This window comes from Peromyscus leucopus, chromosome 12 (genome assembly GCF_004664715.2).
Source record: "Peromyscus leucopus breed LL Stock chromosome 12, UCI_PerLeu_2.1, whole genome shotgun sequence".
Lineage (NCBI taxonomy): Eukaryota > Metazoa > Chordata > Mammalia > Rodentia > Cricetidae > Peromyscus > Peromyscus leucopus.
Window position 1 is genome coordinate 63,477,048 of NC_051073.1, and position 275,927 is coordinate 63,752,974.

The 275,927-nt window shown below is 43.9% G+C and overlaps 6 protein-coding genes, 1 non-coding gene and 1 pseudogene across 17 annotated transcripts; 4 read left to right on the forward strand and 4 right to left on the reverse strand.

Moving 5' to 3' along the window:
* Positions 1–8,475: 8,475 nt before the first annotated feature.
* On the reverse strand, positions 8,476–69,956 carry Ubxn7 (UBX domain protein 7). Of its 3 annotated transcripts, none has more exons than XM_028894097.2 (11): positions 69,808–69,956; positions 45,529–45,676; positions 38,582–38,649; positions 31,444–31,509; positions 29,604–29,716; positions 24,779–24,925; positions 22,021–22,111; positions 21,248–21,375; positions 15,238–15,631; positions 15,049–15,128; positions 8,476–10,447 (listed from the first exon to the last, which is right to left on the reverse strand). In XM_028894097.2, the coding sequence occupies exons 1-11, from the start codon at positions 69,878–69,880 to the stop codon at positions 10,286–10,288; spliced, it is 1,470 nt and encodes a 489-aa protein (XP_028749930.1). In that variant the 5' UTR covers positions 69,881–69,956; the 3' UTR covers positions 8,476–10,285. The 3 variants fall into 3 exon arrangements, with proteins under 3 accessions (XP_028749930.1, XP_037065688.1, XP_037065689.1); XM_037209793.1 differs by lacking the exon at positions 69,808–69,956 and adding an exon at positions 59,387–59,511; XM_037209794.1 differs by lacking the exon at positions 69,808–69,956 and adding an exon at positions 59,381–59,511.
* Positions 55,277–59,961, forward strand: LOC114710041 (annotated as a pseudogene).
* A 16,503-nt stretch (positions 69,957–86,459) lies between the features above and the next one.
* Rnf168 (ring finger protein 168) lies at positions 86,460–112,918 on the reverse strand. The gene is made up of 6 exons (XM_028894110.2): positions 112,291–112,918; positions 104,940–105,016; positions 101,469–101,648; positions 98,309–98,430; positions 91,184–91,262; positions 86,460–87,372 (listed from the first exon to the last, which is right to left on the reverse strand). The coding sequence occupies exons 1-6, from the start codon at positions 112,589–112,591 to the stop codon at positions 86,461–86,463; spliced, it is 1,671 nt and encodes a 556-aa protein (XP_028749943.1). The 5' UTR covers positions 112,592–112,918; the 3' UTR covers position 86,460.
* Positions 112,919–115,926: 3,008 nt separating this feature from the next.
* Positions 115,927–121,231, reverse strand: Smco1 (single-pass membrane protein with coiled-coil domains 1). Its single transcript, XM_028894119.2, has 3 exons — positions 120,790–121,231; positions 117,065–117,214; positions 115,927–116,666 (listed from the first exon to the last, which is right to left on the reverse strand). The coding sequence occupies exons 1-3, from the start codon at positions 120,837–120,839 to the stop codon at positions 116,207–116,209; spliced, it is 660 nt and encodes a 219-aa protein (XP_028749952.1). The 5' UTR covers positions 120,840–121,231; the 3' UTR covers positions 115,927–116,206.
* Positions 121,232–128,031: 6,800 nt separating this feature from the next.
* On the reverse strand, positions 128,032–137,105 carry Wdr53 (WD repeat domain 53). 5 transcript variants are annotated; one of them, XM_028894113.2, is made up of 3 exons: positions 137,003–137,103; positions 132,181–132,676; positions 128,032–128,662 (listed from the first exon to the last, which is right to left on the reverse strand). In XM_028894113.2, the coding sequence occupies exons 2-3, from the start codon at positions 132,658–132,660 to the stop codon at positions 128,066–128,068; spliced, it is 1,077 nt and encodes a 358-aa protein (XP_028749946.1). In that variant the 5' UTR covers positions 132,661–132,676; positions 137,003–137,103; the 3' UTR covers positions 128,032–128,065. The 5 variants fall into 5 exon arrangements, with proteins under 5 accessions (XP_028749946.1, XP_028749948.1, XP_028749945.1 ...); XM_028894115.2 differs by having other exon boundaries at positions 136,982–137,060; XM_028894112.2 differs by having other exon boundaries at positions 136,748–137,015.
* Positions 137,106–137,164: 59 nt separating this feature from the next.
* Positions 137,165–155,515, forward strand: Fbxo45 (F-box protein 45). Its single transcript, XM_028894118.2, has 3 exons — positions 137,165–137,761; positions 146,241–146,597; positions 152,356–155,515. Exons 1-3 carry the CDS (start codon positions 137,462–137,464, stop codon positions 152,539–152,541), a joined length of 843 nt encoding a protein of 280 aa, XP_028749951.1. The 5' UTR covers positions 137,165–137,461; the 3' UTR covers positions 152,542–155,515.
* LOC114710050 lies at positions 141,553–141,694 on the forward strand. The gene has a single exon (XR_003737010.1). It is a non-coding gene; the product is annotated as a small nucleolar RNA SNORA79 (small nucleolar RNA).
* A 66,454-nt stretch (positions 155,516–221,969) lies between the features above and the next one.
* On the forward strand, positions 221,970–241,280 carry Nrros (negative regulator of reactive oxygen species). Of its 5 annotated transcripts, none has more exons than XM_037209798.1 (5): positions 221,970–222,168; positions 229,043–229,195; positions 229,766–230,044; positions 236,466–236,586; positions 239,057–241,280. In XM_037209798.1, the coding sequence occupies exons 4-5, from the start codon at positions 236,479–236,481 to the stop codon at positions 241,025–241,027; spliced, it is 2,079 nt and encodes a 692-aa protein (XP_037065693.1). In that variant the 5' UTR covers positions 221,970–222,168; positions 229,043–229,195; positions 229,766–230,044; positions 236,466–236,478; the 3' UTR covers positions 241,028–241,280. The 5 variants fall into 5 exon arrangements, with proteins under 5 accessions (XP_037065693.1, XP_037065691.1, XP_037065692.1 ...); XM_037209796.1 differs by having other exon boundaries at positions 229,766–229,895; XM_037209797.1 differs by lacking the exon at positions 229,043–229,195 and having other exon boundaries at positions 229,766–229,895.
* Positions 241,281–275,927: the final 34,647 nt, after the last annotated feature.

The following is a 275,927-nucleotide window of genomic DNA, read 5'->3' on the forward strand; positions in this document are numbered from 1 at the left end:
TTTTCGAGACAGGGTTTCTCTGCGTAGCTTTGCGCCTTTCCTGGAACTCACCTGGTAGCCCAGGCTGGCCTCGAACTCACAGAGATCCGCCTGCCTTTGCCTCCCGAGTGCTGGGATTAAAGGCGTGCGCCACCACCGCCCGGCGGCTGTTCTTTCTTAATCATTGAGCTATCTCTTCAATCCCCTGCTGTTCCCTTTTTGAGATAAGGTTTCGTTCTGTAGCCCAGGCTGGCCTTCAATTTACAGCAATCCTCCTGTTTCAGCCTTCAAAATGCAGGGATCACAGGTGTTTTGGAATGTGGCAAGTCTGGCACTTCGCGACACTAACAGTCCAAATAAAGGAGAAGCACAAACTGACCCTTGGTGAGTTAGGCAAAACCACAATGCCTATTGTACAACATGATCACATCTCCTGACTTTTTGCCCACTTAGTAATTATTTTCCCTTCATTTGTTTAAATGGAGTCTTTAGTTTGTTTTTTGAAGTAAGATCTAATGTAGCCCAGGCAGGCCTCAAACTTGGTATGTAGCTAAAGATGACCCTGGACTACTGATGTCTCCACCTCTAAGTGTTAGCATTACAAGCAGACACCACCATACATACCCACCTTAGCTGATTTTAGTCATTATTATTGGTGTGAAAGAGTAAACACTTCATTGCCCAAATTTGTGAAATATATAATTGTACTTTCAAGGCTCACAGCTAACCCAGTGCTTTCCTAACACTGTAATCCAAAAGTTCACTTTATTACTAAGAATGGAGCAAAAACAAGGGCAAAGAGCATCTGACAAATACAAACTAACCCTTGTTAATCAAAACTAAGCGTCTTAGTTTTTTATTTGTTGATTTTTTTTGGCTTGGTTTTTTAAGACAGTATCTCTCTATGTAGCCCTGGCTGTCCTGGAACCTGATATGAAGACCAGCTTGGAATTAAAGGCATACTCGACCATGCCCAGTTGTTTTTTGAGAGAGGGTTTCATGTTGCCCTGGCTAACCTTGAACTTGCGATGTAGCCCAAGCTGGCTTTGAACACCTGATCCTCCTGCCTCAAAGTAATGAGAAACCAAGTTTTAAAAATATAACTTAAGTGCCTCAAACATGAGAATTTAAGGACAAACTTTTGTAATCTGAATTATATGAATGAAAAGTAGTATCTGTTACTTGACAAAAACAATGACAAAAAAAAACTAATACTGAAAAGTTTTTGCTTTTATTTCCAAGATCAAATATTACAACAGGACATTTACATGTATTTATAAAAAAATGCAGCAGTTGAATTTCTAGATCAGAGGTTTCCTGGAATTTGGTCCCTCTCTCAGCACAGTGAGCTGATGTCTTCAAAAGACTTCTTCATTCCCCTCCCCCCCACCACTGCCCCACCCCCCACCCGAACTCAAGTTGCATTATTAATATAAAGCAACTGGGTACAACACATCGAATATTCACAATTTGGTACAGCCCAAACCAGGAAATCATCAACAGAGAAATCCTGACTTCAGAAAGCATTTGCCTATAGCCTATGTGTGTCCATGGAAACATCACAGCCAGGTGTCTAACACGCCCCACACTCAGAGCACACGGGGTCGTGTGCTTTAGCCAGCAGTTAGAGCTCTCCTGCCTCCTCCACATGCCTTCTGACTTCAGACTTCCCCTAGCACCTTTACAATCACCACATACTCGGGAGGGCCCTTCACTAACACTTCAGTGGTCTCAAAACCTTCATTCCAATTTGGGGAAGCATTCTAACAATAAATCATCTCCTAGTACTGTGGAATCGATGCCCAGAAACCTGGAAACCCCACAGGCACATTAGGGAGCACTGGCCGGAAACCACCACAGGAAGTAGCTCTGTCCACTATGTTCTTGGATTCAGCAACAAGCTGAACTCCAGATTCAATTCAGAGCCTGTTCTTTATTAAGAATTCAAATCTCAGTAAGACCACCACTGTGTCCAGGGCAAACTGAGCACACAAACAGCCCAGGAAATACCTACACACTGTGTTAAGAACTGCTAGAAAAACACTTGTAAAGCAAATACCCCAAACTGACTTCAATTACCTCTTGATAAGACAAGAAGTGAGGTTTGGAAAAAGACATGAGAGACATGTTTAAAACACAATTAGTGAAGACATGCCAGAACTGGGCATCCCAGAGGACTCTTAATGCATTGTTCAAACTGAACTTACAAAACATGCAAAGCTCACAAACATTCCTCAAGTTTCCACAGGACAACACTTTCTAGAAAAAGGACTTGCTTAATAGTTGAGGAAAACAAAAAAAGACGTCTAGATGCTTAGAATTTGTTAATAACCAACAGAAAAACTGTTTGGAAAAAAATAATTCTCAAGAGTGAAAAACTTATGTCCAATATTCACGTCAAACTTGGACAGAAGCCCCCAAGCCTGCATCTCATGTCAGCATCAAACAGCACTCATCTCCCCACATCTGAGGCTTGCGGCTACCTCACGGCTGTCGGGTCTACAAACAGCCTTTATGACCTCGAGGAGTAGACCTAGAAAATAAGGTCCAAGTCCGCAAAGGGCAAGACAAGCAGCTCCCCCACAGGCTTGTCACTCATGGATGAGAAGTGGAGGCCACTGGCTACTTTCACTGATTAGCTGGTAAAACAGGGGGCTCTCTGGAGGCAGCAGAATATCAACACAGTTAAGGGTATTTGATTATAGTTTCATGAGCCTATTTGTATTTTGAATCATATCACTTAGCATTTATTGATATTTTCCATTGTTAAGAAAACAGCAGCTGTGAGAAAAGCACACCATAAACTCCTTTTCTGAAAACAAGGTATCCAACTGAATATAAATATTCTAATGTCATTAGCTTGAAATTCATCCTGGGGACACATACTGTAACACACAGGGAGGAAACCAGGACAAGAGTGAATGGTTCCCTATTAGTTAAGAGTCCCACAGGAGCCCACGAATAAAAGTAAAAATAACGGATTCTGAGAAAGGGAAAATTCAACTTCGGGTCAGAACTTATCTCACTTAAAACAGTCCCCAGTTTTTAGTGATCACTAAGTGCCTCTCCCTATCCTAGTTTAAAAGCTGTTCTTGGTCATGCTGGAGATCCAACCCAAGGTCCTGAATACACACCAGCCTAGAGATTCCTTTCTGGTGGAGACAGGTGATTAGGCGTTACCTGTTGTTCCAGTTGACTCTTCTTCCCACTGGAAAACCAAGTCACCTTGTAAGGCATATAAAATCTTAGAGCAATTTAATTGCTAGAAGCGCAAGGATGTAACTTCCCATACTTATAATGTGATTGTTCTTAGGCAATATACCTCATTGGTATATTCACACCTCTAATTATGTGAGCAGATCTTTAAACAAATTTTTTATTTTTATTTATTTTGTGTGTATGACTGTTTTGCCTGCATGTATATCTGTGTACCACATGCATGCCTGGTGCCCTCAGAGATCAGAAGAGGGCATCAGATCCCCTGGGACTGAAGTTATGGATGGTTGCGGTCCACCATGTAGGTATGGAGAAATAAATCCAGATCCTCTGCAAGGACAGCATGTACTCTTAACTGCTGAGTCATATTTCTGGCCCCATATTTTCTGGCTTCTTATAAAACCAAACATAAACTCACTATATAAACCAGTAATTCTATACATCTCACTATTTTCCTCCAGAGCAATGAGACTCGTGTTCATATAGACACTTGTATGTGGCATTATAGTAGCTTTGATTATAATTCTTGAAAGAATAATGATATTTAATTGGGGCTATAAGAGCATTGCAATGTACAAATACACGTCACAGTAAACTACCAGTATATTCAAAAAGGGTAAGGCAAGGAAAATTTTATTTTTGAGTCAAGATTTTGGTATACAATTTCAGGTTGACATGGAACTAGCAATCCTCCTGCCTCAGCTTCCTGTGCATGTCTAGTGGCCTCAGACTCAAAAGAGTTGGAGCCTCTAGAAGTGGAGTTATACAGTTGTGGGCTGTTATGTGTTACTGGGACTCAAACCCAGGACTTCTGCAAGAACAAGTGCTCATCTCTCCAGCCCCACGAGGAAATGTTTTGTAAACTTCTTCACTATGTCTAATCAAGTAGTTAGTTCACACGGAAAACCCAAGTCTATTTGGGGGATTATATGGTAGAAAGGCCATATTAAAAACAGAGTCAAAATTAATCAGGTTAAGCCAGGTGTAGTGGCTTGTACCTATAATCCCAGAAAAGCTCAAGACCAATGTAGGCTAGTGAGTTCCAGGCCGTCCTGGGCCACTGAGTGTGCTTTAAACTAAGTACTGGTCCAGCAGTCGTGTCTTTAAAATACAAATGCTTATGAGAATGGTGAGATTTAAGTAGGGCAACCAACAATCTATAAACTAACTAACTGCCTTGGGGTTTATCCCAGCCAGCCATCCTCTTACTGAATGGGAATTCTCCTTAGGAAGGAAACAGGCGGTAAAAAGGAGGTTTGCCTCCAAATGCACCCTTCTGTGTTAGCTTACAAAAAATGAGAAATAGTATATATTAAAGCTTAGAAACAGAATTTCAAAAAACAGCCAAGTATATTAAATATCATGACTAATTTTTTGAGAAATTAGATAAAGAATGAAGAAGAGATAGGCATGGTGGCTCACTGTAATCCAAGAAGGACCCAGAGGTTCAAGGTCATGTTCAACTACAGTCACTTAAGAGGCCAGCCTAATCCAGGCCAGCCAGGACTACATACAGAGACCGTGTCTCAAGAAAAAAAAAAAAAAAAAGAAAGAAAAGAAAAGAAAAAAGAAAAAAAAGAAAGAGAAAGAAAGAAAGGAGGCTAGCCTGAATAAGACAGAACAAGAGAGAGAGAGAGAGAGAGAGAGAGAGAGAGAGAGAGAGAGAGAGAGAGAGAGAGAATGGAGAAGAAAGATTAAAAGGTTGTTTCACTTCAGGGTTTCATCATATCCAATAACCTAGGTAGCCAAGTTCTTTAATGAGGAAACTAACCAAGGCTACAATAATCTCTGTTCTTAAAAATAAACAAACCACATAACTCTTATTTCTAAGCTGTCTCATTATCAGCACTAACACAAAGGTTGAATCTAAAATCCAAATACTCATCACTGAAATACTAAACTGTATTTACAGGAGAATTAATCTATTAGAATGGTATAGTCTTTGGTTATTTTGAGTTCTAAAGAACATTCCTGTCCCATTCTAAAATGTGAACCAGGGATTCTAAGTTTCACAGTAAACAACTGAAATATTAAGTAAGGCAAACCAATGATATTCGTTCACTGCCCACAGGGCCTTTAGGAATCTGTTCAAGGACAGCGGAGTAACTCAGGTGGTAGAGTGACTGACTGCCTACAAGCAGTCTTCTCATTAAGGCTTAAGCTGCTGGAAAAGTGAGCTCCTGAAAGGCTGGCTCTTCCTATCCTCAGTACTTTTCAAGTTTTGGTTTTACACGAGGCATCACTATAAATTTGTACTCCATAATTGACTATTAAGTATGTAAATGAAAGATCTCTAAAAGGTGTGACACCACAAAGATCCACTCTATGGGACAAGAACTATTTTTTTTTTTAAAAAGATTTATTTCTTTATTATGTACACAGAAGAGGGCGCCAGATCTCATTATGGATGGTTGAGCCACCATGTGGTTGCTAGGAATTGAACTCAGGGCCTCTGGAAGAGCAGTCAGTGCTCTTAACCTCTGAGCCGTCTCTCCAGACCCTGGGACAAGAACTATTTTTAAACATCAGCTTAATGGAAATCTTGAAGAGGTCACGTCTGTCCAAACCAAGTGTGAATTTCATAACTTAAACAAACTGACTTCACTGCTGAGCCAGTACTTAGCTTAAAGCACACAAATTCAGCTCCAGGGTTGGGGACATCTGCTTTGCAACTCATTACATTTCAGTCATTCTTAAAACTCATTAGGCTTACAGCACTAAGTTTTTAAAAAATAATTAGCTGTTTAAAGATCACTAGATCTGTAACTACTGTACACAGCTTTGAGGGATTTCCGTCATCACAGTGAGGTCTGTAAGAGATTGGGTCATAGATACTTGGACACAGGAAAAAAATGAAAGGAACGTATTAACAAGTACACTTTTAACACTTTAATTAGTCTAAGAATGATATAAAATAAAGGGAGAGACCAGATTCATAAAACTTTTGGATGGATATAAGTTTTTCTGTAAGGACTATGATTCCAGGCACACATTTCCTCCATGAGGTTAATTCTATTAGTAGTTAACCTTATCCTTTCCCATTATTGTTAAAAATTAAAAACGTCTAAAGTCCTTGGACTTGAAAAGATAGAGAACTACTAATCTAGTCCGATTCTCTGTTTTTCAAACAAGAAATTCGAGAATCAGAGGAAGAAAGTAAGTTGCCAGGACGCCGAGAAGCAAAGCTGTTATCAAGCGCACTGAGCCCTCCAGGCACCCTTCCTTGTCCCAGGGTCAAACACCATGTATTGCACCCAGGGAGAGAAATCTTGCCTTCATTTTTCAGGAGCCCTCTGGTATTGTTCTTAAGTGTTCAAGTGAGATTCCTGCTAATTAAAGAGTTTTTAGTACTGGAGTTCAAAATTCTTTATTACTTGGGCAAAGGTCTTGACTTACTGATAAACTTAATGCCCCAAATCTAGTATTTTCAAAGAATGAGCCACAGAGCTTGCTACCACCCATTTTTCTTCTCTGTGAGAAGAAAACTAAACGTACACTATCCCTCCCTTCTGAGTTCCTAATATAATAACAGTTCAACCCTGAAAGGGATAACATTCATCTTCCTGCTGTTATCCATGTATATAGATGACTCCATAATCAGATAAAACAGTTTTAGCTTTCAAAATATTTCTGACTTTTGACTACAGACTCAAAAGAGTGTTAATACAGTAGAGTTGTATACAGGAGAAAACAAAAAGGGTGTTCAATAACCTAGATAGTCCTATCTTCTTTTCTAAAAAAAATCTTTTCTACGGTTTCCATCTATTCTTGGCAAATAATGATGCAGTTATTTTCCTTACTGAATTATTTTTAAAAAACAATGGACAATTGTCAGTTAAAAATGGCATAATTGCCAGGCGGTGGTGGTGCACGCCTTTAGTCCCAGCACTCGGGAGGTACAGCCAGGCGGACCTCTGTGAGTTCAAGGCTCCAAAACTACACAGAGAAACCCTGTCTGGGGGGGGGGGGGAGGCATAATTAAGATTTTATAAGGATAGCACAAATCCCACAGTCTTGACCCTCCAACTACTCCTTCCAGCTTTAAGGAAACAAAACCCCTTCATTTACAAAGCCAAACAATAAGATGGCCTTAGAGTAAACGGACCCTAACTGATGTTGGACAACACACCACCAAGGGTGAAGAGCAAACTCTGGGCTCTAATTTTAATTTGCCCTTACTACTAATGACACAGTGAACAAGCTGTATGATTCCAGTTTTCTTCCTCATTCACAAATGAGTAGAATATACTGTGGAGGGAATGCATGAAGACAAGAGGAGGAAACACACACACAGTACACATAGTACACGCTAGCTACTCAAAACCAGTCCTGCTCTTGCCTCATCCGGTACCGTTCAAGTCCAGACAGCACTGCTCTCACTTTGCTCACCCGTTTTCGTTCCCTTTCTTTATATGCCACTTCAAGTCTGTCTTATCCCTTTCCTCCTTACTTTAAAAACTCCTGAGCTGTTTCTACTACCTACAGGGAATCACTATGTTTAACTAACCTCACGGACCTCATTTAACTGTCCAATAAAAGCTCTCCCTTGAAAGACAAATAACTTGCAGAAGAACTAAGACAAACCCTTATGTAGGTTAAATACTTGAGCAAGGCAATATTCCCATTTATTTTTCTCATGTGTAATCCATAACCCTTCCTCCCATGGGCCAACCCTGATAACCACACTCCTGGTCAAAATGAAGTAAAATCCCCTACAGCTCATCATCCTAAGCTTGATACATGTACAATGCCCTGTCTCTTAACTCACATATATGCTCAGTCATTTTAATTTGCTTTCTCACAAATGGATTTGCCAGTGCCAAGCATATAAAAAAGCACTGCATACGCACTCTCACTTTGAACATTCTGTCTCAGGTTCTCAAGACAGGTTACTAGATAGAACCTAGCCGAACAGGACAAGAGGACACCACAGAGTCCTCTGGGGAAACCTTGACTGGTCTGGGCTTTAGCTGGGCCCGTGCTGGGAGTGGAGATGGTGCCCACTGCACAGCAAAGCTGAGGACTCTCACTTTTACCCTGTGACTCCGGCCGGAGGCTTTAGGCTGCTGATCTTGACTTGTAGTTTTGTAAAACCTTCTACTATACATTTCAAAGGACACAGCTCTATTCCTCAGAAGCCAGTTTTTATTCACGTTCAGAGCTACAACTGAGGAATTACCATGCTTGCTCTATAAATCCAAACTGTTGGTTAAGCCTCAAGCACTACGAAAAACACCAAGTGGTATTATTCAGTCCCCAATCTAAAGAGAGAACTTTGACTCAAAGTATAAATGAAACTGTAATTATATAAATATATTTATAAATATTTATACAATTATATACTTATACATAAGCACTTACACAGACTTAGAAAAAATGTAAGAACATTAATTCAATAGGACTCACTGAAAAATAACAGAATTTCCCATGATTTCCTTGAGGAGATACATAACCCATTCTTTAGGGAGGTCCCTCAAAATCCAACCATTAACAACCATAGTCTATCATCACATACTAGCAACACAGCACATCTCTTTAGCTTATCTTTTTAATCCCCTAGCTGCCAAGAGAGCAGTCTGCAAATACACAGGAACCCAAAGGTCTCTGAGCAACCACAATTTCCTCAAGTACAAGAATCAATTAAAATCTCCAATTGACAAGATAGGTCATTCTATTGAAACGATTTTATAACCAGTTTAAAGTTTTGATTTCCCCACCAAATCACTGCTGCCCTGCTAGAGCACTCCATCTGAAAGTTCAAGGAAAGAACTGAGCACATAGTAAAGCTGATGGCTAGTACTATATAGACTCAGGGGGCCTTTTCTAAATAATACTGAAAAAAGCTTTCACCAAATACAATTTGAATGTGACTTGTTGGCAGAAAAAGACTCACATCTGATGGTTACTGGTAATGTCCCTCTTACTAACTGTTGTCTTATGAACCAAGTTTCAAGGTCTTCCTCTCAGAGACTTTCAGTTTTGATATTTTCTAAAATAAAACAGCACAAGGAATTGAAGTCAATTAGTTACCAGATCATTTTAGAGATTATTCCAATTGGGGGTAAAAAAAAAAAAACAAAACAAAAAACCGAAATCACCATTTCTAACCAAAAGAACATCTCAGCTGCAGCCTCCCACCCCCACCCTACCCACCCCACCCTGGGACATACCTAAGTATGCCTTAAGCACACGGGACAATCAATAACCATAGTTACAATTATAAGCCATTGCACTACATGATTATTGAACACCTGCCTTCCTACAGAACACTATAGACTCAGACAATGGAGCCAAAGGAACTAGTTTGCTGTGCAGGCAAAACCAGCAAGCACCTTCCTAGAGCAGACACACCAGATGGTCATTAAAGGTTCATCCTAGGACTGAAAAGAGGAATGTAACTAATAGAGTAATAACAGAGAAAACTGTCTCAGGCTAGGACATTGAAAGCTACCCTGTGATACACACAATACACTGAGCACTCATTCTGCCAATAACACACATGGAAATAACTCTTGTAACTGGAAGATGGGAATCCTTGAGAGAAATTTAAAAATATAATGAGTAATAGTATAAGGGATGCTTTCCCCACATAAACAAAAGCCTGGATATTTCAAGAGATCTTCCTACATGAAAATTAAAATGCATGTTAAAGAGAATTTTTTTTTCTCTACCAAAAATGGGGGCTTACGAAAATGGAGGTTGTTTTTAATTCTGATTCTAGCCATTCTTTGTCAAAAGAGTCTAGGGTTAACATCACTAGATCCCAAAAAGGTGCCACACAAGAGACCACTTATTAGAACACACATTTCCTGCTGCCAGTACCAGGAGAGATCTTATTCTTATCTTTACACTTCCATTTGGTCAGAAAGAAACAAAGTGAGAAAAAGAAGAAAATCACAGAGAGAGAGGAGAAAGAGATTAGCAGGAAAAAGACTAATTACAGGTGACAGAAAGAAATAAAGGAAAGGCAGGTGACTTGCTTGCCCAGCTTTGGCTTTATAGTCCTATGAGCCAAAATGCATACTTAGTGACATGGTACCTCACAGGAAAAGGGAAAAAGGGGTAAGCTGAGAGAGGTCAGGCCATGGTGTTAATTTCTTTCCTGTACAAAGACAGTCTCTTGAGGACAGAGGCCCGCCTCTTGTAAGGTAATGTCATAGTCCAGATGAGAGAGCTTCCTCCGAGGGAAGTTGGTAAGAAGTTCAAAACGTTCATTTGGATATCCTTTAGATTGAACATGCTTCACCAAAGCCTATGAAAAACAAGAGTAAGACAAAAGTGTTAGCTGGAAATAACACCATGCTGACAAATTTATAAGAGTACTCAATTTTTATCATATTAGATAAAGTAAGTTATTCAGATAACCAAAGCTCTTTGGATAAGAAAGATAAATCTATATCCAGTAACTTAGGGCTAGTATGTGATACTAAAAGCGTCACTGCTATCTTCCTAATAAATAAACCCAGTCAATATTTATAAAATATAGTACTGTTTTTCTTCTTTATCAGGGAACATGTCCTTTCATTCTGTCTACGATCAACCATGACCACAGAACTGTCTATTACAATTTTAACACTTCCTTCTCTACAAATGCTTTCTCATCAGAAAAACATGCCCAGTTTTCTCCAGTCACCTTTTCCCTTTACCTACTGTCTAGTTTTCTACTGAGTTTTGCAACTAAACTTCTCCAAAGAGTGGTCTACACAGTAGTAACCCTTGTCCCTAGGAAATACGTACCATGACCCCCGGTAGATATCTAATGATATAGATAGTACAGACCTCTGTATATTGACAACAACTAATAATAAAACCCTATGTGTGATGGTATTGTGTTCCCCAAAATATTGTGCACCCTAATAAACTTATCTGGGGTCAGAGACAGAATAGGCATTAGATACAAAGGCTAGAAAATGGTGGCACTCACACCTTTAATCCTAGCATTCCAGAGACAGAAATCCCTCTGGATCTCTGTGAGTTCAAGGCCACATTGGAAACAACCAGGCATGGTGACTCACGCCTTTAATCCCAGGGAGTGATGGTAGAAAGCAGAAAGGTATATAAGGTGTGAGGACCAGAAACTAGAAGCATTTTGGCTGGTTAAACATTTGGCTGGTTAAGCATTTGGCCTGGTTAAGCTTTCAGGATTCTAGTAGCACAGTTTAGCTGAGAGCCATTCTGATATGAGGACACAGAGGCTTCCAGTCTGAGGAAACAGAACCACCTGAGGAATTGGTCAGGTGAGGAAGCTGTGGCTTGTTCTGTCTCTCTGATCTTCCAGCATTTCACCCCAATAACTGGCCTAAGGTTTGATTTTATTAATAAGAACTTTTTAAGATTCATGCTACAACTAAGGGTTGGGGATTCAGCTCAGTGGTAGAGCGCATTGCCTAGCAAGTGCAAGGCCCTGGGTTCGATCCTCAGCTCCAAAAAAAAAAAAAAAAACCCCACTATATATACATATAAATTTTTATACATGCATGTATGTATGTATGTATGTATAAATGCTAGCATTACTTCTTTTAAGCTTCGGGACCATCAGTAACTAAGAGTCACTAAAAAGCTGCAAAATTACACATACTCACATTTAAAGTGTGTGTGTATGTGTGTATGTATATATATATCCCTAAGACAGGGTTTCTCTATGTAGCTCTGGCTGTCCTAGGAGCCACTCTATAGACCAGGCTGGCCTTAAACTCAAGAGATCCGCCTGCCTCTGCCTCCCGAGTACTGGGATTAAAGGTATATACCACCAAGCCCATCAAAAATATTTTTTTAAAAATATAGATTTTAAAAGTTTTTGAAGTTCCTTGACCAGAAACCCTGTGGTAACTATAACATTCATTTGGTAACTAAGATGGCTATTGCCTCTTAAGTATACACATAGCCTGGCTATCCTGGATAAAGGGATAAAGGTGATAGGGTAGGATGATAGGAGGTTTCATTGTGCTATTCAGAATGATATGTAATTTAAAGCTTATGAATTGATTCTGGAATTTTCCACTTAACATTTCTATACCAAAGTTTGCTAACAGAACTAGAATGGTGGAGAAAAAGCGCACCTATCATATTTGTTCCTTCTCTTGCCTCTGTCCCATTTTAAACAGTAGCAGCTTGGTAGTCTGGCACTAGCCAGCAACCTCCTCTTGTCTCAGTCTTCAACCTAAGCATCTTCAGCTGTCTGGTTTCAATTTCAATGTCCCCAAAGGCTCATGTTCTGAGCTTTTAGGAGGTGGGGCCTGACTGGCAGAGTAGGTCACCACAGGCAGGCCTCTGAAGGTCCTATCCACCCCTCTGGCTGGTCTAGTTCCCCTCACTAGAGAGGGGGCCTCTGCCACGCTCTCACTGTCATGACCATCCCGCTCTGCTGGGAAGACATTTCGTGGAAACCATGAGCCAGAAGAACCTTTTCCTCCCTAAGTCGTTTCTGTCAGGTATTTTGTTGCAGAAATGAGGAGAGTGACTAACCCCAGTCATAGTGACAGGCCAGGTATAGGTACCTGACCAAAGTGGGCTACCCACAGGTTAAGCTACCCTAGTTAGACCAATTTCCTTTTCCAGCAGTTAGGCCCTAAAAAGCACCATGACAGTGATGACATGTGCAAACCAAGAAGTAAACAAAACTTACAGGTAAACAAAGAAGGAAATGGAATAAAATAGAGAATCACAAGAAAAAAAATCACAAGACCACAGAAGAGATACAGAAGAACCTTGGTTCTTAACTACTTTGTAGTAACAGCTACTAAGAAACCCAAGATCCCCACTACAGTCTTCAGATAAATCCACCACTTCTTTTCTAGAACTCAGTGTATTCCACACAAACACAGATCTGAAAAGCCTTGGTTGGCCTGTAACTTGCCTAAAAGAATGAGGAGAAAATAAACTAATTAAAAATAAGACAGACATGGTAGCTCATGCTTATATGGCAGCACTTTGGAGGCTAAGCAGAAAGACTGTTTTGAGTTCCAGGCTAGCGTGGGCTATGAAGTGACACCCCACCTCAAAAACTACCACAGCCTTAATTCCAGCATTTGGGAAGCTGAGGTAGGCAAATCTTTGAGTTCCAGACTAGCCCGGGTTACACAGTGACGTCCTGTGTCAAAACAAAAGCAAAAACCAAGTAAAAAACCACAACAACCCCCCTCATAAGATAAAAAGGTAGACTATTGAATCTACTTTTAAAAAGCAACTACTAGTTTTAAATATTTTACACTGGATTGGATTTTTGTATATTGTATACAAATTGTGTACATTGATACAAAGTTGAGATTATTTTTGTTGAAACATACTATACACATATTTCTACTCTTGTTCAAGGTATTGTACCTATACATATTAGGTATGTTTCAAGGTCAAAGAGAGATATATTTTAGATAAGACAGGTCATCTTCAAACACTTCAGAGATCTATAGAATATGGCATTTAAGGTTTTTTAATAACATAGATTCTTTTTTTTTTTTGTATGACAATGAGACATGTCTGCTCCTGGCAGTACCATCTACTTCAGAGAAGATGATGGGCATCGAATAAACTCCCTATAGAGTTTACTTTGTGGCAAAAGTTAGCCACTAGGCAATAAAATGCCCTTGCCTCAACTGCTGACACTATGCTGTCCAAATGGGACAAACAGGATACAAAAGAAAGGACTGCAGAACTTTGCCAAGACAAGGTAGGATAGCCCTTCAGAAAATTCTGCTTCACAGATTAAGTCTGTCAGATATTCGAGGCCTGTAGGCCAAAGATGTATGCCCTAACACTGCAAAGGAGCCTTGGGTGACTGTCCAGGCAGCCAGATATTTCTGTCATTTATCACATTTTTTGGAAGTTGCTTGTTTGCACCTCCTGTTTACTCAGTTAATATTATTTCCTTCTGGGGTATCTGATGGGAGTTGAAGACTAGATAGTTTTAGTTTTCCTTGTTAACAAATTCAGAAAAGAAACTCACTAAAGAGGTGGAAAGTATATAAATTTGGAAGACATCAAAAAATAACTTTTCAGTTGGTGATACAAGTTAGGATAGAAAGTGAATTAGGTACAACACTTTGGACTCACCAAAATAGGATAAATAATGGAGCATTTTCTCTGAATTTGTCAAATGTTAATGGACTAGACATTGTTACTGTAATTCTTGCCTGTATACTGTATATAATTATTGTATTTATTGTACATAGTTTTTCTTACATTAGTTATAATCTTCTTTTATTATTTTAGACAATAAAGGAGGAATGTGGTGATATTTCGTTTGTACAAAAATTTGCCTGGAGATCAGTGGACAGAGCCAGCCACTAGATTAAACATAGAGGCCAGACAGTGGTGGCGCACACCTTTAATCCCAGCACTTGGGATCTCATGCTTTTGCTCCCAGTACATGGGAAGCACACCTGCCATTAGTTCCAGCACTTGGAAGGTTGAGACAGGAACTGATATGGCTAGGTGGAGAAAGGCACATAATATGGGAGGAGATAGGCACTCAGTCCTTTTTGGCTGAGGACTCGGGCATTCAGTCTGAGGATTCGTGGAGACAGGATCTTCCCCTTCCAGCTGAGGAGTTGGTGAGGCGAAAGTGGTTGTGGCTTGTTTCCTCTGATCTTTCAGTGTTTACCCCAGTATCTGTCTCCGGGTTTTTATGAATAAGACCAATTAGGATTTGTGCAACAGCCCCCTCCCCACAAAAAGCTAAGACTCCTGACAACGAGGTTTGGAGTTAGACACCAGATATCCCACATCTCTGTCAGAGTCGAGCAACGCCTACTTGACTCCCACTGTCTGCATTCTCTAGGGAGGGTAGAGGTTTAATCTCTAGCACCACCATCAGTTTCTTGGCTTCAACCAAATGTTTCAGTGAGATAAACTTACCAGCAGCTTAGCTTGCTCTGGCAGAGTGATCTGCTCCCTTTTCCCATCTGGGTACCGAAGCATCAGCTGTGCTTTTGGTCCTAAGGAAGAGTTATACACACACAGGTGTTTAATATAGGAGATTAACTAGAGCAAGTCATTCAGCACATTCAAGTTTAGGAAGTAAAGCAGGTCTATAGTGGAACCCACCATTTACATCTATCCCCTCCACCATTCCATCTGACTTTTCAGGTGACATCTCCAAGACCTCAGGATCCATGGCTGGCAATCCTTGATGGTTTGTGGCTGTGCCGGGCTCAGTTCTGGCTGGAGGCTCAGTCAGTGGCCTTCTGTTCTCCTCTTTCCTATGCCCCAGATCTTTATGAGGAGACTTTCTGGACTTAGCAAGATTCTCTACCTCTTCTTCTTCATCAGAACCACAAACCGAAATGAATTCCTCACTGCCAGAAAAAAGTTCTGATTCAGATTCTTCATCTGAGCGGCTATCCTGTTTTGCCTGGGCTGAGTCGAAATGTGTCTCCTGCAAGGAAGCTCTGATGGCAGCTTCTAACTGGCTGTCTTCACTGGCATCTATGAGGCTCTCCTATGAGGGATAGTCAAAACACAGGTGGAAAGAATACAGTTAAACCCAAAACCACTCACTCAAACAAGATATAAATAACATACTAGTCAACATGTCACTATGATTTTCTGTCGAAGCAGAATCTATTTCTTGTACAATATGGGATCAGGAATTAATATTAGAAAGCCAAGTTGGAATAGATATTTTAAAGAAGGGAAAAAAAAAAAAGGCTAAATATCCATTAAGCTGGATATAGTGGCACATACCTGTAATTCATGAAGCGGATGTGGGGGGCTGCTCAAAGTCTGAGGCTAGCCTATACTACACAATGAGACACCGTTTGAAACACAAATAAACAACACAAAGATCTCATAGTACCTAGTACACTGGTGTTTTAAGCCCAGGCATTTTTGGCATCAAAATGAACAAAGCCAAGAAAATAGCTATTTTTTGTTTAGAAAAAGAACTGAAGTTTTAAATATAAAGCTAAACTACTATTCTTTAAAATGATTAAACATCAGAAGTCATCTCCTTTGCTTATCATTAAATGCAATGATTCTTAGCATTCAAAACAAGAAAATACCATCACCAAAATATGACATGGTGGTGTATGCCACACCAATCCTCCCAAGATTTAACACTTGGGAGGTTAAGATAGGAAGCTTGCAAGTTTGACTTCCAGCATGCACTATACAGTGAGATCTTTTCTCAAAAACAAACAACAAACAAACAAACAAAAACAAAGGGAAAACATTCGGGGTATATGTGCATAGATTAAATTCTCGAAAGCTTAGTAATTATAATGAAAAATTTCATTATGATGAGAAATACAAATTTCTTTTATTCATATTGTGTGTATGTATGTGTATGGCTGCGCAGCCAGTGTGTACACATGTAAATCAGAGGACAACTTTCAGGAGTCTGTTCTCTCCTTCCACCATGTGGGTTCTAGAGATTAGACTCAGGTTGTCAAGGCTGGTAGAAAGTCTCTTTAACTACTGAACAATCTGACAAACAGATATGCAAATTTCTAATATTTTCTTGTAAAAGTTTTGAACATGACAGTCCCCCACCCCCACTTTTTTTTTTTTTTTTTTTTTTTTTTTTTGGTTTTTCAAGACACGGTTTCTCTGTGTAGCCCTGGCTAGAACTCGCCATGTAGACCAGGCTGGCCTTAAACTCAGAGATCGGCCAGTCTCTGCCTCCCAAGTGCTAGGATTAAAGGCCTGTGTCACCACTGCCCAGTCACGGATTTCATTTTTTACTTGCTCGCGCGCTCGCGCACTCGCGCTCTCTCTCTCTCTCTCTCTCTCTCTCTCTCGCTCTCTCTCTCTCTCTCTCTCGCTCTCTCTCTCTCTCTCCCTCTCCCTCTCTTTTTCATTCATTCAGGTTTTGAGGCATGGTTTCTCTATGTAGTTTTGGTGCCTGTCCTGGATCTCGCGCTGTAGACCAGGCTGGTCTCGAACTCACAGAGATCTGCCTGGCTCTGCCTCCCGAGTGCTGGGATTAAAGGCATGTACCACCACCGGCCAGCTGGATTTCATTTTTTAAGAGTCACAAAATATGGACCACCTGAATGGAACTTAATTATGCATGTATACCATGTGCATGCCTGGCACCTACGGAGTCTAGAAGAAGAAAGGGAATCCCCTGGAACTGGGGCTACAGGTGGTTGTGAGCTGTCCCATGTGGGTGCAGGGAACTACACTAGGGTTTTCTACAAGTGAAGTAAGCGCTCTTATTCACAGAGTCATCTCTCCAGCCCTGTGTGTTTTTTGTTTTTTTTTTTTAACATAGAGTTTTATATAGTCCGGCTTGGCCTAAATCACACTATGTGGCTCAGAATGGTCTTGGAACTCTCAATCCTTTTCCTACCGCCATTTAATAATTTTTTAAAAATTAACCAGGCATGGTGGTGCACACCTTTAATCCCAGCACTTGGGAGGCAGAGGCAGGTGGATCTCTGTGAGTTCAAGGCCAGCCTGGTCTACAGAGTGAGTTCTTGGACATCCAGAGCTACATAATAGAGAAACTTGTCCTGAAAAATAAACAAAAATTAACTGAAGTCTAATTCACCATTCACATGAAGCAGGCAGACTTATTTATGGTACATGCACTAGCTAAGTGATTGGCTTTGCAGTAACACTGCACAGCAGGAAGACAGCAGACAGCACCAGGTTCCTATCCAACCCTCACTCTTCCCTGAGACTCCTTACTTACAGAACCCAAAAGATGGTGATAAACAAAAACATCGGGGGCTGGAGAGTTGGTTCAGATTAAGAGAACCTGCTACTCTTTTTAGAGTTTTATTTTTATTATCTTAATGATGTATATTGTGTAAGGGGTATATGCACATTAGGTGCTCAGACACCAGACTTGGAACTGGCTATGAGCCACCTGATGTGGGTACTTGAACCTGAACTCAGTTCCTCTGGAAGAATAGTACATGCTCCCACTAATCCATCCTTCCAGGCCTACCTGCTGCTTTTTTAAAAGATGTTTTTAAAAGTAATTTAGTTATCTTTATTTTATGTGCATTGATGTTTTGGCTATATGTATGTCTGTATGAAAGTGTCAGATCTTGGAGTTACAGACAGTTGTGAGCTGCCATGTGGGTGCTGGGAATTGAACCCAGGTCTTCTGGAAGAAGAGCCAGTGTGCTGTTAACCACTGAGCCATCTCTCCAGCCCCCCTACCTGCTGCTCTTGCAGAGGACATGGGTTTACTTCCTAAGACCGCACATCATGGCTCATGACCATTTCATAACTTCAGTTCCAGGGGATCCAACACTTTCTTGTGGCCTCTGAGGGCAGTGCACATATGTAGGACATACACACACATACAGGCAAAACATTTATATACATAGAATAAAAACTAAAAATTTTTTTAAATAAAAAAAAATGTCTAAGAAAGTCCATGTACGACTTGCACTATAGTATTTATCTGCTTGTTTTGTCTACGACTTGTTTTGAGACAGGTCTCACTCTGTAGCCTGAACTAGAACAGAATTCATTAGCTAGCTCTGACTGTCCTCAAACTTGTAGTAGTCCTCCTGAGTGCTGGGACCACAGACCTGTGACACCCTGCAAACTAAGACTAAAAGGAATACAGGTAAGAGATGGAGGCAGAAGTATCAGAAATGCAAGGATATCCTCGTCTACATAGTGAGTCTGAGCCCAGCTGGACAAGATCATAACCTGTCTCTAAAATAAGGAGGAAACCTCAGTAACCTTATAAAGTACATCTTAATAAAATATATATACTAGAAGGGCAATCAATAGTTAAAGAGCTTACTTCAAAAGCTTGAAGACCATTGCTTAGATCCCCAGTACCCTTATAAATGCTCAGTGGGTGTAGCAGCCGGGCTATGATTCCAACATTCTGTAGGCAGAGACAGGGGACTGATTTCCATAACAAACTGTAACCAGACTAGCCATATTTATGAGCCTTGGGTTCAACTGAGACCCTGCCTCAATGAATAAGGAAGAGGCCAAGGAAGACAATTGAGTAAGGCTCCTGATGTCAAACTTGAGCTTACATAGCCACACCCACACGGCCCATACACACACGCACACATATCACACACACAAATTAAAAAAGCAACTATATAACCAGACAGAGGAACTTCTAGCAGTGAGACAAGCCTCCAAGAGCCAGGGAAGGAGCACTGAGTGGTTTCAACAGCCAGATTAGTGCTTCTGCTGCTTTAGTTACAGAAGCTTCTTTCTGCAAAGACTCCTAAGTGGTTAAAATATGGAGAATAAGTGTTAAATGTTCAACCATAAATGGGACTACAGCATTCATAGAAGCCTCTCCAGGGTTCAGGGAACATTGTAGAAGAAAAGACAGAAAGAATGTAAGATGGGGAGGATGGGGTGGAGGGATGTGGGACAGTATTTTCTGGGCATGACAAAACTGAACTCCTAAATGCAGTGGCTGTGATCACCTGTGTAAATCCTGTACAAAGTGACCCACCACAACCTGCCATGGGAAGAACTCACAAGGACTCAACCTCTCTAAGATAACTCTAAGATAAGCAGTTAATGGTCACTGGGAACAGGGTGTAGCCACTGGTAAGGCGCCAATGCTCCTGTAAATGATTTCTCATCTAAGCTTCTATAAGTCAGTTTGGATCACAAAAATAAATAAATGAATAAAAATATAAAACTCTATCTACATACATATATACACATACATACATACATACATGCATACGTATATATCAGCTAGCAGCAAGATGTGTCATAACAGCTATTCAAATTAATAAATGTGTTTACTGAGGTTGCACTCTAAGGTCAGTACAAAAAAAACAAGAAAACACTGCTGGGACAGACACAGACACAAAAATAGGGAGATTTATTCCATACTACTAGACCTCAAGATTCAATGACTAGACGTCCACAGAACCAGTGCAATTCCAATTAAAATTCTAGCACTTTTTCTTGTATTAAATAACAAGCTGAGCTAGGCGGTGGTGGCGCATGCCTTTAATCCCAGCACTAGGGAGGCAGAGCCAGGCGGATCTCTGTGAGTTCAAGGCCAGCCTAGTCTCCAAAGCAAGTTCCAGGAATGGTGCAAAGCTACATAGAGAAACCCTGTCTCAAAAAACCAAAACAAACAAACAAACAAACAAAACAAACAAAACAAAACAAAAAAAAAAAACAAGCTGGTTCTAAAATTTGTAAGGAAATGTGAAAGGCCCAAAACATAAGTTTCATTTATTTAATTTTCTTTAGGTACCTATTTTAGATAATAATTTAAAATAACTATTTTTTTTTTTTGGTTTTTCGAGTTTTTTGGTTTTACAGAGTTTCTCTGTAAAAATAACTATTTTTTAATCACTATACAATATAGACTTCTAAAGATACATAATTTTATTCTTATTGCCATCAAAACGCAAACAGCAATTATAACCAAAGTGAGGCTGCCTTATGTTTGAAGACCTTTTACTTGAAACTAATTGTGATGTCAATTAGCAAAGACGTCTGCATAACATATTATAGAGATTAAGTGCAAAATAAACTGGGAGCCAGGTGGTAGTGGCACACGCCTTTAATCCCAGCACTCAGGAGACAGAGCCAGGCGGATCTCTGTGAGTTCAAGGCCAATGCCCAGCCTGGTCTACAGAGTGAGATCCAGAACTGGCACCTGTCTTGAGGGGGAAAAAAAACACAAAATCCTCTGGGAGAGCCAGAACCCCAGAACCTAAAGCTATCTAACCAGTAATAATGCCAAATACTATCCCAAGTAAAAACCTTACGACCACTGCTACTTCAGTCTGGCATGAGAAGCCCTCCCAGAGCTGCCCTAGGAAGAAGATGCCTCTACCAGCAGCCTGGCCACAGCAATTCTCCTGCTCTACATATTTATAGTTTTCCTTTCTTTTCTTTTTTAGGTCTCATTTTTATTCTCTAATTGTGTATGTATGTGGGGGTTATATATATATCTTATGATTTCATTGAGTAGATGAAATTCTTCTGTAGAAAACTATCAAAAAAAAAAAAGTATCTAAGAAGTACAGCCAGAAACTCTTAACTGTTCACTACTTACATTATTCTAAGTACTACTTTAACACTAAACATTTTATATAAGCTGCTGACACACAAGTACATTCAGTCGCCCATCACTTATACTTACTGATCGTGCACATTTTTTGGGAGGGCTGCTAGAAAGTCCATCCAGTTGCCCATGTTCACCCAGAAACCCTGTTACTTGGTCCAAGAAAGAAGATACATCTAATTGGTGCCACTCTACAAGCTTCTGACCTAAAAAAAAAAAAAAATCAGGACATGTAAACATAGAAATCAATAATTAGTCTAACCATGCTCATTAAATAATTGCAATATGCATAATTAAAATTTGCTACAAATTCATATCCCCATCCCTCACTTGCTGAAGTCACACAGTATCATCATAACCTACTGACAACATCAATTATAACTCATTGATAGATTCCTACCCATCATGACAGGAAAATTATCTGCTGGTACTACTTACAGCCATTTAGGAAGAAGAAATTCAAACAAAGCAAAGTTTAAGTAAAGTATAATTAATAATGAAACCAGCCCACCCTCCAGTGTTCTAGAGGAATACAACTAGTACTTAAAATAATCTGAACAATTTAATAATAGAAAACCTAAGGAAACCCTTAGGAAGAGATGATCGCACCCATTTTCCTCTGAAAGAACAGAACTGTTTAAACACAAAATGCTGTTACCCCTCAAGTTGCTAGAAATAGATTCCCTAAATATACACATTCAAGGATGCTTACACAATTATAATGGTAATAAACAAAAGAACTTTCCTTAACTATTACATTGCTAAAACCAGATCCAGTTAAATATTAATCAACTATTTAGGTATGTGGAAAAAAAATAATAGGTTTAAGGCTGTAATTTGATGTAACTTACCTGTCCGGGGGTCCAAGATGGAAACATAGGGGAAATCCCCTAGTTTATAAAACTGTATGTATCTCTGACCTTCCTCACTGTCGTGATAAACCTGTTAAGCCAGTGATATAAAAAGCCTCTTTAAAAAAAGGTTGACTGCAATGTTATCTACTAACAGCAATAGATTCTCCATATAAGCCTTTGATAAACATGTTAGGTTCTCATTCCCATGTGAAAGGGGAAGAACAGGTATAGACTTACATCCTATTCTCAGCCCCTTCTGAAAACTCATTATGAACACACCAACCTATTCTTCCTCCCTTCTCAGTTCAGAAGAGGTACTAACTCTTCCTATTCAAGTATCTGTCCATCGATGGGTTTTCTGTTTGGTTGATTTGGTTTATTTTTGAGACAGGGTCTCACTATGTAGCTCTGGCTGTACTGGATCTCGCTCTGTAGACCAGGCTGTCCTTAAACTCAAGAGATCCACCTGTCTCTGCCTCCCAAGTGCTGAGATTAATGGCGTGTGCCACCACCGCCTGGCTATTTTCTGTAACTTTTTATTTTTATTTTTATTTATTTTGCATACAGTGTTCTGCCTGCGGGCCAGAAGAGGGCACCAGATCTCATTACAGATGGTTGTGAGCCACCATGTGGTTGCTGGGAATTGAACTCAGGACTTCTGGAAGAATAGCCAGTGCTCTTAACCACTTAGCCATCTCTCCAGCCCCTCAATTTCTAGTTTTTAAAAAGTTACAGGGGCTGTATACATAATAAATAAATCAATCTTAAAAAAACAAAACAAAACAAAAAACCCTAGAAATTGAAACTGGGCCTGCCTAGGCTATAATTCTCAGCTACTCAGGTGGCTGAGGTCAGAGGATCACAAGTTCAAGGCCTATTTGGGGTGGTTTCAAACACTAAAAAAGGAGCTGGGCCCTAGTGGTGCATACCTTTAATCCCAGTACTCAGGAGGCAGAGGCAGGTTGATCTCTGGGTTTGAGGCCACCCTGGTCTACAAAGTGAGTTCCAGGACAACCAGGGCTACACAGAGAAACCCTTTGTTGAACAAAACAACAGGGCTAGAGAGATGGCTCAGTGGTTAAGAGCCCTGGCTGTTGTTCCAGAGGTCCTGAGTTCAATTCCCAGCAACCACATGGTGGCTCACAACCATCTGTAATGGGATCTGGCGCCCTCTTCTGGCCTGCAGGCATATATGCAGACAGAACACTGTATACATAATAAATAAATAAATCTTAAAAATAAAAAGAAAACAACAACAACAACAACTAAAAAGGAGCACGGAGACTAGCTTAACGGTGGAGCACTTGCCTAGCTTGCAGGAGACCCCAGGTTAAATCCCCAGGAGCAAAGCCTCTCCAACAAAACCCAACCAAACAACAGGAAAGAAACAAAAGGGAAAGCGAAGGCAGGCTACCTACTTTTAACTAGATAATTTACACAAAAGGATAACACAACTGGAATGCTCAGGAACACTGAGCCAAGAATACAATGTCAAAGAGTAACAAACTCAAACTAAAACAGTTTTAATGTTTCTCTGTGGTGATACATTGTGTATCCTAATACATGTGCCTGAGGATCAGAGGACAGAGCCAGCCACTAGATTAGACATAGAGGTCAGGAAGCGATCCATCTGGATCTCTGTGAGTTCAAAGCCACCCTGGACTACATGAGATTGACTTAGTCTAGGAGAGAAAACAAAGTCAGGCAGTGGTGGCACACACCTTTAATCCTAGTACTAGGAAGCACACACAATCCCAAGAAGTGATGTCTGGGCAGAAAAAGGTATACAAGGCGTGAGGAAACAGGAACTCACTCTCTTTAGGCTGAGGATTTCGTAGAGGTAAGAACTAGTGGCTGGCTGCTCTGCTTCTCTGATCTTTCAGCTTTCACCCTGATATCTGGCTTTGGGTTTTTTATTAAAAGACCATCTAAGATTTGAACAACATTTCTCCAACGTTCTAAGATGTTTTCCACATGGCTATTCACCTTGCATGGCTATTAAACATTAGAAATTGACTAATTCATGCAATAAGCATGAAATACATGCCATATCATTGAGACTTCAACATACACACAGATCATGACATTAAATGTTAATGTTATATCATCTATTGATTTAAAGAAATATTACTGTTCATTTCACCTGTTTCCTTTGAATCTTTCCAGATGGTATTTCTAGAAAAATGTAACCTGCTCGGGCTTACACTGTTTTCTACTGAACTATCCAGCTGTAGACTTTCAAGATGCTCCTGCAGCCTAAGTACCACATGACTCCATTCATTTTGCTCCTTCTATTAGTTCTTCACTGCTGCCCTTATCCTCATTATTTAACCATTACAGGGACTCATGTTATAAATGAATTCACTTTTCCAAGTTTATAACCCCATTCCTCCTCCACAACATGCTCTACACACACACACACACACACACACACACACACACACACACACACACACACACACACACACACACACCAAGCCTGGTGGTGACAGTGCATAACTTTAATCCCAGTACTCAGGAAGCAAAGGCAGGCCAGCTTGGTCTGAGTTCAAGGCCAGCTTGGTCTACAAAACAAGTTCCAGGACAGCCAGGACTACACAGAGAAACCCTGTCTCGAAAACTACCCCAGATTAGATAGATAGATACAGATAGATTAGATAGATAGATAGATAGATAGATAGATAGATAGATAGATAGATAGATAGATAGATAGATAGATAATATTACAAAGTTTTTGATTAACTGTCCTTCTCACCTGCCAGAAAATGAAATGTTCACGGATAATATTCTTCACAGCTTCATTGCTCCACACATCACGATTGAGGCACTGGCATGCAAAGTCTTGTACATTTTGAATGTTTATCATCAGCCACTTATTCTGCATCTGGCCACACTCTTTGGCCTGTAAGAATAAGGTTAAATATTTTAAAAAAATAGTTTCAAACCAGGCAGTGGTGGATCACACCTTTAATCCCAGCACTCCGGCAGGCGAATCTCCTAGTTCGAGGCCAGCCTGGTCTACAGAGCCAGTTCCAGGGCAACCAGAGCCACACAGAGAAACCCTGACTTGAAAAACAAAACAAACAAAAAGTTTCTATTTAGTCCCTGGTGCAGTCCAGCATTCAGGTGCTGTCCTTTCCATGTGACCACTAAGCATTCTTTTAAAATGGACATCGATGACTCACCACTTCTTTGTGCAGAGGACAATGGTTAATGCATAACTCACAAGTGGTCCAGGTGCAGAGGAAAGTGTCAGGAGTGCACAGTCCCAATAGCCCCAGGCTCAGCAACCATCATGAAAGAAGGTGAAGAATTTGAAGAACCAGAAATTGGAGAGGACCAGATTGCAACAGTGTCTTCCTGACCGTGACAGGACTCAACAGCTCTGAGTGCCTGCACAAGGCCTATACAAAACCAAGCCAGTCAACATTCTAGCATGGAGGATGGAGAAAAGGACACGAACCCCCACACCCAACTGAGGAGCTACTGACAGATGACGGCTTCTAGGACAGACAGAGTCCATCTTAAGAGTGTCATCCCTGTAGGAATGAACATGCTCCAGTGGATGTGCCCTGAACCATCAGTATAAGGGTAGTGCAAATTAGTCTCGATGGTTTTAGACAAGGCAGGGACAGAGGCTACAGAAGTTGAGGGGCCAGGCGGTGGTGGCACATCCCAGCACTTGGGAAGCAGAGGCAGGTGGATCTCTGTGAGTTCAAGGCCACCCTGGTCTACAAAGAGAGTTCCAAGACAGCCAGAGTTATTACAGAAAGAAACCCTGTCTCGAAAAACAAAAAACAAACAAAAAAGGTTAAGAGGGAGTCAACCCTCCCAGGTCAGAGATGTGAATCTGGGAGGAGTTACTAGAACAGGGAATGAATATGATTAAAATACGCTGTAACAAATTCAAACAGGTATGGGTGGTGCACACCTTTAATCCCAGCATGGGTAGGCAGACATCTAAGGCTATATAGAGAGACTCTGTCTCAAACTGCTGCCAAAAAAAGAAAGAAAAAATAAATTATCAAATAATTAATAAGAATATTTTTAAAATGATATTTAGAGGCTCGAGTTATAGCTAGAGTTAAAAGTACTTGACACTCTTGCAGAGAAATGGAGTTTGGTTCCCAGGAACTATGCTCAGTGGCTCATAGTTCCAAAGGATCTGATTCCTCTTCCGGCCTCCGAGGGCAACTTCATGCACATGCATTCATGTGCACATACATATACATAAGTAATAAATCTTTAATATAGAGCTTTTAGTATTTATACATTATTATTTTGCATATACCTAATCCTTGAGATAGCTATCAATGAGTGGATTAGGAGAAATCAGGACTGGTGAAATTACACTTTACAGAGCACAGACCTTTAGGATAGTGACTGGGAGGAAAGGCCCACTCCGAAGTTAGCCTGCACCAGCCACTGGATGAATGAAAATTGGAGGAAGTAATTACGTACACACTTGCAAGCCCCTTTCCTTCTCAATGTGCACATGAGGCCAGTGCCATTGTCAGACTCCAGCTCTCCAGGAAGTTTCTAGGCCTTAAGCACCAGAAGGGATGGCTGAAGCACCCAGCTTCTTAGATTGGGCAGCTCAAGTATACAAGCGGCCACCGCTGAACTAACTACCAGCCAGTATCATTAAGGCAACCTAATAAATCCCTTTTTTTTTTTTTATAATAATATGCACAATAGTCTTGATTCTGCTCCTGCAGAGAACTTCAGTAGTCTATAAAGCAGAGAAAGGGGAATGCTGGCTTTAAGCTGGCTGCTGGAACCCCACCTAAAAGAAATGGTGCTACCCACTTCAGTGTAACAGTCTTACCCCTCAGCAAATCCTCTCTGGATTTTCCGAGTATCTTGACAACGGGATAGTTTTGTTTTAATTTTTATCTGTTTGTTTTTAAAGGCTTATTTATTTTTATTTGAGTGCATGTTTATGAGTTTATGTGCATGCCTGCTATCTGTAGAGACCAGAAGAGGGCATCAGATCCCCTAGAACTGCAGTTGTGAGCCACCATGTGAGTGCTAGGAACTGAACCCGGATCCTCTGCAAGAGCGGCAAACACTCTTAACTGCTAAGCCGTCTCTCCAGCCCCTATTGCTGTTTTCTCAATGACAGTTGTTTTCGCTGTGGTGAGAAGGGAACATATTCCCCTTGCTTTGCCTAAAAGTTAACAGATGGTCAAGTAAACCTGCCCCAGGAAGTTTCCATCTGGGTTTAGGAAAGATAAAGCTAGGAAGAACTAGGGGGAGAATATATTCTGCAATTTGATTCAGACCTATTTCCAATATTCCCAGTACATGTGTGAAACCACAAATAACAAATATACACAAGTTTAATGTATTGTCCACTCTAACCAAGCACTACCCCACCCAGACTGAACTTTTACAACGAACGTCAGATATGACAGCAAAACTAGTAAAAAAAAATTTTTCCTTCTTCACAAATTTCATGGATAGTTCATTCTTACTACAGACCAAGACTTATCACCCTTTTACTTAAAGGAAACACTTCACAATCTGCCTGTGATATACTCAATTACCAATATCACTAGTTAAGTTTGGGGTCACAATGAAGGAAACACAAAGCATTTAAGATGATACAAATTGAGTTGGGTGTGGTGGTGTACACCTTTAATTTCAGAGTCAGTCTGGTCTACATAATGAGTTCCAGAACAGCCAGAGTTACATAGTGAGACCCTGTCTCAAAACAAAACAAAAAAAAAAAAACTAAATAAATAAAATGAAGATATTATAAGTTGATCAATGTTTTTTCTTTTTGTTTTTTCCAAGACAAGGTTTCTCTGTGTAGTCCCAGGTGACCCGGAACTCACTCTGTAGATCAGGCTGGCCTTGAACTCAGCAATCCACCTGCCTCCTCCTTCCTAGTGCTAGGTGTGCACTACCACCACCGCAGTAAGTTCATCAATTTATATTACCCCAGATCAGTTAGCTAAATAATAAACAGGTAGGTAGGGCTGGAGAGATGGCTCAGCTGTTAACAGCACTGCCTGCTCTTCCAGGGGTCCTGAGTTCAATTCCCGGCAACCACATGGTGGCTCAAAACCATCTATGAGATCTGGTGCCCTCTTCTGGCCTGCAGAGACACATGCAGGCAGAACACTGTATACATAATAAATAAATAAATCTTAAAAAAAAAAATAAAAATAAATAAACAGGTAGGTAATAGATATTATATAGATACACTGTCCTGAGTGGATGGTGAGATTTCATCACGCTACTTAGAACAGTGCATAACTTAAAACATATCTTTTTTTTTTTTTTTTTTTTTCCGAGACAGGGTTTCTCTGTGTACCTTTGCACCTTTCCTGGAGCTCACTTGGTAGCCCAGGCTGGCCTCGAACTCACAGAGATCCGCCTGCCTCTGCCTCCCGAGTGCTGGGATTAGAGGTGTGTGCCACCACGCCCGGCTAATTTTTTTTTTTAAAGATTTATTATGTATACAGCATATATGACTGCAGGCCAGAAGAGGGCACCAGATCTCATTACAGATGGTTGTGAGCCACCATGTGGTTGCTGGGAATTGAACTCAGGACCTCTGGAAGAGCAGTCAGTGCTCTTAACCTCTGAGCCATCTCTCCAGCCCCAAAACATATCAATTTTTATTTCTGGAACTTTCCATTTAATATTTTGAGACTTCATGTAAATTAAATCTAAGGAAAACTGCAAATGAAGAGACAACAACATAGGCAAAAGATGAATACAAATAATTTATAAATGGTTAATAAATATTACACTACATACCCAGCAGTAGTAAAAGATACACACATTTTCAAAACTAATTTTTTTTTTTTTTCCCCAGACAGGGTTTCTCTGTGTAGTTTTGGTGCCTGTCCTGGAACTCACTCTGTATCCCAGGCTGACCGCGAACTCACAGAAATCCGCCTGGCTCTGCCTCCCAAGTGCTGGGATGAAAGGCATGTGCCACCGCCACCAGGCAATTTCAAAACTAAGTTTTTAAAAAGAAGAGTTCAAAGTGGTAAAGATTTTACACTGATGCCACACAAGGCTAATCAAAGGCTCTCAAAATAACCAATCTCATACACTGTTGTTAAAAATAAACTTCATGGGCTGGAGAAATGGCTTAGAGGTTAAGAGCACCGACTGCTCTTCCAGAGGTCCTGAGTTCAATTCCCAGCACCCACATGGTGGCTCACAACCATCTGTAATAAGGTCTGGTGCCCTCTTCTGGTCATACATGCTGTATACATAATAAATAAATAAATCTTTAAAAAAAAAAAAATTTTCATTTACTGCCAGTAAAAATATAAGTCAGTGTAACTCTTAAGTTTATTATGCAGAAATAGTTAAGATACTTATTCTCTATAAAAGGAAAAGAAAAGTAAAATTAAAAAATGAAAGGCACAGTGGACACAGAGGAGGCAGAGGCAGACCCATCTCTGTGATTTTGAGGCCAGCATGGTCTATATAATATGTCCAGGCCACATGGTAAGGCCTTGTCTCAAAAAAAAAAAAGAAAAAAAGGGGGGGGGGGACGGGACACAAACTGTAAACCAGTTTATAGTTACAGTACAGAATCTTCAACAACTTACTGTTTCAAAGCTGCCTTTGTGCATCAAGTCGATTGGGGGCCGGAACAGATCTGCAAGGGTTGTTAGTTTCTTATCTATTGCTCCTCCATTTCTTAATTCCTGTTCTTGCCTAACTACAATACAGAAGAATAGAAACGCTTTAATTAGCCATAAAATAGAACTGTTAAATTACATAATAAACAAAAGGCCTTATATTGACTGAAAGAGTTATTGAATAGTGTGATTGGTCTCAAACACAAAAAGTTAATGACTGAAAAAAATACAAAGAATCGAGAAAAAAAAAATTTAGGATTTGGTGGTGGTTACTAGCCAGAGGATAAAAGTAGAAAATTAAATTAGTTACAGTCATGTATAGAATATTCAAGGCCCTGTCTGTCCCCACAAAACAAACACACACACACATACACCCACCAAAATAAATTCCTTCACATATTCATAAGCAACCCAGAAGACAGCTTTCAGAACCATTTCTCCAGTTCTAACAGTGACCCTAACCAATCTATTGTAGCTAGTTCCCATTTTGAATGACTCGAAGTAGAGGATATGGACACTGCTGTCCCCATCTACTAGAAGAGCACAGATTCCTTTGAAAACTCAAGCCTTCTCTTTCAACTTTTTCCAAAGTTACAGGACCTATCTGTGCCCTGAAGGGGCATGGATAAATAAGTTACAAAACTAGACACAAACCAAAGCATTTCCTATGTATTATCTAAAAGTAACTGTCCTGTGCCAGCTAGATGGCTCATTAAGTCAGGGTACTTGTATATGGAAGGACAGAATCAATTCCAATAAGCTGTCCTCTTGATAGAGGACACTTGAACATCATGGCTTATACACCACCCCCCAAAATAAACAAAAAATGTCCTTTCTTTAGAAATCTTTAAAAGTGTGAGGCCAAGGTACTTCTGAGCTGCACCACAGAAAGGTATGAACTGTGCTGACTAGTATGTCAATTTGACAAGCTAGAGTCATCAAAGAGGAAGGAGACTCAATTAAGAAAATGACTCCATAACCACTAGGCTGGCTACAGGCAGGCCTGTAGGGCAGTGGTCCTCAACCTTCCTAATGCTGTGACCCTTTAATACAGTTCCTCATGTTGTGATAACCCCCAAACTATACAATTATTTCACTGCTTCTTCATAACCATGATTTACTATTGTTATGAATTGTAATGCAAATATCTGATTAGCAGGAGATCTGATATGTGACCCCAGGGAAAGTGTCACCTGACCACCCCTGCAAAACAGTTGTGTCCCTCATCTTGAGAAACACTGCTGTAGGGCGTTTTCTTAATTCGTGATTGATGGGGGAAGGCCTAGCTCACGGTGGGTGGTGCCACCCCTGGGCTGGTGGTCCTGGGTGCTATAAGAAAGCAGGCTGAACAAGCCACGAGGAGCAAGCCAGTGAGCAGCACCACAACGTGGCCTCTGCATCAGCTCCTGCCTCCAGGTTCCTGCCCTGTTTGAGTTCCTGTCCTGACTTCCTTCAGTCATGAGCAAAATAAACCCTTTCCTCCCCGAGTTGCTTTTGGTCATGGTGTTTCGTCACAGTGATAGTAACGAAATGAGGACAGTGTGTGGATACATGTATGTCATGGTACACATGTGGAGTCCAAGTACAACTTGCAGGAGTCAGTTTCTCTCTTCTCATCGCGTGGGTCTGAGGGATCAAACTCAGGCTTCACAGCCAGTATCTTTACCCAAATCTTAATGTCTCTATAATTTCACCTTTTAAACACGGTGAACCCTCACAGTAATCAGAACTAATACTAATCATCTTTTTCATTTTAAGAGAAAGGAAGTGGAAGAGGAAGTCGTCAGACTGGTTCACAAATACCTACTAGTTTCAGTTTGAAAATCTCGGAAACCATCAAATATTGAACGTGCAGGCCTTCGTCTTTTAGGGGCTGTAGAAGAAAAACAGAATTGGTTAAAAAATTAAAACATTAATTCTGAAAATTCTCAAGATATTCCTCATATAAGCATTTCTTTTTTTATTTTGTTTTCTTTTATGTATATGTATATTTTCCCTACAATGTAAGTTTGTGCACCATGTGACCAGAGGAGTGTCAGATGCCTTGAAATTGGAGTTAAAGACAGTTATGAGCCACAACATGGGTGCTGGGAATTGAACCCATGTCCTTTCCAAAAGCAGTCAGTGCTCTTAACAGCCATCTCTCCAGCCCCATATGTATTTTAAAACATTCATATTCTTAACAGTGCCTTCTCTCAGGAAAAAAAAAAAAAAAAAGTAAAGAAAAAAGAGCTGGAGAGATGGCTCAGAGGTTAAGAGCACTGACTGCTCTTCCAGAGGACCTGAGTTCAATTCCCAGCACCCACATGGCAGGTCATAATTGTTTGTGACTCCGGTTCCAGGTGATCTGATACCCTCAACACAGGCATACATGAAGGCAAAAACATCAATGCACATAAAATAAAAATAAATTACTAAATTCCAGGACAGCCAGAGCTACACAGAGAAATCCTGTCTCGAAAAACAAAACCAAAAAAAAAAAAAAAAAAAATCACTTAAAAAAAAAAAAAAGAAGCCTGGCGGTAGTGGCGCACGCCTTTAATCCCAGCACTCAGGAGGCAGAGCCAGGTGGTTCTGTGAGTTCAAGGCCAGCCTGGTCTACAGAGTGAGTTCCAGGACAGACTCCAACGCTACAGATAAACACTGTCTAAAAAAGAAAAGAAAAAAGAAAGAAAAAGGGAAAAATATTTTTGCACTTTTTTTTTTAAAGATTTATTTATTTATTATGTATACAGCATATGTGACTGCAGGCCAGAAGAGGGCACCAGGTCTCATTACAGATGGTTGTGAACCACCATGTGGTTGCTGGGAACTGAACTCAGGACCTCTGGAAGAGCAGTCAGTGCTCTTAACCTCTGAGCCATCTCTCCAGCCCATATTTTTGCTCTTTTAAGTCAAGGCCTGGGGTGGTAGCAGCACCCATGTAATTCCAGCACCTGGGGCATGAGGATCACTGCAAGTTCTTGGCCAGCCTGAGCTACAAAGCAAGACTCCTCATCTCAAAAAACAAAATAGCTCAGTCGGTAAAGTCCATGTTCTGCTCTCAAAATAAACAAACAAAAAAGTCAAGTCTTTCAAGTTATGACCCAATCATCTTATTATACAAATAAGAAAATCAGAACTAGGTAAGAGAGACCAGATGAAGATTTATAGGGTTTCTCTGTGTAGCCCTGGCTGTCCTGGAACTTGCTCTGTAGACCAGGCTGGCCTTGAACTCAGAGATCCACCTGCTTATGAGTGCTGGGATTAACGGTGTGAGCCACCACTGCCCGGCTGTAAATTCTTTTCTTTGTAGAGAGGGCCTCATGTTGTCACGTACCTTTTATCTCAGTATTTGTGAGGCAGAAGTGGACACATCTCTGTGAGTTCAAGATCAATGAGTTCAAGATCAGACTGATCCACATAGTGAGTTCCACATAGTGAGTTCTAGGACAGCCAGAGCTATATGGTGAGACCATGTCTTGGGAGGGAAAAAAATGCTAGGCAAGTGCTCTTATCTACCTACAGTCCCAGCCCCTACATAAGTTCTACGCCCTAAGATTTAAAAATTCTATCTTAATGGATGCACACATAGAGTCATAAACACTAAACATACACTGTAAATTTCTGAAGTGTTCCCATGATTACACAGGACAAAGTTCTTCTGCTACCCTTGTAAAGAGCCTATATTCAATTTTTAAGTATTTTACATAAGATTTAGAATGCATTAATTGAAATGTCACCTTCTCTTAGAAAAATGTTCTCAAACTTCAAATTACTCATGCACAGCATAGAAAATGGAATTTTGTTGATGTTGTTTTGCTTTTTGAGACAGGGTCTCTCTCTGTCCTAGAACTCACTATGTAGACGAGGCTGACCACCAGATCAACCTGTCTTAGAGCTGGGATTTAAAGACATGTATCACCATGGCCAACTGAAAATGGAGATTTTAAATAATTCTTTCAGTGTAACGGTTTTAACTGACTTATATATGGTGAGCCTGTCCAGCATATAACCAAAACAATGTCCCACATTAATGATTAGAAGATAAGATAGAGAGTCCAAAAGTCTCTTACCCCACATCAAAGCAACTTTTATAAACTATGCTATCACTAAGTCAGCCGGTAGTGGTGGCATACACCTTTAATTCCAGTACTCAGGAGGCAAAGGCAGGCGGATCTCTATGAGCCTGATCTACAGAGCAGGTCCCAGGACAGCCAGGGCTACACAGAGAAAGCCTGTCTCAAAAAAAAACAAAAAAGAAAGAAAGAAAAGGAAAAAAAGAAAGTACTAAGTTCAAAGGAAAACAAAACTACAAAACAGACAGCTCAGCAGTTGAAAGCAAGTGCTGCTTTGTTCAGTTCCAGCACCACATGGGTCAGCTCACAGCCAGCTCTAACTCCAGCTCCATGGGACCCACTCTCCTTTTCTGCATGAGCGCGCGCACACACACACACACACACACACACACACACACACACCATAAATTAAGTCTTTTTAAAGATTTATTTATCATGTATACAGTGTTCTGTCTACATGTATCCCTGCAGGCCAGAAGAGGGCACCAGATCTCATTACAGATGGTTGTGAGCCACCATGTGGTTGCTGGGAATTGAACTCAGGACCTCTGGAAGAACCACCTCTGAGCCATCTAAACCAAAACTTAAAAACTCATGGCTCATAGTAAAACTCAGTTCGTAGAGCTTGCCCAGCATGCAAGAAGCCCTGGCTTCCATCCCCAGTACCTCATAGTCCTGGTGTGGTTAACACATGCCTATAATCAGCAGAAACTTAAAGTCATCTTTGACTACATGAGTTTAAAGCCAACCTGAGCTGGCTATACAAGGCCATGTCTCAAAAAATAAGAACCCAAAATGAACTTCACTGTTTTTTTTTTTTTTTGTTGTTGTTTTGTTTTAAGGATTTTTTTAAAAATTTTTTTATAATTTAATTTAATTTTACATACCAGCCACAGATTCCCTTGTTCTCCCCCCCCCCCCCCACCATCTCCCCAGGCCACCCCCCATTCCCATCTCCTCCATAGCAAAGATTCCCCTGGGGACTGAGTTCAACCTGGTAGATTCAGTCCAGGCAGGTCCAGTCCCCTCCTCCCAGGCTGAGCCAAGTGTCCCTGTATAAGCCCCAGGTTTCAAACAGCCAGCTCATGCACTGAGGACAGGTCCCGGTCCCACTTCCTGGATGCTTCCCAAAGAGTTCAAGCCAATCAACTGTCTCACTTATCCAGAGGGCCTGATCCAGTTGGGGGCCCCTCAGCTATTGGTTCATAGTTCATATGTTTCCATTCGTTTGGCTATTTGTCCCTGTGCTTTTTCCAACCTTGGTCTCAACAATTCTCGCTCATACAAATCCTCCTCTTTCTCGCTAATTGGACTCCTGGAGCTCCTGGCTGTGGATCTCTGCGTCTGGTTCCCTCAGTCATTGGATGAGGTTTCTAGCACAACAATTAGGGTGTTTGGCAATCCTATCACCAGAGTAGGTCAGTTCGGGCTTTCTCTCGACCACTGCCAGTAGTCTATTGTGGGGGTATCTTTGTGGATTTCTGTGGACCTCTCTAGCACTTTGCTTTTTCCTATTCTCACAATGAAGAATTGTGAAAATTCAAGAGAAAAACAATGACATCATGAGGTTTGCAGGCAAATGGATGGATCTAGAAAAAAATCATCCTGAGTGAGGTAACACACACACACACACACACACACACACACACACACACACACACACAGAGAGAGAGCTAAAAATTAAAAAAAAGAAATGAGTCTTGAGCTCAGCCGTGAGTGCACACCTTTAATCCCAGCACTCAGGAGGCAGAGACAGACGTATCTCTGAGTTCAAGGCCAGTCTGGTCTAGTGAGTGAGTTCAGGACAGCCAGGGCTACACAGAAAAACCTTGTCCCAAAAAACAAACAAACAAGTAAATAAGTAAATAATCTTTTGAAAATGGTTTGTGCAGGTTAAAATCTAATCAGCTCTTTATATTCCGTCTCAATAAAATTCATTGTTCTGAGTTGAAGGCAGCATCACAGACTTTGGCTCTTTTACTTGCTTTGTATTGAGGATATAGCATTTCTATCCAAAGGCTTTGAAGGAAACTCTTCTTCCTATGATTTGGGTGTCATCCCAAAGGCCTTTGTGGTAATGGTTGGTTCCCGCCATAGCACTATGAGGAGGTAGTGAGCCCTTGAGAAGTGGGACCTAACAGAGAAGCTTTGGTCACTTTGGGTTATGCCCTTGAAGAGGGCATGAGACCCTGGTCTCTTTTATTAGCCTTTGTTTCTTGGCTGCCAAGAACTGGGCAACTTCTACCACACGCATTCACTATGATATACACTGCCTTGCCACAAGCAAAGGGACTAACTGAAACCTCCAATAGTGAACTAAAACAGTGTCCTCTTTTCAAGATAACTAACTCAAATATCTTATTACTATAACATGAAGCTGTCTAACCCATCCCCATCTCTCAGTATCCACAACCTGTAGGTGAATATCCAAGGTAGGATGACATCTTAGCACTTGCTGTACAGACCTGAAGAGTTAAGTCTGGATCCCCAGAATCTAGGTTAAATTCCCAGTGGGCTCGGCAACCATGGTGGTTTAAAAGAAAATGGCCCCCAAAGGGAATGGCACTATCAGGAGGCATGGCCTTGTTAGATAGCTGTGGTCTTGTTGGAGGAAGTGTGTCACTGTGGAGGCAGGCTTTGAGGTCCTTATATGCTCAAGCCACACTCAGTGAGACAAACCACTTCCTGCTGCCTGAATAAGATGTACAACTCTCAGCTACCTCTCCAGCACCATGTCTGCCTGCACACCACCATGACCTACCATAATGATAATGGACTGAACCTCTGAACTGTAAGTCACCCAATTAAATGTTTTCCTTTGTAAGAGTTGACATGACGTGGTCATGGTGTGTCTTCACAGCAACAGAAACTCTAACTAAGACAGCAACCCACCTGTAATCCCAGCCTTGGAAGGTGTTGTATAAATTTCCTCAGATTAAAACATTCCATCCTGCAGGAAGCTCCTTAAGCAGGAAGGTAAACATCTCAAAACAGCTTCAGGAAGTCCCTGAAACTGACCAGATTCATTAGGCCACTCCCTGAAAGAGTTAGCAATAAAAGCTAAGCTACAAAGAAGACTCTCAGATCAGACTCACTGTCTGGAAGAAAATTAGCTGAGCTGCCTGGAAAAGGTTTAGACCTACTGAGGTACTTGGAAAGGACACTGCCCAACCTGTTGAGCTGCCTGTAGGCTGTGCATTGTGCTCCAGATTCCCAGCTTTGTGAGCTGTCACTCATGCTGGGTGGGCTTTGGTGATAGAGCTATCTTTTAGATCCCTCACCCATATTCCTATAAGTAACCCAATAAACTCATCAGTTCACCAACTTGGACTTTGATGGTATCCATACTTTGGTCTGTAATGAGTTCCCCATCTGATGTGAGTTACGTATGTGTTGCGCCTCTCAGGAAGTTTTGTCACACAATACAATGCAAAAATGGGATCCCCAGAGCAAGCTGGCAACCCATGACAGAGAGTTCTGGGTTTGATTCAGAAACCTTCCCCAGTGAATAAGGCAGACGAACAATCGAGGATGATCCGAAGCTCTGGCCTTTACATGCATGCACATGCACACATGGGCACATTTTTCAATGTACTTTATAATTTACACTATCTCTACATTACTTACTATATGTAATATATAATGTAATTATATATAATGTATATAATGTAATATAAATGCTTTCGAAATGACTGTTCTGTTGTTTAGGGAGTGCTGACAAGAAAAAAGTCTATGTTCAATACAGATGGAATTTTTGCACTGCTAGGGTAAAACCTAGTGCCTCACACATGCTAGGCAAGTGCTCTACTTAGGAAGGAAGTATTGACACCAAATGGGTTACTTTTTAATCCTTTAAAAAAAAAAACAAAAACGAGTGCCCCTTCTTGCCTGGTATAGTAGCACACATCTTTAATCTCAGAATTCAGGAGACAAAAGCAAGCAGATCTATGTAAGTTTAAGAGTATAACAAGCCCCAGACTAGCCAAGGACACACAGGGAAACCCTGTCTCAAATAAGTAAATAAATAAAAATTTAAAAAATTATTTCTCTTTCCCTATTCTAGTTTTTCCACGAAACTTAAAAATAGGTCTTTTATCCTCCTGTTTCAAACCAGTTCTCTGTACTAGTGTTCTCAATATACATTTCACCATCTGTTTGTCCTACCACAGTAAGATTCACCTATTTTTTAAGTAATACCTACAAATACTTGCCTCATAAAAGGAAGTAGGTACTTATTAAACTATTACTATTACTGTTCTTTAAAACTGATTAAATACCCCATAATTTAGCATATTTCAAATTCACCCAGACTGCTAATTTTTTTTTGGGGGGGGGCATGGAATAAGAACTATTTTTCTCTTCTGTCCAAAACAAGAACAGCACTTGGAGAAATTAAAATGAGAGAAGGCAAAGCACACAAAACAATAAAGAGCTTTAAGTCAAGTGTATACTGAGCTATCCGTCCTATGTATATCCAGAAGACAACACGGCATAAAATTAAGAGTTCTTTTTAGTATACTGCCATTGGTTTCCAAAAGATGCAGCGATTCCAAAGGGAGTATGTGTGTGTGGTGGGGTAGCCATGGCAGCACACATCTTGAATCCTAGAATTGAGGATGGAGAGTAGGCAGTCTCTGAGTTCCAGGCCAGCTAAGGTTATAGTGGCACCCTCCCTTACAAAAAAAGACAGCCATTGTTTTTGGTAAGCTTCCTCCTCCTCGTTATTATTCCCTGTTAAGGAACGCAGCTTACCTGGGGGAGAATATAGACATGTAAGAAAAGAACTGATTCTATAAATGAGGAGACCATCTTTGAGTAAGCCCTCAGATCTCCAGTTCATTTTATTAAAATCCTGGACAATGACAAAGTCAAATGAAGTTAACTTACCACCAAACAAAGGTTCTGGCTCCACCAAAATTTCTTGCTTTTGAGGAATTGGGGCACGAACTTCTTCTCTGTTAGAAAAAAAGTAGGAAAATATCAAAATGAAAACTGTTTGTGATACCTATTTTCCTTCTAAATTGTGAATGTATTCAAATTTACAAGTGAAACACATGATATTTTAGAAACTACAGTAATCAGAATAAAGACGGTGTAAATGATTTCACAGAGATTAACTAGAATAAAATATCTAGCACAGAAAGCAAACACAGTTTACAAAGAAAGAACAGACAGAAAAGAAAAGAAGATCTCTTTCCATCTCAGGTCCCTTACACATTAATTTTTAATTATGGGGGATAAGGGAGAGATATGTAGAGCTGAAACTTCATATTCCCTGAAGCTGCAATTACAGGCGGCTGTGAGCTGCCCAACAGCTGGAAACAAACTTAAGTCCTCTCCAAGAGCAGTATGTGCTCATAACCACTGAGCCATCTGTGCATCTCAACCTAACTTCAACCTCTCTCTCTCCTCTCTCCTCTCTGTCTGCTACTCACACCACTGAGGCTAAAATTCCCTCACAATCCCTAAACCACTCCACTGAGAATTCTTTTTTTTTTTTCTTTTAAGATTTTATTTTTAGTTTAATTATGTATGTGGGAGTATGTGTATGTGACTGTAGGCCCTCGGAGGCCATAGGTGACAGATCCCTCTGGAGCTAGAGTTACAGGCTGTGTGGAGCATCTCTCCATCTCTCCAGCATCCAGCCTCCCTGAATTCTTAAAGATAAGGAATTTATTGGGCTGGAGAGATGGCTCAGAGGTTAAGAGCCCTGGCTGCTCTTCCAGAGGTCCTGAGTTCAATTCCCAGCACCCACATGGTGGCTCACAATCATCTGTAATGAGATCTGGTGCCCTCTTCTGTGTACATAATAAATAAATAAATCTTAAAAAAAAAAAAAAAAGATAAGGAATTTATAAAAAAAAAAAAGATTGGAAAAATATAGGCTTACTAGAATCAATATAATTACTGCTCTATCACATAGTAATTAAAAGACAAAGATATATTAAAGTAAGCTTTAACAATAGGTAATAAATTTTATGCTATCATAGGTATAATCTTAAAAGTATTTACTCAACAGATCCTACTATACATAAAAGGAATATTCTATATAAAAATATAATAATGTATAAAAATATATAATAAAATATAAACTCTTCTTGAGATTTTTTTCTTTCTGGGTTTTTTGTTTGTTTGTTTGTTTGTTTTTTTGGGAGATAGGGTTTCACTATATAACAGCCTTGGCTGTCCTGGAACTAACTCTGTAGAGTAGGCTGGCCTTGAACTTAGAGATCTGCCTGCCTCTGCCTCCTGAATGCTGGGATTAAAGGCATGTGCAACCACCACCACCCACTGAAATTTTATTTTCTATGTGTATGAATGTTTGCCTCAATATATGTCTTTATACTATGTGCATGCATGTCCTCAGATGCCCTGGGACTGGAGTTCAAACCATTGGGAGCTGTCATGTGGGTGCTAGGAACTTAGTTCTCTAGAAAAACAGCCAGTGCTCCTACCATTGCACTATCTCTGCAGCCCTAGTGATTACACATCCTTTAAAAGATTATTCTGGTGGTAGGGAGAGGGCTCAGTGGAGAAAGATGCCTGCCCTCATGTCTAATGACCTGAATTTGATTCCCATGCACAAGGTAGAGGGAGAAAATGGACTTTGGGATCCTATATTTGATCCCCAGCACTGGAAATAAATTAAAAATAAAAACAAAAAAACATTCTTTTCAAAGTTTACTTTCATACACTCAATATAATTACTCACTAATAACTCAGTAAAAATATTTATTTTTATAAGCTTTATTTTTTCTAGAAAACCTAAATCATTTTTGATAAATGATTTATACCAGGGCTGATAATTCAGTGGTTAAGAGAGTTAGCTGTTCTTCCAGAGGACCCCAGGTTTGATTTCCAGCACTGATATGGTGGCTCATAACAATCTGTAACACCAATCTTAAAAATACAAACAAATGGGATCTGGGCATGGTGTCGAACACCTTTAGTCTCAGTACTTGGAGGCACAGACAAGTGAATCTCTGCAAGTTCAAGGCCAGCTTGGTCTACATAGTGAGTTTCAGAACAGTAAAGGATACGCAGAGACCCTGTCTCAAAAAAATAAAAAATTAAAAAATAAGTGCCATTTTACCTTTAAAATCAGTTTATTTAAAGTTATAACCAAATATTAAAAGTGCTTAATATTTTTTGGCTTAATTGTCATAGAAAATAGCAGTAACTTTTAAGACTTCTAAGATGACCCATCGGGTAAAGGCACTTGCTACCAAGGCCTGACCACCTTACTGGATCCCTAAAACCAACACTCGGAAGAGAGAACTGACAGCCTCAAGTTGTCCTCTGACCATCCCAGAAGTGATATGGCCACCCAAACACATGGGGGGGGGGATTATAAACATATAAAGACCAGTTTAAATTAAATTAGGCCTAATGATTTCTATCATGTGTTCTCATGTCCTGCAAAACCCCTTGCCCACCACACATTTTTTCTGAGCCCATTTCTGAGCCAGGGTCTAACTAGGCTGGCTTCAAACTTCAATCCTCGTAACTGAGCTGGGGATGCACTGTGCGTGTTGATGTATGCCTTTAATCCCAGCACTAAGGAGGCAAAGCCAGATGAGTTTGAGGCCAGCCTGATCTACATAAGATGCTGACTCTCCAAAAAAAAAAAAAAAAAAAAAAAAAATACAGCAAAGGATGTTGGGATTACAAACGTGTCATCAAATCTAACGGGGCCCTATTTTTTCATTATCTAACAGTTGGAATTTTGATATCTAACGCTTGGAATTCCAAGACATACTTTATATTTAAAAAAAAAAAAACTACGAATATTCATCTGCCAATGAACACTAACATTCTATAATTAAAGAGCCACCAGTTAGATAAATCTATAATAAGACAAATGATTGAAGAATAATTCAAGACTATGTTAAGTATTCTTTCCTACTTTTTGTTTACAAGTCTTACTACATAACCCAGGCTGGCCTCAAGCTCAAGATTCTCCTGTCTCAACCTTCCAAGTGCTGGGATTAACCACTGGTGTTTCAGTGGTAGAAGTCTCACCTGCCATGTGCTGGGGTTATAGAAATGTGCCACCACACCCAGCTGCTCTTCCCTACTGGACATAGGTCACTGCTCATATGCAGATTTCAATAACCTGAAGGAACAGACAATGTATCTGTAGAAGGAAGTTTAGTAAATACTTCAATCAAAAAGAAACAAGCCAGTTGGTTTTGGTGACCCATGCCTATAGTGCTAATTACTTCAAAGGCTGAAGCAGGCAGTCACTTGAGCCCAAGCCAGGGGCAACAAAGAAAGACTCCATTTCAGGGAAAGTAAGCAGGGCAAGGTAAAGAGGGGTCCCTTAAGTACCTTTAAAAGAGTTGGCCAAAAAAAAAAAAAAAAAAAAAAAATTGTTACAGTAGGGTATCATGTAACCCAAGCTGGCCTTGAACTTGTTATGTAGCCAAAGCTGCCCTAGACTTTTGATATTCCTGTCCCCACCTCCCAAGTGTTAGGATCACAGATGTATCTTTTATCCAAATAAATTTTTCCTTAATTGGTCTATAGTGCACTTCATAGGGTATGTGTAAAACTGCCTCAATCTAAGACAATTTACTCACTTAAGTGCAATAAATAAATTAATAGTTAAATAAATTAATAGTCTTGGGGATGGAGAGATGGCTCAGTGGTTAAGGGGGCTTACTGCTCACTCAATCATGAGTTAAGGTCCCATCATTCACAAAAATTTGTAACTCTAGATCCAAGGGATCCAACACTCCCTCCTGGCCTCCATGGCCACTCTCACACACACACACACACAGGTATGAGCACAAACATACACAATCTTTAAAAAAAAATTTTTAATGTCCCTATAAGGTAAGACTTAATTACTGTACATCTGAAGATACTTGACAATGTTAACTACAATGAGTGGAAAGACAAAGGAGAGGGTGAACTGTAAGGGAAATTCTAGTTAAGGAATTAGGAGCTACTATTAAATGTTCATCTGTTAGCATATAAACAATCTAACCAAATCATGATGTAACGAAGTAGGAAAAGATACTCATTTATGAGAAATATTTGCTACTTAAAAGGCTCAGTAAAAAGAATCTCTGGGGCTTAGGTGTTTGAGACTAGCTTAGACAAAGCAATGAAATCCGATCTCAAAGGGTAAAAATAAATGCTATAGTGCTAGGATTTAACTCAATGGCAGAGTACTTGCCTGGCAATGGTGAGGCCCTGGGTTTCACTCATATCTCTCTCTCTCTCTCTCTCTCTCTCTCTCTCTCTCTCTCTCTCTCTCTCTCTCTCTCACACACACACACACACACACACACACACACACACACACACACACACACACACACTCAATGCTGTCAGGGTCATTAAACAAAAACAAAAGCCAAACTGGTGGCACATCCCTTTAATCCCAGCACCCAGAGGCAGAGGCAGACAGATCTCTGAGTTTGAGGCCGTCCTGATCTACATAGCGAGTTCCAAGACAGCCAGAAATATACAGTAAGACCCTGTCTCAAAACAAAAACTAGTATTTCAGGTATAATCAAAAATAAATAAGTAAACAAATAAATATAAACATTTACATGTGCTCCCCCATATCAACCGCAAATATCTACTATTAAAGTTTTTATCAACTAAATCACTTTTCAATATTATTTATTTATTTATCTATCTAATTATCTGTTTATCTATTTATTTATTGGAACAGGCTAGCCTGGAATGTGTTATGTAGACAAGAATGGCCTAGGACTTCACAGAGACCCACTTATCTGCCTCTGGAGTGCTGTAATTAAAGGTGCATAACACATCTGGCTTAGTCTTGATGCCCATTAAAGCTTTAAGCCATGGTGGGAAATGGGATCACACTTGGGACAAGTGGTCAACAGAAAACAAAAAACAACAAGTAAAAACTCTGTAAGCTATTCATAGGACTTCTGAAGTTCATAACTCATGTAGAAACAATATTCCACTAATCTGAAAATAACAAAGGAGCAATTACTCTTGCAAGTGACCTGGTTCTTAAATTATGTTTGACTTAATAAAAATAAAACCCTGTCCCTTTGCCTGTTTTATTTAAAATGATTCCTCATTTAGTATCTCATACCATAAATTATGAGAATTACAAAAGATTAAGAGTATAGAGTTTTACTTAAGGACTTTTAAATTAAGCGGTTTTTTTTTGTTGTTGTTTGTTTTGTTTTTCAACTGAGTGCAGAGGCATGTGCCTATAGTAGTCCCAACAAGGTTCAGGTCTAATACTTTCCAAAGCCTGATGAAATTTTGCTCAAGAGTTAGGTATTTATCACAAACTCTCATTAATCAAATATAAAGGACTAGAAAATCAAATATATACAGTTCTATTTACAGTGGGGATGTCTTTAGTGATTAGGTAGGTAACAAACAAAAGACTAGAATTTTTTTAATGATATATTTGATGTGCATGGATGTTTGCCTACATGTATGTCTGTGTGAGAGTGTCAGATCCCCTGAAACTGGAGTTGCAGATAGCTGTGAGCTGCTATGTGGATGCTGGGAACTGAACCCAGGTCCTCTGGAAGAGTAGCCAGTGCTCTTAACCACTGAGCCATCTCTCCAGCCCCTAAAGACTAGAATTTTGTTTATATATTTATTACTTTATTTTTTAGTGCTACATCTTAAACTCAGCTCCCATACATGTTAGTCACACATTCTACCACTAAGCTATAGATTCAACCTTAGTTTTCAAAAATATTTCAAGATAACTCATTTTCCTAGGAAAATCTACGTTTGGAAATATGAACTTCATTAAACTGTATCTGCTTTTTAACTGCTGTGTAGCTTAGGAAAAAATGGCCATGCTTATAGTGGTATTCTATTTGTACTGAAATGTGATTTTAATTGTATGTTAATAAATAAAGTTGCCCGGGGGTCAGAGCTATTAGAGCCATAGAAAGAGCGTGGCGGTGGTGGCGCACACCTTTAATCCCATAGATCTCTGTGTGTTCAGGGATACAGCCAGCATTGGAGACATACGCCTTTAAGACCTGGAGGGCTGTACTTACAGGCAGTGACCAGGCAGTCATGTGTTTGGGTTTACAACCAATGAGAAGGCAGAACAGAAAGACTATTTAAAGACAAAAAACACAGGAAATAGGTCTCTTTCGGGGAGCTAGGAGCACCGCAGGAGGAAGGGTAAGATTTTAACTCTGAGCTCTGACCTCTCGGCTTTCTCTTTTACATTGGTTCTGTGTTTCTTATTTAATAAGACGGTTGGTTACATCTACACATGCTCTAGTTTCCTCAGAGGCAAAATAATAGTACCAATCTATAAAGTTCTTAAAAAGAACAAAACCAAAACCAAAATGGCTTCAAGCTTGCTATGTAGCCGAGGATGAGCCTGAATCCTCCTGTCTCCACCTAAGTGCCTGGATTCCAAGTATGTGTCACTAAGTCTGGTTTATTCAGTGTTGGGTCTTAAACTCAGAAGTTCTGGAATGTTAGGCAAACACTCTACCAACTGAGCTTAAATCCTCAGCCAACAAAATCCTTTTTGTGGTATAGTTGGTGGCTTGAGGCACACAAACCCCAGTCTTAGCCCAGTTATAATCAAGCAGTTGTACCCTGTACTCTGTCACCTGCTGCCCGCCTCTAACCCACACAGTTCTTGAGGACTGAAAAGAAGAGATTAAATAGATAAGATGGCATGCTCTAGCGAATTTAAGGTATAGTAAATACAAACATTTCCACATAGTATTTTTCAGAGACTTTCAAACTTAAATGTCTGTCAAAATTAGAAAACTGACTTAACTTTGATAAAAATGCAACTAGTTAACTTAGGCAAAGAGTAACTGCTACAATAAATAATAAATTCATACTCTGTGTGTGGTCTGACAGTAGAGACACTTGCAGAACTGGTACTGGGCTCCTCAGCAATTCCTCCACCATCCAAAAACATAGTGACCGCCATCTCCAGGTTGTTGTTACAAGCTTCAAGCATATGTTTTCCTACACTTTCACTTGCACCTGAAATAGCAAAGGAACAGAAAAGAAAGTTAAAAATGGCATCTTACATTCAAGCTCACGTTAAAACAGAACTTCCAAACAGATTAACAGTCCTTCCCCCTTTAAAATGACTTCTACAAAAATGCATTTGTTTACTTCTGTCCTGCTGGCTGGCTGGTATAAATACACAGAGCTAGAAAACAACACAACAGCACCATAGCAGTACAGACTCTTTCACAATGATATATGTATATGTGTATATGTGTGTGTGTGTGTGTGTGTGTGTGTGTGTGTGTGTGTGGTGGCGTGCGCATTTCCTTTCCTTTTCTTTTTTTTTTTTTTTTTTTTTGTTATTTGTTAAGTATATGTGTGGGGTTTTTTTTGTTTATTTGTTTAAGACAGGTCTTACACTGTAGCTTGGTCAAGTGTTCAACTCAGAAATCCTCCTGCCTCAGCCTCAAATACTAGGCTTACAAGAATGAGCCACTACCATGCCTGGCTATTTGCCATTTCTTTGCGTATGTGTGTGTATATGCATGTATGTACATGTGAGTATGCCATGGCACATGTACACAGGTCAAAGGACAACATCTGGTACTGTTCCTTGCTTCTACCTTGTCAGATAGAGTCTCTTATCTGCCACCACATACATTAGGCTAGCTATCTAACAAGCTCTCAGGAGATTCTCTAGCCTTTCATCTCAATATAGGAGCACTAAGATTACAGATGTGTGCTACAGTAACTGGCTGTACGTTCTGGGGATTTGAATCCAAATCCTCATGTCTGCATAGCCTCAGCTCTATTTACAATTTCTTTTGTTTATTTTTATTTTTTTAAAGATTTATTTATTTAATATGTATACAGTGTTCTGCCTGCATGTATGTCTGCAGACCAGAAGAGGGCACCAGATCTCATTACAGATGGTTGTGAGCCACCATGTGGTTGCTGGGAAATGAACTCAGGACCTCTGAAGGAGCAGTCAGTGCTCTTAACCTCTGAGTCATCTCTCCAGCCCCTATTTACAATTTCTTTATATGGCTAAATTAACTAGTGTGATAGTACATACAGGCGCACCTGAGAGGCACTCAGAGGCAGGCGGATCTCTGAGTTCAAGGCCAGCCTGGGACTATACTGTAAAACCCTGTCTCAAAAACAAAACAAAACAATAAAAACAGGATAAGTATATCATCTTTTAGTAATAATAAACTGAAAATGGGATAAAGAAAAATTAAAGACTACATTCTAGAAAGTTAGAAATATTTCCTGTTAGAAAGACTGCAATTCAATTAATATTTTTATGTATTCAAAAAGTTTTTGAGGAGGGGCTGGGCTAGCGCTCAAACTCAGAACACATTTTTAATATCAAACCAAGAGAAGTAAACGAGACATTTTTGTCTAAGATATAAATATCTGGTAAGAAATGTCAATCTTTGCTATTTAAAATTGGTCCAAACAATCATTTGTAAATAAAGCCAGCACAATCTGTTGAGTGAAATGTAAATTGGTAAGTCCTCTTAAAAACAATTTTACATGTACCAAGAAATTCCTTTTTTGACACAGTTGTACAGACTTCTAGAATCAAATCAACATGAAATACTACATGCACAAACATGTCCAGAAATATGTTCAGAGTAGATTCAGTTAACGAAGCAAATTTTGAAACATAAAGCATCCTATAATGGTATAATGTGAACCACAGTGTGTATTTGATTTAAACATTATGTGGCCACTGCAAATCACCTTGAGCTTTCTACATTTTCTCCATTATAACCCTTGGAGTCTCGTTCTGTCGGTAGCAAATGCACTAAGATCTTTGTCTTGAAATGTCTATTGGGAAAGCACTTTACTGATGTGCCATCCAAGGCTGACAGCTGTTCTGTCTCAGTACACAAGACAGAATTCCAATGTCCTCTGGCTTCTGTTGCTACAGCTGGGAAATCAGTTGTCAGCTTAAAGAAAATTATTTTTATAGCAGTCTGTTGGTTCTAGAGCTTTTAAGGTTTCTGTCACTGGCCTGCAGTTCCACTGTGACTTGTTAAGGTTAATCTCATTTATTCCTTGGGGTTCATTGCATTTCTTTTCTTTTCCTTTTGTTTTTTCAAAACAGGATTTCTCTGTGTCACAGCCCTGGCTATCCTGGAACTCCTTTTGTAGACCAGGCTGGCCTCCCAACTCACAGAAACCCACCTGTCTCTGCCTCCTGAGTGCTGGGATTAAAGGCGTGCGCCACCACCGCCCGGCATCAATCTTTTTTAATGCTGCTGCCTCTTTATATCTTCATGTTGCAGTGTTAGCAGTATCTTGTCTGTTTGTTCCTTCTGAGATAGGGTTTGGCTCTGCAGCCCAGGCTGGCCTCCTCCTGCCTCAGCCTCCCTGTCCTTGTCAGCTCACCTGACTTGGTGATATCTTCACTGCTATCTTCTAGTTCACATATTTTCTCTTTAGATATATCAACTGATTGAACATCATTTAATCCTTTATAAGTAGTTCTATTTTTGCTTAGTTCTTCATCTGACCATGTTTTAAGAAAGCCTTAATTCACATTCCTATTTCAACCTTTAATTTCAATTACCTCTATAATATAAAACATATACCACTACAATATCAACTTTCTGTAATATCTATGCATCACTATCTCTTATTTTTTCCTGGCTCTCACTCATTATCGAATGGTTTTTGTGTTATTGTAAAATTTTATCTTTTCATTGTGTATATACTGTTGCAGGATTTTGTTCACACTGACACTCCGAGACTGCCAATAAATTTAACCTTGAATCGGGGGAGGAGTCAGCAACTAGCTGACCAGAATTAGCCATTAAGGTTTTAGAGGACCCAGGATACATATATAGAGACAAGAGTAGTAGGGAGGGATTTAGAAAGATTTGCAGGCCTTTTTGAATCAGGGAAGGAGAGAGGGTGGAGGTCACTGGCCACTTCTCTGATCAATCAGGTTTTTAGCCCAATATCTTACTCTTGAGTTTTATTTAATAACAGAACAATATAAGTAAACACTTCAATATATGTGTATGAGGGTATATACACCTGAATCTGAGAGGGCAGCAGATTCTCTCAAGCTGGTAGTTTTGAGTCAATGCATGTGCTTGGGTCCTCTGCAAGATCAGTTTGTGCTCTTAACTGCTGAGCCATCTCTCTAGCCCTGTAATTTTTATCCTTTTCATTATTTATTTGTATGTGTGTATCTGCATAAGTGCATGTACATGTTTGTGCAGTTGCACACATCTAAAAGCACAGAGGCCATTATATGGTGTCTTCGAACCTCTTAAAGCTAGAATCCCAGCTATTTGCAGGGAGCCCAACTTGATACATGGTGGTGGGAGTAAAGCTCTGGTCTTATGACTGTACAGCAAGAGCTTTATGGTATCCTTCTCCATACATGGACTCCTTGCTAAGACTGATATCAAAATGTCAGCTTCCTTGAGCAGGAGTCCTTTTGGATTCTTTCAACCATTGGGCTTTGTTTGCTGGGCTCCATTATACTATGAAAAGAAGTTCAAACAAACAAACAAAAAACAATCTGGGCAGATTCCACAGGATGAAAGATTGCCAGGTGGTCGCAAATGCCTTTAATCTCAGCACTGAGGATGCAGAGGCAGGTGGATCTCTGTGAGTTCAAGGCCAGCCTGGTCTACAGAGCGAGTTCCAAGACAGCCAGGACTATTACACAGAAAAACACTGTCTCAAAAAACAAAAACAACAAGAAGCTAGCTAACATCTGCATTCCCAGTTTAATTTCATTTTTAACCTTTTGGCAGCATGATGAACTATAAAAGATTTTTAAAATACACTTTCACTTTATGTGTATGAATATTTTGATTGCATACATGTATATGCACCATATGTGTGCCTTGGTAACAAAAAGGTCAGAAGAGGGCTTTACTATCCTCTGAAACTCGAGTTAGACAGTAGTCAACCTACATATAAATACTGGGAACCAAACCCAGGTATTCTAAAAGTACAACTGATGCCGTGGATCCAGTCCCCAATACCACACATTTTTTTCAGCAATTTTCTTTGAAGAGGAATTATTCATGATATTCTACATTAGACAAACTATGAAATATGGAAGTGCTAGCTCTATCCTAATATCTCTCATTCTCCTCCTCCTTACACCCACACACAGTTTTGAAAGTCTCTTATTATTGCCTTGGATAGCCTGAAACTCGCTATGTAGGCCTGAGATTAGAGGTGTGTACCACGACACTTGGCTTTTATGTGTGTATCCTTACTGTGTGTGTGTGTGTGTGTGTGTGTGTGTGTATGTATGTGTGCGCGAGTGCATGAGCGCGCGCGCATATGTGCATATGTGCATGTTTTAAAGACAGGGTCTCATACGTAGCCCTGGAGGGCTGTAAAACAGGCTGGCCTTGAACTCAGAGAGAGCCTCCTGTCTCTGCCTCCTAAGTGCTATCATTAAAGGTGTGTGCTAGCAAGGCGGTGGTGGCTCACGCCTTTAATCCCAGCACTTAGGAGGAAGAGGCAGGCGGATCTTTGTGAGTTCAGAGGCCAGCCTGATCTACAGAGCGAGATCCAGGAAAGGTGCAAAGCTACACAGAGAAACCCTGTCTCGAAAAAACAAAACAAACAAACAAACAAAAAGGTGTGTGCTACTCCTGACCTTTCTCTTTAACTACTTCAGTTACTACTACCTCAAGTCCTTTACACTTTTTACTTAATTACTACAACAGGCCCCTAAAAGAGCATCATTCTGTTTTGCTGCTAGAGTATGCTCCAAAATACAAGGCCAATTATACCACCCACTCAGACTTCCTTAATGGCTTTCTCCTGACAGCTACAACATAAATACCAAAGCTTCAAAGACAGTCTTTCATGATAAGGTCTCAGTTTATTTATTTCACTTGCTTTGCCAATCTTCTCCATTCTATAAAATTTACTAAACTCAAAAACAAATTAAGTACTTGGGATGCCATTATATCTACCTCCCCCATGTAGTTCAGGCATGCTGAGAATCATCGAAAGTGTTAATCTGTCTATTCTATCCACAGACTTATCACTAAGAAGTAAATGCTGGTTTATTTTCTTGCTCCAACACAATGAAAATAATTTTTGTTTGTTTGTTTTAAAGACAGGCATTCCCAATTTAATTTCATTTTTAGCCTTTACACCAGCACAATGATCAATATAAAAGATTTTTTAAATCCTACACCTTTTATTTTTATGTGTATGAACATTTTGCTTGCATGTATGTCTGTACACCATGTGTTTGCCTTTGTGTGTGTCTTACGGGAAAAGAGAAATGGAACTTCCACACATCCACATGTACACCTTATGTAGCACTGGCTGTCTAGAACTCTGGAACTCTGTACACCAGGCTAACCTTGAACTCAGAGATCTGCCTGCTGTTGCCTCCCCAGTGCTGGGATTAAAGGCATGTGCCACCAAATCTACCCCGTAAAATTTTCTTGAAAGAATTGTGGCTTCTCCGGCGGGCGGTAGTGGTGCACACCTTTAATCCCAGCACTCGGGAGGCAGAGCCAGGAGGATCTCTGTGAGTTCAAGGCCAGCCTGGGCTACCAAGTGAGTTCCAGGAAAGGTGCAAAGCTACACAGAGAAACCCTGTCTCGAAAAACCAAAAAAAAAAAAAAAAAAAGAAAAAGAATTGTGGCTTCACATTTGTACTTGCATGTTATCGATAAGCTCACTTAGAACTGTTTCATAGCAAGAAATGGAGAAAGGGCTCAGCTATCAAGCTCATTTGTTGCTCTTCCAGAAGACCTAAATTCCAAAGCTCATTAACAACCTGTTATCCAGCTCCAGAGAATCAGATGCTCTCTTCTGGCTTCCAAGGGAACCCACACACATGTAGCAGACACTCACAGAGACACATACACATAAATAAAAATAAAATCTTTAAAAAGAGAGGGGGGGGGCAGGCGTGGTAGCCTTGGGAGGTAAAGGCAAGTGAATCTCTGTGAGTTCAAGGCCTACATAGAAAGTTCCAGGACAGCCAGGAAGACGTACAGAGACCCTGTCTCAAAAAAAAAAAAAAAAAACACAGAACTATTTCATAGCACTTTAGCTGTTTACAACAAAGAAAAAGGAACCAGGACCACTAAAAACCTTTTCGATGTTTCTGAATTTTGTATTGTATGCATGTATTTGATTCAAATTTAATATATAAAGCAATTTACTTAAACTAAAATAATAAATAGCATGTGGGAAACTGGGTTAAATAAATCTGACAAAACTTTCTAAAAAGGGGAATCACACAAATTTTTAAAAGGGTATATCTCAAACAATATAAAGAGTACAAATGGCAAAGATCATTATCCAATAAGCTGTCAGATGTCAAGGAATAGCTATAGCTGTTTCTCCTAGCTTATGAAGATAAACATCTAAGATATAAATGAAAAAAGAGGATCTGGAGAGATGGCTCAGCAGTTAAGAGCACTGACTGCTCTTCTAGAGGACCCGGGCTCAATTCTCAGAACCCGCATGGCAGTTAACACCTGTCTGTAACTCTAAGATCTGACATTCTCACACAGACATACATACAGGCAAAACATATGTACATAAAAATAAGTAAATTAGTGGGTGTTGGTGGCGCATGCCTTTAATCCCAGCAGAGCCAGGGGGATCTCTGTGAGTTCAAGACCAGCCTGGTCTACAGAGCGAGATCCAGGACAGGCACCAAAACTATACAGAGAAACCAAAAAAGTAAATTAAAATAAATAAATAAATGAAAAAGAAAGTGCTTAAAATTATTTCATGAGGGCCGATGAGATGGCTCAGTGGATAAAGGCATTTGGGCCAAGCCTAATGGTCTGAGATTGATGCCTGAGACCCACACAGTAAAATGAGGGAACCAATTCCCTCAAGTCGTCCTATGATGCATGTATGTACAAACAAACATACATACACACAATAAATGAGCTAAAAAGTAATTTCTGCCCGGTGGTGGTGCATGTCTTTAATTCCAGTACTAGGTAGGCAGAGACAAGCGTATCTATGTGAATTCCAGGCCAGCCTGGCTGACAGTTCCAGGCCATCCAAGCCTGCACAAACAAACCCTCTCCTGAAAATCTAAAAAGGAAAAAAAGGGTAATTTTTTATTGAAATTAATTTCAATTAATCTTTTGTAGGGGAGGAGAGAATTGGATGAATATAAAATTATCTTTCATGTGGCATGACATGAAATACGTGGATCTTCAGTCTTATTTCCTAGCATACAATTTCAAAAATCCTTGGAATCCTCAAAATGGCATTGTTTGGTTTTTCCAGACAGGGTTTCTCTGTAGCTTTGGAGCCTGTCCTGGAACTCACTTTATAGACCAGGACTGTCTCTGCCTCTTGAGTGCTGGGATTAAAGAAGTGTGCCACCACCGGGTCCAAAATGGTATCTTTTTTTTTTTTTTTTTTTTTGGTTTTTCGAGACAGGGTTTCTCTGTGTAGCTTTGTGCCTTTCCTGGAGCTCACTTGGTAGCCCAGGCTGGCCTCGAACTCACAGAGATCCGCCTGGCTCTGCCTCCCGAGTGCTGGGATTAAAGGCGTGCGCCACCACCGCCCTTAAGGCATGCAATTGGGGTTGACTGATGGCTGAAGCCCATGTGACTGTTCAGGATAGAAGCTCATCAACTGAAAGACCAAGGCAGATTAAGTAAGGGCATAAATATTAGAGGTTAATCAATCACACATGTAGTGAAATCTCCATAAAAATGACAGACTTCAGAGAGCTCAAAAATCAAATGTGAGGCTGTTGGAGGGTGGCATGTCCACAAAGGGAGTTTAGAAGTCCCATGTCCTTCCAGAACTCATCCTATACATCTGCCTGTATTCTTTGTAATATCCTTTGTAATAATCTGGAAAACAAGTGCTTCTCCAAGATCAAGAACTACTCAGGAAATCAATTAAGCCTAAGAAACAGGAGGCTGGTAAATCTGAGAAGCTTTCAATCCAAGACTCTTCACCTCCCCCCAACTATGAACACCATCAAGCAGCCAAGTCACAGAGTCCCAGCTTCAGGAGCATCACTCCTACTCAACTCTTTCCAAGTTGAATAAAGTCCTACTACAGACTTGTCATGCTCCTTTTTAAAAAACATTTAAATGAGTGAATGTAGATTTATTAATGAAAAGTGAGAAATAACATCTGAAAGGGGTTCCTGGGGAAAAACACACTGATATGCTTTTTTTTTTTCATTGTATTTATTTATGCCTAGCTCTATTTTTTTTTTTTTCACATTTTAAAACTTACATTGGGTGTATGAGGTGTGTGCATATCATTAACTTGCAGGAGTTAGTTCTCTCCAAGTGAGTCACAGGGATTGAACTCAGATCATCAGGACAAGTGCCTTTACCTACTGAGTCAACATCACACCAGTACCCTTGATACACTTTTTACATAGCAAAATAACATGTAATTCTCTTCCATTTCCTTTTTGAAAACAATCAGTCTCTCTTGAGCTACATACAAGATCTCTAAGACAGACCTTAGCGGGGAGGCTAAAGCAGGATTAAGACTAACCTGCACTACAGAATGCAACTCCACTTCACAAAAGAAAAGGAAAAAAGAGAGCAGTTCAAGTGACATATGACCACTGCTCACAAATCTTTACTGTCATCTCCCACCACCTCATCCTACCAGAACTCCGAAGACACTTCCATTGTGAACTGTGAATAAAATAAGATAGTGTAAGCAAGCATGGTGACGTGACATACACCTGTAATCCCAACATCTGGAGGCAGGACGAAGGATTATACATTTTGAAGCAAGCCTGAGCTAGACAGTGACACCCTGTCACAAAAAATAAACAAAAAAACAAAACGAGGAGGTTGTTAAGCCAATCCTCTAACAAATTGCCTATCCCCCCCCCCCAAATTTGGCCTGAAATCAGGATAAGATTTCCAACAATTTTTCTTTCTTTCTTCTTCTTTTTTTTGGGGGGTGGGGTGGGGTGGGGGGGAGTGTTCAAGACAGGATTTCTCTGTGTAACAGTCCTGGCTGTCCACCACCGCCTGGCAGAATTTCCAACCATTTCTAAAGTGGCACACTAAACACACTTCTGCCATCATGATATACTTGAGCAGCAGCACTGACTACAAAATCAAAATGCTGACCAAACTCTGAAAAGCACTGAAGATAGTTTACATCCCATTGTATCAAATATTCATCTGAGAGTTCTTTATTTAAAAAGGAAGCATGTTATTATGCAAATTTGTTTTTTGTATTTAATAATAGAAAAATTATACGTATACCAAAGAATTGCTTTAAAATAAATGTCTTGGCACAGCAAGATGGCTCAGTATGTAAAAGTACTTGTCAAGCAAGCTGGAGAGAGATCCCTAGAACCCACAATGGAAGGATAAAACCAATTCTTGAAAATTATCACCTGTCCTCCTCAAGCACCACCAATTCCCCCCAATACAGACACACAAAGATTAGGCAGGTGTTGCACACCTTTAATCTCAGCAGTGAGTTCGAGCCCCGCCTGATCTACACAGTAAGTTCTAGGCCAGACAGGGTTACAGAGTCTCAATAATAAATAATAATTAAGTTAAAATTCTTGGGCTGCAGACATAGGGGAAAGCATCCTAGCAGGCACTAAACCCTGAGTTTGGTACCTGGCACCACATCAAACGGGGCATGGTAACTGTGATGGTTTGAATGGGAGTAGCCCCTACTGACTCAGACATTTGAATGCTTGGTCTCCAGCTGGTAGAAATGTCTGGGAAAGATTAGGAGGTATGTTACTGGGGGTGAGCTTTGAGGTTTCAAAAGCCCACAACATACCCAGTAAGCTCTCTGGTTCATGGTTGTCTCAAGATGTGAGCTCTCAGCTTCTGCTCTAGCATCATGCCTGCCTGCCTGCCTGCCCCCATGCTCCCCACCCGGATAGTCATGGACTAAACTAAAGCTCAAGTCCCAATAAATGTTTTACTTGTTTATTTATTGTAAATAAGCTGTTTTGGTCATGGTATCTCATTGTAGCAATAGAAAAGTAACTAAGAGAGTGACACAAACCTGTAACCCCAGCACTGGAAGGGTAGAGCAGGAGGATCAGAAATTCAAGAACATACTCTGCTATATATCAGATTCAGAGTCAGCATGGATTTATATTGACTTTTGTCTCAATAAATAAATTTGATTTATTAGCAATAAATGTTTTATGTAAACTACTTTAGGCACCTATGTAACTAGGGTCTTGTAAAAAAAATTTTGTCAAACTAAAAGGAGTCACCAGGATCTAGAAAGATAGCCCAGCAGTTAAGAACAATTGCAGAGGACCTGCATCCACATGGTAGCTCACAACCATCTGTGGAATTCCAGTTCCAAGGGATCAGATGTCTTCTGATCAAAAGCACCAGGCACACATCAGATCATATACACATAAATACATGCAAGCAGGCAAAACATTCACGCACATAAAATAAATCTAAGACAAATTTTCTAAAGGGGAGGGAGTTTAACCAGTGTGAAAAATTTAAGCCCTGGTAACAAACTGAAAAAAACCTAAAGTACCTGGGGATGGAGAGATATAAAAAAGTTAGAATCAGGGCTGGAGAGAAGACTCAGAGGGTAAGAGGCTACTCTTCCAAAGGACCTGGGTTCAATTTCTAGCGCCCACATGGCAGCCCACAACTGTCTGCAACTCCAGTTCTAGGGAATTCTACACTCTCACAGGCAAAACACCAGTACACATTAAAAAAAAGTTAGACTCAAGCCGGGGAGTGATTGTGCACACTCTTAATCCCAGCACTCGGGAGGCAGAAGCAGGCAATCTCTGTGAGTTCGAAGCCATCCTGGTCTACAGAGTGAGTTCCAAGACAGCCAGGGCTACACAGAGAAACCCTGTCTAAAAAAAACAAAACAAACCAAAAAGTGATCTATAAAAAACTGCATGCCCACCCTCTATACTCAATAATAATGAGAAAACATTCTGCATATTCCTTTCTGCACATAGGCAAAGGAATGTACACAACACAGATAAAGATCCTAGACACTCCTCAGATAAATTTGGTTCTAAATCCTAGTCATGTTGTTCACTGGTTGTATGATTAGGTAACTTACTCATTTCTCAGTTATAAGATGGAAATACTAACATCATGAGCTATGTGAATTAAGAAAATGCATTTGAGGGGCTGGAGAGATGGCTCACTGGTTAAGAGTATTTGTTGCTCCTGTAGAGGACCTGGGTTCAGTTCCCCACACCTACACTGTGCCTCACAATCAACCCTAACTCTAGTTCCAGGGGCTCTAGAGCTCTCTTCTGACCTCCACAGGTACCAGGCATACATGCAGTGCAGAGTAATACATTCAGGCTAACACTAACACAAATAAAAGTAAAGTAAATCATCTAAAATTAAAGAAAAGAATAAGGAAATGCACATAAGGGTATGGGGTGTAGGTCAGTGGCAGAGTCCTGGACTGACATGTATGAAATCCTACGTTTGATCTCCAGCAAAGGACAGGAGGGCCAGAAAAACTGAAGGTTGAAGGTTTCTCCTGTCCTTTCTCCCCAGCACTGACATTGCTATTAAGAGTGTGACCTACTACAACTCCCTTTTCTATTTGAGTTTCTGGGGACAAATAAGTTCCTCTTACTTGGGCAGAAAACACTTTACAGACTAGGCTGGCTCCCTAGCCCAGCACAGCTCTTAACCAGCAAACAGCTAGTTGTTACTAAATGTAATGTCCAGGTTGTATGGCCCTAAAGCTATATGCAAATGACCAGCGAATAACATACAGAGTATGCAATGTAAATACTTATATAAACCATTTAAGGAGAACCATTTTGTCACATAGTATACAGGCCAAGTAAGGTCTTAGTTTTCTTTCTCTTGTCTATCTGGTACTATGAATATATACTTCCCTCATGTTATATACTCATTTAGATAATAACAGAAATGCTGGGCATGGTGGCTAATGCCTTTAATCCCAGCACTCAGGAGGCAGAGACAAGTGGATCTCTGTGAGTTCAAGGCCAGCCTGGTCTACATAGTGAAGTTCAGGACAGCCAAGACTACATAGAGAAACTGTCTGGAAAAACAAAAACAAAATTATAAAAATAAGGCATGTTAAACCATTTTAAACTACTGAAATATTTGTAGTAGTTTGTTACCCAAAGGAAACCAGTAACACAAGAGTTAAGTCTTTTGTAATAGATTTAACAGTTCTGCACCACTAGAAATTCATGCTTCAAATTCCAATAGAAGTTTCCTCCCCAAGTGAATGGGAGGGAGTAAGGTGAACTGAAGGGCATGGGGATGGTGGGAAGCTGCGTGATAAAGGGCAGTGCAGCACACTTAGTGAAGTCTTCAGTTCCAAGCCCTAATAATAATTTTTGGTGGATCAGCTGTAAAAAAAAAAAAATCACTCTTGTTATTTTTACAACAAAAATCATGCTTTCCAATGACACTAATATAATAAACTTGAGGATTTAAGCCGGGCGTTGGTGGCGCACGCCTTTAATCCCAGCACTCGGGAGGCAGAGGCAGGCGGATCTCTGTGAGTTCGAGGCCAGCCTGGGCTACCAAGTGAGCTCCAGGAAAGGCGCAAAGCTACACAGAGAAACCCTGTCTCGAAAAACCAAAAAAAAAAAAAAAAAAAAAAAAAAAAAAACTTGAGGATTTAAAACGTTTATAAACTTGTATACATTTATTTGAGATCCTAGTAGTATAAATAGCAGCAGAATAGCTTAATCTCACCCAGGAGTATATATATATATATATATATATATATATATATAGTCTAGGGTACAATTTACACCCTACAGCTTGTCACCAGTGTATCTTTTCCCCATTTATCCCCTTATCTTTTTTTTTTTTTTTTTTTTTTTTTTTTTTTTTTTTTTTTTTTTTTTTTTTTTTTTTTGTTTTTCGAGACAGGGTTTCTCTGTGTAGCTTTGCGCCTTTCCTGGAGCTCACTTGGTAGCCCAGGCTGGCCTCGAACTCACAGAGATCCGCCTGGCTCTGCCTCCCGAGTGCTGGGATTAAAGGCGTGCGCCACCAACGCCCGGCTTTATCCCCTTATCTTTTCCTCCTTCCCACAATAAGGTTGCTAGACACAAAACAGGGCATTACTTCACCTAGCCTGGGGCACACAGTTTATGAGAAGTGATTTCCTTGATGCTTGCTGTCTCTTAGTTTACACCCTTTCTCCATCTATGAGGAAGCAGCTCCAAACCTATATATAATGCAGTCTAGTTCACATCTGCACCAGAGCTAGAAGAATCAAGGGTCATTCTGAATGTACAGTCCTTATGCCAATTGCTGCATTACTTTTAGTGTCAACACAAGGACTTAACTGTCCTTGAGGAACCAAAGTGTAACAATCAATATTGAAGAAGAAAACTGTGGGACAAGGATCTATAATCTCAGCTCTCAGGAGGCAAAGGAAAGAAGATAGAAAATTTGAGGTGAGCCTAGGATATAACAGTGAAACTCTGTCTTTAAAAAAAAAAAAAAAAACACAGGTGTGGTGGTGCACGACTTTAATCCCAGCTCCCTGCACTCAGGAGGCAGAGGCAGGCGGATCTCTGTGAGTTAGAGGCCAGCCTGGTCTACAGAGTGAATTCCAGGACAGCCAGGGCTAAACAGAGAAACCACCACCAGCAGCCTAGAGAGGTTACTTTTTGGTTCCAAGTTCACCCCAGCAAAAGTTTGAAAAAAGGTAAGTCAGACTATCTACCAATGAAAATGAAAGAAGTGGGTGATGACTGTGAGAAATTGAAACTTTAACAATTCAAACCTTAACCTCAAAAGTCTTCAATCCTGGAGTATTTCAACTTCAGTACAAGGCTTTTGTTCATTGCTTTGTTTTAAGACAAGGTCTCATTATGTAGTCCAGACTAGCTTTTAACTCAGACTCCTGAGTTCTGGATTATAGATGACATCACAATACTGGCTAAAACATTTTTTTTTTAAAAAATGTATATAGCAGCTCTTTCCACCATTTTGGCACCTGTGGAGATCTGCTGGGAATAGAATTTCTAAAAGGAAAAGTATGTCTAGAAGGCTGGGTTCAAGGTCATTTTTGCTGGCTATAAATGAAGTCTTGGGAACCAAAGAGAGCACACAGCTCTTCTTAAAATTGAAGGTGTTTATGCCCAAGATAAAACTGAATTCTACGTGGGTAAGAGATGTGCTTATGTGTATAAAGAAAAAAAAAATACAGTGAATTCTGGAGGCAAACCAAACAAAAGCAGAGTAATCTGGGAAAGGTAACTCAGGCCCGTGAAACAGTAGCATGGCTCTCACCAAATTCCAAAGCGACCTTCTTGCAAAGACCATTGGACAATCTGTGTGATGCTGTACCCCTCTCAGATTTAAACTAATAAAAAATAAACAAGTGAATTTGTGCTTTTGTTTTAAAAAAAAATGTGGCTGGGCGTTGGTGGCGCACCCCTTTAATCCCAGCACTTGGGAGGCAGAGCCAGGAGGATCTCTGTGAGTTCGAGGCCAGCCTGGGCTACCAAGTGAGTTCCAGGAAAGGCGCAAAGCTACACAGAGAAACCCTGTCTCGGAAAAAAAAAAAAAAAATGTATGTACCAAAATTGCACTTAGTGAGTTTTGGGAAAGGAAACAATCAGGTTAGAAAAAGGCAATCTTTCACTGCACTGAGGAGCATAACTCCAGTGACTAGAAAGTAACACCACGGAAACTTAAAGACTAAAGGAATGAAGAGCTCAAGCTCTGTCCCCTGTTCTGCAGTTACCTTGACCAGAGATACCCAATGTACAAACAATGGCTGAGAGAGCCTTTGCTGTCTGACAAAGAACTGTCTTTTCAGGTTTCTTTGAGATGTATTTATTTATTATGTATACAGCGTGTATGACTGCAGGCCAGAAGAGGCACCAGATCTCTTTATACATGGTTGTGAGCCACCATGTGGGTGCTGGGAATTGAACTCAGGACCTCTGGAAGAGCAGTCAGTGCTCTTAACCTCTGAGTCATCTCTCCAGCCCACGTTGTCTTTTCAATTTAACAAAAGCTGGGGCATGAGAGGTTTATGAATGGTAAATTATTGTATGTAAAAATGTCAGTAACAACTGTCACTAAGGAGATGCAAATTAAACCCACAACTGTATTACACTCAATACACACGTATAGAAAAGTCTTTAAAGAAAGTTTAAAATAACAAGTGCTCACAGAATGCAGAGAACTGGACTAGCATGGTAGCTTTTGGGAAACCATTTGGCAGCGTCTTACATTTATTCATGTATTAAATGAGCCAGTAAGTAAACCTGTAGGAATCGGTGTAAGGTGTGATGGTTAATCTTCTTTGCTAATTTGACTAGATTAGATTACCCAGGAGACATACTTTTAGGTATCTTTGATGGCATTTCCAGAGAAGTTTAACTAAGCAGGAAGACATACCCTAAATGTAGGTAGTACCATGCCAGGGCTGGGTTCCTGGACTAAATTATCAGAAAAGCAAAGAGTCCTCAGGATCCAGCTCTGACTTACACTCATCCCAATAGACTGTACCCTCAAGTTATGAGCCAGCACAGACCTTTCCTCCCTTAAATTGCTTTGGTCAGGCATTCCAGCACAGCAAGGAGGAAAGTAACAAGACAAAGGAAAATGTGTCTTCACATGCTTATGCACTGCTTTTAGCAGCTTTATTTGTAATTTTTCTAACTGGAAGCAAGTGTGTCTCCCTCTTTTAACTCTTCTCAAATACTAGAATTTCAGCCACCACAGTCCTGTGCCACCATATGCAGCATACATGTCCTTCTCTTGGTAAATAGATAAACAATAGCATAGAATCATAAAATGATACACTATTTACCAGTAATAGAAATGAACCACTGAGACAGGCAGTGGTGGCTCACACCTTTAATCCCAGCACTTGGGAGGCAGAAGCAGGCAGATCTCTCTGAGTTTGAGGCCAGCCTGGTCTAGAGTCCCAGGACAGCCAGGGCTACACAAAGAAACCTTGTCAAAAAAAAAAAAAAAAAAAAAAAAAAAAAAAAAAAAGAAAAGGAAGGAAGGAAGGAACCACTGATACTCCAAAATATGATTTTCAAATGTAATATGCTAAGAAGCCATACTCTAAAGACTACAATAGCATAATATCATTTGTGACATTCTGAAAATAAGAGTGAAATAAATTAGGCTCCAAGTACAGAAGCAACTACAAGGGAGGGAGCAAAAGGAACTATTCTGCAATTTTCTTTCTCCTTAAGAATCTCACTTTATTGTGTAGGCTGGTTTTGAACTCTTGGCCTTAACCAATCTTCCTACCTGGGCTTCAGAGTAGTTGGGACACTACTAGTAGGTGGGTACATAACACCATGGCTGGTTTGCTCTGCATTTTGATAGGTCATAATTACAGAATTTATGCATTTACCAAAACTTACAGAATAGGCCAGCAAGATGGCTCCCTGGGTAAAAGCACTTGTCATCTGAGTTTGATCTTTAGAACCAATATGGTGAAAGGAAACCTGACTTCCTCTGTCCTCTGACCTCCACATGCTTGAGTGTATGTACACACATACCTCCTCTCCTATCCTCCCTCCCCCGACCCCTCAAACAAACTTACAGAACTAGCTGGACATGGTAGCACAGACTAAGACTCTAACTATTCAGGAGGCTAAGGCAGGAAGATTAAGTTTGAAGCCAGCCTCAACTACATAAAAAGTTCAAGGCCTGCCTGGGCAAAATAGTAAAACCCTGTCTCAAAATTGATGTAGGTGCCGGGCGGTGGTGGCACATGCCTTTAATTCCAGCGCTCAGGAGGCAGAGGCAGGCAGATCTCTGTGAGTTCGAGGCCAGCCTGGTCTACAGAGTGAGATCCAGGACAGGCACCAAAAGTACACAGAGAAACCCTGTCTAGAAAAACAAAAACAAAAACAAAAAACTGATCTAGGCATATATAACCCAAGTCAGTTCACTTCTCTGAATAGTTTTGTTTATGTAATATAGAAATGGATCAAGATTTTCTAAGATCTTCCAGACGTGCTGGGATTAAAGTCATGCGCCGCCACCCCCCCCACCCCGCTATCTTCCAGACTCTTAACAACAACAAAAACTATTATTTTCTTTCTTTTCTAGTTTGAGAGGAAAAAAAGAAGAGTGATATGAACGTGTGTGGAAGCCAGAGGTCAACTTTAGGTTGTGATCTTCTGTGGGAGCCTGGTTTGTTGTTGTTGTGTTTTTTGAGACAGGGACCCTCACTAGACTCACTGATTAGCTTAGAGGGGTAGGCTGGCTGGCCAGCAAGCCCCAGGGATCTGCCTATCTGTCTTCCCATCCCTGTGCTAACAAGCATGCCCACGTTTTTTTTACCTATGTCCTAGATTCTGGGGATGGAACTCAGCTCCTCATACTTATGAAGCAAGTTTTTTCACAAATGAGCTATCTCCCAACCTCCTAACCTGTTTGTTTGTTCTACTGGAGCCAAAGTCTCACTATATAATCCCAGATAACCTGGTACTGGCTACTGAGCCAAGTGGCTACAAACTAGCAGCCATCCTCCTATTTCAGCCCTCCAGAACGCCGGATTCCAGGCATGTAACCCATTTCCAGCACAACTCCATGAGTTCTCATTTCCTGCAGAGCTTATCTGATGTCTGATACCCCACCACACTCCTGACTTCACTCCTACATCTCTGGTTCAGTCTTCTCGGTCGTTTCCCCAGGTGTTTTATGCCCTGGAGCCTACATTTCCTCACACGCTTCTCTCCTTTAAAATGTCTTTCTTATCGTTTTATTTAGAGCCTCATCAGCAACCAATATGGCAGACTATCTTCCTTATAGACCCAAGTACTCACTGACTTACTAAACAGCTCCATTTGAAATACCTACTGGCAAGCCGGGCGGCGGTTGCGCACGCCTTTAATCCCAGCACTCGGGAGGCAGAGCCAGGCGGATCTCTGTGAGTTCGAGGCCAGCCTGGCTACCAAGTAGCTCCAGAAAGCGCAAAGCTACGCAGAGAAACCTGTCTCGAAAAAAAAAAAAAAAAAAAAAAAAAAAAAAAGAAATACCTACTGGCAGCCCCTACTTATCCAAAACTGAACCTAGCCTCTCCCTAACCTCTTCTACAACCCCATACCTTCATGAACAGTACTTTCATACATCTAGATATCCAAACTAGATCTTAAACTGCATTCTGACTCCCAGATTTCTTTATCTTTTGAAGTTCACTTTTCTCTGCTTCCTTACTACAGACTTTCTTGCATTATCCAACAGGTGTCTGGAGTATCTCTTCTCCACTGTAGCAAAGAAGCTCTTTCTTTAAAAAGCCCAAGCACATAATTGCCAAGATTCCCTGAAATGGCTCTTAGCTGCACTCACTGCATCTCTCATATTCTTTTGGAATCCTCACCAACTCCCTAGACCTACTGTCTCTTCTCTCACTGTGTGCTCGCCCTCTTATCTCCAAGCCTTTACACATGTTCTTCCTGTCAGAAATGTCTTCCAGATTCAGGTAGAAAATTCTTTCTTCTGGGAAGTCTCTGTATCTCTTCCTGTGTTTTCACATTAGCTTTTGGTTTTTTTTTTTTTTTTTTTTTTTACACAAGGTGTCTGGAATTCAGACCCGATTGCCTCAGCTTCCCAAGTGCCAAGATTAAAGGTATGAGACACCATGCCTGGCACCTGAATTGTTTTGTCAAAGTTTATTACCATCTTTTGAAATTGTTACTAAAATTCCAGGAGTTTTCCTTTAATACCTAGATCATGGCAATGTTTCCTTACCTAATGCTCTCAAATACAGTTTAATATCAATCCAAGAGAAATAAGCAGAAAATAGAAATGGAAATTGACCATAAAGCCAAATACTACACACACCAATATTTCTTTTTTTTTTCAGGGCTGAGGACCGAACCCAGGGCCTTGTGCTTGCACCACTGAGCTAAATCCCCAACCCCCACAGCAATATTTCTAATGTTATAATAAATATCCAGACCAGGTGTGATGTTGTACTCACAGCACTTGGGCAGATCTCTGAGTTCTAAGCCAGTCTGATGTAATAGCGAGGTACAGGACAGCCAGGACCACATAGTAAGATCCCATCTCAAATAATAACGCTAATAAACCATTCATTCAAAAGTTTTAAAGAAACAGTAAACTAAGGTCTCTTCTACAATGGGAGTCTATAACTTTTTGAACTAGACAAATACCTATCATGCAGAAAAGTCTATGAAAATCTCCGTGGTTGGAGAGAAGGCTTTGAGGGTAAGGCACTATTGCTCTCTTGCAGAGAACTGGAGTTTGGTTCCCACCACCCATACATATCGAGTCTCACAACAACCTAACTTGAGCCCCAGGGGAATCATGACACCCTCTTCTGCCTTCCAGACACAAATACAGGCATGTACATAAACATACATAAGTAAATAATTTTACATTCTTCTCAGCCTCCAGTTTTTTAAGTTTATTACAGGGCTGGGCATGGTGACACATGACTTTAATCCCAGCACTTTTGAGCAGAGGCAGGTAGATCCTTGTGATGCTGAAGGACAGCCTGGTCTACATAGTGAGTTCCAAGATTGCAAAGGCTATATAGAGACCCTGTCTCAAAAACAAAAACAAAAAAAGTTGTATGTATGGGTGTTTTGCCTGTATGCATGTCTGTGTACCATGTGCATGCTTAGTGCCTTAAAGGGTCAGAAGAGTGTCAGATCCTGTGGAACTGGAGTTACAGATAGCCAGCCATAAGTGACAGGTGAGTGCTGGGAATAAAACCCAGGTTCTCTGGAAGAGAACCCTCCAAGCCCTTTTTAAAGACAAGTCTCACTATGCAGCACTGAACTTTTTTTTTCCTTTGAGGGGGTGTCCAACATAGGGTGTCTCTGTGTAGCCCAGGCTGCCCTGGAACACACTCTGTAGACCAGGCTGGCCTGGAACTCAGCGCTCTACCTGCCCTGCCTCCCGAGTGCTGGGATTAAAGGCAAGCGCCACCACCTCCAGCTCATTTATCCTTATTTGTTGATTGCTAGTATTTTCACCTGGTCTTTTATTTTTTGGTTTGTTGGTTTTCTTGAGGGTCTTATTCGGCCCAGAGTGACCTTGAACTCACTACATAACAGAAGGCAACCATGAACAAATGCTGAGATGTGCCACTATGTCTGGCTTTATTATTTTAAATATCAAGGATAGAGGATGTTGCCGGGCGGTGGTGGCAACCACCTTTAATCCCTGCACTCGGGAGGCAGAGGCAGGTGGATCTCTGTGAGTTAGAGGCCAGCCTGGACTACCAAGTGAGTTCCAAGAAAGGCACAAAACTACACAGAGAAACCCTGTCTCGAAAAACCAAAAAAAAAAAAAAAAAAAGAATAGAGGATGTAGATCAATTGTCAGTGATTCCCAAGCATGCACAAAGGCCTGGTTCAAGTACCAACATGGCATAAATTAGTTGTGGTAGCACACAACCGTAATTCCAACATTTGGGAAGTGAAGACAGGAAAAGCAGGAGTTCAAGATAATGTCCTTGTGATGAATTTGAGGCCAGCCTAGGCTACACAAAACCCTGTCTCAAAACAAAAATAACAAAATTTAGTAGGACTAATTTTCTTACTTCTCTCTTTTTTAATGTTTTTTACCTCATTTAGAGAAAGAATGTGAAGGGGGGTGGGTGTGTATCTGCGCCCTTGTGCACAGTGGCGTACACAGAGGAGAGCTCCTCTCCCATCCACCATGTAGGGAATGGAAAGGTAAGTAGGCACCTTTTATCTGCTGAGCCATCTCACTCACCCTAGTTTTCTTACCTAGCCTTAGACACGAAGGTAGGCTCTTCATAAGTTCACATCAAAGACTGCCAAACTATTTAAGATGTAATTGTTAAGTGAAGTTGTCTGGAATCTGTATTACATACATATACCATGATCCATAGTGTACAGCGTCAAATATTTAAACGTATATAAAGCATTTGTCCCAGACTTGAGAGGAAGAAGCAGCATGACTATAAGGGCCAGGCCAGGCTGGGATACACAATGAGGAAGAATATGTAAAATACATAATACTGCTTGGTGATACTGGAGAAGTAATGCCTTCCATTTTCCCCAAAAAACTACTTCATAGTGGTATAATCTTTTGAATAATTTTTGAAGATTTATTCATTTTTAATTTATGTGTATGAATGTTTTGTCTATATGTATGTCTGCTCACAAAACATATACATTCCTGGTCCCATCAGAGGCCAGAAGAGGGTGTTGGATTCCCTTAGACTGGAGTTATAGATGGTTGTAAGACATCACGTGGGCCTGCCTGCTTGCTTCTTAAGAAGGGGTCTCACTATGTCACACAGGATCAAGATCTTCCTCAAGCTGGACATGGTGGCACAAACCTTCGACTCCAGCACTTGGAGGCAGAGGCAGAAGGATCTCTGTGAGTTTAAGGCCAGCCTGGTCTATATAGTGAGTTCCAGGATATCCAGGACTTGACAAAGAGACTCTGACTCAAAAACAAAACAAAACAAAACAAAGATTTCCTGCCTCAACCTAAGTAGAACTAATTGCATATCACTACATCAGGTTTAATCAAGTTTCAAATAGTTCATAACAATCTTCTAAAGAGTCCTAAAATTCATCCATAGAAATTCAAAGCCTGGCTGGTATACAACTCTGGTGAAGCAGAGGCAGAAGCAGGCAGATCTCTCTGTTGAATGCCAGTCTAATCCACCTATGTCAGGAGACATATGGTGAGACTCTGTCTCAAAAAAAGAAAAAAAGGGGCTGGAGAGATGGCTCAGTGGTTAAGAGCAACAACTGCTCTTCCAGAGGTCCTGAGTTCAATTCCCAGCAACCACATGGTGGCTCACTACCATCTGTAATGAGATCTGGCACCCTCTTCTGTACACATAATAAATAAATAAATCTTAAAAAAAAAGAAAGAAAAAAAGAAAAGAAAAAAGGGAAAAAAATAAATTAGTCTATAGTAGCTCAGAAGCATAACAGCATTCAGCATTCACTCCCCACGAATGACTCCCCCAAAATATTTGTAACTTTTAGGGGGCTTTGAGTACAGCTCAGTGGCAGTGGGTACTTAACATATTCAATACCTTGAGTTTAATCCTCAGCACAAAAAAGAAAAAAAAAAAGAAAGAAATTAATAGTCTAAAGAGCCAGGCATAGTGGCTTATGCCTGTAAATCAGCAGACAGAGGCCAAGGCAAGAGAATTCAAGCCAGTCTGAACTATAAAGTCAGAACCTGCCCCACAAAAGGAATTTTTTCTTCTGTAGACTTTCAGAAACCACTATGTACCAGGGGACTCCAATATGATCCAGCAACACAGAGGATTAGGCCAGAAACAAGACTAGCAGACAAAAATAGTATTAAAGCAATTGAGTCTTATTTATTTTAGCATATTCTGGTTTCTATGTATATGTTTTGAAAATGTTGCACAGGAAACAATGTGAGGTTAAAACAATTAAGTTTCTCGCTGGACGGTGGTGGCGCAAGCCTTTAATCCCAGCCCTCAGGAGGCAGAGGCAGACAGATCTGGTCTACAGAGCAAGATCCAGTACAGGCACCAAAACAACACAGAGAAACCCTTTCTGGGGTGGGTGGGACGGGACAATTGAGTTTCTGAAAGAAGAAAATGAAATGGTAGCAATCTGCCCAATAACCTAAAATTAAACAGTGATACCTTAAACTATCTCTAGGAAACCCAGAGAAAGATTAGTAATATTTCTCTGTGTGACTCGATAGATTTTTCTATGCAAACAATGCAGCAGTATTAACATCTATACACAGAAATCTAATTTCTTTCCATAATGTTGGACACTAGGAAATCCATATATAATTACAATAATCTGACCACAAAGCTTAACAATATTTTCAGTTATCTTACTTTTCACCTCAATTTTATTACGAATCTTATTTTACCAGCTTTGATATACTTCATGTGACAAGACAAAAAACAATGCATCAACCACCTAATTATCGTTTCAGATCAAAAAACAAAACTAGTTTCAATTTTAAAACTGCAAACAACGTGTATTGGTTAAAAATACCATGTCTTGACAGATCTGACACGTCAAACATAAACCAGAAATATTCTCCACATCTAACAAATTATCACCAAAGAAAAGATAGCCCTGCTGAGAGCGAGAACTAACTTTCTGACCTCTTTTCCAAATGACAAACTAGAACAGCAAAATCACACTCAGGCACATGGAGTACTCCTCTCTCAAATCACTCCACAGAGAACTTCATCATTTGCTCCGCCCTCTAATAACTCATGCAAAAAAAAGTTGAGCACCATCAGAGAGAAACAAGACACAGCGCCTTCATAGAATGGCTTAGAGCCTTTCCTCCGGGCTAAGAGAACCTGCGTCTGCCCTTCGTCGGGGTCCGGAGGGAAAGAAAAACCTAGGCCTAAGGTTTCGCGGATACTGACACCCAGAAACAGATTTCTCTGCAAGAAGTTTCTGCCGCCATCCCTATTTTATCAGCAAACGCTCAGGCGCCATCGTCTCGATCTTTGATTTTATTATGAGGATGTGGAAAAGGCCACCCAGGATTACTCTAGGCCTCCCGCCCCCCATTAAGCTTAGGGGTTCCCCCCCCGATTCCTATCTTAAACCCTCCGTCCGTAAGGTACCCCTCCGCACCCCTCGTTCCTGGCGGCAAGTCCCCCGGGATGTGTGAAGGCGCGGCCGAAACCCCCCCGGCCTCGCCGTTAAGGCGAGAAGGCCCTCGCTCGCCAGGGCCACCGCCGAGGCTCCGGGGGGCCCGGCGAGGGGGAGGGCAGGCAGGGGCGGAGGGACGATGACCTGGCCGGGAAGAGAGGACAGCGTGAGGGGACGCAATGCACCCCCTGGTCCGCCGGCCGCACGGGTCCCCCCCAGAAGGGGATGAAGGAGGAAGAGGGCGGTGGCCCGGGTGCGGCCCCCTACTCCTCCCGCCCGCGGGTCCCCGGCCGCGGGGACGGCGGACTCGGCCCATCCCCGGATCCGGGCGGGCAGGGGGCGTGGGGGCCCTGACGAAGGCACTGAGAGGAGACCGGACCGAGGGACTAGGGGGGGAAGCGCGGGACTGGGGGGCGGGGGGAGCAGCCTCCCGCCCGAGCCGCAGACCCCGGACGCCGTCGTCGCCGGTTCCTCAGGAGAGAGGACAGGAGCGCCCGAGGGAGGGAGGCACGAAGGTGAGGTGAGGCCGGGGAGGGATCGGCCCCGACAGCCTCCCGCTCCCCGCGGCTCGGCACCTTCCCGTACCCGCATCTCTTACCGGTGATGGCCGTGAACTGCTGGATTAACCCCTTCAGCGCCGACGACGCCGCGGAGCCCCCGTGGGCAGCCATCTTACCGCCGCCGCCGCCGCCGCCGCGGAACAACAACACAGACACACACACGCACGCACACACACACACGCACACACAGACACACACGCACGCACGCACGGGCCTCCCTCCCCCCCCGTTGCGTGCTGCGCGCAGGCGCACTGCCGGGCCCGAGGCTCCGCCCACCCACCCACCGCCTGCACGAATCGCGCGCAGGCGTAGTCTGCGCCAGCCGCCGGGCGCCCGGCCGTGGTGTGGTTCCCGCTTTGCTACCCCGCTGGCCCCTCGTTCTTTGAAACAGTGGGTGCCTTTTTGGAGCTCCGAAGATACCCTCCTAAATACCGTGCGGGAGCCCAGTATCCGAAAGGAGCCTCAGAACTGAAATACCAAAACCTTCAGGCTACGCGCAGGGTTTCACATCTAAGTAGGTATTTTGTTTGGTTCTCTGAGATTAGTGCGTTTCTTCAATTCTAAAGTGCAAATTAAAAAAATAAGTCAAAAATGAACCAGTCCGCTGGGCGATGGTGGCGCACGCCTTTAATCCCGTCACGCCTTTAATCCCAGCACTCGGGAGGCAGAGCCAGGTGGATCTCTGTGAGTTCGAGACCAGTCAGGGCTACGAAGTTCCAGGACAGGCTCCAAAGCTACACAGAGAAACCTTGTCTCGAAAAAAAAGAAAAGAGAGAAAGAGAGAGAGGAAGAAAGAGGGAGGGAGGGAGGAAGAACCAATCCATACGAGACTTTAATAAATGATTGTTCACTCTGTTTTCCTTCAACAAATGTCGCAGTATGTCTCCCCTAAGGGTCATTCTTATTTTCTTAAGATAAAAATGAGGAAGTGTCGGTTTTTTTTTTAAACAAAGATAGGTATATATGTAGATACAATAAATAAAATACATAAGGAGAGCACTGAAAAATGGTCCTGAAAACACTGATAATGATTGCAACTAAAAAGAAAGAGAGAGGCAATGGTGAAAGAGACGTCTAGCTTAGTTTTTATCCTTTATTTTTAAATAAGATAATAGTGTGTAACTTGCACAATTCTAAATACTTATTGTTTCAGTTATTCAGAATATCTTTTATTCAGCACTTGGGAAGCAGAGGCAGGTAGATCTCTGTGAGTTGGAGGCCAACCTGGTCTACATAGCAAGTTCTAGGACAGCAACGGCTACACAGAAAAACCCTGTCTCAACACCGCCCCACCCCACCCCAACCCCCAAAAAAGTTAAACGATGGAAAGATGGCTCAGCTGTTAAGAGCACTTGTTCCTTTTGCAGAGGACTCAGATTTAGTTCCAGCAACTTCAGTGCAGCTCACAACTGCCTGAAATCCATCCAGTCCCAGCAGATCTGAGAGCCTCCTTGGGCACCACACACATGTGGTACACAAGTATTCCGTGCAGAGCAGAACACCCACACACATGAAATAAAACGAAAGAAATTATTTTTAAAAATAGAACAAAAGGGTTGGGAAGATGGCTCAGAGGTTAAGAGCACTTACTGTTCTTCCAGAGGTCCTGAGTTCAATTCCCAGCAACCATAGGATGGCTCACAACCATCTGTAATCAGAATTGGCACCCTCTTCTGGTGTTCAGGTATACAGACAGACAGAACACTGTATACATAATAAATAAATAAATCTTTAAAAAAAAAAGATAGGAATAAAAAAAGGACACAATATAATTGGATGGTCCTAAAGTTGTAGATCAAAAAGTCCAGATCAAAGCTGGGCAGTGGTGGCTCTGCCTTTCATCCCAGCACTCAGAAGGCAGAGGCAGGTAGATCTCTGAGTTTGAGGCCAGCATGGGCTACAGAATGAGTTCCAAGACAGCTAGGGCTGTACAGAGAAACCCTGTCTCAGAAGAAAAAAAAAAAAGAAAAAAGAAAGAAAAGAAAAGAAAGAAAAAGTCCAGATCAAGAAAAAGAAAGATTCCTTTAAAACCTGGCACAGGCAGGCAGGTAGGTCTCTGTGAGTTCATAACATCACAGCCTGGTCTACAGAGTGAGTTCCAGGCCAGCCAAGGCTACATAGTGAGACTGTAGCAAGGGAAAAAAGATCTAGGGAAGGCAGGCAGAGAAGAAAGGAAAAAGGAATAAAATTGGGCTTTGAACAAGAATAAGCTAACAAGATTGGGGGATGGAATACAGCAAATGCAAAAAGGAAGTCAAAAAAAAAAAAAAAAAAAAAAAGATCTCTGTTATTGGGGCCAGGCTAGGGAGATAATTCCGTATAAAAGCGCGTGGCCCAGCCTGCCAGCCTGGGTTCAATCCCCTTGGCCAGTCTTTAGGTAGACCCAGTGTTGCCGCCATCGGAAACAAATACTAGGACTTAGTGGAGGAGAAGCATTCACAAGGCCCTTGTGAATTTGGTTTGATCCCAGCACTTAGGAAAAAAAAAAAATGTGGAGTACACATTCCGTTACAGCATTCAGATGTGTTGTATCAGGAACGCCCACCTCAGCCGGCTCAAACAGCAGGGACAGGGAGGGGAGAGTTCATGCACGGCGCTGCAGGGCTTCAGCTCCACAGCTAACTCTGCAGACACACCTGTCTGTGTGAGTGTTGTCCCAGGCTCATGGCCAGGTGGCTGCCTGCCACACTTTGCAACCCCACATGGAGATACCTCAGGCAGAGGAAGAAGCGCCATCTCTCCTGCTAACGAAGGGACTGTTTTCTAGAAGTCTCTTTGGAGGCTTTCCTTCAGAGTCCATTGGTTTGAACTGAGTTTCAGCTCCCTTCCTGAGCCCGTCCCTAGGCCGGGGGTGGGAGAGAAACGTAACTGGTTTAGTATAGCATATGGCTTTGTGGAGGAAGGTGCTTTAAAGCACCAGAATGTGGTACTTGAAAAGGAGACAGGAGGAGGAGGGATTGATGTTAATTAGGCAACAAACAGACTCTTTTCCATTCATAAAACTTCCCTGTGAACATGATGAAATTCTCCTCCACTTCCCTTTTTTCTGGTTCTCCTTTTTCCCAGAATCCTTCTGAGTAACAGTTTTCCAGGTTCTTTAATACCAGGAAAACAATCACTAGAAACTTCCACCTCTCAAAATGAAATTTAAACATTGATATTGTACGGTTAAGAGCACTAGTTGCTCTTCTAGAAGACCCAGGTTCAATTCCCAGCCCCATTGGGAGCTCACAGCAATCTGTAATACCAATATCAGAGGATCCAATACCTGGCCTCCTCAGGCACTGCATACAGGAGGTACACAGAAATAGGTAGAGGCAAAATACTCATACACATAAAAAATAAAAATCAAGGTTAAAAATGTTTAAAATGATATTGTAAAAGTTGTCAGAATTACAGTTGCTTTTTTTTTTTTAAGAGCTTTTTTTGGTTTTTTTTTTTTGTTTTTTTTTTTTTTTAGCTTTTTTTTTTCGAGACAGGGTTTCTCTGTGTAGCTTTGCACCTTTCCTGGAACTCGCTTTGGAGACCAGGCTGGCCTTGAACCCACAGATATCTGCGTGCCTCTGCCTCCCCAGTGCTGGGATTAAAGGCGTGTGCCACCACCGCCCGGCCTAACAGTCGCTTTTGTCAAGCCTTCCTTCATAAGGAATAAACAAAGCTGAGAGGTTATGAGGGAGAGAATCCCATTTGCATAGGCTGGAGAGCAAGAACTCTTCACAGAAGACTTCTGCAAACAAAGCCGTACACAAAGGCCACTATACCTTCCAGCTGATGTTAGCCCAGATCTGTCTGTTTAATCTCAGACCAAAGCCATCATACAATAGACACTTGTAGACAGCGATTATAGTCCCAGAATACTTCATGTAATTCTTTGCATTTCACCTTTATATATTCCTCTTGTCGCAAGCTTGGTGGCACAAATCCCGGGAAGTGAAATCCCAGGAAGCTGAGACAGGAGGATTACTAGTTCCATGTCAATTTGGAGTTACATACCAAGACTCTGATTCAAAAATAAAATTCTCCTTGCTTCACCCTTTTTGAATACAACTGTGCTTTACTGTGACATGTATTTGTACATTGCAATGCTCTTCTAGCCCCAATTAAATATTAGTCTTTCAAGAATTAAAGCTACTATAGTGCCACATATAAGAACTTGTGTCTGTATGACCACAAGTCTTACTGCTCTGGAGGAGAATAGTGAGATATAGAATTATTGGTTTATATAGCCAGTTTATGTTTGATTTTATAAAACGTCAGAAAACATGGGGCTGGAGAGACAGCTTAGCCGTTAAGAGCAGTTCCTGCTTTTGCAGAGGACCTGGGTTTATTTCCCAGCACCCACGTGGTTGGCCACAACCATCCATAACTCCAGTCCCAGGGGATCAGATGCCATCTTCTGACCTCTGAGGCACACATGTTATACACAAAAATATGTGCAGGCAAAACAGTCAAACACATCAAACAAAATCTTTAAAAATTTTTAAAGGACCCAGAAAACTTCCTTGTGGTTTTAACTTTCTGTTGGAGGGGGCTGGAGAGATGGCTCAGAGGGTTAAGAGCACTGACTGCTCTTCCAGAGGGTCTTGAGTTCAATTCCCAGCAACCACATGGTGGCTCACAACCATCTGTAATGAGATCTGGTGTCCTTTTCTGACCTGTAGTCATACATGCTGTATACAAAATAAATAAATAAATCTTTAAAAAAAAAGTTTCTGTTGGAGAAGGCTAATTGGCAGTCGTCATTTTAACCAACCGATAGAACTTAACATTACTAACATTAGAACAGTTTAGCCTGGCATGGTGGTGCGCAAGCTGTGGTCCCAGGTACTCTGGAGGCTTAGGCACACCCCTGGCAAAAGCCTATATTAAGATAGTTTTGCAACAGGGTGGTGGGTGGTGGCACATGCCTTTAATCCCAGCAATTGGGAGGCAGAGCCAGGTGGATCTCTGTGAGTTGGAGGTCAGCCTGGTCTACAGAGCAAGATCCAGGACAGGCATCAAAACTACACAAAGAAACCCTGTCTCGAAGAAAAAAAAAGATAGTTTTGCTGTTTTTTAAAGATAGCTACGGATTGTTTTCCTCACATGAGCAAGACCCTCGTTCAATCCCTAGTAGCACACATTCAGAAAAAGAAAAGACAATATTTTGTATTCCTAATGGAATGTGTTAGGAAGTGCCAAGTAGCACCCATGACATATTCTTGGCAAAACTGTTACCAGTTAAACTTATGAGTTCTACTTTTCAGACTAGAAAAAATACAGGAAGATACAGGACCAGTTAAAAGATGCTAGAGGAACCCCTCTGGACAATCCCGAAGATTGGCAGTCACAAGACGGCTGCCCTGGTCACTTAAAACGGTCTGTGCTGAGCGTGGTGACGTGTCTGTGAGCCTAGACACAGAGACCGATGCAAGAGGATGGAGAGTGGCTTGGGGTCCTTATCTGAGTGACTCTCCCAACAGAACAGCTTTGCAGAAGCCGCAGCTGCATTGTGGTGAGGTGATAGCGCATTAAAGACTCCATTAGCTCCGATCGTGGAAGCCCTCCAGGAGAGAGGGAAGGACGTGGCTCCGGAGAAGAAAGAAAATCACGAAACAGAGGTAGAGGGACACACGGGCTAAAGAAGAGGTCAAAGTCAAGAGCAGCCTCAGGGCTTCACACCTGGGGAGGGGGAACAGGGATGCACCGGCTAGTCTCACATCAACTTGACACAAACTAGAGTTCTCGGAAAGGAGGGAACCTCAATTGAGAAAATGTCTCCATAAGATCTGACTGTAGCCCATTCTCTTAATTAGTGATTGATGCGGGAAGGCCCAGCCCATTGTGGGTGGTTCCACCCCTGGGCTGGTGGTCCTGGGTTCTATAAGAAAGGAGTCTGAGCAAGCCATGAGGAGCAAGCCAGTAGGCAGCACCCCTCATGACCTATGCATCAGCTCCTGCCTCCAGGTTCCTGCCCTGTTTGAGTTCCTGTCCTGACTTCTTTTGATGATGAACAGTGATATGGAACTGTAAGCCGAATAAACCCTTTCATCCCCAACTTGCTTTTTGGTTATGGTGTTTCACTGCAGCAGTAGAAACCCTAAGATAGGTGAAAGACGGGTGAGTTCAAGTTGTAAAATTAAGTATAACTCTTAACCTACAAAGTCATAGACTAATAAGTATAACTTTACTTTGCTGTAATCCAGTTTTTATTACAAGGTGTTATAAAACCATGGATGGAGTAGGATGGTGAATAATCACCTATATTATTATTATTATTAATTAACTTTACCATCAAAATATTTTATTCTCAGGCTGACAAGATGGCTCAGTGGGTGAAGGCATTTGCTGCCATGCATGCCCGACGACAGAATTTGATCCCTGAACCCATATGGTGGAAGGAGAGAACCACTTTCCACAAGTCCCCTGATCTCCATACACCTGCTGTGGTATGTGTGAGTGCGTACACATAACAAGGCAACTTGTGGGAGAGTTTACTGGAGGCTTACAGTTTCAGAGGATGAGTCCGTGACCATCATGGTGGGGAGTATGGCAGCAGGCATGGTGCTGAAGCAGCAGCTGGAACTTACATCCTGAGACAGAACCACCAGGCAGAGGAGCGCGGGCGTGAGTCAGCTGGGAATGGTTTGGGCTTTTGAAACCTCACAGCCCACCCCCAGTGATACCCCTCCTCCAAGGCTACACTTCCTAATCCTTCCCAAACAGTTACACCAACTGTGGACCAAGCTTTCAAATATACAGGCCTGTGGAGGCCACTCTCATTCAAACTGCCATAAATATTTAAATAATAATTTTTTCTAAAGTATTTATTCCCATGGATAGCAATAGGGTGTTTTATTGCGAAGCCCTCAGTAAACAGTTAAATGTCCCCTTTTCCTAAGCCAGTTGCCACCTCCAGCAGGCCAAGGACAGAACAGATGAGTTGTGAGGGAGGGAGATCGGTTTTGTGGGACTCTGGGGACAGATGAGAGCCCAGGCACTAACGTCAGAGACGGCTGTTCCTTGTTCTAACAAGTTCACTTTCAGTGCGGTAACGGTGGAGTCACTAAGTACCACAGCTTTTGTAAGTGCTGGGTACTGCTGACACCATTATCTCATCTGGGTGTATCTGGATCTCTACTGAAGGCAGGCCCTTCTGTTTGAGGGTCAGGACAGGAAGTTTCTTGAGCTTTGGCCGCGGGGCCAAGCCCAGCTCCAGTGGGGGGCAGACTTGCTATCAGCCACTCGATTAGATAGTTGTTTTCATACTTGTATCTCCTCAGGAACCAGAACGCCTGAGGGAGACTTGCAGTTAATTTCCCCCAGAGAACTTAACCGTGTACGTCTGCACACAGACACAGGAGCCGACAGTCTCCAAGTAACCACCGACTTCCTCCCTATGTTGTGGTGATGTGTTGGTCACCATCTTCTCTGGAAATCATCCCCTGTCCCCTGCCACAGGGCTCATAACCTAGCAGGATCTGGTTTCCTAAGCATTTCCGGGGAAGAGGCAGAAGTCAGGGAGAAAGGTGCCACTTGGCTTCTAGATGACAGATTAGAGGTGTGCACCAGGTCACCTTTAATCTATATGGTCTATATGGTTCCGGGCCAGCAAGGCTAAATAGTGGCACCTTGTCTCAAAACCAAACCAAAACAAAAAAAACTTGCCTGAACTTGGTAGCTCATGCCTTTAACCCTAACACTCAGGAAGCAGGAGGGAACAGATCTGAGTTCAAGACCAGCTTCATCACCAGCCAGGGCTACAAAGTGGGAACCTACCTCAGCGCACGCGCGCACACACACACACACACACACACACACACACACACACACACACACACACACTCCCAGTGGCTTTAGTATTAGAGAGTTGCTTCTCTTACTTAATATCAAAAGGTAGGCAGAGATGGACTTGTTCAGTGAAGTCAGAACTGATCTCTTTTCCTTTTGCACGTTTCTATCAAAAGACAGCTTTTGTAGCTCCAGCTATTTCAACCAGCATCTATCCCACGACTTAAAAGGTTTAAGGCAGGACAAAAGTGGGAAAGGGCAAGGTAAAATATCATTAGAGTCCCCCATCAGATTTCTGCCCTTTCCCATTGACTATGATTATGTTAGAGGACATGATTACAAAGCAGATTTCTCCGTTTTGAGAAGTCCCTCCCTGTAATGATAAGACCTGGATAAAGGTTAGTGTATCCGTCACTGCCACAGTGCTATGACCAAAGTACCTGAGCAATGAAAGGAGTCATGGTTTGTCTCACAGTCTGTCATTGCTCCCCTAGTCCCCAAAGGTTCATGACTCTCCGTCTTATTGTTTTATTACTGTGAAGATACACCATGACCAAGGCAACTCTCATAAAGCAAAGTATTGTGTTATTGTGGGGCTAGAAAGGTGGTTCAGCGGTTAAGGGCACTGATTGCTTTCCCAAAGGACCCAGGTTCAAATCCCAGCACCCACATGGCAGCTAATAACTATAACTACAAGACCTGTCATCTAACTGTGGTGTCCATTAGCATACCAAAGTGCATGCTTGGCTTCTAGGCTTACTCAGTAACTGTAGATCTGCCCAGCACTTCTCCCCCTCCCCCAAACCTCTCCAGCCTAGGGGCTTTCCTTCCCTCCCCCCAGCTTCTCTTTCGTATATAAACCTGCTCTTTTGGCGGCCATGTGCTCTTTTGGTTCTCTTTGCCCCCCCCTCCCCCCTTCTCTCTCTCTTCTCTTCCTCTCCTCTCCCTCCCCTTCTCTCATGGCCCTGCTCAGTCTGGACTCCTCCAGATGCCTCTGGCTGTCCTCTCCTCATATCTACAGTAAAATCCTTCTCCTTAGCCACACCTTGGAGCGGTCATGTCCTAATTTTCATTCAGTTCTCAGAGTGTATTCAATGAACCAAGCTGTCATTGATTGATTAGCTAGGTTTATAACCTGTTCTTGTTACCATGGATATAGACCAAAAAATCAATGTTTTCCTAGGAGCATGGGGAGTCTTACTCTCCTGGGGAAATTTTTTGTAACTCACTACAGAGAAAAAGTCAATTTTCCAAGTGTATAAAGAATTCTCTGGAAATTGAGAAAAAAAGACCAACATCTCAACAAAAAGAACTCAAACAGAAAAATAAATACAAACAGTCCAGAATGTTGAAAGAAAAACTAACTTTATTCTGGCACATTGGTAGCCCAGTGGTAGTTAGCTGAATTAATGAATAAAGCCCTGGGTTCATCCTCAGCACCAACACAGAAGCACCTCAACCTCTTTGTTGTTCTGAAATTGACCTTGTGCAGTGTCTATATTGTAAGTCTCGTGTAAACTGTGCAATATACATATATCTCATGTATATCATGCAGCATCTCACGTATATCGTAGTGTCTCGTGTAAACTGTGTAGTGTCTTGTGTATATTGTAGTGTATGTATAATGTGCATTCACTCATGTATATGTGCATAGGTGTGGCATCAGAGGACAGCTTCCAGGAATTGATTCTCTCCTTCCATCTTGTGGGTCCCAGAGATCAAATTCATCAGGCAAACCACTTTACCCATTGAGACATCTCAAAGGCTCTCAACTTTTGTATTAATGCTTTATTTAACAATCATGTGCAAGGTCCTGCAGAAAAGCACAAACCACAGCCATGAAATTAAGGTACAATGCTGGGCAGTGGTGGCGCACACCTTTAATCCCAGCACTCAGGAGGCAGAGGCAGTCGGATCTCTGAGTTCGAGGCCAGCCTGGTCTGCAGAGTGAGTTCCAGGACAGCAAGGACTAAACAGAGAAACCCTGTGTTGAAAACCAAAACCAAAACCAAAAACAGAATTTAAGGTACAATATCAAAGGACAGTTAATGCATATGCCACCAAATTTTAAAAATATGTGTTTATGCCCAGGAGGTCTCAATCCTTCACAGAGAACCACAGGCAGCTGGGGAATGCTGAGAGCCAATCATCTCCCCAAGGAAGAGCACACCAATTGGTTATCCAATACCAAATGGTCAACCCTGAAAAATTCAAATAACACTATATAGACTGCGTAGGTTGTATTTAGGAATATGTACGTATATACATATATGTATATATGTAAGAACAATTAATGAAAAAAGAGGCCATGAGTTTGAAAGAGTGCAAGGAGGAGTATATGGAATGATTTAGAGCAGTGGTTCTAATCTTCCTAATGCTGTGACCCTTAATACAGTTCCTCATGTGTGGTGACCCCGGCCATAAAATTATTTTCGTTGCTACTCATAACTGTAATTTTGCTACTGTTATGAATTGTAATATAAATATCTGATATTTGGATGGTCTTAGTCAATGTTAGATTCAAAATTAAGCCCCACCTGCCCAAGGACCCGGTAACTTCCTGAGATTCTAGGAATTGTAGTTCTTGGAAACTGACAACAAAGCCTCATGGGAAAGTATGGTGGCCTGTGGGTTTTGCCCATATTAAGCTCCACCAACAGTGTCTTGGGACCACTTACCTGGAAAGTTTCCAATTGATGATCCTGGCCATATTCCATCTTGGTCAGTATTTAGTATTTTTAACAAAAGCTTGCTTAAATTCAGCCAAAATGGTAGAACTGTTTATTTCTGGCGCATTTCAGGATTAATAGTCAACCCCTGTGAAAAGGGACATTCGACCCTAGAAGGGTCTCAACCCACAGGTTGAGAACTATTGATTTTTAGATTTCTAAAAACAAAGCCTGCTAAGCACTCACCTGTGGTGGGAAGCAAGCTGTCTGCTTCTAAGCTGTGTGGGTGATCTGATGTCAGTGCCTCTTGCTAATTGTTACTCCTAGTCTAGCCTTATTCTCTATAATTCAGGTTCACTCTCGAGAGTTCCTTCACTAGGCTCCATTTCCACTGGTTCATGTGCCCTCCTTTCAAGAGAGACATCTGATCTTGTCCAGGAGCCCGACTCTGTTATTTCTAGGGTGTATCCTGCTAGCAGTACTGGGAATGTAATGATTATGTCTAAGGGCTTAATTTTATAAGGAGGCAATTTCAAAGAGGAATTCTTGGCACCCTCGTGAGTGAGGAACTGTACAGGCTTGAGGACTTGTAAGGACTCAGTTAACAGCCTGAGTATGCAGTGGGGCACACCTCTTATCCTTTTGAATCAGCAACTCTAGTCATGGTCAACCTGAACACTCGGGCCTTTTGTGTCCTAACTAACATCCTCAGTTAGGCTTTGATTGCTTCAGTGTTCTCCTGTAGGGTAAAAAGTCTGAGCTCACTTCCAGGTTCTGAAAACCCACCAATCCCCGGGGCTCACCCCAAGCTCAGGACTGGAAATCACACCAATTCCCACCCTTGAAAATCCTGCCCCACAGAAACCCTGTATAAACCTGTCTCCTGCTCAGTTAGCTCCCTGCTGCCGCTGCTTGCCCCAGCAGAGGCAGCCACCTCTTGTGTCTCCCAATAGAGCTCTTGTCCATGTGAGCATGTGGCTCTAGCAGGCCTTGTTTGCCCTTCTCCCATCCCCTCTGCCTTGCTAAAAACCATTAGATTACACCTCTAACGCTAGCCATCAAGGTCTCGTCCCGTATTTGCCCACTTCCTCCTCCTGAGGCTGACTACCAAGGTCCAGCAATCAAAAGCCCCATTTGGTTCACCTAATATGCCCAATCAAAATATACCACATCCTATAGGGTCCTTGTGTGGGGGGCATTTACCCACCACCCCCACAGCTTCCCAGAGTTTTCTTGAGTGCGATCAGCAGGAAATATTAGATAGAAGGATTTATAGCGGAGAATCTTGCGGAGATAAACAGATAGAAAATAAAAGATAGCCTCGAGAGGGCCTGGAACCTATTCCAACGGGCCCGGACTGTCTCTGCCCCAGGGTTTTTATAGAGACGCCAAGGGGTGGAGCAAAAGACCTCCTCCCCCAGCACAGCCAAGTGCAGACCATCTCAGACACCTGCACTCAGGCCCGTGGTCCTGATCATCCTCTATTCGGACCTGCTGGGTAAAGCCACGAGGAACCCCAGAACGGGCTCCCACACTTGTGTAAGAATGGACTAGGATGCGGTGATAGATTTTCTCACCTTAAAAATTACACCTGCAAGGTCATTTGCTGCTGTTTTCTGAGTTAGAAAGCAGCCACTTTAATTTTTCTTCCTCACTTAATAAAGGATCTGTCTTCGAAAACAGGTGCTTGTTTGTGGTTTGTGCCTAATCCAAAGACCCAGGAGAGAACCTCTGCTGTGTGTGTGTGGGGAGGGGGGAGGGTCTCCTTCAGTTGTGCAGTGACTTTGTGATATTCCTTGGCTCCAGACTGCCAGGATACTTTTCCCCTCAGAGATATAACACACCTTCACTTCACGATCACCTGGATAGCTAGTCTCCATATTCAATACCAACTGTTGAAATGATCCTTGTGGGTTCACTTTCTTTGACTTCTTTTAGAAGTGTGTCTTGCCAGCATGTGTCTCTGTGCATCAAATGTGTGGCTGGTGCCCAAGAAGGCCAGAAGAGTTACAGATGGTTGTGAGCCAACATGTGGGGGCTGAAAATTGAACCCAGGTCCTCTGGAAGAGCAGCCAGTTGCTCTTAGCTGCTGAGCCATCTCTCCGGTCCTGCTTTTATTTGCTTCTTTGAAACAGGGTCTTCACTTTGTAGCACTATGGAGACAAGGACGACCTGGAACTCAGAACTACCTGCGTCTGCCTCCAGAATGCTGGAGTTAAATGCATGAGCCACTACATCCAGCTACATCAAAATGTTTTTTCTTGTAGACCTCTGTTGTAGGTTGTTTTGTTAACCAGTGAGCTTTCTGAGGCTACCTGCTGCATGGGTGAGCAGAGGTTGCTTACAGGCCCATGGTGACAAGACAGCTGTTGGATTCCTGAAAAGCCCACTCCAGAATGGGTACCACTCACCAAAGCTGCATCCAAGGAACTCCCTATGCAACTTGCAGGAGTTTCATGAAGAATCTTCTCTTCTAGCAGTTGTTACTGTTTATATGACCTTGGGGAGGTTGTTCAGTTTGTATTTTTGAGACAGGGTCTAAAGAGAACCCAGGGCAGAGCAGCTCTAAATCTCAGATTGGCTTCGAAGTCCCTGTGTACCTGAGGGGTCCTGACCCTCCTGCCCATTCAAAGTGGTGGGATAGTCGTCCCACCACACTCCCCACCCCACCCACTGTGCGTGTGTCACTGAGTATTGAACCTAAGACCTTGGGGCTGTCAGGAAAGTATTCAACTTGTTCTATTTCAAGTCTCTTTATTATTTATTTATTTGGAGGGGGTGGTTTGAAACATGGTTTCTGGGTGTAGCTCTGGCTGCCCTAGAGCTGTAGATAGACTGGCCTTAAACTCAAGAGATCCACCTGCTTCTGCCTCTGGAGTGCTGAGATTAAAGGTGTGCACCACCACCACCTAGCATCATTTTTGATCCGGCTGTTCTTTGTTCACAACAGGCTTGTAGGTCTGCCACTATCCTATCTGGAAAGCCTAAATTTTGTTCCAGTGATTTAAAAAATACATCAAAACAAAATAATCCAAAAAAATTTCAATGCTCCATTTCTTCCTTGCTGAAAAAATTCCTAATTTGAAACTCTTAAAACTAGCTGTAGGTCGGGTGGTAGTGGCGCACACCTGTAATCCCAGCACTCAGGAGGCAGAGGCAGGTGGATCTCTGTGAGTTCGAGGCCAGCCTGGTGTACAGAGCTAGTCCAGGACAGGCTCCAAAGCTACACAGAGAAACCCTGTCTCGAAAAACCAAAACCAAAACCAAACGAAACAAAAAAACCTCGCTGTTTGTGGTGGCTTATGCTGTTACACATACACTGAGAAGGCAGAACTATGAGGATCACAAGTTCAAGGCCAGATTATTCCTCACAGTTAAGAGAGTAGCAGGGGTCTAGGAACAGGATCAAAATATACTACACACATATATGAGAATGACATACGTCTTACACCCATTACCCATTATGTATATTCTAACACGAAATTAAAATGCTAAACATGACAAAAAGCAGCCACATGGAGTAGTACAAACTGAGCTTTAAAAACACCATGGAGTATTTTAAAAACATTTAATGTTACTTTGACTATTTTCAGCATGATTCAGAATTCCAAAGTATTAAAGATGTCTCTTTGAGAAACTTTGTTGTGCCCTTTCTTCTCTTAATCCTCCTGCTTAAAATCTTAATTAAAAAAGCCTTGTAGGACAAGCAAGATGGCTTAGTAGTCCAGTCTCTGTTGCTTGGATTCTAATGGCTCCCTCTGGGGAGGGGGATGAGAAGGCGCAGCGTCAATAACACAGACACCGGGAGTCCACTGAAGGCAATAACAAACTCATTTATTCAATAACAGGGAAGGCCTTATATACTGTCCTCCCAGCACCCAGTCTGTGTGGTCGTCCCACATTTACTGGGCACAATCAGGAACTCTGACACTGATCAGGAACCAACAGTGACTGTTGCTAGGCCCTCAGGCAAACTCAGCATGACCAGGAATCCTGACAGCTCCTGTTGCTAGGCCCTCAGGCAGACTCCAGGTTGGCTCATATCGAGTACATTATATGCATGCCTTGGCAATTGGTCTGAGCCAATTTCCTCGACCCTATGGGCCTGTCCTACTACAAGTTTCCAGAAACTTCATACTAAGAACCAACTCTTCCAAGTTGCCCTCTGACCTCCACAAGCATGCTGCAGCACACTGCTGCCAGCCTTCACAATAAATGAATGCAATTTTTTTTTTTTTTTTTTTTTTTTGTATGTAGCTCTTGCTGTCCTGTAACTATGTAGACCAGGCTGGCCTCAAACTCAAAGAGATCTGACTGCCTCTGTCTCCCAAGTGCTCAGATTAAAAGCGTGTGCCACTATGTCCAGCAACTTTGTTAAGTTTTATTGGAGTTTTGTTATAATGCATAACGTCTAATTTTTATGTAGCCAAGTTTTGTTTTGGCTTTTGAGATAGAGCTTCACTTGGGCTGGGAATGTAGCTCAGTGAGAGAATGCTTACTTAGCATGAGTGAGCCTGTGGGTTTCCTCTCTAGTACCACAAACAGGGTCTTAATATGCAGCCCAGCTTGGCAACTATATCAAAATCCTCCTTAGCCTCGATAGGATTGGCATGTATCACCATGCCTGGTTTGTAACCTTTTTTTTTTTTTCTACTAAAGTGTAGTAAAATAAACATGAGAGCCAATTATTTACTAATCATTCTTTTAATTAATTACATATGTTTTAGAACTCACAGAGATGCCCCTGCCTCTGCCTCCCAAGTACTGGAATTAGTTAGGCATGTACCACCATGCCCGGCCTCTTTTTAATTTTATTTTAAACATCTGCACAGCTTTAATATTTTGAGAAAATTAAATGTTTCCCACAAAAATGAGGAAAAAACAGTTCACTAATGACCAATAAGAAAATGTAACACTCTTTAACACACAGGTATAAACAGTAGGAATAACAGAAAGGCTAAAAGAGAAACTACAAATTTCAAAACCAACTCCAGTCAAGATGAGGTCCCCATGGGCAAGCAGGTGGAGAAGTAAAGTATATAAACTCTAACATACCACTTCATGGCCTGTTTTTCTTCTTCCCTTTGGTCATGAACTATCCCAGAAAGATTCACTGTGATAACTTTTAATTTCGAGTTCAACACTTAAAGCATTAAGGTAAATTGCTCTTAGAAAAAAATTATATCAAGATAAACATAAAAACAATCTCAAAAATGGAAGAAAAAGCTCAGGCCAAACATTGCACTAGGACAGTTCATTATGTTAACAATAAATGGATGCCAGGACACCAGAAGAAATACTATTGGAACTATGATTTGCTAAAAGTTGTTTGTCTTAATGAAAGGAAAGATAGTAGTACAAGTTCCATTTCACAAGATAAAGTCAGTTTCCTTTGGATTTACCTTTCAGGGCAAGCATGGGCAAACACCACACACCACTTTCTATCTCTGTGCAAAAAAACAAATAAAAGTCTGAGCCAGTAAGCAATAAGGATGGGAATGCACGGTCCTGCAAAAAAAGTCCTTTTTCTAGAAGAGATCAGTAAAAATATCACAATATTTACAAAGATACCACAGTGTGAAAAGCTGTAAACCTAAAATATTGTCACTTAACAAAGAAGGGATGAAAGAGAATGTTCTGCCACAAGAAATTCAGTGCCCATTCTGGACCCAGTTTCTGATACAGTTCCAGTGACCTCTAACTGCCAGCCCACCACTCAGCCCTATCCCACTCTTAAACCCTTTTGTGTTATCAACCTAGCAGCCTTTAGTCAACTAGTTGATGTAGATCCTAACCCATCTTAAATCAAAGGAAAGGCTGGGATGCTTAGATTAAAGCAGGTCTGGGAATGAACTACTTTAAGTGTTATGGAAGCCACCCATGTGGATTCCTTACCCATTCAAAACAAAACAAAAAAAAAAAAAAGGCCATAAAACTTGGGAGTTTTGGAAAGGGAATGGTACCTGAAGATGTTCTGACCAAGGCATTTTTATAGCTAAAACTGTAAAGATGGTCACAATTAGAACATAGCAATCGACAATGGAAACAATTAAGGACCTTTCCTTATCACTGACTTTTGCAGAAACATATTTGTAGATTCTTCCTGTGTAACCATACCTTAAAAAGGAGAGTAAGTGTGCTTGCTGAGCGGAAATAATGGCACATCTTAAGATTTTATGACTGAAAAGAGCTAGCTTTACAATACAGCTTTACTAATTACAGAACACTCTCTTTACTCATGCTTTGCTTGGTTTATCTCTGAAACATCTGAATAATACTTTTCTGTGAATTACTAGGCTGCTGGGAATAAATGCTCTTGGATGCATTACTACAATCATCTTTAGCTGGACCTGGCTTCTTTCTTCCATTAACTGAATCCTTCCAAGTGCTTTTAAAGGGTTGCCAATATTCATCTTTTGTGCTCCTCTGAGATTTCGAACGCTCTGAATTAGTCTGCTTTCCGGAGTTCCTATCTCTGGAATTCTTCCTCTGTTTATTCAGCAGCCTGTCTGGGGGCGAAGATGTGCGCAACTGGTACTGATCTGGGGACCCTTTCTGTCGGTTTAGCATCATTTGCTCTTTATCCACCTCCTTCTGAAGTTGCAGTGCTAACAACCGGTCCTGTTCTTCTTGCTTATGTCTCTCAAAAAGCATACGTTCCAAATCTATCAGTTTTTGTGTAAAATTCCCTTCTGATTCTTCTTGATCTGAGGATTTGAGGAAAACTTTCCTCCTTTTTGCAGAAAAGCATGGATCCATGACTGCTTCCAACACAGATTCTTGGTTTTCTCTCTCAGAAATCTCTTTTCCAAGTACTAGATGATAGACTCTACTTTCTGGAACTCTGTTACCACCAGCGCACTCTTCATTTTCTGTTTTACCAGAAGGATTAACTGTAGCTTCGTTAGAGTAGGAAACTTTGGCTTTAGGTCCCTCATGATTTGCAACACACAAATCATCAGGATTGGTTGACAGTGTTTCAACTGTTCCTTCAAGGCACTGTTCGGCATCCCTGGCAAATAACCATGGCACAGGTGATTCTCTCAAAGACTCTGAACCTTGTTCTTGAGTTTCTAGGCATATCTGCGGAGAAAGTGTTGGCATATCTTCTTCAATTTCTGTGTCTTGCCACACAGGGCTCTTTGGGTCACTACTGTCAGTTTCCTGTAGAGAACAAAATTACTGACTATATAAAGGGAAAACATTATATAAGCCACCTGATACACTGACACCAGGTGAACATAGTACTAATAAGTGTGTTCCCATCACCTCTGCCCCACTTCCTTCACATAGTACTAATTGTGTTCCCATATCTGTTTTTCACATAGTACTAATAAGTGTGTTCCCATCACCTCTGCCCCCCTTTCCTTCACTAGTACTAATAAGTGTGTTCCCATCACCTCTGCCCCACTTTCCTTACTGTCTATTGCTTTCTTCACTGTACTAATTTTTTCTCTTTTCTTTTCTTTGATGGAAACAATGATCACAACCTATGTCTACCATAAATCTTTCTTAATCCTATTTTTACCTGGTGTGCCAAGTAAGATTAGGACAATTAATTTCACTGCCATGAAAACCTACTATAAGCTCCACAACTATATATATATTTTTTTTTTTTGGTTTTTCGAGACAGGGTTTCTCTGTGTAGCTTTGCGCCTTTCCTGGAACTCACTTGGTAGCCCAGGCTGGCCTTGAACTCACAGAGATCCGCCTGGCTCTGCCTCCCGAGTGCTGGGATTAAAGGCGTGCGCCACCAACGCCCGGCCAACTATATTTAACATATGGCCAACAGCTGGCTTCAGGATTTGGACTCTTTCATCTTATGAACTTCAAGTCCAGGATGTTTTGACCTTTACAGATCTTCTCTGACATTTTAAAGATTTTATTTTTAATTATGCGTATACGTGTGTGTGGGAGGGACAGGCAACATATGGACATGAGTGCAAATGTCCACAGAGTCCAGAGAAGACACTGAATCCCTGCAGCTGGAGTTACAGTCAGTTGATGGAAATGTTGGGAACTAACTGAGCCATCTCTCCAGCCCTTCTTTGGTACAATCTGATCTGAAACTCTAGGACAAGAGATTCTGCCCCCTAAGCCTTCCAAGTGCTATGACTACAGGCATATGGCACTGTGCTTCAAGGCCTTTGGTTTGGTTTTGGTGTTGCTGGGATCAAACTTGGGACCTTGCTACATGCTGGGCTAGTGCTCTACTACTGACAGCTGTAAGTTTTGTTTTTTTGAGGCAGGGTTTCTCTAACAGCTCTGGCTGTCCTGGAACTGGCTTTGTAGACTGTGCTGGCCTTGAACTTACAGAAATCCTCCTGCCTCTGCCTCCTGAGTGCTGGGATTAAACACGTGCACCACCACCGCTCAGCCAGAAAGTATTTGTAAATGTAAAACTTGAGATAACATGGTCTTACAAGAGGAATTGTAACAAGATTATTATAATATTTAAAAAACAAAAGTGTGAGCAAAAAACAAAAAAAGTGAGTAGTGTTACATGTCTTTAATCCCAGGAAGTGGGAGGCAGAGCCAGGTGGATCTCTGTGAGTTCGAGGCCAGCCTGGTCTACAGAGTGAGTTCTAGGACAGCCAGAGTAAGTTAAGACCTGCCTAAAAACAAGCAAACCCAAAGCAAAAAACAAATGTGTAAGAGTTGGGGATGTAGATCAACTGGCATAAATTGTCTAGCATGTAAGAAATCCTGGATTCAAACCCCAGCACCATATAACACCAGGCATGGTGGTGTATATTCAAAAACCCAACACATAGGAGATGGAAACAAAAAGATCAGTAGTTCAAGGTCATCCTTGGCTACATAGCAAGTTGAAATCTAGCCTAGGCTACATGAGATCCAGTTTTGTTTTGTTTTTAATCCACAGAAGATATTTATTGATAAACTAAGATATAGTAGCAACATGAATCATTTGTATCTCAAAGAAGAGATGATTATTAAAAAATGTATATAAAGTTTAAGACTTGTTTCCCTTCCTTTCCCCTTCCCTCCCTTGGTTCTGGGGATCAAATCTGGCCTGACTTTATGTGCACACTGTACTACCGATTTACTTGCAGCCCCATTCTGTTTCTCAGGCTCCTGGCAGGCACACAGATTCATTTTAATATCCTTATGAACAAGTCTGTTTGAGACAAGGTCTCATGTAGCCCAGGCTGGCCTCAAACATAAGATCCTCCTGCCTCAGTCTTCCAAGCACTGGCATATGCCACTACTCCTAGCCAACACTTGTGTTTCCTCTAACGACACAGTCACAAATACCATCACCAGCACCATGGTTTGTTTTCTATATTAAATATGAGAAGAAACACTAAATTAGAGATTAGAAAACAATACACATTCTTTTACTTAGCCCTTAGGTAAAGAACTTAATTTGCAAGGCTGCAGAGATAAGTCAGTAGTTAAGAAAACTGGCTACACAGCCAGAGGACCCAAGCCAGAGGACTGAAATTCAACTTCCAACACTCACATGAGAGCTCACAGCTACCTATAACTCCAGTTCCAGAGGATCTGTTGCCCTCTTCTGGCCTCCACAGGCACCAAGTATACAGACATACTTGGAGGCAAAACATACAAATTCCTTAAAATTTATTTATTTATTTAGGCAAGGGTTTTACTCTGTGTAGTCCTGGCTGTCCTGGAACTTGCTCTGTAGACCAGGCTGGCCTCAAACTCAGAGAGATCTGCCTGCCTCTGCCTCCCAAGTGCTGGGATTAAAGGCGTTCACTACCACCACCTGACAAAATAAACACATTTTTAAAAAGAGCCAAAGCTTGAATTGACTTATAACTCTGACTAGGTTTGTCCCTTACCAATACCCCTGAGAGCTGTACATTAGGGATGTTACCGGAAATAATTGGCTTCTTTTGAAACAAGAGTCTTACTATGCAGTCCAGAGTAGCATGGAATTGCAATGGAGTCCAATTCACAGTCTTCTGGGCACAGCCTCCATCTTCCTATGTGGAAGGATTATAGGTCCACAGCACCCTGCCCAGAAGCCACTCGGACATGGAGTTTGAATGCCAGCATGGTGGGTGCTGCTTGGTGTTCCTTTTAGGCCACTGCGGAGGATCTCAGTGGTGAGGACCCCTCCTAACGTGGACTTCCCATCTTAATGTCTTCTAGGTAAACTGGTGCAGATATGGTCTATTCAGCTGTGTCAATGCTGCCACGACAGTCAGGGATTAGAAACCGAGGCCCAGAAGCCAAGTCCATCCTGCTGCCTATGTTTGGAAACAGTTTGAACTGGAGAGGTGGCTCAGTGGTTCAGGACACCTGCTGCTCTTGCTGAGGACTCAGATTTGACTCCTGGCACCAACTCCAGTCCCAGAGCCATATGCCCTCTTATGACCTTGTTGGGCACGAGGCATCTACATGTTATACATACACACATACAAGCAAAACACTTATATGAGGCTAGATATATGTGGCTTAATGGTTAAAAGCACTGGCTGCTCTTTCAGAGGACCTGAGTTCAATTCCTAGCCCCCACATGGCAGTTTATAACTGTCTGTAACTCCAGTTCCAGGGGCTCTGGCACCCTCCTGCAGACAAACACGCAGCCAAAACAACAATGTGCATAAAAAATAAATAAATCATTTAGAGCTGGGAGTGGTGGTGCACGCCTTTAATCCCAGCACTCAGGAGGCAGAGCTGGATCTCTGTGAGTTCAAGGCCACCCTGGTCTACAGAGCAAGTTCCAGGACAGCCAGGGCTACACAGAGAAACCCTGTCTGTGGGTTGGGTGGAGTGGGGAAGAGAAAGATTCCCTGGACACAGATAAGCTAACTTGTTTGCCTATTTACTAAGGAGGCAACCACTGGCAGCAAAGGCAGAGGCCCTCTGATAACAAAGACTAAAGTGTCTGTCCCTGGCCCATTCGAGAAAAAGTGAGCTGAAAACAGCACAGGTACCCAGCGCAGAGTCAATGCCCCTGAGAGCTTCTTCAGCACCAACATACCTTAGATATGCCGCTTTTATCCTCTCCAGGTACAGCTTCACATGGCCATGACCGAGACTTCATTTTAGGTGACAAATACCTTTAAACAACAACCACCGAAAGTTAAGTTTACTAAAACTCAAATGCTTTGAAAAACCTCAATATGCTAACAGTAGATGAACCATGGTGTATGTCTGCTGGCTATTTAACCTACTGGAGCAGATTTCATCTCAGGTCAACTTTAAAACACAACCTGGGGGCTGGAGAGATGGCTCAGAGGTTAAGAGCACTGGCTGCTCTTCCAGAGGTCCTGAGTTCAATTCCCAGCACCCACATCGTGGCTCACAACCATCTGTAATGAGATCTGGTGCCCTCTTCTGGCCTGCAGGCATACATGGAGACAGAACACCATATATATAATAAATAAATAAATTAAAAAAAAAAAAAAAGACACAACCTGAAACTACGAGTATTCCAGGAAGTGAGAGTGCCTGGCTAGCAGCGGGAGGGCCTAGCTTACTGCCTAGCACTGTAAGGGGTGGATGTGGGGGTGTTCAGTACAGTATTTTAGTGTGAAAATAGAAAAGAAGGAAAGGTCGCATTAAATAGCTCACAATTCTTGAAAAGAGTTTAAAAGGCTGATAGGATCAAACAGTGGAAGACTATAAAGCTTCTCAAAATTAATGACGATATCATTTTCTTGTATAATATTAGAGGAACCAGCCTTAATATTATACATCCCAGGGGCTCAGGAGAGAGAACTACCAACGGTGAGGACTATTTTCAGGAAATAGAATCTCAGCACACCGAGCTCTATCGTCCACTTGCTTTAATTCCTCTGGCATAACATCCGTTATACACAGCTTCAGTTCTGTTCTTGTGTCTAGCTCCTTTCTTGCCTGATTTCTCTCTATGCTTATCTATTGTTCCCTCTAAGTTCTATCTTAATTCTCTCATCTTAACTCTGCCTCATTTAGGTCCTTCTCATCTTGTTCTTACCCAGCTAGTACTTCCCCATCTGGCTCTTCCTCATCTTCCATCTCATTCCTCTAGTCCTCTCTTCTAGCCCTTCAATCTAGTTCTTCCCCATCTCAGTTTGTTCCTCTCAAGTTCTTACCCATCTAGTTCTTCCATTTTCTTTTCTCTTCTCTGTCCTCCCGTGCCCTGGAAGTCCTGGTATATAAAGCCAGGCTTCCAGGGTCAAACGGAGGGGTGATAAGAATCACAGAGAGGCAATAACTGTTAATTATCATTTGCAACCCCAAAGGGAAGTGACCAATGGGGAAATGAATTAACTAAAGGCTAAATTCGGGTAATATCTGAGAAGAGGGAATCTTATGTGCTCAACTATAGTCTTAAACATGATTGATAGAAAATGTTAAGAATCTATAAGTTGCTAGGTCAATGGGAGAAAATAAAACTGTGTTCTTTTTTCCTGTAGCTCCTATCTGTCCAAGCTATCTGCCTTTTTTCTGCAGAGTGGGGGAAAGTGTGCTCAGTCGCTAGGCAACCTGTGTACAGCTAGATGCCTCTGGTGATAGTTAAAGGAGATCTGGAACTAGAGGTAAGGTTTGGGAAAGGAGGAAGTAAGGCTTAATTGGTACATCCGCCAGGCCTTCTCAAACAGGTAGCCTGGATGCTTAAGTCTGTTCTTAGAGAGTACAGAGGTATCTCTGATAAGGTACTTTCCTCCATCTAGGGATGGACCTGGCCGGATGCTGCCAATGACGATAATTACAGGGAGGCTTGAACTGGGGTTCTGGCTGAGCATAGCTGTCAGCGCAGAAGGTTATCTAAATATTCCTAGAAGTGGTTAGGTAAGGAGTTAGCAATCGATAAAGTTAGTAAGGCTGTAAGAAAGGAGGGTCCGAGCTGAATTGTATAAAGCTATTACTTAACGTCCACCTGACCTAGGTGGTATCTGTCTCTTTGTGGAATTTACCTTAAATCAGGAGACTTGCATGTGGACTGTTATTACTGCTAGTCCTTGAAAGTGGCCAAGGGAGATATCTGATTCCAGAGAAAGCCTTTCCTGAGACTGTTCTCCAAATACCTGGAATGTGTATGTCCAGAGAGTGATCAGTCCACACTGTTAGCCCTTCTTAGGGAAAAGTCAATTGGGAAAGCTATGAAGGCACACATGATTTTCATAACAGAAGACAGCTGATATATAACAAGCCAAGTAGCACCAAAAGCTCCTTGGGATTTGGCTTCCTCTTGAGGAATTCCCTGATTCCTCCAAGTAGTGACTTTGCCATAACCAGCTGAGTTCTTATGATATTCCTGCGGCCCGCAGCATCATTTGAGGCTGGGAGTGGTAGTGCACACCTTTAATCTCAGCACTCTACAGAGTTCGAGGCTAGTCTAGTCTACAGAACGAGTTCCAGGACAGCCAGGGCTATACAGAGAAACCCTGTCTCAAAAAACCAAAACCAAAACCAAAAACAGGAAGGAAGGAAGGAAGGAAGGAAGGAAGGAAGGAAGGAAGGAAGGAAGGAAGGAAGGAAGGAAGGAAGGAAGGAAGGAAGGAAGGAAGGAAGGAAGGGAACAGAAACAGTCTATCATGCCCCTTATTTCTCTAGACATTATGCCTATTCTTAACAGCAGAAAGAACAAATGAGGGGCTGGAGAGATGGCTCAGAAGTTAAGAGCACTGACTGCTCTTCCAGAGGTCCTGAGTTCAATTCCCAGCAACCACATGGTGGCTCACAACCATCTGTAATGAGATCTGGTGCCCTCTTCTGGCCTGCAGTCATACATGTTGTATACATAATAAATAAATAAATCTTTTAAAAAAAAAAAGAAAGAAAGAAAGAACAAATGAATCCGATTGGTTGGATGGAAAGACTTATATTCTGTGTCATTGACAATGATGGAACACACAAGGAAAGATCCTGTTCTGTGACTCCTGACTGGTGAAAAATGTAACTGATTTGGCACAGGTGTTTATGGTTTTGTGCTTATAGACCTCACTACTGCCCCTGCTCTGGGCTGCCAGGAGAAACAAGGCTCCTGAGTCCTTGTCCTGCAGTGACCCTGCTTATGTGGTGATTTATTAAAGACTTTTGGACCCATAAATGTTGTGTCTCTCCTTCCTATAACACACAATGGACAGGGTATAACATCCTATTTCTTTTGGTTTTTGATTTTTTGAGACAGGGTTTCTCCGTGTTAACAGTTCTAGCTGTCCTGGAACTTGTAGACCAGGCTGGTCTCGAAAAAAGGAGATTTCTTTCATTTCATTTTTAAGATTTATCTTTATCTTTTTTGTTGTTGTTGTTGTTTTGTTTTGTTTTTCGAGACAGGGTTTCTTTGTGTAACCTTGGCTATCCTGGAACTAGCTTTGTAGAACGGGCTACCCTAGAACTCAGAGATCCAGCTACCTCTTCCTCCCGAGTTCAAGGATTAAAGGCATGCACCATCACCTCCAGACCTTCTACATCTTTTTTTTTTACAAACCTACAGTTTAAAAGAGTCATTTTATTTTTACTTATGAATATGTCTGTGTGATTGTATGCTATATATGTGTATGGTCTGTAGAGGCCAGAAAGGTGCATGGTAACCCCAGAGAAGGTTATGAGACACTTCACCTGATTTGAGTCCTAGAATTGAACTTGGGTCCTCTGAAAGAGCAACAAATGCTCTTAACCACTAAACCATCCCTCCAGCTCTTAATTTTTAAAACACCTTTTTGGTAAAGATGGGTCAGGAGGTATAGGAACTTGTCACCAGGCCTGATGGAGACCCAGGGCTGTGGAATAATCCTTCTATACACTGTGAAAATGTGCTGCTCTCATTGTTGCTAGGAAGAAGGGCAGAGTCAGAGGAGTCGTGAGCCAGACAGAGAGGAAGTAGGACATGTAGATGAGATAAAAGCCATGAGCCGGGGTTGGGGATTTAGCCCAGTGGTAGAGCGCTTGCCTAGTAAGCCTAAGGCCCTGGGTTTGGTCCTCAGCTCTGGGGAAAAAAAAAAAAAGCCACGAGCCTTGGGGCAGCACACAGATTGATAGAAATGTGTTAAGTTGTAAGAGCTAGTTAGTAATAAGCCTGAGCTATTGGCTGAGCATTTACAATTAATATTAAGACTCTGAGTGACTATTTGGAAGCAGCTGCTGGGACAAGAAAACTCAGCCTACAAATGGCGCCCAAATGTCTGGCAATGTAGATCCACATAAAACATAAGAAAGCCATTAAAAAGGGGGTGGGGGTCCAAACACACAAAAAATGGAGCCAAACTCGGTTTCTTGGTAACTTCCTTTTTTGGGTAGGCTCTGTTTGCGAGTGGCAGACAGATACAGTTTCCTTGGCCTGGTGCTAACAGCAAACATGGACATGGCTCTTTCAGGAGGCTCTGCTACGGAACACTTAAATGGGGTTCATGAGCAGCAGGCACGCGCTACTTGGTGCCAGCATGGACCCAACAACTTCCCAGAGCTGGGGTGGTAAGCATAGCTCCCACCGGTACCTATACCACGACACTAAGCTCTCAGGCAATGGGAGAAAGGGGCAGCCGCCAATGCCGTGCACTAAGCTGAACCAAGCCCGCGACTAATATAGCAGTTTAAGATTCCTCTCATGTGATCAAAAAACAATACAGATGCTCACTAAAGACAGACTCAGATGGAAAAAAAAAAACCTCTAAACGGGTTACAGTGTGTTTAAAAATATATATGGCTTGGTAGACACAGTCACAGATTTAAAAATAGTTTAAAAATAATGAAGTCCTTAAAAAAGGAATAGAGTAAAAAAATATATATAATAAGCCACGAAAAGATGGAAACTACAGAGTCTGTATTCTGTATGTTATTGTGTTGTCTTTAGATTTTCAGATTGCTAATAAAGAAACAACAGCTGCAGCCAGGCGGTGGTGGCGCACGCCTTTAATCCCAGCACTGGATCTCTGTGAGTTCAAGGCCAGCCTGATCTCCAAAGTGAGTTCCAGGAAAGGTGCAAAGCTACACAGAGAAACCCTGTCTCAAAAAACAAACAAACAAACAAACAATAAAAAACAAAACAAAACAAAACAAAAACCAGCTGCTAAAACACACTGGATTATGAGAACTGCTAGATTAAACCAATGTCTATATTTTAAAAATGTCTTGAGGGAAGTCAGAAGATACGCTACCTTGGAGAAGAGGTTATGCTTTTATTTCCACAGGAGATGAGGGGCCGTGGATTTGTTCCAGGCTGATATTGATCAGGTTTAATAGGGGAAGACCCCCTGAAAATCCTGACTACAAATATAAAGACATAAATTTAGGGCTGGGCAGTGGTGGTACACGCCTTTAATCCCAGCACTCAGGAGGCAGAGGCAGGCTATGTACAATGCACACTCTATACTTGTATTAATACAGATATGTATGTTATCTTTAAAAGTTTATGCATTTTCAGAGTAAAGGGACCAGACACCAATAAAAATGGATGGCCCAGGTGATCCAGCATCCAGAACAGCTTCAAGGTTGCTGACTGAGATGATCCAGCCTCACAGAATACTCTGGCCAAGACTTAACAATTATCCTGATTTTTTTTCAAGATTCCCTCAAAGATGCCAGCACCCCCTGACAACAAGAAGCAGTCTAGAAGAACAACACTTACATTTCCAAAAGATGGGTTATGGATGTTCATTTAAGGGGGTTTGGTTACAAATTGTTATTGGTCATAGTATTAAAAAAAAAAAGCTAAACAAAAGAGTTAAATTCAAAGATCTCTTTCTAAAGGAAAAAAGAAAGACTATGGAAATGATGAGATAAGAGTAGATTACTGAATCTACTTTAATAAAAAAACAACTAAATTTTCAAAATATTTTACATCGGTACGGATTTTGGGTTATTGATACAAATTTAAAATTAATTTTGTTATACTGTATGTACGTTTCTACTCTTGTTTAGGGTATTATGTTTATGCAGCTATTTTAAAAATGTATAATTAAGAAATACAGGTCAATAGTCGTCTATAATAGTCAAACTTATAGTCGTGTTAGGTATGTTTTCAAGGTCATACAGAGACATAGTTCAGATAGCTAGGCAATCTTCAAACACTTTAAAGACCTACAGAATATGGCATTTAAAATGTTTTAATAACATAAGACTTTTATTGACAGTGAGACACATCTCTCTGATCAGTACCAATTTACTTCAGAGAAGATGATGGGCAGTGAAGAACCTCCTTATGAAGTTTATTTCATTTATGGCAAAAGCTAGCCATTTGGGCAAAAACTGCCCTTGCCAATTGCTGACAGTGTAACTATCCAAACTGAACCAACAGGATGAAAAAAAAGGGACTACCAAACTTTGCCAAGACAAGGTAGAATACGCCTTCCAAAACTCCCTGCTTCTCAGAAATGTCAGTCAAGATGGATGCCCCAAACATTACAGAAGAACTTTGGGTGACTGTCCAGGCAGCCAGATGTCCCTGTCGTTAGGTAACATTTCACCTTTCTGGGGTCTTTGGTGGAGTTGAAGACTAGATAGTCATAGCTAAAAGTTTTCCCTAGTTATGATAAAAGGTAAATTAGGTATAAAACTTTAGGTTCACAAAGGTAAGTAACAGAGTATTTTCTCTAAATTTGCCAAATACAAATGGACTGGATATTGTAACTGTGATTCTTATTTGATAAATGTTTTTGTGGTATGTAATTTTACCATGTTAAAATTAAAACCTTCTAAGCTGATTAACCAATAGCTAGGTAGGGATTTGAGGGCAGAGAGAATGCTGGGAAAAAGGGCAGAGTCAGAGGAGTCACAAGCCAGATGGAGAGAAAGCAGGACATGCAGGAGAGGTAAAAGTCGTGAGGAGGCACCACATAGATTAATTAACATTGTAAGAGCTAGTTAGTAAGCCTGAGCTACTGGCTGAGCATTTATAATTAATATTAAGTCTCTGTGTGGTTATTTGGAAGCAGCTGCTGGGATAGGAAAACTCCGCTTACAACCCAGGGTCAGTTCCCAGCGCCTATACTACGATGCATAACAGTTCCAGAGGATTCAGTGCCCTCTTCTGGCGTCCTATGACACCAGGCACACATTCAGTGCACTTACATACATGCAGGCAAATCATTCAAACTTAAAGAATTGTTGGTCAATAAAAACAAAACTCAAAGGCATACAGTAGATGATCAATGGATAAATGGCAGTTATGTTCACTTACTTTTGAATATCTCCAAAGTTTTTTTGTTTGTTTGTATTTTTCTTTTGTGACTTGTTTGTGACTGCATCTGACTTTCTGGAACTCGAAGGAGAAGCCAAGGTATTTTTCTCGTAGTTATTGTTCTTCAGTCACAAGAAAAACAAAGACATTATTAAAGAGAACTTTATATAAAAAATTAAAAAAAAAAAGCTTTGAATTCTATGAACTCAAAATTCAGAAATTGAATTCTTTAAGTTCTTTGAAGAATACTGAGCATGTACATACTTCATTCTCATTACCTAGACTTTATTTTGCAATAGGCATCCACACAGCATGTACATTGTATTACAGATCATAAGACATGATTTAAAGTTCATGGGCGGCAAGATGGTTCAGTGGCTAAGGTGCTCATGCTAAGTTTGACAGCCTGAATTCCATCTCAGGACCCATATGAGAAACAACCAAGTGTCACAAGTTGTCCACTGACCTCCATACAAGATGCTGTGGTACATGTGCATACACACACATATACACTCATCAAATGCATAAATGCAATAAAATAAATGTACAGCAGAATTTGTTTGTGTTATATGCAAAGCCATGCCATTTTATGTAACACTTGACTACCTTTAGATTTTTATATATATGGAAGATCCCAAAACTAATTTATATACCAAGGGATGCCTATATAAACAAAATTAAGCTCATTCAAGTTTGCCTAAATTAAATACATTACTATACATCTAATTATACTATATATTTGTATATATAAAATGAAGCGTAACACACACACACACACACACACACACACACACACACACACACACAAATACACTCCTTCAAAGAAATAACAAATCTCCTAGCTGATAATTTCATCCTTTTGTTTTTTAAAAAAGAATTTACTTATTTTACCAGCACACATGGATGCCCCAGAAGAGGAACTGTAGTTATATAGGGTTGTAAGCTGCACCATGTAGGTGCTAGGAATCAAACCTGGGTTCTCGGCAGGTATAGAAAGTACTCTTGACCACTGAACCATCTCACCAGCTCCTGACAGTCTCATGCAATTGCAGCTACCTTCTTCTAGCAAGGAAAGTACTTAAAAGTACAAAGTATATCTGGAGCAAAAGTTCCTACACAGAAATAAGCCATAATTGTTCACCATCTCCAAAATTTACATTAAACCAAAGATTACCCTAAAATTTCAGTAAATCTACTCGGACCTTGTGTGACTGAAAGTCAGATACAAGTGACTCCAAACTCCCCTCTTCCGATATTTCCATCTTGATTCCACTCACTATTCACTTATTTTACTGGACAACCTCTTCCTTTCCTCTCATCTCTCTCTGCTGTTTGTAGACAGTGTTCCAACTATATAGCTCAGGCTGGCCTTGAAACTGCAGTGACCCTTTTGCCTCAGCCTCCCAAAGTACAAGGAGTAACTCTCAGCTGGTTAATTTTTTTTAAATTTCTAGACTGTGTGTCTTTCCAAAATTTCTCCACAAACTGAGAAAAGGATATACAACAGAAGGAGGGTAATATAACAGAGCTTAAGATTATATTATTAATGGTAAGATTCATAAAAAAAATTCTAGGTATACTTCATTTGTTGAAATATATTCTCAGATGTGTTTTTCAAAAGTAGGGGAGTTAATTCTCAGAGGCTCTGTATCCTCAATATTTCAGACACCCTAGATCTCACTGGAGATAGTACTCACTAAGGCTCATCCCCAGAGTCCAAGTCAGTTTGGTTTAGAGTAGGTATGAGAATTTGCACTTTATTTTTAAAATATTTTAAATTCACCGGCCGGCGGCGCACGCCTTTAATCCCAGCACTTGGGAGGCAGAGGCAGGCGGATCTCTGTGAGTTCTAGGCCAGCCTCAGCTACAAAGCGAGTTCTAGGAAAAGCGCAAAATTGCACAGAGAAACCTTGTCTTGAAAAACAAAAAAACAAAACAAAAATTATTTTATTGATTTCTTCATGGGTGTTTTGTCTATGTGTATAACTGTGCACAACATGTATGTAAGCTACTGGGGATCAAACCCAGGTCCTCTAAAAGAGCAGCCAGTGCTGTTAATGCTGAAACATCACTCTAGACCCTGAGAGTTTGTACTTTAAAAGAAGCCTAAGTGGGCTCAAGGTATGTAGCTCAGTGTTATAGCTTGTGCTAAAGCTTTGGCTTCAATCTACCAGGCTCTTTTAAGCCACCAAGTTCCAGAAACCTTAGGTTTTAGTGTATGTTTTCCCATCTTGCCTTTCATTGTTCTTTATGAACAATAATTTAAAGTAAGATAAGGAAATCCAGGTTCAATATATTTAAGAATTGGGCTAGGAGGTCCGGTGAGATGGCTCAGAAATAATGCACTTGCCACCACATCTGGAGACCTGAGTTTGATCCCCAGAACCCATATAGAAGGAGAGGACCAACTCCTGCAAGCTGTCCTTTGACTGCGACTCATGTAGCACCCATACACTAAATAAATAAGCTAAATGTTAAAATAAGACAGGATCAGGATGAAGGTACAGCTGACCTGTTTAGCATATCCAAGGTACAGGATTTGATCTGTACCATTGATAAGAATGTCCCCAGCTACAGGAAATAAGTAACAATACACAAAAATGTTTCATTCATAAAAGTTTGTTGGGCTAGGAGTGGTGGCGCATGCCTTTAATCCCAGCACTTGGGAGGCAGAGCCTCCCTGTGAGTTCAAGGCCAGCCTGGTCTACAGCACGAGATCCAGGACAGGCACTAAAACCACACAGAGAAACTCTGTCTCGAAAAACAAGACAAAGAGCTGGAGAGATGGCTCCAAGGTTAAGAGCACTGGCTGCTCTTCCAGGGGTCCTGAGTTCAAGTCCCAGCAACCACATGGTGGCTCACAACCATCTGTAATGAGATCTGGTGCCCTCTTCTGGCCTGCAGTCATACATGCAGACAAAACACTGTATATGTAATAAATAAATGTTTAAAAAAAAAAAAAAAGAAAAAAAAAACAAAACAAAACAAAAACAATAAGTAAATAAATAAATAGGTAAGTAAATAAATAAGCAAATAAATAAATAAAGTAGTTTTCCCCCCTTTAGTAGAACAAAGATATCCTAAAACTCCTGTAACTGTTGCGACGCCTTCTTCAGGAAAGCCAAAGCCATGCGGCATCTCCCAAAACTTGCAAACTTACAATACTGATGCTGAGCCTCCGTGCCAGCTCCTCATCGCCTTTCAGCTGCTCTTCCATCTCGCTTCTCCTTTTTTCTGTCTGTCTTTTCTCCTCCTCCTCCTCCTCTGCCAACAATCTCTGTATGTATTCCTCACTGGCTTTGTTTTCTTCTTCTTTGCTGGCTTGTCGTTCAGCCTCCACCTTAAAAATAATAAAGGACATCCTTTTCTGAAATTTTTAATATACTCATATTTCACAATAATTGTAAAAAAAATGGAAGTGAAAAGTGGCAAGAATTTATCTCCATGAAATTCAAATCTCCACAGGGAAACTTGGGTACAGCAGTTCAAGGTCCTACCTCAGGAAGCCCACCCCAGTCAGCCCAACAAAGGTTTGGTTGAAGACTCCAACCTCGTGCCCTCTGTCCTTACCAGTTTCCACCGCAGTACGACACAGACACGCAATGCTTCCTCGGTTCACAGAAAGCCATGTGCTGACTAAGGTAGACCTAGCTGCCTCTGCTGCTGCTCTCTTTAGCAGAGCACACAGATTGACTAAGGAAAAGAGAAAGAACTCCTGAGTAGAAGGGGAGCCAAAGGAGAAATGCCCTAGACCTAGCTGCTGCTGCCTCTTTTGATTTTTAAAGACAGAGTCTCACTCTGTAGACCTGGCTGTCCTGGAACTCACTCTGTAGACCAGGCTGGCCTTAAACTCACAGATCTGCCTGCCTCTGCCTCCTGAGGCTGGACTAAATACATTCACTACCATGCCTGGCATTTGTTTGTTTAATTTATAAATATTATTTGTATGTGAAAACAGGATCATTGGGGCTTGCTGGCTTCCAGACTAGCTGATTAGGAAAAAAAAGCAAGTCCCAAGTTCAGGAGACATTTTGCCTAAAAGGAGTAGGTGGAGAATGACAGAGGACACCCAACTCCCTCTGTGCACACACACTATCTTTATAACTAACACACAGAACCTTGACTTTTGGTGGCTGTGAAGATGGTTCAGTGTGGTAAACTGCGTGCTACCAAGCGTAAGGAACTGAGTTTGGATTCCAGCAGCACATAAAAGGTCAGTGTGTAGCCGGGGCGGGGCGGAGGTGGCACACACCTTTAATCCCAGTACTGGGAGGCAGAGGCAGGCAGATCTCTGTGAGTTCAAGGCCAGCCTGGTCTACAGAGTAAGATCCAGGACAGGCACCAAAACTACACAGAGAAACCCTGTCTTGAAAAAACAAAACAAAACAAAAAAAAACAGTCAGTGTGTCAACATCCGTCTAAATCCCAGGTGTTCATAGGTTAGCCAGTCTAGCTGAATTGATAAGCTCCAGGTTCCATGAGAGACTGAGCTTCAAAAGACAAAGTTGAGAATGATGAGGAAAGATACCAGATGTCAATTTCTGGACTCTATGTATACACCCAAACATTTGACTTTAGCTGGGTGTGGTAATACACACCTGTAATCTTAGCACTTGAGAGCTAAGGCAGGTGGACTGTTGCAAGTTCAAGGCCAGTCTGGGTTAGATCATGAGACCCTATCTCCATACCCCTCCCCCTTCTCCTAAATCAATCTTTTTGGAAGTCATACTGGGTGAGTAAAATGTTCCAATTCTATTAGCATTTAGGAAGCAGTTGCTGCAGCCTGGAATTTACTCCTGAACTCTGTGGTTCACTGTTTGGTAGCTTTGACTCTAAGCTCACTGGGAATCTCCCTTCATTCACTCCTGTCTTAGATGATGCCTCCATGAATTACAACAGCTCTTTCATTTGCTCGATCAGCCTTATCTCATTCATTAGAAAGCTAATCCCTATCAGGGCTTGTTTGCTTCTGAAGTCTCACCCTCTTCTGTGATGGTATACACAGCTGCTGTGCTTCTCTCTAGTAGATTGCTGCTGAGCTAAATATAAATACATGCCCAATTTCAAATTTAGCTGGGTCACCCCCACAGATTTGGGGTTAGAAAAGCGGCCCCAAGTGATACTCTTGAAATTCAGACGTTTTCCCTGTAACAAAGGCTTGCTTCCACGACAGCAAGCTGTTCCCAAGCACTCATTTCAACTGGTATATTTTAGTTCCAGGCCTTGGCCTGTGGAGTCTTATTATTTCTCAATTAGTCATAATTCAAACTCCTAAAGGAACTTCCAGGACACGGGAGGAAAAGTCAATGACTAACTCCAATGTAGCTATTCGCCTATAATACTAGCCCTGAGGAGGCTCAGGGCAAGAGAATCACCAGCTGGAGGGCAGCCTAGACTATACAGTGAGTTCTAGGGCAGCCTGGGATACAGAGCAAGACTCTGTTTCAGAAATGTAAGTGTCCTCCTAGTAATAGTACCATCCTAGTGAAGCTCAAATGCCTCACCGGAAGCCGAACCTTTGCCCACTGTGTTTTCAGTCACCCCGTATACTTTCCTCCCTAAACTCACAATCTACCACTTCTTTACCATCATCCTTTTTAAGGTAAAAACTCCAGGGAAATCAAAGACATTTTTACACTTAAATGCTTAGGCATTATAATATAATTAATAATCACATAATATTAAGGCAGCCATTGCTACACAGAAAGATCCTATCTAAAAACAAAAGCACCCCTCACTAATTATATAGATGTAATAGGGGCTAGTTTATTATTATTATTGTTGCTGAATATTTAAAAAGGGACCTTGGGGGTGCTGGAGAGATGGCTAAGAGGTTAAGAGCACTGGCTGCTCTTCCAGAGGTCCTGAGTTCCATTCCCAGCAACTACATGGTGGCTCACAACCATCTGTAATGAGATCTGGTGCCCTCTTCTGGTGTGCAGGTATACATGCAGACAGAACACTCTACACATAATAAATCTTTAAAAACCTTGGGCCACACAGATGGCACATTGGTTAAGACTACAGGCTACTCTTCTAGAGGACCTAGGTTTGGCTTCCCAGCACCCACAAGGTAGTTGACTAACTATAGTTCAGGGAATCCTATGTATGCCCTCTTCTGGCCTCTAATGAATGACACTAGGCACATGAGTGATGCACAGACACACATGCAGGCAAAACACCCAAATACATAAAATAAAGTAAAAATAAAAAGTAAACAAAGATGGGACCTCTAGGTGCGCTTAGGTGGCACACGCTTTTAATCCCAGTACTTGGGAAGCAGAGACAGGATGTCTGTGAGACCATGTCTGAAAAACAACAAAACAACTTTTAAAACAAGGTGTGACATCACTATTTGAATAATCCCATCGAGAGATGGAGGCAGGAAGATCAGTCAAGTTCAAGGTCATCCTGGGCCAAAAAGAGTTTCAGGCCAGATTGAGTTCCATGATACTATCTTAATAGAGGGTGGGGGTAGGGCCTATAAAGTCATTAGAGTTACTAACATTTCAGTCCATGATAGTTATATAAACATGTACTATATAAATCTGAGATTTCTAAGATTGAAAGCATAGCAAAGACATTTTCAACAACATAAAAAAATAAAAAACTAAACTATTTCATACCCTACCTTGCTTATCTCCTCTTCATATTCTCTTCTCAACTCCCCAGGTTTACTTAACAGACGAACTGGCTGGTAGTCATCAACTGTTTCACATGGGGAAGAAAATAGTATCAGGCCAGCAGAACTTTATGACTGACTTTGGCCTCCCTTTAAAACTTAATGAACACACACACACACACACACACACACACACACACACACACACACACTTCCTAGACTCCATAAAAAATAACTACAACAAGCAGGGTGGTGGTGGTGCACACTTTTAATTCCGGCACTAGGGAAGCAGAAGCAGGTGGATCTCTGAGTTCAAGGCCAGCCTGGTCTACAGAGTGAGTTCTAGGACAGCCAGGATTACATGGGGAAACCCTGTCTCAAAAAACCAAACCAAATCAAACCACCTGTAAAAGACAGAGCTAGGGATGTGGTTCAATAACAGCGCTCATATCTAGCATGTACCAGGCCCTGGGTCATAAAAGACCATCAACAGAGTACAAAGAAAAAAAAGTAACCCCAATAGTATACTGAGATTAAGGAAGAGGGAAAAATAATTTAAAAAAACTGAGACAAGTACAAGCTTCCAACTTGAGATCCTCCTGCCTCAGATTCCTGTGTTGTAATTAGAACCAGCATGCCCAGCTAAGTCTTTGATTTCTCTAAGTAATGTTTTGTTAATTTTTCTGAGAGGAAGCATTAGATATTGTGTTGAGCTGTGTTCCAATTCTAAACTCTAGTTGTTCAGGATAGGATCTTATTTGGAAATAGGATCTTTCAGAGGTAATAAAGTTAAAGTATGGTCACTGAGGTGAATCTTAACTATGACTAGTAAATATGGGACAAATTTGGACACAAAGACAAACACAGATAGGAGATGGTATCAAGACATGTAGGGGGGGGCCTGGAGAGATGGCTCAGTGGTGAAGAGCACTTGTTGCTCTTGTAAAGGACCTGGGATTCCCAGCACCCACATGGTGGCTCACAACCATCTGTAACTCTAGCTTCAAGAGAGCCAACACGGTCTTCTGGCCTCTGCAGGCACCAGGCATGCACATGGTACAGACACATATGCAGGCAAAACACCAATACACATAAAAACTCAAAAAGCTACAAAGAGGTGAGGAAGAACTCTATTTCCAACTTCAAAAGTCAAGGGCCCTGGTTATATCCTGACTTCTAGCCTCTAAAACTATTAGGAAATGTTCATTTTTTTGAACTCATCCAGCTTGTGGTACTTTGTCTTTCTGCCTTAAGAAACTAATATATAAATTTGTTCTTTTTCTGGGTTTTTTTTTTTGGGGGGGGGTTGTTGAGACATTGTTCATTCACTGTGTAGCCCTGGCTGTCCAGGAACTCACTCTCTCTCTCTCTTTTTTTTTTTTTGGTTTTCGAGACAGGGTTTCTCTGTGTACTTGCTCCTTCTGAGTTCACTTGTAGCAGCTGGTCGATCACAGAGATCCCTGGCTCTGATGCTGGATAGCTGCGCCCCAACGCTGGCAAGGAACTCACTCTTTAGACCAGGCTGACCTCAAACTAAGAGATCTGCCTGCCTCTGCCTCCCGAATGAATGTTGGGATTAAAAGCATGTGTCACCACCACCACCCCGACCCCCCAGCTTGTTTTTTTTTCCTTATAAAGAAATATTTTTGTCCATATGTGTGTATGCCTGTAAACTTTATGTGCAGCACGGGCATGCAGTTCCAATGGAGACCAGAAGAGGGCAGGACCTCAGATCCTTAGCAACTGGAGTTAGAAGGGGTTGTAGGTGCCTGGTGAGGGTGCTGGGAACTGAACCCAGATGCTCTGGAAGAAGTACTGTTAACTGATGAGCCTTCTCTTAGCCCCTTGCTTTGCTTTCTCCAGCAGTCTTGCTACATAGCCTAGGCTGTCTCAAACTTGTAGCAGCCTTCTAAGTGTTGGGATTACAAATGTCTGCTGTCTGCATCCAGCTTTTATTATTATTATTTTTTTTTTTTTTTTTTTATTTTTGTTATTTGTTTTATCACTTTAATTGACTACAGCTATGTGTGAGTGGGAGGTGGGACCGGGACATTATTGAACTCCATGGAGTGCGAGTGGAGGCCACAGGACAACCTTCAGAAGGTGGCCCTATTTTCTCCCATGTAGGATTCCCTGGGATCACATTCAGTTGTCAGACTTGGCAATAAGCACCTTACCGGCCCCAATGCATCCAGATTTTTTTTTCCCCAAAAGACATGGCCTCACTATGTAGACCAGGCCTTCCTGGAACTTTTTGTGTGCAGGCCAGGATAGCCTGAAACCACAAAAACCTGCCTGCCTCTGCTCCCTTCAAGCTATGCCTAGAGACGCTTGCTACATGCCTAGCTCCACCTTAGGACTCAACTATTTCCTTGGTTTTCCTGACAGTTAACCCTTACTACTGAGCTTTAATTCTTCATCAAATTCCCAAGGTTTAGCCTGGGATGTAGTCAGTGGCAGAGAGCCTTGGATATGCATATATACAAGCATGTGTGCGTAAATGTGCACAAACACACACAAACACAAACACAAACACACACACACACACACACACACACACACACACACACACACCTTCTAAAAATGAAAAGCTAGGCTGGGTGGTGGCACACACCTTTAATTCCAGCACTCAGGAGGCAGAGGCAGGCTGATCTCGGTGATTTTGAGGCCAGCCTGGGCTACAGAGTGAGTTCCAGGACAGCCAGCAAGATGACTTAGTGCCACCAAGTGTGACAACTGAGTTGAATCCCTAAGACCTATGTGGTGGAAGAAAAGAACAGACAACCAAAAGCTGTCCTCTGATCTCCACTTTGGTGTCCACACTCAGACAGTAACACAGGTAAAGAGGAAGGGTTTGAAAGGGAATTGATGAAGAGCAAGAAGAAGTGTGTGGGTTTTACACACAGACTTCTTAGAAAAAAAAAGATTGCTCCAGGATTGAAGAACCATCCTTAGAAAATCCAAATTTCCTATTTGCAACTGTCATTCTGCAGAAAGCAATGCAGGCAAGAATAATAAATAGGTGTTAAACCCTTTGCTGGAAAATCTGAAGGAGAATCAGTCTCAACGGATCATTTCATAGTTACATTAATTCCAAGGGATACAGTTGACAAGTCTGCCATTATGAGTCAGAATATTATATATGAGACAAACTAGCATCATGTACTTACTATATACTGTGTGGAAGGCATAACCTGAATATTCGGAAAAAAAAAATGCATGCCTCTAACTCCACGTTCTAGAATTTGCCAATTTTGTTCCTGTTAGCCACCACTACTATGACAAAATGCCTCAACAACTTGAGAGAGGAAAGGTTCGCCTTGGGCTCATACAGAGGTTTGCAGCCACGGTTTTTTTATGCCTGTGCAAGGTAGAAACATGGTGGTGAAAAGGCTTGCTGAGGGAGAGTTGCTTACCTCAACAGCAGCCAAGAAGCAAAGACGCCAGCAGGGACCAGGAACCACCCAGACCTCTCAAAGCCGGTCCCCAGTGACCAGTGCATTTTCTCCTAGCAGCCCGTCTGGTGTGAACTCATCAGTGGACTGAGCCACTGATGAAGCCAGGACTCCCCTGCTGCAATCATCTCAGCAAGGACAGCTGGAACAAAGTCTTCAGCCCACAGTAAACTTGAACAATTCCTTTTAACAGGTGAATAGTATATTCTGTAATATATAATATATATATATATATTATATATTATATATATACACATTTAGTTCATCCACCCACTGAGGACATTTGGGCTCGTCTACTTTTTTGTTATTTTTATATGTTTTACAAGTCTGTACTAATATGTTCTCATATTATAAAGGCAATGAAGAGGAAAAACCTTCCTTTTCCTATTTTAGTCATCTGAAAACAGAACTAGATATTTTTTTAAAAACTTTCATTTGGAAAACAAAAAGATAAATTCTGCACGTGGAAGGCAGAGGGAGGCAGATCTCAGAGTTCGAGGCAAGCCTGGTCTACACAGGGCTACACAGAGAAACTCTGTCTTGAAAAACCAAAAGAAATAAAAGGGCAGCTTAAAATCTAACTAAGATTAAAAACATTCATTTGACTAAGTTAGCTGTCTCCAACAACATCCTCTTGTTTTGATTCAGTTCTTCCATCTCTTGCTCTTCTCATGGGTCCTGTACCTCAACCATCTCTTGTTCCCTTCCCTGGACGTGTCCTCTCTTCCTTTGGGTGGCCCAGGATAGGCAGGTCTCCTTCCCTTCAGACTTGCTTTTGTCTAGGGATTCTTGCTGACCCTCTATGATTTTTCCCCCAAGGCGTCTTTTCCACAGTCATCCAAATGAGTATGAAAGCAGTGGTATTGCCTCTATCTCGGTGGTTTTCATCTGTACTTACCAAATGACTAACGATGTGGACCATTACTCCACTGATGACGTTCAGGTGCCTTACTAGTAAGCTAAACACCTAAGTATCGTTAATGGAGTGATATCTAAATTCTTTGCCCAACCCCTTTCTTTTCTTTGAGACAACATCACTGTAACTCAGGCTGTCCCAGAACCTACTACATAGCTCAGGCTTACCTTGAATCGAGCCTCTTGAGTGCTAGGACTATAGAAATGAACCATTTTGACCACTTTTCATTGGATTCTTTTAAGTTTTTTGAGACAGAATCTCACTAGTCCTGGTTAGACTGGGATTCTTTGATGGAGATTCCTGATGAGTTATTTTTGTAACAGGGTATCACAACATAGCCCTGCCTGGCCTAGAATTTACAGTGACCCTCCTGCTTATATTTGGGTATTATCTTACTTTCTATGATTTGCAAATATTTTCTTCTATTTTGTGAGATGTCTTTTGCTCTCTTGATAGTTTTACTATTTTTATTTATCAAATGGCCTTTTTTAAAGAATTCGAGACAGGGCTGTGCGTAGCGCGCCTTTCCTGGAGCTCACTTGGTAGCCAGGCTGGCCTCGAACTCACAGAGATCCGCCTGGCTCTGCCTCCCGAGTGCTGGGATTAAAGGCGTGAGCCACCACTGCCCGGCTCAAATGGCCTTTTTTAAAGAATAACAAATTTCTCTAAGTTGGAGAGATGGTTCAGTAGTTAAAAATGCTTACTGCGCCAGGCAGTGGTGGCCCACGCCTTTAATCCCAGCACTCAAGAGGCAGAGACAGGCGGATCTCTGTGAGTTCAAGGCCAGTCTGGTCTCCAAAGTGAGTTCCAGGAAAGGCGCAAAGCTACACAGAGAAACCCTGTCTCGAAAAACAAAACAAACAAAAATGAATGCTTACTGCTCTTCCAGAGGACCTGGATCTTTGGTTGGTTCTTAGTACCCATGTGGCAGCTCACAGCTATCTGTAATTCCAGTTCTGGGGGATCTGATGCCTCTTTTGACCTCAAAGGGCTTCTGGCTTCTGCATGCAGGCATGCAGGCATACACACATACACAACACACACACACACACACACACACACACACACACACACACAATTAGATACATATTTAAAAGATAAGAAATCTCAGCTGGGCGGTGGTGGCTCACACCTTTCTTTCTTTCTCTTTCTCTCTTTTTTTTTTTTTTTTTTTGTTTTTAGAGACAGGGTTTCTAAAGGGACTAAACGTCATGCGCCACCACAACCCGGCTCACACCTTTCTTTAATCCTAAAACTCAGAAGGCAGGGGGAACTCTAAATTCAAGGCCAGCCTGGTCTATAGAGTGAGTTCCTGGATAGCCCAGGGCTACACATACAAGTCTGTCTTGGAAAAAAATAAACAAAGAAACCTCAAGTTTTCTCTTCCTAAGCATCTGCAATTGCTTAATTCTACCACATCCACAGATAAAGAATTTTTCTTAAGAATGTTAATAGGGATATTCTAAGCCAGGGGCTACTCTGACCAAGTTTGGCCTTTATCTTTTCTTTTTTCCTAAAGAAATTTTATGGAAACACAGGCACTACCTTCATTTACGAAGGACAATGTAAATTAATGTAATGTCTATGGTGCTTTTGTTTTTACAGCAGCAGACCTATCTTCAACAGACTATACAGTCCTTAAACACTATTCTGACCTTTACAGAAAAGGTATGCCAGCCCTCATTAATACTACATAATAAAGGACGGCTCCTGCACACCTGCAAGTCCAGAATTTCTAAGGATAAGGCTACCCCAGGCTACCTACTGAAACCTTATCTCAAAACAAAACTAGGGGCCCAAGACATTGGTCAGTGGGTGTGGGGCGAGTACAAACGTGAGCAGTGACTGCCACACACGCGTGGAGGCCAGAGGACAATTTTCAAAGTCAGTTCTCTCCATTCTAGGGACTGAACTCAGGTCACAAGGCTTGTGTGGCAAATACTTGAACCCACTGTCTCAGTTACTGTTCTAATGTTGTGAAAAGACACCAGGACCTAGGCAACTCTAAGAGAAGCCATTTTATTTGGGGCTTGCTTAGGGTTTAAGAGGCTCATTTGATCCATTCACATCACGGGAAGGAGTGAGGCCACAGACAAGCAGGTATGATGCTGGGAAAGCAACTGAGTAAGTACTACATCCTGATTTGCAGGCAGCAAGGAGAAAGCAAGACACTGGACCAGTCACAGGCTTTAGAAACCTCAAAGCTCCTTATCACCCCCTCCCCAACAGGGTCACACCCAATCTTGCCAAATAGTTCATCAACTGGGGACCAAGCAAGCAAATAGGAGCCCGAGGGTTTCTTCCGATAGCCTTGGCTATCTTGGAACCAGCTTTGTAGACCAGGCTGGTCTTGAACTCAAGAGATCCACCTGCCTCTGCCTCTGGGATTAAAGGCACGGCTGGCCACATTTTGGGGTTGGTTTTTTTTTTTTCAACACATAAAAGGCAAGTACACCACAGACAAACACCACATTCAAGGCCCAAAAGGAAATACTAAATGGTTTGTAATACAGGCAAACTGCTAAAGACTAAGGAACAGCTTATAGCTCCTTGCACCCCCAGACTGGAAGGGGTCAACCAAAAATGACTGAACTAGATGGAACTGGCAATGGGAAGCTAGTTTAGGCTTGCTGCATACGTAGAACCACGGGTCAGAGAAAGTGGCGCAAAGCCAAAGAACTTTGGAATTTAACCGCAAGTCTTTAGACAACTCGAAAGTGACAATTCTATTTTTTTGGTTGTTGTTGCAGTTTTAAAAACTCAATCACAGCTAGTGAACACAACTTGAGCTACATACGATAAAAAATTTGCCCTTGACTTTAACCCATGTGGGGGTGGGGTGCATAAAACCACAAATCAAGATCAATTTAAACTATTTAGTCTTCTTTTTAAAATAGAAAAATAACGGTCCCTTCTCTAAACGTTTTTGGGCCTCTTTTCTTTTCTTTTTCTTTTTTTAAACCCAATAAACACGTTGACTTTCACTCACCGATTTCCTTTGATTCTTGTCCAGAGATCCTAAGCTTACATTCCTTTGCGTAGTGTTTTTGAATCATCTCCCACAGTTTTGTATTGACAAGAGAATTTTTTCGGGTATGGTACCGAGTCCACGAAGAGACCCGGCGGCGACAGAAGGGACAACACAGGTTGGCCTTTTCAACAGTCGATTGGAAGCACGGGTTACAGAGCGTGTGGTTGCAAGGGAGGGTTACCGGCTCCAGCAGGATTTCCATACAGATCCCGCACTGACATTCGGCTAAGGAAGGGACGGCGTCTTCGCAAGCAGCCATCTTCGTATGCTAATGAGGCCTACTCAACGTCAACACCTGGAAGAAACCAGATTCGCCGTTCGGCGGGCGAACCAGGCAGTCGGGAGGAAGTCAGCGGGCGGTTTGTTTATCAGGCCACACGGCAGCGTTACTGGAGTCGGGACAGGCTGAACCTCCTCGGGCCCGCGGCACACAGGCCAACAGTGGCGCCCTGCGTCCGTCCAGCAGGGCAATGAATGAACGTTCCTTCGGGAGCTCGGCGGCCCCGGGGCGGGGAGCGGCTCCGGCTCCCCGCGCCGCGGACAGTCGGGTCCAGCTCCCCTTCTTACCTGGTGAGGACCCGCCCGCCTCTTTGCGCGAGGCCGCCGGGCCTGCCAGGGCCGGAAGCCCCGGAGGCCGCCGCGCCGAGAGCACCCCGTACCGCCCGGAAGCCGGGCCCGGGCCGCCGCTGGACTTCCGTCTCGCCGTTGCGGCGGTGGCAGCCCTCCGTCCCCGCGCTCCAGCTTCTGGCCGCCTCGCGGTTCGCCAGGGTCCCGAGACCCGGCCGCTCGGACCCGCAGTCCCGCCAGCCAGTTTATTGGCGGCGCCGAGGCAGGGACACACGACCGACTGACGTCACAGTTCCCCCGCCGAAAAAAACGGCACTGCTCACCCAAGGAACCGCCCACTCGGGCGGGACTTCCGGGAGCTGTGCGCGTTGTCGCGTGCCACCTGCCAGTCGCAGGTCCTCTGGTCTGCTAGGTCTGCTATCGTTCAAGCTAACTTAGGCTACAGAAACTTGGTTAGTCACTGGCTAACAACTAACCTCTCTAAACAAGCTCCAAACAGTGATTTTTATAATTATTCTCTTAAACTACTTTTTTTGTTTCTCCTAACAAAGCTTTCCAAAGTTTTTAGTGCCATTTTTTTTTTTTTTAAGCTGGCTTGATCAGACACCTGGCCTGGGAATTGAACCCGGGTCCTCTGGAACAGTTTTTAGTGCCAAAAGAAAAAATTGCAACAATTTGAGCTGAAAGATTTTTGTTGGCTTTTATTTGCAACACTGACGTTCTATAGAATGTGTCTTAGAACGAGCAGATATTGGCTTTATAGACAAGTAATGTTCAAGGAAAACAGCAACAAAAAGTTGGACTGATGGTTTCTAAGAATCCTTATAAAGGTTGAAGTGGGTAAGTATCGTTATGGTACTGTCTGGAGCTCAGCAGTCTGGAGATTTGTCTGTTACTGTTCTCTCCCTCCTGGTTTTATGGATGCTTAGCTTGGGCCCTGTTCCCTGAAACTTCAGCATGAGTTTGCTATCGGAATCTGAAGAGCTAAGCAAAGAGTCACATGCCTGTAACCCCAGCCCTTGGAAAGTAGTCACAAAAGGATTATTATAAACTAGCCTTTGCTAACTAACTGGTTCCAGGCCAACCTGGGCTATATGAGACCCTGCCTCAAAAAGTCAATCAGTCAGTCAGTCAATACTGGATCCTCATCAATAGCCTATATTTTATATAATATTAGAAAAGTGTCTATGGCCAGGCATAGTGGTGCACACTTAATCCCAATACTTCAGAGGCGAGGCAGGAGAATCTCTGTGAGTTAGAGGTCAACCTGGTCTACACAGTGGGTTCCAGTACTACTCAAAGAGACCCTTTTTCAAAAAAAAAAAAAGTATTCTGAGATAGGTGTGGTCACACGTGTCCTGTAATCCAGCATTTAGGTAGTAAAGGCAGAGACAGAAGTGAGGGGATTTAGAGTTGGAGTCCAGTTGGGAAACAGAGAGTTCTAGGTCTAAGATTCTGGTTCAACTCTCCTGTTAATCTGTACGAAGGCTGCTCTCACCAGGAAGTTGAAAGTTTGGGCCAGAGAATCCTCAGACCTGTGACACTTGACATCTACACTTCCTCCTATGGCCCAGCCCCTGATGTCTGCAGCCTCCCTTCCTAAAGACTTAAGGCCCATAAGCTTGGCAAGAAGTATCAAGACTCTATCTGTTGTTGGGATAATCTTTTTTGTACACTGTGTGAAGAAGTGTCTCTGTCCTTCCTCACCTGCCTAAGGCACCTTCTGATTGGTTTAATAAAGAGCAAACAGCCAATAGCTAGGCAAGAGAGGATAGGCAGGATTTCCAGGGAGAGACGGAAACTCTGGGAAAGAATCCGAGGTGTGAGAGATTCACCAGTGAGAATCGGAAGAAATAGGACTTATGGTACTGAGGAGAGATAACAAGCCATGTGGCAAAACATAGGTGAATATAAATTAGTTCATTTAAATTTTTTTGTTTTCTTTTCGAGACAGGGTTTCTCTGTGTAGCTTTGCGCCTTTCTGGACTCACTTGGTAGCCAGGCTGCTCGAACTCACAGAGATCTCCGTGCTCATGTACTTGGGAGCTGGCAGACCAAAGAAAGCGCCGTCGTCGTTACAGTCTGTCCTGGATCTATGGTTGTGAGACCTGGCTAAAGGTGGTCAGGAAGGCGAAACTCATAGACCGTCTGAGTATATCTTGCTCGAACCTTGCTAAGCAAGTTCAGATTATGTTTTTTAATTGAGTTGCAGACTTTAAGTCTTTTTTGGAGCATGTTTGCCTTGTTAGTTTTCTTTCTCAACATGTTTTTGCCTTTTATACTGTATTTAAATTTTTATCTGATTAATGTGAATTGCCTTTTAATGGGCATTCAAAATACACAATGTTCGAAATGAACAGTCTGACTCTTTCTAGAGAAACTAAAGAAATATCTATTTCATCCAGACACCAAAGATAAGCCAAAGAAGAGAGTCCATCCCAGTTCAGCTTGGCGAACCAATGAGTTCATTAGTCTTACAGGAACTGAGTGCTTACAGAAGCGTGGATTGACTCAAAGACAAGCCACACCACCTACAATTCCCACCTCAGCATGGGGATGACCCACAAAAGCTTCACCACCAGACTCCCAACCGCAGTCAACTGTCCACCTCCTGTATGCTCTAGCATCCCCTAAGACCAGGGGTGCAAGATTATGTACAGCTTGTGGCCTGGGCTCTCAGGAGAAAGTAACATTTCCCTTTCCCTTCAGTGAGGAAATGACAATAGCCCTGATCTCATGACCATGTCCTGTGACTGATCCCAGCTTCTCTGATGAAAGACAGGGATGCCACATCACACCTAGAGAGCAAGTTCCACCATCCAGTGAAAAGAATTTCTTTCATCTTGCCTCTTAACCTCTTCATTTTTCCCCCCTAAAATAATATTTCTTAAGTATCACTGCAGAAGTGTAGATATCTACACTAATACACAGCATCTTTTAAAATATCATAGATATGTATATATAGTTAGTTTTGCCCCCTTTTGTACTTACCATTAAATATTTAAATGAAACACCACCAAATTTGAGTGATTATTCCATATGTTTATTTTATTTTTTAGGTTTATGGTATTAGGGATTGAAACCAGGACCTCCTGCATACAAAGCATGTACTCTTGGCTACATCCCCAGACTATTTCATTATAAAAAGTTTGCCTTTTTTTAATATGGCTACACACACAAAATATTGTGTCAATTTGTCATAATTTCTTTAATGCTTCTTCCACTCTTGCTATAAAATAAGCCTACAGTAATCAAATTATTCATTTTTGTTTTTGCATTACAAATGACTGAAAGTGGGATTGCTGAGTTATTGGGTAACAGGTTCATCTTTGATTGGTGGAATCAACTCTTTTAGGGATGCCCTTTGGTGTTCAGGGGTCCTCACTGCTTTCCCCTTCTCGATGACCTGAACAGCTCGCAGCAAACCGTCCTGCAGAGCCTGGTTCTTTACCATGTTGGTGATCATGAACGTGACATCTTTGATGTACATCCGTCTTACATGAGCAGCATAGTGTTCTGCTTTGTTGCCGTGGGCGATGAAGAAGGTACAGAGTGCTGTGACATCTCTCTCTTGCAGTCCATATTCCTCCAGGACAGACTCCCACACAATTCTAACGTGCTTGTTCTTGACTTGTCGTCTAAGGACGGAGGCTAAGGTTGGAAGACTTCTCACCAGGTCTGGAAGCTTCTGAAGCACTCGAGTGTGCAAGCAGATAAGGACTTCAATGACATAGCTATATAAAATATTCAGTTCCATTGAGGTGAACCTATGAGAAATGTGGAAAGCTCCTTAAATGGAATAGTCTGTGTACAAACGTAAGTTACATTGGATTAGGTTGACCCAATGTAAACCCACTAGGAAACCAGCCGTGTATTTCAGAAGTCCGGCCTGCACCAAACTGCCTAGCTGAGTTCTCAGGCCCCCCATTGGATGAGCGTCCCATGGTGAGGGAGTTCTGTTACTCAGCCCCGTCCATAAGACCAGCCGGTGAGAGACTCACAGGGTGGGTACTGTGGTGCCTGGCATAAACACAGATCAACCTTTTCTGAATGAAGGGAGCCCAGCCTGAGTAAAGCCGCTGGGACGTACTAAACATAGTTTTGGAATGGCCACCGAAAGCCCTCACAAAGCCACAAAAGCCAGGATTTCTCAACTGTTGCTCACCCGAGGGCCAGAACCGCTGTCCATATCTCATCGTGGGCTGCTTGGCTGGCCAAAGTCTTGCTATGGTGTTCAAATTGCTGTGTCAGGTTATCCTTGGTGACGTCTAGTTCTCTGAATTGCATGTCTAGAGCTTGGAGCTTGTTCTCTACCCTACAGGATTAAAGAATCAAAGGTAAGTTCAGGCCAGGGTAAACCTAAGACTAATAGATTATTTACAACCCCTGCCAAATTTAGATGGGTACTTAGAGTTAAAATGTGAGCAGGGGTCCCATTTGCCAAGCCCTCTACTGACTGACCTTGCTCTTCATGTTGGCAGACTTCTGACTGTCTAGTTAGTTGTTCCTGTGTCTAGTGCAACACTTAGACTTCACAGACTATCAACAAGCATTACTTCTCATGACTCTTAAGAAGTGAAGCTGTCAGTTGTTGCCTTTTAAGGACGGATTTATTTTGTGTGTGGATGGAGGGTTTGGGGTGCATGTGTGGAAGCCAGAGGACAAATTGTAATTGTAGGAGTTATTTTCTCCTTCCACTATGTGGTTCTTGGGGTGTGAACTCAGGTGGTAAGGCCTGGGCACCAAGTGCCTTTACCAGCTCAACCAGGTGATATGGAAAGTCTTATTATTTGTGTACTCAGGAGTCAGAAACCGCTCCTGCCCCATTTTTATTTTTTAGTGAGGGAAAGTTTATTTGTTAGAGCTGTGAAAGTCCTGATTTTGCCATTTTAGAGATAAAGAAATTAAGTTTGAAAAAGACCCAATCACTTAAGTGGCGGGCGCTAGAACCAGCGGACGTAATAAAGTGGCTTTCTTTACCCTGATAGGACTTTGCAGATCCATTTTTACTTCAAGGATCAGCTCAAATTCCACCGTGTGTGTGTGTGTGTGTGTGTGTGTGTGTGTGTGTGTGTGTGTGTGACGGTAATGCTGAGGACTGAACCTAGGGCTTTATACCTTCTATGCCAGAGTTCTATCACTGAACTATGTCCAGCCCTCCACTCTCTTCTTAACCCCACTCTCTGGGGAAACCCTTGCCTCTATCATGCAATACTTCTTGTTTCAGTTTGCTTTGCATGAAGTAAAGTATAAATTCTACATAGGAGACCAGTGGCCATTTCTTAGAGATATTATTCCTGTCTCCCAATAACTAGCAGAGGCATTATAGAGAAGTGGTAACTTATGTCCAGGTCATACAGCTGACACCTATGACGAGAAAGAATGACCTGCTGAGGTCACAAGAGGACTGAAGTAGCTCTGAGTAGCCCTGAACACCAGAGGCACCATAGCACTAAGACTGCACCTAAATGAGCCACAAAGAGCTAGGGTGACAACTCACTGGCCTGAAAGCACCACATGGTCTTTAATGAAGGAAGGGATAAGAAAATAGTTATCTCTCCAGTGACCTCAACACTTTGTGGCTGCTCAAGATTATGTCCTGACCCTGTTCTCTTGGTCCTCCGTTTCTCCCAATAGTAACTGAGTTTCAGGTACCATTTTTCTCTTAGACTTATACTCTCATCTGTTACGTGCATTTCTCCCTAGGTGGAGACATCGAATCCAACTGTCCTAAGCTTAACTTGATGAACTCTCTCCTCCACCTTCAGAAATTATGATGGAGGAATTTTCTCTCAGTTTTGGTATCAATTCACACCTAGATAAAAGTTGGTATGAAATGTGTATTTTATAGGAGTATGAAGCCTGTGAGGCTTATATGCAGCAACCTCTGTTTTCGAGTCAAAACAACGCCACCTGACGGTCTTTAACCTCAGACTTGAAGCTGTAGTGCTGTAGATCATTGCTAGTTTGAACTCTAGAAATGAGCTGTAGCTTGTCGATAACAGTTTATAATTGCAGAAGTTCTTTGGAATACCCCGCCAAAAGACATGCGGACCACTCTAATAAATGCTGAAAAAAGAATGTACAGCTGGCTCATCAGGTTAAGGTGCTTACAGCTGACCTGGTGACCTAACTTCCATCCCTTAGCCCAACATGGTGGAAGGAAAAAAACCAACCCCTTCCAGTTTTCCTCTGACTTCCACGTGGGTGCCTGTGGCATGCACAACCCCTTCCCACCACATAAATAAATAATTTATTATATATTAGAGCTGGGTGGTGGTGGGGGCATGCCTTTAATCCCAGCACTCGGCAGGTGGATCTCTGTGAGTTCAAGGCCAGCCTGGTCTACAGAGCTAGTTCCAGGACCCTTAGGGACACACACACACACACACACACACACACACACACACACACAACTGTCTCAAAAAACAAAAACAAAGAAGGATTGGAGGAATGGGTTAGTGGCCAAGTGTACTTGTTCTTGAAGACCTGGGTTTGACTCCCAGCCCCCACACAGTGACTCATAGCTGTCACTGATATCTCTAGTTCTAGGGGATCTGATGCCCTCTTCTGACCTCTGAGGGAATCAGGCACACATGTGGTACACATACAATAATTCTAAAAAGAATTTTTAAATTAAAAAAAAATGTAAATCTGAGAGTAATGTTTCCTACCACAATTCCCTAGCTCAGTTAACAGCCTTACAGTCTATTCAGTTGTTTGAATTAGAAATCTAAGAATCATTCTCAACCCCTCACCCACAGCTGATATCTATTTAACCCACCTCCCACCTGTCATACCCAGTAAACCAGTCCATCTCCTTTAGCCTGGTCCTAGGACTACCATAGTCTTACTGAGTCCTTGCTCCAGCCTCCAATTCATCCTTCACATAATTCTCTAAAATACTGTTATGATCATATTTTTAGATTTATTTATTTATGTATATGAGTGCTGTATCTGCATGTACGTCTTTATGCCAGAAAAGGGCATCAGATCCCACTACAGATAGTTGTGAGCGACCATGTGGTTGCTGGGAATTGAACTCAGGACCTCTGAAGGAGCGGCCAGTTGTGATCATTTAACTCAGCTAAAAATGTATTTTTTTATGCCACCTGACTTTAGAGACGAACTGGATCTCCTCAGCAAGAAGCAGAATGCCTTTCTGAGTCTTCTCACACATTCTAGTTGCTAATCTGTAGTTCCAATCTTTTGTGAGGTCAAAATGTAGTTTTCTCACTATAAAATTCCTCCTCCTATTTATTTCCTCATAAACTAATGCAGATGCTATGATCCGGCAAAGTATCCCTCTGTGAAGAGCCACTTCCTTAGGTCAAATGGGTTGATCCCTCCTTCGTGTTCTTTTGGTCTTTTCGGAACATCACTAGTATAAGGTCATGTGTATTAAACTGTATTTGAGAAAACAATTCTACTATTCCTGTAGGCTATGAGCTCTTCAAGGGAAATAGTTACATTTTACTTATTTCTGTGAATCTAGCATGAATTGAACGAAGCAGATTTTTTTTCTTGATTCCTGTGTGTGTGTGTGTGTGTGTGTGTGTGTGTGTGTGTGTGAGAGAGAGAGAGAGAGAGAGAGAGAGAGAGAGAGAGAGTGTGTGTACATGAGTACACATGCAGATGCAGGGGATTTAAAAACCAGGGCCTTTCAACTACACAAACATTCTACTACTGAGCTAAATCCCAACCCCAAAGATTTTTCTTTATTATCAGTTTACATATTTTTTGAACCTGCAAGACTCCAACCACTTTAGCAAACACAGTTCTCTGTGTATGGCTGCTGTTCCCTGCTTATTTCTGCTCTTCACTCTTCACTCCCCATCTTGTGAGAAGAGCAGACCCTGGCCCTATTCCCTCCCTGGAGCCCCGAGCCACCTTCTCATTGCTTCCTTCAAGGATATCAGGGTTGTGCTTTCATGGTTCATCTTCTTTAGGAAGGGGAAAGGAAATAAAGCAAGATGAAGCCCCTGTGGAGGCTGAGAGCTGCTGTTTTCCGCTCCGCAACAGGCAGCAGCAGTGGGAACATCCCATCTAAATTCTGCCTGGAAGGTCACTAAGCCCGTGAAGCTTTTAATAGCTTGAACATCCAAATATAGTTTCAAAGAACCAATGGTGTGAACACAGGTGTCCTGGAGTGCACTACGACATTTGCCTTTGAGAACAGACCAAGCCACTATAGGACAACAAGGCACCACCCACAAGTACAGCTTTGTTTATACTGGGAAACTTGTATAGGAACACGCAAACAGATACGCTACTCTACAATTAAATTTGATGGAGATGCGACTTTCATTTGAAAAATATTTATTTGCTGTACATGAGTGTTTTGTGTGCACATAAGTCTGTGCATCAGGTGCCAGAAGAGGGTGACAGGTCCCCTGGAACTAGAGCTACAGATAGTTGTGAGGTCTCATGTGGGTGCTGGGGGGCCAACCTAGGTCCTACAGAAAAGCAATAACAAGTGCTGTGGGTTTTTTGTTTGTTTTTGTTTTTGTTTTTGTTTTCAGACAGGGTCTCTCTGTGTAGCTTTGGCTCTCCTGGAACTCCCTGTAGACCAGGCTAACCTGGAACTCACAGAGATCTGCCTACTTCTGCTCCCAAGTGAAGGGATTAAGGATGAGTGCCAGCATGCCTAGCTAACAAGAGCTTAACTGTGAGCTATCTCTCCAGCCCCGGGTTTCATATTTTAGTTGCTTTTTTTTTTTTTTACTAAATTACAATCTAAATCAGTTTTTAAAGAATGCCTTACATTTTTATGATGATGATGGTTTTAAAATTAAAAATCTAACCAATGGTAGAAATTATTGAGGGCTACTAGTAGTATCAAATGAGGAACTGATAGAAAAATACAAGTGAAACAGGATTTCTCTGTGGTACAGTGGTTTGAGTCTGTAGTCCCCCTTTCAGGAGACTAACACAGGAAGGTCTTCCCAGCCTATGAACTCAAGGCCAAATGGCCACATCTTGGAACCCTTTCTCAAAACAAAAATTAGTTACCTGTTGCTGTTATTTTTAAAAAAGCAGTAAATAGGCAGAGACTCCAAAAATCATAGAAGATAACAGTAGGTCATAAAGGTTCATTAGGAAATGCTCACACTGAAGTAGGAAATGCTCACACTGAAGTAGGAAATGCTCACACTGAAGTAGGAAATGCTCACACTGAAGTAGGAAATGCTCACACTGAAGTAGGAAAGTGCTCATACTGAAGTAGGAAAATGCTCACCCTGAAGTAGGAAAGTGCTCACCCTGAAGTAGGAAAGTGCTCACACTGTCGGTGGGTTATCCTTAAAGGGAAGAGTTATTATCGGAGCGGGAGAGGATATGAAGAATTACTACCGACTGCAGAGTTTGTACGAGCAAGATCACAGAGATGGCAAGGCAACGGACTAGTTCAGGATCTAGGAGTATATGTCTGCTTCTTTGTCTGTTGAGACAGGGGCTTGCTATAACTCTCTAGCCATGCCCTGCCTCTGCCTCACAATCCTCTTTGCCCTAGCTTCCCAAGTGCTAGGGCTACAGGTGTGCACCAAGTCCGGCTCACGAAGGTGTTCTGATCAAATGAGTCATGTGAGCTTAAGAAAACATTTAAGCTTATAAGAACTAAGTCATGTTTGTTCACTCACTGAAGAATTTATTCCCATCAATACTTATTGAACATCATAAATGTTAATTAAATGGATAATACCTATGAATGATGAGAAGGCAAAAATCCTCCTCCCCAGGGAATATGCTAGCAGAGAGGAACAGGGATAACAAAGCTAAAAATGCTGCCGGATAGCAAAGCAAATGTCAACAGAGTGAAGTGACCATCTACAGAACAGGAGAATGTAATTACAAATCACACATTAAACAAGGGCAAACATCCAAAATAGACACAAACCTCCAAAACCTCAATAGTAACATACTACTAAAAATAACACAATTTCATTTTATTTTATTTACTTTGTTTTATTTTGTTTTTTGAGACAGGGTTTCTCAGTGTAGTTTTGGTGCCTGTCCTGGATCTTGCTCCGTAGACCAGGCTGGCCTCGAACTCACAGAAATCCACCTGCCTCTGCCTCCCGAGTGCTGGGATTAAAGGCGTGCGCCTTTAATTTATTTTTATGTTTATTTTTATGTGTACATGCGTTTTGGCTGCACGTGTCTGTGTACCATGTGCTTGCAGTACCCATGGAGGCCAGCAGAGGGTACAGATCCCCTTGGAACTGGAGTTACAGATGGCTGTTAGCAGCTACGTGGGCAATGGGAATCAAACCAGGGTCCTTTGGAAGAGCAGCTGTCTCTCCATCCAGAACAATGAACCTGCCTGAGATTTTGAAACTGAAGGAAAGTGTAATGGCTATTCTTGTCACCTTGACTACATCTGGAATTAGTTGAAATCCAAAAATGGAGGACACCTGTGAGGGGTTTTTGCTTAATTTGAAGTAGGTCAAGTCAATCCACTTCTAATCTGGATCTTTGAGAGAGGAAGGCACATGCCTTTAATCTGGATCTTTGCTTTATCCCAGCCCCCGACTTCAGCAGGCATTCCCTGGGAACACGCCAGCCAAGCCTGCCAGAGAAGCAAATAGGCCAGCAAAGCAGGCTAGCTGAGAGCTTCATATCCCCATTCTCCCTGCTCTCCTCCATATCCAATGCCCAGTCCCATGAGCTCTGTGGCAGACTACCAGTTGTGGCCTCTCTTCATTCTCTGTCCCCATTCCCAGGGGACTAAGCAAATTCTGGTGGAATAACCTGTTTTCCTCCCTCCCATGAACTCCCTCAGCCTTCCCCCTGCTAGTGCATCGCCATTCCTAAGTATCAGTTCCCAATTCCTAGAAACACATTTTACCTGGAACCCCCAGTGGCCACACCTATCAGGATCCCAGAAGAATTTCCTACCAGACAACACACAGTCACTACACTCTCCAAAGAACCAGATAGTGCAACAGTAACCAAGGAACAAAACACCCACCTCACAAAGACAACCAGATGTCAGCACCTAGAATTACAATCTTCCCAAACCCAGATGCCTAGATGCCAGCATAAAAACACAATCAACAACAGCCAGGACAATATGTCTCCACTAGAGCCCAGCAACCCTACTGCAGTAGGCTCTGAGTACTGCACCATAGCTGAAACACAAGGCAAAGACCTTAAAATAGCTTTTTATGAATATGAGAGAAGCCCTTAAAGAGGAAATAAATCCCTTAAAGAAATGTATGAAAAAAACAAAGAGTGGAAGGGAGTAAAGGATCAAGACCTGAAAGTGGAAATAGAATCAATAAAGAAAACCCAAACGGGCTAGAGAAACGGCTCAGTGGTTAAGAGCACTGGCTGCTCTTCCGGAGGACCTGGGTTCAATTCCCAGGACGTACATCTGGGCAGCTCACAACTGTCTATAACTCCAATTCCAAAGGATCTGACACCCTCACACAGACACATATGCTAGCAAAACACAAATGCACATAAAATAAATTTAAAAAGAAAGAAAACTCAAACAGAGGGAAATCTGGAAATGAAAAAGTTGGGAAATTGAACAGGAACCTCAGAGGCAAGCCTCATGAACAGAATATAAGAGATGCAAAAGAGAATCTCGGACAAGAAGACATGAAGAAATGGACATCAGTCAAAGAAAATGTTAAACCTAAAAAAGTCTGGCACAAAACATCCAGGAAATCTGAGACACTATAAGAAGACCAAATCTAATCATCTAAGAATAGATAAAGGATGGGGCTGAAGAGATGGCTCAGAGGTCGTTGGCTACTCTTCCAGAGGGCCTGATTTCAATTCCCAGCAACCACATGGTGGCTCACAACCATCTGTAATGAGATCTGGTGCCTTCTCCTGGTGTGCAGACATACATGCAGATAGAACACTGTACATATAATAAATAAATCTTGAAGAAAAAAAAAAAAACAGAGGAAGGAGAAGAAACTCAGCCCAAAGGCACAGAAAAAAAGTTTCATTGAAATCACAGAAGAAAATTTCTCTAACTAAGAAGTAAATGCCTATCAAGTTACAAGAAACACACAGAAACTGGGTGGTGGTAGCACATACCTTTGATCCCAGCATTTGGGAGGCAGAGGCAGGCAGATCTCTGAATTCAAGGCCAGCTGGTCTACAGAGTGAGTTCCAGGACAGGCACAAAGCTACACAGAGAAACCCTGTCTCAAAAGAAACAAACAAAAAAAAGAACCAACTCCTCGAGGCCATGGTACAAAGCACATACCCACAACCCCAGCATTCAGAAGACTGAGGTATGAGGATTCCAAGTTCAAAGATAGCCTGGGCTACACACATTAGAAAAAGAAACAGAAACAACAACAAACCTTTTAGGCCTGGAGAGATGACTCCAGGAGTTAGTTAAGAGCACTGGCTGCTAGCAGTTCAAGAGGACCCTGGCTTGACTCCAGCCCACACGGCGGCTCACAACTCTAGTCCCAGGGCATCCCAGAGGATCCATCAACTTCCCGAGGCTCCACAGACAAACATCCAGGCAAACACTCATACACATAAAGTAAAATTAAAAAGTAAATAGATCTTCTTGCTGAATTAGTATATCACTTACTTTATGCATTCTCTATTTAGATTTTTTTTAAGTCTTGAATATTTTACCTTTTTTTTTTTCTTTTTGGTTTTTCAAATAAAGGGTTTCTCAGTGTAGCTTTGCACCTTTCCTGGAACTCACTCTTTAGCCCAGGCTGGCCTCGAACTCACAGAGATCTACCTGGCTCTATCCCCCGAGTGCTGGGATTAAAGGCATCATGCACCACTACCACCCATCCTTTATTAAAAAAAAAAAAAAATTGCCAGGTGGTGGTAGCACACGCCTTTAATCCCAGCACTTGGGAGGCAGAGCCAGGCAGATCTCTGTGAGTTCCAGGCCAGCCTGGTCTATGAAATGAGATCCAGAACAGGCTCCAAATCTACACAGAGAAACCCTGCCTTGAAAAAAACAAACCAAAACAACAACAAAAATTTAAAAGACTTTTTTTAAATGAAATATACTTTGACATGAAAGGTAAAAGTTTTCTCATTATTTCTTGCTACTCCCACTGCTACTGTTGAATGGAGACTAGATGATGGATTATCAAAGAGGGAGCATATTTACTCTTGTGTAGAGTGCCTGTTAATTCTGGGGTCTATGCATTATGTCTACCAAACAACCAAAGTATTTTTTGAATGTATGACTGCTAAGAAATATCCTAGGCATGGCTCATTCAGTCAAACAGCCAATAACTGAATCCTCATCAATGGTCTACCTTTTATTAAATTTTAGAAAAATATCTCTGTGGCTCAGAGGTTAAGAGCACTGGCTGCTCTTCCAGAGGTCCCAAGTTCAATTCCCAGCAACCACATGGTGGCTTACAACCATCTGTAATAAGGTCTAGTGCCCTCTTCTGGCGTGCAAGCATACATACAGGCAAAACACTGTATACATAATAAATAAATAAGTCTTAAAAAAAATCTCTGGCTAGGTGTGGTGGAGTAGCCCTTTAATCCCAACACTAGGGCTGGGGAGGGGGTGGAAGCAGGAGGATCACTGTGAGCTCAAGGTCAGCTTGGTCTACACAGTGAGCAATAGGACATCCAGAAAGACCTGCCTCAAAAAAAATAAAAAAAGAAAAAAAGAAAAGAAAAGAAAAAAAGAAAAGCCAAACCAAAACATCTTTCCCTTCCTTCCCTATCCTACCTTTCTTTCTCCATCTCTCCTTTCTTTCTTTCCCTCTTCCCTTCCTTCGTTTACCTTTCTCTTTCTGGGACAGGGTCACTGGCTCAAGTTCCTGAATGCTGGGATTACAAGCATGCACCATCTACCTGGATACATTATTATTTCTAAGGTCATAATTAAAAAGATTTATTTATTTATTTATTTATTTATTTATTTATTTATTTATTTATTTATTTATTTATTATGAATACAGAGCTCTGTCTGCATGCATGCCTGCAGGCCAGAAGAGGGCACCAGATCTCATTACAGAGGGCTGTGAGCCACCATGTGGGTGCTGGGAACTCAGGACCTCTGGAAGAGCAGCCGGTACTCTTAACCTCTGAGCCATCTCTTCAGCCCCTAAGATCATAAACTTAAACAAGAAAAATATGGAAAAATGCTAAGTTGTAAAATCTAACAAAAATTCTTACTTTCATTGGAAAATGACAAGATATGAAAATCAGACAAGAACACAGTCAAAAGTCCCAAACTGTGTATGCGGAAAAATGAAACACTGTAAAACATCTCATACACAATTAGCAGTCAGTGAATAGTTGGTAGACAGTCAATACTCAATCTCTTCACCAAACTCTAATGTCACTTACTATATGAAATGTTATCCAGTGATCTTCTTTTGTTCAAATTGATATGATTCTACATATGACAAATAGTTTAAAGCAAGATTTTTTTTTTAACCTAAAAAATTACAAAATACAGTTCTGTCAGCAGAGCAGAGGTGGCTCATGCTTGTAATCTCAGAATCTAGAAACTCAGACAAGAGGATTGCTACAAATATAAGGTCATCCTGTGATATGTAGTGAGTTCCAGACTAGCCTGGGCTACAAATGTGAGGCTGTCTTAATAAGCAAGAAAGAGTGTGGTGGTATTGTGTTCCCCAAAATATCATGTACCTTAATAAACTTATCTGGGGTCAGAGAACAGAAAAGCCACTAGTTAGGCAGTGATAGCACACGCCTTTAATCCTAGCATTCCAGAGACAGAAATCCCTCTGGATCTCTGTGAGTTCAAGGCCACATTGGTAACAGCCAAGCATAGTGACACACGCCTTTAATCCCAGAAAGCCAACCTTTAATCCCAGAGAGTGGTGGTAGAAAGCAGAAAGATATATAAGGCGTGAGGACCAGAAACTAGCAGCATTTGGCTGGTTAAGCATGTGGCTGGTTAAGCTTCAGGTTTTCGAGCAGCACAGTTCAGCTGAGATTCATTCTGGATGAAGACACAGAAGCTTCCAGGCTGAGGAAACAAGACCAGCTGAGGATCTGGCCAGGTGAGGTTAGCTGTGGCTTGTTCTGTCTCTCTGATCTACCAGCATTGACCCCAGTAACTGGCCTGGGGTTTGATTTTATTAATAAGAACTTTTAAGATTCCTGCTACAAAAGAGACAAACAAACAACCAAAAAGACTTTATCAGAGTTCCTACAGTGCTTTTTATTGGGCCTAAAGTTCGTTTAAGGGGTACACAGACACACAGCTCGTCTGGTCAGCCACTAAGAGGCTTTGGTGTCCTTTTATCTTTGTACTCAAGAGCCAGTTCACTTTTTCTCCATGTTCAATGTCGAGTTTTGGCCCAATCCTCGCATGCCCCTCGTCATCCGCGGCTGTGGCACTGGAGTTCTCACCCTGCTTGGGGCACGCTGCTCTTTTTGCTTTCTTCCTGTGGGCATGCTTTGCAGGACTCTTCTGTTTCTTCTCTATTTCACTGCTCACATCCCATAACCTTATCTTCCCATCATTCCCTCCAGTAAGCAGCAGATAGGACTCGGGCACAAAGCACACCTGGGATACCCCCAAAGTGTGACCCTTAAATCCCAATTCTCGATCACATTTGACTCCCATCACCCTGAAGATGCGCACCTTACCATCCTCTGCACCACAGCTGAAAACATTGCCACATGTTGCTACAGAGACAGAGTGGGCTAGTGCGGGGTTTAGGAGCCGGCCGGGGGACTGGGGGCCTTCCATCTCCTCTGTTTCATCCTCTTGTAAATTCGTAATCCAGACGGGACGGGCTTTTTGAAGACTCCACAGCATCACCTTTAAACAAGGTGAAGTTACACAGTCACACAGTGTTCTAGCCACATTTCTCAACTACAGTGCTTACTGAGCTTCTAATAAAATATGACACGGTTCCTCTACCACTTTAAATGGTCAGAAGCTACTACAACCTGCCAGGGTAATGCTACTTGACACTAGACCAGACTAGAACGCAGAGGCAGAGGTCGGACTCACAAAGCCAGACCTCAAAAACTTTACTGACAAGACTCCAGGAAAGTACAATTGTTGGGCTGAGGACAGAGCTTAGTGGCAGAAGACTTACTTGCCACCTGCAAAACCCTGGATACAACCCCAGCATCGCTCCCAAATTAAAAAAAAGAACAATTAAAACAAAAATGAACAAGCCAGCCAGCACGGGGGCACTCAGGAGGCAGAGGCAGGCGGGTTTCTATGAGTTCAAGGCCAGCTTAGTCTACACAGCCAGTTCCAGACCAGCCAATGCTATCCAGTGAGACCTTGTCTCAAAAAACAAACAAAATAACAACAAAACCCCTTTTTTTGTATATTTCATATTTGATTTCCAAACAAACCCTCGGTTTGTTTCAAACCAGGTGTCACTATGTAGAACGAGCGGGCTTTGAACTAATGGTGCCCTTCCGCTGTTCGCCCAGTGCTAGGGTCATAGACATGCATCCCCACGCCTAGCCCAGGCTCTTTTACTTTAGTGAAGAGTCTTTTTGGGGATAAGCATTACTGTAAAGCCAGCAAACCTAGCATTTGGAAGGTAGAGGTGGGGACCCCCTCTGCTATACAGTGAAACTTTACCAGGTAAATTAAAATAGCAGTTATCTGGCCCCCCTTTCATAGAATATTTGAGAACGTAAGTTCTCTAGCAGCAACATGACCCTAAAATGTCTCACATAGACTTGCAGGCAAACTGCCAAATTCTTGATGTCCATTTAAAAAAAAAATTTTTTTTTTTGAGACAAGATCTCACTACATAGATCAGGCTGGGCTTGAACTCATGGATATCTGTCTGCCTCTGCCTCCAAATGCTGAGATGGCATGTGCAACCATGTCCAGCCCAGAAACATTTATTTCACTTTTATTTGTGTGTATGCATGTGTGAGTATGTGTGAATGTGCATGTGTATGTATGTGTGAATGCCAATGCCTTGGGAACCCAGAAAAGGGCATCGGGTCCCCTGTAGCTGGAGTTACAGGCAGTTGTGAGCCACTTGATATGGGTGCTGGGAAGCTAACTCAGGTCCTCTTCAAGAGCAGAGTGAACTCTTACCACTGAGCCTCTCTTCAGCCTGTCCATTTCCAATCTAACCTAAAGAGTACAGGCCACTTCTGCATATCTAAATGCCACACCTATTGGCTAATGAGCCAGTGATGAAAACTGGTACAGCCAAAGGATGAAAGAATGACTACTGTATCTGATCATTTATAACCAACAGCCATCTGGCTACACAGATACTCTTGAAAATCAGAGGAAGATCCAACCTGAGGGCAAAGAATGCAGATTTAGGAATGATATGGCCAAAAAACCTAGTTGTAGGCTATAGGGAAACTGCCCTATAAATACAGAAGGACCGTGGTGTGGTGCATGCCTTTAATCCCAGCGCTTGGAGGCAGAGGCAAGTGGATCTCTGAGTTCGAGGCCAGCCTGGTCTACAAAGCCAGTTCCATGACAGCCAGGACAACATAGAGAAACCTTGTCTTGAAAAGCAAAAACTCCTGGAATAATTCTGTATTGAATAATTCTGTATAGAATTTCTACAGAGGTACTACAGAGATTTTTGAGGGGGAGTTCTTTATTGTTTGGGGAGTATCCCAGCACACAGAGCATCAACTGATTCCACTGCCATGCCCTCCAACCTTATGGATGATACTGATTTTTCCCTGCTTTGGTCTTTTGAGACAGGGTTTCTCTGTGTAGGCTAGGCTGTCCTGGAACTTGCTCTATAGACCAGACTGGCCTTGAACTCAGACACTAGTCTGCCTCTGCCTCCCAAGGGTGCTGGGATTAAAGATGTATGCCACCACTGCCCAGCAATACTAACTTGTTGTTGTTGTATCTAGTTGTTCTTGAGACAGGATCTCTCTATTACATAGCTCTGTCTGGCCCCAATACACAGAGATCTGCCTGCTTCTGCTTCACAGGAGCTGAGATCAAAGGGGGAACCACCATGTCAAACATAAAGGATACTTTAAATACCTCTTATAACAGAGAAAAGCACGGACTTTGGAGGCAGCGACTGAAGTCTGTTTCGAGCTAGATGGTTCATTTACAATAATAATTTTACGAAAGGAACAACAGGGGCTAGAGGTAGGGCTTAGCAGTTAAGCCAACTGTTTGCTCTTCAAGAGGACTCTGGTTTAAGTCTCAGCGTCCATGTGGTCGCTCACAACTGTCTCTAACTGTAGCTCCAGGGTATCCAGTGCCCAGCTCTGGCCTGCACAGATACCAGGCACACGAGAAGTGCAGACATCATGCAGCAAACCATCCATACACAGAAAATGAAGTTACATTTAGCAGGGACAGTAATTAGGAGGCATGAGTACAATGAAGACTAATATGTGCAGAGCACTTCAAGTCCTGAGCACTCAACCCTGGTGATGAGATTTTTCTCGTGCAGGAGGAAGGACAGTTGCTATGGAAAGTTCAAGCTATCTAAAAACTCTCACATTAATCCAAGATCTGCTCCTGTGAGAATTAAAAATGAAACCCCACCAGCTTTCCCTCCATCTCTTTCCTAGTGGTCTCCTCTGAACTCCGGCTAATTTGTGATGTTGCTTCCAAAGCCCAGCACTGCAGAGAGGGCTCTGCTTCTGGTCACTCACACACATTTCAATCAACATATCTCAAATGTTAAAGTAAGAAGAGACCTTCTTACTCCCCCTCCCACCACCACACATACACTTAAACCACTCAGAGTGTCTAGAAGCTGGGTGTGGCAGCAAACGCCTTTAATCCCAGCACTCAGAGGCAGAGGCAGGTGGATCTCTGTGAGTTCGAGGCCAGCCTGGTCTACAGAGTGAGTTCCAGGACAGCCAGGGCTGTTACTCAGAGACACCCTGTCTCGAAAAACAACAACAGCAACAAAAAGGGTTTCTAGAGTGTGGATCAACTCTACATTCAGCTCCCTTTTGTTTGTTTGTTTTGTTAAGTTGACATAAAGCTACCCCTTGTTTGTTTAAGGCATTTTTTAGAATCAGTACTTGAATCCTAAGGTCAGGATGTCTTTAAGGATGGACAAAGGAAGACAAAGGACTTATGAATAAAATACAGTAGGTTCTGTCAGGCTAGCACAGAAGATGTAAGGCTATGGTTCATAATGGGGTAAGAAATGTTAGTAGAGAATAGAAAATACTCGCTGAATAATTCGATTCTAGGGGCTGGGGATACAGCTCAGTGGTAGAGTACATATTGATCATGTACCAGTCCTGAGTTCAATTCCCAGAACTGCCAAGGAAACCAACTAAATACATACTTGATTTTGTTAGCAAATCCTGCTCAGAAATTACTCGTGTTCTTTGCAAAAACATCACCTGCATATCCAGGCCGCACGACACCAGGCTCTGAGGCCTCTGAGGTCGGAAAGCCACAGCGGAACAGATGTTAGAATGTCTCTTCAGGGATCTGGTAACTTTCTTCTTTTCCAAGTCCAGGATTTTGATCGCCCCAGAGTCATCAGCAGAAGCCAACAGGCTTTCAGGTTCATTTAGTGAAAGACAATTGATTTCTTCCTCATTCACATGAAAATGGTCCACCAACCCTTTAAGAGACCTGACATCTAGTACACTGATGATTTCTCCGTGGGAGGCATAAAGCGTGGTGGGGCAGGAGTGAGAAAACAAGACGCTGGTGACGTCATTGGCCCCTTCCAACCGCACGTGGCCTAATGGAGTCCCATCTTCACCCCAAGCCACAAGATCTCCACCCTCTGCTCCTGAAGCCACCAGCCCATCTTTACTTGCATTCAGGCAGAGGATAGAAGAAGAATGTCCACCAGTCCACTTGACTGCCATGATGGCCTGTGAAACTCTGTGAAGAGGGAGAAAACCTGTGTCAGATTTTATACAACAGCTTGATGCTCTGAGACAAATAAACGACATTTCAACAGTTTTTAAAGATAGCCTAAAAACACAATTATCCCTTTGCCCTCTGAGTGGGACACTGATGCAGTGGGCCAGGTAAACTTTATTAGGGAAATGAAATCAGTAAGATACACTCACGACACAGAACAAAGCAGACGCCGCTGCTAATCCAGCTGTCGTCCTGCTCTCCTGTCCAAGGGTGATGGGAACCAGCTGCCACTTCTCCACTGCTTGCTCCTGCTCCGACCACCCAAGAGAGAGCGTGAGACCCCTCTCCTCCATTCTTATTTGGTCACCTACTCCAAGAAGACCATGCCCCATAGGGCTAGTAATCCCAACACCATTGGCTGAATGGATCGAATTCCCAAAACAGCCCTCTCCTCTCAAAAGACATTTACAGACCAAATCTACAGAACTCTAGGTAAACATAAGCTGTGTCTAGTATTTCTGCTTCTCTGGTACACATCTATCCACAGGAGAACACATATATATATATATATACATACACACACACACATATATATACATATATATAATTATAATAAATAAATAAATATAAACAATATATACCATAAATAAACACTAGCAGGTGCAAGCTTTTGCAAGTTTCCTCATCTTATTCTTTTTGGGTTTTGTTTTTTTTGGGGGGAGGGGCGGGGGAAGAGTTTGATGCAATTTTAAAGGTACTTTGGCTAATTTCTACTCCAAAGCATGAGAAGTCAGTCAATGAATAGATTTTATAGTTAAAAGAACTATTATAAGCAATACAGTTCTGATCATTTTTTCCATAATGGATCTAGTAGTAAATCTTTTCTTTAATCCCACAAGATCCAAGAACTGAGGGGGTGGGGGTGGGGGCACACAATGATACTAAATTACCAGACTAAATCACATGGCTATTCACTGATCACTTACATAATCAAAAAATAATAAAGAGCTATTAATGGGACTGTTAAAAAAAGGTTAGGAAAGCCTCAAAAATGTGTATATTCATTTGGGGCCACAGAGGTGGCTCAGTGGTTAGAGCTGGATTTGTTGCTTTTCCAGACAACTGGCTTCGTTTACCAGCACCCTGGCTCTCAATCAGTAACTCCAATTCCAGGGATCCAGTGCTTTCTTTGGATCTCTGAGGGCACCACAAATGCACACGGTACACACAAATACTTGCATACTTATGCTTATTTACTCATTCATATCAAATAAATAAAGCTAAAAATTTTTGTTAGAATAAATAAATATTCAGTGAGGCTTTTTACTGTAGCTAGTCAACAATTATCATGTATAATATTCATTTGTGATCCAACTAGGGCCTTCAAAATCATTTATTTACTTTGTCTACAAAACATACCCAAAGGCCATTATTAAAAGTGTTAAACCAGCCAGGAATGGTGGCACATACCTGTAATCCTGCACTTGGAGGCTGAGGCAGAAAGGTTTTGAGTTCTGGGCCACTCTGGGTTACATATTGAAACCCTCGAGGGAAAAAAAAAAGGTCAACCACTCAGAATGTTAGGGCAGAATGACTATGGGGAAAATGTACTTAAGAGCTACGTCAAAACAATCTAGAAGTGAGTTGTCTGTAAGCCACTGTTCTTGAGTTTGCACACTTGGACTGGACAACCTAGTAGAACTAGGTTAATGTCAATATTCTCTCACTCGTTTATCAAGTCAATACATTTGTCTTTTCCTGTGTAGTTGCTTAAAGGGTAAAGCACAGAATTTCCTCATATCCAATTATGGATTACTTTAATTAGATAATAGATCATTTCCTCTAACTCCTAATGAGATCATGGAGTGCAGAAGAACAAAGGAGGGTATGTTAAGAGCATTCTATTAAAGGGTGGAATGCCACAAGGAGCCGTTCCAAGCAGGTGGACTACATAATGACAGGGGAAAGGGGACAAGGTGTGGTTCATGAAAAGTAGGTGAAAGACTTGTAACTAGAAAACAAGAGAGTGATAAAGACAACCTTTTCTACTTTGATATTACCCTAATGTTAGTTGAGTGATAATATGCCACTAAAAGTGATCTGAATAATGGGTAAAGGGACAACAGCTGGGCAGTGGTGGCACATGCCTTTAATCCCAGCACTTGGGAGGCAGAGGCAGGTGGATCTCTCTGTGAGTTCGAGGCCAACCTGGTCTACAGAGTGAGTTCCAGCACAGCCAGGACTACACAGAGAAACTCATTCTGGGGTTAGGGGGAGGGAAGGAAAACAGAATGATATCATTAGATCCTTCAACGATTTGTCTTAAGGGAGACAAGATAAAGGCTTTCAAAGTATGTGATAAATGAATGATCTCTATTATCAGTGTTTTTCTTCAGTCATACCTTTATTTATGAATTTCTGCTATTCGAGTGCACAAGCCTCGAAGAGAGGGAGAAGCAGAAACTGACTGACTCTGTCTTATCCAGTTTGGTCCCAAATTCCTGGCTCATGTGATCTCTTACCTGAGGTTCCCAAGTAGCTAGAACTATAGTCTCTGTACCAGGGTGCCCTGTCCATGCCTTTCAATCTAATCATTCTGTATAGTTCTTTACCTCCTTTTCAGATCTACCACATTTAAAGGAAATGTAATTGTCATTCAGACACAATTTGGTTCAACATTCAGTTACCACGGAGAGAGATGGTCATTACTATAATGTGTGGGTCAACACTTTCTCATAGATTTGGGTTTTCTAAAGTTAGTCCTGACGTGGAGAAACTGGTAACAACCAAAACAACTAAAAGACTGTGGCATCAGCATTGACAAAACAGACAAGAATTTGGGTTACTTAATTTAGTGAAAGACATTCTGAGGAAGGGATTGTTAAGTAATAAGCATGTAATTATAGCAGAGTAGGGAAGTAGTTACTGCCCATTGTTTTTGACTAAAAAACAGGAAGTGAATACACATAGGTGGATCTCAGGTCGATTTCTTACTACATAAGATTGCATGACACTGGGATTGACTACTGAGTCTGTGAGCCCTATTATTATAATAATCACTTAGTAGAGCTGTCTTGAGAAGTATATAAATACCAGGTTAAAATACCTCACATAATGCATGCTCACACTGCAGTTCTTCTTTTATTTTACTTTATGTGTATGGCATGTACACCCCAGGAATGCATGAAACCAAAAGAGGGCTTGGCTCCCCTCACACTGAAGGTACAGATGGCTTTGAGGCTCCACATGGGTGCTGGGAATGAACCCAGGTCTCTGCAAGGGCAGCAAGTGCTCTTAATTACTCAGCCACCACTCCATCCCTCTATTATTCTTTTTTTCAGTGCACTTTAAATTTTGAAAACGTAGTATGACTAAATAATGCAGGATTTCTTTTCCTCCCTGGAAACTATCATTATGCCTTTATTTTATTGGGATTAAGAGATTAATGCCGGGCGGTGGTGGCGCACGCCTTTAATCCCAGCACTCGGGAGGCAGAGCCAGGCGGATCTCTGTGAGTTCGAGGCCAGCCTGGGCTACCAAGCGAGCTCCAGGAAAGGCGCAAAGCTACGCAGAGAAACCCTGTCTCAAAAAACAAAACAAAACAAAAAAAAGAGATTAAACACACACACACACACACACACACACACACACACACACACCACATTTCCTTAATCTTTTTACTAAGAGATGGATCTGAGCGCACTACATTTTGTCCAAAAAGATTGTGACACTTAGTATTCAAATGACACTTTGAGATTATCTTGTTTTTGGTTTCGTATTTACCAGAGTTGTTCAAATTTTGTCACCTTACTTTTAAGTAAGTGGAGTACTGGTGCAGATGTTCTGATGAGTCCCTACGGTCCTGTCCAGGAAAAGACTATGTCAATTGCCCAGAGTAAAAAAAAATAAATAAATAAAAGGAGTCGGGCGATGGTGTCGCACGCCTTTAGTCCTAAGCACTAGGGAGGCAGAGGCAGGCGGATCTCTGTGAGTTCGAGGCTACAGAGCTAGTTCAGGACAGCCAAGGCTACACTGAGAAATCTTGTGTCGAAAAACCAGAAATAAAGAAACAAAGAAAGTGTATCTAACCTGACCAAGACAAGAGGTCCTCAACTGCCCAAAGGTAAAGAAAATGGGTCCAATCGAAGTAAAGGTGCAGGAACTAATTATGGAGCAAAAAAGGGGAAGTGTCATACGCAAGCTGTCGATTGAGCAGGAAGCAAATGAAACAGGAAACTCCGTAGGAAGAGAGGCCAAGGACAGCCGACCGAAGGCCATTAGTTGAAAAAGAGAAAAAGAAAAACACTAGAGAGTAGACCGTACCCACTAGCAACAGCCTCATACCTGGGCTCCCCGTCCCCGGTCGGCGCCTCGTGATGACCTCACCCGCAGCCTCCAATCCCATCAAGCTTAGGGAGCGAGGCGCCTTCGCGGCGCAGTCACTTCCGGACTGAGCGGCGCGGCGAGCGAGCTGGGCGTGCGCCCTCGCTTCTTGCCCTCAACCCGCATGGCGGATCCCGGGGTGCGTCGCGAGGAGGCCGGGCGAGGCGGGTGGTTCCGGCGCCCGCGCTGAGCGGCTACGAGGGGCGGGGACCCGGGTGGCCCGCGCGTCTGCCCTCAGTGAGGCGGGGCACGCGGCGGACGCCCCCGGGCAGGGGCGGGAGCGGTGGAGGCGCTGGTGGCTGGAGCTGAAAGGGGTGGTGAGCGAGCCTGCTCGGATCTCTAGGCGAGGCTTGGCCTCCGGTGCCGAGACGGGGCGAAGCGGCGGCGGCAGCAGCGGCCCCCGGGCCGGCTGGTGAGGCGATGGCGGCGCCGGGCCCGGGGGCTGGGGCAGCCTCGGGCGGCGCTGGCTGCGGTGGCGCGGGCGCGGGCGCGGGGTCCTCCGGGGCCGGCGGCCGACTGCCCAGCCGGGTGCTGGAGTTGGTGTTCTCTTACCTGGAGCTGTCCGAGCTGCGGAGCTGCGCCCTGGTGTGCAAGCATTGGTACCGCTGCCTTCACGGCGACGAGAACAGCGAGGTGTGGCGGAGCCTGTGCGCCCGCAGCCTGGCAGAAGAGGCTCTGCGCACGGACATCCTCTGCAACCTGCCCAGCTACAAGGCCAAGGTGAGGGGATCCCGGGCCACGTCGAAGCCCGGCTCCCATCCTGCCCGCCGCTCTCGGGGTTTACCTTCTAAGCTTGAGTCATGTTTTCACCTCATCATCCCGCCTTTCCACGGCTTCAGCCAGTCAGTACCTCTCTCACACCTCCTCTCCGCAAAGATCTTTTCTTTGGATCGAAGTTCTGCTTCGTAACCCACCTCACTTTTGAAATTATTAGGTGGTTTCCCATCACTGATTTTCATCACTCGTTCTACTTTGGACAGTCTTTGCTCTTACCACCAGCCAATACCCTTGGTTTTATGTTTTCCCTGGCCTCCAAGTAGACTTATGACATCAGTTCATCCTGGTTGGTTTAAAATGGGTTTAGTTCTGGGATCTTTGCGTTCACCTCATCTTTTCCAAGCTCTGATTAATAAGCACGTTTTCATTATTTTCGCCCACGTTCTCATACGGCTACAATATTTAACGCTTCCTTGTAAGTTTGGGGTTACGCATCCTGCTAACTAATTTGCAAGAAAGAGACTTTAATAGAACATCTTCCCATTGGTGCCATATAACTCATAAAGCTGCCTTGTGCTACTCTTATTGATTACTTCCTTAATATCTTTTTAATAAGTCTACCCAGTTGATGTCTCTTCTGTCGTACTTATCACCTAATATGTTGGTTCCTGTTTTGCTTTGGTATTTTTTTTTTCTTGATTCTTGTGTTTTCATAACAAAATTAAAATGCTAAGTAACAGGTTGTGGCAGGACCAAGCAAGGATTCTCCAGCCCAGACAAAGGGCCTTGGGTTAAGGTTCATTAGACAGATAATAATAGCTCTTTAGAATAGCAGTCATCAAGAGCATATATGAATTCGGGTGTAGTGCTGCATACCTTTAATCCCAGCACTACAGAGGCAGAGGCAGAGGCAGGTGCATCTCTGTGAGTTTGAGGCTAGCCTGGTCTACAGATCGAGTTCTAGGACAGTCAGAGCTACACAAAATAAGAAACTCTGTCTCAAAACAAGGAACATATATGAGAGATGATAAAATCTAATCTGGAATATGGTAAACGTATCCCTTTTTAATGCTATATTGCTGGTAATCATCAAAGTAATTTTTCATGTGAAATAGATACACTATTTCTTTTAATATACATGTATTATAAATATATATGTACACATATATTATGTCTCCCTTTTTGGAGACAAGATCTCACTGTGTAGTTCAGGGTGGTCTCCAACTTGGCATCTTTCTGTCTCTTTGGGAGTGCTGTGTTTATAGTATGGGCCACTCACTGCTACTGGTTTACTCTTCTATATTAAAACAAGTTTTGATGTGATAAGGAAGGAACACTGCTGTTGAATATGTCAATTATCAAATAGATAGTCTTTCTTTTTTTCCTGAGACAGAGTCTCACTAGCAGCCCAGGCTGGCCTGGAACTTAACAGAAACCCACCTGACTCTACCCTACAATTCCCTAGACGAAAGTGTGACCACTCTTGGCACAATATTTTTTGTATTTGTGCGCGCTAGTGCATGCACACTTGTGCACTCATGAACATATGAATACTGGTACCCACAGAGTCCAGAAGAAAGTGTTATCCCCTGGAACTGGAGTTACAAACAGATGTGAGCTCCCCCAAACACACACACACACACAGGGAACTGAACTTTGGTACTCTGGAAGATCAGGGAGGTTTGGTTTGGTTTGGTTTTTCAAGACAGGGTTTCTCTGTGTAGCCTTGGCTGTCCTGGAACTTGTTTTGTAGACCAAGCTGGCCTTGAACTCAGAGATCAGCCAGCCTCTACCTCCCAAATGCTGGGATTAAAGCCATGTGCCACTAGCTAGAGAGTATTAAGTCCTTGTTTTTCTTGTTAAGTAAAAACATCATTTGCCGGGATTGTATTTGTGTAGCGTAGATGGCCAGTGGATACTAATTGCACAGTAATTTATAGGAGAGGGCAGAAGACTTCCTACTGCACTATATCCTTTGCTTTTATATTCAGTGTTTTTAACTTTAAAATTAAAAAATTGGGCCTCTGTGAGTTCAAAGCTAGCCAAAGCTACATAGTAAGACCCTTCCTCAAAAAAAAATCTAAAATATTTCCCTTAAGATATATTATTTTTGTCTAGCTTAAGGTTTCTAAACCTGATATAATGGTGCACTGGGAGGCTGAGGCAGGAGAATCAAAATGATTGTGAAGCCAGCTTTGAGTTCCAGGCTAGCCTGAACTACAAAGTGAAACCTTGTTTCAAAAAACAAAACAAAATAAATTAATACTTTTTTGTATTTACTTGTGATAGTTACATTTACTTGAGTCAAGATTTAGATAAAAGGACTGGGAAAACGACTTAGTAGGTAAATGGCTTGCTGGATAAGCATGAGTACCAACTGAGTTCAGATTCCCAAGCTGGCTGTAAAAGCCAGGCTGGCATGCATCTGCAACCCAGCATTGGAGGCCAGAGACAAGTGGATCTTGGGTTGCCCCTGACAGGCTAGATTAGCCAAAATAGCAAGCTTCAGGGTTAGTGAGAGACTCTATCTCAAAAAATAAGGTGGTGAGCGAAAGAGGAAGCCATCCAGTGTTCACATCTGGCTGATACACATGGGTAAGTACACTACACACACACTCATACACCACACACATACACAAAGATTCACATAGCGTGCAGTAAACAATGTCTCCATGTGAGCTGAGCATCAGTAGACGTAAAGCTCTTCCTTTGCCTACTGTCCCCCTGTTACCCATTTCTCATCCTTGGAAGCAACCTAAATTGATATTAGTTTTGTATCTTCCCAGAGAGATTTTAGTTTTCTTAAGTTTCTAATACTTTAACTTTCTGCTGTCTGTACTTCAGCTACAAGGTGGACTTGTACTTATCCTGGTTTTAGGTGAATCTTTTGAAGATGGAAGGTTAATTTAGGAGGGAAGACTCAGAGTCTAGAAGTCCTTGGAGTGGTCAAGGGAAATGTATAGAAGTAACTAACACACGGCACGCCTTGCTCCTTAGTTTAGTGTGGGAATACTAGAAGTTCACTGAAAGGCAAAACTTAGGAGTTGAGTGGAGAACTAGAAAAGGTTTGACTTTAAGATGATACTAAGCTGAACTTTAGGATGAGGTGGATTTGAAAAGTTTATGAAGAACATAAAGGAAAAGCAACAATGCAGTCTTACCAACACTTCGCCTTATGGTGATTATAGTCTATGGAAGGCATGTGCATATGCATGTTGCGTGCCTGCCTGTGTTTCTTTTTCAGTACTGGGGATTGAATACATGCTAGCTACATCTCCAGCCTGGGGGAATAGGTGTTAATCTGATCATTGCAGTTGTAAAACTTCATCTGGTAAGTATTGTGAATGAGAGTTACATGATGTTCTGAGTGTCAGTAATGGAGGATTTAATTAGGTACGGAAGGTCAGGAAGGCTTTCTTATAAGACATGATGCATGAACTCAGTGAGACCTAAAGGGTGAGGATAAAAGGCCGAGAGAAGCACGGAGAGCCTACAGGGAATCTGACTGGTACGAGAAGCAAAAAGAATGTCCGCGCTTGCTCTTAGGGCGGATGATGCTGCTTTGACTAAGATGAAAAGGACTGGGGCAAACTATAGTGAAGCCGTTTCCAGTTGTAAGCAGGGAAACTGGACATGGGGGTGGTGATTTGACTGGTTTGTATTTTAAAGAGGCTATTTTTGACTTCAGGATGGAGAACAGGTTGGAAGAGGACTTTAAACATCCTTCAGTTCTATCAGAAAGTAGGTAGTGAAGGAGATGGAAAGAATGGACAGGAAATAGAATCCACAGAATTTGATGACTGTTCCTCCTATTGCCTTAGGTATGGCACTAGGATTTTAGGTCATCAGACATTAAAATTGATTTTTTTCACTCAGAGAATATTAAGATACTGGGATTATCTGTGTATTCTCTGAAATTTGCGGGATCAAACAATTTCTTAAAAAGAATCTACAGAATTTGGCAGTAGTTTTGAAATAGAAACGAGGAAGAAGGAGGAGCAAAGAATGACTCCTAGGTATTTGGCTTACATAATCTATCACTGAGCTAGAGTGTAGAGAAATGACAGCAAGTTCATTGTCTTTGAGATAGTCAACAGATTTCGGACAGGCAGCTCTTGGTGGCCAAGGATCAGAGGAAAGCTCTAGGCTAAAGATAGGGAGTAATTTTTAGTTGCGTGAAGGGAAATACGATTGTAAAGGTAACCTGGAACTGGATATATCCTGGAAGGCCTTTTGAGACACGGGGGTTGAGATATTGTTTGGCCTTTATTCTGCAATTGGAAAAACCACACAAGATTGACCAGGAGAATGATGAAGTGTAAGCTGTGCTTTAGGAGGACCAGGTGTGAGACGCAGAGGGCACGTAGAGGAGAGGAGGACACACTGGGAAAGCTGTCAACGGAGAGCAGCTCCACACAGGTGACCGCTGACAGGGAGCCTGGGCAACAGAAGGACAGGGTGAGGAGAGCGTGGCACCAAAAGCCTGTAGTTGGTTCCTCCTTTTCTTCCTCCCTCCCTTCCCTACCTTTCATCTCTCCTTCCATGCTGTGCCTCAAACCCGGGACCTCATGGGATGCATGGTCAGCACTCACCTACCACTGAGCTGCACCCCATTTCCAGAAACGTTCTTTTTTGTAGCTCATGTTTTACATGTCTCCAAGTAGCATTGGTTATCCCAAATACTTTGTCCAGTTGTACTTCTCTAAATTTCAGACTTATATCCTAAGCGAGGTCTTTATCTTTGTTTTTATTTTAGAAACAGAATTAGAGACAGTTTGTTGAGAAATGGAGAACACTCTGAAGAGTGAGGGTGGGCTGGTGAGCTGAGGGGAAACTGTGCTCAAAAGCCCAAAGCTAGGTCTGTACTAATGCTGTTGAAATAGAAAACCTAGGTTGTTCAGAAACTTGACTTTGATTTTGTTTTATTTTTGTTTTTCAAGATAGGATTTGTTTCTATGTGTAGTCCAGGCTATCCTGGAACTCACTCTGTAGTCCATGCTTGCCTCAAACTCAGAGATCAGCCTGCCTCTGCCTCCCTAGTGCTGGGTTTAAAGGCACATCCGGCCTTAAACTTTATTAATTGGGTATTTTTCCATTTCATATGAATTTTTCAGTATTCTTTAAAAAAAAGACACATAATCATGATAACTACTGTCATCTCTAAAAAGAAACTGACAGTAATTTAATACAACATTGCAGTTTTGCCTCAAATGTGAAATATTGTAGTTTAATTTATAGTTTATTTAATCAGTATCTGTATACGTTCTCATGATAAGTTGCTGTCTTTTTAAGCTATCTGGGTCTGCAGATTGATTCCATCTGCACCTCTTGCCCTGTAATTGTTACTGTCCTAGGTTTCTGATTTCATTCTCATGGTGTTACTCAATGTGCTCTTCTGTCTTTCTCATTTCTTGCATGCTCTACAATGTAGAGCACTGACCAATATAGGTGACATTAGTTTTTGTTTCTTGTTTCTGCAAAATACTATTTAGTAGAATCATGTGCTCAGAGGTATGTTAGAAAGCAAGATCCTTATAATTAAGTGTTGTGTGGTACAGACGATAGTGAATGGGAATTCGGGAGAGGGGAATGATGGGATTGGTGGCCCTGGCTAAGAATGCCTTCATGGAGGTGATGCTAGAGGACAGCGGGGAGGGCACTAGGAGCCGGGCGAGGCAGGTGGGATAGGCAGTGCATCAGCCTGCTCTGGAAGGCTCTGAAGCCAGAAAGAATTTATAGTTGGTGTGCTGCTATGTGGGGGGCTCTCAAGTTATTAGCTGGCGTGAGGGTCAGAGAAGACACTGTTTGAGAAAGAGCTCTGGAAAGAATTGAAGGTTAAGGACTGAGTTTGTAGGCTTCTATGGGGCAGAGGAAGGGAGTCATTAAAAATGAATGCAGTAGAATCAGGTCAGCAAAACGGGCAGCTGTGATAGGCTGAGGAAGAGGCTGTCAATATCACTGTGACAGAGGGAAAACTTAGAGAAAAAGCAACTAGAATTTGTAAGAATTGTGGAATAAGCTGTGAGGAAATGGTAATTTAACATTATCATGGGGACTTAATTCTTTCCGTGTTATTCTTCTTTTGATTTAGAAAATTTGCTTGTGCATATTTTTCTCCCTTGTTTACTCTGATTCTTTAGGTGGATAAAAGCATGTATCGAAGGGTTAAAGAAAAAGCTCCGCTTAAGGGCACACACGTACTGCCTCCTTGTCAGATGGCTAACAACTGACTCCTTGAATGCTGGTTTCATGGAATCTGATTTGCTCATCTGGCCTCCACAGGCACTGATCTCGTGTGTGCACTCACACACACCACATACACACACCACACCACAGCACACCACAACTAAAGTGATACAGAAACAGGTGGAAAAAATTCATTTGTCCATTTTCCCTATGGACCAGGATAGGTAAACAATTACTGTGAGTGTACAGGGCAGCAGTGAAACAGGAGAATGGCGGTGTTGGCACAGGAGCCTGGGGCCTGGGGCCCTGGCTCTTTTCTGGGTCTCCTACACGAACTGGCTGTTGTCCTTTAGGTCTGTCACCTCATTCTTTGTCTCAGATCTGTTCGTTTTCACAGAAAGACCAAGAAAAAAAGATGTATTTGTTTTTATTTTATGTGTCTGGGTGTTTTGCCTGCATGTATGTCTATGCACCACATGCGTTCAGTGCCCACAGAGACCAGAAGGGTGTGTTAGGTTCTCTGGAACTAGAGCATGTGGGTGCTAGGAGTTGGTCTTAGATCTTCTGCAGGAGCAGCAAGTGTTCTTGCCTGCTGAGCCAGCTCTCCAGCCACGAAGAAGGGATTTTTAAAGTAAAATAGAAACAAAAACATTGCGTGCGTGCGTGCGTGCGTGCGTGTGTGTGTGTATGTTGGTTTTTTCAGACAAGATTTCTCTCTAAAGCCATGGTTGTCCTGGAACTTGCTCTGTAGACCTGGCTGGCTTAGAACTGAGATCTGTCTGCCTCTAACACCCAGATGCAGGGATTAAAGGGGTGCACCACCACACCTAGCTCCAAGTTTGTTTTTTCCATGACAGGGTTTCTCTGTGTAACAGCCCTGGCTGTTCTGGAACTATGTAAACCAGGCTGGTCTCCAACACACAGAGATCCTCCTGCCTCTGCCTCCTGAGTGCTGGGATTAAAAGTATGCACACCATGCCCAGAAAGTTTTATCTTTTTAAAACCTGAGAATATGTCATTATTTGTACAAAGGAGCTATTTTTATACTCTTTTCATGTTAGGAGCATTAAAAAACTTATGAAAGGCCAACTAACCTATCCCATTGGTGGCTGACTTTCCTAAGTCCTTCCGGTTGAATTAGTGTGCTATCTAGGAGATGTGTACGAGAGTGGTGATGTGTCAGTGTGTAATACCTAGCAGGTAAACTGAGGATCTAAAGTTGTTTGTGGCCACTAAAATCTTCCATAAGCTTAAGAGTTGCTATGACTAAGATATTTTATATAATATTTTATGTAATACATGTAATGCACACACACACACACACACACACACACACAACACACACACACACACACTTCCCCCTTATATGTTGGGCCAGCACTCTACCAATGAGCTTGGCCCTGATGCAGACTAGGTTGGCCTCATCTTTAATATGTAGCTGTGGATAACCTTGAACTTTGGATCCTTCTGCCTCCTCTTTCCTAGCAGTGATCACAGCAAGAGTCAAACTAGGCTGTAATTCTTTTTGATCATAGCATTGATAACATGGAAACTGCATCACTTAATCAAGTGTAAATAAAAGTAAAGAACATGGTTTGCTGAATTTCCATATGCCATCTACACCAAGCTTTACCAGTGACTCATGACGTCTAGTTTCATGTTTACTCTGCCTCTGGCTGTTTCAGAGCAATTACCATGCATCATTATTTTATGCATAAACATTTCAGTAATATCTCTAAAAAAAGTACAAGTATAGTTGTGTGTGTGTTTTGATGTTTCAAATTTACTTGTGGAAATTATACTACAGTTTGGAGTTTGGTCAGTAAGACAGTTGGATTGCTCCCTCCCTTTCTTTAGATAGGGTTTCTCTGTTTCCTATATTCATCTTAAACTGGTCAAGGGATCTAGAGTAGCTAGGACTGTAGGCGTGTGTTACCAGCCTAACTCTAGTGGGAGTTGTTTTTAATGAGATACAATATTTAATGTTGGTTTCCCATCCAGAAGCTTTATTCATTATTTGGAAATAGTGTGTTATTTAAAAGTTTATAATCTTATTATTTGTAAATACAAAGCCTCAAGTTTTTTGGTTTTTTTTTTTTTGGTTTTGGGGGGAGGGGAAGGAGATGGGGTTTTGCTAAGTAGTCCAGGCTGGCCTTGAACTTTCAGTCCTACTTTAGCATCCCAGAGGGCTGAGATCACAGGTGTGAGCCACCGCATTTAGCTTGCTACATTTTAATTTTAATATTTAAGAAGGAAATCAAGTGTATTCTTTCGGTTTGTTTTTTCACGTTTTTAGGTACGTGCTTTCCAACATGCCTTCAGCACAAATGACTGCTCCAGGAACGTCTATATCAAGAAGAATGGCTTTACATTACATCGGAACCCCATCGCCCAGAGCACCGATGGTGCAAGGACCAAGATTGGGTTCAGTGAGGGCCGCCACGCCTGGGAAGTGTGGTGGGAGGGCCCTTTGGGCACTGTGGCAGTGATAGGAATTGCTACGAAGCGGGCCCCTATGCAGTGCCAAGGCTATGTGGCATTGCTGGGGAGTGATGACCAGAGCTGGGGCTGGAATCTGGTGGACAATAATCTACTACATAACGGGGAAGTCAATGGCAGTTTTCCACAGTGCAACAATGCACCAAAGTATCAGGTGAGGAATGATGCTTCTCCGTGTGGGCCACTTCAAATCACACCGTAATTTGTTCAAAACAGACATTTTTATATAGCCAGTATAGGGTTCCGTCTTTGTTTTAGTAATTTTTAAAATAAATGGTAGAAGGTTATATGTCAGTGTTTCCTAATACATATTTGAGCAATCCATCTTTGTCCTGGGTCAGAGGTTGCCAAACTTTTTCTGTACAGGGCCAAAGAGTAAATATTTTAGGTTTTGCTGTCCATGTTGTCTCAGGAACACTTTCAGCTCTGTTGGTATAGCATCACATCATATACATAATGTGAATAAAGAAGCATGGCTGTGCTTCAAAAGACCTCATTTATGAGCTACAGGACCAGTTTGACTCAGGAGCTACAGGGTGTTGGTTCATGTTCAAGATCGTCATTTTCCCTGTGTCGTGAAACATCCAGTTTTTTTTTTTTTTTCTTGTTACCTCATCACAACAAATGCATGTGCATATGCATGCATATTTACCCTCTGCTTCTTACTGATGCATGGATTGAAAGTCCTTAGAGTTACTGGTGTTTTCTGTAGAGACAGACAAGTTCAGGCAAACTGCTCTACTTCTTTTATTTTTCATATCTTAAATTTGTTTTTAAACTTTATTTTATGGGTGTGAGTGTTTTGTCTACATCTGTGTCTGTGTACATGTGTGTACCTGGTGCCCGGAAGCCAGAAGAGGATGTCAGATCCCCTAGAATTTAGTTACAGACATTGTAGCCACCATGTGGGTGCTAGGAATTGTACCTGGGTCCTCTGGAAGAGTAGGCAGTGTTCTTAACTATTGAGCCGCCTCTCCACCCATATCCTTCCATCTTAATGTCTTGCATTCATTGATTCTAGAATTAAAATTACAATGCTTGTGTCTTAAAGCCATATTATTATAGATTCCACAGAGGATAAAACAACCACAAGATTCCAAAAATTGTACTGGAGAGTTGTCTTAGTATTTAAGAGTATTTGCTGCTTTTCCAGAGTTCAGTTTCCATCACCTACCTTGGGCAGCTCACAACTACTGGCAACTCCAGCCCCAAGGGCTTCAACTCCCTTATCTGATCTCTTTCAGAACTGCAAACATTTGTGCACACACATAACCACACAATTTTAAAAAATAGCGTTTTAAAAAATTCCCAAAGCAGAAATCTTGATGGATTGTAGATTTCATATTTTGGAGCCACATGTAGTTTAAAATATCTAGCTTCAGTAATGCTTTTAGAGGCTGGCAAGATGCTTCAGTGGTTAAGAGCACTGGCTGCTCTTCCAGAGGACCCAGGTCCAATTCCCAGCACCCATGGCAGCTCACAACTCTCTAGAACTCCAGTTCCCAAGAATCTGATGCCCTCTTCTGGCCTCCACAGGCACTGCCATGCAAATGATGCCCAGACGTACATATGTTCAGGTAAAAGAACTATACACATAAAAAATATGATAATAAAATTATCAGCTGTGGCACACTAATGTAAAAGGTAAAATATATATCCATTTCTTGAAATGCAAAAGCTGGAAGGATTTACCTTCATAAAATCATTTCCTTGTCTGTTTTGTTGTTGTTTTGGTTTTTGAGACAGAGTTTTTCTACATAGCCGTAACTGTCCTGGAACTTGCTCTGTAGACCAGGCTGGCCCTGAACTCAGAGATCCACCTGCCTCTGCCTCCCATGCACTTCTGAGATTAAAGGTGTGCGCCGCCACTGCCTGGCTTTTACTAGTTTAGCCAGTTCTTAGATGGACTATTCTGGAAATCATAGGTCAAATGGACTGATAGGATTTAAGTCGTCTATATTGTTACTGGTTCTTCTCTTTGTTCTTTTACTGAGAAGACTACTGAAGTCTCCAGCTGTGTTCTCTAGCTTGTCTATTTTTCTTTTGGGTCTATCAGTTTTTGCTTCGGACACTTAAGGGCTCTAATTATTAAATTTCCCTGTTTATCATTACAAGTGACCTTTGACTCTACCAATATTCCTGTGTTTGAGTCTGCATTATCTGACGTTAACATAGCCACTCCAGGTTTGTGTGGAGCACTATTACAAAGCATTCATCCTGCCTTTTGCTTTTGATTCATCTTGTTATTAAAGTGGGATCCCTAAATAGTATGTGGTCGAGTCGTCTTTATTTAAAAGCATTTTACAGTCTGTCTTTTAAGAGTTTAGTCCGTTTACACACATTATAGTTGTTTGACTGCTTAGTAGTATCTTTGTGTCCCTTAATTTATGATCCTTTTATTCTTCATCCACAACCTTTGTTTCTCTTTTTTTATTGTTTTTGAGACAGGATCTCACTATATATCCCTAGCTGGCCTGGAACTCTCAGATATTCACCAGCCTCTGCCTCCGTGTTGCTGGAATTAAAGTGTACGTCACCATGCTTGGCACCCTGTCTTCTTTGATTGCATAATTTCTCTTGCTCTAGCTTCGTGTCCACTGCCAATTTATTCTACCATCTCAACTTGTTGAACCAGGCTAATGAGTTCTGGTTATTGTATGCTTTAGATTTAGATTTCATTTGGTTTCTTTTTCTGTGTCCATTTCTGTATTGGGATTTCCTGTTTCATTCATTCTTTGGACATATTTAGGATGGCTGTAATATCTTAGTACGTATATATTATTTAATTGCATTTCACAGTTACATATACATATATGTATATACACATAATAACTGTAAATACTTTGAATTCTTTGTTGAATTAGAAAATCTATGTCTAGGTAAGAGTCAATTTTGTTTGTTTGTTTGTTTGATTTTCAAGACAGGATTAATCTGTATAGCCCTGGCTGTCCTGGAACTCACTCTGTAGACCAGGCTGGCCTCGCACTCACAGAGATCCACCTGGCTCTGCCTCTTGAGTGCTGGGATTAAAGGCGTGCACCTCCACCGCCCAGCAAGTCAGTTTCTTTTGATTTCCCATCACTTTGAGAATCATACTTTTCCTATTTTATCCTAGTGATTTTTTTTTTAATTGAAAATTGCACGTGTGGGTAAAATGGACTATCAACCCTAGAATGTTGTCTTTTTGTAGAAACTGCTTTATTCTTTGGTGTGCATAGGTTTTCTCGTAATGGCAGACAGTTAATTTGCCAGAACTCAGGGCTGCAAACTTCATGCCCCTGTGATATGTAGCAGCAGTTTTTGGCTCTGGTCTTCTCGGCCTCTGCTTTCTCAGTCCACTTTGCTGGGAGCTTTTTGTGCCCATGTTGTCTCTGTGGTCTCACATGGACCGCATGTGGAGCTCACATGGTGGAACTCGTGTTCAGATCTGGATGCTCCTGTCTTTTGCTCCTTTCCATGGTGTCTGATTGTTCTGCCATCCACATTTTTGTTTGTTTTTAGAGACAGTGTTGTAGCTAGAGTTTTTCTGGTCCTGCCTTGCCCACAGTCAGGACAAATCTCTGTCACCCGCCAGTCCCACTGCCACTCAGACCCAACCAAGTAAACACACAGAGACTTATATTTCTTACAAACTGTATGGCCATGGCAGGCTTCTTGCTAACTGTTCTCATATCTTAAATTAACCCATTTCTATTAATCTATAAGTTGCCTCGTGGCTTACCGGTATCTTCACATGTTGCTTCTCATCACGGCGGCTGTCAGCATCTCCCTGCCTCAGCCTTCCACTTCCCAGAATTCTCCTCTCTCCTTGTCCTGCCTATACTTCCTGCCCGGCTACTGGCCAATCAGTCTTTTATTTATTAACCAATCAGAGCAACACATTTAACATACAGAACATCCCACAGCACAGCTTTGTTCTGGCTGTGCTAGAACTCACCCTGTAGACCAGGTTGGCTTTGAACTCAGAGATCCACCTGCCTCGGCCTCCCAAGTGCTGGGATCAAAGGTGCATGCCAGTACCACCTGGCCTGCACCCACGTTTTACCCACTGACACCAGCACTAGCGAGGCGTGTGCTTTTCAGTCCCTTGACTGTGAACACACCTGTGGCATGTTTCAAGGTGAAGCAGACTTGTGAATTTCAGCAGGATGAGTTGTGTCTTCTTTATCTGCTGCAAAACAGGGTTAATTCCTGAGAGAGACGAGAGGACGCCCAGGACATCAGACGGTGTCGCTCGACAGAACAGGAGTGGCTGTTGGTATTTGGTTGGCAGGCTTGTGAAGAAGATCTAGAGGACTGCAGCACAGGGCATGCCAGTGGTTGAATTGAGCAAAGAGTGGGTCATAGCAGATGGTGACAGTCACTCATGACAGGAGAGCAATGATGGAAAGTCAGTAACAACAGCAGAGTTACCATAATCAGGGAGGACTGAGTCTCGGTTATGAATCTCAGGACTTTATACACCTTTACCCACTTCGGAGACAGGAGCTCATGTAACTAGGCTGGCTGTGGTCTCACTGTGTAGCCAATGGTGACTTCCACCTCCCAGGTGCTGGCAGGTATGTAGTGCTGGGGATCGACCCAGGGGTTCCTGTGTGCTAGGCAAGCATTCTGTCAGGGAGCTCTGTGGCCACTCTTCTCCACTTTCAGCACACAAGTGCAGCATTCCTTTATGGATGCAAACTATAAAGATGACACAGTCTTACTGTTTTACTTTTCAGAATGAGTGAAGAGCTGAATGTATTGAGTTTGCACTTTATAAACAGTCAGTGTTACTGTTCCTTTTTAAAGCCAGGCATGGTGGCGCAGGTGCACACCTTTAGTCCCAGCACTCCAGAGGGAGAAGCTGGGGGATCTCTGAGTTCCAGGACAGCCAGGGCTGTTACACGGAGAAACCCTGTCTGGGGAGGGGTTAGATTTTTACAATCGTATTTCATATGAGTATTTGGCCTGCGTATATGGAAGTTCATCCTGTGTGTAACGTGTGCTGCAGAGTTCAGAAGAGCGTGTTAGATCTCTGAAACTGGCATAACAGAGGGTAGTGAGCTACCGGAGTGGGTGCTGGGAACCAAGTCTGGGATTTTTGCAAGAGCAGCCTGTGCTCTGAACTGCTGGGCCATTTCTGTAGCCCCCCAGAAGTTTTTCTTGGTCCTGAACATAAGCTCTCGTCCCTAAACAGCCTCCACACCCCTGCTGCCCACCCCGTTAACCTCTGATCTACCTGTCTCTGGGATCATTCTAGATACTTAATGGAGTCACAGACTTAGCTTTCTCTAGCTGCCTTGTTCTACTTAATGTTGTGTTTTCATGTTTCATTCAAGCTTGTAGCATGTATCAAAATTTCGTTTCTTGTCAGGCAGTGGTGGCGCACACCTTTAATCCCAGCACTCGGGAGGCAAAGGCAGGCGGATCTCTGTGAGTTCGAGGCCAGCCTGGTCTACAGAGCAAATTCCAAGATGGCCAGGGCTATTACAAAGAGAAAACCTGTCCTGAAAAACCAAAACAGTCAAACAAAAATATCATTTATTTTTCTGGCTATTTAATGTTTTATTTAGTATATGTTGTAGCAATATGAGGAGGTTATTTAGATAGATCTTTTTGGTAAAATGTGCCAAGTTATATAGTAGTGTTAACTTCCTTAAGAAAAGGCTTTGAGCAAAGAGTAATTTAAAGTAATTAGTGTAGATCCCATGTGAATCTTTTTAAAAAATGATCTAAATAAGCACTTGTGTTGAAAATGATGTGTGTTCCTTCTTCTGGTGCTTACCTGCCACCAGAAAGTCCCCTGTCGTTTGCAGAGATAAGTTAGACGATACAGAGCCTTTGTGCTTTTTCCACTTTCTCATCTGTATCCTCTTTCTTCTGCCGTGCTTTTGTGGATACCCTGCTAACCTTGTGATGTCTGTTTGCAGATAGGAGAGAGAATCCGGGTCATCTTGGACATGGAAGATAAGACTTTAGCTTTTGAGCGTGGGTATGAGTTCCTGGGAGTTGCCTTCCGAGGACTTCCGAAGGCCTGCTTATACCCAGCAGTGTCTGCTGTATACGGCAACACAGAAGTGACTTTGGTTTACCTTGGGAAACCTTTGGATGGATGACAGTGGCTTTCTGGAAGAAGGACAGTGGAGAAGAGATCTACTTGTGGAAAGTAGAACCACGAAGCGATAGTGTCATGTGTGCATGCCCGAGAAACATCCTGAAAACACATGAAGTCGAGAACCGGAGAAGCAGCTGTACAACAGAGATGATCTTAGTGTTTCCTCTTTCCACTGGGCCAGAAAAATCCTCAGGGTTGCAGTTGGTTGAGTGGGTAGTTGACACATGCATGTTGCCACAGACTCTTCTCTAAGTTAGCAGTGAGTTACTTCCAGCTTAAAGGTGAGGTTCAGAGATGCTGTAGAAGGGAACCGCAGGATTGGATGTAGTTTTATGAAGAAGGTTCAATCCCATCTTACAACTGCCTGTTCTTCCTCCAGTCCCTTTACTTCTAGCCAGCTTGACTTAGGAAGTATGAAACTGGCTGGGTTTTATTTAATATTTTTAATATATTGAGAAGCATGGTCTGCCTGGACTGCACTTCTCTAGCAATGAGAAATAAAATTGTGCAGCTATTTTAAAAGTTGTATATATAATGTGTGTAAAAACTGTTAAAAAAAACAAAAAGGACAAAGGGGTTGCTTTGTTCTAATTCAGTTTCTTAAATATCACTACATGGTACAAAATTAGAGTGACATTTGGGGACAGTAGGGTAACACAAACAGAAAGAGGAGACACGTTGTACTAGCTCATTTGTGTTTGGGGCTTATAGTCCATGGCTGTAACAGAATTATGGCAAAGGTTCCTCGGTTGGCTAAAGACTGGGGAAATAGATCTACTTATAATTATGCATATGCCAGCAAGGACTGTTGCAGACGTAATAGGAATGTGCGTCTCTTGGCATCTGGCTTTAGTTTTTGGTCTTCTGAGAAAACTGGTCTCCACACCAAACAGTCCCAGCTGCTCTTACAGTACTCAGTATGAGCGCTGTTAGTATAAACCCCAGGGGAACACATAGTCAACGGTTCTTTTTATTTCCTAACTTTATAATGCTGTAGCTGTTATGAATAATTTTTAATTTCATATTGTTTACATTACACAACAATTGGAGCCTCAAAGTCTCCACTGGGGCTGTCAACAAAATGTTTACTCACCCATCTGAAACAGTGCCATCCCAAACCCTGGTTAAGAGTGTTCTTAATCACCTAGGTATTGCCCCCTGGGACTGAACGCTGAAAACCTAGGTTGGCAACAATTAGAAAGTCATTGGAAAGAGTTGGACATTATTTCCTCTTCTGACCCATAAACCTTCTCACTGATACTCTGGAATAATAATTCGACACACATGAGCTGAGGGTTTGTTTTTTTCTTTTGTTACAACAGAAACACCTTTCTGTATGAAAGTATAATTAATATGGCTCAGATACATAAGAATTGATGAAGGCAAGTAAAATCTTTGTACTTTTTACATGACTGCTGTATGTATATTTTGTTTTAAATCTAATAAAATTAGGGACAGCGAGCAGCTTGCTGGGGTTCTTGGAGTCCTTGAGAATTAAACTTATCAATATTGCTAGGAAGCAGGCGGCTTCAGCCATAGACAGGCCTGTAGTCGCCTCTTGAAAAGGTTACAGGTATTTATTGTGTATTTGCTGTGTTGCTTGAAAAAGAGAAATTTGTTAAAGATTCTTTTTTTATGATCTGTATCGAGAAGAAACTTTGTACAAAGTGGAATTCAATGTTAAACTTATTGGGGAAGACAGCTGGCCCAGGGAATGTTGTGGCTTTTTGTTTTTGTTTTTGTTTTTGTTTTGTTTTTGTTTTGTTTTCTGGTCTAGAACAACTCAGTTTGGTGGTAGTAAAATTTGGTTAAAGACCTGGTTAAGGATGGAGAGGACTAGTGGAGAGGTGGTGGCAGTCCTTAAGTACTTGCTGTATCTTCAGGTTGTGACAGTTGCTGAGCTGCCCATGAGTTTGGCTTACAACTTTGTTTTTGTCTTGTCATAAATGTTAATTTGTAACAACATTCTGACGGTGCTCACTGGAAAACAAAATCCCATGGTTATTCCTTCCTTATTGAACCTAAAATCAGATAATTACCTAACTATTGAACACCAAGCTATTTCTGTGTTTTGCTTTTGATTTTTTAAGACTGATTCTCGATATGTAGCTCAAGCCTCCTTGAACTCACAGTGATCTCCCTGCCTCAGCCTTTCCAATACTGAGAATACAGGTGTATGCCGCCATTCTTAGGTCAAAGATCAAGTGTTCCTAGTTAGGATGAGCGTCAGGAGAATGGAGAGCCTTCATTTATAGCTGGGTCTGTTTGTTACTAGAGCCCTGAAGTGGCTGTCGAGATCTTTAGGGCAAACTGTTCCATGTTGAAGGAGGTCCTGTTTTCATTGGTGCTTAGAAAGCATGTAGAAGAAACATTTGTACCTGAAGACTGAGCGAGCATATCACCTAAATCAGTGCTGCTCCAGCTTGGCTGGATTTTGGAGTAGCTTAAAAAAAATATGTAAGCTTGGGTCCCATAACCCTGACTCTGGTGTTGTTGGGATATGTTCTGACCATAAGGATTTAACAATGTCCTGCTGGTTTCAGAATGCTGCCAAGGGTTGAGAGCAGTTGTGCCGAACTTCACCTAGACTTTTCTCATCTGCAAAGTAGGAAGTCCTTGCTCCCCTCACTACCTCACAGGGATACAGAGGGTCCAAGAGAAAACACTGAGTCCTGGTGGTGTGGGTGGAAGGCTGCTGAGAGGCGAGCCGCTGTTCTGTTTCCACTGCAGCTGCGATCAGGAAAACACGTGTAATTGAATTTGTTGCTGCCGCGGGAGCTCTTGTGTCGTTCTTTGAGGAAGCATGCATGGGTGGAACTGAAGTTAATTACTCCTCCTCGGATTCACTATGGTCTCCTGTCCTACTTGAGATAGGCTGTTACAGTTGTCTGGTTTTTCATAGGAAAGAAGAAATATTAAGACTTAATTCTGTAATGTTCATTGGCTCATAATTCATTAAAAATTCATACAAGGAATTCTGTGGTAGTAGATGTCATTTCATAGTTGCATTATTTTTTCATTGTTGACTTTTGAATGTCAAGCCATTTATTTCATCTCTCATTTTTTCTCAAATGAGCTTAAATACAGATTTGACAGTGCGTCTGAAGCAAGCTTGCTGGGTGCAGCTGAGCATCTGAACGGCTCGGGGCTCAGGTATCTCCTGCCTCTTGGGTCTGATCTGATTGGGAAGTTTGATAAACGGCACAGGAATTACAGCTGACTTCATCACTTCTGGGCCTTTTAATCATTTTAAGGCATGAGCAGTCGCTCTGACAACTGTTAGAGCTGCCCAACCCAGATGCTGCCCTTATAACATTTTCCTCTCCTCCCTCAAGGCGTCTCTCCTTCCTTACAGTCTCCCTGGTTTTGTTTTTAATGCGTACTTGACTCAAGCTTTGTGGCTTTACAGCTTGCTCATTTACTGTGTTAGCTCCCTGCACTAATACAGCATCTCGGATGAGCTCATTGTCTTTGTGTCCAGTCTCTAAGCCTGGTAAACAGGGGCTCATGTATTTCCTGTGAGAAAGAAGAATTTGGAAGAAAAACTAAAGCACGTCTAAATACGCAGACCAAAGTACAAGAAAAACAGATGAGAGAAATTCTGTGTGTAATCCAGGTGGAGCGGGAGGCGCAGGATGCAAGCAAGTCTGAGCAAATGAAGCAGTTTTTGCCAGGGCTTTTGGGCCACTCCCCCTTATTCAGAAACACTGATAAAATGACTTTCTAGTTCTTGGTGTAGATTTCAGACTTGTTTAGAATAGAAAATAGAATATTGTGTTCTCATTTGGGGCACAGGGATGGCTGTTCTGCAGTCCTGTTCCCCCCCAGACAGGGTTTCTCGGTGTAGTTTTGGTGTCTGTCCTGGAACTCACTCTGTAGACCAGGATGGCCTTGAACTCACAGAGATCCACCCGGCTCTGCCTCCCGAGTGCTGGGATTAAAGGAATGCGACACCACCGCCCGGCTGGGATGGCTGCTTTCCCTTAGCTTCCTAATAAAAAGTTTAAACTAGGGCTGTCAAGATGGCTCAGCAGGTAAAGGCACTGGCCACCAAACCCTGTGACCTGTGTGTGTGATCTCTGGAGCCCACGTAACTGGAAGGAGAGAGCTGACTCCCAAAAATTACCCTTCACATACAGGCTGTGGCACACAAGGGCATGCATATTGCAGACAAAATGTAAAAGTAAATATTTTTTTAAAAAGCTAATGTCTGCCTAGGGATATAGCTCAGTGGTAGAGTGCATGTCTAGTATGCAGAAGGCCCTGGGTTCAATCCCTAGTACCACAAATAACAAAATGCCAATGTCCAAAGTTTAATTCTAAGCCTGTTATAATGGGAGTAGGCTAGACATCTTCATTTTAACGTGGCTGACTCGCTTCCTTCCCCAATCTGTATTTAAGGAGATCGTTTTCTGTGTTCCTCTGTTGGCATGTGTTCATTGTAAGAATGCTGGGTTGTTACGCTGCTTTCATCTGTATACCATGCGCTGTGGTCACATCCTTCCCATTACCTCCGTACACCCTCCAGCCCTTCTGCTTTGGTGTCCTGTGTGTGCATTGAAGTCTGGACACAGCACATGATGGAGATGCAGCATTTGTCTGAGTCACTGTTTCTGTTTTTGAGATAGGGATTCACTAGGGAATGGAGCAGGCTGGTCTGGAAATTGTATCCCTCTGCCTGTGTCTCCAGAGTAATGGGATTATAGATGTGCCTATAATTACTTATTAATTACTGTAAAAACTATAGTGGTGGCACATCTTCACTTTTGAAGGAAAGAAGGCTTTAAGATTGGAATGAAAGCCGGGCAGTGGTGGCGCACACCTTTAATCCCAGCACTTGGGAGGCAGAGACAGGTGGATCTCTGTGAGTTCAAGGCCAGCCTGGTCTACAGAGTGAGTTCCAGGACAGCCAGGGCTGCCAGAGCTGTTACACAGAGGAAACCCTGTCTCAAAAAGCAAACAAAAAAAGATGGAATGAAAATTGTTAGTGACAGTTCTCTTCAGAAGCCAAAGGTGATAAGGATCCCCGAGTGGTGAAGGAAGGCGTGCACTCATGATCACTCACTGAAAGGCGACAGGCTGGCTGCACAGGGTGTTCAGAAGCAGCTGAGTGCTGCCCGCCCACCCTTTCAAGCGCAGACTCCAGCGAGCTTCGGCACTGTGCATTCACCACATTGGAAGTGTTGGTGATTCCCTAGGCCACACTTTTTGTGTGTTTTACGTGGCTGTAGTTGAGCTGTAGCTTCTGGAGTTGTGAAAGGTCTCCCCAACCACCCTGCTGTTAGCCACCTCCTCAAACTTAGAAAGAATGGAAAAATCAGAAAAGTCAACTCAGAATTGATTAAATATTTTTGTAGCACCCACCACACGCCGGGCTCTCTCTCGCCAGCTGCTGTGGATATAAATAGAAAGAGGAGAAGAACAGAACTAGCAGCAGCAACCTGTTCCGCCCTTGCTCCCGATGGTAGGTGTGAAGATGGCCGCAATACCAAAAGAATCATGGCCGTAATGGACGGAAGCATGGGTCCCGTGTGGCGGAGGAGAATCAATGCTCCAACCCTGGAGTGGTGTAGTAGTCTCAGGAGATGAAAGTGTAGCCCACTGTTGTAGGCAGATGGCAGTCTGCTGTGAGGGGAGGTGAGTAGTATCTGGGAACTGCATGCTGGACAAGTGGTCAGGCAGTTTAGGTCCAGGATATTGAGGCCAGGTCACAGCTCCCAAACCAAGAGAGCTTTGGGTTTATCTTGTCTCATGGGGAAGCCATTCAAAGGTTTGCCTAGGGTCCGGACATGACCCATGACCTGTGAGTTCCATCTGCAAAAAGTAACCGGCGATCCGAACGGGAAATGACGGACCTAACCAAGGCAACTAAGGATGTGAAGGAGAGATGTGTTGAGATTTCTGAGGGGATGGGAAGATGGCTCCGTTGTAGTGTTTGCTGTGGAAGCAGTCCTGAGCACCACAAGCTGGGCTCGGCGGCACATACCTGTTACCCCAGTGCTGCCGGGCAGGGGAGGAGGGGGGAATCCCTTGGCTTACTGGCCAGCCAGTTTAGCTGAATCTTTGGGGTCCAGGTTCAGTGGGAGTCCCTGTCTCAGAAAAGAAGGTGGAAAACACCGCAAGACAGCACCCAACACTGACCTCTGGCCTACACTGCTGTCTTCCTCTTTCTGTTGCTGTGGTAAGCACCATGACCAAAAACAACTTGGAGAGGAAAGGGTGTATTTCCACTAAAAGTATATAGTCCCAACTGAGGAGAAGCCAGGGCAGCAACCTGGGGACAGGAAGTGAAGCAGAGGCCTTGGAGGAACTCTGCTGGCTGCCTTGCTCCATTATAGGCTGCTTAGCTTGCTTATTTATATCATCCAGGACCAAGGGATGGCACCACCATGTCAATCACTAGTCAATAAAATGCACCACAAGCATCTATAGGCAAATCTAATGGAGGCATTTGCTCAACTCTGAATCCGTTTCCCCAGGCGACTAGCTTATGTCACGTTGACAAAATCTAGCCAACACAAACATACATGCATGCACACATGAACATCTACCTATACACCTTACCCTCCACCCCACCCCCCCACCCCCACCCCCCCACCCCGTCAAAAAAAAGGAATAGGAAGGTCAGTGGACACTATTTGTACATGAAGAGCAAAACATTCTTGCTGTGATCAGCTGATAATAGGGCCCGCTCTTCATTAGAACAGGGAGCTGAAAAGGAGGAACTGGCTGGGTGGTAGTGATCTCAGTTTCAAACATGTCTGAAGTGAAAATGTTCAAAGTCAGTTGGAACTAATTTGTAGCTGAGGTAGACAGTGAATGGTGGTCCATTAAAAAGCTGCTGATGGGGTCAGTGAGGTGGCTCAGTGGCTAAGAGCTCTTGGCATCAAGCCTGAGGACTTGAGTGAGATGCCCAGAATCCATATGATGGAAGGAGAGAACTGACTCCTACACATTATCCTCTGACCTCCGCGTGTGCACCATGGCATGAACATGCACGCACATACACACTCAATAAATGTAAAAGGGCTGGCTCTGGTGGCACAAGCCTTTAATGGCAGAACTCAAGAGGCAGAGGCAGGAGGATCTCTGAGTCCGGGCTGGCCACTGCTACATCGTGAGACCCTGATTCAAAAGAGAAAGTTTTAAAAAAGAGCTGTTGGTCTTGCTCTCCTCATTGACTTTACTAGATCTACAATCTAGTAGACCTGTGAGCCAGCACTTAGAGTGGGACCCAGGAGGACCAGATTCATGGTCATCTTCAGCTGCATAACACGTGTGAGGTCATCCTGGACTAGATAGATTGATTCAAGTAAGTTTTGACACGTGTATATTGATCACAATCAGGATACTATGTCCCAGGAAGGCTTTTTAAAAGAAGATGCCCAGGTAAATTCTGCAAAGTAGGATGAGTTCAAACATCCACACTGACATTGTTACAAGTTTCCAGGTCATTTGCCCTTGAACCAGAAGACCACCTTTCGGAAAGAAAACAAAATTAAAATAGATGGACAAGGTGGTTCAGAGCTAAGGGGTTTTCCACCAAGCCTAAAACCCGAGACTCACTCTCGGCACCATGTGGTGGGAAGAGAGCCAACTCCCGAAAACTGTCCTCTGAGTCCCATGCTTTGCCATACCCATACATGCCATATACAAAGTAAATCAGTAAAACGTAATAAACTCAGGACAAATTGAAGTTAAACCCGGATCCATTCATTGCCAGAGCCTGGGCACTCATTATTTATTATTTGTTACTGTTTATGTCTATGCATGAGGTAGGGGTGGCTATGGCAGGCTTTCTTGGACCACCAACTGCCAAATCATGACATGGAGACTTATTAATTAATGAATGCTCAGCCTTAGCTTAGGCTTGTTTCTAGCTAGCTTTTTTTTTAAAAAAAACTTAACCCATTTCTATTAATCTGTGTGCTGCCCCAAGGCTCATTTACCTCATCTATGTACTGTCCATCCTGCTTTCCTGCTTCCTGTGTGTCTGGCTGCCTGGCCTCTGTCATCTCCCTTTCTCCCTCCTTCTCTCCCCAGCCTAGAGTCCCTACTTACTCTCTCTGCCCACCAGTACCACCTATCCCTCAACTGCCTAGCTATTGGCCGTTCAGCTTTTCATTAGATCAGTTAGGTGCCTTAGGCAGGCAAGGTGAAACAGCAACACATCTTTACATCGTTACACAAATGCAGCATAAACAAATGTAACACACCTTTCCATAGTGAAAGTATTATTCGACAGCAGGTGGCATTTGTGCCGTGTGCACAGGTTTTTAGAGGTCAGCTTTTGGGAGCTGGTTCTCTTTTTGCATGATTACGTGGGTTGTGGGGGATCTCCAGCTTGTGTGGAGACCCCTTTGCTCACACAATAGGTCCATTTGTGCTTATTCTTTAATATTCTTTTTTGAAATGGCATACATGTATACAATACATTTTTATCATATCCATCCCTTGCTCCCCCCTCCAGTTTTCCCCTAAAGTGCCCCCAATACATTCCTCTTCCTAACTTCATGTCCTCTGGTGTTTTGCATTGTTAAGACAGGGTCTACGTAGTCCTGGCTGTCCTGGAACCTCCCAATGTATACAGGCTGGCCTCGAACTCACAGAGATCCGCCTGCCTCTGCCTCCCGAGGGCTGGGATTAAAGGTGTGCGTCACCACCATCAACTGCTGCTGCTTCCCCGTCTGCCCCCTCTCCTCCTCCTTTCTTCTTCTCCTACCGAGTCCTGCCTCTATAAGCATGGGCATGGGGCCCTCCGCCAGATCATGGTCAATTTACCAGTGATCACACCCCAAATTAAAAAAAAACAACAACAAAAGACGACTCTTCCTCCCATGAGAGCTGTCAGCCCTTCCTGCTCTCTGCTGACTTGATTTGGGGCAGCTACAACAGCTGCATGAGTCCATGAATGCCGCAGCCAGGCTTGGTTTCGACAACAGCATTTCACAGCTCTCCTCCACCTCGACAGTGTTTCCTCTCTAATTTTTGCTAATTTCTATGTGTATGAGTATTTTGTCTGGAGGTATATCTGTGCGTCGTCTGTGTTCCAAGTTTCTGCAACAGGCCAGAATCCCTGTGTCCCCTGGACTGGACTTGCCGTTGGGAGCTGCAGTAAGGGTGCTGGGAATTGAACCCGCACTGGGATGGCAGCCAGTGAGTGCTCTTAAGCCCCGGGCTATCTCCAGCCCCCTTTTTCTTCCCCTCTACGGCAGTGTCCCTTACACCTTGGGCTGATCTGGAGGATGATACAGATGTTCCATTTAGAGCTGAGCACTCACAGCCACTCACTCTTCTCAGCGCTCTGACCAGGTATGGGTGGGTGCACATGTGGTTTTCCTCACGCCTGTAGATTTATTTTATGTGTATGAGTACTTTTGCTTGCATATACATATGTGCACCGTGTGCCTACCCGGTGCTGAGGAGACCAGAGAAGGCCACTGGATCCCTGGAACTGGGATTCCATATGGTTGGGAGCCACCATGTGGGTGCTCTGTAAGAACAGCAAAGGCACTTACCTAACAACCACCTCTTCAGCCCCATGTTTTTAACCTGTGTTGGCTGATCACACGTGGGTAGTCATGGTATCATTAAACCTTCTTTTTTCTTTTCTTTCTTTGTGTGAGGGGTGTGTGTAGATGTAACCAACCGTCTTATTAAATAAGAAACACGGAGCCAATACAGAGATGAAAGCCAAGAGGTCAGAGCAACAGCTAAGAGCTAAAAATCTTACCCTTCACTGTTGCTGTTGTTGTACCTCTCTGAAAGAGACCTACGTCCTGTGTCTGTCATTTTTTTAATGGAGTTTCTGTTCTGCCTTCTCATTGGTTGTAAACCAACCACATGACCTCCTAGTCACTGCCTGTCTGTACAGGCCTCCAGGTCTTCTATGGTTGGTATTGAGATTAAAGGCGTGTGTCTCCAATGCTGGCTGTATCCTTGAACACACAGAGATCCACCTAGCTCTGCCTACCAAGTGCCGGGCTTAAAGGCCTGCACCACCACCAACCAGCTTTCCTATGGCTTGCTAATAGCTCTGACCCCCGGGCAACTTTATTTACTAACATATAAATCACATTTCAGTACAAATAAAATATCACTATAGGGGTGGTTTCAAAGACAAGGTTTCTCCGTGTAGTTTTGGTGCCTGTCCTGGAACTCACTCTGTAGACTAGGCTGGCCTTGAACTCACAGGCATCCACCTGCCTCTGCCTCCCAAGTGCTGGGACTAAAGGTGTGCACCACCACTGCCTGGCCATTTAAACATTTCTTGTTCAACCTTTAAAATAAATAAAAAAGAGGTTGATGAGATGGCTCGGGGCTGAAGGTACTTACTGGCAAGCCTGACTACCTGAGTGTGAACCTTGGGGCCCACACGGCAAGAAGAGAGAACCAGTTCCTACAAGTTGTCCTCTGACCTCTGCAGGGTCCCCACGGCTCAGTCACATACACACAGACACATAAATGCAGTAAAAATTAAAAAAAAAAAAAAAAAAAAAGCTGGGGATGGATTGATGGCTCAGTGATTAAGAGCACTGGCTAGGCCAGCCTGGGCTACCAAGTGAGTTCCAGGAAAGGCGCAAAGCTACATAGAGAAACCCTGTCTCGAAAAACCAAAAAAAAAAAAAAAAAAAAAAGCACTGGCTGCTCTTCCAGAGGATCTGGGTTAAATTCCCAGCATCCACATGGTTGCTCACAACTGTCTTTACCTCCTGTTCCAGGACTTCTGACACCCTCACACAGACATACATGCAGGCAAAACACCAGTGTACATAAAATAAAAATAAATAAATAATTTAAAAAAGGAAAAGCCTTGCTTGGTTGTGGTGTCATACATCCTTAATCCCAGCACTCAGATAGCAGGTGGATCTCTGAGTTCAAGGCCAACCCAGTCAACAGAGTGAGTCCCAGGACAGTCAGAAACCAAAAAGAGAAAGCAGAAAAAGAAAAGGCCTTGCCTTCCTGAGAGCAAGTGGCTGGCAGAGTCCACATGAGTAACCACCACTGCATCTCATGTATCATTTAGATGTCAGTATTTTCTCTACATAGCCCTGGCTGTCCTGGAACTTACGGAGGTCTGCTTGCCTCTGCCTCTCAACTGTGGGGTTAAAGTCATGTGCCACCTTGACTAGCCTAGATGTCAGTATTCTGATTTTTTTTTTTTTTTTTTTTTGGTTTTTTCAAGACAGGGTTTCTCTGTGTAGTTCTGGTGCCTGTCCCAGAACTCATTCTGTAGACCAGGCTGGTCTCAAACTCACAGAGATCTGCCTGGCTCTGCCTTCTGAGAGCTGGATTAAGCATGTGCCGGCTGATCTGAATTTTTTTTTTCCAGAGACCTTGTAGTTGGTCCTTCTTGAAGTAGTGGCAATAAAATTTGGGTGCTAAACCAAAGCTCAGAAGCTGTGGCTGTTGTTGGTCTATCTTAGAAGCAAGATTCCACTTGTTTGATGAAAGAGGGACTATTCAACTTATATGGAGCAGACAATTCTGTGAGTTTGAGGCAGCCTGGTCTACGAGGAATCAGGACAGCACAAAGCTACACAGAGAAACTGTCTCGAATAAAAAAAAAAAAAAAAAAAAAAAAAAAAAAGCTATAAAAGAATAAACCTAATGTATAGATTGAAATATAGTAAAATTAACATGTGTGTGTGTATGTGTGTGTACCACATGTGGCAGAGACAGATGCAGAGCACTGATCTATCACAGTTTCTGTTACCTTCTAGGCTCTAGAGCAGCAAGTACTTACTTGCTCTCCAGCTCACCTGCTAAATTCTTTTTGTTTTTGTTGTTTATTTTGGTTTTGTTTTTTGAGACAATGTTTCTCTGTGTAGCCCTGGCTGTTTTGGAACTCACTCTGTAGACCAGACTGGCCTCAAACTCAAAGACCGTATGTTAAATTCTTAACTCTCAGGTACTTCAGAATGTATCCTTTCGAAAACAGGGTCATTTCTGATGCAATTAATTTAGATGAGGCAATCCCGGGTTAGAAGAGGTCCCTAATCTACAATGGCTGATGTAAGCATTACAGCTCAGATGGAAAGGTATCCTGGCAGTCGGGAGCCAAGGACTACCACAAAGTCACACCACACAACAAACCTCACACATTTATTGGGAGGGAAAAAAACCAAGGTGTTTGCCTCTGCTGAAGTGAGAAACAGCGGGGAACTGAGCAGAGGGGGAAGTTTGTATAGAGTGTCTTGGGGGTGGGGGTGGACCTTTTCAGGGTGAAGCTTCCCAGGATGGGGATTGGTGGGATTTCAAGTCCAGAGCGTGGGCTTTTTACTATGAAGGGTGGAGGGCATGGTCAGCCATTAGGGCAGTTAGTGTTCTGTGGGTGGAACTTGGCAGTTGGAGGTCCTGGTGCGGGGGTGGGGAGGGGTGGAGGGAGTGGGGAGGGGTGGAGAAGGTGGGGGGGATGGAGGGGGTGGGGAGAGGCGCCGGCCACCCATGTGCCTCGAGGAGCTCACAGCTAACGTCCTTAGAAATGGAGACACTTAGGCAAGACGTGAGCACAGATGAATGCCTTAGGAAGATGAAGACATGGGCTGGGTGACCCGACAAACCAAGACACCCCCAGAAACTAGGGGGAGAACCTAGAACAGGCTCCTTTTCCTAGCCCTCAGGAGGTGTCAGCCCAGCTGGCACCTGATCTGGGATTTTATCTTTCAGAATAGTGAGGCAATGGCATTGTTGTTATCCAGTTTCTGACACTTTGCTGTGACAGCCCAGAGGTAAGTTTTTTGTTGTTGTTGTTGTTTTGTTTTGTTTTAAATCAATTTTGCTTATTCTCTGGAGGGAACTTTGATGCCAGATTTGGAGATTTACTAAAACAAAGACCACCGATGGTTTTAGGGGTGACATAGAGTTTGGTGGGAGATCTCTTGCTGGGTTGCAGTACTGTACCCAGTGTTTGAAAAATACATGGTATAGTGGTTAAGGGTGTGGGTTCTGAAATGAAGGCCATTAGTATCCAAACCCCGGAGCAAACTAGTTACTACTTGGATAGGGTATTTGATGGCTCTGTGCCCATTCTCCTGATGGACACAGTGAGATGGGAGACAGTGCTGGGTTCTTTTACGTTTATTTATTGTGTGCGTGAGTACATGCAAGTGCCACACACACATGTGGAGGTCAGGAGACAACTTTTAGGAGTTCATTGTGTCTTTTCCTCTAGGTGGCTTCTGGGGATCAAGCTCAGGTCATCAGGCTTGGTGGCACATGACTTGACAGGTTGAGCCATCCTGCCAGCTCAAGCTGAGCACTTTATTTTATTTATTTATTTATTTATTTATTTATTTGTTTGTTTGTTTGTTTTTGTTTTTTGTTTTTTGTTTTTCGAAGACAGGGTTTCTCTGTGTAGCTTTGCACCTTTCCTGGAACTCGCTTTGGAGACCAGGCTCGCCTCGAACTCACAGAGATCCGCCTGCCTCTGCCTCCCGAGTGCTGGGATTAAAGGCGTGCGCCACCACCGCCCGGCAAGCTGAGCACTTTAAAAGATGCTGTTCGGGTTCATGGACACTGATCTGTTTAGGATAGTGTTAGGCAGAGAGAGCATTTACTGAACTTCTCCTTAGTGATTCTGAGTTATTCTAAGTAGTCAATACTAGAAGCCAACCATGGGAATGAAGTGAGCAAATTGTAGCTGTTTTTAAATACAAAATGCAGCTTATTTGTTTCTAAAATTAAGAATAGTTAAGAATAGGAATTTTTATTGGTGATGGTGGTGGTTGGTTTGGTTTGGTTTTTCTTTTTTCTTTTTTTTTTTTTTTTTTTTTTTTTTTTTTTTTTTTTTTTTTTTTTTCAAGACAGGATTTCTCTGTTGTAGCTTTGTAGCTTTGTGCCTTTCTCAGGCTGGCCTCAAACTCACAGAGATCCACCTGCCTCTGCCTCCCAAGTGCTGGGATTAAAGGCGTGCGCCACTACTGCCTGGCTTGGTTTGGTTTTTCAAGACAAGGTTTCTGTCTGTAGCCCTGGGTATCCTGGAACTAACTAGCTCAGTAGACCAGGCTGGCCTGGAACTCAGAGACCCACCTGCCTCTGCCTCCCAAGTGCTGGGATTAAAGGTAATCACCACTACCGCCACCGCCTGGCTTTAAAAATATTTTTAAAGAACAATTGAATTGGAAGTAATTTAAGCAAATAGAGGTAATTACAGAGATAGAACAGGAAAAGTCATACATTTTACTCATTAGGACCATAGAAGTCAGAGCTCAAACCATTGCTTTGGAGAAGGATAAACTGGAATCTAGAGGATAACATGACGTTGCCCAAGGTCAGTGTTCATCTGTGACTGCAATGGGTCTAATTTTAACCTGCTTTCAAAGTTAAAGGCCTGACAGGTAGGAATGTAGGTCAGTGGGCAGGCAGAGTGCTTACCTAGCATACATGAAATTCTGGGCTCAATCCAAGCACCACAAAATTGGGTATGGTGGCAGCAGGATCCGGAGTTCAGGGTTATCCTCAGCTATATAGCAAGTTTGGGGCCAGCCTGGGACATATGCCTTAAAACAAAACCAGTGCCAGGAATGCATTTGGACTTCCTTGAAGGCAGCAATGGGAAGCTACCACTGGGCTAGCAGTTACCCCTGAGGGTAACTGTGTTGTTAATACCTTGCTCCCTTTCTTATGGACATAATACTTACAGACCTCTCTCCTCCATTCAAGAAATCAGCAGGCCGAGGAAGCAAGATGGGTCCATGGGTAAAGGTGCTTGCTGCCAAGCTCAAGGAACCGAGTTCAATCCCCAGAATCCTCACAATGGAAAGGAGAGGAACAACTCCCGCTTGCTCTCCTCTGATCTCCAAACATACACCATGTTGAGTGAGCTCTCTCCCTCTCCCTACATCCAGCCCCCACCACACGCACACTAAATAATTATTTCCCTATGAAATAATTCAACCCAGGGTGAGATTGGAGTATGATAGGCTAAGTGTCCAAGACAGGGAACCTGTCCCCAGTTAGTCCAAACAGCTGTGGTCATGGGAGTGGGAGCAGATTCATAGCATCTAGGACCTAAGTGACCTAGCATCAGTGACCTAAGACTGGGGAGGAGATGGGTTGGGGGTGGGATTGGTAGGTGAGAGACACTAAGACAGGCTCCCCCCTTCAAAATCTGGCTATATAAACAATAGTGTATTTGAAAATCTGAAACACATAAATGGCTAGGTGTGGTGGCTTATGCCAGCACAAAGGACACTGAGGCAAGAAGGCTGCCTTGAGTTTGAGCCACAAATTTAGCGGTCGAAAGATGCTCTTAAGGGGAGAGGGAGCTGGGCGTGGGGGGTCTCAAGAGCCTATATGTGTTCTCTGATTTCCTGGCCAGCCATGGCTGTCACCCTTACTGCTACGTCTGTGACTCATGGAGCCCCATGAGTTGAAAGGCTTTTCTGTGCCATCCTGCTCGTGAGGACCGATACACTGGCTATGGTAAAGCACAAAAGTATTTAAGACCTTGTTTCCCTTACATTCCTCTTTCAGACCGTCAGAGGCTGGCACTGGGAAACGTCTTCTGTCTCCACTAGAACCATGGCTAACAGCAAGGATGGACCACTAGGAGCCAGAGAGTCACTACAGAGTGCATGTCCTTACTTGGCTCCTTCATTCACCCAATAGCACCTCCCTGGAGCACAGAAGGCATTGCTGGTTTTTGCACCAGGTCCCTGCATCCTGGCTCTGCAAAGCCACTGCACGTCATATTTCTGGGCACCTACTATGTGCTTTACATACATGTTCCCATTTATCACAGCCTCTTAGTGGCATTCACATTTTATAGGGGGAAACTGAGCCTTACAGAGGCTGAGTTAGTAAAGCCACCCAGCTTTAAATTCCACAGGCTGTGTTTGATACCAGATTCTCTGACTTGGAAGCTTAGCTACTTTCCATCCAAGGTACAGGCAGGCATGTTAGTCAGTGAATGTCTTAGGAGGCAAGTGCTGTTAGAACACCCAGTGGTGGTGAGGTGACCAACCCACGTGGAGGTGATACCAGGCTGGAGAGGCAAATGGGAATGGAATATATCCCTACCCAGGAGGCATGCTGTGGTCTGTGTAAAAACAAAACAAAACAAAAAACAAAATCCCTGACCTATGTCTGGGCTGCCAGACAATTAGGCAATGCCCAAGGAAATTCCAGATATGTGAGTAATATTTTAATACAAGTATGTCCCCAATGTTGTATGAGATAAAATGATGCTGAAGAATTTTGTTATTTGTCTGAAATTTAAACTACATTGGTCATCTTGTATGATTTCTTTTAAAAAAGACATTACTTTTTAGCCTGGTGCCTTTAATCCTAGCACTCTGGGCAGAGAGATCTCTGAGTACAAGGCCAGCCTGATCTACAGAGCTAGTTCCAGGACAACCTGTAAAACCTGCCTCAAGGGGCTGGAGTGGTAGCTCAGCCAGTAAGAGCATCTGGGTTCAACTCCCAGCATCCACATGGCAGCTGACAACTGTCTGTAACTCTAAGATCTAATACCCTCACACACATACATGCAGGCAAAACACCAACACACATAAAATAAGAAAAATAAATAAATTTTACATACATATATGTATGTAAACATATATATGTATATAACCTGTCTCAAAAAGAAGATTATTACTTTTTAAAATGTGTACTGGTATTTTGTCTCCATGTGTCTGTGCACCACTTGTGTGCAGTGCCCTCTGAGGCCAGAAGAGGGCGTAGGATCTCCTGAACTGGAATTACAGGTGATTGTGACCCACCATGTCCTGCTGAGAATCCAACCCAGGTCCTAAGAAAGAGAAGCCAATGCTCTTAACCAGTGAGCCATCTCTCTAGCCTTATCATCCTGTATTTTTTTTTTTTAAATTTTTCTCCTTGTGATAAAGTACATGAAACATGCGATTTAGTGTCTTAATCCCTTTTGGCCATACAGGTCAGTGACATTAAGTATGTTCATAATGTGTATAGTCACCACCACCCTGACTCCATCTCCTGAACTCTTTCATCTTGCAGAATTGAAAGAAAAAAAAAATAGAGAAATTAAAGGAAACTCTTCACTTCTCCCAGCCTATGATCTCTGGCATTCTACTTTATGATTTTTGATTCATCTAAAATGCTTTATATAAATGGAATCATTAAACCTCTGTCCTTTGGTGACTGGCTTATTCCACATAGCATAAAGTCCCCCAAGGTTTATCTTCTTGTGGGATGTGTTAGAATTTCCTTCTCTGTAAATAAATGTGTGTGTGTGTGTGTGTGTGTGTGTGTGTGTGTGTGTATAGGCCAAAGGGCTAACCCAGGTGTGTGTGTGTGTGTGTGTGTGTGTGTGTGTATAGGCGCGCCGGTGTGTGTGTGCGTGCGTGTGTGTGTGTGCATGTGTAGACCAGAGGACTACCCCATGTGTGTGTGCATGTGTAGGCCAAAGGACTACCCCAGGTGTGTGTGTGTTTATGTGTGTATGTGTGTAGGCCAGAGGACTACCACGTGTGTGTGCATGCTTGTGTGTGTGTTGGCCAGAGGACCACCCCAGGTATCATTCTGCGGAAGCCTGTCCAGCTCCTGAGAGACAGGGTCTCTCACTGGCCTGGAACCTACAATTAGCCGGCTAGCAAGCCCTAGGGCTCCTGCTGTCTCTGACCCCAGCACCAGGATTATAGACAGGCCACCATGCCTGGCATTTCTGTGTGGGTTCTGGAGGCCAACGCTTGACTGACAGAGGCCCCCAGCCTTGCTTCCGTTAAGACTGAATAATACTCCATTATGCTTATCACGTTTTCATCTTCATGCACCCCGTTGGACATGGGGTGCTTCCCCTTTTGCTCATCGTAGATAACACTACTGGGGTGCAGATTCCACTGTGCTGGGGAGCAGATCCCACTGTTCTGGGGAGCAGATGCTGCTGTGCTGGGGTGCAGATGCTACTGTGCTGGGGTGCAGATGCAACTTTAAGACTCTGCTTTTGACTCTTCCTGATGTTTCCCAGAAGTGGAGTGGCTGTACTATATGGAAATCTATATTTAACTTTTTGAAGAACTGCCATAAGGTTTTCTAAGGTGGCCGCCCAATTCTTCAGCAGTGCTCAAGAGATTCAAATTTCTCTGCATCCTGGAGGACGCTTGCTATTTTCTGTGGTTTGTTTTTGTTTGTAACAGCCACACCGATGAAAGTGGGGTGACAAGGCATTCCATTTTCATTTTATTTTTACTCACTGATGTAACTACCTTAAATTCCAGCCAGACTTCCTGCTGGTCCAGACCAACCTCAGCAGCCTGACTCTTTGTACCCTTAGCCTTCTTGTGTGGAATCCTGATTCTGGGCTCCTGATCCCCACCCAGCCATATGCCCTGGACCTGGAGCTGAGCATGCATCCAGCTGCTGGGGGAACTGCAGGCATGATTTTCCCACAATGCTTCTGAAAGCATCTCCTTGGAACAGCATTGGCATCTTGGGGTTGTGGCTGAGCCTGGCGACAGAAACTGATAGAGCACACGAGTCGAGAGGAAAGAATCTGAGATGGCAGATTTGCACAGCACACCCAGACAATGCGCATGGCTGCCAGAATTAGCTTCAGGTGTCAACCTGACAGACCCAGGAAGAGGGGCCCTCAGGTGGAGCATTGCCTCCATCAGATGTGCCTATGGGTGTGTCTGTAGGGCATTTTCCTCACTGCTAATTGATGCGGGAGGGCCCGGCTCGCTCTGGGTGGTGCCACCCTGAACCAGTGGTCCTCAGTGGTATATGAAATCAAGCTGAGAAATCCAGAAAGAGCAAGCCAATAAGCAGCATTCCTCAGGTCCCTGCTTCGGTTCCTGCTTCCAGGTTCCTGCCTTGAGCTCCTTCCCCTGGCTTCTGCCAGAGATGGACTTTACCTGAAGGCTGAAATAAACCCTTTCTGCCCCGAGGGGCTTTTGCTCAGGGTGTTCATCACAGCCACAGACAGCACAGTAGAACTGCTGGTTAAGACAAACATCCTGCACTCTTCAGGCTGGACCAGGGATCCACTTCGTTATCTGTTTTTCTCCTCAGCAAGGTCTCTCCGTTCATATTCTTACCAAGCATCACAAGCACCACACCTTCAGGTAGGCAAAGGCAAAGGAGCCAGTGTCTGCAGGATCTGGCAATCCACCAAGGAAGTCAAGGCCTATCTAAGCAGTTGTAACATTGAATAGATAGAAAATGAGGGGCCCAGGGGACTCCAGGAGGAATGCTGTGTGACAGGGATGTTGGAGTAAGGCCGGGATTCAATCCCAGTGACCTCATGAAGGAGGTGTCATTTGAGAAAACCTCCAAGGGAAAATAGGATTTAAACGTGGGTCAACATGCAGAGTGAATTTGGAAATGCAAATTTGTTAACAGCCATTGACCAATTTTGCTCAGTGAAGTTTTATTCTTCTTAATAACCTATTAAATTTATAGTAAATTATTTCTCACCTAGGTGTCCAAATAGATATGTGTGTGTGTGTGTATATACACACACATGTATATATAGATGTATATATATACATATACACACATGTATATATAGATGTGTATATATATTTATGTTATGTGTGCATTTTACCTGCATGTATGTTTGTATACTATGCGCAATTCTGGTTCCCAAGGAGATCAGACAAGGGAGTCAAATCCCCTGGGAATGGTTGCGAGCCACTATGGGTATGCTCAGAATCGAGCCTGGCTTCTCTGCAGGAACCAGTGTTATTAAGTACTGACTCATCTCTCCAGCTCTGGTTTCTATTTTTCTAATTGCAGGTGATGTTCATGTCCCAAATGTTCAAAATACCACCAGGTTGTTTTCTGTCTTCTAGGCAAGTTTCAACCCATTTTGTTGCCTCCTTGGGATTCCTCCGCCACTTCCGGGCTTAGTTCCCACAGGGACACCTCCCTCAACACACGCTGCAAATACTTGCTTGTTTTTTGTTTTTTGTTTTTCTGTCACGTTTAGTCATTGACTGTTCTTTTAAGTGCATAGGGGCTGGCAGGATGGCTGAGTGGAGAGACGAGCTTGCATTCAGACCCCACGACCTCCATTCATCCCTGGATCCCTGGGCAGTAGGAGTGACTCCTGAGAGCTGCCCTCCGCCCTCCAGCCGCGTGCTGTGGCACTCCTACAGCTGCACAGATGCACACACACAAGCACACACTCACACACAATTTAAGTAAATACTTAAGCGTGTGTGTTGCAGGGACTGAACCCAGGGCTGCACACACGCCAGACCAGCACTCTCCCAGCCCTTTTAAATCCCCGACACTGTTGAAATAGGCAGAAGCGTAAAAAGAGTAACAGCACACACCGGTCTGCTCCCTGCTCAGCTGTGATCACTGAAGCAAAGGACTGCTGATACAGTTGCAGGCTGCACTACCCCCAGCTTGCAATCCCAGTCCCTCCCTCCCCGCTCCAGAGTGTGACACTTGTCATTATTGTGTGCATTTTCCACACAGGCATGACCCTATAAAGAAGGGTTTGGTTTTGTGCATTACCAAACCGCCACGTGTGTACACAGCCACGAGCCACAAAATGACCGCATACGTAATGGTGGCCCCGAAGATTATAGGAGAGTTGAGACACTCCCTTCACTAGGATTTTGACTGTCCTGTGTTTAGATACATTTAGATGCACGAATGTTTACCACTGTACTCCAGTGGTAAGTACCACACTGTAATAGGCTGAATAAGTTGGTAGCTTAGGAGTAATGAGCTACAGTATATAGCTATGGTTTGTAGTAGGTGATGCCATTTAAGTTTGTACAGTCACATCTTATAACAGCCACACAATGATGAAATCAGCATGTCCCCATCAGTAAGTGACATGACTATGTGTGTGCATGTGCCATAACGCTGCTGATGCCATTCTGTAACATACACAGTCTTGTGAGTTACTCATAGGATACATAGAACTGTTAAATCATTTACTCCGTCATACCAATACACTACCATCTGTTCTTCCCTGATCACCATTTGAAGTTGTCTCAAGGTTTTGTTATTATAAACCAGTGCTTCTCAAGCTTCTTAATGCTGCGACCCTTTAATACAGTTCCTCAGGGTGTGGTGACTGAACCATAAAATTATTTTTGTTGCTACTTCATAATTATAATTTGGCTACTGTTTTGAGTCTTAATGTAAATATCTGTGTTTTCCGATGGTCTTAGGCGACCCCTGTGAAAGGGTAGTTTGACACCCGCCCCCCAGGGGTCTCAACCCACAGGCAGAGAACCACTGTTATAAATAAGACTGGGGAAGGCTGGGGAGATGGCTCAGCAGATACACACACTTGGGGCTGGTACAGAGGACCCACCCAAGATAAGTTCCCAGCACCCGAGTCTGGTGGCCACGATGACCTGTAACTCCAGCTCCAGGGCATCAGCACCCTCTTCTGGTATCCCAAGGAGGAATCCCAACCCCCCCACACACATAAAAATAATAAAAATAAAGTTGTTCATCACAGTACTCGGAGCAGGTACCCTCTCCCCCAGCAGCAATAGTTGATGAAGTCAGCACCGCCAGTGCAGGAGTGCAGGCATGCACTGGACAGGCATGCACAGGACAGGCATGCACTGGACAGGCATGCACAGGAGGATGCACTCTATGGGGACAGGTGCCTAGGCCAGGCACAGCTGCCCATCCTCATGCTGTGTACAAGGAGAGGGGGCGCTCTTCTGTCAGTCCGCACATTTATAGAGGGTTTGAAGGGATCAGAGCGCTGGCCGGGCTTTGTGGTGAAAGTGTCCATCTTTCTGAACTAGAAACAACCCAGTGATCCAGAGGGCATCGTGTACATTGAAGTTTTGCAGCCAGGTAAGAGCCAACCCCACGCCCACGCCCCACCCCCACCACCCCCACCACCCGCCAGCTGCCCAAACGTCACCCAGCTGACAACTGGTTTACAGGTCCGTGTCAGCCTCTGGCCCGGGGATGTATTAAATAGGCTTATAGCCTTGGGTGTGTTTTCAGTGGACAGCACTGTGACACATTTACACCACGGGTCACCAAATGCATAAAACAGACTTGGTGGCGTCTTGTCCCTACGTGTAACACAAAGGAAAAGAGAGTATTTGAACTTTTTTTATATAAGTTTCTAATTTGCTGCCTCTGTCACTTGCTTTTTGTTGTTGTGATGAAACACCATGACCCGAAGCAGCTTACAGAAGGAAGTTCATTTTGGCTTAGGGTTCCAGAGGGAGAGTCCACAGTGGTGAGGAAGGCGTGGATGGCGTCAGGAAGCCAGATGAAGATGATAAGAGGTCACATGTCAACCATACACAGGAAGCAGAGAGTAGACCGGAAGAGAAAAAGCTATTGTGTTAGTTTTCTTCTTTTTTTTTTTCCTTTTTTCTTTGGTTTGGTTTTTTGAAACAGGGTTTCTCTATAAGAGTAAGTTCCAGGACAGCCAAGACTATGGAGAAACCTTGTCTCAAAAAAGCAAAAAACAACAACAAAAAAAAACCCCAACAATAAAAATACCATGTGTTAGCATTTCAGACCCTCCCCCGGCCTGCCCAGCATCCTCCTCCCCCATGCTTTATTCCCATAAGATGCTCACCTTCTATCTCTCTCTCTCATCTTCTCTCTCTTTCTCCTTCCTCTGCCTTCTCTCTTCCTCCTCTCTGTCTCCCTTCTTCCTTCTCCCCCTCCCCTTTTTAAAAAAGATTTATTTATTACATATACAGTATTCTGCCTGCATGTGTCCCTGCAGGCCAGAAGAGGGCGCCAGATCTCATTAAAGATGGTTGTGAGCCACCATGTGGTGCTGGGAATTGAACTCAGGTCCTCTGGAAGAGCAGCCAGTGCTCTTAACCTCTGAGCCATCTCTCCAGCACCCTCTCCCTTCCCCCTTTAATAATAAAACTTTTCACGCGAGTGCTGCCTCTGTGATATGTCTTTCCCGTGGCTCCCACTTGCCGTGACCACCATTGGCCGTGTGTGCATGGCTGTCTCTTTCTCACCCGCTGTGGGGCTCCTCGGCTCCAACTTGCCAAAGCCTGCCGTTTTTACAACACCATGACCAAGCCAACTTACAGAAGGAAGGGTTTATTTGCCTTTTTATTGGTTCCTGAGGGAGAAGAATCTGTCGCTGCAAAGAACTATGGTAGCAAGCAGCCAGCATGGCAGCAGGAACTGGCTGCAGAGAGCTCCCGTCTTGAACCATAAACAGAGACGGAGCATCAGGAACGGCGCGATCAAAGATCACTCCCCGTGAAGTACTTCCAGTAAGGCTGCACCTAACCCTACACATCAGCGCCCCCAACCGGGGACCAAGTACTCAAACATCTGAGCCTACTGGGGGCGGGATTCTCATGTAAACCACCACTGCCATAAACTCTCACATCACCAGTGACACACTTCCTCCAGCCAGGATCAGAGCCTGAAAATTCCATAACCTTCCCACGAAGCACCACCGCCTGGTGACCAAGTACATGAGCCTGGTGGTGGTGGTGGTGGTGGTGGTGGCGGCGGCGGCGGCGGCAGCGGCGGTGGTGGTAGACTTTTTCAAACCACCACACGAACCCAACCGGATTTATACACTAGTTCCTGCTTCCCTCCACTGATGGGTAATCGCTCTTTCACTGCTTGCCAAATTTGGATCAAGGTCTTGCTATGTATCTCAGACTGGCCTGGAATTCTGTTTAGGAGGGTTGGTTACAAGTTGTTATTGGTAATGGCCAGGAAAAAAGCTGAACAAAGGAGATTAGATTCAGGATCTTGTTCTAAAAAGGAAAAAGGGGGATATACACATAGGATAAAAAGGTAGATTATTGAATCTATTTTTAGATCAAAAAAGCAACTACTAGCCGGGCTGGTGGCGGCGGTGGTGGCGGCACACGCCTTTAATCCCAGCACTGGAGAGGCAGAGGCAGGAGGATCTCTGTGAGTTTGAGGCCAGCCTGGGCTACAGAGTGTGTTCCCGGAAAAGGTACAAAGTTACACAGAGAAACCCTGTCTCGAAAAACAAAACAAAACAAAACAAAACAAAACAAAAAAAGCAAAAAGCAACTACTAGTTTTAAATATTTTACATTGGCTTGGATTTTTGTATATTGATACAAATTTGAGGTTATTTTTGTTATACTGTATATATGTTATAGAAAAGATAGGATAAAAAGGTAGATGATTAAATCTACTTACAAACAAAAAAGCAACTACTAGGTTGTTTTTTGTTTGTTTGTTTGTTTGTTTTTTGAGACAGGGTTTCTCTGTGTAGCTTTGCGTCTTTCCTGGAACTCGCTTTGTAGCCCAGGCTGGCCTCAAACTCAGAGTGATCCACCTGGCTCTGCCTCCTGAGTGCTGGGATTAAAGGCGTGTGCCGCCGCCACCGCCCAGCTGCAACTACTAGTTTTAAATAATTTACATTGATATGGATTTTTATATATTGATACAAATTTAAGGTTATTTTGGTTTGAACATACTGTACATACGTTCCTATGCTTGTTCAAGGTATTGTACCTATACAGCTCATTTAACAATGTAATGTAAATTTCTAGTCCTAGAAAGTTATTAATATAAACTATTTAGAATAATAAAGAAATCGGGTTAGTAGTTAGTCACCTATTACAATCAAACTTGTAGTCATGTTAGGTATGTTTTAAAGGTCAAATAGAGATATATTATAGATAGACAGGTGGTCTTCAAACACTTCAGAGAGCTACAGAATATGGCATTTAAGATCTTTTTTTTTTTTTTTAATGACAATGAGACATGTCTACTCCTGGCAGCACTGATCTACTTCAGAGAAGATAATGGGCATCAAAGAAACTCCATATAGAGCTTACTTTCTTTGTGGCAAAAGTTAGCCACTGGGCAAGAAAGTGCCCTTCCCTCAACTACTGACAGTATGCTTCCAAAATGGACAAGCAGGAGAGAAAAGACAATGACTACAGAATTTTGTCAAGACAAGGTGGGACAGTCCTTCAAAAATCCTGCTTCACAGGTAAGTCTGTCAGATACTCTAAACCTATAGGCTGAAGATGGATGCCCCAACATTGCAGAGGAACCTTGGGTGACAGTCCAGGAAGCTGGCTGCTTCTGTCATTTCTTATTTTTGGAAGTTGTTTGCTCTACACTTTCTGTTTACTCGGTGATATTTTTTCCTTCTTGGGTCTCTGATGGAGTTGAAGACTTTATAGTTATAGTTTTCCTTTTTAACAAATTCAGAAAAGACATTCATAAAAGAGGTGTAAAGTGTATAAGGTTGAGAGACATAAAAGGATAGTTTTGGGTTGATAATAAAAATTAGGATAGAAAGTGAATTACAACACTTTGAACTCACCAAGATAGAATGGATAATGTAGTATTTTCTCTGATTCTGTCAAATGCTAATGGACTAGACATTGTTAATGTAATTATTGCCTGTATATATTCATATATAGTTATTTTATTTATTGTATATAGTTTTTCTGTTAGTTAAAACCTTTGCTTTTTAGTTTAGAAAAAAAGGGGGAAGTGTATGATATTTTGTTTGTGTTCTGACAAATAAAGCTTGCCTGGAGACCAGAGGGCAGAGCTAGCCACTAGTTAACCATATTTACTATATTTTCTTATCTGTTTTTGTGGGTATGTGAGGAATTTTACTAACATATCTATCTCATTTTCAGATATTGTAGAACAACCTGATAAGTTGGATATTATTGTTGTTCCGATTTTAGATTTTTCAATTTTCTTTTTCTTTTTCTAAATTTATGTTTATATGCATGTGCCTGTGTGAGTTTATGTGTATCACATTAAATGCAGTTGCCCTCAGAGTCCGGAAAAGGGTGTCTGATCCCCTGGAACTGGAGTTACAGATGGTTGTGAGCAGCCTGATGTGGGATCTCAACTCAGGTCCTCTGCAAGAGCAGTGTGTGCTCTTCACCACTGAGCTATCTCTCCAGCCTCCGTTGTTCCTATTTTACATGAGGAAATTGGGTCAACAGGGGGGCAAAGTCACAGGTCTAGATGCGGAGCGCTGCTCTGCTCTAGGCACTGCCCCATACATAGCTTGGATTTCTTTCAGCCAATGCATGATACCCATGGTAAACAGGGCCTGATTTTATTACTCCACCCCTATTTGTGGGCATTTAGTTTATTCCAGCCTTTTCTTACTACAGATACAAAACAAGTTGTCCTAACATTCATCTCATTTATTTTCTGCTCCACACTTGGAATGAATTGTTCTCTCCTTCTCTCCTTTCTCCTTGAACTCATAGACATCCTTCTGTCTCAGTCTGGGATTACAGCAGGCACAGCCACTGAACTCGGCAGTTTTATTATTATTATTATTATTATTATTATTATTATTATTATTATTATTATATAGTCACACACTTTGCTTCAATACGTCAAAGTCTGCTGTACTTGTATGTCTCTACTTGGAGGAGTCATTTTTTTTTATACTCTAGGACAATATAAATGGTCTCAATTCCCCAGTAAAAAGACACAGGCTAAAAGAATGGATATGAAAACAGGATCCATCCTTCTGCTGCATACAAGAAACACACCTCAGCATCAAAGATAGATATTACTTCAGAGTAAAGGATTAAAAAAAGATTTTTTTCTAAGCAAATGGGCCCAAGAAGCAAGATGGTATAGCTATTCTATTATCTAACAAAATAGACTTCAAACCAAAATTAATCAAAAGAGATGGAGAAGGACATTTCATACTCATCAAAGGAAAAATCCAGCAAGATCACATCTCAGTTCTTAACATGCCCCAAACACAAGGGCACCCACATTTGTAAAAGAAACATTACTAAAGTTTAAATCACACATTAATAGGAGAAAACTTTAATACACCACTCTCACCAATGGACAGGTCATCCAGACAAAAACTAAACAGAGAAATAATGAAGCTGATGAATAATGGAGTTATGAATCAAATGAACCTAACAGATATCTACAGAACATTTCACTGAAACACAAAAGAATATATCTTCTTCTCAGCACCTCATGGAATATTCTTCAAAACTGACCACATACTCAGTCACAAAGCAAGTCTCAACAGATAAAAGAAAAATGAAATAACACCCAGCATCCTATCAGACCACCACGGATTAAAGCTGGAATTTCAACACTAACAGAAACAACAGAAAGCCTACAAACTCATGGAAACTAAACAACTCCCTAATGAACGACTTCTGGGTCAAGGCAAAAATAGAGAAATAAAAACTTCCTAGAATTCACCAGCGGTGGTGGCACATGCCTCTGATCCCAGCACTTTGGAGGCAGAGGCAGGCAGATCTGTGAGTTTGAGGCCAGCCAGATGTACAAAGAGCATTCCAGTACAACCAGGGCTACAAAAAGAAACCCTTTCTTGAAAAAAAAAAAAAAAAAGCCTTCCTAGAATTAAATGAAAATGAACACACAACATATTCAAATTTATGGGACTCAATGAAAGTGGTGTTGAGAGGAAAGTTCATAGCACTAAGTGCCTACATAAAGACACTGGAGAGATCTCATACTAGCAGCTTAACAGTTCACCTGAAAGCTCAGTAACAAAAAGAAGCAAACACACCCAAGAGGAGTAGATGGGCAGGAAAAAATCAAACTGAGGGATGAAATCAATAAAAGAAAAACAAAGAGAACAATACAAAGAATCAATGAGGGCTGGAGAGATGGCTCAGAGGTTAAGAGCACTGGCTGTTCTTCCAGAGGTCCTGAGTTCAATCCCCAGCAACCACATGGTGACTCACAACCATCTGTAATAAGATCTGGTGCCCTCTTCTGGTTTGAAGACATAGATGCATACAGAATACTGTATACACAATAAATAAATCTTTAAAAAAACAAACAAAAAAAGAATCAATGAAACAAAGAGTTGGTTCTTTGAGAAAAGCAGCAAGATAGACAAACCCTTATCCAAACCAAAAGACAGAGAACATCCAAATTAACAAAATCACAAATGAAAAAGGGGACATAACAACAGACACTGAGGAAATCCAAAGAATCACTAGGTCATACTTCAAAAACCTGTACTCCACAAAATTAGAAAATCTAAAAGAAATGGACAATCTTCCCAATAGATAGCACTTACCAAAGTTAAATCAAGATCAGATAAACAATTTAAATAGTCCAATAACACCCAAAGAAATAGAAGCAGTTATTAAAATCTCCCAACCAGCGCCAGGTGGTGGTGGCACATGCCTGTCAGGGACCAAACATGGACCATGGAAAAGTACTAGCTAGGCCAGAGAACAAGCCCCTGCCCTAAACCAGATGCCCCCAAAGATAAAGAACAGGGCAGGTAGGTCAGGTAGCATAGCAACAGAACAATGGGCCCTGTCCAGTGACCTTACCACCTAGCACAACACCCTCACGACTTGCACATCTCCCTTCACCTGCATGTACCACACGTCGTGACCCCTCCCCTCCTTCCTGCCCCTCCCCCTCCCATGCTATATAAGCCTTGCTGAGGAGAATAAAATTTGCAGCTTGATCAGAACACTGTCTTGCTGTCTTCTCTCGTGTCTCCCCGTCCCTTTCATTCTCTCCCGCAAGTGGGTCGCCCCCGTTGACACCTCACTGGCACATGCCTTTAATCCCAGCACTCAGGAGGCAGAGGCAGGCAGGAACTCTGTGAGTTCAAGGCCAGCCTGGTCTACAGAGTGAGATCCAGGACAGACACCAAAACTACACAGAGAAACCCTGTCTTGAGAAAAAAACAAAAACAAAAACAAATCTCCTAACCAAAAAAAGTCCAGGGCCAAATGGTTTTACTGCAGAATTCTACCAGACTGTCAAAAAAAGAGCTAATACCAATACTCAAATTCTTCCATAAAATAGAAACAGAAGGAACATTATCAAATTGATTTTATGAGGCCATGTTGGTTATTTGCGGAGCTCTTACCCTGCGAGGAAACATCACAAAACACGACAGAATCCACTAACAAGAGTTTTATTAAGATAAGGAAGAGAGACAGATGTGCACAGGCCTGTGGAAAGACAGGTGAATAAAGATGGAGCCAGGAATCATGGCGCCGGCTTATAAAGACTGGGCTGCGCCTGCGCACACAGGCCCATGTGGCTATTCCACGCATGCACATAGATCACATGGTTGAGCTGCGTGCTTTACACAACCACGCAAAGCCACGGGGTCCTAGTCACGCGAGACATTTTGACCCGGAAATGACTAGGCGGAAGTGACTAGGTTCTGCTGGACATGCACAACCATGCCCAACCGTGGGGGCGTGTTGTGAATCTCTATCAGGCCATAGTCACTCTGATACCCAAACCACACAAAGATTCAACAAAGAATGAATTACAAACCAATTTTCCTAATTAACATTGATGTAAAAATACTCAATAAAATACTAGCAAACTGAATCCAAGAACACATCAAAAGATCACCCAAAATACCATGGTAAAGTAGGCTTCAGAGATGCAGGGATGGTTCAATGTACAAAAATCTGTCAATGTAATCTACCATATAAACAAACTGAAAGAAAAAAAAAACACATGATCTCATTAGATGCTGAAAAAGCCTTTGACAAAATCCAACATCCCTTCATGATAAAAGTCTGGGAGAAATCAAGGATACAAATGGACATACCTAAACATAGTAAAGGCAATTTACAGTAAATCTGTAGCTAGCATCAAACTAAATGGAGAGAAACTCAAAGCAATTCTGCTAAAATTAGGAACAAGAGAAGGCTGTCCACTCTTTTCATAGCTACTCAATGTAGTTTTAACTAGAGCAATAAGACAACTAAAGGAGAAAAAGAAGATACAAATTGGAAAGGAAGAAGTCAAAGTATTGCTATTTGCAGATGACATGATAATATCTACAATCAACCCCAAAAATTCTACCAGGGAACTCCCACAGCTGATAAGCACCTTCAGGGAAGTGGCTGGATACAAGATTAACTAAAAACAATCAGTAGCCTTCCTATATACAAACGGCAAGCAGACTGAGAAAGAAATCAGGGACACAACAGTCTTCACAATAATATAATATATAAGGGAGAGATAGGTGGCTCCATGGTTAAGAGCTCTGACTCATGTTCCAGAGGACCTGGGTTCAATATATAATATAATAACGGAATTTTCCCAGGGGCCTGCCCTGAGAAGATTCCTCCCAGAGTCCTGGGGAAGATCCTATGTCCGTCATGGGGTTATCTGAGGGAAGAGAATCTATGTACACCATGCTCTTTTGTCTGTTTACTTTATTTCTCTAAGACAAATTCTATCTATACAGCCTCAGTTTTGTCCTGACACTCAATTCCTCTCCGTACCTACTTTTTCTGTTTTCTCATAGTTCTAACTAAGCTCCTGTGTTTTTGACCTCATCTTCGTCCTCTGTTCATTCACCCTCCATCTTTCCTTCCTTGCTCCTTGCCCCTGGCCCTGAGAAACTCTGCCTTCTTCTCTTCTGTCCAGCCACACAGCTCTGTCTACAATCTACCAGAAACTCTCCTTGTTCTCTTTTCCCTGTCTGCCTATGGAATCTGCCCCAGTCCTTACTGCACCTGGTCATGCAAAAAGCCCTATTGTCCTGAGTCAGTTGCTCTTCCATGCTACTAGGCCTGAAGGCAAGGGATAGTCTGAGCTTCATTTGCACAAGAAACAAAGCTATGCATCTACAGACCACCTGTCTCCTAGGCCCTGCAGGGGTGTTAGTTAGCTAGTGGATCAGCAGTAGATCTGAGAAGCTAAACTATTTGCAAAATGGCTAGTAGTTTATGGGTGCACAAGAATTTCATAGCAGAAGATAGCTGATATATATTAATAAGCTAAATAACACCAAATATCCCTTGATAAATGGCTTCCTCTTGAAGGACACCTTGGTTGATCAAGGTATAGCTTATTATATACAGCTGAATCTCTATAATATATCCTTGTGGCTCGCTGTAATACATAATATATAAATAATATAAAGTATCTTGGGGTAACTCTAACCAAGCAAGTGAAAGACCTGTATGGCAATAACCTCAAGTCTTTGAAGAAGGAAACTGAAGAAGATATCAAAAAATGTAAAGATCTCCCATGCTCATGGATTGGTAAGATTAATATAGTAAAAATGGCAATCTTACCAAAAGCAATCTACAGATTCAATGCAGTCCCCTTCAAAATTCCAACACAATTCTTTCACAGACCCTGAAAGACCAATATTCAACATCACATGGAAAAACAAAAAACAATCCTGAATAATAAAAGAACTTCTGGATGTATCACCATCCCTGATTTCAAGCTGTACTACAGAACTATAGTAATAAAAGCCCTGTGGTATTGGAATAAAAACAGACATATTGATCAATGGAATCAAATCAAAGACCCAGACATAAATCCAAACCCCTATGGACACCTGAATTTTGATAAAGAAGCCAGAAATACACAACAGAAAAAAAAAGCAAGTATCTTCAACAAATGTTGCTGGTCTAACTGGATGTCTGCATGTCGAAGAAGGCAAATATATCCATATTTATCACCCTGCACAAACCTCAATTCCAAGTAGATCAAAGACTTAAACAAAAAACCAGATAACTGAACCTGATAAAAGAGAAAGTGGGGAATAACTTTGAACACATTGACACAGGAGACAACTTCCTGAACAGAACACCAATAATGCAGATATTAAGATCAATAATATAGGACAGGCTCCAAAAGCAACACAGAGAAACCCTGTCTCAAAAAACCAAAAAAAAAAAAAAAATAATAATAATAATAATAATAATAAATGGGACCTCATGAAAAGCCTCTGTAAGGCAAAGGACATGACAAAAATAGACAAAAATGGCAGCCTACAAATGGGAAAAGGTTTTTACCAATTCCATATCTGACAGAGGACTAATATCCAAAATATATAAAGAACTCAATAAATGAGATATCAACAAACTAAATAATCCAATAAAAATGGGGTACAGATCTAAATAGAGAATCCTCAATAGCAGAATCTCAAATGGCTGAAAAACACATGTTCAACATCCTTCGCCATCAGGGAAATGCAAATCAAAATGACTCTGACATTATACCTTACATCTGTTAGAATGGTTAAGATAAAAAACACAAGTGATAGCTCATGCTGGTGAGGATGTGGAGTAAGAGGAACATTCCTCCACTGCTGATGGGAATGCAAACCTGTACAGCCACTTTGGAAATCAGTATGGCGGTTTCTCAGAAAATTGGGATTCAATCTACCTCAAGGCCCAGCTATACCACTCTTGGGTATATACCCAAGGGATGCTCAGTCATACTATAAGGACACATGCTCAGCTACGTTCATAGCAGCTTTATTCATAATAGCCAGAAACTGAAAACAACCTAGATGCCCCTCAATCAAAGAATGAATTAAGAAAAAGTGGTACATTTATTTACACAAAGAGTATTACTTAGCTGTTAAAACAACAGCATTGCTGGGCGGTGGTGCCTTTAATCCCAGCACTCGGGAGGCAGAGTCAGGTGGATCTCTGCGAGTTCAAGGCCAACCTAATCTACAGAGCGAGATCCAGGACAGGCACCAAAACTACACAGAGAAACCCTGTCTCAAAAACAAACAAACAAAACCAAAAACCAAACAAACAAAACCAATGGCATCATGAAATTTGCATGCAAGTGGATGGAATTTAAAAAAAAAAAAATCATCCTGAGTGAGGTAACCCAGATCCAGAAAGACAAACATGGTATGTACTCACTTATAAGTGGATATTAGCTGTAAAATAAAGGGTAACTATGCTACAATCCACAGACCCAGGGAGACTAGGTAACAAGGAGGGTTCATGGGGGGGGGAGACACCCAAACTCCCTGGGAAGGAGAAATAAAATAGCTTCCCCTTGGGGGGGATAGGGAGTGGAAACAGGAGGGTCAGGTGTAGCCTGGGAATACTGAGAAAAATGACTGGAATTGGGGGCATTTTCTGGGTGAGGTAGAAACCTAGTGCAATGGAAACTCTGTGGAATCTACAAGAGTAACCCTAGCAAAGACTCCTAATAATGGGGGACATGGAGCCTGAACATGACCTCTTCTGTAACCAGGCAAGGCCTCAAGTGGAGTTTGGACACCATCAAGACACAAAACCTTCGACCTACAGTGTGTCCTGCCTGCAGAGTGTCCTGGGATTGGACCTAGCAGAATTGTTATCCAAGAGATTTCATCCAGCAACCAGTGGGAGCAGATGCAGAGTCTCACATTAGGCAGAGCTTGGGGAGTCCTGCAGAGGAGGGGGAGGAGGGACGGAGGAACCAGAGGGGTCAGGGACATCATGATAACATGGTAACACAGCTCACAGAATCAACTGAGCAGAACTCCTGGGGGCTCGCAGAGATCAGGGAGCCTGTATGGGTCTGACCTAGGTCCTCTGCATATATGATGGTTATGTAGCTTGATGTTCTTGTGGGACTCCTAAGAGTGGGAGCAGGGGCTGTCTCTGACTCTGGTCTGCTTGTGGCACCCTTTTCCTCATGCGGGGTTCCCTTGTCCAGCCTTGATGTGATGGTAGGTGCCTGGTCTTATTGTAGCTTGTTATGCTGCATTTGGTTGATGTCTGGGGAGGCCTGCTCTTTTCTGAGGGGAAGCAAAGGTGGGATGGATCTGAGGAGAGGGGTGGTAGGCGAGTCTGGAGGAAGGGAAGGGGAGGGGAAACTGCAATTGGGATGTAATACGTGGGGGGAAAAAAGAAAAAACTAGCCAGGAAAAAAGTTAACAAGAACACCACCAAAAACAAAACAAAATCAGGCAGAGGGGGCACACCTTTAATCCCAGCACTCAGGAGGCAGAGGCAAGTGGATTACTATGAGATGGACGCTAGCCTAGTCTACAAAGAGTTCCAGGACAGCCAGGGCTACACAGAGAAACTCTGTCTCGAAAAACCAAACCAACCAACCAACCAACCAACCAAACAAACAAACAAAAAACACACACCAAAACCAAACCAAACCAAACCACAAAAATTTACCTCTTCTGGCCAGGCATAGTGGTGTGTGCTTTTTTAATCCCAGCACTCGGGAGGCAGAGGCAGGGGGATCTCTATGAATTTGAGGCCAGCCTGGTCTACAAAGGGAGTTCCCAGACAACCAGGGCTACACAGTGAATCTATCTATCTATCTATCTATCTATCTATCTATCTATCTATCTATCTATCTATCTATCTATTTATCTATCTATCTCTATCTCTATCTATATTTATATTTTTTCCTGTTCTTTTTTCATTCAGTTTTGTTTCATTTGTGTGTGTGTGTGTGTGTGTGTGTGTGTGATATGATGCTATTAATAGATGTGTAAGTGTTGGAGGGTGGGTAGGAGAGAACACACACTTGGAGCGACTGTGGGAAGAGAGGAGGCAGAGCGTGGGTACTGTGAAGAGTTCAGTTAGAAGCACAGCCTATGCGAGGAGGGCGAGTGGGAAGCAAGGACCGCACACGCTAACACGGGGCGGGGAGGGGCTAAGTCTGGAGTCTCTGGGATAAGAGAAAAGAAAGGATCGTCCAAGGACCTGAACGCCAGTCTCTTAGCCACGGAGTCCTTGCAAACCTTCCTGGCGAACTGTAACACTGCATTTGGGGAGGGGAGTATACTTGGGAAGGACCCAAGGCAGGAGGCAGAAGGCCTTTAAACCTTCCACCTCAGGAGGCTCCCTGCCCTCGATTCTCTCTTGCTCTTCCCTTTTCACAAGCTTGTATTGATCACTAGCCAGAGGTTTTAGACGTTTCCAGAACAAATTTATTTTGGTCTCTGGCTATATTTAAATACTATTTTACTGCCTGCCTCCTACAGCTCCTGCCTGGATGTGGAAGGTGGCAGTCCTCCAAAGGGGGTCCGGCAGGGTTCGTCCAGCAGGGGGCAGCAGCCACACACTTCAGGATGGGGTAGGTTGGGGTGCCAGGGGGTAATCCGCAGGGAGGAGCTTGCAGGAGGAAACCCATGAGTTGGAGAAAGCTGATTGTTCCTCAGTTCCACTTCCCAGTCAGACCCACACCCTGTGGTGAGTTCTGCCCACATGTTTTCTGCAGAGCTGAGGACTCTTCTGAAAGGACTGGCTCGACCCTTTTGAGGACCTGGCTTTCTGTGCTTCGGTTTTTACCTAATACATTATCATCTGCTTCAGCCAGAAAGTTCTAGTCTCTCTCTCACTGTTCCTCTTCCCTTCTGCAGTAGTTTCTTTTCCTCTTGCTACAAGATGACCTGGCAAAAGGAACCTAAGGGAGAGGGTTCACAGCACGGATTTCAGCACCTCGGGAGCCTGAGGGCAGCGGTCATATTCATTCCCAGTCAAGAGGCAGAGACAAGGAATGCACACAAGCTGGTGACCCGCTCACTGTCTCCACCTGATACAGTCCAGGATTCCCTTCCTGGGGAATGACGCTGCCCACAGTGGGCAGGAATGCCCTTTCCCTTAACTCAATCAAGATAAATTCCCAAAGTCATGCCCAGAGGCCCATTTCCCAGGGGAATTCTGGGTTCTGTCAAGTTGACAAGACTAACCATGACATCTTTCATTTCTGACATTTCCCCCATTTTCCTCTCACTGTCAGGACTGTGGGTCAATCCATGCGACCTTGCAATCACCGTGGAACTCAGAGTCACAGCATGAACTGGAAGGCTGTTTGCCCTGACCCATCACATTTACCTCCAAGATTACAGTCATCCAGAAGGCAGGGGCCCCTCCAGTTTCTCATGTCTGTGCTCCTCTCTCAATTGCTGGCTCTTCTGTTGACAGGACAGGGCCTGGACTCTGCCTACGACCATGCATGTAGCTTTGCACACACATGGACGGCACAGGGAAGGAGCCTGGGAACCAGACATGCGTGATTAGGGGCCCAAACCGAGTGGCGATGAAGAGTTCTGTAAAAATCCCCCAGAGAATCTGATCCTGGGCCCTTCGGTTCTTCTCCAAAACCCACAGGCACAGCACCCTAAATAACCTCTCCACAGCGATGTCACAGTGGAGGCAGTGTGGAGAACGTTGTCTCTCTACTGATTGCCTAGGTCAGTCACGTGCCCGGTTTTACCTGCTGGATTTCAGGTGAGTCACTTGTCCTTTCTGATCCCCTGCTGACTGGTCTGTGGACACGTAGTAATGACACATTTCACAACCACCTCACGTGATGGAGGTACTAGAGTAAGGTAAGGATGGGAGAGGGTCTCACATATAAGGGAGTGCTTCAAAACATCTTCTACAAGGTGTGTGTGTGTGTGTCTTCATGAGCGTATGTGCACTTGTGTATTGAAAAAGAATGGTATCGATGAGGACACCCCAAGACCAAGTTCCCAGCACAAAGATTTATTTGCCCCACAGGGACAGAGGTCAGGGAACAGAGACAAAGACAGGAGACAGAGGAGGAGAGGGAAGGGAACAAGGGAGAGGGGGAGGATATTTGTCCTGGGGGGGTGGGGGCAGCAATGACAAAGGTCTGCCTCTGGAGAGAGAGGAGACACACAGACATGGCCCATAGGAAAATGGCGTTTTATAAAGGTACAAGGGGAAGCCCTGTGTTAGGAGGAGGGGTTTAATTTTAACTGGGCATGTTAATTAGGGCAGCTAAAGAGGGCTTTTCACAGCTGGACCTTGGTAGTCAGCCTCAGAAGGAGGAAGTGGCCAAATAAGGGAATAGATCTTGGTGGCTAGCGTTAAGAATGCAATCTAATGCTTTTTAGCAAGGCAGAGGGGATGGGGAGAAGGGCAGGGCCCGCCAGAGCCGTGTTTGCCATGCTCGGGCTGGCTGGAGTCCCTTCATGTATGTGAGGCATGAAAGCCAGAGAGAGTGTTGGACCCCAGGATCTAGAGTCCCAGGTATCTGCAGGATAGTCACTAGGCATGTTACATGGCTCCTGAGAACTGGACTCCCATCCTTACGATGTCCAAACAAGTGTTCTTAAGCACTGAGCCATCTCTCTGCATCTTTAAAATAATCCTTTACCCTGGGTCTCCTTAGGAGCACGCTGGCTCCTGTTTCAGGGGTACATTGAACTAAGTCCTGAAGTCAGATGTTAGGAAACACTCCATCCTCGCTAGTTGGGGGTCTACCAAAATCAAGACAGGAACCACAGGGTAGAATTATTTCTAGGGATGATTTGGCTTCTCTATTCTTGGGGCCATGGCAGACTAACAGGGAGACCTACTTTTAAGACTGGATTTGGAAATGACTGGACCCAAGGGACACTGGCTTTAGACTATTTCTGAGGGGCTCACTGAGGCTGCATCTAAACCACCCTGGATGGCTAAGACGGATATGGGATATAGTCTGTTTGCTTGCAATTTCCAGGGAGATTCCACTTCGTCTCTGGCAATGCAGGATGAAGAATGTTTTATAGCGAGCTGTTCTTTATTATTTGATGTTTAGCTTTCTAGTGCAATTGAAGGCTGGGAGTGTTTTGAGGGTAAGAAAAAAAAGCTATTCATTTTTATATCCTGTCCAGCACAAAGTGGCCCTGGGGTCCCATCTGTTGTCCTGACTGCATTGTTCTCTCCTCTCTGGAACTCGGAAATACGCTGGCCGGGGTTCTTTGTCCGATTTACAGGCAGCATTTGCAGAGTTCAAAACAACCCTTGCTTTAATTAGGCTTGTAATTTCTCTCCTGTTAAATTCCCCTGTGGTCCATGTGGGCTGGGATAGGGCCGGAAGCTTTGACATGGAACACCTGCTTCTGCTTCAGGGCCATCGCTGTTCCCTGCGGTGCCTGGTTCCACGCCCCCATCCCGTCCTTATCAAGTGAAATCAGACCCTGGAGGAAATGGACGGAAGCAGGCCAAGAAGCTGGGGCCCTTCAGGGAAACCAGGAAGCACCGAATGAACTCCAGGCGCAGCTGGGTCAGTGGCCACCTCCTGGTCATCTCCTTTTCTGCCTCTCCATCATTTTCTCAGCACTTCTGGATCCACCGTCCTTGCCTAGGGGCTGGCGTCTGGGGCTGCAAAGTGCTTTAGGGGTCTTCAAGGCCTATTCCTTGCTCCAGTTTACTCCTGACCACGCTTTTCGCTGCAGTTGACATTCCCAGGGCTGGGATTTTGCCGCTTCCCCAGAAGATCCACAACATTTGATTTTGTTGCCCTGCAGTCTGCCCCTGTCGGTCCAGGTGGACCCATCTGCCCCATGGGACAGTCCTGGAGACCTTTGTTTCTAGTTCATTCCTGGGAACAGCCCTGCAAGGCAGGACTTTCTCAGAAACTTACAAACTCAAAGGGGAGTTAGGAAGGAAAAGAGAACAACGTAGTGAAGACCTTCCTCCTCGGGGTCTGAGCGGTAGCGTAACCTCGGCATTTAGCACGTCTGTAACTGCCCTGCGGCTTTCTTCTGTGTGCCAGGGGTGCTGTGGGACACGGTCACTTCTACCTTAATACCCATTGTTTGTCAGAGTCTCCTGTAGCTCCAGCCGAGCTGGAAGCCTGTGTAGCCAGGTGGGCTAGAACTCCCAATCAGATCCTCCTGCCTCAGCCTCCAGAGTCCTGGGAACGACAGGTGTGTACCACCACACTCTGCTCATTTTCTTGCTTTTTGTTGACATTTTTCAGTCGGTTTAAAGGCATCGCGATCATTGTGACAAGTAATTAAACATTTCAGTATATGCGTATAAAGCATATCACCTCGAACATAAAAACGTAAGTGAACAAGATGAACGATAATTCTCTAACACGGATACTTCATCGATATTCAGATGTCTACAGTTGTTCCCCAAGTCTTCTCTGCTGCTGCTTTGTCCCAAGCCAGAGTCTGATCCAACACTGAAAGGCTCTTCTGTGTAGGAGGGGGAGGGTGGAGGGAGGCCTCATTTCCTCCCGCTGCTGGGAGGTCAGCCTTTCTGTCCTGTGCAGGTCTGGGGTCAACAGCAATCTGCTTTGCTCAGAGTCTGCTGGGGAATATTATTTTAAGGTGTGTTATTTTTATTTGTGTTGCATTTGTTTAACTCTGTGAAGTTGTGTTACTGTGCCTGATGGTCTAATAAAGAGCTGAACGGCCAATAGCAAGGCAGGAGAAAGGATGGGCGGGGCTGGCAGGCAGAGAGAATAAATAGAAGGAGAAAAAAGAAGTAGCCAGAGAAGGAGGTGGACTCCAGGGGCCAGCCACCCAGCTACACAGCAAGCCATGGAGTAAGAGTAATATTTACAGAAGTAAAAGAAAATGAAAAGCCCAGAGGCAAAAGACAGACCGACTAGTTTAAGAAAAGCTGACAAGAAGCAAGCCAAGCATTCATAAATAATGATAAGCCTCTCGTGTGTGACTTATTTGGGAGCTGGGTGGCGGGCACCCCAAAAGAGCAAAAAGAGAAAAAAAAAACAAGCATCCACGTTGAAATGTTAGTGGCATCCATATACATTTCACAGAGATATCTAGAATAGTGTCTAGTCACATACCACACTGTGGCCCACTCAGATTGACACACTCGGTTATCACAGCAGGCCTGAACTAGATGGAGGCCCCCCTCTACTCCTGTTCTCTCCTCTACTCATGATGGTGGATGATGTAACACTCACGGACTGAGTTTTCTTCTCCGTAAAATAGATTTGAACAAAAAGATCCTTCAAGTTCCTTTTAACTTTGAACTGCTTTTAAATTGTGCCAAAAGATACATGTGGGAGCTTAAGAGATGACTCGATAGTTAAAAGCACTGGATCTTCTTCCAGAGGACCCAGGTTCAATTCCCAGCACCCGCATGGTACCTCACAACCATCTGTAACTCCAGCCCCAGAGAATCCAACAACCTCTCCTGGCCTCTGGGGTACCAGATATATACATGGTACACAGATATCCATGCAAGGTAAACACTCATATACATAAAGTAAAGTAAATTAATTAATTAAATTTTAAAAAGATACATAACAAAATTTACAGTCTTGGTTATTTTTGGCTTTGCTTTTGAGACAGTGCCTTATGTGTAGTCTAGGCTAGCTCAGTTCCTGGGTTCTAGAATTATAGATGTGCACCACTGTGACTAGCTTCATCCCAACCGTTAAAAAAATTAGGAGGATAGAGGGATGACTCAGCAGTCAAGAGTACAGGCTGCTTGTTCAGAGGACCCAGGTTCAATTCCCAGCATGCACAGAGTGTCTAATACGTGTCTCTTACTCCAGTTCCAGGGGATATGCTGACCTCTTCTGGCCTTCCGGGGTACCAGGCAGGCAAGCGGTACATAAACATACATGTACAGCAAACACCCATGCAACTAAAGGAAATATAAATCTGTAAAAAATTTAGTTATATTTCTTTACGATTTTAGTTTCCTTTAAATTATGTGACTGTGTATGGGGGAGTATGTGAACATGAGTTCAGGTGCCCTGAGTGTCCAGCATAGGGTGTCAGATTCCCTCTAGCCTGAGTTACAGGTGCTTATGAGTCACCCAATATGGGTGCTCGGAGCCAAACCCAGGCCTCCGACAGAGCAGCAAGCACTCTTAACCAGTCATCTCTCCAGCCCCTGCACTTATTTATTGTTTGGTGTGTGTGTGTATGTGTGTGTGCGCGCGTGCATGCGTGTGCATGCGTGCGTGGTGTGTGTGTGTGTGTGTGTGTGTGTGTGTGTGTGTGTGTAGACCACACTGTGGCACACCTCTGGGGGTCGAAGGACACCTCACAGAGGACAGTTCTCTCCTTATATCACGTGGCTTCCAGGGATCAAACCCAGGTCATCAGGCTTGGCACCAAGTGCCTTTGCCCACTGAGCCCTCTCGCCCGCCCTGCGTTTTGATTTTTTTTTGTGCCTCCATACTGTTTTCCACAGCGGCCATACCCTTCCATTTTCTTGGCGGTGGTGTTCCAGGGTTCCAACCCCCCACCACCACCTTTCTCTACACTCACTACTCTCTGTTTTTCTTCTTCTTCTTTTTGGTTTTGTTTTGTCTGCTTGTTTTTGAGGCAGAATCTCTCCATTATGTAACTTGCCAGATAGACCAGGCTGGCCTCAAACTCACAGAGATCCACCTGCCTCTGCCTCCTGAGTGCTGGGATTAAAGGCATTGTTTTTGTTCTTTTTCTAAAAAAAAAAAAAAAAAAGCCCAGTGCAACACTCTAAAAACCAGTAAAAACTAGCAAGGGTGTTAGTTACACACCTGGCATGCAGGTTCCTTCAGTGAGAGTAAAGGTTCTCTAGAAGTTGCCACATAATTTACACTGTGTCCCCCTGTTATTAGAGGTCCCTGCTGAGAGAAGGATCAGTAAGGTACAGGGTAAAGGGACTGTCATGGGGTTGGACTGTGGGAGACACAGGAAAGGCAGGAAGTCGTCATTTCTCTGTTTTGTTTGTTTGCTGTTGTTTGGGTTTTTCGACACAGATTATCTCCGTGTAGCCCTGGCTGTCCTGGATCTCACTCTGTAGACCAGGCTGGCCTCGAACTCAGAGATCCATGCTGTGGGATGTTCTGTATGGCAAATGTGTTGCTCGGATTGGTCAATAAATAAAACACTGATTGGCCAGTGGCTAGGCAGGAAGTATAGGTGGGACTAACAGAGAGGAGAAAAGAAAGAACAGGAAGGCAGAAGGAGTCACTGCCAGCCGCCGCCAGGACAAGCAGAATGTGAAGACGCTGGTAAGCCACGAGCCACGTGGCAAGGTATAGATTTATGGAAATGGATTAATTTAAGCTATAAGAATTGTTAGTAAGAAGTAGGGCTTAGAAGAAGACGCTTAGCCGTGTTCTTGCTAACTGGCCACTCTCTACATAAGTCATACTAATCAGTCTTACAGTTTGTCTGTGTTTACTTGGTTGGGTCTGAGCGGCTGTGGGACTGGCGGGTGACAAAGATTTGTCCTGACTGTGGGCCAGGCAGGAAAACTCTAGCTACAGATCCACCTGCCTCTGCCTCCCGAATGCTGGGATTAAAGGTGTGCGCCACCACTGCCCGGCTTGTTTGCTGTTTTTAAGACAGGGTTTGGCAATGTAGCTCAGAGTGGCCTTGGTGGTGGTCCTCCTGCCTCCACCTCTCGAATGAGTTCTCAGATTGCAGGCACGAGTCATCACGTGCAGCTACTATTCCCTGCTTCGGTTTTGTGTTAGTGTGTGCATGTAGTTTGTTTTTGCTTCTGTTTTCTTGAGACTCTGAGAATGGAATCCAGGGCGTTCCCAAGTGTCTGTGTTTTTTACTGCAAGCGTCATCCTGATGGGTGTAAAGTAGTATTTAATTATGATTTTGATTTGTATTTCCCTCATGATGTTGAACAGCTTTTGTGTTTGTTTGTGTTGTTGTTGGGTCACAGGAGTTCTTTACATATGCTGTATACTATCCCCTTACCAAATATGAGTCATAAATACTTTTTATCTGTTCCATTGTTTGCCTTTTACTCACTTGTGTCTTTTGATGAACATAAACTTCTCAAGTATTACTATTAATATTATTGTTGTTTATTTTTTCAAGACAGGGTTTCTCTGTGTAGCCTTGACTGTTCTGGAACTCACTCTGTGCACCAGGCTAGCCTCAAACTCACAGAGATCCTCCTGCCTCTGCCTCCTGAGTGCTGGGATTAAAGGTGTGCAGCCACTGCTGCCCAGAAAGGTTTTATTATTATTATTATTATCATTGCATGCATGTATTTATTTGTGTTCTGCAGGAAGTGGGTAGGTGGAAAACTGTGCATCTACAACATGCATGTGGAGATCAGAGAACATCTTGTGGGAACTGGTTCTCTTGTACTATGTGCATCCCATGGGGTCAAAATTAAGCTGCCAGGCTTGGTGGCAATTGTCTTTATTCTCTGAGCCATCTGGCTGGTTCACAAAAACTTTTTTAAAAAAGATTATTATTTTTATGTGTATGAACATTTTTGCCTGCCTGCATGTCTGTGCATTATGAACATGAGGTGCCCACAGAGGCCAAGAGAAGGCATAAAATCCCCTGGAACTGGCTGGGTGGTGGTGGTGCATGCCTTGAGGCAGGTGAAATTCTGTGAGTTTGAGGGCAGCCTGGTCTACAGAGAGTTCTAGGACAGCCAAACCAAGGCGGTTATACAGAGAAACCCAGTCTTAAAAAAGAAAGAATGGAAGGAAGGAAGGAGGGAAGGAAGGAAGGAAGGAGGAAGGGAGACGAGAGAGAGAGACAGAGAGAGAGAGAGAGAGAGAGAGAGAGAGAGAGAGAGAGAGAGAGAGAGAGAGAATATATTGTACAGGAGCTGGAGAGATGGCTCCGTGGTTAAGAGTACTGACTGCTCTTCCAGAGGAACTGGGTTCAGTTCCCAGCATACACTTAGTAGTTCACAATACCATGTGTACTTCCAGTTCCAAGGGATCCAGAACTTCTGGCCTCCATGGGCACCAGGCACACATGTGATGCACAGACATACAGGCAGGTAAAACATCCGTACTCATAACATAGGAATAAAGAAGAATATATCGTAGAAAGATGCTACTGTTGCCATGACACACCAGGGAAGAACAGCAGAGATGAAGCAGAGAACTTGACCCACCCCTTGCTGCCGGGAGTCACACCATGCAGGGTGCCTCTGGGTTGTCCTGTGTATCCTCCCTGCACAAGCAGCTGGTCCTTTCTTGCCTTACAAAGTCCCTCGAAGGCTTCTCTGACCTGATTGACTATCTCAGCTGTTGTCTGTGTTCTTTGGCTTTCTGTTGGGAGCCCATCATCAAGAGATGAGCGGTGAGTACCTATTGCCTTGACTTATTCCCGTGAGGTCACCTCAGGGCGGCTGTTGCTCTGGGCCGGCACCCACAGGACTCCTGGAGGAGCTGTGAGTCATCTGTGGACTCTTTCACCTTCTGTGTTCTGGTCAGCATACCAGGGACACGGTCACCTCTTTCCGGCTTGTCCCCGCCCCTGAATTCCTGTGACATCTCTGTGTCAGTCCCTTCAGGAAACTCGCTTAGATTGCCCAGTTTCCTGTACCACCTTCTTCTATAATGCAACAACAGAATATGCCATATGATGTGTCCATAGTGGAAAGTTGCATGGGACTGTGGTTGCTGAGCTGCAGGAGAACTATAGGCATGTTGGGTAGTGTCTGAGGAGAACAAAGTGATGGAGACGTGGGGACTGAGCACATGGGACCTGAGCAGGCATCTTCAGATGGATAGCATTTGCACCTGACCACAGGATAGAGTATTAGTCTGGAGATCACACCTGGAATCTGGACACGCACTGGATTTTTCAGTGATGCTCAGTGGTGAACCCCGGGACCTTTGCACATGCTAGACAAGCTCCATCTCTGGCTCTTGGCTTTTTTTGTTTGTTTTGTTTTGGGGGTTTTCTTGCGGGGAGGGGGTTTCTCTGTGTATCTTTGGAGCCTGTCTTGGTACTCGCTCTGTAGACTAGGCTGGCCTCGGACTCACAGAGATCAGCCTGCCTCTGCCTCCCAACTGCAGGGATTAAAGGCATGCACCACCACCACCTGGCATGACCCTTGACTTTTCAAGACAAGACCTCACTATATAGCTCAGGCTGGCTTTGAATTCACTTTGGTGCCGCAGCTGGTCTTGAATTCCTGCCTTCTGCTTCACCTCCTGAATACTGAGATAGAAGGGGTAGACCATCACCATGCCCAGTTTAGAGATTAAAAACAACTAATTTTCAGATTTATTTATTTTATTTTATGTGTATGGGTGTTTTGTCTGCATGCATGTATGTGCACCATGTGCATGCCTGGTGCCCCTGGAGGTCAAAAGTGGGCCTCAGCAACTAGGCAGTGGAACCAAGTCCTGTGCTCATTGCATGAGTTGGCTGTCTGAAACCTGGAGCTTATGCAGGGACACTTGGCTCAGTCTGGGAGGAAGGGACTGGACCTGCCTGGACTGAGTCTACCAAGTTGATCTCAGTCCTCGGGGGAGGATTTGCCCTGGAGGAAGTGGGAATGGGGGGTGGGCTGGGGGTAAGGGAAGGGTGTGGGAGGGGGAGAATAGGGGAACCCATGGCTGATATGTAGAACTGAATGGTATTGTAAAATAAAATAAATAAAATTTAAAAAAAAAAAGTGGGCCTCAGATCTCCTGGAACTAGAAGTACAGATGGTTATGAACCACCATGTCAACGAAAAACAATTACTTCCAATGAAAAAGATTCTATTTGACTAAAAATAAAAAAAAATTAATAAAATTGTAAATAATGTCCAGTTGTGGTATGGCACATCTTTAATCCCAGCACTTGGAGGTGAGGCAGGGGTAAGCTAGGGGCTAGCCTGATCTATCTATATAGTAAGTTCCAGGCTAGCCAGGGCTACATAGTGAGACCCTGTCAAAGGATAAAAGAAAGTAAGAAATATCTCAAGTGTTATGGAAGGACAATGAGAAATTAGATTTTCTTAAACAGGTCTTGATGTTTGCGTTTCCAGTAAGCAATCACAGTCTTCTGATGATTAAAGGCGTGCGCAAAAAAAAAAAAAAAAAAAAGATATAAATAATTAATGCTGGCATAATTCATCTGAAGTGTTTGTGGTATTGGGGTATTGGGTCTGTCATCACAGTACCTGGGAGGTGGGAGCTGGAAGATGCTGAGCTCAAGGGCAGCCTGAGCCACACAACAAGGCTCTGTCTCAAAGATGGAGAGGGACCGAGACCCTCCTCAAGGACACAAGTGACAGGAATTGAAATGTCTGGCCCCCTCCCCTGACCAGGAGGAGCCCGGGTCACACCAGGAGTGGTACAAGCTTTATTAACTTTCCAACCAGGTCTGGGCTGCATGAACACAAGGCTTACGGTTCCTGGAATTGAGTTTCCTCAGTTTGGAAAATTACAGTGTCTGCCTCCAGACCTTGGCCTACTCCTTAGACAATGCCGCTCCCCCCACCCCCCAACACACACACAATGAAGCGTAATTAACTCGGTCAGCTCTCTGGAGTCTACACAGTGGCCCCACAGCAATGTGTTGCCGTCTTTTTTCCCATCTTAGGTTGACTTTTCCTCTGGGCAACTCAGTTCTCAGAACAGTCATTCCCCTTGACAGAGAAAATGGAAGCCAAGCACACATCCCAGTTCTGCTTTTTGTCAGCGCCAACGGGACAGCACCAACCACAAGCAGCCCATCCCTTCCTGGCCTTACAAAGCTCCTCCCGGCCCCTTCCTGCGCGGCTTTCACTTTCCCAGAGGACTAGTGCGCTCCTTCCCCTCACCTCCCTTTGTGGTTGCTCTTCCTTGTCCAGCTTGGCCTCACTTTCTCCCACAGCCAGAGAAACGGCTGAAGCCAAGATGCTTCTTCGGGCCCTTCCCTTTGGAAACTGCCCTTGAAACCTCACAGGTCAAGAGAACGTTCTTGAGCCATTACAGGGATTGAGCTCAGTGGTGGACCACTTGCTTGGGTTATGCAAGGCCCTGAGTTGGGCCCCTCATGGTCTGACAACCCCCTACCCCATCAAAGTTATGAAAACCTTCGGCTTTCTCCCAATGTGGTATTTCCTCAAGCTGCAGTGTGTTATTTTCATTTTAAAAGGATTTATTTATTTATCTGTATATGTGTGTGTGCCAAAGTCTATATATGTGGGCCCTGTGCATGCAGGTGTCTGCAGAGAGAGTAGAGGGTGATGGATTCCCTGAAGTTACAGATAGTTGTGAGCCGCCATGTGGATGCTGGGAACTGAACCCAGGTTCTCTGCAAGAACAGAAAGTGCTCTTTCTTCGCTGTTACGCCATCTCTCTGTCCCCTAATTTAATCGTCTCTGTTTTCTGAAACAGAATCTCATACAGCAGTTTGGGCACACCATGTAGCCAAAGATAGCTTGAACTTCTGATCTTCTTGCTTCCCCTGTCAGAACTTCGCAAGCACATCTGTCACACGCTGGAAAGCACAGCTGCTTTCTCCCAGGCTCCTGTCACTTCCACTCTGCCACCCAATTCCTCCTTCCGGCCAAAATTAGGTGCAGAGTGGCAGTTCCCCTCATCACGTCCCCTGGCTCTCTGGAAGATGAAGTTGTCAGTCAGCATTAGTAATAGCCGAGCTCTCCAGAGTTCTTGGTGTGTGAGAGGCACCTTTCCCACAGGATGTGTAGGCGAACGGAAGCCAAGCACTTTGCTGAAGTTCATCCATGGCAGGTAGTGGAGCTCTGGCATTACAGCCGGGCTCTGAAGGCAGAGCCCAAACACAGGGTCCTGTCCTGACTACCTATCAGAGTCTGGATAGACCAGGGGAGTGGGGGTCTGCAGATACCAGGTCCAGCAGAGTGTCCTCTACATGAAGCAAGAAGGAAATCTAGTTCAACGTGACCCAAAAGCTGGTGTTGGTTCAAACTTCTGGAGTCTGGCCCCAGGCAGTTTACTTTGGGCATATTTTTTTCCAAATGGAAAAAGGTTTCCTCATGTTAATTAACTCAGTCTTGTGTGTACAAGGAAGCTGATGGTGTGATTAGACTGAGTATCTGGGGCGTCTTCCATGCAGAGAGGTTCTATTGACTGAGAAACAATGCTCAACGGTCTAGGGAGAAAGAGTCTGGGAAAAGACATCAGAGTCTGGGGGAGTCAGGTGTGGCCTGGCCCCACAGATAGCACAGGTCACCAGGCTCCTAACTACATCCATTCCCAGCCTTCTGGGTGGAAAACCGGTATACACCTCTCCCTTTGAAGAGACAACCCTGTGTGTTTAACATTCCCGGTTCCCCTGGTGCTGATCTGGGAGCACAAGGCTCCTGTGGCCTCCACAGCGGACCTGCAGCAGTTTGAGAAGTCAAGCTCTGCCTTGGGTTCCACTCTGCCTTGGCTACTTTTGCCACTGGGAGGTGGAGGAGTTTGTGCTTCATGTCCTAACTCTGGTTCCGGGATCTCTATTAATCCTCCCTGAATCTCTGTAATACCTCTTTTCTGGTATTTCTCCTGCCACTCTTGGCTGCCTCTTTTCCTCATCATCCTTCTCTTTCTCCTCCTCTTCCTCCTCCTTTTTAATCAAGCTTTATTTTGACCCAACATTTATTGTTCTTTTACAAAATGCCAATGGTTTGTTTGTTTGTTTAGAAATTGCTTATAATTAGCTTTCCAACAGTAACTCGGAAAGTATCAACATACTCTCTCTATAAAAACACCCAGCAGCCACCTCCCCCCCCCCATCTGCCAGTCAGTTTCTCTACTAGAAAGGAAGGCTCGGGCAGCCTTGAGCGGTTCCCAGATGCTCTGCTCTACCGTGGTGGTGGGCAGACTACCTGCACTGCTCCAGTTTTGGGCTCAGAGAACTGCAGCCGGGCCTCACTGCATGATCTTCCCTCTGCCTCCCAAGAGCTGGCATTATAGGCATGTATCACCATTTCTCCTCAGCACACTTAACGTTCCATCCTTGTGACTCAGGCTCCCCTCTGTTCCTCACAGGAGCACCTTGGTTACTCTCCTGGAGTCCTCATCCTGCGAGTTCACACTGAGGCCCCAGAGTGCTGGGTCCCTCTGCTGTGCATACCTCTGGAGACTAAATTAGTGGTGAGTTCCAAAGACAAAGCCTGTGCTGTGGAGCCTCCTCTAAAAGGTTGTGTGTTTTCCTCCACAAATGTAGGTGTTTGTGCAATGCCACACTACTAGGTTTCTTTGGTTGTTTTTGGTTCTTGGAGACAAGGTTTCTCTGTGTACCCCTGGTTGTCCTGAAACTTACCCTATAGCCCAGGCTAGCCTGGAACTCAGAAATCCACCTGCCTCTGCCTCCTGAGTGATGGGATTAAAGGCATGTGCCACCACCATCTGGCTTTATTTTTTTAATTGTTGTGTGTGTGTGTGTGTGTGTGTGTGTGTGTGTGTGTGCTTGCACACACTTCTGCTTCTAGTAACAATTCAAAATTCAAAGTGTACTGCACTTTGGGCCAAGTAACCAAAACCCCAGTGGTCATGATGCAAACAGCTAATGGCCACTGAGTTACCAGGGTTGACAGTGGTCATGATGCAAACAGCTAATGGCCACTGAGTTACCAGGGTTGATAGTGGCCACATTTAATTTTCTTAACGACTCCGTGAAGTGTGTTCCACTATCAAATGCCTTATGTATGTAGACTGAAGCACAGAGAGGCCAATGGGACAGAGCCAGGCCCCAGTCTACACAAACCTGTCGGTTCTCCCAACAAACTTTCTGTTAATTATTTTCAAATAGTCCATGTGGTTGATGCATTTAGGTAGAAAATACTATTTCACGAAAATAGTCTGAAATTTACTATCATCAGACTGAGTCTGAAAACTATCATAAACCCAATACTGTTTTTTTTTTTTTTTTTTTTTTTTTTTTTTTTTTTCTTGTTACTTTGCGCTTTCTGGATCATTGGTAGAGCTGGCTCGATCAAGAGATCACTGCTTACTGATGCATAAAGCGCGCCAAGCTGGCAATACTGTTTTCTTATTAATAATTCTAATGATCATGTTCAGATTACAGTGATACAGAATTATAATTTCAGAATGGCTTTAATGATGGCTGTAACCCAAACTACAAATGTGCCTGTCTCATAATCGATTATGAGTCGATTCTATACATTCATTCTTTTTTTTTTTCCTTTTATTATTTACCCAGACATGTGTATGTGTCCTATCCAGCCTCCTGCTATATCTCACATGTGTGCTGGGACTTGAACCCAGGTCCTCTGGAAGAGCAGCAGGTGCTCTTAATCACTAAAGCCATTTCTCCAGCTCCTGATTCTGTTCATTCTTCTCCTTCTTCTTCTTCTTCTTCTTCTTCTCCTCCTCCTCCTCCTCCTCCTCCTTCTCCTTCTGAGTCTGCTCAATGCAGACTGGTAAATGCATTTATTGTCTACTGATGTCCCCGCTGACATTTTGGGCATGCTTTGAACATGTCAGTTCTTCCGATATTGTTATTCAGTCTGAGATAATACTGAACTTCTAGGTGTCTCCAGGCCTTACTTGCTCTACCTAACATATCCCTCAGGAAATATCTAAGCACATCAGACATGACTCTCTTGGAGGGGAATTCTCTCATCTGCTCAAGTGACTTGGTTTCCTCTGGAGCAAGCTGACTGTCATTTTTGATGTGTGCTAACTGGACTACAGAACTGGATTCCCTGGGGGTTCCAGGGCACCCACAGAGCTGCAGGCAATGTGCTTTTGCTCTGGGAAGACTGGCAGCTCTCACTACTTCCTGGTTACTTCAGGAGGAAACTTATTTTAAAGTCCATATCCCAGTAGCAGGTGGATCTCTGTGAGTCAGCCACTGGCTACACATGAGTTCCAGAAAGGCGAAACAACAAGAAACTGTTCGAAAAAAAAAAAAAAAATAAAAAAAAAAAAAAAAAAAAAATAAAGTCCATATTCCAGTACTGGTCCCTTCCCATCTCTCTCCTGAACCCATCTTTCTCGCTTAGGCGATTTTTAGTCAGCTGTTCCACACGAGTCAGGGTTCCTGGTTCCAGGCAGTAGATGATTGGCTACAACAGCGGGAGAGGAACTCATTGGAAGGACCATGGGTAGACAGCAGTATGATGGCTAGAGATCCAGATGAGAAAGCAGGCAGCATCACAGGGCGGTGGGCAGCCATGAGCACAGCCTAGTCATCCCTCCCACGGAGCAGCTGGATAGAAGCCTTTGTCACCGTGGCTGCTGAACACTGCATCTGGTACTGCCGTCACTGTGGGAGATATCAGAGGTGGCCGCCGCTGGCAGCATCCTCGCTGTGAGCTCCAGACCTGTGGGGTTTGCATGGCTCACAGCCAGGGCACAGCCTGGATTATAGAACCACCCTTTAATTCTCTGATTTCCTAGGGGCATTGGCGTTTCTTGAGACTATGTAATGAAGTGTTTCCCTGAACAATAAAGGAGTCTGGGTATTGTCAGCCTTCAAAATCCCAGCAAATAATGACTATTATAGACACCAAATCTAGGAATATAACCCCCTCTTCCCAAAGGGATAAATGTCTCTTTCTTCTTAACAAAGAATATCCAATACTAGGGAGGCAGAGGCAGGTAGATCTCTGTGAGTTCCAGGCAACCTGGTCTATAGAGTGAGTTCCAGGACAGCCAGAGCTACACAGAGAAACCCTGTCTTGAAAAACAATTCAACAACATAATAATTTTCTGGACATTTCTGATCTATAACAATGTGTAATCAATTCATGTAATCAAATTATACTACCTTATAAGTATTTAATATCTGTTCCATTCTATAATCATATTCATATATCAACACTAAAATATCTATTTTCTTAATGTAAAATAATGAAATTGAAATATTAATGATCCCCTTAGCAACCACCTTCAACACAGGACTGTATTTTAAATAAATCTATAGCATCAAAATCTTCAAAATATAGTGTTGAAAAACATGTAAACATGTTAAAGGGATAGTCCAATAGTGGTAAATATTTTCACTTTAAGAGGCCCAAGCCAAAAAAAGACCACCACATTCAAAGACCCTCCTAACTACTTCCTATGTGTCTTTCTATCTGTCTTCTGGACTCCCTCTGAGTCTCTGTGACTACTTTCTGTCAACTAGTTAGTTGCTGGATCCACCTCCTGACCCAAGGTTGGTTCTATTTGATTGACATGGTCTCAGGTTCACAGTGTGATTGAATATCCTGAAACATTTCCCATTTTTTGTCCAAATAAAAAAAGAAAGGTTCTAATACAGTAAAACTATCTACAAAGAACAATTATCAGGTAAAATTACATTCACAATGTCCAGTCCATTTGTATTTGGCAACTTTGGAGAAAGTACTCTATTATCTGTCCTACCTTGGTGAGTTCAAAGTTGTGACCTAAATCACTTTTTTTTTTGAGACAGGGTTGGTTTCTCTGTGTAGCCCTGGCTGTCCTCGAACTCACTCTGTAGACCAGATTGGCCTGGAACTCATAAGAATCTGCCTGCCTCTGCCTCCAAATGCTGAAATTATAGGCGTGCACTACCACCACCCAGCCCTAAATCACTTTTTATCATAACTTGTATTACCAACCTAAAAGTATCTTTTTAGATCTTAAAACATATTCTTAGATAAATAGCTTAAGCTTTTATGTCTCTCAGTCTTTATAAACTTTACATCTCTTTTGTGAGTTTCTTTTTTAATTTGGTAACAAAGAAAACAGTAAAACTATAAATCTAGTCTTCAACCCCATCAGAGACCTCAGAAAGATAAAATATTACCTGAGTAAGCAGAACAAGCAACATCCAAAACTCTAGAAATGACAGAGACAGCTGGCTGCCTGGACAGTCACCCAAGATTCCTCTGCATCATTGGGGCATCTATCTTCTGCCTACAGGCCCAGACTATCTAACACACTTTTCTGTGAGGCAGGAATTTGAAAGGACTAATCCTATCTTGTCTTGGCAAAGTTCAGCCGTTGACTTCCTTTGTGTCCTGCTTGTCCAAATTGTACAGCATACTGTCAGCAGTCAAGGCAAGGGCAGTTTCTTGCCCAGGGTCTAACTTTGCCACAAAGAAAGCAAACTCCATATGGAGGATCTTTTGTTTGTTTGTTTGTTTGTTTGTTTGTTTCTGAGACAGAGTTTCTCTGTGTAGTTTTGATGCCTGTCCTGGATCTCACTCTGTAGACTAGGATGGCCTTGAACTCACAGAGACCACCTGGCTCTGCCTCCTGGGTGATGGGATTAAAGGCGTGCGCCACCACTGCCCAGCTTATATGGAGGATCTTTAATGCCTACCATCCTTTTTTTAAAAAAAGTGGATTGGTGCTGCCAGGAGCAGATGTATCTCACTGTCATAAAAAAACCTTATGTTATTAAAATATCTCAAATGTCATATTCTGTAGATCTCTGAAGTGTTTGAATACCACCTATCTCTAAAATACATGAGTCTAAATGAAGCTTATTTCTGTCTATATCTATTTGAGACTAGCTGTTGCTTTTTAGTTTAAAAGCAGATTCAATAATCTACCCTTTTATCCTATCATTCCTATTCCTTCCCCCTTTTTTGGATAAGAGAAGATAGAGGAAAGGAAAAGCAAGGAAGGAAGGAGGAAGTCTCTTAATCTAACCTACTTTGTTTAGTTTCCTCCCTGACCATAACAACTTGCAACTAACCCCCCTAAAGGATGACAAACATCCATAACCCACTGAATGACCAAAAAACACCCACTCCACCTATTGTGAATGTGGGCATCGTGTTCTCAGAATTACTTCCTATTGTCTGGGGGTACAAACATTTTTAGGGGACCCTGAGAAAATCAGGATAATGGTTAAGTCCTGGGAGAGCTAGCTGTATCATTTGTTGTCTGGTCTGTGTGTGAAGGGAAAGTGTAGGGCTTATCTGAAGTCCTGGCTGGAGGAGTCTGAGGCTGGACCATGTTAGCTAACCACTTTGAAGTTGTCCTGAACAGTTTGTAGCCTGAAGCTGATCTTTGGGTGGTGTTCATCAGTTTAGTGGCCCTTACCACAATCCAGGTGGAAGCATCATTGCAGGGCCTCTTCCTTTTCTTGGAGACCTCGAAGGTTACTCCTAGGAACAGTCATGATTCACTGCAGAAAACTTAAACATTTTCAGTGTCATATGCAACACATATGTTGCTAAAGGACCACAATCTGTTAAATACGTCCAGGGTATACAAACTTAGTTCCTAGTTACTTGCTTCAGACTCAAAACCTGAAAATATGTACAGGAAGGTGGAGGAAGCTTATTTCTAGAAATAGTACTTTTTTTTTTTTGGTTTTTTCGAGACAGGGTTTCTCTGTGTAGCTTTGCGCCTTTCCTGGAGCTCACTTGTAGCCAGCTGGCTCGAACTCACAAAGATCCGCCTGCCTCTGCCTCCCGAGTGCTGGGATTAAAGGCGTGCGCCACCACGCCCGGCTAGAAATAGTACTTTTTATGACCACTAATACCATTGACAGGAAATTTATATAATTTTATAGATTTTGAGATAATATTTATACCTTAAGAAAAGTTTTGTTTTTTTGTTTTTTGTTCTTTGTTTTTTTAATTTTTGGGTGGCTGGAGAGACAGCCGTGGGTGCTGGGAACTGAACTCTTATATTTTTGGTTGTGAGCCTAGCCTTTAACGGCTGAGCCATCTCTCCAGCCCAAGAAAAGTTTTAAAGAGTCAATGAAAACTAAAGGATGATGAGATGATGCTCACATTCAAGTACACATACATACATAATTAAAAATTCTTAAAAAACTTCAAAAAATAGATTCTCTTGATAACTGTAAGTTATCAGTTTAACTGTTAACTTTTTATTAAGATTAAAAAATCTCCTTTAATGCCGGGCGGTGGTGGCGCACGCCTTTAATCCCAGCACTCGGGAGGCAGAGGCAGGCGGATCTCTGTGAGTTCGAGGCCAGCCTGGGCTACCAAGTAAGCTCCAGGAAAGGCGCAAAACTACACAGAGAAACCCTGTCTCGAAAAACCAAAAAAAAAAAAAAAATCTTTAATCCCAGCACTTGGGAGGCAGATCCAGGTGGATCTCTGTGAGTTCAAGGCCAGCCTGGTCTACAGAGAGAGATCCAGGACAGGCACCAAAACTACACAGAAAAACCCTACTCGAAAAACCAAATAATAATAATAATAATAAAATAATAATAATAATAATAATAATTTAAGATGAAAAAATCTTTAGACATGGGCTGGAATGATTATTATTATTCAGCATTAAGAGCACTGGCTGCTCTTCCAAAGAACCCGGGTTCAATTCCCAGCACCCACATGGCAGCTCACAACTGTCTGTAATTTCCAGTTCCAGGGGACCTGACACTTTTACACAGACAGACATGCAGGCAATAGATGAATGCACATGAAATAATAATAAGTTATTTTTTAAAATCTTTTTTTTAACATGTCTTATCATCAAGATGGGGGAGGGGTACGTGGGATTCTGCTCTTTCTATGTGCTTGTTTATTTTGGGTGTTTTGATGAACTGTAACTCACATATAACGGAAGTCATACATTAAGGTGTCTGAGGCAATGCTCTTCGTAGCACATCCACTGAGTGGTGAAACCATCACTACTTGGGAACGTTTCCATCATCCCACCAGGAAACCCCGAGGTCATTTGCAGCTACTCCTGTTTTTGCCAAGCTAGATCTAGGTGGCCGCAGAGCTTTCTGTTTCTGTTTGCCTATTCTGGGTTTTTCATACCCAAAATGAAACCAGAAAGTATGCGGTCTTCTCTCACTAGATGGAGTGGTTTAAAGTTGTCCATTTGCAGTGTGCCTCCGTATGACATTCTTTCTGTGTGTTTATGTGCATGGTGTTTGTGGATGTCTTTCCACACGTGTGTAGAGCTCAGGGGTTGATGTGCAGTGTCTTCTTCAGTGGCTCTCCACTTGATATTTTAAGATGACCAAATGGTCTCTCACTGAACCTGGAGCTCACCGATTCAGCCAGGTTGGTCAGTGCATCAGACACCTCCTGTCTTCACCTCCCTAGCAGTGGAATTCCAGCTGCCCTGCTCTGACCCGGGTGCCTCACGCCTGCACAGCAACACTCTGACCCACTGAACCACCCTACCAACCCCCACCCCCACCCCACCCCCGCTCTATCCTTTTCATGGTAAGCGGTTAGCCCATCAAATGATCTACAATTGGCCCCTGTGTGTTTAAGGAGTCCACATCCACAGAGTCAACCACCTCTCGTAGATAGAAAATACATTTTTATTATTTTTACAAACATTTGGTTATGAGGCCAGGGAGCTGGCTCACTGGGTCAAAATATTACTGCACCATCCTGATGACCTGAGTTTGATCCCTGGAACCCATGTAAAGTTGGAAGGCGAGAAGGGACTCCACATGGTGGTCCTCTGACCTCCACACTCACACATACTACCATATACACCATACGTACTACCCCCCCTCATACAGAGAGAGAGAGAGAGAGAGAGAGAGAGAGAGAGAGAGAGAGAGAAGCACAGACATACAGCCCTCTCAAAACTATTTAATTAAAATTTTTAGGCAGTATACAAAGTAATGGGTGTCACTATGACAGCATGCGTGTGTGCATGTGTGTGTGTGTGCGTGTGTGTGTGTGTGTGTGTGTGTGTGTGTGTGTGTGTGTGTAATTGTACTTTGTTCTTATTCACCCCCCTCCTCACCCCCTCTTGCTGGTCTTGTCCTCCTCCCCATCAGTCCTTTCTGCTTTCATATCACGTTTCCTATCTCCCTTTCTTGCCCCCTCCCCCTTTAGACTTCACCCTCCCCCTCACAGTCCCTTTTATGCTTCAAGCTACACACACACACACACACACACACACACACACACACACACACACTTGAATCTAGAGTCCACATATGAGTGAACATGTGATATTTGTCTTTCTGAGTCTGAATTATTTTGCCTAACATGATCTTCCCATTCCATCCATTTCTTATAAATGTTATAATTTCTTTCCTTATTGCTCAGTAGACTTCCATTGTGTGTATATCACTCAAAAATTCTACTCATCTGTTGATGTGCCTAGAGCTGATTCCATATCTCGGCTATTGTTTTTTTTTTTTTTTTTTTTTTTTTTTTTTTTTTTGAGACAAGGTTTCTCTGTGTAGCTTTGTGCCTTTCCTGGATTTTGCTTTGTAGACCAGGCTGGCCTCGAACTCACAGAGATCCGCCTGCCTCTGCCTCCCGAGTGCTGGGATTAAAGGCATGCGCCACCACCATCCGGCTCGGCTATTGTTAATAGGCAGCAAGAAGCATAGGTGAGCAAGTATCTCTGGGATGTGTGGACTTAGGTTCTTTTGAGTGTATACCCAGAAGTGGTGTATCTGGGTAGTGGTAAGGCTGATAGTTCTATTTTTAGTCTTTTGAGGAACCTCCACACTGATTTCCAGTGGCTGCACCAGTTTACATCCCGACCAGCTGTGTATAATGGTTCCTCTTTCCCCATGCCTTACCAGCGTGGGTACATGCCTACAATCCTGGCCCTTGGGAGGTCCAGGCAAGGGGACTCAAAGTTCAAGGTCATGCTCAGCAGCATGGCAAGTGTGAGGCCAGCCTGGGATACAGTGTCTAAAGCAAAACAAAATAAGAAGGAAATCATGTCTGACAAAGGATAATGATACATATGTATGAAAATGCCATTATGAAACCCATCATGTTGCATACAAACCTAAAAATAAATATCTATTGAGTAAGGTTAGATTTTTTTCCTGCCATATCTGTAAACAATATGGTATAACAACCATTCACACACGCACATGTATCAGGCATAGCAGAAGTATTAGGGGATGAATCACAGTACATGGGAGGGGCTGGTGAGCTGGCTCAGTGGGAAAAGGTGTTTGCTGCTAAGCAGATAACCTGAGTTTGATCCCCAGGACCCAAACAGTAGCGGATAACTGACTTTGCAAGTTGTCTTTAAACCTACAAACATGCCCAAACACATGTGTGCACACATAAATAGCAAATGTAATTATTGAACAAAAAAAACCAAGTACATGGGAGGATGTTCGTAGGTTACTTGCAAATACAACACCATTTAAAAATTTTAAAATTACATTTAGTTGTTGTGTATGTGAGTTGAATGTGGGCCTGCTTGCCATGGTGGTTCTTTCCTGCCATGCTGGCCACTACAGAACCACCTTACATAAGGAATAAAATGATTCCAAGGATGCTGATGCCTTGGAGTCAATCCTCCCACGGTCCCATGTTTCTCCCACTGATCAGCAATGGCCATTTGTCTCCATTTTCATGAATGTTGCAATGAACCTGCATGTATTCTGGTCACCCAGAAACAGAACCGGCAAACACTGATATAAGTCTTAGGCTGTTTCCCAAAGCCTCTGAACCGTCACACATTCCCACCAGCAGCATGTCAGGACCCAATCTCTCCACGTCTTGCTGATACTGTGAGTTTTCTGTTCTATCCACCTCAGTGGACATCAAGGCATGTCTTGATTTGTATTTCCCTGGTGAATGTGAATATTTTTGTGTGTGTGCTTATTAGCTGTTAGTAGATCTCTGAGAAATCATGTGTTCAGGACCTTTGCCTGTGTTTGGATTACTCTCTCTTCCTCCCTCCCATCGTCCTGAAACCAGGGTCTGGTGCACATGGTAGGCAATTACTCCATCACTGAGCTACACCTCTAGCCTCGGAATTCCCCATTGAGTGAATCTGTTGCTTCTAGAGGAATTGTCTTTTTAGGAGTATCTCTTGAAGTTCATGGTGATGCAGAGGTCCTCAATGAGGACTGACTTTGGGACACAGTGCTGTCAAGAACAAGAAAGTAGGTTGATGGGCTGCGGAGACTGCTCATTGGTTAAAAGAGTTTGTACTGCTCTTCCAGAAGAACAGAGCTGGTCCCCAGCATCCACCTGTAAGCTGGAACCCAGTGCTTCAACCTCTGTAGGCATCTGCACTCAAATGCACATAATCCCTCCCTATACACAATTAAAAATAATAAAAATCTTTTAAAACCATGTAGAAACGACATCATCACATGTCTGTGTGTCCTTTTCCTCTACTATTGACGCTTATCCGCACAAATCAAAATAGACATGATTGCTCTAGGGCAGTGGTTCTCAACTTTCCTAATGCTATGACCCTTTAATCCAGTTCCTCATGCTGTGGAACCATAACATTATTTCGTTGCTACTTCATAACTGCAATGTTGCTATTGTTATGAATCTTTTTGTAAATATCCGATATGTAAGATATCTGATATTCGACCCCCATGATCATTTTAGACTCCCAATGGAGTCGTGACCCATAGGTTGAGAACCACTGCTCCAGAGAGGGCAGGGCTGGGGGACCACTCAGCTTCTCCCAAGCCCAAGACATCTTGCTTTGAGAGTTCGGTGCTAGAATCTGGGCAAGTGTTGTTGTCAGCAATCTGAGTTTTAGGGGAAATCAGGGGCATTTTATGCAAGTAGAGGTAGCTGGAGTAGAGGGGATGATCACTAACTACACTTGGGGCAAGTGTTGGGAAGACATTTGTGGACTCCTCGAGAAAGCAATGGGAAGGACTGATAGAAAAGACCAGGAGAGCAACACGGGAGCAGGACCTGGAGGGAGAGAGGACCTGGAGGAGGGGAGGGGGAGCAGGGGTGCTGGGGGAGCATGCAGCGGCATCTGAGCACCTGTCTTCGGGATGGCAATGGGAATCGTATCTCTGATGGGTGAGCTCTGATGGGTAAATACTGTGTGAGGCATGGAGAGGAAAAGCACCTTTCTTAGTGGTTGAGGGGTCTGACTTTAGCTCTTGAGCTCAGAGCTAAGCTGGTAAATGCTTCTGGGGTTCATCTTCCTCTGGTTTGTTGGTGTGAGAAAAAAAAAAAAAAAGCTTCCCCGGTTCCGCCTCAGCGGCCCCTCTCCTCTACCGACCCCACCCTGCTCCCCGCTTGTGGCTAAACTGCCCAACTGCCAATTGAAACCCACATTTCCCGGCATGCCTTGCACCACTCCGAAGTCTCAGTTCCTTCCATTCACCCTGCACTTCAGCTGAAAGGAGCTTTAGTCAGTCACTTGCATTCACCACAAGGCAATGCACTCTCTTCCCGGGGCTTCTGCCTCCACCTCCCCTGGTCCCGGGAGAATCTGCGAGCACTCCACAGTAAACCACACTTGCGCAGCTAGCGCCTGCCCACTGCACTGGCTCACATCACCGGGAAGCAGTGCCAGGCTCTCCTTCCTCAGAGAGCTCCGCCGGGACTCTTCTGTGGGGTCCTGACCTTGAGTGCAGAGCTTCTGGTGATAGGCGGGGCAGGCGGCGGGGAGGGGGGAGGGGGAGGGGGAGGAGGAACTTGAGCTGGGGGCCTCAGTGGCAGATGCCCCATGGGGCCCCACTGCCAGGGCTCTTCTGGGCTGCCAAGAACTTCCTCTTAGCTCGTGCATTTCCTCACAGCTCCGGAAGCTACAGCTGACCCTCCACCCCCACCCCCAGGCCTGCATCCCTCCCTATTCTAGGAATTCACCTCCCTTTTTGTTCATTTGGCTCGTGGGTATGCCCTTCCCTGAGCCAGCGTGTGTGTGGGGGGCGATTCTGAGCTCCAAACAGCTCTGAAAACCAAAGGGCTGTTTGGGTTTCGTAGACTTAGGTGGCAAAAAGCTTTTTGCTCCCTTTGTCTATTGCCCGGTGATTGTGAATTTCACACTTGTTAACCAAAAATATCACTGTGTTGATTTGGCATCGTGGCCCTGGATGGAGGAATCTCGTAATCAACGGTGTTGTGGCTGTAAACGATGAGACACTGTGATCTTTGGCACTCTTCTGGTCCCCAGAAAATAGAATGAGGGATTTGGACCTGCGCTTAAGTGCCACACAAAGGACTGAACAGTCACAGACATCCATGTGACAGAAAGCTGTTGGTGGAGCTGTGGACAGAAGACACCCCAACTGCTGCAAATTATACATTACGACACAAACTTACAAGAAGCTTGCAGAATGATACAAATGATACATACATTACTATAAATAATTGTATATCATTGCACGTGCATAGGGAAAACTTGAAAGGCAACATAATGATAACAATAAATAGCTTAATAGGCTTTTTCTTATTTTTGCCTTTCTTTAGCAGTCAGAATATATGTGGTGTGTGTGTGTGTGTGTGTGTGTGTGTGTGTGTGTGTGTCTGTGTGTGTATTTTGGGTTTTCAAGACAGAGTTTCTCTGTGTAGTCTTGGCTGTAGACCAGGCTGGCCTTGAACTCACAGAGATTCACCTGCCTCTGCCTCCCGAGTGCTGGGATTAAAGGCATGCACCACCACTGCCCGGCTTTAAAATTTTACTTTTTATGTGTATGAATACTCTGCTTTCATATGTGTATACTCCAGTCCCCAAATAATTTTTACAAAAAAGCAGTCAATATTACAGTGTGGGGCTGGAGAGACGGCTCAGTGGTTAAGAGCACCTGCTGCTCTTGCAGAGGACCTGAGTTCGGCTCCCAGCACTCACATGGTGGCTCACAGCATCTGTACTCCAGTTCCACGGGATCTAACACCTCTGGCCCCCACAGACACCCATGCTCATGTGCATAGAGCCACAGGCAGACACCAGCATCTACATAATTTAAAGTAAACCTTTGAAAAACTCAAAACTAGTTGGTACTTACACTTTCTACTATGAGACCTTGAGCGAGTCACTCACCCGACCAGCCTGAGCCCATGTTCTCTTCTGTAAGCTGGGACTACTGGCCCCTCTGAGCCGAGTCACTGAGGGATAATATACAACGTGTACACCTGGATGAAAGCAGCTGTGACGCTGGGCTCCATGTTGGTCTGTGTCTTCTGCACCAGGTCTGGGTTGTCTGCTGTCACCATTCAACAGTGCAGACTGAGAGTCCCCACGGGACACCTGTCTCTCCCCACCCCCGTTTATTCAGTGTGAGTGTGTGGGGCACACAGAGGATAACTTGGGGACTTGGTTCTTCACCACAAGGGTCCTGAGGGTTGAACTCAGGTTGTCAGGCATGGCAGCGAGCATCTCTACCAGCTGAGGAGTCTCCTCAGCACTCACCTCTGTTTTTCCAGATGTGTCTTTGTTGATGCTCAACAGGACTTTCAGGTTTCTTTTCTCTGCCCGGATTACATTACCATATGCAGATGATTTTTTACTTTGTCAAAGCTAAACCATATTTTATGGACACTAGGTCCCTTCTCTGCTCATCTTCCACTCATCTGTTTTGTCCAGGAAACAGGTGCATTGTGGGACAATTTATATATGATATTTATGTAGTAATTTCCCACTTTTAAACATTTATTTTATTATTTACAAGTAAATGTGTGTTTGTGTGTATGTGAGTGCATGTGAATACATATGCTGCCGAGGCCAAAAGAGGGCACCAGATCTCCTGGAGCTGGAGTTAGAGGCAGTTTTGAGCCACCTGATGTGGATGCTGGGAATCAAACTCAGGTCCTCTGGGAGAGCAATTGTCCTTTCCTGTTTTCACCCCAATACCCAATTTACTAATTGAACAACACACGTAACTTGGCTCCTGACTTCACAACTCTATTGAAACTTCTGTGTATAATCATTTATTCACTCACTCATTCATGTCCATAGAAATTCATGAGCACCCAGCATGTGCCATGCTCTGTTGTCAGCCTTGGGGTACAGCAGTGAGTTTACAGGTGCTGTTTTCCTTAGGACACATCATCTAGTTGGTGACTGAGATAAATTAATTAGTAAAATATAATTAGTAAGTAAGTATATAAAAGTATTGTGCAGTGAAATAAGTAAATGTACCGTGAGGTAAAAAGCAAAGTTGGGAAAAAGAAAGTGACAGTGAGTTGATATTTAAATGGTGTGATTAGAGATTCCCTCTTTGAAGATGAGACACCCAAAATGAATGTAAGACATGAGCTGTTAGGTATATGGTATACAGGTGTAGGTGGACTCTTTTGTCCCACCAGCCAGTTCCCAAATGGCCACACAGAGATTGATTGCTAATTATAACTGCTCGGTGGATAGCTTGGGCTTGTTACTAACTAGCTCTTACATTTTTAAATTAACCCATTTCTGTTCCTTTACTTGCTGCCATGTGGCTCACAGCTAGTTACCTAATTTTGTACATGTCCTGCTTTCTCTGTTTCTGGCTGGTGATGCCTCAGATTCCACCCTTCTTCCCAGCATCTTCCTAGTGTGGCTCTCTCGCCCAATCTCTTCCTGCCCAGCTATGGGCCAGTCAGCTCTTTATTAACCAATGAGAGTAACACATATTTACAGTGTACAAAGATTGTTCCACAGCACACAGGGGCCTAAGAACATTCTAGACCTAGGAAGGAAAAAAGGTGAAAGTCCCAAGGCATAATTCTTTAAAATTTTTTATTTTAGCTGGGTAGCAGTGGTGGATGCCTTTAATCCCAGCACATGGGAGGCAGAAGCAGGTGGGATCTCTGTGAGTTCGAGACTAGCCTGGTCTATAGAGCGAGTTCCAGAACAGCCAGGGCTACATGCAGGCAAAACACTCATACACATAAACAGACCTAAAAATATTTTTAAAAGGAAAAGTCGTCGTGAGTTACCAATGAATGACTTCCCAAGTCCTTAACCTCTCCAAACACTGCGGAGGAAATGACAGCAGCGTGCACTTGGTTAAGAAACATTTGCACTGCCCCCCCCTACAAGGTGCTTAGGCTAAGGAAACATATAAACACAATCAAATCATAGTGGTAGCATTTTGAGCTCAGGATCTCTAGGGATGTGTAGAACCATAGCAGATGACTACGATTCCCCTTCAGCATTGAGCGGAGGCATGAAGAGAGGCCTCTTCTTTCCCATAGTTTGCCCCTTCTGGCTTTATTTAAAGTTTTCCTCATCTTGTCACTCTAACCCACACAAAGTCCAGCTCATAAGATTCAGCTCAGATATTCCAGAAGGGCCTGCTGGCAGTTTTCCATAGTTCTGCTGTCTCCCTCCCTCAAAGCTCCAACACCCAATTCCTGTCCGTCACGATGGTCCTCTGTGAGGCCCCCCCCACCTTCCTGCCCCCTTCATTATCTTTGCAGAACATTTGATCTTTGGTTAATGCTGATACTGTCAGTGTTTTCCAGACAGGAAGAGGTGGTGTGCCCATAGAGAAAAGTCACCGCAGTTAGTGACTGAGAAGACCAGGACCAAGAGGAGATGGCCTCAGGCTTTGAGACCAACCTTGTGGTGATATTGTTTCTCCCAATATATCGGGCACCCTAATAAATTTATCTGGGGTCAGAGAACAGAACAGCCACTAGACAGACATAGAGGCCATAAAATGGTGGCACACGCACCTTTAATCCTAGCCTTCTGGAGGCAGAAATCCATCTGGATCTCTGTGAGTTCAAAGCCACACCGGAAACAGCCAGGTAAGGTGACTCATGCCTTTAATCCCCGGAAGTGATGGCAGGAAGCAGAAAGCTATATAAGGCATGAGGACCAGGAACTAGAGTGGTTAAGCTTTTAGGTTTTTAGCAGCAGTTCAGCTGAGATTCATTCTGGATGAGGACTCAGAGGCTTCCAGTCTGAGGAAACAGGATCAGCTGAGGAATTGGCAAGGTGAGGTAGCTGTGGCTTGTTCTGTCTCTCTGATCTTCCAGCATTCACCCCAATACCTGGCTCAGGTTTGTTTTTATTAATAAAACTGTCTAAGTTTCGTGTTACACAACCTCATTCTCCAGATGGCTAGAGAAGAGTAACCCTCTGGGATGGACCCTGTGGTAATGGTGTCCCTCACCCTCCTGAAACCCTGGGGTCTTTACGCTAACCTCAAACCTTCCCAGGGTTGGCACCAGTGTGGGTGGTGACCTTGCCTCTTTCTGGTTTGGATTTTTGGTTCTTAAACTTTTTATTCCAAATGAGGGAAATGAAACTACTGAAGAGTCTCCTGCAGCGACCAGTTGACGTGGGGCAAGAGGACAATTCCCAGCTAAGGCCTCAAAGGAAATCCCCTCCCTGTCATGTGCGGAGGCTGGAAGAAGCAGAGCATGCACCAGCCCACTGCTTGGCCAGGCCCAGACACCAAGATGAAAGGCCAGGATAGGAAGGCTGCCCTATCTGTGGTGAGGGGAAGAGAACCCACGGCAGGTGGAAAGTGCCAGAGGTGAAGCAAATGGACAGTCTCTGGACCCCAGGTGACCTTCTAGGCCTAATTTTGCCACTCCATGCCTGGGTCACATGCACTGTCTCCTCTTTCTCATGAACCCCTCCGCAGGAGGAGGAAGCTGGGCCTTTTTCTCCCACCTGCTCCTACCCAGATGTGTGACCCTTCAGTCTCCTGACCCTGGACCTGAAGAGTATCTGGTTGTTGGCAAACAAAGTCAGTTCCTTTTGATCTCTTTGGGAGACTGAGTGGCCCACAATTGACAAGCTATTAGGAAGCTTAGTTTAAGAAATAGAAACAGAACCAGAGGTGGTGGCAGTCACCTTTAATCCCAGCACTTGACAAGCAGAGGCAGGTGAATCTCTTTGAGTTTGAGGCCAGCCTGGTCTACATAGTGAGTTTCAGGATAGACCTTGTCTACCTATGTAGAAAGACCTTGTCTCAAATTTAAAAAAGAAAAAAAGAAAGAAAGAAAGAAAGAAAGAAAGAAAGAAAGAAAGAAAGAAAGAAAGAAAGAAAGAAAAGAAGCTGGGCAGTGGTGGCACACACCTTTAATCCCTGCACTAGGGAGGCAAAGGCAGGTGGATCTCTGAGTTTGAGGCCAGCCTGGACTACTGAAAGAGACACACAGAATAACCCTGTCTCAAAAAAAAAAAAAAAAAAAAAAAGGAAACTTGTTTTAGTTATTTGTCTATTGCTGTGACAAAAAATCATGGCCAAGGCAAATTATAAAGACATGATTTAATTGGGCATATGGTTTCAGAGGGTTAGAGTCCATGATAGCAGAGCAAAGGCATGGAGGCAGGGACATCTTAGAGCTCACACCTTACAGCTTGTGTCTTTTGAAGCCTCAAAGCCTGCCCCTAGGAACATACTTCCTCCAGCAAAACCACACCTCCTAATCCTTCACAAACAGCAGCCAACTAGAGACAACCATTATACAAGACTCTTCCTGGGGAGATGCAACACACACATCTACTCACTCCAGAAAGGAAGCCCACGACAGACCAAGTATGGATACCATCAAAGCCCAACTTGGCGAACCGTGAGTTGTATGAGGGTATTGTCTTAGCTGCTGTTCTATTGCCGTGAAAGAGACACTGGGACCAAGGTAACTCTTACAAAAGAAAGCATTTAACTGGGGGATTACTTATAATTTCAGAGGGCAGTCCATGATCATCATGACAGGAAGCATGGCAAGCTGGAGAAATAGCTGAGAGTTATATCCTGATCTGAAGGTGGACAGGCAGGCAGACAGACTCTGGGCTTGCATGGCCTGGTGTAGGCTTTTGAAACCTCAAAGCCCACCCCAATGACACACTTCTTTCAACAAGGCCACACCTACTCCAACAAGGCCACAACTCCTAACCCTTTTAATCCTTCTCAGATAGTTCCACATCCTGGTGATTAAGCGTTCAAATATATGAGTCTGTAGGGGCCATTTTCATTCAAACCACTGCAAGTCATAAACCACTACAGGAATATGGGTGAGGGGTTTCTTACGGGAGCAGAAATGACTCAAAGACAAGTGTGTCACCAAAGACCACCCCAGAATGGGTAACAGCTCACAAACGCTGGACTGGAGAACCTGCTGAGCAGCTAAGTGCAGTTTTTTAGGGCCTGCAGTTGCTGGCAGCTCTTCCACAGCGTGGTCTGCTCCAGGCAGTGTCTGTCGATTTCCAGGGCCTGGGAAGTGACCCTCAGGAGTCTTTATTGCTTACTCTGGTAGGGAGCAGCCTAGTGAATCTGGTCAGTTTCAGGGACTTCCTGAAACTGTTTTGAGTGGCTTACTTTCTGGTTTAAGGAGCTTCCCCACAGGATAGAATACTTCGGTCTCAGAGGAAGCTGCCTCACAACACCAAGTGTTGGAATGTAAGAGCCTATGGGGGCCATACTCATCTAAACCACCACAACCCTACAACAACCCTCAGAAGTCAATAACTGGAGAATCATAGACAAGATAGATTGATTGATTGATTGCCTATCTCGCTCTCTTCTTTCCTTTCCCCCTTTCTTCTTTGAACAAATGTTTACTGAGCCTCTTTATGCACACTAGCCTGTATGGTTTTTGGTATAGCAAGTGGTTGTTACCCTCAAAACTTGACAGTGTAATTGGGGAAACAAGACCTAATTCCAAACAGAGAAATCACAACATAAGCTCTGTCGTGAGGCCGGAGGAAGCTGGATACCATGTGTACAGAAGAAGAGGTTTGTGAGGCGGGGAAAGCTTCCTGAAGGAGGAGCCCCAGCCATGCCTTTAGACGCTTGCCTCAGACCACACAGGAATGTACGAGCACCGTTTGACAGTGTGAGGGTTAATATTGACTGCTGTGGGATGTTCTGTATGGCAAATGTGTTGCTCTGATTGGTCAATAAATAAAACACTGATTGGCCAGTGGCTAGGCAGGAAGTATAGGCGGGACTAACAGAGAGGAGAAAAGAAAGAACAGGAAGGCAGAAGGAGTCACTGCCAGCCACTGCCAGGACAAGCAGCATGTGAAGATGCCAGTAAGCCATGAGCCACGTGGCAAGGTATAGATTTATGGAAATGGGTTAATTTAAGCTATAAGAACAGTTAGCAAGAAGCCTGCCATGGCTGTACAGTTTGTAAGGAATATAAGTCTCTGTGTTTACTTGGTTGGGTCTGAGCGGCTGTGGGACAGGCAGGTGACAAAGATTTGTCCTGACTGTGGGCCAAGCAGGAAAACTCTAGTTACAATTGACCATCAGCTTGACAGGATCCAGCAGAAGAGATACACCTCATGCTTGTGAAGGATTATCTAGATTAGATGGGGGTGGGAAGACCTGCCTGAGCTGTGAATGGCACCATTCACATTCACCATTCAATGGGTCCTCTGCTGGGTAAAACGAAGAAATCGGGGTGAGCACTAACATTCGCCTTCCTCTTGCTTCCTGACTACAGATGCAATGTGACCCACACTGTCCTTGGTTCATACTGCCATGACTTCCACACTATGATGGAGCTTGGAACTGTGATCCCAAATACCTTTCGTTCTTTGAGTTGCTTGGGTCAGATATCGTCATGGCAACAAGACAAGATGCTAAGAATCTAACACACAACCTGCACTGTTCAACTGGAGCCAGACCAAACCCCATAGGCCAAGAAAGAGGCGCACAGCTGTGCTGAGAGGGGTATCCCTGGCCAGTGGCAGTGGGACCACTCTGGGTTGTGTTGGAGACCAAGGACTATGATCTCTTGGGCCGTGGGAGGGAACTTAGACCATCCAGCTGAGCAGCAGAATCCTGCCTGGACACTCAGGCTTTCAGCCCTGCTGGTGTGAGAAGTGTCCTGTTTTCAGCTTTACCTTACTGTCCCCTGCAAGTCTTTGGGTCCTTCTGCTTCTACTATAGGAGAGCTATTGGTGAAATTATTAAGACCACTCCACATAGTTAAAAGGGAGGTTTATTTAGTGGCATAACTTACAAATGAAGGGATAGGTAGGTTGCAGAGTCTGGGAAAGACTTGGCACAGTCCGGCGGTGTTCTCTGGAGAACTCTGCTCAGTCTACCTCCGGCATCCAGGGTCCAGGAACCAAGAGAGATAGCACATCCAGATCTCAGGTCTTCAGGGTTCTCTCTTGGCCCTGCCTTGTAGGCGTGACAGTTATCGAAGCCTCAATGGGGGTTGGAACTTCCAGATCAAGGTTGGAATGGCTACCCACTACAGAGAGCAATCTGTGCTATTTTCCAGCAGATTGCCTTGGTTCTCCACAACCTTTAAGACCTCCAGTTCTTAAGTTTCCTTGAAAGAAATCTTGCAGAGGACTCCATTGTATAAAGCATACACAAGTAGATGACTTGGGGGTGGGGGACACATGTGAAACTCCAGTACTTGGGAAGGGACTGTAGGAAGATCAGGTCAAGGCCTGCTATGACTATGTAGTGACTTTCAGGCCAACCTAGACTAAAATGAATCCCTGTCTTAAGAAAAAGAAAAGTAGCTAGGAGGTGGTGGCACACACCACCCAGCACTTGGGAGGCAAAGGCAGGTGTATCTCTGAGTTCAAAGCCAGCCTGATCTACAAAGGAAGTTAGTTCCAGGACAGCCAGGGCTGCACACAGGGAAACCTTGTCTCAAAAAACGAGAGAGAGAGAGAGAGAGAGAGAGAGAGAGAGAGAGAGAGAGAGAGAGAGAGAGAAGTGGATGAGGATGTTAGAACTCAGACATTAATGATTCTTAAACCAGCTGAATCTGGATTTAAAACTGGTCAGGTAAAGGGTACAATAAAGGTCAGTCATAAAGACCCTGCGGAAGGAATGAACTGGTCCCACACATTTTAGGGCCGTGCCCCATGAAGGATAGGTTAGAATCTGACTTGGAGATGAACAAGGTTTGGTTTTGTGTTGGCCATCTACTACTGGGCATGGGGCCTGCCTTTAAGTGTGGTTTGTAGACCCAGTGAGACACCCTTGGAGAAACTAACTTTTCCTTTGTGAGTGGTTGAGGATGGGCACGCATATCCACTTCTCCATCTCAGCCCTGAGACCAGGTGTGGATTGAATCTGCGCAAGCCCTAGGCACACTGCCACCTCTGGCAGGGAACTTTCTACAGAGCAAATCAAACAACTGACCCATACTCAATAGAGCCAAGAAGTTCACGGCACTGACAGTCTACAGAGCAAGCTCCATTAAAATCAAACCTTTTCCTCTCTGTGTCTTCCTCTGCCCTTGCTTATTTGTTTGCGGCAGGGTCTCATGAGCCCCAGGGCAGCCCCAAACTTGCTGTTTAGGACAGGACAATCTTACACTCTGGTCCTCTGGCCTCAACCTCTCCAGGGTTGGGATTACAGGTGTGTGCCACCATGCCCAACTTTCTTTTCCATTTATTTACTTAATTAAAAAAAAAAGCACGGTGCCCATAAAAAATGATTCATAAGGACGAGCTGCGTAGATAAAAACAAAGATTAATGGGTGGACAACCCTTCTAAATGGTGGACTCGTCCCGTTTTCCCAATTAAACAAACTTGTATTGCCCTTCACCAAATTCTGTCCCAACTTGATCCTTGGACAGAAGCGTGGAGAAGACGTCCTGGGATCACCGACCACAAGCCAGGCTCCCGTGCTCACCCACCCAGGAGGGAGCTCAGCGATCCTAACGTCTTCGCAGGCTGCACCTGCGTGGTGACAGCCCTGCAGGTCCTCCAGGGGTCGTGTGCCGCCCGCGTCCTTGTCCCATCCCCCCGCGCCCCCCGCGGGGGCAGTTCCTTCTAAGACACTCGCTGAGTGCTGAGTCGCTGAGCGGCGGCGAGCTCTCCATGTGACTTCAGTTTCCGTCGTCGGTTCCTTCCGCAAGTGCTAAAATAATCTGATGCCCCAGAGCGAGTAGGCAGCGCGCGGCAGCGGCAACTGCTGTCCAGGAGGCCGGGGCCCCCGGAGACGATGCGCCCCGCCGAGTCGCCTGGGCTTGCGGGAGCCGGGAGTATTTCGTGCGTGGGCTCACCGCCGGGCACCGCCAGGCTTCTCGAGGTGAGCACGAGCTGGGAAAGAATTGGGTGGTGGGAGGTCGGGCAGCGCCCCTGCCCCGGCGCACGCACACGCGAGCGAGCGCGCCCCCAGGCTCATTTGTGAAGTTGGGTTTGCGGTATCCAGACTCCCCGCCTCGGGCTGGGTTTGGGGGCTACAACCTCTGGTGTAGGTGGAAGTCCCTCCCTCAGGAACTCTTCGAGCTGAGAGAGGGGGGTGTGATGTGGGCTTCAGAACCCGCTGTGGTTTGATTCCTGCCTCTGCAGGGAGACTGTGAACAGGCCAGTGAATGTTGTGAGCCGTGCTTTCTCATCTGTACAGAGGTTAATGCTCCTTACCTGGTCCGAGTGACCGGACATAAAGTGTCTCTTTATGTCCGTGAACACTCAACTTTATGCTGTGAACACTCAGCTCAGCATGCGGGGGTTTGCATCGTCTCTTTTTCCCTCTGACATATAGACATAGGCACGGAGACTCATCAACAGTCACAAGGACTTAGCGGGATCTTCCCAGGGTCAGCTGCGTGTGTTCATCCAAAAGACCCGCAAAAGCTCTACTAGAGTCTTTGTCCCGGGTAAAATCTACTAGGATGTTACTCTGATCCACAGCTATTGGAGTGCCAGAGCGAGGCTAGAGCCAGGCTCTTCTGACTCCCGTTCAGTGCTCTGCTGTAGTCCTCTTGGCCTGTCCAGTCACAGACACACACCCATGTACTCACAACCACCCGGGAGCTGGGCAGGAAGAAGCATTACCCTCAGAGCAGTGGCTGGCTCCACGTTGCTCTACGGAGGTGAACACGTGCCCCACTGTGACTAGGATTGGAGCAGACTAAGGCAGCCTTTCCAGGGTCCCTTTTTGCTATTGACTGTGAGCACAGACTATTTCCAGCCCTGCAGGTGTTTGGGGCCTTTCTAGCCTGGGGACACCCCCGGAGGCTGTTTATGTGAGCCTCAGAGTTCCTAGATGGGGTTATAAATTCATGGGCCCCAGGAAAATAACCTCAACACCTGCCTTAGGTTAAAAACAAAACTAAACAGCCTCACAGAGAAGGTGCCTTCATTTGATGGGTCCCTCCAGGGAGCTCTGTGGACACGCACACACACACTCCATCTGGCTGTCCTGGAATTCACTACCCCCTGGTTCTTCATCCACCATCCTAATGCCAGAGGAGCATCCTGGAGAGAGCAGGCTCCCAGTGTCTTTGTCCTGAGGGCTGTGTGAGGAACATGTGCACTGGTCCATCTCTCCCTGGTCTTCTAGACTTGAAAAAAGACCCGGTACAGACCACAGGCTGCCTTCTGGCTGTAGTGCACATCCCACCGTGGAGTGGAGGCCAGACTCTTCTGTGGAGAGCTGATAGCTCAGTTTATGCTTCATCCGTGTGATAACCACATAGGTCAGGAGAGAGTGGGTTTGTAACCAACCCAGAGAGGGATTCCTCATCTTTCCTGGGACCTGTTTGTAACATAGTCACAAGTGTCACTGACTTCTGCTCACACGTCATTTCAGTGACAAATTTGTTAACATATGTATATGTCTCTGCCCTTGGTGGAGTTTATTAGTTACTCCCTTCCCTCCAAACCCACTCTTTTCATTCTGATTGCTGAGTGAAGGTTGTGTGTGCAACCTGATAGGTTAGGCAGTGGCTTCTGAAAGCTTGGAGTGGCAAAGAAGAAACAAAAAAAGGACCATGACACTTTGAGATCATAATGTATAACTGTATAACTGTAAACCTGATTTCAAGGATCTAGAAGACAGGATTGTTTTCATTGTTTATTTATTTATGATTTTGGTGGCATGGGGGAATCAAACCCTGGTATTCGCACATGCTAGATAAGACTCTGCCAATGAGGTACATAACCTCGCCAGCCCTACACAGGATTATTTAAACTACAGAAACAAAGGCCAACTGAAAGCGGCTTCATCACAAAAAGAGGATTTGTTATGTCGTGTAACTGAAAAAGTCTAAAGGCAGTTACTTCAGGCATGACTAGATCCAGGTCTCCAAAATACCACCAAGAATCCGTCTGTCCTCATCCAGCTTTGCTCTCTTGCTGGGCAGGTCCTGGAGACAGAGACAAAGGCTACCTTCAGCTTCCAAGCTCATCCCCACCACCGGGCCATGCGAAGCAGGAGAAAAGGTCTTTCCCCTTAGTGGTATACCTGCCCCTGGATTGATACTGTGTCTAATATAAGTCAGTCACTATAGTTAGGGACACAGAAGGTTGTAACAGGGACAGCCTTCTTCATAGTCCCTAGAGTGAGGGGTTGGGATCAGACCCAAAGAAAGAAACAAAACCCCAAAGAAACAAAAAACTGAACTTCTTAGGAAAGCATGGGGTAGCTAAAGAGTGAAATGTACTGGACACTACTGAATTGTGTGCCTAAAAATGGTTCCGGTAATCCATTCTATGTGAAAAAAATGGAGGGAGGGAGGAAGGGAGGGAGAGAGTATGTATGTGTGCTTCCCCCAAAAGCAACCCAGCCATTGTTACCAGAAGCAGGAGAAATGAATGTGGGCAGATAGAACTTTCCAGGATCAGCAGAATCAGGCACCGGGAGCAGTATGTGTCTTCGGTGTGAGACCAACTCCAGCAGAGGGCACACAGGAGGAAGTAGGAACTTTACCCTCACGGTCACCAGTGAGGTGGGCATGAAGAGCAAGGCTGGGAGCAGCCATGGGCTCAGCGTGGCCACAAAGCTCTGTGAGGTCCCCGGGGACTCCCCTCCTTCAGCCCCAGCCCCCACATTTACCACAATCAGGCACTGCACTTGGGCTGGTGCCCAGCTCGACTGCCTGCTCCTACCGCTAAGAAAGATAACCATCAGGGAGGGGATTTCTCCTCAGGAGACAGCATTTGGGGCTCTGACTTTGCCCACTGCCTCTTCTCAGTGAGTCCTGGATATCTGAGGTAGCCCCAGTCTCTCATGGCTTCCCTTGTCTCCCTTGGGTGCCAAGACTGTCCCTCAGATTGCAGAGTCAACAGGGAATAGCTCTCTCCCTGCCCTGCCTGGGGCCACCTTTTTCAACTTCAGGCAAGCAATGGTCCCTTGAAAGTTGAAGGGCACTCGAGACTTCCACATGGGACTGCCCTAATGACCTTTCTCTTGCTCTGGTTATTGGCTCCTTCTTCTAGTTCTTACATTGAAGCTTCTGAGGCTGGAAAGATGACTCAGAGGTTAAGGGCACTGGCTACTCTTCCAGAGGTCCTGAGTTCAATTCCCAACAATCACATGGTGGCTCACAACCATCTAGAATGAGATCTGGTGCCCTCTTCTGGCCTGCAGGCAAAACATGGTATAGATAAATAAATAAATCTTAAAAAAAGAAAGAAAGAAAGAAGAAAGGAAGGAAGGAAGGAAGGAAGGAAGGAAGAAAGAAAGAAAGAAAGAAAGAAAGGAAGAGAGAGAAAGAAAGAAATTGAAGCTTCTATTTTAGCTAATAATCTTGGCTTGTTTCTTTCTAATCCCCAGGGCTTCAAGGCTCTCTGGTCATTTAGCTCATCCCTCCCCGAAGGCCACCCTGCCACCACATGGGCGCTAATCAGAATATCAAAGACAGCATGGCATTGGTCTCTGACCAATCAGAATAGATGCTATAGTTAGAAATAGGATCCTAAGGGTCAGATGTCACCTCTTTGGCTGCTGAATTACAGTGGTTGAGAGTTCTAAGGGAGAGGCCAGTTATCTGGGCTAGAGGCTCCTGGCTACTCATCAACAAATAGGTATCTACTTGTGCACCCCAGCTGCACTTAGATGACAAACAAAACACCTTCTCAGCAGGAGTTGCCTCCAGCACCTTCTTCCTGGACTGAACTCAGCTCTACATGACCTGAGTCACTATGAGTTGACGCTGGCCTTTTTGAACTGTGGATTTCTTTTTGGTTTTTTCCAGACAGGGTTTCTCCGTGTAGTTTTGGTGCCTGTCCTGGATCCTGCTCTGTAGGACCAGGCTGACCTCAAACTCACAGAGATCCGCCTGGCTCTGCCTCCTGAGTGCTGGGTCTAAAGGCGTGTGCCACTGCCGCCCAACTAAACTGTGGATTTCTGAAAAATGGAAATCATAAGCAATGTCGTGAGCAGATATCTACATGGTGATGTTCAAATGCAGCATCATTATTCACAATGGCCAAAAGATGTCCATCCACTGATGAGGGACTAAATGAGCTTTCTAAAGGGAATCCTGACGTATGCCATGCCATAGATGGACCTTGAAAGGAAAGCATATGTGATGTGACTAAGCAAGAGACAGAAGAAAAACTGCGACTCAATTTTCTTTAGAACAGGCAATCCCCAGAGGAAAATCCGTGGTCACGTCTGTGCTAGAGAGGGACCATAGAGAGTGACTTCAAATGACAAGGGTTAGAGGGTGGGCTGATGGGAAGGTTATGGTGGTGGACCATGGGATGGTTACCTAACAATGTGAATGTACTTAATGCCACTGAATTATGTTCAAGAGAGCTAAAGTGGTAAATTATATGCATATGTTACCACAATAAAAAAAAAAAAAAAAAAAAGGAAATCACCCCTAGTGCATAGAACTATTGCTGGTGTTAAATAGTGAATCAGGAGCTGTCTGTAACAGGAGCCTTTGCAAGTTCAGGCGTTAATGTTACAAACTGAACACATTAAGTTACAACCCAATTCTCTTGGCTTTGTACAATAAATTTTTGTTTGTTTGTTTGTTTTTCAAGACAGGGTTTCTCTGTGTAGCTTTGCGCCTTTCCTGGAGCTCACTTGGTAGCCCAGGCTGGCCTCGAACTCACAGAGATCCGCCTGGCTCTGCCTCCCGAGTGCTGGGATTAAAGGTGTGTGCCACCACTGCCTGGCTTGCAATAATTTTTTAGGAGTCCATTATTTAGGAAGGTAACTTTTTTTTTTTTTTTAAGATAGAATCTCACTATATAACTCAGGCTGGTCTTCAATTCTCCATCCTCCTGCCTCCGTGTTCTGAGTATTGGGATTACAGTCATGTACCAGCATGCCTAATTTAGAAAGAAAATTTAAAAAAAAAAAAAACCTATCATTTCCCCATGAATTCAAAATAAATTCTTCCTCTCCTCCTCCTCTTCTTCTTGACTTAATTTTGAGAGAGGGTTTCTCTGTGTAGCTCTGGCTGTCCTCAAACTTGCTCTGTAGATCAGGCTGGCCTTGAACTTAGAGATTTGCCTGCCTCTATTTTCCCAGTACTGGGATTAAAGGCATGTGCCATCACCACCAGGCATCAATAGGAGGATTTTAATTTTCTTTTTAAATTTATTTTGGGACAGGACCTCACACTGCAGTCCAGACTGGCCTGGAATTTATGTAGCCCCTGTGGGTCTCAAACTCATGACCATCATCATACCTCAGCCCCCTCAGTGTTGGTCATAGAGGTTTTTAAAATCTTGTGTTTATTTTTCTAATGGGCCTGAGCAGAGGCCAGAAGATGTTATTGGATCCCCTGGGACTGGAGTTAACAATAGTTGTGAGCTGCCATGTGGGTGATAAGACTTGAACTCAGGTCCTCTGTAGGAGTAGCCAGTGCTCTTTACTGAGCCATCTCTCCGGCTCCCTCACAGCAATGTTTAAAGAGTTAAATTGTTTTATATGCACTCTGAAGTATTTGGGGAGAGAAGTACTGATGACCATAGTGTGTGTTTGTTTATTCGTTTGGTGTGGATGGCTGAACCCTGGTCCTTGTGCATTCGAGGTCCGTGCTCTTCCGCTGATCTGCCTCTCACTCTTTGTACATTTTGTTCTGAGGACAGGTCATGAAATTGCACAGACTGGCCTCAAATTCACCATCTTCCTCCCTCAGCCTCCTAAATGTTAGGATTATAGGCATGTACCACCATGCCCAGCCACTGGAAATCTTTTCTAAATAGTTATTTAATTTTACCTGTATTGTGTGTGCATGCATGTGTGTATATGTGCGCCACAAGCATGCAGGAACCCACCATTGTCAGAAGAGGGCATCAGATCCTGTGGAACTGTAGTTACAGGCAGTCGAGAGCCGCAATGTGGGGGCTGGGAACTGAACCCAACTCCTTTGCAAGAGCAACAGGTGCTCTTAACCAGTGCGCCATCTCTCCAGCCCCCATCTATTTGTGCTGATTTTTTTTGTTTTGTTTTAAGATCGATTTTTATTGCTTTTTAATGGTGTATAGGTGTGCGTGTGCTCGTGCCGGGTGCCTGTGGAGGCCAGAGCCATTGAATCCTCCGGAGCTGCAGATGTCATTGTGAGCCTCCAGATGTGGGTGCGAGAAACCAAATGTTGGTTCTCTAGAAGAGCAGACATGCTCTTAATGGCTGAGCCATCTCTCCAGCTCCTTGTAATCTATTTGTAAGCACAATAAAAAAATAAGATGAGGTGAAGGATAAGTAAAAAGCATGATAAAAAATTAATTACGGTGAAGTGTTATGAGTGGAATGTAGGTGGTGGTATACAGTGGTCACTGACTACAGGCTTTTTTCAGTTTGTCTGTATGCTAAAGGTTTTTCTTCATATGTAAATGTTGGAGGAAAGTTGTTATTAATAATTAATAACTACTGAAATTGCTTCTCATAAACATAAATAATAAAAAAGAGAGAAACTGCAATATCCTATCATAGCATGTGGCCTATCAGATTACTCTTCAACTAGACTCTTAGGTTGTGAACAGGAGGAAGGTGCATGAAGGAGAAATAGGAATTTGGTAAAAGAAGACCACAGAAAGGGTCTTTCCTGCAGAGGAAACAGCTTGTGAAATGTGTGATTCAGTCGAGGACTTCATGCATCCCAGGGTGGTTGGGGTTTGTGGTATTGGGGTTAAGCTGATGCGGAACTCACAGGCTTGAGTTTGAACGGGGGTTCCACGTTCACCAGGCATTCGGCCACACCTCTGTGTGCCTCCAGTCCCACAGGGATGCGGCATTTCTACCGATCTGGCCAACCGTGAGGGGCCCCTGCGAGTTGTTGCTCCGTCGTGCCTTCTCAAAGAAACCGTGTTGGAGAGGAGGTGTTTTCATTCCCACTCCAGGATAAAAGGAGCCGCGGTTCATCTCTGTGGTATGCACAGTGACCCACAGACTCAGGGTAGTCGGTCCCCTCCTCCAGGAAGCCCAAGACTCCAGGCATCTCCCTTGATTGGTGCATGGGATAGTTCCTTCATCTAGCTTTTTCCACACTGACCCCATTTGCACAGAAGACCTCCCCTTCCCATTGGTTCACATGATACCTGGCTTCACGGAGGCATGTGTCTGCCCTCTGGGTGGGAGGCGAGGGGACTGCTGGAGGCTGTGGAGGTACTTGTGGTGGTCCCTGATCCCATGAAGCCCTTGGCATTTCCTTATGGAAACAAAGCTTTTGCTTGCACGTTCTTTACTTCTGTCTTGACCCAGCCTTTTGATGTGTTACTGTCACCCGGGGCCACTACTGGAGAGGAGGCAGCTGTGGGTCTAGGCCGTACCCTAGTCCAAGTGCCCCTCCTTTACACAGTCCTTTCCTAGTTCCTCTTGAAGAAGCATGGTGGCTGGCCCTTACTCTTGCAGAAATCACTGGTGGGGGATCTGTGAAAGGAACTGAGAAACTAATGTAATACGGGTTGGGTGTCTGAAGAGATTATTTTCTCATATACAGAGGGATCCTGGGAACCCACTGCCAGCCACAGTGAGACACATAAGAGCCAGTTGCTATCTCTCAGTGGGAACACGTTTGCTGTTTTGAAGATCTGTGGCTAGATGCATTCTGTAGCCGTGGACTGGATAAAGTAAGCTGACCTCCGTGGGTTTGGATGGGCTGGCCTGGCCCTGACCACACGGGCAGTTGATTTACTTACCTGTGGCCCTGGGGAAATGGAGTCTGAGTAGGTAGCAAGCGCTTGAAACAGTTGCTGGATCTAGGAAGAGCTCAGTGAAGGTAAGTGCTGCTGTGGCTCTTAAGCCTCCTTTCAAATAGAGGCTAGGGTAGAGGCTGGCCAGACCTGGTGCTCAGGAGACATCCTGACGTCGGTATTTGACAAATGTTTTGGGGGCTGGTTCATAGCTCTCTCCAGGCCGGCTGCCCATACCACTCCATCCATGTGGGAGGCCAGTCCCCACCTTCTACAGGGTTCCTATGAGGAGGAGAGAGGAATAAGGAATTTGTAGACAGAAAGATAGCGGAGAAAAGACAGACAGAAACACAGGATAGCTTAGGGAGGACCTGGATCAAAATCCACCGGCCCCTTCTGTCTTTTCAAAAGGGCTTTTTATAACAATGCCAAGGGGTGGGGCAAAAGACTCCCCCTACCCTTGCTAGATCAAAACACAGTGCACAGTCCAAGTGCAGACCCTTCCATACACCTTGCCACCACCACGTGGTCAAGTCATCCCCTTAGGCAGCCCTGCCTTGTAAAGCAAGCTCAGATCTCACTAGGAAACCTCTGTGGGCCTCCACATATCCATTTGTTAGGATTTCCAGCTATAAAACAGTGCTGAGTGGTCCTTTGGGAAATTGTGCTGGTTAGTGTTTGGTCAGAAGAAACCTCACTTGAAAATGCTTTCATCAGACTGTCTGTAGGCAAGTCTGGGGGACATTTTTTTGGTTGATGGTTGATGTGGGAGGGCCCAGCTCTCTGTGGATAGTGAGGGGCATATGGTCCTGGATGCCATAAGAAAACAAGTTGAGCAATCCATGTGGAGCAAGCCAGTAAGCAGCCTCCTCCACGGCTTCTGCTTGAGTTCCTGCCTCCAGGTTCCTGACTAAGTTCCTGCCATGACTTCCTTCAGCTGTAAACTGAAATAAACCCTTTCCTCCCTGAGTTGCTTTTGGCTGTGGGGTTTCTCACAGAAATGCTGAGTTTCTTAGTTAGAAACCTAGCCAGAACAGAAATGCTACTTTTTCTCAAAAAGGTAACCAACTACAAAATTGCAATTAAAATTTATTTGCTAGAGGGGTCATGGGAGACAAACCTTTACTTCATGCAGACTCTCAGTACTATATTCAAGGGGCAGTAGTCCAGTGATTTCAAATGCTTCAACTCCTTACCTATTTGTCCAGAGACCAACTGGGACCAATTGGTCCCAGAGACCAACATGATGGGCCCCGGTAGGTTAATCACCCGCTTTTGAGGGTGTTATCCTTTGAGCACAGGCTGATTGACAGCTCATGAGGTACTGTCGGGCTGCTCCTAATCCAGTAACACCTGCAACACCTCTAGTTTCGTTTTGCTGGAGAAGAAATTTTTCAGATCGGAATTATTGAATTACAAAGAATGCATACATTGAAGGCCTTTGATCCATTGTGTAAAGTTGTCTTGGGGGGGAAGGTGTGTTTTTATCTCATATTCTTTATTTTATTTATTTTTTTTAAAGATTTATTTATTATGTATACAGAAGAGGGTGCCAGATCTCATTACAGATGGTTGTGAGCCACCATGTGGTTGCTGGGAATTGAACTCAGGACCTCTGGAAGAGCAGTCGGTGCTTTTAACCTCTGAGCCATCGCTCCAACCCTTCTTTATTTTTTTTTTTAACTTTGAAAAATTTCAAGTTATAGAACAGTTTAATGAAAGCATAATAACTTTTAAAAAGCACACTGTTAAATTGACCAGTTGAGGTAGCACTTCGCTTTTACCCTGACTAAGCCATTGGATATAGGATTTGTGTGTGTGTGTGTGTGTGTGTGTGTGTGTGTGTGTGTGTGTGTGTGTGTAAAATTGGTGGTCGATAATACTATCTTTGTTTGTTTTTTGAGGGGGAGCTCAGTCTGTGCCCTCCCATCTCTGCTTTTTGGGGTTGTAGATGTGAATCACTACACCAGGCAAGACTTTGACCCTTGAAGGATCCAAGTCAGTTGCTCTGTAGGTCAGTACAGCTGGATCCATGGGTTTTCTGTCATGACATGCACTCTCTCCCGGGGGCTGTGAGAACAGAGTGTTGCGCTTCTGATGTACCACATCTGGAGCTCAGAGCTCAGGGCTCACATTGGGAGTTGCTAGGTTTGAACTTTGCTGAAGGTTAGAGTCCCAGGAGTCTTGTGCTAAGAATCAAAGCAAGCCAACCTGCTTGCCTGGAGCTTTCCAAGGTGCTTCCCGGCACCCGGACCATTTGATGTCACATTAGAGATGCTCATGTCCTTTATTCTGTGGTCTGTGACCAGCTGACCTCCCCTTTCTTCCAAGATCCCAGGGGGCAGTCTTTACCTTCACACAGAGGCAGACTTCCTCCCCCAGCCCCTCTCGGGCATGTAGTCGCTCTGTGTATTCACGGGGGCCACCTTCACACGCTGACCCTGCACACCTGCTTCTGATGATCCCCGTGCCCCCAATCCATAAACACTTGTCTCTAATACAAAATACCTCTGCCAGCTGCCTGCTTCCTTCTCCACAAAGCCTCTTTCTTTAAGGCTCCTTTAGCTTCTCTGATCATTTGAGGAGAAAGTTAATTATGTGGTAACACATGTGTGACACTTGCTAAGAGCTCCTTCAGCAAAGACCTTGCAGCCCGTTGTCTGGCAACCGCTGGCATGGTAGTAACAGCTGGAGGGGCGGAGAGGTGAAGAACGGCATCCCAGCAGAAGGCTCCTGGGATTTTTCCAGAGATAATACAGCTTATCTTGGACCCTGTGGTACAGTGTCTCTGAGGAGCGTTCTGTAGATACTTAGTCTAGAAGATGTTTCCAACCTGAAGGTTACTTTGTTACTTTTTATCAATGGTTTCAGGCCTCTATTTTCTTAGAGGACCTCACGAGCTTCTCTGGTGCGCTCTACATCCTGGCCCAAGAACACCAGCCATTTTTAGTTTTCATTTTGAGAGTCTCAAAAAGTCGACCAGACTGGCCTCAAAGTTATGATCCTTCTGCCTCAGCAGGAACCATCACCCCTCATTCTGTATTTTCGTGGAACACAGCTTCAAGGCCATGTTCATTTGCATCGGTAGTTCAGAAAGGAACAGGGGTCGCCTGGACTGTTTCAAATGGGAAATGTCATGCTGGGGACAGAAAATGATGGAAGAGGCTAAGAGGCAAACAGATACTAGCCTCTTACCATGCAGGAATCGGTGCCCTAGACAGTGGGGAGGAAAAAGGGATGGTGGTCCCAGAGTCTGGGGTCACCAGGAAAATCTCAAGGGGAGAGGGAAAGGGAGAGATACTTTGGATTCTCCGTCCTCCTGTCTTCTAACATGCCAGCTGTGCTCCCAACATGCCATGGGCCAGCTGCCGTTGGGGCTTGTGGAGCCTTCAGAGTCTGCCATAGTGAGCAGAGCAAGGCGAGATGAGGTCATCCCTCGAGGATGGATAGCTTTTTCCCAGTCATCACCCCTGGATCACCCTATTCTTTTCTTTAAACCGCCCCCCAAAAGGGAAAATAAAACAGATTTATTTTTAGTTATATGTATGTGTGGGTATGACCACATACACATGTGTATGTGTGGGGGGGGAGTGCCCTTTGAGGCCAGAGGTGTTGGATCTCCTGGAGCTGGGGTTGTAAGAGGTTATGAGCTACATTCGGGTCCTCTGCCAAAGCAGTAAACAGGATTCACTGCTGAGCCATGTCTCCGGCCCCTTGTCCTATTCTTGATTCTTTATATAGACTTTTTTTTTTTTTTTTTTTTTTTTGGTTTTTCGAGACAGGGTTTCTCTGTGTAGCTTTGCGCCTTTCCTGGAGCTCACTTGGTAGCCCAGGCTGGCCTCGAACTCACAGAGATCCGCCTGGCTCTGCCTCCCGAGTGCTGGGATTAAAGGCGTGCGCCACCACCGCCTGGCTTAATATAGACTTTTTAATCCAGCCTTTCTGAACAGATTATTTAATTGGTATGGCGACGCCATCATCCCTCTAGCCGTGGTATTAACTCTGTTTTTTTTTTTTTTTTCTGTACTATCCTGGAGATGATACTTAAGAACAACCACCACTGGAGCTGCTCAGTGCTATTTGGAATTCATAAATAATAATTAGGTTGTTAGCGGCTCTCACAGTTAACGAAGCACCTTCACATACAACAGCCTGAGCGGCCCTCATAAAAGTCTACGCGGGGTTATTATTGCTCCCATTTTATGGGAGGATTACCCAAGTCTTGGAGACTCTATACGAATTATGGAGAGCGGAGGCAGCATTTACACTCTGGACTGTCCAGGTTTCAAACTCTATAATCTTTCCATGACATTCTGTGACTTAATGCCAGATGTCGCCCTTGTGGGCATGGCAAGATTTTTTTTTTTTTTCCCTCTGAGCTTGTTGGCTGAGTTTAGGAGGAGAGAATACCTTTAAATTTTGCAAACATTTTGCTGTCTCACAAATTAAAATTACACTGGATGTAGTGACCCAGGCTTACCTAGCATGCCAGTCTGAAGTGCTGTGAGCCCCTAGAGAGCTGTACCCTTGTTCTTCACACATCGAAATTTAGTTTGTCAGTGTTCGGTGTACAGCTGCGTGGAGCAGCCCACGCATGACAGGAAGTGGAGAAAAAAAAAAAAGACTTACGGTGTAGACAATTCCCATTTCCCCATCTCCTCCATGAGCGGCAGGGCACTTGGTGAGAGGAGAACGTGAGTGAACAGTTTCTTAGTGTCCTTGGCATTTACTAATCTGGCAACCTTACCCCAGGATGGGCAGGGATCCCAAAGTTTCAGGGGTGCTTGTGTGTGTGTGGGAGAGTGCTGGAGGATGCTGAGGACAGGAATCCAGATGGCTCTGCGTGTGCCATCTGTGCCCTGTGCCGGCCGTGGGGTAATAATTCCTGCACAGGTTCAGGGAAGGGAAGAGGGCCTTGGAAAGGATTCCCAGAGGCTGTCAAGGCCTGATCCCACCCAGGTTGTTTCTGGGGCGCAGAGGACCGGCCTGGCCTCCAGTGAAAGCTGGGGTTGATATGTGTGGTTTCACTTGGTTTTTCTGATTGTCTGTTTTCACCAGTGAACATTCAGATCTGACCAGGACGTTAAGTGACCCTTCGGGATGGGTAAGCACACTAGGAGGAAACCAAAGAGGGGTGAGCCAAAGGGGGTCTGCACTATCAGCAGAGATCTGAGGGTGGCATGGAAAACGAGGAGGTTCGTGGCAGCATGGTGCTGCTGGCCCAGGGAGAGGCTGAAGAGCTGCCCTGTGGTCCTTCTTGCGGGTATCCAGGCAAGGAAGGAGCAGATGGAACGCTGGACCAGGTGCTTGCTTCCCGTGGGGGCGGAGGAGGGCAGGGATGCCCCTGGGCTGTCAGATCTCACACTTGGAGGACTGTCCATAAAATTACATCTACGGGCTGTGGGGGGTGTGTGGGAGGGGGGACGACTCCCTAGTTACTCACCCTGGAGCTCAGAAGGGGGAACTGGGTTGCCCTCAGTCCAGTCCATTTGGAACCCTGGAGATAACCAGTGTTATCCCAGACCTTTGTTCCCCTGACATTTGTGCAGGTGATGCCGTTGCCTCCTCATCGGAGACTTCTGTTGGTGGCTGTCTCACTTCAAGCCTCCCCTGACCGCTGGTCTTTCTGCACTAGCCAGATAAGAGGGCTATAACTGCACTTCAGAACTTTTTAATCTAGCCAAAGATTGCTTTTGCCTTTTCTCAAGGTTTTTTTTTTTTTTCTCCTTGTCCAGGTGAAAATCTGAACATCCTTTTTGGAAGGGCCATATTTAAATGAGCTAAGCAATGTGATGGACATATTTCTGAAAGCCTTCTTTCTTTTTCCTTTTTCTTTCTTTCTTTTTTAAATTGTTGTTGTTTTCTGAGGCACAGTTTCTCTGTGTAGCCCTGGCTGTCCTGGAACTCACTCTGTAGACCAGGCTGGACTTGAACTCAGGGATCTCTCTGCCTCTGTCTCCCGGGTGCTGGGATTGATGGCCTATGCCACCATCGCCTGGCCTGAAAGCCTTCTTTCAACAAGATAATTAATATATCTAAGTCCAGAGGCTACAGTCAGTGTTTCTATCCTAGTGTATAAGGATAGAACTTTGCCCATTCATTCATTCATTCATTCATTCATTCATTCATTCATTCATCGCATGTACCTCGAGCTCATGTATGCATCAGGCAGAAATGAGCTTCATAGAGGAAAACTGCAGAATGGCAAAGCACAGGAAACTGTCAGTGACCTCAGGCCTGGGACTCAACCAAGTCCTTTGCATCTCCTGTCCTGCCCCTTTGGGGTTTCAGAGGTCAGCCACCTGCCCATTGAATGGCAGAGGCAAAATGAAAATGAGTTCTTGCCCATGGGGTCAGCGGAAGGTCGAAGGCGCTGGCTGAGCAGAGAGACTTGAATAATCTGTGGTTTTCTACCTCCTTGCAGCTGTGGGTCCTTCTGCCCGGGCTGATCAGCCAGCCCTCTCGGCTAGCCTGTCTTTCTCAATTTGTCCTGGTCTCTGTCCGCAGTGCCGCGCTTGAGATGGAGTTCCTGCCCTTTTGGCTCTGCCTGGGTTTTCCCTTCTTGGCTGTGGAATGGAGGCATGGAGGAGGGGCAGCTGCTGCAGCTTCCCAAGGAGGCTGCAAGGTGGTGAGTTTCTCCTTGGATTGCGATCTCTCTTTTGCCCCTTTTGTCTGCATGGGGCTTGCTTGGTCTGCTTGGAAAGCTCATGGTTTGTCAGTCGAAGAGAACATCAAGTGAATGAATCTGACTCGGTGTGTACCTGCCTAGTGCAGTGTGCTTACTGCCCTTCAGCAGGAGATTTTCAAGACGGCCTTGGGAAGGGCCAGGAAGTCCCTGCCCCACCTTTTCATGTGTCCTGAGGACAAGAGGCCCCAGGAAAAGGCCTACATCAGCCACCAACAGCAGGAATCCCTGGCTAATGGGCTCCACTAATGCCACCAGAGTCACTGAGGGAGACACACCAACCCTGGAGAAGTCCTGCCTGCCTGTGAGTTCATGTGTGACCAACACAGATGCTTCATTCAGCAGCCCTGCAGAGAGCGAGCTACCCAAACCGTACCGCAGAGCGATGCTCATGACCAAGCTTAAGCTGCTGAAGGTCCATGGGCGGGGTGTCCTGAGCCTTCATGATCATTTTTTGAAGACTTCCTACCTGCATGTGAAGATAGATTTAGGTCATCGCTGAGCTCAATTCCAGAAATTTGCCTATACCTGAAAGATATCAAACATCTGCTTGAGAAATACATGCCTAATAAGCATCCCTCAACCCCAAGAACAGGGAAGACAAATTGGAAGCCAGGGTTAATACTTACATTCAAGAATTTTTTTTTTTTCAGTGTATTTGGTGCCAGGGAAAGAAAGTGTTCTTAAAGTTGATTAATCTTAAAAACCACTGCTTACCTGGTGATCCTGAAGCCACTCTCTGTCAGTTTCTTCATCTATAAAACAGAAGCAATACTAATGATATCTGCTGATCATGATGGCACACACTTGTCAACCCAGTACTCAGGAGGTAGAGGCAGGAGGGTCAAGAGTTCAAGGCCAGTCTCAGTGACATTTCAAGTTCAAGACCAGTCTAGGCTACATGAGACCTATCGATGATAATAATAATGATGATAACAACAATAATAATTTCTATCAATGATATTATGAGACTGGGCTGTTTTGGTGATTGATTTATAACAAGCACTCGCTATGATGATGCTTGATATACAGTGGGTGCCATGTGTTTTGGCCAGTTATCATGAATACGCTATTATCAGTGTCAGCCCAGCTACGCGTGACTGCCACCATGCCCTTACAGAGGCAACAAGTGATTTAACATCACAGTAGCTATTTGGGGGCCACCAGGCATGGGAGGAGAAGGGAATACAGTGTGAGAGCTTCAACCACTTTTCAGGGCTCAGTGGACTCTCTGCCCGGTGGGAAGTGAGTAGAGACTTGACCATCAAGGAAGTCAAAGAATGGATTTCCTTTGGCTCTTAGGACTTGAGGGGTCTGGAAGCTCAGGCACTGTTCTTCATGACGTTAGTCATTCCACCTTGGCGTAGAATGGGCATATAAAGTTTCCTGTGTGCTCCGGTAACCACACGGCCCTTGGCAACACTTTGGGGGGAATTACGAAGGTCGGAACCCCCTTTGCCTACAGCAGCTGTGGAGGAACAGGGTCCATCACAGGGTGAGGAAAGCCACTAAGTGCGGTGGTCTCCAGTTCTCCACACATGAATGCAATCCCATCATTAAATGCAGTAGGCTTTGGGAGGGGGAGCAGAGGTAGGAAGGAGCCTGGCAAGTTCATTCTAATGTCTATGCTGAAATTAAAATAAATAAATAAATAAATAACCCACCTCAAGTGTTCAACAATGAGCATCTTAATTAATTAGCGCACACTGGTAATTACAGCTGGTACGCCAACACTTATTAGCCATAATAAATGTGATAATCAGCAATCACACTCAAAAAAAAAAAAAAAAACACCTTATGAGCCCAATTACAAGTAATGGATTCATAATGGTTAGTGACTTTCATCTGAGGGAGAAGCTGAGATTATCTGAGTTTCTTTTTTTCTGCTTTTGATGCAGGGTCTCTCTAAATAGCCCTGTCTGGCCTGGAACTTGCTCTGTAGACCAGGCTGGCCTCAAACTCACGAAGACCCACCTGCCTCTGCCTCCTGGGTACTGGGTGCTGCCACCACGCCCGGTTACTTTCCATTTTTTATATTTCCATATAGCATCAATTTTTTAGTTATTATGTTTTATTTTAATAACCAGATGAAGAATCTGAGACTGTGAGAGGTTAGTTCCTTGCTCAGGGTCAAATCAGCATACTGCAGAGTGGAAGTCCAGCCTCGAGGGCTGACTCCAAACCCAGGTGCCGTCCCTTCCTGGGGACTTTTCTCTTTGTCCTCGGAGACTGAGCTATTCGGTACTCACTTGTAAGTGAGATGCGCCTTGACTCACCGACCAGCCTATAGGAAGTGATGGCATTGCTCTTCCTAACAATTTTTTTCCCCTGGACACTTAACTAACATCTGGCTAGCTGATTGCTTTTGCAAACTACGTTTCTGTGCCTGAATTCCCTGTGTTTTTGGACCTAGGTGGATGGAGTCGCTGACTGCCGGGGACAGAACCTTGCCTCGGTACCCAGAAGCCTCCCATCACATCCCCGGATGCTCATTCTGGATGCCAACCCTCTCAAGGTCCTGTGGAATCATTCCCTCCGGGCCTACCCACGCCTGGAGAACCTCAGCATGCACAGCTGTCACCTGGACCGTATTGGCCACGACGCCTTCCAAGGGCAGGGCCGCTTACGCAGCCTGGGCCTGGCAGACAACCGCCTCTCCGAGAACTACAAGGAGACGGCGGCAGCCCTCCACACCCTGTTAGGACTCCGGAGCCTGGACTTGTCCAGAAACTCCCTGACGGAAGACATGGCAGCCCTCATGCTCCAGAACCTGTCCTCGCTGGAGGCTGTGTCTTTGGCAAGGAATGCCCTCATGAGGCTCGATGAGTCTGTCTTTGAGGGCCTGGAGCACCTCAGGGAGCTGGATTTGCAGAGAAACTATATCTTCGAGATTGAGGGTGGTGCTTTCGACGGCCTGACTGAGCTGAGGCGTCTCAACCTTGCCTACAACAACCTCCCGTGCATTGTGGACTTCAGGCTCCCGCAGTTGCGGTTCCTCAACGTCAGTTACAACATCCTGGAGTGGTTCCTGGCAGCCAGGGAGGAGGCGGCCTTTGAACTGGAGGTCCTGGACCTGTCTCACAACCAGCTGCTCTTTTTCCCTCTCCTGCCCCAGTGCGGCAAGCTGCACACCCTCCTGCTACGGGACAACAACATGGGTTTCTACAGGGACCTCTATAACGCCTCCTCACCGCAGGAGATGGTAGCCCAGTTCCTTCTTGTGGATGGCAACGTGACCAACATCACCACGGTCAACCTCTGGGAAGAGTTTGCCTCCAGCGACCTGTCGGCCCTTCGCTTCCTGGACATGAGCCAAAACCAGTTCTGGCACCTGCCGGACGGCTTCCTAAAGAAAACCCCATCCCTTTCCCACCTGAACCTCAACCAAAATTGCCTGAAGATGCTCCACATTCGGGAGCATGAGCCCCCCGGGGCACTCACTGAGCTAGATCTGAGCCACAACCAGCTGGCCGAGCTGCGCCTCGCTCCGGGGCTCACCGACTGCCTCAGGAACCTCCAGGTGTTCAACCTGAGCTCCAACCAGCTCCTGGGAGTCCCCTCTGGCCTTTTCGACAATGCCAGCCACATCACTACAATTGACATGAGCCACAATCAGATCTCACTCTGTCCCCAGGTGGTGCCCTTAGACTGGGCGGGGCCCTCCAGTTGTGTGGATTTCAGAAACATGGCCTCCCTGAGGAGCCTGTCTCTGGAGGGCTGTGGCCTGAAGGCATTACGAGACTGCCCATTCCAGGGTACCTCCCTCACTCATTTAGACCTGTCTAGCAACTGGGGGGTTCTGAATGGAAGCATCAGCCCTCTCTGGGCTGTTGCCCCCACGTTGCAGGTCCTGGCGCTCAGGAATGTGGGCCTCAGTTCCGGCACGGCAGAGATGGACTTCTCTAGGTTTGGGAGTCTGAGGGAGCTGGATCTTTCAGGGAATTCCTTGACCAGCTTCCCAAGGTTCAGCGGCAGCCTGGCCCTTCGGACTCTTGACCTCCGCAGAAACTTCCTCACAGCCCTTCCTCAGAGGGCTGTGTCTGAGCGGCCACTGAGGAGTCTGCAGGCCATCTACCTCAGCCAGAACCCTTACGATTGCTGCGGGGTAGAGGGATGGGGTGCCCTGCAGCACTTCAAGACCGTGGCGGACTTGGCCATGGTCACTTGCAACCTCTCTTCCAGGATCATCCGCGTGGTCGAGCTGCCCGAAGGCGTGCCCCGGGACTGTAAGTGGGGGCAGGTGGACACTGGCCTGTTCTACCTCGTCCTCATTCTGCCCAGCTGCCTCACCCTGCTGGTGGCCTGCACCATCATCTTCCTCACTTTTAAGAAGCCTTTGCTTCAGGTCATCAAGAGTCGGTGCCACTGGTCGTCCATATACTGACCTACGTGCCAGGCTGGAAATTTGATCTGTGCACGTAAGGATGCTTTTCTGTGACGGGTCGTCACATCTGCAGCGGCCGGGTGTGACGCATCGAAGGTTAAATTAAAATTTAAAAAATTTCCATCTTCAGTCCCATTAAGTTCTTCTCCCACCCTTGTGATTTATCCTCATCATCCTGGTGAAATATTTATTAAGTGACATTCTGTTAGAATAAAAGGCGCAGCTCATAAATATATATATTTTTTAAATCAAATGCATTGTGTGTAATGTCCTGTGACGGGTTCCTTTGGGTTATTTTTCAATGACCTTTCTTTGGTGACAGCCATGGAGGCAAAGGGTGACAGTCTGATGCTACTTGACAATAAATACATCTCCCACTGCATGTCCCGGGAGGATGAGAGCCAGCATCCTAAAGATGTATCCCAGGGTACTGCTGGAGGGTGTGGCACCAGATGTGAACTCCCTGCTCTGCTGATGGCCGAGAGCCACTGCATTGAGAAAGGACCAGCGGCAGGGCCCTTTCCAAGTGCTCTGGGTTCACATCTGGAGTCTCTAGTGGGCAGATATGATGCTTCCATGGACCAGCTAAGAGAATGGTAGCTCAGCCTGATTTCCCCGTTTGGGATCCAAAGTCCGTGCTTACTCTGGGCCAAAGCAGAGGGATGCAAGACAGGAAGGAAGGCGGAGCCTGCTACCTGTGGACCCTCCCACCCCACACCGGTCACAGTAGTACCGTCCAGCGCCGGCTTCCTGAAGTCCTTTCTCCCTGCATTCTTCCAAGATAAGCAGACTATTCCTGTGCCGCTCCCTGGGGGACAACGTGAAGTCACAGTCCCTATTCTTTTGGTTAAGAGTGAGTTCACACAGTTGTTGCTTCTCATCTCCACTTTCTAAGTCATAAAAGAATTATACTAAGTGGAGAGGGCAACTGAGGGGACAGAAACCGATTTCTGTTACCATGTAACTAATGTCGGGCAGAGCTTGTCAAGGCAAATCAAAGAGAAAATGGTCTTAACTTGGCAAGGCGGAAGTTTCCCTTGAATGTTCTGTGCAGCTGTCCCAGTAAGTCATATTCCGTGGCTTCAGTGGCGACCCCTAGATTCCGTTAGATTTTACCCTTACTGTCACCCACCTTTCCTATCAGTAGCCTGACACATCCTGCGTAACCCTTGCCAAGTTAAGTTGCTCATCCGGCTAGGCGAGCCCTCTCAGCCGCTGCTCAGAAAACCGGGCTCTCACAATCTCCCCGTTAATAAGACCCATTCCCCGGGGTCCTACTATTTTCCAGAGCCATGACCAGCTAGTTAGACAAAGTAACTCAGCCAGGTGGCGGTGGTGGCGCACGCCTTTAGTCCCTGCGCTCTGGAGGCAGAGGTAGGTGGATCTCTGAGTACAAAGCCACACTGGTCTACAGAGTGAGTTCCAAGACAGCCAAGGCTACACAGAAAAACCTTGTTTTGGGGAAAATAAAAAATTGACAAAGGAATTTATCTGTGGCTGGTCTTGAGTTAGTATGCCAGTCTTGTATCAGTTGGGTGCTTTGAGTATCTCACAAAAAAAGGTTGATTCTACCTGATTAAAGCATCATGGAAATTTAAGCAAAAGGATCTTAGGAAGTTCTGAACACTCTGGGGAGGCTGAGGCTCCGCCTTGGAGAATGGGTGGGAACAGAGGGTGACATTTCACCATTAGGACCACAGTCTTAACCGTGCCAGAAACAATGATATCGAGAATGTGACTGTAACCAGCCCTGGATCCGAAGTTCACAGCCCCTAGGGCTACAGAGTCATTGTCCCTGACACCAGCTACTGCTCCCTACATTCTCCTATGCCACCAGCTGATGCACAGCCTGGAGCCAGTGCATGGTAAGCTGACCATAGGTCCTGTGACCCTGCCTGGCCCACCACAGGATGGGCCTCTAGGTGAGACGTTTTAAAGAAAGGAGGCGCTGTGCTTCAGCGGATGCTCATATCAGACAGAGTCTCCAAACATGGGAAAGAAAAAAGATGTTGGAAAGACCAAAAGCCAAAAAGCATCATGCTTTTCTAGGCAATCATGCACATTTTAGCAGAAGACTTCTAGAAGCAGGTTCTCAGCATAAATGATTTACTCAAATGATGGAAACTTCAACAGGAATTTCAGTCCACTGGGGAGATATTTGGGGTCTATGAGGTCATACCATGTAACCAATGTTCTTAGGACCCATCTTAGCAGGACTGCAGATGAGAACTCAGGACAGAGCCCTACCCAGCTGCTGTCCGTGGCTTCAGAAGGTTGTTGTGGCTCTCCTGCTAGTTTGGTCTATCACTAGTGTCTGAAGGCTTCTTTCAAAGGGGTGAGAAGTTTGGTTAGGACAGGTGAATTTTTTTTTAATTTTTTTTTTTTTTTTTGAGACAAAGTTTCTCTGTGTAGTTATGGTGCCTGTCCTGGATCTCGCTCTGTAGATCAGGCTGGCCTCGAACTCACAGAGACCCATCTGGCTCTGCCTCCCGAGTGCTGGGATTTTACACCACCACCACCACCTGGCTTTTTTTAAGTTTAAAAAAAAAAAAAAAAAAAAAAAAAAAAGCTTTCTTTTTTTTATTTATTCTTTGTGTCTTTCACATCATGCATCTCAATCCCATTCATTTCCTGTACCTTCATATCTGCCCTCTGCCCTTGCAACCTCTCCCCCCAAATAAAATAAAATTTAAGAGCAAAAATGAAAAAAGAAAAAAGGAAAAAAATCTCTCCATGGAAGCTGTAGTGTGACAGAGTGAGTCACACAGTAAACCCTTTTATCCATATATCTTTACTTGTAAGTGTTCACTGCAAAGAGTCATTGGTCTGGTTCGAGGCCTCTGGTTTCCGTTACACCATCGATGCTGGGCTCTCACTGGGACTCCTCTTGGATATCCTGTTGTTGCTTTGTGTGGTGGAGATCCTGCAGCTTTGGGTCTGCGGGACCGGTCCGCTCATGTGCTCCCACAGATCTTAGATAGGGTGGATGTTGGGGTGAGCCAACTCATAATCCTGGTTCTGGGTAGTTGCAGGGTTGGTCAGCCCACCAGCTCTCCCCCATCCTCACCACCAGGGTGAGCTCTCCAGGATTGTCCTGGCTAGTTCACCCGTCCCAGTGATGAGCAAGGGGAGGGGCCAGTTCTTGGGCAGGTAGATTTTTTTAAAAGGGTAATTGTAATTGTAATCATGTGTGTATATGTGTGTATGTACATGTGAGTACAGGTGCCAGCGAAGGCAGAGATGTTATATTCCCTGAAGCTAGAGTTGGTGTGAGCCACCTGATGTGGGTTCTGGGAACTGAACTCCAGTCTTCCACAGGAGTAGTATATACATGCTCTTAACTGCTGAGGCATCTCTCCAGCCATGTCTTCCACCTCCAGGTAGAATTCTGTCTCTAGTTTTGATCTATGGTTTCTTCCAACAAATTCTGTACCTTTGCCCTCCCTGACTTCCCCACCCACCTCTTCCCTAAGAGTACACTGTAACACATTCTCTCAGGACACTGGAGAGGAGAGAGTCACACAGCCTGCTGCCAGTGTTCTCTGGTGGGACCCAAATGTCTGTTTGCCTGAGATCTCTTCTATAGCCAGACTGTGGGTAGGAAATTGCCACATGCCGGAATACTCAGATGAGAGAACATTGAGAATCAAGGGGGGAATGGGAGGCTTGTTTTTGGCACGAGTCACGGGCGCTCAGATTTTGACAATCTAGTCACGAAGCAAAAGCTTGAGGTCTTCCTAGAAATGCAAAGCGAGTTGTTAGAGATCAGCGGAGTTTTAATAGTCCCCAGTTTCCAGGAATTGAATGACCTTCAGTTTGATTCGGTCTGGTCATCCTTTAGTCATTCGTGGTCTGCTTTTGTTTATTTAGTGTGTCCGATAATTTCCTCTGCCCTACCAGATCGGTAGTCCACCCTACCTGGGACGCAATTTGGCCTAATAGGAGCCTCAGCAGATTTGAGGGGAGATGGTGTGTGTGTGTGTGTGTGTGTGTGTGTGTGTGTGTGTGTGAGGGATTTTGTTTCCCTGACTTCTCCTTGTGGTTTGTCTTGAGCCGACTGCACCTACCAGCCAGAGGTCACACTTCTCTCAGGGTGGTCTGTTAAATCTCTGTCTGGGGGTCTGGGCCCCACTGGCTCCAGCGGTCCCTACCCTCTGGGTTTAGGGATGGGTAGCAGTTCTGTATCACCAGACCCACGTCAGTGCCTTGTCCTTTAAGGGGTGCCTTTCCCTAACTTGCTGCTTCGTAGTACCTCGGGGCTTTGTTCTCCCTCGAATGTACTATCTGGTTCCTTTGGGGACCCTGGGTGGTAAAGTTCCTTATTTAGTAATACTAGCTTGGGAAACCCTAGTGTTTGCATCAAAAAGCCACAGGATGCGGAGAACACAGCCAGAGCCGGGAAGGCCAGCCCTGAAGAAGGTGTCCCTCTGACTCAGTATGGGTGGACTGGAGGAAGGTGGTGGCTATAAATAGCTGGCGTATCTCACCATATTACAAATTGATTTAGACTTTACCCAAATTACCATGGAAGATATTTCTAGACCAAAGAGTGTGGGTGTTGTGACAGCTAAGGGAAGGGCAGTGGAGCTAGGGAGAAGGTGTTATTAAAAAATACTCCTGCCAGGCGGTGGTGACACACATCTGTAATCCTAGCCCTCGGGAGGCAGAGGCAGGCAGATCTATGTGAGTTCCAGCCAACCTGGGCTACAGAGTGAGATCCAGGACAGTCAGAGCTACACAGAGAAACCTTGTCTCAGCAAAAAAAAAAAAAAAAAAAAAAAAAGGAGAGAGAGAGAGGGAGGGAGGGGGAGGGAGAGGGAGGGGGGGGGGGGGGGGAGGGGAGGGGAAGGGAAGGGAAGAGAAGAGAAGAGAAGAGAAGAGAAGAGAAGAGAAGAGAAGAGAAGAGAAAAGAAAAGAAGAAAAGAGAAAAGAAAAGAAAAAAGAAAAAGAGAATACTCCCTGGAGCTTGAAAGATGGCGTATGTGAGTGAGGGGCTGAGTAAAGAGACCTCCCAAATGACCACAGTTTCATTGTGAATAAGAGAGAACATCCAGAGGCAACTGGAATTGTCCAGAGCCAGGAGGGAAAGCCGCAGACTGGACACGGCCAGGCTGGGCAGCAGGGTGTGGAAAAGCATGCAGGTTATGCGGAGGATTGCCCGCTGGGGGAGGGGCCTGTGAACTGGAGCAGCTGGGAGTTTAGGGAAGAGGAGGAGGTGAGAAGGACAAGGATGCTACCGAGGGGCCTTTGAAATGTCTAACATTGACTTGTGAACAGGGACTGAGGGGCCTGGAGGCCAGCATGGGCTTTGATATGCAACCGTAGGTATATGTCAATGAAGAGTCATATGTCCCTTTTGCCAGAGGCAAGGAAAATGACTCCTTATGGTGGACAGAAAAACCTGAGGTTTTCTCGAATTCCTGAGGAATGCTTTTATTCAACCACCAGAAATCTTTCTATAATCCAGTCTGAGCTAAGCCAAGGCTGTCCGATGCACTTCCTGGGACCTAACAGTGGCTCAGTGGTTAAGAGCACCTGTTATTCTCGCGGAGGACCAAGGTTCAGTTTCCAGCACCCATGCTGGGCAGCTCACAACCATCTTTATCCAGGGGATTTAATGTCCCTAGCCTCTGTGGATGGACACACACACACACACACACACACACACACACACACTAAAATAAAACAGAACACTCCCATCACATTTTCTCTCCTGCATGGAAGAGAGAAGGGAGACTAAAGGTCCAAGAGGAGGAAGCAGGGAGCACAAGAGTGAGGGAGCAAAAAGAACAACAGAGTGTGACTGTATTTGGAGCCAAAATATTTATCTACAGAAAAAGAGAAAGTAAAAAACATAACAGTGATTTTTTTTAAGTGCATTTTCTTTTTAATAAGGACAATACTATTGCCCACAGCAACTTGACTCCACGGTGGGCGTGACCCTGCCTGTTTCAAGGTGCACCCTATGGGCGTTCAGCATAGAGATTCTGCTGTTCCATCGAGTTAGAGATGATAGCATTGTTGGATTGCAGCCGGAAATTCAGGACAAAACTAAACAGGATACTGCAGTGTCCTGGCATTAACTTTAGAAATCCCCACTTGTCATCTCTTCCTCCATCCTCTCCAACAATTCCAAACATTTCCTTTGTGCTAATGTTTTAGATAATTTCACGTAATTTGAAGAAAATCCTGGGCTGAGAGCAGTTAAGATTTGCTGAAGGTCATATAGAATTAAGGTCAAGATGGTATCAGTGTAGGCAAACTCAGCACCTTGCCTGTCTTTATCAAGTAGATCAAACCGTTAGCCCTGCATGGTTAGTGGTCCCTGAAAAACACACGTTTACTGATTAAATGGCAGATTGGACGAGGGTCTTATAGGGCAGAGGTAAGGAGGCTCAGAATCGTACTCGTCACCGACAGCACAACATGGAGACAGCCTGGAGGTCGTTCACAGCCAGTCAGTCTCACTCGGCTCTTTATCTTTTTGTTTGAGAAGGTGGCCCCATGCAACCCATGTTGGCTTCAAACTCACCTTGAATCTCCTCCTCCTCCTGTATTCTAAGCACTGGGATCTCAGCACCGTGACACCATGATCAGCATGGACTTCCTCCATTAATAATAATAATAATAATAATAATAATAATAATAATAATAATAATAATAATGTGTGTGTGTGTGAGAGAGAGAGAGAGGGAGGGAGGGGAGGGAGGGAGGGAAGAGGAGGGAGGGAGGAGAGGGAGAGGCACATGCATGCCAGGGAACTTGTAAAGTTGGTCTTCTCCTGTCACGGGCCCCGGGTTTGAACTCAGGCTGTCAAGTTTGTTGACAAGCACCCTTACCCGCAAGCTGAATCAGTTTTCAGTGGGGTTAGAGGTGGCCCGAGTGTTGCTGCGGCCCAAACTGTGGTGCAACCCCATGGACCTCTGAAGATCTTGGGGTGGGTTGGGGCCAGGATGGAGGGCACAGAGGGGGAGGGGGAGTAGAGAGGATCATGCTTTCTGGAGGGTGTGTGCATCTCTCTTTCCGGCTGATGTTTTCGATGTGGTGAGCACATCCCTTTGACGGAAGCCCTGGAGAGGAAGCCCGGCACTTCCTGTTCTTACCAATGCTGAAGAAAAAAAAAAAAAAAAGCAAACTAGAAGTGAAGAAAAATGGGGAAAGGGAGGAAATGGGAAGTTCTGGGTGGGTCAGGATGCTGGGTTCCCGAAGAACCCAGCTGGCCTTTGTGCTGGAGATGTCCAGGAAGAGGCACCATCCCCATGCCAGATGCTCAGATCAACCAGGACCCAGAAAATAATTTCTCCCCATGAAAAGTGCACCTTGAGAAGCATCTGAATGGGACAGGACAGTTGAAGATCTTGAAAGGATAAAGAAATTCATAGAGGGTGAGCTGCCAAAGAAATACACATAGCCCAAACGCTGCCCTTGACTTTTTCCATTCCACCTCCTGCAATGTTGGAAAGAATCATTTTAATCGTTTAATAAGATCATTTTAATCACTTAATACAAAAATCTGCTTTTTGTCCTTGGGAGGAACATCTTTGTTTCCACAAGCTGTTTCGTAGGATTTAGCAGGAACAGCTTTTTAAACAGCATCCTGGTTTCTGGACGGAAGTCCACAGGCGCTGCTGACAGGTGATGATAGGATGTTTATATGTTTATTTTTTATCACAAAAACCAAGCCAAGGGGCTGGAAAGATGGCTCAGTGGTTTAGAGCACTAGCTGCTCTTCTAGAGAACCCAGGTTCAATTCTCAGCACCCACATGGCAGCTCACAACTGTCTGGAACTCCAGTTCTAGGGGATCTTAACACCCTCATACATGCAGGCAGAGCACCAATGCACATAAAATTAAAAAACAAAAAAACAAAGACAAACAAACAAACAAAAAACTAGCCCATACCTTTCTTTCTTTCCCACAGCACCATCAGCCTGCCCTTTTCAGAAGAGCCTGTCCATGCCTAGTTTTCTCTGTTGTTTGCTTTTACTCTTTACTCTTCTGGGGGGGCCTGCCACCCAGCTCCCAAATAAATCATACATGGAGGCTTATTCTTAATTATGAATGCCCAGCCTTAGCTTGGCTTGTTTCTTGCCAGCTTTCCTTAACTTAAATTATCCCATCTACATTTTTCCTCTGAGCTTTTCCCGTTCTCTTACTTCTATAAATCTTGCTCTTACTCCAAGGCTTGCTGTGTAGCTGGGTGGCTGGACCCTGATGGTCTCCTCCTTCTCTCGCTCCTCAATCTCTTTTCTCCCACATTTCTCCTTCTATGTATTTTCTCTGCCTGCCACCCCTACTTATCCTTCCTCCTGCCTTGCTATTGGTCATTCGGTTCTTTACTAGACCATCAGGTGTTTTAGACAGGCACAGTAGCACAGCTTCACAGAGTTAAACAAATGCAACATAAACAAAAGTAACACACCTTAAAACAATATCCTACAACATTTCTCTGATAGTTTAGTCTTCAAAAACCACCAGTCTCCCCTCCGAGATGGTGGTTGGCCACATGCCTTGTTCCGGCTCTCCTCTTAATGCCATGAGGGGACCTTTCACACTGGGGGTCACTGCTCCTAACATTTGGAGAGTGAGCAAGAAGCATCACACTAGCTTTCAGGCCAGCCCTGGTCTTCTGGAACTAGATCTCGAGTACCATTGCGTTCCTCTGGTGCCCGTTTCAGTGGAGAGGACATCCTTTCTCTGAAGAGAGATAGCAAAAAAACAAAAAATCCCACTTTGATCTTAATGTTTGATTAGGAAACGCCCTCTAGATTTCTAACTTTTCAGAAGTGTCACGCTTTCCCTTGCGGTCCTTCACCCAGTCATACGGAGCTCTTTTTTCCCCCTCTCTTCTTAAAATTAAGATTTTATTATTTATTTATTTACTGGTTAATTGATTGATTGATTGTGTGTGTGTGTGTGTGTGTGTGTGTGCACTCACACGCTATGCTGGTGTGGGTGCCCACGGAGGCCAGAATAAATCTCTAGATCCCCTGGAGCTGGAGTTACAGGCACTTGTGAGCCTCCTGACTTGGGTGCTGAGAACCCACCTCGGATTCTCTGGAGAACAAGAAGTGCTCTTGACCTGAGGCGTCTCTCTCGAGCCCTGCACTTTTGTTTCTAAAGAAGCTTCCTACTTTTCCCCTTTAGCCTGAAGGGCCACCTGCATGTTCATTGACTGTTGGACCAACTTTAATGGAAGCTTGTCAAATGCTCCGTAATCTCCCTTAGGTCCCCGTGTGTGGCAAAGTGACATGATGGCCCCAGAGGCAGCTTGCTCTGTCAGCTGGGTGAAAGCTGTAGTGGTGGCAACATTGTGACAGGAAATGAATTAAGTTCTCTTTGGTTTTTCCCTGTTGAAAATCGAAGAAGGAGGAGAAAAGGAGGAGGAGGAGGAGGAGGAGGGGGAGGAGGAGAAAAAGCAGCAACTGTCATTTGTTGCCCAGTTGATCATACTTGTACTAAAACATCAGTCAACGGCTGGGAAGATGGTCCGATGAGAAAGTGCTTGCTGCATAAACTTAAGAACCTGGGTTTATGGGCGCATGCCTTTAATCCCAGCACTCGGGAGGCAGAGCCAGCGGATCTCTGTGAGTTCGAGGCCAGCCTGGGCTACCAAGTGAGTCCCAGGAAAGGCGCAAAGCTACACAGAGAAACCCTGTCTCGAAAAACAAAACAAAACAAAACAAAAACAAAAGAAAAGAACATGGTTTTAGAGCCGCAGAACCGTCTTACAAAAGATAACCGTGGCTGTGATACCTCAGTAAAACCCCCCACTCTATCCCCTACAGACAAAGAGAAGCTTAAACCAGGATTCCTAAGTGTAGATAAGAACTTAGACCCCTTTTCCCCAGGTGGCTGTATCTGCTACAGGGACTTTGGAAAACAGTCAGGATATTCGACCAAAAGACTAAAAAGGGAGGCGGGTTAAAATAAATTATATGGTCTGTGCCTTTAAGAACTAGCCTCACAAAGAAAGGGGAGGGCTCCTTCCCACCTCCCTGCTGTGAGTGAGAGATTTGGAAGAGCCTCCCTGGAGACTTGTAAACTTAGAAAACACCTTACTTTTGCATTCTGTACCTAAAGTCTTCAGTGGTGGCTTTGGGGACTGTGATCTAGGCCAGGCAGTTTCAAGTCCCCAGAAATGATGGCGCCAGCCCAGGAACAAAAGAACAGAGTCAGGATGTCTGATGGTAACCAATTAACCACGAGATGCCCCTCTCCAGAGATAACAAGACCAGACCCCGGAGATGAGTTGTAAAACTCCTGACAGGGCAAACAGATAAGATAAAGTCCAGGCCCAGGAAAAACTTAACCAATCAAGGATGGACCCGTACTAACCCCCTCCCCTCTAAGAAATTTTATGGGTTTTGCCTATAAAAACTAACTTCCCCAAGAAAGAGACACTCCTCCCTGCCTCACTGTATTGGGTGTAGGAATGAGTCCCTGTCTAGACTTGTATCTGCAGAATAAACCTTGCTGTTGCATTCTGGACATCCAAGGTCTTGGGTGGTCTCTCTTTGGGGGGTCACAATCTGGGCATAACAGTGGCGATTACATCTATAATCTCAGTGCTGGGGAGAGAAGACCCCGAGGCTCCCTGGTCAGCCAGACTAGCTGAATCTGTGAGCTCCAGGTCCAGCGTGAGACTCTGTCTCACACATGACATGAAGAAGGGATTGAGGGACTGTGGCTTCCACAGCATGTGCACACGTGCACGCAAACATACACAAAAACCTGAAACAAGTTGTACTAGAACGGCAACCAGAACAAACATAGCACAAATGTTCACTAGGAAAGGGGTGCCTACGGGGCTGGAGAGACGGCTCAGCGGTTACGGGCACTGATGCTCTTGCAGAGGAGACCCGAGTTCAATTCCCAGCACCCACACTAGATATACATGTAGGCAGACTATATATATATATTATATATATATATATATATATATATATATATTATATATATATATTTAAAAATAAACAAGTTTTAAAAAGGAACTTAGGACTGCTGGTGTTTTTACTGAGGGGTCAATGCAGGATGCTCTTCTTCAACTATTCAGCTTAGCTTTTAGGGTGTCCCAAATTTCCTTTCCCCTGACCTTATCCAGAACCCAGGAGCTAAAACATCATTGTTCATATAATTAAAAGCTTATTTAGATTGAAGGAAAAATATTTTAGCAACTTGATTTTTTAAAAAATTTTATTTAATGTGTGGGGGTGTCAGATCCCCTGGAACTGGAGTTCCAGACAGTTGTGAGCTGCCATGTGGTTGCTGGGGATTGAACCTGGGTCCTCTAGAAGTGCAGCCAGTGCTCTTAACCACTGAGCCATCTCTCCAGCCCCAGAAACTTGATTTTTTTAAACATGTTCATAAGTAGCCCAGGCTGGCCTCTACTTCCTCTGCAGCTGTGAATAGGCTTGAACTCGTGACCCTCCTGTTTTCATCTCCCAAGTGCTGAGATTACAGCCATTTACCTCCATGCTCTATTTATGGGTACAAGGGATTGAACCCAGGGCTTTGTGTTTGGAGGGTAAATGAGCTACATTCTCATCTTTTTCCCCTCCCTCTTCTAATGGCTAACTTGAGCACTCTCTCTCTTTTTGGTCTTTTAAAATCTTGTAATTGCCTGGTGTTGGTGTTGGCACACGCCTTTAATCCCAGCACTCAGAAGGCAGAGGCTGGCAGATCTCTGAGTTCAAGGCCATCCTGGTCTAATAGAGTGAGTTCCAGGAGAGCCAGGGATACACAGAGAAACCCTGCCTCAAAAACAAAACAAAACAAATCTTATAAATAAGTACATCTGTTTCTTGGGCTTCAAAGGGAGGAAAGCCCTGATACTTGTTGATTTGGGAAGCTCAGACCTGTGTCTGGGGTAGGACCTCAGTAGTTCATCACTGAATGTAGTTCATCACTGAAGGTATCATCGTCTTCCTTTCCTGGTTTATTGAATCTGTTTTTCCCTTCTTGAATTTTGCACTTGCCTGTCGCTGAGGGCAAAAGCCGGAGACTCCTTGTGGCTTCCCTGTCTCCTGGTCCACTTAGCCACACAGCTGGGCAGTGCACTGTCACCTGCACACCAGCTTCGCTGTAGGTGACATGTCCCAACCCAGGCTGTGGTGACAGCTGCCTACGTTACATGTCTGGGACCCGAGGGTCACTTCTGTTGAGGCACTGGCTCTTCTCTTAGGCCTGCAGGTATCTGAGGGGTGACGGGAATGGGATGGAAGGCTAGACATCTCTTCGTACTGTGTCTGTCTCCTTTGCTGCCTTTTCCTTGGGTTGTCCTTGTTCTGTTGACTGTTCGCTGGAGTGTAGTCGAAAGATTTCCTGTATCTTGCCCAGCCCGCTGTTGGGACAAATCTCTTTCGCCCTCAGTCCTGCAGCCGCTTATAAAATAATCGCTCAAAGGCTTAATATTAATTACAAACTGTATGGCCTATGGCTAAGAATTCTTGCTAGCTAGCTCTTTCATCTTCAATTAACCCATTTCTATTAATCTATGTATTGCCATGTGGCCGTAGCGTTACCGGTCTGCTGGCATGTTGCTCCTTGGGCGGAGGGCTGGCGTCTCCTCCCACTCTCCTTTCTCCTTCCTGTCTCTCCCTTGGATTTCCTGCCTGGCTATAACCTGACTCGCCATAGGCCAGAGCAGCTTCTGTATTAACCAATCATAGCAACACATATTCACAGCGTACAGGAAGACATCCCACAGCACTGGAGCTGGTGTGCTCTTACTTCTACTCCATCCTTATGCTGTGTCGGCAACTTCAGCAGTCCAAGCACCTAAAGTTCTCCATTATGAGGCCCAGATAGGGACTGGTAAGATGTCTCAGTGGTTAAGAGCACTGGCTGCTCTTCCAGAAGACTCAGGTTCACTTTCCAGCACCCACGTGGCAGCTCACACCTGTCTGTAACTTTAGTTCCAGAGGACCCAACATCCTCTTCTGCATGCTAGTGAGTGAGTACCAGGCATGCACACAGCACATAGACATACATGTAGGCAAAACGCCCACACACATAAAATAAAAAGAAAAGAAGAAGAAGAAAAAGACCCAAACAGAACTTCCTGGCCAGAATGTTTATGCAGGGAGATGGTGTCAGTTGCAAGGGAAACCCGGCGGCCTCGGGACAATGGGACTGTCTGTAAACTATCAGCCAGGATGTTTGCACACACAAAGTAAAACACCTTTTGAAACTGTCCATTGCCAGTGGAAAATTTCCAGCTCTTACATTCAATCATTCCAGGAAATCGATGACAGGCTCTCTTCAGCAGTGTCCTGGTGTGTCTTCGCAGTACTGTTTGGCTTCTGCTCATAAGCTGAAGTCCCAGCTAGAGCTGCCTGTATGTCTGTGGTGCTTGGCTTGGTGTCCTCAGTACTTACTGTTTCTGTGCCCAAAGGTCCTGTCTCTGAAACACACTTACTCTCCCTTTTCTCAGGCATAGATGTTCTTGGATGTGCTCTTGTGAGCCCTGACAAAAGGACATTGCATTCAGGTGAGCTCGGTTTTCTGATGTGGATTTGTTTTTGTTTATTTTGTACGTGTGTGCATTCCTGTGTGTGTTCGGAGGCCAGAAGTGGGTAACTTCCTCGACTACTCTCCCCCTTAACATTTAAAAAGTAATTTATTATTATTACCTGCGTCTGTGTGATGTGCTCACGAATGCAGGCGTGTCTGTGCCTGGCACATGTGCGGAGCTCAGAGGATAACTTTCAGGAGTCGGCTCTCTCCTTCCACTCTGGGTTCCGGTGATCGACTCCGGTCATCGCGCTTGCATAGCGAATGCTTTCTACCTGGTAAGCCATCTTGTCCACCCTTCACCTTTTTCTTTCTTTTTTTTTTTTAAATACAAGATCTCACATTGTGTAGGGAGCCGCCATTCTAAGATGGCGCTGACTTCCTGGTAGCCCAGCTGTAAACAACTCCATAATTGGCTATGCTCCTAGGACTACGTGTCCTAAGGTCCGCGCATGCGCGAGTATGGTAATTGACCTTATGTCCTCAGCCTATCCCGTGGCTCCCCGTGCTTGCATTCTGCGGACCCAATCACAGTACAGCATGTTTGCCTGTTCCCTATATAAGCAGCTGCATTTAGTCCTCGGGCCCTCACCTCCGCTCTCCTAATCAAGAGGCGCTCAATAAAGTGTGATCTGAGAAGAATCCTCGAGTGGTGGTCGTTCTTCCTCGCTGGCCGAGGAGCTCGCCGCAACATTGAACCCAGGCATCCTCCTGTCTCCACCTCTCCAGAAAAAGGATTGCAGGATATGTTACTATGCCTGCCTTTGATGCAAGGCTGGAGATCCAAACTCAGGCCCCCATGCATACAGGACAAGCACTTTAACTACTGGTTTTTGTTTTGAGACAGGATCCGTCCTAGTTAGGGTTTTTATTGTTGTGATAAAACACCGTGACCAAAGGCAACTTGGGAAGGAAGGGGTTTATTTGAGCTTACACTGCCATATCACAGTCTATTACTTTGGGAAGTCAGGACAGGAATTAAAACAGGGCAGGAACCTGGAGGCAGGAGCTGATACAGAGGCTATGGAGGGGTGCTGCTTACTGGCTTGCTCAGTCTTTCTTCTTATAGCACCCAAGACCACTAGCCCAAGGACGGCACCACCCCAGTGTGAGCTGGGCTCTGCCATATCTATCTATCGGTCAAGAAACCGCACCACAGCTTTGCCCACAGACAAATCTGTTGGGGGCATGCTGTGGGATGGTCTGTATGTTAAAATGCTCTGATTGGTCAATAAATAAAACACTGATTGGCCAGTGGCCAGGCAGGAAGTATAGGCAGGACTAACAGAGAGGAGAATTGAGGGCAGGAAGGCAGAGAGAGACACTGTCAGCTGCCACCATGACAAGCAGCATCTGAAGATGCCAGTAAACCACGAGCCACATGGCAAGGTATAGATTTATGGAAATAGATTAATTTAAGCTGTAAGAACAGTTAGCAAGAAGTCTGCCACGGCCATACAGTTTGTATGCAATATAAGTCTCTGTGTTTACTTGGTTGGGTCTGAGCGGCTGTGGGACTGGCGGGTGACAGAGATTTGTCCTGACTGTGGGCAAGGCAGGAAAACTCTAGCTACAGGGACACTTTCTCAATCGAGGCTCCCTCTCCTCAAATGACTCTAGCTTGTGTCAAGTAGACGAACGACCAACCAGGACAGCATTTCACACCTCAGCTCAGGCTAGTCTGGAATTATTATAGCCCAGGCAGGCAACAATCTTCCTGCCTCAGCTTGCTGAGTGCTAAGAATACAGCTGCAGGCGAGCGTTACTGTCTATGCTCACCACTCTTATTCTTGTAGATAATGTGAGCTTCCAGGTGTGTGGGAAGACCTATACGGATCTTTCTCATGCTTGAGAGTTTTACCTAACTCAACATGAAACTGGAACCTGCTCAGAAATCCAGTAACCTTGAGGACCGATGGGTCTCAGCCCTACCCTTCCGCGGGAGTTCTAGGATCCACCTGTGGCAGAATGACCAGCATGGAACCTCTCTCTTGAGTGCTCCCAGATGGGCTGGAACTCCCCTCCCCCCAGATCCCAAACCAACAGACAGCAAGCAGAGAGTTGGGGTTAGAGGAAGATTACAAGTCACTGAGCATGACAAAGGGTACTCCCCAGAGAACTGCCCACGGATTTCTCGGTATCTGTCTAGTGGTGTTTTAGAGAAAGAGCTTCGTCAGCCCACCCGCGTATCCTCGGACCAGCGAGCTGTGTGTAGCTCAGGGGCGTCTGTGATTTCAGCATCGTGAACAGTAAGCACGCCAATCTTTAGGAACATGCATTTATTATTTTGGCTTTTTTTTTTGTCTGAACACACCGAAATACTATACCCTTGTTTCTGTTCCCTTCTGTGTTTGCAGAGGAGGAAATGGCCGCTCATCCACTCGGAAAAATTTGTAGAGCCCCAACTTGGTGCCAGGTACTGCTGAGCTCTGGGGCTACATCCAGAGTTGGGTGTGGGGGCTTTGGATTTTTCTTCTCTCATTGGTGGTTGCAGATCCTCTCTCCTCATTTGCATCTCCGCCCCTCCACTGCGTTTCAGTCTCAGCATCCGTGAGAGCTGAGAACTGACTGCTGGCTGAGGTTCTTGGCCTATGTGGGACGAGCCAGGAGCGTGTGTGCAGCAGCATCCCTCTTGGGTCCCTTCAGCTTCCTTAATTCGGTGAGGTCCCAAGAGAGGGGCCAGTTTCTGTCCCTGTGTGATCTGTGCATTTGCTTCGTCATGTGACACAATCGGTCCCAAAGCTGGGTGACACAGAATATCACACTCACAGATTTAGTCACCACCCAGGTATATTTGTCCAAGCTCTCATCTCTGAATCATAAAGAAATTAAACAGTATCACTTTCGCCCTGACACCAGTCCACAGCCTCCTTACTTTTGGACCTAGTCTTCACTTCGCTCTGCTTTCCTCTGTGTCCATTCATAGCACATAGGTAAGTTCTTAAATGTGAGTGGGAGAATCTTCCTTACAAAATTTCAGTAATGTATAGAAATGCCCCTTGATCTGGGATGTCACGCTCAATGCCTGCCCATCCCCCTCCTCCACCCTGCTTCCTAGTTTTCTGAGTGTGGGCTGGAGTTTATGACTCATTTCAGAAGAACAGAATATGAAGAGAGCAGGTGCCGGAGGGAGGGACCGCTCCGTGGTTAAGACGCATCCTGCCCTTCCAGAGGGCCTGAGTCAGATTCCAAGCACCCACGCCTGGGTGGCTCACAATAGTCTATAATTCCAGCTCTGAGGGATCTCAGGCCCTCTGCTGACCTACACACGAGTGCGCACACACACACACACACACGCGCACACACACATAATAAAATACATCTTTGGAGTTTTTTGTTTTGTTTTCTGGAGACAGGGTTTCTCTGTGTAGCCCTGGATGTCCTGAAACTTGCTCTGTAACCAGGCTGGCCTTGAACACCCAGTGACAGACTTATTTTAGCCAGGTGGTAGTGTAGGTCTTTAATCCCAGCTCTGGGAAGCAGAGTCAAATTCCAGGACTACACAGAGAAACTCTGTAACAAACAAAACAAAAACCCAAAAGCAAAACAGAAAAGGAAGAAGAAATAAAAATTAGAATATTGCTACATTGTGAAATGATAAGATGATATATCTTTTTATTGTTGTTGTTTTGGTTTTATTTTGTTTTTCTAGACAGAATTTCTCTCTGTAACAGCTCTGGCTGTCCTGGAACTCACTCTGTAGACCAGGCTGGCTTTGGACTCATAGTCCACTTGCCTCTGCCTCCAGAGTGCTGAGATTAAAGAGATGTACCACCACAGCCAGGCTTAAGCCTTAAATTTTGTTTGTTTGTTTGTTTTGTTTTTCGAGACAGGTTTTCTCTGCTTAGCTTTGGCGTCTTTCCTGGAACTCACTCTGTAGCCTAGGCTGGCCTCAGACTCACATAGATCCGCCTGCCTCTACCTCCCTCCTGCTGGGATCGCGCCTCCCGCCACCGTCGCCGCCCAGCTTAAGCCTTACATTTTAAGAGATGGTGGCACATGCCTTCAATCTCAGCACTCAGGAAGCAGAGGGAAGAGGATCTCTATGAGTTTGAGGCCAGCCTGGTGTACACAGTGAGGTGGGGGGACTGGGAGCATGGAGGCTGGGGAGGAACATTGATTCTTGCTGTGTTTCTTAGGCTGGCTCAAGAAATCCTCATGTCTCATCCCACATTGAACAATATGGAATGAAATTAGCAAGTTCTTTGGAAAACACAAGTAAATAAAACGGATATGAAAGAAAGAAAAACATCTGAACAGAGCTATAAACCGAATCTGTAATTAAAGCTTCCCACTAAGGAAACTCCATTTGCAGATGGCTTTGCCAACTACCGAGATGATTAAAGAAGAAACATATTCTTCAAGAGCATTTAAACAGTGGGAAAAGAATACTTTCCAACTTCAGTTTTTTTTTTTTTTTTTTTTTTTTTTTTTTTTTTGCTTTGAGACATGCTCTTACTATGTGGCCTAGACTGCCCTCTAAGTAGAAATCCTCCTGCCTCAGCCTCCTAAGTGTTAGGATTGTGTATCATCATGCCTCGTCCAATTTGTTTGTTTGAGACAGGGTTTCTTTATATGGCCCTAGTCTGTCCTGGAACTCGCTCTGTAGACTAGGCTGGCCTCAAACTCACAGAGATCTACCTGCCTCTGCCTCCTGAGTGCTGGGACTAAAGGTTGCGCCACTATGCTCCACCCAACTTGATTTGAGATACACAAAATCCTAATATCAGACCTACAAATGACATTGCAAAAACAAAAGATGATTGAATGATACCTTTAATGAGCCCACACACAACTACTCTAAATAAAAGCTAAGAAATCAAATCCAGAATTATACAAAAAAAGACACAATACTTTTGAAGGAGACCCCACCACCACCACGGTGGGGGTTTCCTCCTGGACCCCAGTTAGGCACAAACCACAGCTAAACCCCTGTTTTCACAGAGAGATCATTTATTAAGTGGGGAAGAAAAGTTAAGTGGCTGCTTTCTGACTCAGGCAGAAAAACAGCAGCAAATGACTCTGCAGGTGTAATTTTCAAGAGAAAAGGGAGGTCTGTATTAGGATGCACTAGGATGCCCTGGTAAACGAGATCGAGGAGGAGGAGGAAGTTGGGGAAGGGGGCAAGGAAAGGGCAGGGACATTTGTCCCAGAGGGGTAAAGGACTGCCTCTGGATAGAGAGGAGACAGATGTGGCCCCTAGGAAAATGGCCGTTTATAAAGGTAAAATGGGAAACCCTGTGTCAGGATGAGGTGTTTGATTTTAATTGGGCATGTTAATTTGGTGAGCCAAAGGGGGCTTCTGATGGCAGATCTCGGCAGTCAACTTCAGGAGGAGGAAGTGACAAAAAAGGAAATAGACCTTGGTGGCTAGTTTTAGGACCCTAATCTAAGGGTTTTCAGCAAGGCCTGCCAGAGCCATGTGCTCAAGTGGGCTAGTGTCCCTTCAACCTGGATTAGGAATGCCAGGTTTATCCAAGGAATATGATATCAAAGTGTGACTCCAAAATCAGTGAGTGCAAATTTAACATCAGCAGACTAAGAGGACAGCTGCAGCTACCTCAGGGTGCCAAAGGCCCTGGACAGAATATAACATGTGTTTATGTAATAAAGCTTAGGCAACCACAGTAAAAATTTCTGTAAGTTGTGTGCGTCTATTAAAAGCCTATAGGTACCAAACTTACTATATTAATACTGAAATGTCATTCTATTGCCCTGATATCAGAAGCATGATGGTGAGACTGTAGTGTATGACCGGATGGCTCTACCGACTACTATAAAGAAGAAAAAAACGCCGGGCGGTGGTGGCACACGCCTTTAGTCCCAGCACTCGGGAGGCAGAGCCAGATGGATCTCTGTGAGTTCGAGGCCAGCCTGGACTACCAAGTGAGTTCCAGGAAAAGGCGCAAAACTGCACAGAGAAACCCTGTCTCGAAAAACCAAAAAAAAAAAAGAAAGAAAAAAAAAAAAGAAAGAAAGAAAGAAAAAGAAAGAAAGAAAGAAAGAAAAAACACAAAACCTGGAGATAAATGAACTAGCACAAGACTGGACCCTCCCCCCACCATCATCACCATACACACACACACACACACACACACACACACACACACACACACGTTGCTGAAACACAGAGAATTGTTTGAATCTCTCAGTTTTCTTTCTTTCTTCCTTCCTTCCTTCCTTCTTCTTCTTTCTTTCTTCTCTTCTCCTCCTCCTTCTCTTTCTTCTTTTTTTGTAAGTTTGTGTGTTTTGTCTACATGTGTGCCTGTGTACCATGAGCATCCGTGCCTGAGGAGGCCCAAGAGGAAATTCCATCCATTGGGACTGGAGTTACAGATGGTTGTGAGTCCACCAGGAATCGAACTCAGGTCCTCTGAGAGAGAAGGCAGCAGTTTTAACCAGGGAGCTGTCTCTCCAGCCCCTGAGCCCTTCGATGTCTAATTGTGCATTATGGTGTTTGATTGGTGGGCTCCAGGCCAATGACAGACCCTGTCTCAAAGGTGGACAGCGTTCCTGAGGCTCTCATGGCCCCTACATGCACATGTGCGCATGGTCACCCAAACACACAAGAAAATTGAGATTATTGCTCGGAAGAACAAAGCAGAGGAGGATTTTTGAGTTCAAGTTCACTCTGGGCTATAGAGCAAAATCCAAGTCAACCTGGGCTATGGAGTGAGATTGTCACAGAAAATAAAAATAAATAAGTAATTGAGATTATTGAAGACACTATTTACAAAGTGAAAAGACAAACCTTGATCTGGGAGAAGAGATTCATAATGTGTGGACCTAATGAAGGACTCATTATCTGTATATAGAAACAACTTATATAATCAATCAAAGGACTACAAAGGGGCTGGAGAGATGCTCAGCAGTTAAGAGCACTGGCTGCTCTTGCAGAGGACCTGGGCCTGACTCCCAATACCCACATGGTGGCTCACAACTACCCATAACTCCTGTTCTAGGGGAATCCACCACCCATTTCTGACCTCTGAGGGCATGAGACATGCATGTGGTACACATGTATACATTCAAGCAAAGCACTAATGCACATCAAATAAAAAATAAATAAGTCTTTAAAAAAAAAAAAGTCAAGCATCCTAGAGAGGCAATGGTGATGCACACCTTTAATGCCAGCACTCGGGAGGCAGAGGAAGGCAGATTTCTGAGTTTGAGGCTGGCCTGATTTACAGAGTGAGTTCCAGGACAGCAAGGTCTGCACAGAGAAACCCTGTTTCAAAAAACTGAAAAGAAAAAAAAGAAAGAAAAGAAAAAAGCAAGCACCGTAATGTTTATTTATTTATCTGTATGAGAGTCTGCCATGTGAGGTCAGGTATCCTTGGAGGCCAGAAGGTCTGGAGGATCTTGGAGGTTCTGTCTTAGGGTTTCTATTGCTGTGAAGAGACACGATGACCATAGCAACTCTTATAAAGGACGGCATTTAACTGGGGCTGGCTTACAGTTCAGAGGTTCAGTCCATTAGCATCATGGTGGGACATGGCAGCGTGCGGCAGACGTGATGCTGAAGAGGGTGCTGAGAGTTCTACATCTTGATCTGCAGGCAGCAGAAGGAGACCGTGTGCCACACTGGGCATAGCTTGAGCATATTAAAGACTTCAAAGCCCGCCTCCGCAGTGACACACTTCCTCCAACAAGGCCACACCTCCTGATAGTGCCACTCCCTATGGGCCAAGCATCCAAACACTGAGTCTATGGAGGCCATTCCTATGCAGACCATGTGGGTGCTGGGTGTCATTTCCATCTTCTGGAAGAGCTGCAAGTGTATTTGAACGCTGAGCATCTCTCCAGCTCCAGTGGTGGCTCATGCCTGTAATGCCAGCGCTCAGGAGGGAGATGCAGGATGATGGCAGCAGGCTTGAGGCCAGCCAGGGCTGTGCGGAAAGACCCTCTCTCAGAAACAGAGGATTCCAAATACGACGGAAAACACATAAGATGCTCAAGTCAGGAAAAGAGGCAGATTCAACCTCCGCTAATTTACTAACACACCCCTACAAGAAAGAGCTTGTCTCAAAAAAACACAGGTGATGCCAACTTTTTGAAGATAGGGAACCACTAATCTCTGATAGAAAGGCAAACGAAGGCAATCGGAGGAATTTTACGATAATATCTACTAAAGCAAATATAGAATACATATATATGTTTTCTACAACCCAGCAATTCCATTCCTACTATACAAGGAAAACAAGCTTGATAGAGGCATTTATATGAACATTTGACATTATTCACAATAACCCTAAACTGGCAGCTGTCTAAAAATCTGTCCACAGGGGGCTAGATGACTAAATTGTAACCCAGCTATCAATGGAACACCACACAGCAATTCAAAATAGTAAACTGCCACTGCAGGACAGTGACTCACTGCAGGACAGTGACCTCACTGTCCTGTGTTGAGCAAAGAAATCAACTGCCAGAGTATGCACTGCAAGATCCAGTGATGTTTAAGATGGAAACTGTGTGGGCAGAATTTAGGACAGCTATTTCCTTTGGGCACTGGGCTTTGACTAGGGAGGAGGTGAGGTACCTGTCACGTGTAGATGTGGCGTACCTGCCTCCTGGGGGTGACCACACAGGCGAACATTTATTGGGCAGGACATTTAAAGCAGGTGCGCCTTGTACTTATAAGATGAAGATAACTGTGGGATAACAATGGTGGAAAACTGGAGAGTGGACAACAGACAAGGAAAGCAAATGTGGACATTTCATGAGGGAGGGAGTCACAGTTCGTGAGACTGATGCCTGGGGACTTGGAAGAAACAACAAGGACATCTCCCTAGAAAAAAGAAAGGGCTAACATTAGGCATCCTGTGATGAACATATAAATATATTTTCTTTGCAATTTTATATTTTAAAGGACACTAATTCCTTAAATATTTGATAGAAACATTTTTCAAAAAGTGAATCACTGCCAGAGGGTGCTGTGAGCTAATGGCCAGCCTGATCTACATTGTTAGATCTACCAAGTTAGCCAGGGCTACCCAATAAAACCCTGTCTCAAAAAACAAAAACAAAAGGCCCAGAATGTAGCACTTTTTAGACCAGCTAGGGCTACATACCTTCTGTCAAAAACAAAACAGTACTGGGCAGTGGTGGTGTAGGCTTTAATCCCAGCACTCAGGAGGCAGAGGCAGGTGGATCTCTGTGAGTTCGAGGCCAGCCTGGTCTACAGAGTGAGATCCAGGAAAGGCACAAAGCTACACAGAGAAACTCTGTTTTGAAAAACCAACCAACCAAACAACCAACCAAACAACCAACCAACCAAACAAACAAACAAAAACCCAACAACAACAAAAAAAACAGAAAGAAAGGGGAAAAAAAAAAGAATCACCTAAGTGTTACAATCTATCTTCAGAAAATTTGCCAAAGGGCTTGTTCATTATTGAACGCACCTTGTGTATAAAGCATGCTGTAGATAATGGTCCTTCCTTTAGTCAGGTGGTGGTGGTGCATGCCTTTAATCCCAAGTATTCAGGAGGCAGAGACAGGAGGATCTCTGTGAGTCTGAGGTCAGCCTAGTCTCAGCATGCATGTCAGGACAGCTAGGGATATACAAAGAAACCCTTTCTTTTTCTTTTTCTTTTCCTTTTCTTTTCTTTTCTTTTCTTTTCTTTTCTTTCTTTCTTCCTTCCTTCTTCTTCCTTTTTTTTTTTTTTTCTTCTTTTTCTTCTTCTTTCTTTTTTTTTTTTTTTTTTGGTTTTTTCGAGATAGGGTTTCTCTGTGTAGCTTTGCGCCTTTCTTGGAACTCGCTTGGTAGCCCAGACTGGCCTCGAACTCACAGAGATCTGCCTGCCTCTGCCTCCTGAGTGCTGGGATTAAAGGCGTGTGCCGCCACCGCCCAGCGGTAAACCCTTTCTTCAAAAAAAAAAAAAAAAAAAAAGGTCCTTCAAGCTGCAGAAAGGGGAGAGACGCTTCCTCTACTAGGACGAAAAGACCTTTCTCTCATGGAAGATGTCTTTGTCAGGGAGACGTTTGCTGAAACAGGTGTGAACAAGGCAAACTGGCTGCTAACAACCATTAGGGGTTCCCGACCCACCACCTCAATGCCACAAGGAAAGAAAACAGCCCCAATTTGGTCACATGTGTACAATGCTTATTCTAAGATACATAAAGAAATCATCATAAAACATGTTTTGTGGATTTATGAAGCCTTGGGTCTCTGCCCTTCTGGGCACCCCCGTTCTCCCACAAGGAGGTGGCTGCCATCTTGTCAAGTACTAAGGGCCAAGACAAAAGTCTGAGTCAGCAGTGAATTGCAGGACCTTTTAGAACAGGCTCGAATGCCCTTCAGTCATGTGGTCATAGGCTTGTGGCCCTGCTTGGCAATGGCAGGGTTTCTCAATGGCAGGCATAATGGCAAGGTTAGTGGATGTGGCCACGCCTCTCTCTTTGACATTCAGTCCAGGGCAGGAAGAATTGAAAGGATAACCTTGGCTAGGATTTGGCTCCTCTGGTAGAGTACTTGCCTAGCATGCAGGAAGCACCAAACGAAAGTATTATCACAGGTGCCGGACACTTGGAATCCCTTCACTTAAGGAGGACACAGGAGGATCAGAAGGCTGAGGTTATTTTCCGTTACACAGTGAGCATGGGTCCAGCCTGGGGTACATAGGACTCTCTCTAAAATGGAGGGGGGGTGGTGTGGAGAGCTAGGGAGATGGCTCAGTGGTTCAGAGTACTTGCTGCTCCTGGAGAGGACTGGGTTCAGTTCTCAGCACCTACATCTGTCAGTAACTCCAGTTCCAGGTGGTTTGATGTCCTCTTTTGGCCTCTGGAGGTACCTCACATACACGAATACAAACAACATAAATAAAAGTAAATGGGGGAGAAAACAGGAAAAATTAGTGGCATTGCCTGATTTTTAATTTTTTGTTTATCTTTTTAGTTTTTTGAGACAAGGTTTCTCTATGTAACAATCCTGGCTGTCCTGGAACTCACTGTAGACTAGGCTGGCCTCTAACTGGCAGAGATCCGTCTGGCTCTGCCTTCTGGGTGTTGGTATCAAAGGCTTGTGCCATCACCGCCCAGTGGGTCTGATGTTCTCTTTAATGCATTCTTGCCTTTAGTAAGGGGAAGGGTGTTTGCAGAAATCAGTTATAACGTCCAGTGAGCTCCACAGACCCTAAGCCACGCATTAAGCCCTGCCTCTGCCATTCACCAAATGCTAGGTCACCTCCTGTTCACTTCACCCACTCCTAAATAACATCTGTAACTTGCCAATTCCTCCGAAGGATCTCACAGAAAGCCCAACCCCAGCAGGTTAGAGACGTTGAGCCACCAGGACACTCCTGCCCCCTGGTGGCAATGTTTACAACTGCGTGGACAGGGCGGGAGGCGAGTGAGTGAGTGAGTGTGTGTGTGTGTGTGTGTGTGTGTGTGTGTGTCCGTGTCCGCGCTGTGTGTGTACAATGTGGAAACCATGCAACCAAAACCGCGAATGACTGGCTACTTTCCTTGCCTCCCCGGCGCTTCCTGTCCTACGCCATTAGTGTCCGTTACACCCTGCAGGAAGTTTCAGAAGCCGCCCACCTACTCACAGGAATTGAAGTTCCGCATCTTTCCTTTTTATTTTTAATTCTCCTTTAGTGAACTTGGATCTGTTCCTGTCTTCCTGTCATTAGGGGATGTGATCAGAGTCCAAGCCTTGGGACAGATACAAAATCCAGCCAACAGCAATTTAAATGAGTAGGCCTACGGAGGCATGGGCAGGTGGAAGAACAGAGAAAGAATTCAAGACCGAACGAAGCAGCAAATTGTTTAATTGGGTTTAATTAAGGGGAAAAGCAGTTGGGGTGTGGAAGTTCCGCCAACCATAGCAGGTGCTGCAGTGGAAAGGAGCTGGAAGTCAGTTCGGCGTTCAGGGAACTCAAGGGAAGGGGATTCCAACTCCAACCCTGAGACGGGGTGCTTTTCTTCTTTAAAAGTCTAGTATTTGATTTATGTGTGTGTGTGTGGAGTTGGAGAGGGAAGGAAACAACTGAGGGAAGGACGTGGAAGGGAGGGGGAGAGAGAGAGAGAGAGAGAGAGAGAGGAGAGAGAGAGAGAGAGAGAGAGTAGAGACGGGATTTGGGTTAAAGAGGAGGCGGGAACCAAGTCTTTGCCTTCAAATGCTGCCCCCAGCACCAGCTCTGTCCCTCTGCAGGGGGCTGCCCTGCTGGGGCTTCTCAGGTGGTGGGTGGGTCGTGGGAGGGGGTTAGATGCTGCTTGCTGTTGGGCAACTTGCTTTTCTCACTTCGTCACGGAGCCAGATCTCTTTCCAGGCCACCGCTCTGACATTCCCCGCTTTTGCTAGCGTCTCTGGTACATACGTGATGGTTAGATTTATTTTTGTTTTTGTTTTCCCTTCTCGAGACAGGGTTTCTCTGTGTATCCCTGGCTGTCCTGAACTCACTCTGTAGACCAGGCTAGCCTCTGCTTCCTGAGTGCTGGGGTGTGCCACCACCCTCCGGAGTGATGGTTAGACTTAACCATCAGTTTGACTCAGTCTACAATTACCTAGGAAGGGGGGGTCTCAAGGAGTTACCCAGATTAGGTTGGCCCTCAGGCATCTGTGAGGGATTTTTCTTAATTGAGGTGGGAAGATTCCTCTTGACTATGGGCAACACCATTTCACTGGCTGGGAGCTGGATGGTAAAAAGATGGAGCTGAGAAGCGTGCATGCACTAGTTCTCTCCTGGTTATCTGTGACCAGCTCTTCCAAGCCCCTGCCACTGGGAGGAGGACTGCAGCCTGGGAGTGTGAGCGAGGATACCCCCTCCGCCTCCGCCCCAAATTGCTTTTGTAAGGACACTTTTTCCGCAGGAGCCGAAATGAAGCTCATTCAGGTTGCCGCAGTGTAGACGCTCCGATTAATTTCACAGATGTCCGCCCGATGGATCCGTGGGTTGTTTCCAAGGACGCCTGCCATTCCTGTTCACTTCTCACTCTTCTTTTCAAAACCGGGGAGCCGAGGGCAGCCTTGCTTCTCCATTTTACCACTGGAGCCCATTTCCTGTTGAGCAAAAGCTTCCTCCGCAGGTCGGTTCTTGCCCCACCCTGCAGGGGCGAGCCCTTTTTCCACAGAAAGAAGAAGTAGAAGGATGGGCCCTGGGCCTGAGGAAACACATCCGTTCCCCCGGTGGTTGCACACCTCCGCGCCCAGAGGCTCCCAAAGAGCTCCGTCATCTGCTGGCACAAAAGTCGGGAATTCTCAGTGCCGGTTGGCTGTACTTACTGGTCACATTGGTTCCGGACGCAGACAGGCCCCTCCCGTGGAATAATGTACTGCCTCAGTGCTGTCCCAGAACATGCTCCTGTTTTCCGGGTCACCAACAACATGATTCCTGTGTCAGCGTGCCCTTTCCTCCTGAACAGACAAATGTCCCTTTGAGGACGAACTTGAACCTAGTCCACTTTTTAATTACGTCCCAGTTGTTTCAGCCTACATCGGCATCGTGCCAGTGTGAGGGTGAACCCGTGAGCCACATGGGGGGCTGTGGGAAGGTAAGTCAACTTGGACCTAATAGAATTATGAGTGTTCCACAAACAGAGCCACAGTGGTGGCGTTATCAGGAACACAGGAGAATGGTGGATTCCCAAAACTCAGGTACAAAAGCCTAGCATGGGGGTTCTCAAAGTATGGTCTGAGGGACTGTCAGGGTGCTGGTTCTCAGTCCTAACCTGGGCCAGTGATCTGAGTTGTGGTGGGTGAAGCTGCCCACCCTGAAGACTGAAAACCACTCGCTTGAGTTAGAGGCTCGAAGGTCATGTCTTGATCAAGTAGTGAGTTTCGTACTCAAAAGTCCCAGAAGATGTGAAGCAAGTTGAAAACAGCTACTGCTATCCCATTGCTGTACGACTGGCTGCCAGTGAGGTGGCTCAGTGGTAAGGGACCCACCGCCAGGCTGAAGCGAGTTTGACTCGTGAGCTCCGCGTGGCGGAAGGAGAACTGACGCCTGGGAGCTGTCCTCCGTCTTCCAGCAGCACACCCGGCACATGCTAAGCTCCATCCGCACAATTAATAAGTAGTCATTCAAAATAAGACTGGTACCCCACGGCAAGAACTGAGGAGTATTCTCTGCATTGAGGTTTTTTTTTGGGGGGTGGGGCACCAGTTTCAGGAATGACCAAGTGTATACAGCTGCCACTGTCTATGCAGATGCTGGACAATCTACAATCTCACAGGAGAATGCTGTGGAATATTACCTTAAGATGTGTTACATTGTTTATGCCGTGAAACATTTGTTCAATGATGCAAAGATGTGGTGCATCCTTTTATGTGGCATGTGTTTAACTCTGTGAAGCTGGGTTACTGTGCCTGTGTAAAACACCTGATGGTCTAATAAAGCGCTGACTGGCCAATAGTGAGGCAGGAGAAAGGATAGGCGGGGCTGGAGGGCAGAGAGAACATATAGAAGGAGAAGAACATACGAGGAGATGAAGGAGCCAGAGAACAAGGAGAGGAGGACGTTAGGGGCCAGCCACACAGCCACACAGCCACCCAGCCACACAGCCACACAGCCACACAGCCACACAGCCAGTCCTGGAGTAAGAGTGAAAATAAGATACACAGAAGTAAGAAAAAGCCTAGAGGTCAAAGGTGCATGGGATAATTTAAGAAAAGCTGGCTAGAAACAAGCCAAGCCAAGGCCGGATATTTATAAGAAATAATAAGCCTCCGTGTGTATTTATTTGGAGCTAAAAGAACCAAAGAGCAAAAGAGTTTAAAAAAAAACAGTGCCAGGGTCAGCGGTGGTCAGATGAAGCCCTCTGATTTGGAAGGACAGAAAGAGCTGCTGGTCCCTTCCACATGGGGTGACAGGTTTTCAGCCTTGTGAATGAAGTCAGAGGGAAGGAATTCCAAACTACAAGGATCAACTTGGATTTAAGCATGAAGCGACTGAGCATAAATTCCCATAAAGTGTGACTCGGCCATGCAGTGCCCTACCTGTGGGAAACCATACTTTGCCAACAGTGGCTCTGTCAGGCCTGAACGTTCCCCTCCTTGACCTTCCAGGTTCTGCAGTAGGGAACGATGGCAGTGGACACTGACCTCATGTCACCGCACTTAACCTACACGGCACTTATGGCCATATGATATTTTTATTGACCTTTCTCCTTACTGAAATGTGAGCTGCTTGTCCTCTGTGTTCCATTACTGGGGACAGCACTTGGCATCTTGTCAGTGCTTGAAATAAATCAGATGAATAAAGAATGACTCTAACCCAGATATCCTGGCATCTTGAAAAGGTTATTAAAAGGCGACAGAGGCCGAGAAAGGCTCACCACGGATGTTAACCAAGCCATAAGTTATAAAACACACTGCTTACATCCTTCTGCTGCCAAGTGAAAGGTGTCTTCTGATAAGTTAAAAAACAAATACTGCCCTCTGATGGTAGTTTTTTTTCCTCCCACTTTTCGTTTTAGCAGCAATAAACATCCTGCTTTTCTTATGATGAAAATGTGCTGCATGCAGGCTGGGCGTGGTGGCGCACACCTTTAATCCCAGCACTCGGGAGGCAGAGGCAGGCTGATCTCTGTGAGCTCAGAGCCAGCCTGGTCTACAGAGCCAGTTCCAGGTCAGCCAGAGTGACACAGAGAAACCCTGTCTTGTGGGTGGTGGTGGTGGTGGTGGTGGTGGTGGGTGGTGGTGTGGTGGTGGTGGTGGTGGTGAGGTGGTGGAGGTGGTAGGAGGTGGTGGTGATGGTGGTGGAGGTGGTGGTGGTGGTGGTGGTGGTGGTGGTGGAGGTGGGTGGCGTGGTGGTGGTATACTGGCTGTTGTGGTTCTCAGCTTCCAAAGTGTTGGAAGCTGAGACATGAGGACTATTGAGGACAGCCTGAGGTAGAGTGAGATGCTATCTCAAAAATGTGTGGTGGGGCTGGAGGTTTGGCTCAGTGGTTAAGAGAACCGATTCTTATGCGACTTGCGTTCAATTACCAGCACCCATATGGTGGCTCACAATTGTCTGTAATTCTAGTCCCAGGGGATCCGAGGCCTTTAGATCTCCAAGGGCACAAGACACACGTGGTGCCCATGTGTACACGTAGGCAAAACACTCGTGCACATTAAATAAAACAAATAAAATTTGCCGAGCAGTGTTGGCACACACTTTTAATCCTGGCACTCAAGAGGCAGAGGCAGGCAGATCTCTGTGAGTTTGTGGCCAAACTGGTCTACAGAGCAAGTTCTAGGACAGCCAGGGCTACACCGAGAAACCCTGTCTTGAAAAACCAATAAATCAATCAAATAAATTTAAAACTGCAATTAGAAAGGGGTGTGGGAGACGACTTAATGAGTAAAGGAACCTCACATCAAGCTTCATGACCGAGCTCAAGGTCCAAGACGCACATCGAGTCTGGAGAGAACTGGCTGCCAGTGACTGCCCTCTGGTCTCTACACATGAAAGAAACGCAAGCGAGGCATGGCGGTGCATGCCTGTAATCCCAGTATTCAGAAGGTTAAGGTAAGGGGAGCAGAAATTCAGGGCCAGCCTTGACTACACAGTGAGTCTGAGGCCAGCCTGGGCTACATGAGACTATGCCACAAAAGAACAAGGTTAACACTCAGGTTGACTGCAGTAATGTCAGATCCTTGGGAGACTGAAGAGGGGCTGTTTAAGCCCAGCAGTTCCAAACCAGCCTGGACAACACAGCTAGACCCATTGTGTGTGTGTGTGTGTGTGTGTGTGTGTGTGCGCGCGCCAGTGAGACGGCTTAGTGAGAAAGGACGCCTGCCACCAAGCCCAATGACCAGAGTTTGATCCAAGACTTACATGGTGACAGGAAAGGATTCCTGCAAGTTGTCCTCTGACTTCTATACAAGCATGTTTGCGCTCGAACATACACACTCACATACACATGTGCACACACACAAACACACACACAAATGCAATTAAAAATGAAGAACCCATATAAATATAAAATGAATACATATGAAGATGTAATAACTTGGGCCAGGAGGTCCTGGCACACACCTTTAAAACCAGCACTCGGGAGGCAGAGGCAGGTGTATCTCTGTGAGTTCGAGGAGAGCCTGGTCTACAGATTACTCAAGTTCCAGGACAGCCAGGGTGGCTCCACAGAGAAACCTGTCTTGAAAAAAAAATGTATTAACTAGTTAAAGAAGAGAAAAAGAGGCTTAAATACTTTAATATTCCTGTTTGTGTGTCTTCTATTCCTTCCCTATTCCCTCCACCATTTTCTCTCCCAACTTTATGTGGTCTTTTCCTTTCTGTTTTGATTCAGATAACTTTGAAGTACTGAGAATTTACAGGCATTCACAGAAAGTTGTTAAAATGATTTTTAGGTTAGATATAGAGTGGTTAATGGCTATAGGAAAATAAACCATGTTCTCCATGGTTATCTTCTTTATTGGTCAGAGATCTTCAAGTTAACATATAAATGCACAGTACCTGGGCTCTAATAAAAATGTAAATAGCAAAAGTAAGCAGTCATTTCACAGAAGATTAGTGTTGAGGTTCAGGTCAGTGGTAGAGTGCTGGGTTCAGTCTTAAGCTCCAGTGAAGCTTCTAAGCAATGCTCTAGAATAGTTGAGAAGACAGGCAGTCTCGCCTTTCACCTCATTCATAAAATTTAAAACGTGGCAATCACTATAAATTGATACATTTCCTCTTGTTTTTAGCTGGCAACCCCACTTTTAGGGTGAGGTAGATTTGTGGAGAGTGATGAGAAAAGAGGAAAGTGGAGAGAAGAGATTAGAGGTCTGGGAGAAAATGAAGCTTGAGAATTATATTAAAATTTCATTTTTTATTTCCTTCCCTAACTTGCTCTCATTTTTTTCAAGACACGGTTCCTCTGTATAACAGCCCTGGCTGTCCTGGAACTCACTTTTTAGCCCAGGCTGACCTCGAACTCACAGAGATCCGCCTGGCTCTGCCTCCTGAGTGCTGGGGTTAAAGGCATGTGCCACCACACCAGGCTACATTTATAGTATCTTTTAAAGGCAGGTCTCTGTAGCTGTAGCTGGCCTGCCCTTGCCTCCTGAGTGCTGGGATTACAGGTATCACCATGTTTGCCAAAAATCATCAGTTCAATTTTTTTTAATAACTGATACATAGACACACACAAATTGTACATACCAGTGTGGTATTATTTTAGAGATTTTAATTCATCTACTCTATTGATGTACTTCATTATCAGAAATAAAAGATACTTGTTTTGTTTTTGAAGAAAGGATTTCTATGTGTAGGGTAGGCTAGTCTTGAACTCATGACCCTCCCTGCCTTAGTGCAGGGCACTTGGGTACAGGCATGTGGCACCACAGTAAAAACTAATGCTGGGGGAGCAGAGACTCTAGTGTAACTATGAAGATTCTCCAGCACCTACATAGGACTGGGAAGGGGACAAGGTAATTAAGAAATATTTATTAGTAGCAATCATAGATTTTTTGGCTCTGGTTCTAAGATGAGAGGCTTAGAACCAAACTATATTTGGCTACAACTAACAAGGTCACGAGCAATGAGGAAACAGCCTCAGTCAAACGTGCTAAACTGAAAGTTTCCCAGGTCCAGGAAATAAAGAGCACTCATTCGATCTGAAGAACACTCTTTTCTGTCCCAAACATGCACTATCAAAGGAGGACCATTACAGAATCCTGAAACTTATATAAAAACAAACGAACAAACCACTCAGAAAATCTAGAGAAAATGGATAAATTCTTAGATACACATGACTCAGTAAAATTAAATCAAGCAGACATAAACAACATAAATACATCCATAACAAGCAATGAGATCAACCAATAAGGTGTACCCACAAACAACAACAACAACAACCCAGAACCTGACGGACTCACTGCTGAATTCTCCTGAACCTTTAAGGATCTAATGCCAGAATCTTTCAAACTCCTCCAAAACACAGAAAGGGAAGGGATAGTATCAGAACCATTCTATAAAGCCAGCCTCACCCTGCACCCGGATACGCAAACTGGATAAGGACACAACAACAACAAAACTATGGAGTAGGGGACTGAAGAGATGGCTCAGAGGTTAAGAGCACTGGCTGTTCTTCCAGGGGTCCTGAGTTCAATTCCCAGCAACCACATGGTGGCTCCCAACCATCTGTAATGAGATCTGGTGCCCTCTTCTGGCCTGCAGGCATGCATGCAGACAGAACACTGTATACATAATAAATAAAACTTAAAAAAGGAAAAAAAAAAAACTACAGACAAATTTCCATGAACATACATGTAGAAATTTTCAATAAAATATCGCAAAAACTCCTTAAGAAAGACCACGACCACGACCACCTAACATAACCAAGTTGGCTTCATCCAGGAGTGCAATTGGTTTAGTACATGCAGATCAATAAATGTAATACAATACATAAACTAGAAATCATATGACCAGCTCAGTACAGAAATGGCCTTTTCAACATTCCTTTATGATTAAGCCCTAAAAGAGACTAGAAATAAAGGAAAATATCACAACACAACAACAACAAAAAAAACATATCACCGTTGCCACTTGCAATAAATAGAGAGTGTGCTTACTGTTTGCCTGGCTATTTGCTCAGATAAGAAAAAAGTAAAAATAAAATAAGTATGTACCCATATGACAAGCCTAGAGTCAACATAATTCTAAGTGGGGGAAATGTTAGAGCATTTCTTCTAAATCCGGAAGGAGACAATGGTACCTGTAGTTGGAATTTTTTTTCTCTTTGGTTATTTGAGGGGCCTGCCATCTAACTCACAAATAAATCACACCGAAATGTGTTCTTTCTTATAAATGCCTGGCCTTAGCTTAGCTTGTTTCTTGCCAGCTTTTCTTAACTTAAATTATCCTTTCTAACTTTGGCCTCTGGGCTTTTTCCTTTCTCTATTTCTGTCTACTTTTCTTTACTTCTTACTCCATGTCTGGCTATGTAGCTGGGTGGCTCACTTCTGACGTTCTCCTCTCCTTTTCTTGCTCCTTTCCTCCTTCTCCTCCCAGAGTTCGCCTATTTATTCCCTCTACCTGCCAGCCCTGCCTATTTCTCTCTCCTGCCTTGCTATTGGCCATTCAGCTCTTTATTAGACCAATCAGGTGTTTTAGACAGGCACAGTAAGACAGCTTCACAGAGTTAAACAAATGCAACATATCTTGCATTATTAAACAAATGTTCAATAGCATAAACAAATGTAACACATCTTCAACTAACAGTCTACAACAGGAACCTACTCTGCTTGAGATTTCAGTAAAGCTGTGAGAAAAGACGACAGAAAAGGGGAACAGGGAGGAGAGTGTGCTGGTTAGGTTTATTTTTGACAACTTGACCCAAGCTAGGATGAGCTGTGAACAGGGAACCTCAACTGAGAAAATGAGAAAATGCCTCCATTAGACTGACCTGTCGGCAAGTCTGTGGAACATTTTCTTGATTAATGATTGATGTAGAGGGCCCATTCCAGTGTGGGTGGTACCACCCCTGGGCAAGTGTCTTGGGTTGAATAAAAAATGAAGCTGAGCCGGGCGGTGGTGGCACACACCTTTAATCCCAGCACTCAGGAGGCAGAGGCAGCCGGATCTCTGAGTTCAAGGCCAGCCTGGTCTACAAAGTGAATTCCAGGATAGCCAGGGCTACACAGAGAAACCCTATCCCAAAAAACAAAAACAAAAAAGAAAAAGACAGGAAGCTGAGCAAGTTGTGAAGATCCTCCATGCTCTCTGCTTCAGTTCCTGCCTCAAGTTCCTGCCCTGACATCCTCAATGATTGACTAACTCTGTAAGATGAAATTGCCCTCTCCTCCCCACGCTTTTGGTCCTGGTGTTCATCACAGCAATAGAGCACTCATTAGGACAGAAAGGAGACAAAGAAGTCAATTCGTCCCTATGACATGACCCTAAGGATTCCTAAAGACCCCAAGACTTTACCAGAAAACCCTTATACCAAGCATCAACACACAGAATAACTCGTCTTTCTACATACGAATAACAAACTTGCCTGGAAAGAAATACATAAAAATCAAGCCCCACCCTCAGCCGAGGAGCTATTGACAGCTGACAGCCACTGGGGGAGGGGGTGCACTTTCTTTAGTGGTGTGGACAACCGGGGTAGGTTGTCCATGCGCCAGTGGATGGCACCCTATGCCCACGGGCACACAGGAAGCACTACCTGGACTCTGTGGTATACAAACAGAAGTCATGAAGGTGGGAAGGAGATTTGGGGAGGCGTTGTGAAGGAGGAGTCAGGGCTGGGGAGTGGGCAGGAGATGATCTAAACACATTGCATTCATGGGTGAAACAAAGACATAGACCTAGGAATAAACCTAACTAAGGAGGTAAAGGAACTCTATAATGAACACTGAACACTGAAAAAAATAATAAAACAGACTGCCCATGCTTATGGATTAGAAAAATTAATATTGGAAAAATGTTTGTATTACTGAGAGAAATGTAAA

Coding starts and splice junctions, on each gene's coding strand:
- Nrros (XM_037209796.1), top strand. CDS start 229,867: ATGCATTCTGTAGCCGTGGACTGGATAAA. Junction 229,896..236,465: donor GTAGCCGTGGACTGGATAAA/GTAAGCTGACCT, acceptor CTCTGTCCGCAG/TGCCGCGCTTGAGATGGAGT. Junction 236,587..239,056: donor CCCAAGGAGGCTGCAAGGTG/GTGAGTTTCTCC, acceptor TTTTGGACCTAG/GTGGATGGAGTCGCTGACTG.
- Rnf168 (XM_028894110.2), bottom strand. CDS start 112,591: ATGGCTGCTTGCGAAGACGCCGTCCCTTCCTTAGCCGAATGTCAGTGC. Junction 101,649..104,939: donor ATGAAGAGGAGATAAGCAAG/GTAGGGTATGAA, acceptor ATTATTTTTAAG/GTGGAGGCTGAACGACAAGC. Junction 91,263..98,308: donor AACTTTGGAGATATTCAAAA/GTAAGTGAACAT, acceptor TGTTGTTTAAAG/GTATTTGTCACCTAAAATGA.
- Wdr53 (XM_028894113.2), bottom strand. CDS start 132,660: ATGGCAGTCAAGTGGACTGGTGGACATTCTTCTTCTATCCTCTGCCTG. Junction 128,663..132,180: donor CGTGCGGCCTGGATATGCAG/GTGATGTTTTTG, acceptor CCTTGTTTAAAG/GTGATGCTGTGGAGTCTTCA.
- Ubxn7 (XM_028894097.2), bottom strand. CDS start 69,880: ATGGCTGCCCACGGGGGCTCCGCGGCGTCGTCGGCGCTGAAGGGGTTA. Junction 24,926..29,603: donor ACAAAGGCAGCTTTGAAACA/GTAAGTTGTTGA, acceptor TTATTCTTACAG/GCCAAAGAGTGTGGCCAGAT. Junction 15,632..21,247: donor CCAAAAAATGTGCACGATCA/GTAAGTATAAGT, acceptor TATCCCTCATAG/GAGAGCCTCATAGATGCCAG.
- Fbxo45 (XM_028894118.2), top strand. CDS start 137,462: ATGGCGGCGCCGGGCCCGGGGGCTGGGGCAGCCTCGGGCGGCGCTGGC. Junction 137,762..146,240: donor TGCCCAGCTACAAGGCCAAG/GTGAGGGGATCC, acceptor TCACGTTTTTAG/GTACGTGCTTTCCAACATGC. Junction 146,598..152,355: donor ACAATGCACCAAAGTATCAG/GTGAGGAATGAT, acceptor GTCTGTTTGCAG/ATAGGAGAGAGAATCCGGGT.
- Smco1 (XM_028894119.2), bottom strand. CDS start 120,839: ATGAACCATGAAAGCACAACCCTGATATCCTTGAAGGAAGCAATGAGA. Junction 117,215..120,789: donor TTGAAGGAAGCAATGAGAAG/GTGGCTCGGGGC, acceptor TTAATCCTGTAG/GGTAGAGAACAAGCTCCAAG. Junction 116,667..117,064: donor ACAGCGGTTCTGGCCCTCGG/GTGAGCAACAGT, acceptor CATTTCTCATAG/GTTCACCTCAATGGAACTGA.